General features: G+C 44.6%; 2 protein-coding genes and 1 non-coding gene across 3 annotated transcripts; 2 read left to right on the forward strand and 1 right to left on the reverse strand.

The window, feature by feature from the left end:
• Positions 1–14,093: 14,093 nt before the first annotated feature.
• Positions 14,094–185,183, forward strand: LOC102282210 (uncharacterized). Its single transcript, XM_070375518.1, is given in 10 exon segments — positions 14,094–14,279; positions 74,156–74,305; positions 120,805–120,988; positions 123,553–123,660; positions 126,743–126,825; positions 158,113–158,247; positions 158,250–158,441; positions 158,932–159,110; positions 182,473–182,574; positions 184,943–185,183. Coding segments are annotated over 9 exon segments (1,146 nt in total). The 5' UTR covers positions 14,094–14,279; positions 74,156–74,196; the 3' UTR covers positions 184,997–185,183.
• Positions 185,184–227,404: 42,221 nt separating this feature from the next.
• RBP2 (retinol binding protein 2) lies at positions 227,405–252,245 on the forward strand. Its single transcript, XM_005904353.2, has 4 exons — positions 227,405–227,477; positions 241,947–242,125; positions 250,446–250,547; positions 252,058–252,245. The coding sequence occupies exons 1-4, from the start codon at positions 227,405–227,407 to the stop codon at positions 252,106–252,108; spliced, it is 405 nt and encodes a 134-aa protein (XP_005904415.1). The 3' UTR covers positions 252,109–252,245.
• On the reverse strand, positions 246,216–246,344 carry LOC138989499 (small nucleolar RNA SNORA33). Its single transcript, XR_011465800.1, has one exon. It is a non-coding gene; the product is annotated as a small nucleolar RNA SNORA33 (small nucleolar RNA).
• Positions 252,246–288,358: the final 36,113 nt, after the last annotated feature.

Genomic DNA, 288,358 nt, shown 5'->3' on the forward strand with positions numbered 1-288,358 from the left:
CCGGTTGGTAGAAGGTGTGGCAGACACAGATCCACTGCTCAGATCCACCTTCAGAAAGAGTGGCTCCCATATGGGAGGGGCATGGCTTCCTGACCACCTCCAGCTGGTAGGCCTAGTTTTCAAGCCAAGGTCCAGCTACTTTCACAGCAAACTCTGGCCAATGACTTAGCAGAGTGGGCCTACAGGGCCTGGTCATTTCTATCTAACACAGGATGCCTCTAAAGGGCATTCTGAACCCCAGAGCTCCACCAGCTGTCAAAGACCATGGGGTCTCCATCAAGGTCTGCTGGCTCCCCCCTGCCCATCCTACTTCTACCCCTTCTCTTTCACAGGCGTCACTCCCCTGTAAACTTTTTACACCTTTAACTCTATCTCAGTGACTGCTTCATGGAAAACCACACAGGCACAGAAGAGGAAACATGGGAGGGAGAAGAGAAAGCACCGGTTCCTCTGACATCAGGAACTCTGTGATCTGAGACCAAGTAGTATTTCTCTCCAGCTCCTTCTCAGAAGACAGATCAAAGCTGATTCTGACTACACCATAAGGCTTTAAATTCAACATTCAAAAAACTAAGATCATGGCATCTGGTCCCATCACTTCATGGCAGATAGAAGGGGAAAAAGAAGAAACAGTGGCAGATTTTATTCTCTTGGGCTCCAAAATTACTGCAGACAGTGAATGTAGCCATGAAATTAAAAGTCACCTGCTCCTCAAAAGACAAGCTATGATTAACCTAGATGGTATATTAAAAAGCTGAGACATCACTTTGCCAACAAAGGTTCATACAGTCAAAGCTATGGTTTTCCCAGTAGTCATATACAGATGTGAGAGATGGACCATAAAGAAGGCTGAGTGCAGAAGAACTAATGCTTTCAAATTGTGGTGTTGGAGAAGACTCTTGAGAGTTCCTTGGACAGCAAGGAAATCAAACCAGTCAATCCTAAAGGAAATCAACCCTGAGTATTCATTGGAAGGACGGATGCTGAAGCTGAAGCTCCAGTACTTCACCACCTGATGCAAAGAGCCAACTCATTGGAAAAGACCTTGATGCTGGGAAAGATTGAGAGCAGGAGGAGAAGCGGGCGATGAGGGATGGGATGGTTGGATGGCATCATCGACTCAATGGATTTGAGTTTGAGCAAACTCAGGAAGATAGTGATGGACAGGGAAGCCTGGCATGCTGCAGTCCATGGAGTTGCAAAAAGTCAGACATGACTTAGTGACTGAGCAACAACAGCACCATAAGGAGCTCTGTCATCTCTTGCTAAAGCTGTCACCATTTAGGAGACAGGAGGTTAGTGCGGAAGGCCAGAACTTAGCCCTGTGGCCCTACAGACTAGCTGGCCACACTGGTCCTGGACAGACGACTCTGAATGTAAGCATTAGTGTTGACTCCGAAAAGCTTTTGGAGTGCTCCAGACTCTAAGGGACCAATGGAGGTCAGGGCTTGGCTGAGAAAGAAAAGTGGAAAGGGCAATATGTTTTGACTGCAAGGATATGAATCATGGAGGGCAGCATGGAGGAGGAGGGATATTTTATCTGAGTCTTAAAGAGTGAGCTCCCTAAGGACACAGGTACAAACCAGGACCCATGGCCTGTTCTGCACTCGTGTGTTTATAAATTAGAATAAGAACAAGGCATCAGCAACAGAAACTGACTCTGGATGATGTAAAGGATTTGCTTGGAGGCCATGGGAGAACAAAGAAGCAGGCAGGAGGCAGATAGAAACCTGGCAGCTCTGGGGCCTTATGTGGCAGGAGCTCTTCAACAGCACCTCCAGGGCACTGCTGTGAAAATAGAAGAATGCCATTTTAGTGTCTTGGTTTGTCCACTCACTATTCAGTTGCCAGGGAGGGGCAGAGTGTCCTCACTTTAGCTAGGATGTGATCTGATGCCTTGAGTAGTAGGCCTGCCAAGGCAGGATGCACACTCCAAGATGTAAGAAGAGATCCAGGAGAACGTGAGCTCTCAGGGCCAAGAGAGAAGTTTCTACAAATGCAGTGGCGAGCATTATCAACGGCAGCACACAGGGACAGTCAAACGGGGACGAAGATTTACCCATGGGAATCAGTAATCAGCTGATTGCTTACTTTAGTGTGGAGGCAGGGATGAAGCTAGATGCTCTGGGTAGAGGATTCAATGGGAAGAGAGAAGATGCAGACAGACCACGCCACTGAGAAGTTTGGAGAAGAAGAAAAGGCAAGGGATTGGTTGTTTGAGAGGACCCTTGGGTAAGGGTGGATTCTTTTTAGAACAGGAGAGATTTGAGGTTCTTAGATGCTAAGACAAAGGAGCAGAGGAGAGGCAAAGGTGAAAAGATATAAGAGTAGGTTGTACAGTTAGAGCTCAGGGGCAAGAGGATGCTCAAGAGCCTGGGCAGAATGACTGGCCTTTGAACTCTCTTTACCATTGTTCCTCACTGCTCAGAATGTATTATTATAATTATTTTTAATATTTATTTGGCTGAATTGGGTCTTAGGTGCACCATGCAGGATCTTCGTTTCGGAGCATGGGCTCAGTAGTTGTGGTGTGTGGTCTTAGTTGACCCCAGGCATGTGGGATCTTAGTTCCCCAGCCAGGGACTGAACCTACATCCCCTGCATTGCAAGACCAATGCTTAACCCCTGGCCCACCAGGGAAGTCCCTCAGAATGTACTATACATCACAGGCTTTTGCTCTCTACTTTCTTAAGAAGATTATTTTAACTTCAAATCTGCCATCAGCTTCTTGAAGGCAGGAATCATGTCTCTGTAAGTAGAACAGGAAAACGAAAAGTGAAAATGAGCATGTTGGTTGCTCAGTCATGTCTGACTTTTTGTGACTCCATAGACTGTAGGCCATCAGGCTCCACTGTCCATGGAATTCTCCAGGCAAGAATACTGGAGTGGGTTGCCATGTCCTTCTTTACAGGGATCTTCCTGACCCAGGGATTGAACCCAGATCTCCTGCATTGCAGGCAGATTCTTTACCACTGAGCCACCAGGGAAAGGTGCTGTATAAAAGGGATGGAGAGACCAGAGTTCTAGGACCAATCTGTATTATCAGATTGTGAAAGCTGTGTGTTTCTGACACCCGACTCTAGGGGCCTGGCCAAATAGGTTTTTAATTTTCTTACAAAATAAGAAGTCTGTAGGCAGGCAGTTCAGAGTTGGTACAGCAGCCCCATGGTATATTTGATATATCAGACTCCTTCTATTCATCTGCTCAGGCAGGGGATAAATAGCCTTAGCAAGTACTTTAGAGCGGGGGTCCCCAACCCCGGAGCAGAAAACCAGTACCAGTCCATGGCCTGTTAGGAACTGGGCTGCACAGCAGGAGGTGAGAGGCAGGTGATCGAGTGAAGCTTCATCTGCCGTTCCCCATCACTACCCATCACTCCCATTACTGCCTGCACCATCCCCCTCATTGCTCTCGTGACTACCTGAACCATTCCCTCTTCCGTCCATGGAAAAGTTGTCTTCCACAAAACCAGTCCCTGGTGCCAAAAAGGCAGCCAACCGCTGCTTTAGAGGTCGTGCTTGTCACTTCAGACTCAAGATGGCTGCTTGGCCTCCAGGCCCACATTCTAAGACAGAAGGAAGGAGGAGGTGAGGACTCCTGTGTTTGAAAAGAAAAACTTTCCTAATAATCCCACATGAACTCTTGCTTGCTCCTCATGGCCTTCTCTAGCTGCGCAGCAGTCTCTTGCTTTAAACTAAACAGGTGTTTCATTGTATCCTGATTGCCCTGCATCCCTGGCTTCCTTCCAGCAGCAACTTTGGGGGTCCTTTGGGGATTTGCCTCTCTCCACCACGAGGCTTAGCAGAAGAGTAAATTCAGGCAGCTTCCTTTCAATAACCAAAATTGAAGGGCTTTGCCAACACCTACCCCAGGACAGCCAGGGGATCATGTCCTAATCTTGTCAAATGTAAGGGGCCCTCCTGGGACCTGGGCTCTTGCATGAGTGAAATAAAGACAGAAGTGGCTAAAGCTTAATCATCTATCCCGGCAGTGACATCCTCCCCAGACCATGTTTGCTAAGAGATTATTCCTAGGGTTTTCACTTTCTAGGTTTTCAGAACTTCCTTCTTTCTGCCTGCCCCTTTCTAAGTCTGGATTTTCAACCTTCCCATAAATTATGAAGGTCCAATCCTACCAATAAATTCCCAGTCTGAGCAGAGACTTTTCCATTGCTTATAACAACAATAACAAAAAAAATTCTGACAATACTCCAACCCCATCTCTGACAAGCTATGCATAAACCTGCAAAAAACATCTAACTTCTTCAGGTCCTCTCTCCTTATCGAAAAACAATGGTTTATTACTAGCGTACTTTCCAATGTGAATGATGCATTACGACTTTGACCTCTTTCAGAAGGCCTGCCATGTACAAAGTGAGCCTGGATCAACAGTACTGTCTGGATTACAGTTTTAACAACAGGGTTAGAATATAAAAGCTCCATCAGTAAGATGCTGCTACTGGAACATTTCTTGGACAATTAAGCCCAGGTAGAGGCTCACCAAAACCACTCGACTGCTGGTAACACCAGTGTATAATATTTTCATTAGCAAACAGTCACTGTTCAGTGTTATCTTGCCATGATGTCAAGGCCTCACCTACCAATTCTATATTTTCAACTGTTCTCTATTCCAAATCCACTTCTCGCACCACTATAAAACCTATTTTTTAGGGAATCTTTGTCTTCACCTTAAAGTCCTTTCTGCAGCAGACACGCATCTGCCTTACAAAATACAGAATCTGCCTTACCTTTAGAATACAGAGCAGAGTAGTCCATACCTTCAAATAAAAAGTACTTTGTAGGAACAGCAAAGTAGCCCCAGTTTGGCCTTATGTTCTAGAAAAAACTCATTACTTAGCTGCATTTAATAATCCATGAAACATTTCTATTAACTTTTGTGTGTGAATCATGTGCCGCAAAATGGGTTAAAAAAAAAAGTGGGAAGCAGAAATAAAAGATATGCAGAAAATAAAAATAAGTGAGATCGTAAATATTTGATTAACGCCTCAGTTTTCAGATAAGCAGTTACCGTTTGGGGCCCTCATATGCCAACAGAAGCCACAAAACGCCATTCTGAATTATTAAAATGACCAGGGGAAAGTTTTCTTACTATGTTTGAATGAGTACATATCCCTTCAAACTAACCTCTGCTTAAATACTAACACAGATATTGATCAAATGTAAAAGAGTCAAAGTTCTAAGCTGAACATTCACCTGTAATTATGAAGTAGATTATATAATGCATCTCACCACTTCATTTTATTTCACTTTTTCTCTCTCTCTGCTCTCACGATCCTTCCCAACTTAAGAGGAATCCAATCTGGGTGAGTTGAAAGTCTGCACTCTAGGATATTTTTTAATTGTATGCTTACTGATTTTGTTTCTATTTTTCATAAGTTCAATGCATTCATTCATTCAACAAATATTTCTTGATTACCTACTAGGGGCCAGGCACTGCTCTAAGTGTGGGGATAGGGAGCTCCCTGGAGGTCTTTTCTCCTTTGCTTTTCACTTCTCTTCTTTTCACAGCTATTTGTAAGGCCTCCCCAGACAGCCATTTTGCTTTTTTGCATTTCTTTTCCATGAGGATGGTCTTGATCCCTGTCTCCTGTACAATATCATGAACCTTCATCCTTAGCTCATCAGGCACTCTATCTATGAGATCTAGTCCCTTAAATCTATTTCTCACTTCCACTGTATAATCATAAGGGATTTGATTTAGGTCATACCTGAATGGTCTAGTGGTTTTCCCCACTTTCTTCAATTTAAGTCTGAATTTGGCAATAAGGAGTTCATGATCTCAGCCACAGTCAGCTCCTGGTCTTGTTTTTGCTGGCTGTATAGAGCTTCTCCATCTTTGCAAAGAATATAATCAATTTGATTTCGGTGTTGACCATCTGGTGATGTCCATGTGTAGAGTCTTCTCTTATGTTGCTGAAAGAGGGTGTTTGCTATGACCAGTGCGTTCTCTTGGCAAAACTCTATTAGCCTTTGCCCTGCTTCATTCCGTATTCCAAGGCCAAATTTGCCTGTTACTCCAGGTGTTTCTTGACTTCCTACTTTTGCATTCCAGTCCCCTATAACGAAAAGGACATCTTTTTGGGTGTTAGTTCTAAAAGGTCTTGTAGGTCTTCATAGAACCGTTCAAATTCAGCTGCTTCAGCATTACTGGTGGGGGCATAGACTTGGATTACTGTGATATTGAATGGTTTGCCTTGGAAACGAACAGAGATCATTCTGTCATTTTTGAGATTGCATCCAAGTACTGCATTTCGGACTCCTTTGTTGACCATGATGGCTACTCCATTTCTTCTAAGGGATTTCTGCCCACAGTAGATATAATGGTCATCTAGTTATATTCACCCATTCCAGTCCATTTTAGTTCTCTGACTCCTAGAATGTCGATGTTCACTCTTGCCATCTCCTGTTTGACCACTTCCAATTTGCCTTGATTCATGGACCTAACATTCCAGGTTCCTATGCAATATCGCCCTTTACAGCATTGGACCTTGCGTCTATCACCAGTCACATCCACAACTGGGTATTGTTTTTGCTTTGGCTCCATCCCTTCATTCTTTCTGGAGTTATTTCTCCATTAATCTCCAGTAGCATATTGGGCACCTACTGACCTGGGGAGTTTCTCTTTCAGTATCCTATCATTTTGCCTTTTCATACTGTTCATGGGGTTCTCAAGGCAAGAATACTGAAGTGGTTTGCCATTCCCTTCTCCAGTGGACCACATTCTGTCACATTCTGTCAGACCTCTCCACCATGACCCATCTGTCTTGGGTGGCCCCACATGGCATGGCTTAGTTTCATTGAGTTAGACAAGGCTTTTCAACTGTGGTGTTGGAGAAGACTCCTGAGAGTTCCTTGAACTACAAGGAGATCCAACCAGTCAATTCTAAAGGAGATCAGATCTGGGTGTTCTTTGGAAGGAATGATGCTAAAGCTGAAACTCCAATACTTTGGCCGCCTTATGTGAAGAGTTGACTCATTGGAAAAGGCCCTGATGTTGGGAGGGATTGGAGGCAGGAGGAGAAGGGGACGACAGAGGATGAGAAGCCTGGATGGCCTCACCGACTCGATGGACATGAGTTAGAGTGAACTCCGGGAGTTGGTAATGGACAGGGAGGCCTGGGGTGCTGCAATTCATGGAGCTGCAAAGAGTCGGACACGACTGAGTGACTGAACTGAACTGAACTGAACTGGAGATCTAATGGTTAGGACTCCACACTTTTGCTGCAGGGGGCATGGGTTCAATCCCTGGTTGCGAACTAAGATCCCACAAGCTGCTCAGTGTGGCTAAAAGTAAATAAAAAAATAATAATAATAAGGGTGGGGATATATCAAGGAACAAGATATATAAAGACAGAGTCCTTTGGGGACCTTACATTTAAGGAAGGGAGACAAATAATGAAGAAATACATATTCTGGGTCTATGGTGGTCCAGAGGCTAGGACTTTGTGCTCCCAATACAGGGTGTCCGGGTTCAATCCTTGGTCAGGGAACAAGATCCCACACAACACACTAAGTGTTTGAATGCTGCATTAAGACCTATTGCAGACCTTTTTTTTTTTTTAAAGAAATATACATTCCAATGACAGATGGTAAGTGCTATGAATGGGGTGGTACTTGGGAGTGTTCATTGTTTATGTCTCAGGTAGGTGGTCTGTTCAAAAGCTAATCAAGTGGATAAATTACCTTGGGACCAGGGGGAGTATCCCAGTTCAGCCAGTGAGAACAGCAGTTCAGTATCTCTGGGGTGCAAACAGGCCTAGGGTGTTCAAGAAACAGCAGCAAATTCAAGGAGCCTAGGGGTGAGGAGTGGTCACTGTCAGGAGATGATGGCATGGAGAGTTCATCAGGGCAGATCTTGTGAGGGCCTTGGAGGCCATTGGGGAGAACTTGCTGTTTTATGCTAATTGTGGTGGGAGCCATTGAGGACTTCTGAGTTGGGGAGTGCTATGTCCTGATTCTGCGGAGAAGGCAATGGCACCTCACTCCCGTACTTTTGTCTGGAAAATCCCATGGACAGAGGAGCCTGGTGGGCTGCAGTCCATGGGGTCGCAAAGAGTCGGACACGACTGAGCGACTTCACTTTCACTTTTCACTTTCATGCATTGGAGAAGGAAATGGCAACCCACTTCAGTGTTCTTGCCTGGAGAATCTCAGGGACAGGGAAGCCTGGTGGGCTGCTGTCTATGGGGTCGCACAGAGTCGGACACGACTGAAGCGACTTAGCAGCAGCAGCAGCAGTGTCCTGATTCGTATTTCAAAAGGATCAGTTTAACTCAATAGTAACTATGACCAATGGAGCCAGGTTGATGAAATGGTACCTTCTAGTGGAGGCCTGTTGCAATCAGCCATGTAAGAAAGAATCAGCATAGGCATCATCTGTTCATTACCTATAAGAAAATATCCACCTTTTAATTAATTAATTAACTTATTTATTTTTGGCTGTACCTGGGTCTTCATTGCTGCACGTAAGTTTTCTCTAGTTGTGGCAAACAGAGGCTACTCTTCCTTGTGGTACACAGGCTTCTCATTGCAGGGGCTTCTCTTGCTGCCAAGCAAAGAATCTAAGCTCACAGTCTTCAGTAGCTGTGGCATATGGGCTCAGTTGTTGCAGCTCAGGGGCTCTAGAGCACAGGCTCAGTAGCTGTGGTGCACGGGCTTAGTTGCTCTGGGGCATGTGGAATCTTTCTGGATCAGGGATGGAATCTGTATCCCCTGTGTTGACAGATGGATTCTTAAACACTAGACCACAGGAAAGTCCAATATCCACCTTCCAAAGTCCTTAAATGGATTGAAAAAGTTGTCCCATTTGATTATTTTAAAAGTCCACCAATCTCCTTTTTTACGTTTTACTTTCAGCAGCCAAAGCTTGCACTTTCTGAGAGCTTAGCAGCCAAGGTTATGGGTTCATCCCACCACAGAGGCTGACTCAGCTTGCAGCACCATCAAGGTCCTGTCTAAAAGCAAGTTTTCCAGAATGTTCATAGGTCACACCTGTAGGCCCGAGATGATATGCAGAAAGTGCTTCATCAGGTGACAGAAGGAAGCTTCAGAGTAGATAGAGCTTGATCTCATCTGGTTACCACATGGTACATGCCTAGAAGTATCTGTAAAATGTTCAGAATAAGCCACCCTGTCAGCTCCAGTGTTTTCCTTTTAGTGACCTCTCTTCTTCACTCTTTCTTAGGTGGGATAATTCTGAGCCATATTCTTTACATATTCTTTGCTTTCTAGAGTTTTCCTACAGGACCAAAATCCAATTATATGTAGCTGGCTTAAAATGCATCCCAAATAAATTTACTTATTGGCTTCCCAAAGAAAGCACTTGCACTTGAATCCCTGTCTCAGGATCTGCTTCTAAGGGACCCAAACTGAGATGCCCTCTGTGTAAAACCCTCCCCCATCCTGAGGTGGCTTTACCTGGCCACATCCGTGACTCATAAAGGCAGAGAGGATTCAGGAGAAATGAAATTTACCCATAAAGGAGCGATAAAAAAAATTACCCTGTTATATCGGTGATTCATTAGCCCTTTGTGCCCTGAAGCAAAGGGCCTGACCCTATCTAGATAGTCCCTGATTTAGAGTATTAGGAGCTAACTCTCCAGAATGGATGTCTTAACCACTGCTCCTCGCCCCTCCTTGACCTGGGTTAAGTGAAGCAGGGCTATTGTGTAAGGTTCTTACCTCCTACCGCTAGAAGACACTACCTCACACCCAGAAAGCTAGGCTTCCTCCTGTTGTTGTTCAGTCTCTCAGCTGTGTCTGACTCTGAGATCCCATGGACTGGTAGCACGCCAGGCTTCCCTGTCCTTCACCAGCTCCCAGAGCTTGCTCAAACTCATGTCCATTGAGTTGGTGATGCCATCCAACCATCTCATCCTCTGTCATCCCCTTCTCCTCCTGCCTTCAATCTTTCCCAGCATCAGGGTCTTTCCCATTGAGTCAGTTTTTCGCATCAGGTGGCCAAAGTAATGGAGCTTCAGCTTCAGCATCAGTCCTTCCATTGAATATTCAGGATTGATTTCCTTTAGGATTGACTGGTTTGATCTCCTTGAAAGGCAATGGCTAAAGAATGTTCAAACAATCACACAGTTGCACTCATTTCACATGCTAGCAAAGTAATGCTCAAAATTCTCCAAGTGAAGCTTCAACAGTACATGAATTGAGAATTTTCAGATGCTCAAGCTGGATTTAGAAAAGACAGAGGAACCTGATATCAAATTGCCAACATCCGTTGGATCACAGAAAAAGCAAGAGAATTCCAGAAAAACATCTACTTCTGTTCTGCTTCAATGACTAAGCCAAAGCCTTTGACTTTGTGGATCACAACAAACTGTGGAAAATTCTTTAAGAGCTGGGAATACCAGACCACCTTACCTGCCTCCTGAGAAATCAGTATGCAGGTCAAAAAGCAACAGTAAGAACCAGACATCGAACAACAGACTGGTTCCAAATTGGGAAAGGAGTACATCAAGGTTGTATATTGTTATCCTGCTTCTTCAACTTATATGCAGAGTGCTGCTGCTGCTGCTGCTGCTGCTGCTAAGTCGCTTCAGTCATGTCCAGCTCTGTGCGACCTCATAGATGGAAGCCCACCAGACTCCCCCATCCCTGGGATTCTCCAGGCAAGAACACTGGAGTGGGTTGCCATTTCCTTCTCCAATGCATGAAAATGAAAAGTGAAAGGGAAGTCACTCAGTCGTGTCCGACTCTTAGGATCCCATGAATTGCAACCTACCAGGCTCCTCCATCCATGGGATTTTCCAGGCAACAGTACTGTACATCATGAGAATTGCCGGGCTGGATGAAGCACAAGCTGGAATCAAGATTGCGGGAGAAATATCAATAACCTCAGATATGCAAATGACACCGCCCTTATGGCAGAAAGTGAAGAACTAAAGAGCCTCTTGATGAAAGTGAAAGAGGAGAGTGAAAAAGCTGGCTTAAAACTCAGCATTCGAAAAATCAAGATCATGGCATCTGGTCCCATCACTTCAGGGCAAATAAATGGGGCAACAGTGGAAACAGTGTCACACTTTATTTTTTGGGGTTCCAAAATCACTGCAGATGGTGACTATAGCCATGAAATTAAAAGACGCTTGCTCCTTGGAAGAAAAGCAATGACCAACCTAGACAGCATATTAAAAAGCAGAGACGTTACTTTGACAACAAAAGTCTGTATAGTCAAATCTATGGTTTTTCCAGTATTCATGTATGGATGTGAGAGTTGAACCATAAAGAAAGCTGAACACTGAAGTACTGATGCTTTTGAACTGTGGTGTTGGAGAAGACTCTTGAGAGTCTTGGACTGCAAGGAGATCAAACCAGTCAATCCTAAAGGAAATCAGTCCTGAATATTCATTGGAAGGACTGATGCTGAATCTCCAATACTTATGCTTCTTCTTGAACGAAGGCTTAATCTTCATTACCCCAGAGAAAGAAGCATTCCTTGCAAGGATAGGTCACTGCCCATCCCCTCTTTGGCATTCTGTGTCAAGCCTCTTCTTCCTTGAGTCAGGGCCCTGACTTAAAATGATATAGCCCTTGATTTTAACTCAACCTATAGTTCCAACATGCTACACACAGATTTTAAGTCCCTAACCTTTCTCACAACCTTCCCACTTTGCTGGGAGATAAACCATGTTATCAATAAGAGAACAGCCAAAGATCATTATACTTGAATTTCTTTAAAATCTCAGAGTGGGAATGGTCTTTATGGTACAAAATCCAGAAGCAATAATACGAAAAGGTCAATAAACTTGACAAATATTTAAAATTTCTGAGTTGCTTAAAAAAAAAAAAAAGGAGGGGTTTTAAAAAGGGAAAAAAATCTTCATGCATATTACATGGGCTTCCCAGGTGGCGAAGAGGTAAAGAATCTGCCTGCCAATGCAGGAGACACAAGAGATGTGGGTTCAATCCCTGGATTGGGAAGATCCCCTGGAATAGGAAATGGCAACCCACTCCAGCATTGTTGCCTGGAAAATTCCATGGACAGAGGAGCCTGGTGGGCTACAGTCCCTGGGATTGCAAAGAGTTAGACATGATTGAGCACACAGACAAAATGCATATACATATGAAACCACTTCAGTTCAGTTCTGTTCAGTCGCTTAGTCGTGTCCAACTCTTTGCGACCCCATGAATCGCAGCACACCAGGCCTTCCTGTCCATCACCATCTTCCAGAGTTCACTCAAACTCACGTCCATTGAGTCAGTGATGCCATCCAGCCATCTCATCCTCTGTCATCCCCTTTTCCTCCTGCCCCCAATCCCTCCCAGCATCAGAGTCTTTTCCAATGAGTCAACACTTCGCATGAGGTGGCCAAAGTACTGGAGTTTCATCTTCAGCATCATTCCTTCCAAAGAACACCCAGGGCTGATCTCCTTTAGAATGGACTGGTTGGATCTCCTTACAGTCCAAGAGACTCTCAAGAGTCTTCTCCAACACCACAGTTCAAAAGCATCAAGTCTTTGGCGCTCAGCTTTCTTCACAGTCCAACTCTCACATCCACACATGACCACTGGAAAAACCACAGCCTTGACTAGACAGACGCTTTTACCTCTGATTTCAGAGAAGGATCCTGAGGTTTGGAGAGGTAAAGAGATTTTGCTCAAGGTTAGCTTGTTGAGGCACATTTCACACCCTAAGGGAGTCATTCCTGATTCTAGGAAGATGGATGAGGAAGAAGAGAGAGAAGGGGACATGGGAGGCAGAGCAGAGGAAGGGGAAGGGCTGAACTCCCAGGAGAGAAGGGGTGTCAGGGAGGGCGTGGACACTGCCTCTTCAGTCTGAGTAAGAAGACGTGGACTAAGCCTATCACCTGTCACCTGTACACTTATTGTGTGCTAGCCGTGTGCCCTGTGCTGTTTCAAGAGGGACAAGTACAGGCCCTCCTAAAAGGAGGGACAGTATGCCACTCCAGCCAGTCTCGTGGGAGCAGTGTGAGGATCAGGTGACCAGGCAGGGGGACCCAGAGCCAGCTTTACAAAACACTCTGTACTAAGAACCTGTCATGGATGCTAGGAAGGGCTGGGAATGAGGTGTGCGGCAGTCATAAAACCTTGACATCATCCTCGATGTCTCTTTCTTGCACACTTCAGTTCACTCCATTAGGAAATCCTATCGGCAGAAACTGATGCATCTTGACCTTCACTTCTTCTGTAAGGACTGGGGGTTATGGAGGGTTCTGGGTGAGCAGAGGAGGCCAGGCCGCACTGGGGAAGCAAATTCAGGAAATAAATTGCCTACAAAGATCTCAGAGAACACGGATCTGAATTTCCAAGGCCCCAGCATTTTGTTGTGATTGCTTTACCCATTCTAAATAAATTTTCATTCACAAGCCTTGATCCTGTAGGGCTTTCTGTAACAGTCCTCTTTTCTCCCCTCCCCCCACAACTATATAAGCCCCAGAAAACTTTCATCCACTCCTGGTTTAAGGTCTCAGAGCTCACCAAGGCAGGACTTGAGAACAGAGGTGTAAATTTGTCATGAAGGTGGGGGCAGAGCTGCAGTAAAGAGTAAATCCTCATCTAACATGGCAGAAAGTCAATAGATAAATCAAGAAACCGCTATGTAAGCTTATTTTTTAGCGACATGGGGGCAACCACTAGAACTCAACAAAGGAAGTGATATAAAGGACCGCGTGGAGGGCGCAAGGGAGAGGACACTTGCTTTCATACTAAGAACACGTAAGTAGGTAATTTTATTTTGTAAAAACGTTCATGCATTACTTTGATATATTTAAAATTTTGATCTTTAAAAAAAGAAAGTAAAAAATAAAAATAAGAAATAAAACGGAATGCAAAACAAAAATAAAATGCAAACGCACACACAATAACAGTGAATGGGGCAGGGGTGGGAGAGTGGGTCGAGTGAGCGTGGTTTCTAGGGAGGGGGCGGGGCATGGGAACCCGGTCTCCTTTAGGGCCCGCCCCCAGTGAGGAAGCAGGGTGCCGGCGGTTTCTCTCTGACTCCGCCCACCTCGGAGAACCGGAGTAGCGCAAGGTCAAGTTCTCCTTAGATCCTCCCTCTTACCCCCAGCGCGGGGGCGGGGCGGGCAGGTCCCGGGCTGACCCCGCCACCACCCCCCCCACCCCCCCGGAAAGGACGTTTCATGCGCAGGTCTGGCGCGGTTCTCGCCGGGCCTTCGGTGCAGGGCTGTTCGCGGGCGAGGAGCCCCGGTTCGGCGCCTCCGGGCCCCTAGTTCCTTGGAGTCCCCGGAGGCTCGCCGAGTGCCTCTGCGGAGCCCCGCAACGCGCAGGTAAGCGCAGCCATCGCCGGGCCTGTTCAGCCCCCGTTTACCCCGGCTGGCGGCCGCCGACACCTGGCCGGCGCCGGAGCGACAGGTGGAGGCGGGGCGCGGCGCCCGGTAGCCCATTCGGGTCGGGTGGACACTAAAGCGCCTCCTCTCTACCTCTGGCGCCGCCCATTCTAGCCACAGCATTATCAACCTAACCCCAGCAGCCCTGTGGCTCAAACCCGAGCCTACCTTCAGCACTCGTGCACTCAACAAATACAAATAAGGTTTCACCCAACACTGCATGCCGTTGCGCTCCGTGCTGGCGGTATAGTGCGGGCCAACGAACGTGGTGCCCGCCCCCGTGGAGTTTGCAGTCTGGTGGGAGAGACCCACAGCAAATAGATAATCGCCACACGCTAGTGTAGAAGTTGAAACTGAAAGATCGATGAAGATAGTACGTGCAGAGTGCTGGGAGAGTAGGTAGCCGGTGGTCCCTATCTATAAAGAATACCGGGAGCTCACTCTTCAGTATGAATGTAAGGGTTCCAAAGTGGAGAACCACAGAGCAAGCACACTTATTGGGAGGGACTGTGGCTTCTTTGAGAAAAGGAAGGTCTGGGGGCCTGGCCCACTGAGAGCTGGAAGAAAAGCAAGTTCCTTAACTTCCTCCTCTGTAAAATGGGACTGTTCCTCCCCATTAGCGATTGAGACGTTGCATGTAAGTAATTTAGAGGTATTCAAACGTGCAGCAAGTGAGGTAAAGGTGAAGATGTTTAGATTGGGCAGGGCATTGATCTGGGCTGAACGCAGTGTGCTGCTTACAGGCAAACTCACTTCCCCTCTCCTGGAGTCCTGTCTCCTTGTCTGAGTAGAATCTCTCAAACAGCTTCTTCTCTGAAATGATGACCAATTTAGTCACTCACTATTTAACTGATGCCCACTCCCCACTGGTCCTGCCCTCCTGGAGCCCACGTTGGGTGAGTCAGGTGAAGTATAATGACAGTCCAGCCTGGTGAGCGTGGTGCTCTGGGAGCAGAGCCTGACCCTCTGGCCTTGCCAGGGAAAGCCCTTCTGCTCCCAACCAGGGCCGGGTATGCATTTCCCAGAAAGCCTCGGTTGCCGCTGCCAGCTCAGCGAGCCCCCTGAGAACACAAGGCTCATACTCCTGAGCTGAGCGTTGACTTTACTGTTTTCATTGGTGGCATTACCGCTTCAGGAGACAGCAACCCTGCTGGTCCCTTGCTGGACCCTCAGGGCTTTAGGAGCACGTTGAGGGCTTCAGAAGACACCTGGCTGCTGACTGCTTGGTATATTTTATTGTCTTGGATGATGCCAATTCCTTCTTTGGCTCTGTTTATAGTGTTGGTGTTGACTGAGGATTTGCCCCATGAAAACAGGCCAGGAAGCCCAGAGAGTGGCTAACACAGTTGAGTCTGGCGTGGTTTGTGAATAGGGATTAAAAGAAACAACAACAGAAGGTTGCTCGAGGAAAGGGGAGGAGAGGGCCAGCTTTGGGCAGCCACTATGTTTCCCCTCACAGACTGTAGCAATACCACTTGTGGAGAGCAAAAAGGGAGTGCTGGGTTAGGCAGTCACAGACCTGGGTTCAGATTGTTACTGCCTAGCTCTGTGTCTGGCCCTGGGCAGGTCACTTATTGTCTGATTGTGGGAGCTGAAGACAGCGTTTGATATCTAGTTGGCTCCGAAGAAATGTAACCTCCCTCCCTCTTCCCCTAAATAAACTAAAAGAGCGGTAGTAATAGTGCTTACTTCAGAGCATTATTATGGGGATTTAATGTACATAAAATACATAGGTCAGAGTCTGACATGTAGAAGTTACTGCTGCCATTGCAATTGTTATTCTTTATTCTGGGTAAAAATTGATAAAACGAGATGGGAGGTTGGTTCTGAGGAACTGTGAGGGGTGATTAGTGGAGAAGTTGGGTTATCTATTGCAGTGGTTTTACCAGAAAGCATCAGCCCTGGCAGCAGAAAGGGGTGTTCTGTGTGATAAAGGGCCTTTTGAGCAGCCAGGCTGTCAGAAGACTCAAGCCAAAGAAAAGAGCAAAAGCATGGGGGTGGGGGTGGGGGTGGGGTAGTACAGTTGAAAGAGACCTAATGTTGTCTTGTTTGGGTTGTCTCTAGCCCACAGCTGGATGTGGGTCCCCCGTGCGGGGCTGGCTGCCCCTGCTCCTTGCTGGCCCCTGCCCTCCTATGGATATGGTAATTGCCTGAGACTGGTTGGTCCAGGAGCTGTGGAATCCGATTCTGTAAGCCCTGTACCCAGCAGAGTACTGGGGGCATAATGAATGAATGAAGAAACCTAAACCTGCAGGGCAAATTTCCCAGTGTATTTAAGTGTGCTGTTAAAAGAAAGGAGTATGAAGATAGGGAGAGATAGCTAATGTTTTTAGGCCCTTGCTAAGGGCTGTTTTCATGTATGTTGCAACTTAGTGGTGAACATTGCAGCTTTGGAGTCAGATGAAATTGCTGGTGTGATCTCACACGCATCACAGAAGCTCTTTAAAGTGCACTTTTGTATCTGTAACGTGGGACTCATTGTCCCTTGTTCACAGGACATTCAGTAATGCTTGTATATAAGTATGTGGCTTGCTGTCCTCGGCACACAGGCTTCCCAGGAGATGCAAGAGACATGGGTTTGATCCCTGGGTTGGGAGGATCACACACACACCTGCACACATCCTCATCATGCAGCATGGGGTATCAGAAGTACTCAGTCAATAATAGCTGCAGTTATTATTATCTTGATAACTGCAGGTAATATTATTATTATCTTGATAATTCTCCCAGTGATCTCCACTGTGAAGGCAAAGAGAAGGCCACAGACACAGATGGGTGGCATTGATTCTAAGCTCAGTCCCGTCTGGAAGCAGAGGCTCTGTGCAGTCTGGGCAGACACTAACCAGACAGCTTTATGTGCATTTCATTCATTACTTAAAGCTCTTGACTATGTGAAATCTTAAAAGGAAAAAGAATTGCAAAATGATAATTTATGTGCCTTTCAAGTTCAGGTATTTTATCATCGAGATAAATCTTCCATGCATCTATGTTAAACCACTTTGGGCTGTCGAAGCTTTTAAATAAAGTGGCTCGTCCTGACCAGTGTCTGTCTTTGCTCGTTTATCATAGTTCCCTGATAGACAGACAGATCCCATTTTGCAGGGCAGGCCTCAGGACAGCAACTCCTGCCCCACTGTTTTAGACATGCAGTTCTGCATGGTGTGTTTAACAAACCACAGTGGACTCATGATCCCTTCATCACTGTCTCACTCACGTACTCATAGACCCACAGCACCAATCTTGGAACGAGGAATAGAAAGGCATTCTGTGGTCAGTGTGAACCTGGGGAAGTCAGCTCCAGGGGAATCTCAGGTTCCCAGTGATGGGTTTGGGGATGAAAATGCCTTGTATGAAGGTGGCAGTGTCTTCTAGAAGTCAGGGCTGTCTGCCCTTCCCATCCAGAAGTCCCATCTCTGGGCCTGACCTCCCGCTGGGTAAAGGTCTGATCTGCATCTCTGTGCCTCCCTGCTGCCCCTGCCTCTGGCCAGAGCTTCCCTGAAAGCCAGAACCCCTGCAGCACATGCAGGAGCACAACCTGCTTAAGGAAGCCTTTCTGAATCGACCCTGCATTCCCATGGCCCCAGTGGGCATCTCTGACGGATATTGCCTCTCCAGCTACTCTGTGGGCTGTGAGCACTTCCACAGCTACTGGACTGAGCATCCCTGGTACCCAGCACCTATCTTGCTCATTGTCCTCTCTCCTCCCCGCCCCCCCCACCCCCACTTCTATTCATTCTTCAGGCAGCGTCCTGGGGATTAGAATGCTGAGACGAAGTGACACAGCCTCCACCCTCATGCAGCCCAAAGACATCATGAGACAGATTATTGATAAAGACAGTATTGAGCACATGACCAAATTTTAAACTGAATTTACTGCCTTGAACGAGAAGCCTGGCATGCCAGGAGAAGCATAAGGTGGGATAGATATAGAAATATATCAATATACATAGAAGAGACCCATAAATGTTAATTGGGGGCTTATACTCAGTTATTTATATATCTTTGAAGACTATTGGATAGTATAGTATTTTTCAGTAAATGCTGGCAAATAATATATTTTATGTGACCAGGGTAATCTTATAAGAATGTGTACTTTAAAAATCATTGTGCTTTGGCTTCAAAATGGGAGAATAATGCTAGCGCTCCAGTTTACTTAAACCCCAGGGCCCCCAGGCCACGGACTGGTACTGGCCCATGCTGCACAGCAGGACTGAGCAGCGGCTGGCCTGTTAGGAACCGGGCTGCACAGCAGGAGGTGAGCGGCAGGCAAGGGAAGCTTCATCTATATTTACAGCTGCTCCCGTCACTCACATTACTGCCTGAGCTCCACCTCCTGTCAGATCAGCAGCAGCATATAATAAATAAAATGCGCCTGAATCATCCTGAAACCACCCCACCCCCCAGTCCATGGAAAAATTGTCTTCCAGGAAATCGGCCCCTGGTGCTAACTGCTGACTTAACCCTTTACAGTTACAGAGCCCTGCCTTGGATGTTGTCTTGCTGGGTGTGCTAGTTCTCAGAATCACACCTCTTATACTGGGTGGTGGCAGCTAACGGATGTCCAGCTTGCCTCATGGCAGACCAAGCACAGTGGGCATTGAAGCCCTGTCCCTTCAGAGCCATAGGGTCCACTGAGAGCCTGTTTTTCCCTCCTTCTTTGATACCTCTAGGCACCAGGCTGAGGTTCCAGCATAGATTTTATGACGTTGCGTCTAGAGACCTATGATTTGAGGGGGAAGGACACAGCTGACTGCTCTTGTCCAGGTCGGGAGGGGCACCTGTCTGCATGCAGCAGAGGGTGGGTGGGTGGGTGGGTGGATGAGCTGGCAGCGACCTGCTCCTGCAGAGCCCTGCCGTCCCAGTGTGGTCCCTCTTGAGGAGCCAGGGTCCTCTCCAGAGGGGCACCACACCTGCCTCGAGCCCAGTCAGTCCCTCTGAGAACCAGGAGAAAATCATACTAGAAGTCCAGCGTTAAATAAGACATGATCCAAACAGCCCCAGGAAACATTCCCTCTCCACGACTGAATGTTATTAGAGAGTTACTTTGTTTGGCCAGTGCTGATGGCAAAATACATCTTTGATCCCCACCTGTCTTTGAAGTGGACCTTATTATGAGAGATGAGCAGCCGTTTTCCCCGAAGCAAGGGAAGGGAAGCTGCACTGCAGTGCAGAAATTGAGCACCAGTCTTGGTGGGTTGGGGTTGACTGCTGTATTCTCAGGGTACAGCTCTAATAGGATTGCAATCGTGTGGCTCTGGAAATCTGCCTTCCATAAGGCTGACACACAGTGGCGGTATTTATGCCTCTCGGAAGTGCATGTTAAGTGGTAGGTATTTATGAAAAGGGTTCTAAGGAGTAAACATGCCCATCGGTCATCCCGGAACTTTTTAGAGCCCCTAAGATGGTTTTAAATTAGAGCCTACCTTCCTTCCTGCCGTCCCCCTTCCATCAGCAAACTGCTCCCTCCTTGCTTCCTGTTATAAAAATGAACTGTCAAGGCAGGACCCAGCCCAGGTAGGAGCGTGGGAACCGACTGGCAGAATTAACATATTCAAGGCAGACACGTAAGGGGTAAGCACCTTGGTTCCGATCCTTCCCACCCAGTCACAGCACTGGCAAGAGAGGAGTGTGGAGCATGACTGACCAACAGGATCAGCCTAATTGCCCCTTAACCACCAGCACCAGCTGCTCTGCTGTCAGCCAGTCTGCTTGCTGAAAAGGGTTGGCAATTGGGGGGAACGAATGATGAAGACAAGTGATGCAAACTAAGCCAAATTTGGGCTCAGTCAGTGGCATATGGGAGAGGATGAATGTCAGTCAGTCAGGGAATCCCACCAGGCCAGGGAAAGAGCAAGCTTCGAAAGGCTAGAAGTTTCTCTCTGAGCAGGTGATCATTAAAACAGAATGCCTGTTACACGAATTAGGGTGTAGGAGTCTAACTTGAAATCATTGCTAACTTTCAAATGTTCATTTTAAAGATCAGAAATTGGTGTTTATTACTCGAACCCTATAGTTAGTTTCAAAGACTGCTCTGTTTTTTATTTCTCCCATCTGGCCTTCCTTTGAAACTTTTATGATAGTATTGGTCCATCTTGTGTTAATATTTTTTTGTGTGAGATAAGGGATGCCAGTGTTGCCCAGCTTATATTTTATGACTAATCCAAGGACTGTAGATGATAAAAGTAGAGGGGCTGCCTGTTTCACATGTCACTGAATTGCTACCCTTTGGTTTCTGGAATTCTGTCTCAAGAAAATAATTTAAAAATGGAAAATGCCACTATATAAAGATGTATCATTATTTATAATAGTGAAAACTTAGAAGTGACTTACTCTACAGTATAAGAGGGTTAGTCAAGTTTCAGAGACCAGGTTGGTGGAATATTTAAAAATAGGAAGATTAGTAATGAGGGAAGTCATTACCTGTTCAGTGAACAGAACACTGTTATATGAAAGATGTACTCAAGAAAATAGTCTAGGGATGTCCCTGGTGGTGCAGGGGCCAAGACTGCACTCCCAATGCAGGGGCCCCAGGTTCAGTCTCTGGTCAGGGAATGCCACAAGTAAGACCTAGCGCAGCCAAATAAATATTTAAAAAAAATAATCTGTAAGGGATGCCTTGAAGGGACAAGACTTGCAGTTGAACAGTGGAACAATGGATACCTTTTTCTCATGTTTTAAACTTTCTATTTTTTTATTACTCCTCTAACATTTTTAAATTTTAAAACAAGCCAAATTAAACAATGATCTTTATGCTAATTGCTGTTTGAAGTTCACTGCCTTCGTGGCCTTATCCTGATTAAATCTTTCACTTAACAATTTCTAAGGCCAAGTTTGGCTCCCTGCCTCTGTGTCTCTGGTCGAGGCACATCCTCTGGGTCCACTGGCTGAGTGGCCCAGAGATGTGCTAACTCTGGCCATGCAGACAGATTTTCTGGGTTGTTTTAAGTTAGAGGAAGCTACTGCCCTTCCCTGCCCTGCAGCCTCACACCCTTCCGTCATTATTTCTCTTCCCTATTCCCCACCTAGTCCCCAGTGGTGGGTGGGGATCGGCAGTTTGGGTTTGCAACCTTTGGAGGCCTCATTGGTAAAGTTTCAGCAAACTCTGTCCACAACACACACACACACTCACACACATACACATTCACTCACACACACACACACACACACACACACACACACGCTCACTCCCTAGGTTAGTTACCACCATAACTGGTAACCCACAGCACTCTGGCTTTTTGTCCTGCTCAGGTCTTGGTATCCTGTACCTCGGGGCCTGAATTTTACATTCTTGACGTCAACTCTCCCTGGGTCAGCCCTGTCCCTGCATCCTCTGCTGCTTAGTGCTAGCAGCAGTTCTTGAACTCAACAGGCCATACACTGGGAAATCATGACATGTGTCCTTACTTGAGACAAAGATTTGAGTCTGCATGGCTTATTTGGGAGGAGATTCCCAAATAAAGAAGGGACATAAGGAAGTAGAGGAATGGGCCAGAGAAGCGCACATCGAGCAGGTCACCAGCGTGAACCACTGAAGTGTAAACCTACTAGGAGTCTCTAGCAGCCAGTAGAGCACGCCTCCCAGCATTAACCTCTTCTGGGGATTCGCACCTGCCTATGTATATCTCTCACTGTGATCCATCATTGGTTGAACATTACTCCTTATGGGGAGTGATTTCTCTGGGCTTTCCAGCAGCCTCAAACACCAGGTAAAGCACCAGGGCAAAGGGATGTCGATGCAGACACACAGAAGATGCTGGCTTGCTAAACGACGAGTCCTGAGAGTTCAGGGCTCAGCTCGGACAGTGTCTCCTGGATATTCTTCCCTAAACACCATGAGAATGATCAGTGCACTAAACTGAAATAACCAAATCCATGGAACTTCCCTGGTGGTCCAGTGGTTAAAGAATCTGCCTTCCAATGCCAGGAGCGAAGTTTCAGTCCCTGGTTGGGGAACTTAAATCCCACATGCCACACCGTGTGGCCAAAAATAAAAACCAAATCCGTAGTTCTGTGCTGAATCAGACACCTACTTATACTAAACTGAGGACTACATTAAGGATAACCAACCCTCAGTTTATGAAAAATCATACAACGAAAACTTTAAGTAAGAATACTACTACCATATTTTCCCCTGTACGTTGGGCTAGACTTCCAATATTTGATTTGTCACAGAACGTAAGTATTCTGCAGCCATGCACTTTGAGACCCAACACTTTAAAAAAGGGCCTGAGTATATAATAAGATTTATCTTTATTGTGGCAATGTTCCCCCTCTTTTTCTGTAGCTAGATTTTTTTCCTGTTATTTCTCAAGTACACTAGGATGATGCTAAAAGAAAAAAATCATTGGGAGAAAGCATTGAACCTCATTTGTATCAACTCATAATTAAATTATATTTCCAGTGTCATGTTTTAATATTAACACTGGATTCACCATCCTGACACTAATACCAGAGGATGGGAGAGAATTTCTGTAGTTATGGCCTTAGACACTGTGATAAATGTTTTGTAGTCATTGCCTCTATATAGAAACACTCCATCTCCAATTAAAGATTTAGTAAGCTCTTCATCAAAATATCTGTTAACAATTGAGGCGCACACTACGGCTGTGCTGACATTTCAACTTAATTCACTCTATAGTTTAACTCTCATTCCATTTTATATGCCTGTTTTTTTTTTTTTTTTCTATGCACGGAGGAGGAATAATGGCAGAAATTTGGGCACATATTGAAGATTCTAGAAATATTTCCATGTATTTATTATTATTGTCTATTGGCATATTTGTCACTACAAATGAAGGCCTTTCTCCAAGAGATGATTTAAAATTGTTCATGTAGCAAGCTCAATAGGATTTAGTAGCTAAATCTCATATGCTTTGAGTTATGGGCATTTTGGTATTTGCATAAGGATTCAAGATCCTGGTGTTTTAGAGAAATGAGGCCATTTCCCTTTAAGGTATGGTTTTGATACACATTCCGTAAACACTGAGATGGTGAATGCTTGGTGCTTGCACCCTATTCCATGTCCTGGGTACACAACAGACCTCGTTCCCTGATACCCGAATCTGCATCCTTGTCCTCAAAGTGCTCCCTGCGGCCACTCCAGCTCACTGGTACTGGCTCCCTAGATGAGGTCTATGGGCTCCCCGTGCCATGGCCCACCTTTTCATTGTGCCATTGCTGTGAATGATCAACAAAGGAATCTTTCACAGTCTCTCTACCAAAATAAGAACAAAAGAAGAATTTCAGAGGTGGTTGGTTCCCTTATCTTGTACTTTTTCAGCCACCTCAGTGTTGTGCAGATGGCAGTCATCCAGTGTGTTAATGTTTGTCTCCTTTTTTCCTTTTATTGTATGCATTTTGATTTTTCTCCTTCTTCCGTTTTCCCCTCTCATGTTGCTCAGAAGATAAAGCAGGGAGCCCCAAATTATTTGCTATTTGGTCTCATCAAGTTTAGTTGCAGTGCTTTGTGTTGATGGGAATGTGTTGATGATGAACGTTGGTGAGATTTTCCTTTCTTCCCCCACCTCTTCAGGAAGAGCTCTCCTCTAGAGAGGTCACAAGTGACCTCTGTGTTGCGAAATCTTCCAAAACTTTCTCAGTCTGTCTTCGGTGCAACAGTCGACACCTCTGGCCGTGCCCACCTCCTGAACTTTTCTTTCGTGCATTTTCCTCCTTCTTCCCTGATGATGATTCTTTGACTTCCACCTGTTCCCTTTCCTCCACTGATGTTTTCAGTGGGGGCATCCCCAGGCCTCCTCTCTTGACTTCCCTTAGACTCCACATGGATGACTTCATCTTCACCCCTGGTTTTTAACGACCACCTTTACGAACAATATTCCCTGGTGGCTCAGAAGGTAAAGCGTCTGCCTGCAACATGAGAAACCTGGGTTTGATCCCTGGGTCAGGAAGATCCCCTGGAGAAGGAAATGGCAACCCACTCCAGTACCCACTTCCAGTATCCTGGAAAATCCCATGGATGGAGAAGCCTGGTAGGCTACAGTCCATGGAGTCACAAAGAGTCAGACATAACTAAACGACTTCACTTACCTGAACACCCTCTGCATCCTCAGCTCCATCACAGCTCCTCTCTGGAGCCCAGACCTTGGTACCCAGCAGCCTGCCAAAGGGTGCCTCTTGTGGCCCCCAAGAGCATCCACAGTCACATGTTTCATTTGTTTAGACTATTCTTACTTTCACAGGGCAACTAAATACTTGCCCCCCGGGGTGGTTTCTGCTCCCTCCTTGGGATTATAGGTAAACTGTTCTAAGCATGTCAGAAAGCTTCCATCTTGGAAAATCAAAGGCACAAACCAAGGACTGCTCCTCAAAACTCAAGGACTGAAAAGAAAACAAGTATTTGCTTATGGTCTCTACAATTCTGGGGTTGACTGGGTTTAGTGAAGCAAATCTCACCTTAGGGGTCTCATCCAGGGGCAGTTAGTTGGTGGCTGGGGCCGGAGCATCTCAGTGGCCCTCTCACGGGCCTGGAAGCTGGGACCTGGTTCCTACCTGCAGGAAAGCTGGGATCTGAGAACAGGCATCCCAAGAGGACGAGGTAGAAGCTCCATCACCTCTCATAACACACCCTCAGAAGGCTCAGAGCATCATTTCTTCTGTATTTATCCACCTACCCAGCTGCAGAGCAACAGAACAGAGGTAGGAGGCATGTCAGTGTCACACTGTGACTGTTGGAAATGAACCTAGCTACAGTCTCCAAACGTGTCTATCCCTTCGAGAACTACCCTAAATGCCACAGAAGCTTTACCTTTTAAGTAAAAAAAATTTTGGAATAGATGACATATTTACATGATTGGAAAGTTAAGAAAAAAGTAAATATAAATATACACAATGAAAATGGTCTTTCTCATCCCATATCCTACACCCCTGCCTCTCCATAGACAGCCACTACCTTGTAGCTCCTTCCATCCTGCACTTACCTGCCTCCTCTCACCGGACTGTGGATCCTCTGGGTCATGAACTATAGCCGTTGTCACTCATTCCCACACTGCCTGGCACGGGGAGCTCTGTGTCCACACCGTGCGGAGGAGGCCTGTGCCAAGGAGCAGGGAAGAAGAAAGAGCAGGGTAAGGTGACTGAGTATAGGTTTCTGGGTGGCCTGTGGTCCACCTTCTCTAATTTCATTTGGAGCCAAGTCTCTTAAAGGCAGTTACCACTTGAGGCCTACGTGGGTCCTCTCTCCATCTGTCACTGAGGCTGGATCCTGGTCCCACCTTGTCCTGCCTGGCTTCATGGGTATTCCCCAGGAGGCTTGGGCTCAAAGCCTAGTTTTTGTGCTGTATCCCAGTTCAGCCAAGGACCACTCTCTGACAGCTTATCTTGTCCAAAAACAGCACCAGGAGGGGTTGCTGGGGGAAGGTGTAGTCGTAATATATCGTTAATGAGTTGCTGTCCTGATTAACATCCAGGAAAAGAAAATTCCTTCTTGAGGAAGTATCCTTAAATCATGTAGTCTCACTCTTTCTCTGCTGAGAAATATATTCCCTAAGGAATATCAATTGTTGTTGTTAAATTAAGGAGGCCAGTCTCTAACCCCCATGAGAAAAATTGACAGTTGTGCTAGTTGTTTTAAAAAAGGCTTTCTGCGAGTGTTTAAGATCCTTATCTGTTATAAGGAAAGAAACTTCACTCAAACTAAGTCAAGCAAAACTAGAAATATGATTATTAGAATAAAAAAAAGTTTCAGTGTGTCAGGTACAGCTGGATCCAGGTGCTCAGATGATGGACTGGGAATTGCACCTTCTCTTATCTTCCAGCAGCTCCTACCACTGTGCTGGCTTCACTCTCTAAGATAGTGACAATGGCAGCTCCAGACTTTTTATGGTGTTTACAGCTCCTGATTTCAGTGTTCATATTGAAAAGGGGCTCTGATTTGTCCTGTAGTTAAAGTTTTCTGGCCATCTTGATTGCATGACCTTCCAGAATTGTATGAGTGGTAGCAGAGCAGTTTCCAAAACAAAGAGATGCAAGACCTACACATAAAGTGGTCCATTGCAGGTGGGGATTCAAATTTCAAATTTCAGACTGTGAGGAGCACCTGAATTGCTAGTGGTAGGCCTAGGAGTTAGAAAAAAAAAAACCCCATTGTACTGATGTCTCTATTTTTGTATATATTTGATTTTTTTTTTTTTTTGGTAATAAAAAGTGCTTTTTAAAAGAAATGCAGTATAAAAAATAAGAGCAGTTTTTTTCTGACTTGGTTTGGGAACAAAAAGGCCTGCACATCCCTGTATGTTTATTGTCTGATTTTCTCACTCTCTCATTTTCTTTTCATTGTGTAAAGAAACCTTAATCCTTACTCTCCTCTAAGCTAGAGATTGGGACGGGGGAAACACATCATATTTGACTTAAGATTTGTGGGGTGTGCTAGAAGGGGCCTGAGGGTAAGGCAGTCAGGTGCTCTTTTAAGTCCATATCTCCATGGTTCCCAGGACAAAAGGCTTGGAAAATTCCAGCCAGAGGAAAGAAGGAGTCTACGCTGTCTCCTTCTGGTGATCAGTACTAGAGCCTCAGTTAGTGTGGACAGAGCAGGTAAGAGTTTTACGGAGTCCTGGACTTCCCCACATATCTTGCTGGGGGAAGGTTGAGATCTTCAGACAGTCACAGACTGGCTGCTATAAGAAATATTAGAGAGCATTTAGGTAGCCTTTTTCATTTTGTAGGTGGGGAAACTGAAGTCAGAGGGGTTACATGACTTGCCCAAGGTCACACAGTGAATTAGCAGGAGCTGAATCTGGTACCACTTAATAGCTGCATAACCTTGAGTAAGCCCCATTACCTCTTGGAGTTTCAGTCTCCCTCACCTGCTGTGGAGACAGAATAATGGCCCCCCAAAGCGTCCACATTCCAGTCCCTGTGATTGGGTTTGAAACCTGTGATTAGGCTTGGTTACATGGCAGAAGGGAATTAAGTTGTAGACAAAATTAATGTTGCTAATCAGCTGACCCTAAATTTATCTGGGATCATCCAAATGGGCACCATGTAATCATAAGAGTTTTTATAAATGAAACAGCAAGGCAGGAGAGGCAGTTAGAGTGATGCAGAGTGAGGAAGACTCAGCTGGCCTTCGCTGGCTGGGAAGATAGAAGGGGCATGAGGCAAGGAATACAGTGGCCTCTGGGAGCTGGAAAAGGCGAGGAATGGATTCTCAGATTTTCCTGGTGATCCGGTGGTTAAGAATTCTCCTGCTAATGCAGGAGACATGGGTTCGATCCCTGTTCCGGGAAGATTCCACATGCCATAGGGCAGCAAAGCCCATGGGCTGCAACTCCTGAGCCCAAGCTCATGAGTCTGTGAGCTGCAAGTACTGAAGCCCTTGTGCCTAGAGCCCATGCTCTGCAACAGGAGAAGCCACCACAGTGAGAAGCCCGTACACCCCAACAAAGAGTAGCTCCTGCTCACTGAAACTAGAGAAGGCCTTCACTTAGCTACGAAGACCCAGTGCAGCCAAAAATAAACAAACAAACAAAAATTTTTTTAAAACCTCCCTTGTTTGGGACTTCCCTTCCAATGGTTAAGACTCTGCACTTCCATTGCAGGGAGCATGGGTTTAAAACCCCGGTCTGGGAATTAAGTTCTTGCATGCTATGTGGCATGGCCAAAAAAAAAAAAAGAAACAGATTCTCCCTTGGAGCCTCCGGAAAGGACTGCAATCCTGCCAACACCTTGATTTTACTCATGTGAGACCCCTGTTGGACTTGTGACTTCCAGAACTAGGAGATAATAAAATGTATGTTGTTTTCAGTCACTGAGTAAAGGAGGGGAGGTTATCATGTCTTTCTCAAAAGACTGGAGTGTGAAGTCAGGGAGATAATGTCCAAAAATTGCACAGCAAACCCCCAGATTGTAGTAGATGCTTAATGAACAGTGTTGATGGTGAGCAGTGGCGGTGGTGAGCAGTGGTGATCATTAACACAGAATAAAGGGAGAGGAGCTGATGGCAGGTGCTTCTGAAGAGCCAAGGTTGCTGCCTTGGTGAGGTGTGAGGTTCAGAGCTAGCAGGAGGCAGGTAGGAAACACCAGATGGCCCAGGTCGGTGGCCAGAGGTCCCATGCAGGGAACCCTTCTGCTCTAATAGTCCACACGGCCTTCCTCCCCCAACTCTTCAGCGCTTACATCTGGCAGCGCCATCTTACATGGGAGACATGGGAGCTGGGAACGGCTGGCCCTGGGGTCTCCCATCAGGCAAGCCCTGCTTTAGAGATCTGTGGGATGTGGGCCACTCCCTGCCTGGACCCTGCTCAGCCTCGTGCCTTTGCCTGCCCTGTAGCCTTAAGAGTGATCACTGCCACCCCTGGTGGTGGCCACAGAACCTCAGGGAGCTTGTTCCGGCCCAGGCAGTGTGCCAGGCACTCCACAGCAGAGCCTGTGTCACTGTCTCCTCCAATCTTCATGACCGTCCTCTGAGGCCAGCCGCATGTCCCATGTTACAGAGGAGCAAACGGAGGCTCCAGAAGCTCAGGCCATCTGCTCAAGGTCAAACAGCTTATCAGTGGCAGAGCTGGGCCTACGGCTGGTTTCATCTGACCAGACCCAGCCTCCTGTACAAGACTGGTCACTGGGTGGGAGAAGGCTGACTGGAGGGGCTTGGGAGCACTGCATTTGGATGCAGTGGTACTGTGAGGATGGGGTCCCACAAAGTCTCCATAAGGGCATTCACATCTGCTCTGTCTCTCTCCAGGTCATCTAGGCTGTATCAATATTTTACTTCCTCAAAAGACATATGCTGACATTTGTACTGTTAGATGATATTGAGGAATTTTTGTTGATGTTAATTTTGTCAGGTGTGATCATGGTATTATGAATAGGTAAGAAAGTGGCCGTGTTTTAAAGTGTCCTGTATTTTTAAAGTATTCAGAGGTGGAATGTCATGGTGTTTATAATGTGTGTACTTTAATATAATTCAAGAGGAAAGAAAGGTGAAGTAAATGTGGAAATGTATTAATGAGCGTATGGAGACAGTTGTGTTGCAGTCCGTTACACTGTTTCCTCTACTTTTCTCTATGATGTAATTTTTTATAATAAAAAGTTGTTTTTTCCTTTTTTAAAATCATTTGCTGATGCTTTCGGACACACTTTAACATAGCCCTGTACCCCAGTGGAGAAGGAAATGACAACCCACTCCAGTATTCGTGCCTGGAGAATTCCATGGACAGAGGAGCCTGGCGGGTTACAGTCCACAGGGTCACAAAGAGTCGGACAGGACTGAAGCACCTTAGAACTGTACTCCGGAAATCCACAAATAAATGACAGCGGGAGTGGGCGGAGCTTGGGAGCAGAGGGGGAGGCGCATGCAGGCAGAGGGCGGGGCAGCCCCCGGAGAGCCGGGCTCCTAGGAAAAAGATTCCGGCTGTCCTAGTTGTAGGTGCTCTTGCAGAGCTGTTTGTAGTCAGTCGGGATCTTTTTTGATGGCTGACCGCAGACAGAGTCCCTGCGGAATGCGACTGTCTTCCACCAGGCAGGCTGAATTGTCCTTCGTGGTGGCGTTACACCTTTCATGTGATGCTAGGAGGAAAGGACTGTGGTGTTTTGTCCAACATTTTCTCACGACACAGACACTAGACGAATTCATTTGTCGCTGCTGATTCCCAAGCACATTTTTTGTTTGTTTGTTTGGCAAATTCTGTAATCTTTTGGGTTGCACATGAAAGTTCATTTTTCAAACTTAGCATTGGAAGAGATAATCAGGTTCCCTGATCTCCCGTCAGCCTCCTCTTTCTTTCCATTTTTCCTTATCAAAATAGGCAGCCGGTGAAGAACAGCCCACAGAGTGTTTGTTCTTACTTTATCTTCTCAGTATTTCCAAAGACTTTGCCAAATCTGTAGAACTGTGTTGAACATCTTTTAATACACACATCACTGCCAACCAAGAGGCCAGCCTTGGCCAAGTACTGGTTTAGTTCTCTAAATACCATGTCATTCTTCCATGAGCACTCTGTTTCTTCCCTATAAGCCTTTGGAGATAGGAACACATAATAGGTGACCTCTGAGTGGTAATTTCATAAATTCTGGGTGAAATGAATTGTATCAGATCAATATATCTGTAGACTCATCACATTTTCTGAGCTGCAAGGGACTCAAAGATGAATCTGGTACAGCTCTGTTAGTGGAGGAAACATTCATTTTAACTGCATAGTCAATTCTCAATTAACAAGGGTAATGGAGTGGAAGGAAGTCAGTGATAATCAAAAATCATGGTGAAAATAAAATTGCAGTCAACAGTGGATTTTCTGGGGGCTCATTAACTGGTTTGTGAATTAATTGAGGTTAAGCCACAGTGGACCCCAGGATGTCATTGCCGTGGTAATTGGTCAGCAGCTGCTCACCACCTGGGCTCCACCCACCCTGTCTGTCCCAGGGAGAAGGGTTTCCTGGGGACTGGTCAAGCAGAGCTAGCTGACCTTGGCCAGACTAGTACCATGAAGACACAGATTTCAGTGCTGGGAGTTAGATGAAGACTGCTTTTAGGGCTTGTTGCCCCACCCCTTGAGAAGTGGTTCTCAAACTTGAGCTTCATCAGGCCCACCTGGAGGGCTTGTGAAGCCCCAGATTGCTGGGCCCCAGCCCTGGTTTCTGATTCAGTAGATCTGGAGCGGAGCCTAAGAGTTTGCATGCCTCACAAGTGCCCGGGTGATGTGATACCTGCCAGTCCAGGGACCTCACTTGGAGAACTGGCTTTCCAGACCATTCTGGTTCTCCCAGCTGCACATTAGAACCACTTGGGGAGCTTTATAAACCTACTGGTAGCTGATACAACTAATCCAGTTATACGAGAGGCTGTGGAGGTGGGACCCAAGAGCAGGTGACTTTAAAGCTCCGGGTGATCTGAATGTGCATCTAGGGTTGATGACCACTGCTCTCAGGAATGTTCTCCAACATCTCAGTTATCTGCATACAAGTCTCATGGTTTTTCCCCTATCTTTACTCCCTGTATATTTAATATTTCTTCAAAGTTTTTTATGTAAATAAACTTATTTTAAAAGAAAATTATATTCCCCCTTCATGTAGGAAAATTAGTTTCACAGGCCAGCTGTGCCTGTTACATGCTTGTAATAGCAAACACATTAAAGAGTGCTTAAATATGTATGGCTTAGAATCATATTGCACCCCATCACACTTTGGGAGTCTCTACTCTAGAACTATGCTTTTTACTCTTTTTTCATAAAGGTGATGGAATACAGTATTTCTGCTTTTCCTCCCCTCTCACTGGTCAGGCAAGGTTGTGCTAACTCTTGGCACACCTGGTCTTTTCCCCTCAGAGATACAGGTTGGAATGCAAGTGAGTGTGATTTCATTACAGAACAGCCTTGGTTGAGAGATAATCTTTACTGTTAAGAAACAGAATTCACCAGTGGGAAAAGAATCTAGATAAACTGTGGTATGGCCAGAGAATGGAGTACTACTTGGTGATGAAAAGGAATGACTGATGGACTCACCCTCTGGGTGACTCCCAGATGGTGTGCTGCGTGAAAGCCAGACTCAGAGACTAGACACTGCAATTTAGAACAGTAGTTGCTTGTGGGGAGGGGTACTGGGAGATTGAGTAGGAAGGGGCGCGAAAAGACTTTGTGGGGCAGTAGGATGTTCTGGGTCTTGATAGGGGTTGGAGTTACATGGTTGCATGCATTTGTCACAGTTTGTTGAATGGTACCCTCAAGATCTGTGCATTTCATTCTATGTTCAAAAAATGGGGAAAAGAGTTAAACCAATAGTGAACTCCAGTCAGTGATATCCTTGCTGCTGTTTTCAGGGAGAAGGGTACTGCTTTCTGCAGCTTACTTTGAAAGGCATCCAAAAGCTAAGCTGGATTGATGAATGGATGGATGGATAGATACATGACAAAACAAACACAATAAAATATCAATGGTAGAATCTAGGTAGGAGATATCCAGGTGTTCCTTTTAAAAGTCTTTCAACTTGGCAGGATGTTTGAAAATCTTTCCCATGAAAGATTGAAGAAAAGTTGACATATGCATTCAAAATAGCAAACCAGCACTTCCCCCACATGTCTGAACTCTCTGTATCTGCCAGTGCAAGGACTCCCTCAGAAGACAAGCTAGAGGGTCAGAGGCGTGAGCCAGGTGTGGAAGGATGGGGACCCTTAAGAGAGGCTGCTGCCCTAGGAGAGAGGCTCCCTGTGCTGGGGCCCCTGCAAGAGGAGAAAGTCTAGACACTCCCTTCTTCCACCTGTGCTGTGTCCTGGGTGTTCCCTGGGAGGGGCTGTGCAGAGGCTGTGTCAGATGTGACCTGCAAAGACCACCTGGACCCCGTTATAGAAAGGCAGTATGAATGGGTGAGGAGTAGAGGGCCTTCCCAGGCTCCTCCAGCCAGCAGAACTCCAGCACATGCCAGCCCAGGGTCCCCCTGGGTAGCCCTGAACCCAGGGATGTGTCTGGGGGAGAGTCGGGGCACTGAGGCTTCCCATCACGGGGATCAGCAGATGCCATGATGGGCTGTCTAGGGGGCCCACAGCACTGACCAGGGACCTGAGGCATCTCCCTGGACTGTTGGGTCCTCCCCACCCTCCACATGCCCACACTACACACCTGTGACACACCTCCACAGCACAACCCCACAAGACATCCACAAGCTGGGAACAAAACCTATAACACAGGAACTGTGAGTCGTTTAGTCTGTGTCTTACCCAGGATACAGCCCAGGGGCCAGCCTCTCAGTAGCTCTGAGGATCTGTTCCAGAGAGATGGGGAGGAAGGAAGTCAGCATATCTGAGATTTTGGCGATGGGTAGGTGTAATCAAGCACACGTCTCAGTGGAAGGTTGCTGCTAAGTCACGAGGATCAGACATCTTAGTTAACAGTTTTAGTGCCTTTCCAAGTATGGAAAGGTGCAAGAACTGGAGTTGTACAGTCAGGCCACTCAAGATGGCTGTTCTCTTGTTCTCTGGACATCCCATGCCCGACCAGTGCCTGCTTCACCTACACCCTCTGCACCGGACTGACTGGACTGACCTTCCTAGCTACTCATCCCCACCCTGACTAGTGATCATTCTTATCAAAAGGGGCTGTGAGTAGTGTGCTCCCCTCTGCTGGTTTCGCTGATGACCGATGAGTGCCGGGGACCAGCCCCGGCTGATCCAGGGAATTCGAAGCGGGGACGGCGTCGGCGAAGATCAGGAAACAATTGCTTAATTAAACGTTAATTAAGGATATAAAGAGTAATAGAATGAGGATAGCTCAGTAGGAAAATTCAGTGGAGAAAAGAGGCTGAAATAAGGATAGCTCAGTGAGGAAATTCAGTGTAGAAAAGAGGCTGAATAATTCAGCCAGAAGGTAAGAGAAAGAACGACATGGTGAGACCAAGTTTCGGTGAACAAGGCCCGCACTTTATTTTCCAAAGTAGTTTTTATACCTTAAGTTATGCATAGAGGATAATGGGGGAAGGGGTAGAGTCATGCAGTAAGCCAGGCTTTCTTCCTGCAAACATATCATATGCAAAAGTTTAGGTGATTTGCATCATCTTCTGGCCCGGAGGCCTTTTTCTCTAAAGGTGATTATTCTCAAGTCAGGCGCCAGCCTCCAAAAGCATTAGATAAAGTTGCATTCCTACAGAGCAAAGGTGTGGTGGGCTATAACAAGAAAAAGAATTAACTCAAGGGTCCCAGGTTACAAACATTAAAGCGACTACTTACACCAACTATATTAATCAATACACTGCCAGGGACACAGCAGGTAAGGGATATGGAAACTTAGCAGCAAACATTGGCTCAACAAGTGAAAATCCCTTCACCAATACAATTTCTAATCAATCTTTTAACTACTCAAAAGAATCTGTGTTTAGACAGTTTAGAACATCTCCTGCCTCTCACAGTTGGGAGGCTCTGAACAATCACATGTGGCCGGAAAAACCTATTCAGGCAGGCTAGAGGATTTCCAAAGGAGTTTGTAGGTTAAACACTGTCACACCCAGGAATTATTAACTGGAGCTGTAAGCTAACTCTTTTTTCAGAGAGGTCGTGGGGGACAGCCCCCCGTAAAGTCAGAGGTGTAGGTGAAAGCACAAAGCAGAAAGTAGGCAGACTCTGGTTTTGGGGGTAGATTGCTCGAGAATTTCCAGGGAGACTCCTGAGGCTTGATCCCACCTTTGCGTATGCCAAGCCTCCTTCCTCATGACCTTTGCCAGAGGCGGAGCTCGCTCCCCGCAGATGAGCCAACCTGAAGTAATCCCCTCTATGACTGGCAAAACTCCCCCTACCCTGGGAGCAAAGACAGCCTTACGTCCTGCCCGCCAGGTGCCATGTCACTCCAGGACTCCACTCCAGACTCATAAGCTCTCCCATCCTTTAAACCATTGATGACTCTACTGCTGACTGCAGGCTTTCTTCCATCTGGAAGCTGAACAAGCCCAGGGCTTGTAGGCCTGCAGGGTGCGACCCAATAGGGGTTCATAAAAATTTCTCCTGAAAATATCTAACTCTCTGAAGTCCTGTTCTGCCAGATTTTCCCAGAACACAGAGTGCATTCTGCCTGAACCCCTTTCAGGATGTTTTGAAGATTGATGACTACAGTGGCTGAGGAATTCATTCTTGTAGAACTAGGTGGCGAGTGGCATTCTAAGTGGCACACCCCAACTGCAATCCCACCAGGCCCTCCACAGCACCCCCTCAGTGCATACACCCCCGACAACATGATTTCCACCACACACAGTGTAGCATACCCCGTCACCTGCCCTTGACCTCCCCATATCCACCACATACCTCCCCATGAAACACCTCGTAGACCATCTGTCAAACCCCTCCCTGACTCCTTGCAACACACACGCCCAACACAGCCACAGCACACTCCCCACTGTGCATGCACGCACACACATATGCACACACCACCCTGCTGAGCTTAAAGTAGAGGCCCCCTTCCCTTTGCTATTGAGGGTCCTCTATGCATTAACCTGGAGATCCAACCAGTCCATTCTGAAGGAGATCAGCCCTGGGATTTCTTTGGAAAGAATGATGCTAAAGCTGAAACTCCAGTACTTTGGCCACCTCATGCGAAGAGTTGACTCATTGGAAAAGACTCTGATGCTGGGAGGGATTGGGGGCAGGAGGAGAAGGGGCCGACAGAGGATGAGATGGCTGGATGGCATCACTGACTCAATGGACGTGAGTCTCAGTGAACTCTGGGAGTTGGTGATGGACAGGGAGGCCTGGCGTGCTGCGATTCATGGGGTCGCAAAGAGTCGGACACGACTGAGGGACTGATCTGATCTGATCTGATCTGATGCATTAACCTGCTCTTACCTTTCGTAACTCTCGCAAGGATCTTGAGCTACACTGGAAGGAGAAGAGTTTACTCCTGAGGGAAGGATTTACGATTGACGTCTAAAGGATGGTTAATATGTTGATTACATCTATTGTTTCTTAGAAAAATGAGTGAGCCCATCTTGAATAGCAGAAAGCCTGTGGCCTGGATGGAGGGGCAGTCTGGCCCCATCTTGGTTTCTCTGCCTTCATGGCAGCAGGGAATGAAATGACCCAGCCTTTGTGATCAGATGGGAGCTTGTCCTGACTCTGTGTTTTGAGGTACCGCATCCTTGGATGAGCCTCGAGCTTCAGGAAACCATCAGAAACAAGATGATAATGCGTACTTCTCTGCATAGTGCTTGCAAAGATAAAAGATAACACAGAAGACAGCTCAGTCACCAGGCACAGTATAGATGCTGACAAAATATGAGTTAGACCTAAAAAGTTCCTAGTACGGAGTACACTAACTCTTAGCTGTGGCCATGGTTCCTATTGATTATTGACTTAACATGATTGGGATATATTATTGTCATCCACAAGGGTTCAAAATGTGAAGAGAGCAGAATTTAGAATTTCCGTGGCTACAATGACATGAGCTTTTGCTTTGGCCACAAATGGCATTTTGAACATTTAAGTAGCTGCTTGTCACTTTTCCCATGCCTTACCCCCAGCTCCAAAGCAGGGTCTGGGTCCTCTGTACCCTGAGCACAGCACCACAGGGAAGATGTTAGGAATCTGGGTGGTTGGCATGGTTTCTTGATGAGCAAGTCATCCCAATAATGAAACCGTGCAGCTCATCAGAACTGGGCTTTAGAAACAAAGCACCTTCCAAAGCCACAAAGCCATGGTTGTGTTCTCATTTACATGCTACTCTGTCAATTAACATTACATGCCAATTAAATGGGACATTAAGCTGCCAATAGGCATGCAACGCTGCATGCTCAAATCCTCTCCGCTTCACTCAATGACCTGAATTCCTTGTCTCCCATCCATTCTCAAGGCTCTTCCTCACCCACATCCCAACCCCAACAGAGACAAGCCATGCCCCTGTGCTGGGTCTCCTGTGGAAGTGAGGTTCAGGACACCAATGAGTGTGGCTGGATACTTGTGGAATTATAATCAGAATATGACCAAACGTTTCAGTTGCTTGGATGGATCTGAGTTAGCAACAATCCCATGTTTAAAAATGCCTCCTAGAAGCAGAAAAGACTACAATGAGAGAGACCCAGGTTCTATCCCTGGATTGGGAAGATCCCCTGGAGAAGGAAATGGCAATCCACTCCAGGACTATTGCCTGGAAAATCCCATGCACAGAGGAGCCTGGTAGGCCACAGTACATGGGGTCGCAAAGAGTCGAACATGACTGAGCTCCTTTGCTCCTTTGCTCTGCTCAGTGGCTGAGAGCACAAGGGATCCCCCTGGTACCTAAAGCAGCGGATTTTCAAGGAGCTGTTCTGCTGCCAGCCCTGCTCTTCCTAGTTTTAGGTAAGCTGATCACAGTGTGCAAACAATTGCACTCATCTCACACGCTAGTAAAGTAATGCTCAAAATTCTCCAAGCCAGGCTTCAACAGTACGTGAACTGTGAACTTCCAGATATTCAAGCTGGATTTAGAAAAGGCAGAGGAACCAGAGATCAAGTTGCTAACATCCGCTGGATCATGGAAAAAGCAAGAGAGTTCCAGAAAAACATCTATTTCTGCTTTATTGACTATGCCAAAGCCCTTGACTGTGTGGATCACTACAAATTGTGGAAAAGTCTTAAAGAGATGGAATACCAAACCACCTGACCTGCCTCTTGAGAATTCTGTATGCAGGTCAGGAAGCAACAGTTAGAACTGGACATGGAACAACAGACTGGTTCCAAATCAGGAAAGGAGTATGTCAAGGCTGTATATTGTCACCCTGCTTATTTAACTTATATGCAGAGTACATCATGAGAAATGCTGTGCTGGATGAAGACAAGCTGGAATCAAGATTGCCAGGAGAAATATCAATAACCTCAGATATGCAGATGACACCACCCTTATGACAGAAAGTGAAGAACTAAAGAGCCTCTTGATGAAAGTGAAAGAAGAGAGTGAAAAAGTTGGCTTAAAGCTCAACATTCAGAAAACTAAGATCATGACATCCGGTCCCATCACTTCATGGCAAATAGATGGGGAAACAGTGGAAACTGTGACAGACTTTATTTTGGGGGGGCTCCAAAATCACTGCAGATGGTGATTGCAGCCATGAAATTAAAATACGCTTACTCCTTGGAAGGAAAGTTATGACCAACCTAGATAGCATATTAAAAAGCAGAGACATTACATTGCCAACAAAGGTCCATCTAGTCAAGACTATGGTTTTTCCAGTAGTCATGTATGGATGTGAGAGTTGGACTATATAAAGAAAGCTGAGCACCGAAGAATTGATGCTTTTGAACTGTAGTGTTGGAGAAGACTCTTGAGAGTCCCTTGGACTGCAAGGAGATCCAACCAGTCAATCCTAAAGAAAATCAACCCTGAATATTCATTGGAAGGACTGATGCTGAAGGTGAAACTCCAGTACTTTGGCCACGTGATGCAAAGAACAGACTTATTTGAAAAGACCCTGATGCTGGGAAAGATTGAAGGTGGGAGGAGAAGGGGATGACAGAGGATGAGATGGTTGGATGGCATCACTGACTCAATGGACGTGAGTTTGAGCAAACTCTGGGTGTTGGTGATGGACAGGGAGGCCTGGTCGTGCTGCAGTCCATGGGGTCACAAAGAGTCAGACACGACTGAGCAACTGAGCTGAACCAAACTGATCACAGTGCACAAATGCACTTAATCCAGGGAGCCTGGTCTGACACAGCCCACAAGCTAGCATTTCATTTTTCAAACCCTTACTTTTATATTGCCATTGGCAATAGATATGGCAGTGCTTAATTCTTCCCTCCTTCTGTGGCTCGGGCACTTTAGTAATTTAAAAGTGCTTTTTTTCTTTCTTCATCTAGAGAAGTAAAAATAATTATAATAGAAGATGGGCAATTTGCAGCTACAATGCCAGGCTGATAATCAAAAACTTGTAAGTGGAAACATGAGCATATGTTTATCACTTCTTGAAATTAGGATGCAATTGGAAGTAGCTGTGGCCTCAAAGAGAGGGTATTATGGAAGGGAAAGCAGGCCGAGTTGTTTGTTGGAGACCTGCCTGCTAATGAGGTTTGTAAGTTGCTATTGCCTCAGGAGCTGTGAATAAAGGAAGGTGTCCCTGGGGGACTGCTTTGCTGCTCAGGAGACGCTCAGGTAATCACTTGTGGATTGAACATTCTGTGTAAGTGTGTCTGGGCTCCCCAGCCACCACCATCAGGATAAAGCTCCACCTTGACAACACAGAACACAAGGCCCTTGGCAACCAGGTCTTGGAGCACCCTGTCATTTCCCCCCTACACCACCCCATCCCCCTCCACCAGCCTTAGCTACTCCATTGACGCTCTTACATCCCTAAATCTAGCAAGCCCCGTGGTTTCCCCCTTCCCCAGGTTTGCAAGCACTGTTTTCCCAACTCAGTCCCCTACCTAACTCCTGTTCATTCGTCAAAGCCCCAAACACCTGTTACTTCCTCTTAGAACCTTTCTATGTGCCTTTTGCACACTGTCAGCCTGACTGGGATGGGAACCCTCTTCTGTACACTCTGCCTCCCTCTGTTTCCATTTATGCCGATTCCAATACGCGTTTTGAACAGCAGGTAACTTGTCTGCCCCCGCCCAGCGCAGCCCTTTCCCTTCTGTCTCCCCACTTCCTGGCACACTGCCTGACACATAGTAGATGCTGACTGATGTTTGCTGAATGAAGGGATTATTAATGACAGTGAAGGAGTGTGAAACAATTTTAAAGTTTTGTCTTTAAAACACAGTTATCCCATTGATGAAAAAAATCCATAATGCATTCTATAGCCAAGTGGGAGGTTTGGGTCTTCTGGGTCCACATTCATTTTTGTGATGAACTGATGGGTGGGTCATGAGGTTGGCCTGCCCAGTTTTTAAGTCAAGAGCAAAACTGGCCTGAGATACCTAGTGGTTTCACTTCACCTGTCTTCCATTCTACATGTCTGTGTATCATAATCAGGACAACAGTATGCTTACTGCTTTGCATCTTATTTTTGTGATATTATTGGAAGCATGGACAGGCATACAAGTGCTTTTGGCATGAAAAGGAGGTCAGCCTTATTAATAAAGCATCCGTGAGCCCAGGAAACAAGTTCATCTCCATTGTGCCCTTCCTCTGTAACCCAGAGTCCAGCTCACTCTCTGCCTGCCGCTGAGTAGACACGTTCACCAGTGATTGACTTTCTCATCACTGCCCTTATTTCTGAGCAGTTCCGGGCTCATGGGCAGTAGAGGTGTGACTTTTACATTTAAATCAGCTTCCTTGTTTGAAGTTGATTTTATTTTTATCTTCAGGCAAGTTAGCTCTCACACCCCAAGCCACGGGAGAGAAGAGGAAGATGTGTCTCTCGCCCAGGGTCTCCCCTGTAAGACACTCACATAGAGTGGGGATGCTCCAGAGCCATTCTCAGGTTGGGGCTGTGCCATCTCCGGACTCTACATGTGTTCTGTGCTCTCCCAACTCGTGGGACCCAGGGATGAGAGAGGTCTGGGAGGGAGCAGGATCTGACATGAGGTCAAACACTGCATGTCCCGACAGGATCCCTTAGCTTGTCTCCATCCTCCTGACCCATGAAGCACATGGCAGCACGAGCCAGGATCTCTGGTCCCTCGTATCTGCATCCAGCTCTGAGATGTGGTCACGCCCTAGGTCTGAGTTAGAACCTGTTGTCCTCTGTGATTCTGGCAGTGAGTGAGTCCAAGTAGGGAGGGGAAGGGGGTGTCTCGGCCACCTGGATTTGCTAGAAAGGTTCAGGAGCTGGGGTAGGACTGGCCTGTGGGGAGGCCTATTTCTGCATTCAGCCAGTGTTTCCTAAGCCCAGATTACCTTCCAGTCCTGTGCCAGACACAGAGATCCTAAAGACAGCAAGCTGAGCCAGGCTCTTCTGGTCTGGAGTGCATAATCCAGGGGGCCAGACAGGCCAGGCATATACACACACTGCCCCCAGCCCCCCGGTCCTGGCCAAGCCCCCTGCCCACCTTCTCCTGCCACACTTCTGGCATGCAGCTCTTATCAGTCAGTTGCATTTGTTTCCAAATGTGTTGGTGCCCACTGTACTAGTAGTAAATTGTAGTAATGGATGACATTACTAAATGTTGCATAAACTGATGAATTAGGGTAGGGTGGGGAAAGAGTAGGGCTTTTTGAGGATTGAATTGAATACTTTGAAAAAGCTCAAAAAGATGAGTGGCTCTCCTTCCCACCCACCAGGTGTTGGTGAAAGAACTTGACTATAAAAAATTGGCGGGGCGGGGAACAGATCAGAAACATCAAGACAGATCCTTGCCCTCAGCTCCCCCTGGTACCCTCTCCACCTGGAAGAAGCTGGCATGGGGAACTGATGCTGATGGATAGGGCTTGTGAAGCTCCAAGCCCTGCTCAAAAACAGAGCCTTGGCCCTGCATCAGACCGCTCACTTGTATGGGACTAATTTAAAGCTAAAGTTTTGCCTAGACTTTCTGGGGATGATTCCCTGCTTTGACCATTTGTTTGTGCTTCCCCAGCCAGAAATGAGGGTAAGAAGGCGTCTTTAGCAGCCGGGGTGGGGCCGAGGGCTGACTGCTAGAAGCTGAGACTTACACGGCCATGTTACGGACCACCCCTCTGCCTTGTCAACAAGCTTGGGCTCCATCCTGAGGACAGAGGGGAGGATGAGCTCAGTGTATTCAGGAGAGGCTGGACAGGGGAGCGGGGAGCAGGGGAGCCATGTGGTGGCCCCATGAACACAAGGAAGGCCAGGGCCAGGCATTATGGGGGCTGGGGGGTGGAGAAGAAAGGAGGTAAGAGAGGGACCTGAGATGTAGAATGCACAGGAATCCATGATGGATGACTTGAGAGGAGGGTGGTGGTGGGAGGGGAAAAAGGGGGCCTCAAATCCCTTGCACACAGCTTCCTAGATGACAGTGCTGTTCATTTATGGAAAGTTGGAGAAGGTGGTTTAGGTAAACTGAGGGGGTAGGGTTGCGTTCCGGGTGTACAGTAGAGCTCCCAGGAAAGGGAGGAAGCAAGAGGTGCCTGGCCAGATGCCTGCCTCATGTGTTCAGTGAACATTGATTAAGCACCTTCTGTATATTAGGTTGAAGGCCAGGAATGCCAGGAACAAGCATGTTGGTCTCAGACACAGAGGAAGAAGGGCCAGCCTGGGAGAGATGCGCAGCTGCTGGGTGGGCAGCGAGGCATGAGGTTTCCACCCCTCAGTGCCATCCCCAGGACTGCTGATGTGGGACAAGGAGCCGCTCTCACGAGGAAATAGTGAGTTATGACCAGTGGAGTTCAGGGAGGTAGTAAACGGTTGGGGGGAGGGTGTTCTGGACAGAGGCCAGAAACTCACCCGAGGATATGGAGGCAGAGAAGCACAGGGAGAGGTCAGCATTCTATAGTTTTCTATTACTTTTTAATTACAGGAGTTTTTTTGTTTATATTTTTAAGGAAAAAAACCTTTTTTATCAGGTTTTTAACAATAGCACTTACTTTTTGCATCATTCCATGACACATTGAGAGGTGTGAGGTTTTTTGCATCAGAATTTTTAAAAAAATACCTACTCTGAGTCTGGTTTTCTTTGCAGAATGACCTCTTAGGAACCTTTTCATCCAAGCATAAGCATTTTTATAAACTGGAGTAGACACAGGAAATGACAGAATACCACCAATAAGATGACATTTATGAAGCAAAGATTCCTTAAACTGAAACCTCTTGTATTTTTTTCTCACTGTGTCCATCTGTTCAACATTTTAACTCCATTGTTTCAATAAAATAGGGGTAGGATGCATATCTTGAAACCTGTTTTGTACTTTGAATATTTTTAATCATCTCTTGAGTGAATGTGCATCTCCTTGGTGAAGGACCTCACGCTCAGGATTTTCTTGACTTTGCTTCTGGACTTCCAGAGTTACAGCCAGCACTGACAGCGATTGCTAGCTTCTCTCAGGGGAGGGAAGAGACTGTGGTTTACTGGATTTCCATCCTCCCTGCTACTGAAAGAGGCTGTGGGGGATCTGTTTGCTCTTGCCTTCAAAATTAAAGCAACTTCAATTTAGTTTTGAGAATTTTGCGGTTCCACTTCAACACTGTGCGGTTGGGGACCTGGGAATCCAGGCTGTGAAGTTCCCCCGAGTGTGTGCTCACGGGTCCACATGCTGTCGTCTGGTTCATACCCAGGTCTTGGGAGGCAGCCCAAGAGCCCACAGTGTGGGGTCAGGGCCCAGCTCGCTCCTCCACCGTATGTAACCTGGAACAAGGTAGCTCACTTCTCTTTGCCCCAGTTTCCTCATCTGCAAAGGGGGAATAATAGCATCTAATTGAAATAACGTGCGTAAGCCATTAGCAACAGTGCCCCATAAATGGGAATGACACGTGTGTGCTCTGTTACTTCAGTCGTGTCCAACTCTTTGCAACCTCATGGACTGTAGCCTGCCAGGCTCCTCTGTCCATGGAATTCTCCAGGCAAGAATACTGGAGTGGGTTGTCATGCCCTCTTCCAGGGGATTTTCCCAACCCAGAGATTGCTCTTGCATTGCAGGCAGATTCTTTAGTGCTGAGCCACCCGGGAAACCCCCAGTAAGTACATGATCTGGCGCCACTGCAAACTCCCCAGCTTTCCTTGGCTCATTCACACAGAGCTGCCTAGCCTTGTTTCTGGGCCCCTTTGCATTTCATGAGTACCTGCACTAAATCGGATTATGGTTCATGGGGCTCTTCCACCAGCCATGGACCACCTCTGGACTAAGATGCTATTGAATCTCCTCTGGGAGCCCACACCTGGCCCAGGCACCTGCTGGCTCAGGGTGGACCCCAGAGGGCAAGTCTTCTCCAGGCCTCTGTCCTCCAAGCATCCCCTCCAGCCTGGGCTCCAGGTAAGGACCTGGACCTTTCACTGCTCAGGCCTGAGGCTGGGTGGAAGATGACAGCTGGACACATCAAGCAGTGGGCCCCAGATATCCCATCAGTAGAAGGGAGATTCCTGAACACCTGGGAGGAGTAGAGGGCATTTAGAGAAATACTTACTTTGGAACAACAGAGAAGTGGCTGGAACAGGAGCCCTGAGTCATGGCTTAAAGAAGCTCTGACAGGTCATTAGGGGGTTGAGTGGGAGTGGGGGAAAAATAAAGAAGGGTCATTTTGTACCCTTGTCCAGGATTCTGAGACCAAGACTCTGGTGTGCTCTGTCCTAGGACCTGCCAAGGGGTCCCCCTGTGGGTCAGCAATAAAAAAAATCCACCTGCAGTTCAGGAGACAGGGGTTCAATTCCTGGGTCAGGAAGATCCCCCAGAGAAGGGAATGGCAATCCACTCCAGAATCCCATGGACAGAGGGGCCTGACGGGCTATTGTCCGTGGGGCCACAAAGAGTCAGACACAACTTAGTGACTAAACAACAGCAACAGACCTGCCAGCTTCCCACATAGGCAGCCTGCACTGTGCCATTGGCCTGGACCACCTTAACTCCAGCAGCTGCCTTTGAGCCGCACCCCTGGATTCTCAGGAGCCCAAAATCTCATCATCTGATGAAAAAGCAGTTCAGAGCCATTGGCAGTGGGTCAGCGGTATTGTCTTAGATAAAGTGCCGCACATTATTAGCTTCCGCTCTCTTAATATCACAGATGTTAGGCAGACTTCCTCCTCTCAGAGTCACCTCTGGCTTTGGACTCATTTGGCATGAATATATGTGGAATCATTGGTGGAGTTTTTAATCAAATTTTCCCCCTTTTGGATTACTGAGAAATGTACTTTCTCCAGCTGAGGTGCACTACAAAAACAGCTTTGCAGAAAGAAAAAAAAAAGGACTTCTTATAAAACTTGGAGATAAAATTCATACAGTGGGAGCTGCTGCATGGTTTCTGACTTGAGAGTTTTCATGTTACAACTGTTTTATTTTCTGCAGGTCTCTCTGTATTATCTTTTCTGCCGAAGTTCTTCATATAATCAAGCTTGAATGAGTCTCCAGTATTCTTATAGATTCCTACAGAAGGCATAGTTAAGGTGTCATGACAACTCTGTGGAGGTCCCAGGTAGCTCAGTGGTAAAGAACCCGCCTACTAGTGCAGGGGATGCAGGTTCAATTCCTGGGTCAGGAAGATCCTCTGGAGGAAGAAATACTCACTCCAGTATTCTTGCCTGGAGAATCCCATGGACAGAGGAGCCTGGAGGGCTAAGTCTGTGGAATAACAAAGAGTCAGACACGATGGAGCGACTGAGCATGCACACACAGAGAATAACTCTGTACTGCTTATTTTCCAAAATGCTTTCCTTTTACGGTAGAAATGTCCATAACTAATTAAATTAGGAGGTGATTTTAAATAATTACTTCTGAGGTATCAGGTGAGGACAGTTTTATGTTTTTTTTATGTAAAAGACCACGAGTTGATTTTCTCTGGTTATTTCTTGGATCCTACTGTTGAGAGGAAATCAGATACTCCTTTTTGTAAGTGAAGTTACAATATCTTCCCTGAAGGGTTTTAGAAATAAGCTCCATCTCTCCTGGAATGATGTCTGAGACTTCTGCTTCCAGGAAAGGAAATATAGTAGAGAATTCCTCCAGGCCCTTTCCAATCTCGTATTTCTCTGAATTTATTACCTGTGCAAAAGGAGTATTCTGCATTCCCTGCTTTTGTTCCAGGCTGCTGGTCTCATTAGGCCTAGTGATGAGGATTATATATCATGATGCAATCCTTGGATAAAACCTAAAAATCTCCATAACCTAAGAGCTTGGCTTATAAGGCAGCATCACAGTATGTTAGAAGTCTCAGTCCAAGCTCTGATTCTAGCTCTGTTACTAACTTACTGTGTGACCATGGATCAGCAGCTTTGCCTCTCTGGTCCTCAGTTTCCTCAACTATAAAACAAAGGGTTTGATCCAGATGTTCAGATTCTGTGAATGGAAGCACAAAACCAACAGGGTTCAATATTTGTTGGTTTTTTTTTTTTCCCGCTCACCACACGGCCTGTGAGATCTTAGCTACTGGACCAGAGATCAAACCCACACCCCCTGGAGTGGAAGCACAGAGTCTTAACCACTGGACCACCAGGGAAGTCCCAAGGGTTCAATATTTGGATTAAGCCTGAGCCTTCTAGATATAGCAGTCCCTCTGCTTAAGGACAAATCCATCTCCCAATCTTTTGTTTTTGCAACAGTTTCTTTAAAGGAGATGAAAGTCTTTTTCTGAAATTTGTAGTAAGGAATCATAAAATGTCATGACTTTTGATGATTTGCAGCAAATCTTGGAGAAACATAGTTGGAAAAATAAACACTTCATATTATATAGGAGAGAGAGAGTACTGTTTCCTTTCACTCCACAAAAAGCAGTAATTTCACTGAGAGCCATCACTGCAGAGGTATTGGCAGAGACCTGTTACCTTCACAGCCCTGTGCTCAGAGGGCATGCGTTAGAGATGGAAGTGACCCGCGACCCTGCTTTTATCTGAAAGGGAATTGCACGTCATGGTTTCTTATTGTCCAGAAATCTCATCTTTGCTTTGATGTCCCGAGGTACACTCCTATCACATCTCCAGAGCCCCTGAATTGAATAGGGGGAGGTCAATGCATATTTCCCCAGCTTTATTCATGCCTTTTTGGTGCACAGTTGATCAACCTGATTGTATGTTGATATCAAAGAGTGCTTCCAGTGGGCAACTAGGGGACTCTTTCGATCCAAGATCTCTGTCTTCCTGTGTGATGGAGTGTGGTTGGGGTGCTCTTTGGGGTGCACTCTGAGGATCCTTTTCTAAGGCATAAGCTCCTGTCCTGCTGGGCAGCTCACTAAAGGAGAAAGGCTGTGCTCAGACAGTTCTGCTCATGAGCAAGAAAACCACCCTTCCAGGGGGCAAAACCTTTCAAAACATCCTCATGTAGAATTTCTCTGTGCTCCAAAGACAGATTCCCCATGGCTTTGAAGCAAAACAGATGAGCCAGTGAATAGAGGATTTGCCCTGCTCCTGTGGAGGAGACAATAGACACACTACCCTGGGCCTCTGATCTGCTATGTGTGCGTACTCAGTCGCTTCAGTCATGTCCGACTCTCTGCGACCGCATGGACTAGAGCCCACCAGGCTCCTGTCCATGGGAATTCTCCAGGCAAGAATACTGGAGTGGGTTGCCATGCCCTCCTCCAGGGGATCTCACCAACCCAGGGATCGAACCCAGGTCTCCTGTGTCTTCTGCATCATAGGCAGATTCTTCACTGCTGAGCCACTGAGGAAGCCCTCTGGTCTGCTGACTATGCCATTTTTTTCTTTTATAAATAAAAACATGGCAGCACCACTAGAGAACTTTGTATAAAAACCAACATTTTTGCCTCCAGCCCTGCGACATTAGCTGGTTTACAGGCAACCTCGAGAAGTCACAGCCAGTCTCTAAAGATCTCCAGCCACCTAATCCTCCCTCTGGCCACAGTGAGCCTAGTACCTACATGGCATGTCTTTATTGCGTGTTTATCTTTTCTTTCTTAAACCTGCAAAACCTACACACTTAAGGAGAAAAAGGATTCATGTAAAATAAGAAGTCTGTCCCTCCTCCTACTGTCCCCCCAACAAACCCTCCCCTTTCTGGAGATAATGACTTACATTTGATGAGCACTGATCTGGAAGATATACACACATATATAGGTGTATATATTATGTATTATTCCTATGTATTACAACATAGATGGCTTCATTCAACCAAAATGAGAGTATTATAATACTGTCTATAACATTCTTTCTTTTCCCCTCAACATTTACTCATTGATAACCTCCCATATCAGTGTATGCATAGAGATGCATAGAGTTGTGTGCCAAAATACCCTGTTGGTAGACGTTCTGGTTTCTAATATTTCACTCTTCCAAATAAACCTTCAGAGAATAGTGTTGTGACATACCCTCACAGGCATCTGGCTATGTTTACTAACAACTACAATGAATTTAGGGTTTCCCAGGTGGCTTAGTGATAAAGAATCTGCCTGCAAATGCAGGAGACTCAAGACATGCAGGTTTGATCCCTGGGTTGGGAACATCCTTTGGAATAGGAAATGGCAACCCGAGCCAGTATTCTTGCCTGGAAAAATCCCATGGACAGACGAGCCTGGCAGGCTACATTCCATGGGGTTTCAAAGAGTGGAACGTGACTGAGCACACTGAGCGCACAATGCATTTATTTGAAGATATGCTCCCCACACACACACACACACACACACACACACACCAGCCCTATCTAAGCCATGAGGTTAATTTATGCCAAGTTTCTTAAATCCTTGGTACCTCCTTCACACTTGGGCTTCCCAGGTGGCTCAGTGGTAAAGGGTCCCCCTGCCAATGCAGGAGACACATATTCAGTCCCTTGGTTGGGAAGATCCCCTGGAGGAGGAAATGGCAATCCCCTCTAGTGTTCTTGCCTGGGGAATCCCATGGGCAGAGGAGCCTAGCAGGCTACAGTTCATAGGGTCACAAAGAGTTAGACACAACTGAGCAACTGAACATGCAGACACTCCCTTCCCACTTACATATTCAAATGTTTGCTTTAAGAACTAGACATTGGGACTTCCCTGGTGGTCCAGGGGGGAAGACTCTGTTCCTAGTGCAGGGGGCCCAGGTTCGATCCCTGGTCTGGGAACTAGATACCACATGGTGTAACTAAGAGTTTGCATGCTGCAACTAAGACCCGGCACAGCCAAATAGATAAATTTTTAAATAAAAAACTAGATATGTTTGCTTCATGCACTCAGCCCCAAGCTTCAGGAGGGGAGTGGCCCAGAGTCATTCCTGAGGACCTGGGCAGGGGGTGGGGAGTGGGGCTGCCTGCTTTTCTTACCCTGTGCTTGGTGGACCTGACTACTGTACATTCAGCCTTCTCACTGGCCACTTGCTTGGAGGCAGGAAGTTGAAGTCTGCCACCACCAAAGGAACCAGAGTGTTTGGGATGGTTTTGTACAAACCAAAACCTTCCCCTGCAGCACCTCTAGAAGCATATTAGTTTCCTAGGGCTGGTGTAACAAAAGATCACAAACTTGGTGGTTTTAAACAACAGAACTTTATTTTCTGAGAGTTCTGCAGGCCACAAGTCTCAAGTTAGTATCACTGAGCCAAAATCAAGGTGTCAACAGGCCCACTTGCCCTCTGGAGGTTCTGGGAATGTGTGTGAGGGGCAGGACATCTGTCTCTTGCCTCTTCCAGCTTCTAGTAGCTGCCGCTATTCCTTGGCTTGTGGCCACATCACTGTAGTCTTTAAGACTATCATCTCCAAATTTCTCTCTGTATCATCCTCACGTGGACTTTCCTCTCTATGCGTGTCAAATCTCCCTTTCTCGCCTCCTTACATGTGACTGCATTTAGGGCCTTCTGCATAATTCAGGATAACCTCCTCATCTCAAGCACCTTAACTTAAGCACATCTGCAAAGACTTTATTTTCCAAATGAGGTCATAGTGACAGGTTCCAGGGATTAGGACCTGATACATTTGGGGACGTCTTTCAGCCTCTACTATGGGATTCTCCAAATCCCATAAAGAAATCTTCTTTTCTAGTGTATACTTTAGCTTCCTGCTGGGGCACACTTGATATTTCCTTTGAACTTTGGAAGAATGTATTTTCATTCATAAGGAAGACAGAAAAAATGTTATTTCACTCTGTGCATTGAAAAGTAGGCAGAAAGTCAAGGTCAGACAGAAAATCTCTGGCTGACAACCTCTTTAAACTGGAGACTACATGGCATGAACTGCATGTACAACTGTGATGAGTTAAATCACAAGTGTGTCTGTCTTCCTATTTTAAGTTGGAAACATTTAGGCTTCCCAAGTGGCTCAACGGTAAAGAATCTGCCTACCAAGCAGGAGACCCAGGTTCGATCCTTGGGTTGGAAAGATCCCCTGGAGAAGGAAATGTCGACCCATTCCAGTATTCTTGCCTGGGAAATTCCATGGACAAAGGAGCCTGGCAGGCTACAGTTCACGGGATCGCAGAGTCAGACACGACTAAGCAACTAAACAGCAGCAGCAGCCATCTTATAGTTCGTATGCCTTCACTAGAAGGAGTGGAGAAGCTGTCTGTTCTTCCGTCCCTCCTACAGATCAAAGCATGAAATTCATCTTTTAAACCTGCACAGAGGGTGCACATACAAGTATTTTACTGTTGTGAAAACAATGGGGCAGGGGAGCAGTTGTGGGAGGGGGCACTGAGCTATATTAAGGGCCTAAGGCCAGGAGCAGCACGTGCGTCTCAGGCGGTTGATGCTACAGAAACACCAGGATGAGGTCCGTGAGCACACATTAACCTACAGAGCATCAGCTCCTTCAAACTCACCAGTGTGAAAGGCCTATTATAGCTTCGGACCTGGCCCTGCCCTTGCCACGTGAATGCTAATGTCGCGTACTTCCATTTCCCAATTTTACAGCAGACCTGCATGCTCGTAAATTAAACTGCATTGCTTAGCATTATCTGTGTGCGTTCCAGGATTTAGTCCAAAATGGCCCAAACTACTGCCTATTTCAGCAGAACTCCCTTCGGCTACCACCTGTTAATATGTTATAGAGACATTAGAACAGTGATCTGAGAGTGCAGACCAGGCAGGTGGAGAACACACTTTCCTGCACAGAGGTCTGCCAGCAGGTGAGAGTGACCCAGGCAGTGAGCATGAGGGGATACTGGCAGCAGCCTTTCAGACAGGGGGTGGGGCCCAGGCAGACCCACCTCACCAGAAACACAAGAGGTGGTGTGTCTGCCAATCTTTCTTATAGCGAATCTGGAATATGAATGGCTACAGTTGAAAGATAACTAATCAGTTCAAAGAAATTAAATAAAGAAAGCCCTGAATAGGGCTGGGTTTTGTCACTTTCTAAGACAGTGAAGGGAATTAAAAAACATACTGAGATGCTAACCACTGAACCAGGTTATCAAAGGTAAAAGAAATATAGCGATGCTTTGCTTCCCAGCATAATAGACTAAACACTGATACTTTTGTAATCAAAATAATGCGACTAATTCAGAAGGGCCTTTTAATATAAAGTTATAGCTTCATCCCTACCCCACTTGCCTGCCTCCCAAAGGTAGCCTTTTTAAATTATTTGGGGGGGTTAAACATACGACGGAGAAGGCAATGGCACCCCACTCTAGTACTCCTGCCTGGAAAATCCCATGGATGGAGGAGCCTGGAAGGCTGCAGTCCATGGGGTCACTGAGGGTCGGACATGACTGAGCGACTTCACTTTCACTTTTCACTTTCATGCGTTGGAGAAGGACATGGCAAACCACTCCAGTGTTCTTACCTAGAGAATCCCAGGGGCGGGGCATCCTGGTGGGCTACCGTCTATGGGGTCGCACAGAGTCGAACACAACTGAAGTGACTCAGCAGCAGCAGCAAACATACAAAGATAGCCATTGAGTCCTGTTAAGAAAGATAGGTTTAACTCAATTATATTTGTACCCTCCCCTTCTTCCTTCCTCCCATTTTCGATGTTTTTATTATTTTTTCATTATTTTACTGGTTACCTTTTTATTTTAAATAGTATACTTTTATTTCTTGAGTCACAAATGATGCATTCTTAATATCCACTCCTACTTTTTTCCAAACAAATCCAGTTTTGTTGAAAGTAGCAATGTGCCATCTAAACAAACTACACTTCTCTGTTTTCCTTGTGAAAAGGACACTCATGTCACCGTGTTCTAGCCAGTAAGATGTAAGCAGTTGTGGATGGGGCGTCAGGAAAGTTCTGCTGACTGAGCAGGTTGGCCTAGTTTGCCATTCTCCCCACTTTCTTCTTCTTACTTGGAACGCAGATGTGATGGCCATAGCCATAGCAGCCATCTTGTGGCCATGAGACAAGATGAACTAGTCTATATTCTAAGAATGACAAAGAAATCTAGAGGGATCCAGAGATACTTAAGATAGCAGACCTGTATACTACCCCTGAACCGCCTACCTTCTAACTTCTTTTTTTGGAGGAAAAGTTTATGCTGTATCTTGTTTAAAGCACTACATTCCCCTTATCTGTTAGAATCAAATCTCTGTTTCTTATTCATAAACTGTAGTCAGTATCAAGACTCTCTATGAGGTAAGAAGAAAATACTGGAGCTTCTCCTCTTTGTCCCATTATTCTTTCCTTAACTGTTTCCCTTCTGGTAGCTGTATTCTCACATTGCCCAGGGTGTTAGCATTATCTTTGTATTATGGTTTTATAACAGATTGACTCCAAAGGTTGTATACCATTAAATAGCATGTAAGTCATTTTGACTGTGTGAATGTTCACTCCAGGGTCACTCTTGGCCCATTCAAAGGGAAGTTCCTAACATCAGAGTCAAATGAATTTTCTTTTCTCATGTTCCGTCAGGGCTTAAAATTGTGTCACATTTTAGTTTACATTATTATTATAGCTTTCTGTTTTACTTGGATTTTTTTCCTTCTAGTTATAGCTGAGAGAGAAATGCTTTCACTCTCATCTCAGTTTACCCAGGCTCTCAGCAAACACCTTTTTCTTAGAGGCCCACCTTTTCCTCATCTGCCTGGACGTGCTCTGCCACGTGCACAGCTCTCATCCTAGTTTCACCAGCCTCCTAGGTTGTATGCCTTGCCTTCTACTTTATTAGTTTTTCTTCTTGGTTTTGCTGAAACACACTCCAGTGAACTTCTTAAGAAAGTGTGCCTCAGAGGTAAACTTTGATTCCATTCATGTCCAAAAAGTGTATTTACTCTGTCTTTATACTTAAATGATAGTTTAGCCAGATAGAGAATTCTAGATTCAAAGTCATCTTTTAGAAGTATGCAGCCATTGCTCATTATCTTTGACATCTAAGATTGCAAAGGAGAGGTCAGATGCCACTCTTATTTTCATTCCTTTGTCTATGAACTTTCTTATTCCCTAGAAATACTTAGCATCTTTTCTTTATCCTTAGTGTTCTGATTACTTCAGATCAAGTGTATTAGCAATTAGGTGATTTTGGTTGCAAGTCACAGGACACCAACTCAAAGCTGCTTAATGTTAAAAAACTTACTGGCCCACGTAATTGAGATGTCCTAGTTAGGATTGATTTTAGGAGCAGTTCAATCAGGGCTCTGGCTTGTTTCTCTGCAATTCTCTTGGTTTATGCAGCTGGGTAGGTCTCAAAACAATCTGGAGAGAATAGAAAACAAAGAAGCAAAGCAGAGGTTAATGAGCAAGACAGTGCAATTGGAGCTTGGCATCAGAGAAGCCTCACCAAAGATCTTTGATTTTAAAATTGTAATTGTGGTAAAATACACATAACATAAAATTTATCATCTTAACCATTTTAAGTGTATAGTTCAATAGTGTTAAGTACACTCACAGTGTTATACAACCATCTCCAAAATTCACATCTTACAAAATTGAAGCTGTACTCCTCACCAAACTCCCCATTCCTGCCATCTAGTGTCTGGCAACCATTCTATTCTCTGTCTTTATGAGTTTAACTACTCTAGGCACCTCATATAACTGAAACCATAGGGTATTTGTCTTTTTCTGATGCTTATTTCACTCACAGTGTCCTCAGGTTTCATCTTATGTTGAAGCATTCACTAGAATTTTCTTTTTTGAAGGCCAAAACATAGTCTGTTGTATGTAAATATCACATTTTGCTTATCTGTTCCTCCATCATGAACACTTGGGTTGCTTCCACATTTTAGCTATTGTGACTAGCTCTGCAAATATCTCTTTGAGACTCTGCCTGCAGTACTTTGGGGTATATACCTAGAAGTAGCTCTGAGGAATCATATGGAAATTATATTTTTAATTTTTGATTTTCTGTACTGTTTTCCACAGTACTTGCACCATTGTACATTCCCAGCCATCATGCACAAGGATTCCAGTTTCTCCACATCAACACTTGTTGCTTTCTGTATTTTTGGTAGTAGCCATGCAGATGGGTATAAGGTAGAAGCTTAGTGTAGTTCTGATTTGCATTTCCCTAGTGATTCATGATGTTGAATCTTTTTATGTGCTTGTTGGCCAGTTGTATGTCTTCTTTGGAGAAATGTATATTCAAGTCCTCTTTTAATTGGGTTATTTGTTTCTGTTGTTGTTAAGGAGACTTTTTATGTTGCCCAGGGGAGCAAAGTTAGACAGGTACAAATGGATATAGTAGGTAGAAAAAGCGTTCTAGGCAGAGGGACCAGGCTTCCACAAGTCACCAGGTTGTGCTGGGCCAGAAGCACAGACAAGCAGGCAGCAAGGCACTGAACCAGAAAAGACATAGCTGTCCCCACCTGGAGAGCTGGGGGGAGGAGAAAGTCCTCCAGGGGAGCCATTGAGGGTGTGAAGACAGTCCCACCAGATACAGAGCTGACCTCAGGTCCCTGTGGGGACGTGGGGACAGTGAATGCAGTTGAGAGGGGTCTGTTAAGAGGCTCAGGGGGCAACTCCCCCTGAGATTAGATTCTGAGGGCCCAGGGTCAACCAAAAATCGTGTTCAAATAGTCCCTGGAAAATCCCCAGTACATTAGCCACATGGGGTCCAACATACCACCCCTCCCTGGGACCCACACAATGGGATTCCCTCAAGGACAGGTGCAGTGTCTGTCTCTGGCTTGCAACTCAGATGAAGTGGCTGCTGTGACTTTAGGGACCATATCATGCAGAAGGTCACTGTCTTTTCACACTGGAGTCACACTTGGCCAGCACACACCATAAGGGTGAAGCAAGAACCAAGGCCTCCTGAAGTATATCCGCTTGGATTCTTCAGGCCACAGGTAACTTACTACCTGACCAATAGCTGTGGCAGTTAAGGTATTTTAGCAGCTTAGTAATAAAGTCCAGAGAGAGGTAGTACTAGGTTAAATCAGTGACTTGATGAGACCATGACTTGGGTAGCCCCTTATCTCTGCAGCTCTCTAGGCCTTTCCTACATAATGACAGGAGGGCTGTGGCAGCCCCAAGTGGCTCATCCTATACCAGAGGCCAGAGCGGGAAGAGGCAAAGAAAGGGCCATCATGTTGCTGCTCTTTTGTCTGGTCGGAACATCTTTCCCAGAGGCCCCTCCTCTTACATCTCATTGGCCAGGACTGGGTCACATGCCCACGCCCAACAAATCACAGCAAAGGGGACAGACTGCCATGGTGGATGTGGTGCCATGGTTTCTGTATGGGTCAGTGTGCCTCCTCTTTGAGCAAAACCAGATTTGTTAACAAAGTGAACAGGTGATCACTGCTACAGGAAGGACCAGCATAACTTCTGCCACATCATACTCTGGAACATCTGCTTGTGGAAGACAGTGAGCTTAAATCATTTCACTTTGGCTATATTTTCTTTCACAATTTAAGTTATCATTTTGTTGATCTAGTGAGGCCTTTGCCTGCAAAATTCACCTGAGCCAGAGGCCTGTGGGAGGAAGCTTCTGTCTTAATTTTGGAGCAGATACCTCCAGATTTCTGTGTCTGGCTTTACCCCATCCTTTGGGCATGTGGTGCTCTGTAATTCATCTGGCCTGAGTGGGTTCTAACTCTATCCATTGAGCTTGAGGCTGGGGGATAGTCCTGTTTCCCCTTCAGCCAGGACTCTCCTTGTCCGGGCCTCTGGGTAGCAACTCTGCTCCAACTCCCAGGAACCCTGTGTTCTTGCCCTGTACCCTCATAGATTACCATGTAACACAATCTCCTGTAAAAAATGCCAAAAGCCAGAGGGTTCCATTTAAATAATTTGGTTCTTCAGAAATCATAGGAGCAAATTAATATCTTTGCATAGTGAAAAAATGCACCAAGTCCTGACTTCGTGGGAGGGAACCTGGTGCAGGTCATCTGGAGTGTTGTGTATGACATGACATGCTGGTAGATACATTGGGCCTCTGATTCTCCCAGCCCAGGCCTAAGTTGCCTCAAACACCGACTTCACTAAATCCCTCATTCGCTGCATGTAGGGCTCATGCCCAGAGATAAATAGTGGCCTCATTTGGCTTGCTCTGGCAGGAACAGATTGAATCTGTCCTGGACCGGTGGAGTCTTTAATCAGGGCTGGCACAGGTGAATCCTGTTTCTTAACTTTTTAATGGAAGGCTTCCTCCTCCTCTTAGAGTTGTGTAAGAGGTGAGGCCCTGATGTGTCTCTTTCATTCATCTTCATGACACCCCCATGGATGGGTATTGGAATATCCTCATTTTACAAAGAACTGGAGGGCTTGTTCAGAGGCATAGAGCTTGGAACAAAAAGACAAGTATTTTCCATTCCAAAGGTCCCCCAATTGCAAGCACAGATAACCTCAATTCGAGGCCAGAAGTGCTCCTTGGGCTTCATTGTTTGAGTACACATGTCCTTGTATGCATGAGAAATGTTGACCTGCATATCAGCTTCCTTGGAGATGTGGGCAGGGCCTGTGCTGCCTCTCCTGCTAGTGGATTCTGAAGCAGTAACAGGCAAGAAACAAAACAAGATTTGTCTGTTAAAGATTCATAGAGGCTGCAGTAATTTCTATGAACTGCCTACCATTTGGCCCTCATCTCTGACCAGCGCAAAAGTGATTGTCCATAGCATTAAATATATGTTGAATGAACTTGGTTAAAAATTTTAATTAATCACAGTCCAAAACCTGGCTCAAGTTGATCTGACTTCATAGATCACTACACAGATTTGCAGTTATCTGCTCATGACCATCGCATTCTGCTTATAACTCAATAAAGAAGGGAAGATGGGCTGCTCGTCTTATAATTTCTGGAGGAAATTATATTACATGAGATGGGAAAGGATTGCTCTGGACTTGGTTATATTGTGCCCAGTGACATTCTCAAGTGAACACCTATCTTTCAGAAGAAAGACTTGCCAGCATCTCCCTCGGCCTCCACTGGCCTGTCCTGCCTTCATGGAGGTCCCGGCCAGCTCCTCAGCTTTCCAGGTATTTCAGGAGCTCCCTGTCACACCCTCTCCACCCCTCTGCCCCATGCCTGGAGAAACTTGACAGCAGCAGCAACTTGTTTTCTTTTCAAGTGAATGAATAAACAAGCAAGGTAAACAAGTTGCCTTCTTTGTTAGAATTTTTAATTTGATTTTAAGACTGGTCCTAAAATTCAGTCCAGAGGAACTTGGGATAGAATAGAAGGCAGTTGGATGGAGCCCAGAGAGGGGTTGGAAGGTAAGTGATGAGCCTGGTGAAACAGGTCATGACCAAATTATAAGGGTTTATGGATGCCATGCTCAGGAATTTCAACATTACTCAGAATCTGATTGGGTGGCAGAGGATTTAGCAGGGAACCAGATGTGCATGTTAAAAGATCCCTTGGGCAGCTGAGCTGAGGGTGCATCAGAGGTGAGACTGGAGACAGGAAACAGGTTAAGAGTGTACTCAGGTCCAATTGAGAAATAATGAGCCCCAGTCCAAGACAACAACTGTGGAATTTGAGAGAGAGCTGGATAATAAAGATATTACAGAGGTGGAACTGACAGGCTGTCATGGCCAGGGAGGAGGAAGAGCCCAGATGGCTGCCGGTTTTGAGGTTTGGTCCCTAGAAGGGCCCTGGTGCCATACCCTGCTGTCATTATGAACAGTTCTGCATTTTGCTGCCATATAGGAAAGCCCCCCCACTCCAGGGCTATAGAGGGTATGGAGTGGCTTTCCCAACACTAACTGTGTCTCACTGCCCCCTGTTGGACTGGAGCAGGGCCTTGGGCATGCACCCTGGACAAGGCCTGGGCAGAGACAAGAGAGGGAACAAAGGAGTCAGATGATGTGTCTGAAGGAGGAATCAGGATCCTGGGTGGGGTCTGGACAAGACAGCAGACACAGTTCATGGGGTGAGAGCAAAATTCCAGTCCAGAAGGGAGCTGACACCCCAGATTGCGAGACGGAAGTTTGAATGGGTTAAAATAAAGCAGATTGGAGACCAGAAAGTGTTGGTTGTTGGAAGCAAGAGGGAAAGGAAGTTGGGAGGGTGGACAAACCTGGGGCTCTGCTCTTCTGGTTTGGAGGATGTTTCCTCAGTTGCCTCTTCCTGCTTCAGCCTAGATCAGTGCTCCCTGGCTCCCATTTTCATCTACTTTTCACTTTTACCTTGTCCCCAGTGAATAAGGTGAATATTCCTTATCCGCCTTCAACTCTTCATGAGAAGCACTGGGATCCTTGCCCTCAGGGCTTTACAGTCTGTTCTGCAAGAAAAGTGTGAGGACTTAACCTTATAGACCTTGAAGAGGTCAGAAAAAGGAACACTTGACTTCCAGGTGGGCCACCAGGAGGAGCTCTGTAGGAGGGTTGGCTTAGAAGAGATTCTATCTCTAGGAAGTGGCTTAAACAGAGACGCCCCCCGCCACCCCCACCCCCAGAAGCAGAAAGACTCAGAAGACTCATCAGAATGTGGCAGGTGGTCCCAGCTTGGTGAGGAGGTGGAGCACACGGAGGGAACAGAGAGAACAGTCAGGAGACAATTAGGAGAGGTGGAATGAGGCCAGAGTCTCCAAGTCTACTTCTGATGCCAGATGAAGGACCTGACCTAGCTCATAAATGCCAGTAGACAACAAAATTACTGAAGATTTTATCGCTGGCGTAGCACAAAGGCCCAGATTTTGTCAAGTGCTTGGTGCACAGTGAACACTCAATAGTTTATCACATTGGTCTGAGTGATTGAACCCAAACTTTAGAACTAGTTCATCTGCTCAGAATATTGAGAAAAGATTGGATTGGGGCCATATTGGTGGTGGAGAGGTGATTCAAGAGTTTCTCTCACCTTATCACATGTCAGAGCCCTCACTGGGGCTGGGGGTGAGTGTCCAGTCCACATGCACTGCCCCTCTCCGGGAACAGCACTGTACACTGGTGAGAGCCCCAGTCACCATGTGTGTACCATGGGACCCCACCGGGCTGGGACTGTGACACTGTCCTGTCCCCAGGCCATCCTGAAGTCTCACGTTCAGCTCTTCCTTTATTCTGTACAGTGGCCTGATGGCCTTCTGATCATGCCATGCTCCTTCACTGCTTTGCTTCTGGTGGGGAGGGGAATTGAGATAACCAGAGCTCCTGTCTCTTATTTGCACTTGCCCTAATTGGTACAAGAAAGTGATGAAATCCTCTAGTAGAGCAGGTCTCAGTTGTGATGAAAGGTGACCTCATGCAAAGAATATTGGATGCACTTGGAGGCTAATTGTATTGGAGGGACATGAGGAAGGATGAAGAAGTGTCATAGCTAACTGGCAGGTCTTGATCATTGGTGACTGAAAACACAGAGAAGGGGTACAGGCAGTCCAGAAGCAGGTGTGGGAGGTGGTGAATTCTGTTTTGGACACACGGAATGGTTAGAAGTTCTGGAGAACCTCTTATGGGCCAGCACTGTTCTGAGTACCCCACCTGGTCAATTCCAATAATCTTCATGACAATCTGAGGAGGTATGTGTAATTATCTCCATTTTCCATATGGGTCACTGAGGCTCAGAGAGTTGATTTAACTCATAACTGCAGGGCTATTCACCAAATATTTCTGGCTCTCTAACTTCAGGACACAGAGTCAGATTATATTTTCTAGCTTGCTGAAGTCAGGTGGGTTTGCTGGAAGTGACATGTGCCCATTTGACCTTCCAGAGCCTTCTTTTTCTCTGCTGCAGTGAATGACTATTCCAGATAGTGACTCCTCCACTGACTTGGGTTCTGGATTGAAGACAAAGATGACACAGAGCAGAGCCCTCAGTAAGCAAGGACTGGGTGTCTAAAGGAACATGAAATAAACTTTCATTGTTTTAAGCTACTGAGATTTGGGGGTTGTTTGTTAATGTACCTCACCTGGCCTCTCCTGACTAGCATGCTCAAGGTCACTCAGTTTGGAAGTACTTATTGGCTTTGAATCCATGTCTGTCTGGCTTGCTATCAAGCCAGTGACAGATGGCCCTCCATGGACCTATAGGGGCCCATAGCGGAGTCATGAGTAGTGCAATAGATTTGGGTGTCATCTCTACAGTTGGGAGAGGAAGCAGAGAGGAAGGAATGGGGAGTTAGTCTGTGGACTTTGGCATGAGACTTTTCTCTCTCCCTCATGTTCTTTCTCCCCTGATGGTTTGTGGTCGGCTCCACATGCCTGCTAAGTAAGTAGGACATCATTGCTGCCTGCTGGGTCTGATGGTTCAGAGACGTTGGCTTGAGCTTGTCGACAGCTGCACACTCATAACATTGCTAAAAACTTCATAAACTCTGAAGTCTGGAAATAGCCCAAGTGATTTGAGGTTTTGCTCACTTGTAAATGTTTGAGTATTGTGTCCACAAATTGCAAATTGAGTAACTCAATTTTGAGGCACAGCTGTTATTTGGAAAAGACCCATCTAGGAACGCAAACTCCTTGCAAAATGATTGCGCTTCATTTTTGTCGAGTATCAGAAAACCATTAAACTGCCAAGCCATATGGCAAATGCCCACTCGAAGCAGAGTGCGACAGCGCACCATAATGAATCTGTTTTGGGGGGAAGGAGATAGGACAGAGTCTGGCTTTTGTGATCCACAGAAAAGCAGATTCACTACTGCACATTTCAGCCTTCTAGAGTCCTGAGTAGGGATTTTTCCTCCGATGAAAATTCATATACAAAATTAAGTGATGGTAGAATTTTTTGTTAGGTATATTTTCCCTTCAAACAATATCCATTTGAGTTTCTGTATATAAAATAGGTTTAACAGGGACAATAGAAACTTAAAAGTTTACACACTTTTCATTGTTTATATCCAAATTCAATAAACATTCCTTGTGTGTGTGTTAGTTGCTCAGTCGTGTCTGACTGTTTGTGACCCCATGGACTGTAGCCCACTAGGCTCCTCTGTCCATGGAACTTCCCAGGCAAGAATATTAGAGTGGGTAGCCATTCCTTCAACCTAAACTGATTTAGGTTTAGTTGCATATAACAGAAAATAGAAAATAATAGTGATTTAGGAGATTATTTCTCTCCTCCAGTTTAGAAAAACAAAAAACAAAAACACCTGGAGGTCAGCAATCTAGGTCCTCAGGGTCCTGACTTTCTCTTGGCTTGCTCTTTGGAACCCCATGGATTGTAGCTCACCAGGTTCCCCTGTCCGTGGGGATTCTCCAGGCAAGAATACTGGGGTGGGTTGCCATGCTCTCCTCCAGGGGATCTTCCTGACCCAGGGATCGAACCCAGGTCTCCCACATTACAGGCGGATTCTTTATCATCTGAGCCACCAGGAAAGCCTAGGAATACAGGAATGGGTAGCCTATCTCTCCTCCAGGGGATCTTCCTGACCCAGGGATCGAACCCAGGTCTCCCACATTACAGGCGGATTCTTTATCATCTGAGCCACCAGGAAAGCCTAGGAATACAGGAATGGGTAGCCTATCTCTTCTCCAGGGGAACTTCCTGACCTAGAAATCAAACTGGAGTTTCTTGCATTGCAGACAGATTTTTTACCAGATGAGCTACCAGATAAGCCCTTCTCTTGGCGTATTCTCTCCCAAGCCTGGAGTTGATCATCATCCTCAAGGTCCAAGCTAGCCATCATACTCCAGTAATCATATTCTAGACAGCAGGAAGGGAGAAGAGGAGAAAGGCATGCCTTTCCCTTTTAAATAGAGTTACTGGAAGTCCCACTCAACACTTCTATTCATAGATCACTGGCCAGGCCTTAGTCATGTGGCCTCACCCTGCTGCACAGGACACGGGAATGCAGCAGCATGCCCAGCCAAAGACTGGGAGAGGGAATGCTGGGAGCTCACTGCAGACTCTGTCCTACCTGATGTCCTCAGTACCTGCAGGATTAGGAGGACAAGGCCAGATTTCATTTAGCCCTGTACCTCCAAGGCACTAGCACAGTCTGCTACTTCATGCTCCTCATAGCAGACCCCAGGCACCGCTTCTCACCAGTTACCTCCTCTGATACCATCTTTATTTGAAGTTGGCGAGTTGGCTGTGATTTGGGGCAGGTTTCTTCAACTTAAGAAGATGCTGTTTCTACCTGAGTGACATTAAACTATTCATTCCTCTGCTTCTCAATATCAACTCAACTCAATTCTAAGATAAGTAATGCTTCAAGTTGATTGTTACAGCTAGAACTTGCCTAGAAACTAGGCTTCCTAGGTGGCTCAGAAGTAAAGAATCCACTTGCCAATGCAGGAGACATGGGTTTGATCCCTGGGTCGAGAAGATTCCCCTGGAGAAGGAAATGGCAACCCACTCTTGCCTGGAAAATCCCATGGACAGAGGAGCCTGGCAGACTGCAGTCAATGGGGGTCACAAAAAGAGTCAGACACAACTTAGCAACTAAAAACACAAATGAAAAGAAACCACAGCAGTGATATGTGAGAGTGGTCTTTTAGGGGAGCCCTCTCCTATGGCAGCAACTCAAGCTGATCTGAGCGAGTTACCTCCCAGGTTGGGAATGCTGACGTATTCCTAAAGTCTGCCAGGTTTTGATCATGGGTGGCTATGAAATGGTAGGCTCTTTTTCAAGCAAGGTGAACAGGTATGTGGAAGTGGATGTGAGGTTGATGAATTCTGTTTTAAGTATAATGGAAGGGAAGAGAAAGGAGCTAATATTCCTGGAGAACCCACTGTGGCCCAGGTACTGTGCTAAGTGGGTCAACTCCGATGACCCTCAAGACAGCCCTAAGAGGTATGTGTAATTATCTCCATTTTCCATGTGACTGAAGCTTGGAGAAGTTGATTAGACTCTTCACCAGAACTCAGGCACCAACCCTTTCCTTCCAGGCACGTTGGAAGAATCAGCACCAATGTGCAAGGTTTCCGCACAGTGCCCAGCCTGTCACTCAACAAACCCTGTAGCTGCTACTCACTTCCTCCCTCCTATAACAGTGAAATCAGTCCCAGCTCCTGAGTGTGGGGTTGCAAGAGACAGCGTTCCATTCCTTGGCCTCCTCCAAATCTTTTGAAAGTTCTCAAAACTGAAGAGCCAGGCTTCCTGCTTTCCTGCGATCCTCATAATTAGGATGAGTGCTTAATTGGCATGTTTGTTTCCTGCAAGGGGTGCCTGGCGGAGGCGCCTCACAGGACAGAGGAGGCCAGGTCTGCTTTTGTTCTTAGCAGTACTGCGTGCCCATAGCAACAGCGAGCAAATCTGGTAAAGTTGAAAGAAAAAGTGCCCCAGAGTTTGCGTGAAGGTTGATTGCCCTGGAGAAATTGACGCAGTCGTGCAGATGGGGATGATCTCCCTGGGTCCTGAAAACTGTGCTCGTCAACTCAACAAATCATACTGCGTCTCTTGTTTTCTTTAAGACGAGGAGTCCAGTCAAGAGGTCTGTGTAATGAAAGATGTTTGTGGAATCCATTTCTATTCTGCCCGAAGCCATCTGCTTTATGTCTAAAATAAACAGGGATGTTTTCAACCACTTTCCCCAGGCCAAGTCGCATTAGAGTTACTCTCTGCAGGGAAAGGTAAATTGACTGCCTTCCCAGCAATGAGCATTAGTACATTGCATCTGCAGCGACAACACTTAACCTTCCCGGCTCGCCTTTCCTTTCTGTGTCTCTGCGATGGCCTGTGACAAATGGGCTGAGTGTTACATTTGTTAGAATTTAGTGCGTGTGGGGTCACTGGCCAGCACACATTACCTGGTGATTGAGGTGAAATGTAGGCAACAGGAAAAGTCATCCTCTGGGAAGCTGGGGACTGCCTAACCTTTGCCAGGCAGAGGGCCCTGGGGGTAGCAGCCATCCTGGGGCTTGCTTCCTTGCACACCATCCTGGGGGGTCTTGAGAGCTCTTAAAATCCTTCAGAGGTTCCTCATTGCCTATAAGATGAAATCTAGACACCGCCCCCAGACCGCTTGGAGGCCTGCGTGATCCTTGCACTCTCTGCACCCTTACCTTGGGCCACCTGCACAATGGCTCACGTCACATAGGGTCACGTAGCCAGTGTGTTCATCACCTTCCTTAAGTGGTGGTTTCTGAACCTTTGCAATGCTGGTCCCTGTGCCCGACACACTCTTTCATATCCTCCTTACTGGCTCAATTCCTGAGCCTTTCCTGCCCCAGTTTGAAGGTCACCTCGAGAACCTGCCCCAAAGAAGTGAGTGTATGAGTTTCCTGTGATTGCTATAACAAACTACCACACATTATTGGCTTAAAACAACACAATTTTATTTTCTTATAATTCAGGAGGTCAGAAGTCTGAAGTCAAGGTGTCGGCAAGGCTGCACTCCTTCTCGAAGCTCTAGGCAAGTCTCTGTTTCCTTGTGGGCCCAACGTGCACTGCTGGGCCACGGCCCCTCCCTCCGTCTTAGTGCTAGCAGCAGAGCATCTTCTTGCCTCTTGATCACTGCTTTGGTCCTTATGTCTTTCCCTGTGTTACTGTCCTGCCTCCTTCTTATTAGGATCCTAATCATGTTAAAATTAGGCCCACCTTGGATAATCCAAGGTACCCTCCCCATTTCTGATTCTTAATTTAATAACACCTTCATAGTCTTCTCACCTGGCAAAGCCACAACTGATGACCATCAGGGCAGAGGAAAGACCTTGGTGTCAGTGTGCAGGAGGCCTGTATATCCCTGTTCATGGGATCCTGGCATCAGAGGTGGTACAACAGGGCAGGAACATCTTGTTTGATTTCAGCCTGAGTTGGGTAGACTGGGGTCTTGGAGAGGGGCCTTGGGTGCTTCTGGGAAGCTGGGAAGGTCAGCTTATATCCCTGGAAGGCATAGTCTTGACTGCTGTGGACAAGCAAAGAGAGGAAGTCACTATCTGAAAAGGACGTTGCTACAGACTGGTTCCAAATAGAAAAAGGAGTACATCAAGGCTGTATATTGTCACCCTGCTTATTTAACTTCTATGCAGAGTACATCATGAGAAACACTGGGCTGGAAGAAGCACAAGCTGGAATCAAGATTGCTGGGAGAAATATCAATAACCTCAGATATGCAGATGATACCACCTTTATGGCAGAAAGTGAAGAAGAACTAAAAAGCCTCTTGATGAAAGTGAAAGAGGAGAGTGAAAAAGTTGACTTAAAGCTCAACATTCAGAAAACTAAGATCATGGCATCTGGTCCCATCACTTCATGGGAAATAGATGGGGAAACAGTGGAAACAGTGTCAGACTTTATTTTGGGGGCTCCAGAATCACTGCAGATGGTTATTGCAGCCATGAAATTAAAAGACACTTACTCCTTGGAAGGAAAGTTATGACCAACCTAGATAGCATATTCAAAAGCAGAGACATTACGTTGCCAACAAAGGTCTGTCTAGTCAAGGCTATGATTTTTCCAGTAGTCATGTATGGATGTGAGAGTTGGACTGTGAAGAAAGCTGAGTGCCGAAGAATTGATGCTTTTGAACTGTGGTGTTGGGGAAGACTCTTGAGAGTCCTTGGACTTCAAGGAGATCCAACCAGTCCATTCTAAAGGAGATCAGTCCTTGTGTTCTTTGGAAGGAATGATGCTAAAGCTGAAACTCCAGTACTTTGGCCACCTCATGCAAAGAGTTGACTCATCGGAAAAGACCCTAATGCTGGGAGGGATTGGGGGCAGGAGGAGAAGGGGACAACAGAGGATGAAATGTCTGGGGATGGCATCACTGACTTGATGGACACGAGTTTGAGTGAACTCCAGGAGTTGGTGATGGACAGGAAGGCCTGGTGTGCTGCAATTCATGGGGTCGCAAAGAGTCAGACATGACTGAGCAACTGAACTGAGCTGAACTGGTCAGAAACAGTCCTTCATTCTCTCATTCATGCCACCACACACATTCCTGAGCACCTGTGTGCCAGCACTCTGCAGGAGTTATAGGGCCTAGATGAATAAGAAACTTCCCTGTAGGAGTTCACCTTCTACTGGGAAGAGCAACCTGGAAACAAAACAATGACAGGTCTGTGGTCCGATGAAAGAAGAAAGTGATAAATGTGTAATATGTAACAGGTACAGTTAGTACAGTGGGAGAGGGAGGCATTGGGTAGAGACTAAGAAGAAAGCCTTGAAGACAGGACCAAGGTTGGTGTTTCAGATGGTTGGAAGAGTATTTGCACAAGTGAGGAGAAAGGAGTATCGTGTTGTATCTGAGGAAACAATGAGAGGCTATTGGGCTTCCTAGGTGGTACAGTGGTAAAGAATCCACTTAATGCAAGAGACACAAGGGAGATGGCTTCAATCCCTCGTTTGGCAAGATCCCTTGAAGAAGGGCCTGGCAACCCACTCCAGTGTTCTTGATGGGATAATCCCATAGACAGAGGAACCTGGCAGGCTACAGTCCATGGGGTCGGACAAAGCATCAGACATGACTGAGCACACAGCACGATGAGACGCTGTTGGGATGACTGTACAGTAGCAGGCAGGATCCAAAGGTGGAATCTGTTTGTCTTGCCTCCAGGTTAATGATAAATTCCAAGAAGACCATGTGCCGCTTTCTCTACTTGTTAAACCCTTCAGCTGCAATTACTGCTCATTCTGTGGACCTCCCACTAAATGCTTCTTGATGAGAAGTGTTTCCCAGTAGCAAAAGACCCCCACGCTTGCTTCATCTCACTGGATACTCACTGGACATGATAGAACAAATGAGTCACTTTTTTTTTCTCTCTTTTTAATTCTGTTTTATAGATGAGTCATTTATGGCGTGCATCCAGCTTTTGAGATGTGCTCAAATTTGAGCCGGGTTTATTCTCTGGTGGACCCCAGGAGGGAGTCCGTCTCAGACCTGTCACTGTATTCCTCTGGGTTTGGGCTTGGGAGGGTGTTTAGTTGAAGCCAGCTGGAGAGTACAAATGATGCAACAGTGCAGGTGCACTGACTTCATTCCTGAGCCTGGCAGCGTATGCCCACTGCACCCTCCCGCCTGAGGCACGGTTAAGACAGGGCAAGTCGCTCTCAGAGCAGCGTGGTTCCAGGTGCCCATGCGAGGAAAGAAAAGACAGACAGACACTTGCTACATATGATTTATTCTCCTTCCCAACATGGCACTGCATCACATTGAGGCTGCCATTCAAACTAATGTTCTAATTTACAGTTTCTGGGGACTTTGGGAAAATGCATCAAAACCCCAGGTTACCTGAGATGCTGCAGTTAGATGTTTTAAGGGCTCTAAAAACATGATATTTTGTCAAAATAAAATAGAATTTTGAAAGGCCTCCTAACAATTGTTTAAAAAAAAACAAGACAAACAAACAAAAAAACAAAACCAGCCATCCTCTTCAGCTACACTCATCACAAGGCTGCTCCTGTGAGTAGCTCAGCACACTCTGCAAATACTCTCTCATTAAAGATCCGCCCTCCCCTGGAAAAAGCCAGGGGCAGCAGTTCTCACACGCAGGCTACTTTCTTCTCACATAGCAGGGGATGTCCCTGCTGCCTCAAAGGAAGTGAGAAGCAAACCACAGCCTGCCTCAGTTGAGACTTTTTTTATCTTCACACCACTGTAGCTCAGAATACTCCCAGGACAACTTCTCTTTGTACCTGAGAAGGTGTTTAAGCCTTCCCAGTAATAGGACATGGGTCCACTGGCCAGCTGGCCGGTGCCCTTTCAGTCTCCACTCAGGCCTCCTCTGGGCCAGGCTCTGTGCTGGAAGTTGAGATCAAAAATGAAGAAAACACCACTCCTTCTCTTAAGGGGCTTACTCTCTGGTTGGGAAGACAGACATAAGAATAGGTTTTTCCAAAAAATGTGGTATGTGACTTACTAAAGGTGAGCAGAGATCAGTTAGCCTAGGTGTCAGAAAAGCCATTGTGGCAGATGCTGTGAATTAACTAATCCTATTCCCAACTCCCTTTTCCCTACTGCTTCCAAACTGGAGGCTACAAAGCTAAAGACTTGCTCTTCCAGCTTCTCTTGCCTAGAGTGGCCACTGGACCTATGGCCATGAGGCAGAAGCAAAATCTACAGAAAAGTTCTTTAAAAACTTTTGTGTTCTTGCTTAAGAGGGGCATCTAGTCTGTATAGCTCTTTGCTCCTTCTTCCTGGCTTGATTATAGTCATGATGGATGTGGCTACAGCAGCAATCTTGATGACCTCTTGCGACCACGAGGGAAAAGTGAGCAAACTGTAGGTCATTGTTGAGCCAGTGATCCAGTGCCAGCTGCTGCCTACTTCTAGATATTTCATCATGTGGAAAACAGATAAACCTTTATTTGTTTAAGTCGTTGAGATTAGCTTCTGGAACTTGCAGCCAAATACCTCCCTAACTGATAACAAACACCTAGCAGGCAATCAGGACATAATGATTGAAGTCACATACGTAATATCATCACCTGAGTTGGGTCTTAACAGATTGGGATGTGCTGTGAGTATTCCAGTTGGAAGAAACTAAAGTAGCATATACTGGGTTGGCCAGAAACTTTAAGATGTTATGGAAAACCCAAACAAACTTGTTAGCCAACCCAAAATCAAAGCACTTGAAGGTGAAGCAGGAGGCCATGAGGAGCTCACAGAGAAACCACTGACAAGAAGTTTATCACAGCTAGACTATAAAGTGTGAAGCAAGTAGTAGTTGGATACAGCTGGTACAAGCAGCAGCAAGGGCCAGATTAAAACAGTTTCCTCCAGTACAGAGAGGAATCAGGTTCCAGTAACCAAGGACTATCCATGTTACCCTTTTAACTGCAGAATTACAGCCAAGGCCAACATAGCAAGAGGAGTAAGGAAGAAGTAAATGCATTCCTCTTGTTGGTCATTCTAATAGTTACCTGTTGCTGCATAACGAATTACCCCCAAACACAGCAGCTTAAAATGTCACACATTTATCATCTCAGAGTTTCTGTGAGTCAGGAATCTAGAGGCGGCTCCACTGAATTGGGGTGTCTGGTTCAGAGTCTCTTACAGGGTTGCAGTCAAGGTGTTTGTGGGGCTGTGGTCTCACCCATTCTCTCCCATGGTTGTTAACAGGACTCAGTTTCTCGCAGGCTGTCATCACCAGAGGACTTTCAATTCTTTGCCCTATGGGTCTCTCCATGAGGCAGCTCACAACATAGTCGCCAAATTCTTCAGACTGAGCAAAAGAGAAATTGAAAGAGGTGAAGAAGAGGGAAGCCAGAGACTTTGTAACCTTCTCTGAGAAGCGGAATCCTCTAGTGAGGAGTCTAGTGGAATCTTCACTAGAAGCAAGTCAGTAGGTCCTGTCCACATTCAACGAGAGGGGTCTACAGGTAAATACCAGGAAATGAGGGTCACAAGGAGCCTTTTTGAAAGCTGCCAAGAAAAACCCAAGTAAGACGGTAGGCACTGAGAGAGGGCATCAGAGGGCAGATAGACTAAAACCACAATCACAGACAGCTAGCCAATCACATGGACCACAGCCTTGTTTAACTCAGTGAAACTAAGCCATGCTGTGTGGGGCCACCCAAGACGGATGGGTCATGGTCGAGAGGTCTGACAGAATGTGGTCCACTGGAGAAGGGAATGGCAAACCACTTCAGTATTCTTGCCTTGAGAACCCCATGAACAGTATGAAAAGGCAAAAAGATAGGACACTGAAAGATGAACTCCCCAGGTCAGTAGGTCCCCAGTATGCTACGGGAGATCAGTGGAGAAATAACTCCAGAAAGAATAAAGGGATGGAGCCAAAGCAAGAACAACACCCAGTTGTGGATGGGACTGGTGATAGAAGTCAGGTTTGATGCTGTAAAGAGCAATATTGCATAGGAACCTGGAATGTTAGGTCATGAATCAAGGCAAATTGGAAGTGGTCAAACAGGAGATGGCAAGAGTGAACATCAACATTCTAGGAATTGGTGAACTAAAATGGACTGGAATGGGTGAATTTAACTCAGATGACCATTATATCTGCTACTGCAGGCAGGAATCCCTTAGAAGAAATGGAGTAGCTATCATGGTCAACAAAAGAGCCCGAAATGCAGTACTTGGATGCAGTCTCAAAAACGACAGAATGATCTGCTCGTTTGCAAGGCAAACCGTTCAATATCACAGTAATCCAAGTCTATGCCCCAACCAGTAATGCTGAAGAAGCTGAACCTGAAAAATTGTATGAAGACCTACAAGAACTTCTAGAACTAACACCCAAAAAAGATGTCCTTTTCATTATAGGGAACTGGAATGCAAAAGAAGGAAGTCAAGAAACACCTGGAGTAACAGGCAAATTTGGCCTTGGAGTACAGAATGAAGCAGGGCAAAGGGTAACAGAGTTTTGCCAAGAGAACACACTGGTCATAGCAAACACCCTCTTCCAACAACACAAGAGAAGACTCTAAACATGGACGTCACCAGATGGTCAACACTGAAATCAGATTGATTATATTCTTTGCAGCCAAAGATGGAGAAGCTCTATACAGTCAGCAAAAACAAGACCGGGAGCTGACTGTGGCTCAGATCATGAACTCCTTATTGCCAAATTCAGACTGAAATTGAAGAAAGTGGAGAAATCCACTAGACCATTCAGATATGACCTAAATCAAATTCCTTATGATTATACAGTGGAAGTGAGAAATAGATTTAAGGGCCTAGATCTGATAGACAGAGTGCCTGATGAACCATGGATGGAGGTTCATGACATTGTACAGGAGACAGGAATTAAGGAAGTGGTTGACCACTTCCCCAAGAAAAGAAATGCAAAAAAGTAAAATGGCTGTCTGAAGAGGCCTTAAAAATAGCTGTGAAAAGAAGGGAAGCAAAAAGCAAAGGAGAAAAGGAAAGATATACCCATTTGAATGCAGAGTTCCAAAGAATAGCAAGGGGAGATAAGAAAGCCTTCCTCAGCAATCAGTGCAAAGAAATAGAGGAAAACAGCAGAATGGGAAAGACTAGAGATCTCTTCAGAGAAGGCAATGGCAACCCACTCCAGTACTCTTGCCTGGAAAATCCCATGGGTGGAGGAGCCTGATAGGCTGCAGTCCATGCGGTTGTGAAGAGTCGGACATGACTGAGCGACTTCACTTTCACTTTTCACTTTCATTCATTGGAGAAGGAAATGGCAACCCACTCCAGTGTTGTTGCCTGGAGAATCCCATGGAGAGAGGAGCCTAGTGGGCTGCCGTCTATGGGGTCGCACAGAATCTGGACACGGCTGAAGCAACTTAGCAGCAGCAGCAGCAGAGATCTCTTCAAGAAAATTAGAGATACCAAGGGAACATTTCATGCAAAGATGGGCTCAATAAAGGACAGAAATGGTAGGGACCTAACAGAAGCAAAAGATATGAATAAGAGGTGGCAAGAATACACAGAAGAACTGTACAAAAAAGAGCTTCACAACCAAGATAATCAGGATGGTATGATCACTCACCTAGAGCCAGACATCTGGAATGTGAAGTCAAGTGGGCCTTAGGAAGCATCACTACGAACAAAGCTAGTGGAAGTGATGGAATTCCAGTTGAGCTCTTTCAAATCCTGAAAGATGATGCTGTGAAAGTGCTGCACTCAATGTACCAGCAAATTTGGAAAACTCAGCAGTGGCCACAGGACTGGAAAAGGTCAGTTTTCATTCCAATCCCAAAGAAAGCCAATGCCAAAGAATGCTCAAGCTACTGCACAATTGCACTCATCTCACACGCTAGTAAAGTAATGCTCAAAATTCTCCAAGCCAGGCTTCAGTAATACGTGAATCATGAACTTCCTGATGTTCAAGCTGGTTTTAGAAAAGGCAGAGGAACCAGAGATCAAATTGCCAACATCTGCTGGATCATGGAAAAAGCAAGAGAGTTCCAGAAAAACATCTAGTTCTGCTTTATTGACTATGCCAAAGCCTTTGACTGTGTGCATCACAATAAACTGTGGAAAATTCTGAAAGAGATGGGAATCCCAGACCATCTGACCTGCCTCTTGAGAAACCTGTATGCAGGTCAGGAAGCAACAGTTAGAACTGGACATGGAACAGCAGACTGGTTCCAAATAGGAAAAGGAGTACGTCAAGACTGTATATTGTCACCCTGATTATTTAACTTCTATGCAGAGTACATCATGAGAAACGCTGGGCTGGAAGAAGCACAAGCTGGAATCAAGATTGCCAGGAGAAATATCAATAACCTCAGATATGCAGATGATACCACCCTTATGGCAGAAAGTGAAGAAGAACTAAAGAGCCTCTTGATGAAAGTGAAAGAGGAGAGTGAAAAAGTTGGCTTAAAGCTCAACATTCAGAAAACTAAGATTATGGCATCTGGTCCCATCACTTCATGGCAAATAGATGGGGAAAAAGTGGAAGCAGTGGCTGACTTTATTTTTCTGGGCTCCAAAATCACTGTGGGTGGTGATTGCAGTCATGAAATTAAAAGACATTTACTCCTTGGAAGGAAAGTTATGACCAACCTAGACAGCATATTGAAAAGCAAAGATATTACTTTTTCAGCAAAGGTCTGTCTAGTCAAAGCTGTGGTTTTTCCAGTAGTCATGTATGGATGTCAGTGTTGGACTATAAAGAAAGCTGAGCGCCAAAGAATTGATGCATTTGACCTGTGGTGTTGTAAAAGACTCTTGAGAGTCCCTTGGACTGCAAGGAGATCCAACCAGTCCATCCTAAAGGAGATCAGTCCTGGGTGTTCATTAGTAGGACTGATGTTGAAGCTGAGACTCCAATACTTTGGCCACCTGTTGTGAAGAGCTGACTCATTTGAAAAGACCCTGATGCTGGGAAAGATTGAAAGCAGGAGGAGAAGAGGATGACAGAGGATGAGATGGTTGGATGGCATCACTGACTCAATGTACATGATGAGTTTGAGTGGACTTTGGGAGTTGGTGATGGACAGGGAGTCCTGGCATGCTGTGGTTCATGGGGTTGCAAAGAGTCGGACACGACTGAGCAACTGAACTGAACTGAATCACAAACATACTGCCACCACCTTTCCCCTTCCCCTCCTCCATCGTGTGGTCAACAGCAACATCCTTTTTATCATTGCATCATCATCATCACAGTGACAGTGGTTATTTATTAAATGCTTCCTGTGCACCCAGACATTTTCCATCCGTAGTTCATTTATCCTTACAACAACCCTGTAAGTGTAAGTAATAATGTCCCCATTATTACTGACATATTACTCCATATGTCTGCATATGGAGAATCTAAGGCTTGAAAGGGACTGTGATTTGCACTAGGTCACATAGCCAGTAAGAGGCAGAACTAGGATTCAAACTAAGGCCTGAACTCCAGTTGAGCACTTCACCAACACTGTAGAAGGCAATGCCTCAGAGTTAAGAGAGCCCTGTCTGCCAGCCTGTCCTGGAGCCCAGGCTGTTTTCTGCTTTACTTTAACCTTAAACTTCAACCTCTTTACCTTAACCTTACTTTAACCAACTTTCCCCAGTGCTGAAAGCTACAGAGTGAGGGGACAAATGGCTTAGCCTGCCCACCTCAGAATGCTAGGACTCCAGATAAAGGACAATGGGTGAAATCAGAAAAGATCTATAGATTAGATAATACTACTGTAGCTTGCTGCTGCTGCAAAGTCGCTCAGTCGTGTCCGACTCTTAGCGACCCCATGGACTGGAGCCTACCAGGCTCCTCCGTCCATGGGATAATTTATAGTAAATTAATAGTACTTAATTTTCTGATTTTAATCATTTCTCTGCAGTTATATAAGAAAATGTCTTTTCTCTTAGAAAATATATACTGAAATATTTAGAGGTAAAGAGATATTATGTCTGCAACTTATTTTCAGACATTTCAGAAAAAAAATTATTTATAGGTATATACATGTATGCATGTGTATATGGAGAGAGAGAATAAATGATATATAGCAAGTGTGCTAAGATGTTAACATTTAGGGATTCTGTGCATAGGAATTCTTTGTAAAAATTTTGCAGCTTTTTTTGGTAAGTCTGAAATTATTTTAAAATAAGTTTTTAAAAAGTACCACTCCTCTGCTCTGGGGCATTGTGACTTCTATTTGGACTATCAGAGGTGGCATTTGGAGCATCTTACATACTCCTTTTGACCCTAAAGTGAAAGTGAAAGTGAAGTCGCTCAGTCGTGTCCGAGTCTTTGAGACCCAGTGGACTGTAGCCCACCAGGCTCCTCTGTCCATGGGATTCTCCAGGCAAGAATACTGGAGTGGGTTGCCATTTCCTTCTCCAGGGGATCTTCCTGACCCAGGGATTGAACCCGGGTCTCCCGCATTGCAGGCAGACATTTTAACCTCTGAGCCACCAGGGAAGCCCCTGGTGACCCTAAGGTGACCCTCAAAGCACAGGAAGAGTATAGAGGTTACAAGAAAACATGGTTTCTAGGTCAGGCTGCCTGGGTTCCAGTCTTGACCTTGCAGCTTCTAAGCTCCTATAAGTAACCACTCAGGATTAACTTGGAAGGATTTATTGAGATAAGGGATATACTTTGGCTCAGTTCCTGACCATGGTAAGCCTCCTGTAAATGTTGTTATTCTTGCCTCCTCAGTCATCTTACAAGTAAGAAATAATGGCCTGTATGTGGTTCAGAGACACTGATTTGGACAGTTGTCTTTTCCTTTTGTAATCTACAAAAACTTTTTGTTTATATCTGATAAGGCCATTATCCTACATAACCACAACAGATGATCATAAAAATCAAGAAATCCACATTAACTGTAATTTTTAGATGCCATTCAAGTTTCATAGTTATCTCAGCAATTGTACACTTGTCTTGGTGCCAACTCTCTGACTTGAGTTTTTGTCCCAATGAAGGCAGGGTGGCTGCAGCAGCGGGTGTGGATGTGTCTGACAGGATGAAGAGCCGAATCCCTGTGGTGCTCCTGGCCTGTGGCTCCTTCAACCCCATCACCAACATGCATCTGCGCTTGTTTGAGGTGGCCAGAGACCACCTTCACCAAACAGGTCAGTCAAGGGGCCCAGGCCTACGGGAGGAATTGGTGAGTTGGGCTTTTGGGGGCTTTGCTGGCTGCTATCATCATCCCCATTATTAAAGCTGCTCATAGCATAAGTGGTGACATACATTTCTTCCATCATATTCAGAGGGCTAACACTCCTTAGCTATACGATGTATGTAAGTCATACCCCTGGCCATAGAGTTGAAATGCTTCTCAGGATCCACTATCCCCCTGTCCACTTCATGTTGACCATGAATGCTAAAAAGACACTGGGCCTGTTATAGAACCTGTGTCTCAATCAGGGGATCCTTCCTGGTGCCCCAGGAAGCATTTACCCAAACAGCCAGATGAATACATAGCACATGCCTTTGAGAACTCCTGCTACTACTCTTCAGTGGGTAAGCAAATATTCTATAATGGGGATTTTGACATTTTCTCCTTCGAAAGAATAGATCTTAGACAATTACAAATTAAGTCTTGTATATAGGGCATTTCTAATACAGATGGCATGGCTTTGCCAGAAATATCTAATCAGCTGGAAATGTTTAATCTGGGAATGTTTCATCTCTTTGACTTTCCATTTCATTATTAAAAGAGTAAAATGGCATTTGGGATCTGCTTGATTATTTCTAAAGACTGTAAGTCATTTATTTGTTGATATCAAATACATATGAAAGTTTTATTTATTATGTGTTTATGTCTGTCTTATGTCTGGAGGAGGAAATGGCAACCTGCTCCAGAATTCTTGCCTGAAAAATCCTATGGACAGAGGAGCCTGGGAGGCTACAGTCCATGGGGTCACAAAGACCTGGATATGACTGAGCAAGAGCACAATATCTTATGTATTCATATATGTGTTTTGTATTTTTGCATTGCTCAAAAATGTTTGTCTTTAAGGGCCATGTTTTTAATACCAAAATCAATTTCTGTTTACTTTCAATATAGAAAAAAATATTTGAGTAACATGTAAACCATTTCTTCAAAGAAATTGCATACAAATGTTAATTTATTTTAAAAAATCATTGTTTATAAGATATTTTTAATTATTCACAAAGTGAAATAGATATTTATTCTTAGTAAATGAATAGCTGTTACATAGGAATAAAAATTCAAACAATCCACTTGAAACTGGTCAGTAAACATTAGTAAGCCATATGCAAAGAAGAAATATAACTGGACAATAAACGAGAAAAATTTCTCAACTATGATTGCTAATAATTAATGAAATGCAAATAAAAGAGTAAGCATCACAAGATAATAAGCACCATGTGGGCAGCTACTATGACTGCTTGAACACTACACAATTGCCACCATCTGTCACTAGGCTTATAGTTGGTGCTCAATAAATATCGGTTGTGGGACTTCCCTGGCAGTCCAGTGGTTGACTTCACACTTCTGCTGCAGAGGGCACAGGTTCAGTACCTGGTCTGGGAACTATCCACATGCTGCATAGTGCAGCCAAAAAAAGTTTTTAATTAGAAAAATAAGTATCTATTTTAGGAGTAAATCGTGTGAGACTGACAAAGATTAAAGGCTGTCAAATTCAGTGTTGGCAGGAGAGGGAGGGAAACAAACACTCCCATGTATTGGTAGTGATGGGAAATGATAAAACATTTTTGGAGGGCAGTTTGGTTTTCTGTGGAAAAAAATAATTGAAATCTATACTCACATCCATAATGAGGAGAAAAATCAATCAATGAAAATTGAACTAGAACTGATGCAGATGTTAGAATTAGCAGACAAGGATCTTAAAATGTACTATAGTTACATATGTTAAAAAATTAAGTAGAGACATGGAAAATATAAAAAAGACTCAAATATCTAGAGATTAAAACTACAGTATGTGAGATGAAAATTAAACTGGTTAGGGTTAACAACAGAGTAAACATGGCAGAAGAAAAATTAGTAAACGTGAAGATAAAACTATCCATCCAAACTGGAACAATTCAAAATGAAACATAAAGAGAAAAAAGAATTTTTAAAAAGAAAGAAAAGAGTACAAGATAATTAAATCATCCTAATATACTTGTAGTTGAACTAGTTCAATAGAAGGGAAAGAAACAGGAAGAACAGGAAAAATATTTGAAGAAGTAATCACTGAAATGTTTTCAAATTTGATGAAAGCAGATTTCATGAAGTAGCCCAACAAACCGCAAGCACAAGAACATGAAGAAAACAACACCAGGGTATATAATAATCAAATTTCTCAAAACAGATAATAAAGAAAAAACCTTAAAGGCAGCTGCTGCTACTGCTAAGTCGCTTAGTCGCTTCAGTCATGTACAACTCTGTGTGACCCCACAGATGGCAGCCCACCAGGCTCCCCCGATCGTGGGATTCTCCAGGCAAGAACACTGAAGTGGGTTGCCATTTCCTTCTCCAATGCATGAAAGTGAAAAGTGAAAGTGAAGTCGCTCAGTCGTGTCCAACCCTCAGTAACCCCATGGACTGCAGCCTACCAGGCTCCTCCGTCCATGGGATTTTCCAGGCAAGAGTCCTGGAGTGGCAGCTACAGAAGAACAAATAAAGAAGATAGTAAATTTCTTGCTTCTGAATTCAGCATAAGGGAGTTCAGTGGAAAAGATCTTTAAAGTACTGAAAGAAAAAAACCTGTCAATCTAGGATTCTCTATCTGGCAAAAATATCTTTCAAAACAAAAACAAAGTAAAGACATTTTCAAATCTATAGAATCTGGATGATGTCACCACCAGCAAACCTGCACCATGAGAGATACCAAAGTCCTTTAGGCAGAAGGAAGATGATACCAAATGGAAAAATGGACCCCCACAAAGGAATACAGAGCATTGATAACTACATGGGCAATTATATAAGTTGTTTATTATTTAAATTTCTTTAAAAGATAATTGACCACTTAAACAAAAATAACAATGTATTATGGAGTTTATAACATGTAGAAGTAAAATTTATGACAACAGTATCAAAAAAAAACTGGGAGGGGAGTAATAGAAGAATACTATTGTAAGGTTTCTATTCTATACATGAAGTGGTATAATATCACTTACAGGTAGACTGAAATAAGGTAAAGATACATATTATAAACCCTAATGCAACCACTAAAAAAAGGCAAACAGTTTTAACTCATAAGGATTCAAAGGAGATAAAATATAATCAGAATATACTTTGATTAAGAATATACATCATAATCTAAGAAGAATGAAAACTGACATTTTCCAGTCCTGTGGCCACTGCTGAGTTTTCCAAATTTGCTGGCATATTGAGTGCAGCACTTTCACAGCATCATCTTTCAGGATTTGAAATAGCTCAAGTGGAATTCCATCACTTCCACTAGCTTTGTTCGTAGTGATGCTTCCTAAGGCCCACTTGACTTCACATTCCAGGATGTCTGGCTTTAGGTGAGTGATCCCACCATCATGATTATCTGGGTCATGAAGATCTTTTTTGTATAAGTTCATCTGTGTAGTCTTGCCATCTCTTCTTCAGCAGAGATCTCTTCAAGAAAATTAGAGATACCAAGGGAACATTTCATGCAAAGATGGGCTCAATAAAGGACATAAATGGTAGGGACCTAACAGAAGCAGAAGATATGAAGAAGAGGCAAGAATACTGAAGTGGGTTGCCATTCCCAATAGCATAGAAAAAATAAATAGAGATAAATCCAGCAAAAGTGTATAAGACCTATATGCTAAAAGTGACAAAACATTGTTGAGCTAAAGACAACCTTATTAAAATATAGAGACATGCCTTGTTTTGTGGGTTGGAAAACTCAAGAGTGTTAAAATTTCAATTTTCTCCAAATTTACCTATAGATTCAACTCAACCCCAGTAAGCTTTTCTTGGTAAAAAATGATAAGATAATTGTCAAATTAATATGGAAATGCACCAAAATAATTTTTAAAAAGAATAACAAAGTTGGGAGATTAAATTACTGGATTTTAAGACTAATTATAAAGTTACAGTACTTGTTACAGTGTGGTATTGGTGTGAAAATAATTAAATAGATTGATGTTACAGAATAGAAAACACCAAATTTTTCTCCCCACTGACATAGACAATTGATTTTTTGACAAAATTGCAAAGGACAATGCAGAAGAGAAAGAATAATCTTTTCAAAAAATTGTTGTTCAATCACTAATTTGTGTCCGATTCTCTGTGACCACATAGACTGCAGTATGCCAGCCTTCCCTGTCCTTCACTATCTCCCTGAGCTTGCTCAAATTCATGTCCATTGAGTCAGTGATGCCATCCAACCATCTCATCCTCTGTCACCCCCTTCTCTTGCCCTCAATATTTCCCAGCATCAGAGTCTTTTCCAATAAGTCGGCTCTTTGCATCAGCTGGCCAGAGTATTGGAGCTCAGCTTCAGCATCAGTCCTTCCAATAAATATTCAGGGTTAATTTCCTTCAGGACTGACTGGTTTGATCTCCTTGCTATCCAAGGGACTCTCAAGAGTCTTCTCCAGCACCACAGTTCAAAAGTATCATTGTTCAGTGCTCAGCCTTCTTTATGATCCCACTCTTATATCTATACATGACTACTGGAAAAAACATAGCTTTGACTATAGGGACCTTTCTTGGCAAAACACTGTGTAGGCTTGTCATAGCTGTTCTTCCAAGGAGCAAGAACACCTTTAACTTCGTGGCTGCAGTCACCATCCACATTGATTTTGGAGCCTAAGGAAGTCTGCCACCATTTCCACTTTTTCCCCATCTATTTGCCATGAAGTGATAGGACCAGATGCCATGATCTTTGTTTTTTGAATGTTGGGTTTTAAACCAGGTTTTTCACTCTCCTCTTTCACCTTCACCAATAGGTGTGGAACTACTGAATATTCATCTGTCACCCTCGCCCCAGAGAAAACACTCAACCCAAACCCTGTACCATATACAAAAGCTAACTCAAAATGAATCATAAAATTTAATGTAAAAACCTAAAACTAGAACAAAACATAGAAAATCTTTGTGACCTTATGTTCAATAAAAAATTTTTTAAATAAGACAGTACCAAAAGCATGACCCAAAACAGGGAAGTGGGCGGGAGACAAATTAGACTAACCTGAACCCTATTATTTAAGGTATTAATAGGTAGAGGAGCCTCACATAGAACCTCAAGCATCTTTTTGCCTTTATTCTCAATCATTCCTCCATAGAAAGTACCCAGTCATTATTGAAAATCCAGAATGGATTCTGCTGGCTGTGTCTTTGCGTGTTACCCAGCAGGTTGACATCTTTCAACATTATTCAGATACCTACTGTGTCTTCTTCACGCCAGGCACTGTTGCTAGAAATAGAATTGATTAAATTGCATCTCCTGCCCAAACTGGATACACAGCATAAGTGATGAGAAATACATGACTGTGGCACTCAGTGCAGAGGAGAGATGTCTCCCACCTGAGGGTTGGAGAAAGCTTTTTGGAAGAGGTGACACCAAAGGCTTAAAGAACATAAGAGACTTAGCCAAGCGCTGTTTAGAGGGCACTGTCTGCAGAGAAAGCAGCACAGGTAAAATGTGGAGGTGGAAGAGAATCTCGTTCCAGCACGTGGGAGGGAGATGAGGCTGGTAGGGAGGACCAGGTCTTGGTGTGTGGTGTGAATTTCTTCTCTGCACAGCTTGGCTTCAGTTTCCCTGACCCACAGCCCCAGTTGCTGGCTGCAGCCTCCCACAGCCAGCAGAACTGTGCACCAAGTCTTCACCCAACCCTTTGTCTCTCCTGGGACAAATATTTAAACAGAGCCTTTTCTCTCAATCAGAATCAGCTCACAATTAAGGTTGGATGAAAATCTGGCCTCACAGCTGACTTTCTTTTTTCATGAAGAAAATGAAATCTCCCTTCTGTTGGTGCATTTTCACTGAAACAACTCACAATTTTAATTCGATATTGTGTGCATATAAATTGAACTAAACAAGCTACAGTAATTTATGTAGTACCTTTAAGTAGAAACTAATAGTGTCTTCCTAGTTTGCTGCAGTAGCTCTAATGACTTTGTTGTTTTGAGCTCTTTCCCCTTTGCCAAGCACCCTTTCTTAATACCACAACTGTCCTTCCTTTTTTTTCTCCCAAAGCAACAACAAAACCTTAAAAACTGACAGAAACACTATATCAAAAACTTTTTAACTGTCTTTAGTCCTATAATAATACACCCCTTTATAGTGAAAAAAAAAAGTATACATTGGATGAAAACTAGACCTGAAGGTTTTCATTGCTAATACCCTGACAAAGTCATACATGCTCAAAGGAAGAAATGATGAACCAGATATTTTTTTTATATTCCTTTACTTGAAAGAATGTTCAAGAATATGATAAGGGCTGGTAGGAATATGTGATTTCTGTGTTTTGTAGTGTTGTCTCCTAGCCATGGTGCTTTCTTGCCTTATACTAGGTGCTGCATGGGGACTTCTCCAAGAAGATTCTTAAACCTTTGATGGATGAATTTGTGTGGTAGCTGTGGGTGGTTTATAAAAAGTTCATTTGGGAGTTTTATTCTTGTTTTGCTGATTTTTGACAGAAATAATTCAGCCCTACCTATGACTAGTCAATAGCATCAGGCATACCTAAAGCTTTCATTGAATATATTAAGAATTTGAGTCCCCATTTCTCTTAAGATGTTAGATGTATTCCCAGTTGTAAGAAGCTGTTTTCCCAGCATGTAGTCACAGACTTACAAATGCAGGTTGAATTAAATTTAAATCTTGTTTTCTGTTACTTAGTTTGTTATTTCTAGTCAACACGATTTGGCCGTTGGCCTATATGTGAGTAACAGCCCACTTGTACTTCTTTTTTAAAATCATATTTTCTTTCTGGTTCATTAATACTTATTCATTCAATGACTATTTAGTACCTGTTCATTTTACATGTTTAACAAACACACATCATCCTTACTATTTGTTGGGTAGTATTCTGAATGCATTACATTTAAACAAAGATCACTGAATCTTCATAACAGCCCTATGAGGTGAGTGCTGTCACTCTCCCTGTTTAACAGATGGGGAAGCTGAGGCTCAGAGAATTTGAGTGACTTGCCTGACATCATACACAGGGTAGAGCCAGTCTTCCCCAGAGTCTATGCTTGTAGCCACCACATCATGTTGTCTCCATTTACTCAACAAGCTTCTTGAGCACATGTCTTGCTGGGAACTGTGCTAGAAGCAGAGATAACAAGAGTGGACCCTGTGCCCCTAGGGGAGTGCCTCGGTCAGTTGAGGCTGCTATAAGCAAAAATGCCATAACTGGGTGGCTTGTAAACAAGAGAAATTTACTTCTCACAGTCTGGAGGCTGGAAATCTGAGATCAGGGTGCCAGCATGATCGGGTTCTGCTGAGAGTCCTCTTCAAAATTGCAGACTCCAACTTCTCATCATGTCCTCATATGGAAGAGAGCAGAGAGAGAAAGCAAGCTCTTTCATGACTCTTATAGGGGCACAAATCCCAGTCATGAGGGTCCCACCCTCATGACCCCAATTAATCCCAGGCACCTCACAAAGGCCTCATCTCCTAATATCATCACATCATAGAGTAGGGTCCCAAATATGAATTAGGGAGGGAACAGAGGTATTCAGTCTGTAACAGGAAAGCAGGTGTTAATCTGATCCCACAGAGGTAAAAATGCCTTTGAGCCAAGTTCCTAATGCTATCAGTGTGAACAGGGAGGCAGCTAGGCACAGACAGCGAGTCCAGGGAAAGTGTTTCTGAAAATGGAAGGACTGAGCTCGAGAAGAATTGTGAGGCACATTTTAGGTTGAAAGTGAGTTGGCCGGGGTTAGGGGATGCAAGAAAAGAGCGTTCTTTGACCAAGAAAGCCCATGTACAAATGCCCCATGGGGAAGAGGACATGGCTGCCCACTGAGGGATGAACAGATGCAATAGCTGAGAAGCAAGAACAGAGGGGAGTGCTGTAGGACATCAGGAAACCATGAGGGCCTTGCGGGCTGTTGTTAAGCAGTCTTCTTTTCATCCTAAGAGCTGTGAGAAAATCTGCATTTCCCTCCCTCCTCTTTCTGTCCCCCACCCCCCCCACACACACACACAACATACTACACTGTAGAGTTAGGGAAGGGAGGGGAGCCAGTTAAGGGGCCATTGGAGCAATACTTTGGAAGAGAGGGTGACATGGCAATGAAAAGAAGTTGGCAGATGAGGAAGATCATTAGAGATTCAAGCTGACCTCTTAATGGATTGGGTCTGGGGGATAGAGAAAGCGCCACCACAGCAGAAAGAGTCTGGAGGTAGAGCAGACTTGGAGAGGAACAAGTTCAGCTTCATATCTGTTGACTTTGAGAGACTTGTGAAACATCTGAGAGAAGGCAGTGACTAGAACTCAGAGAAAACAGGCGTGGAGATGGACGTTTGCAAGCTCCCTGTATGTTATAAATGAAGATACCCATTGGGTTAAGTGAGATCACAGAGAGAGCCATAGGAGGCGTAAGCTCCAGGGGGCCACAACATTTAGCAGCCCCACAAAGGAGGGCAGAGGAACCAGAGATCAAATTGCCAACATCCGTTGGATCATCGAAAAAGCAAGAGAATTCCAGGGGAAAAAAAAATTTACTTCTGCTTTATTGACTATGCCAAAGCCCTTGACTGTATGGAGCACAAAAACTGTGGAAAATTCTTAAAGAGATGGGAATACCACTCCACCTCACCTGCCTCCTGAGAAATCTGTATGCAGGTCAAGAAGCAACAGTTAGAACTGGACATGGAACAACAGACTGGTTCCAAATAGGAAAAGGAGTACATCAAGCCTGCATGTTGTCACCCTGCTTATTTAACTTATATGCAGAGTACCTCATGTGAAATGCCAGGCTGGATGAAGCACAAGCTGGAATCAAGACTGCTGAGAGAAATATCAACAACCTCAGATATGCAGATGACACCACCTTTATGGCAGAAAACAAAGATGAACTAAAGAGCCTCTTGATAAAAGTGAAAAAAGAGAGTGAAAAAGTTGGCTTAAAGCTCAACATTCAGAAAACGAAGATCATGGCATCTGGTCCCATTGCTTCATGGCAAATAGATGGGGAAACAATGGAAACAGTGACAGACTTTATTTTCTTGGGCTCCAAAATCACTGCAGCTGGTGACTGCAGCAATGAAACTGAAACATGCTTGCTCCTTGGAAGAAAAGCTATGACCAACCTAGAGAACATATTAAAAAAACAAAGACATTACTTTGCCGACCAAAGTCCATCTAGTAAAGCTATGATTTTTCCGATAGTCAAGTATGGATGTGCAAGTTGGACTATAAAGAAAGCTGAGTGCCAAAGAATTGATGCTTTTGAACTGTGGTGTTGAAGAAAACTCTTGAGAGTCCCTTGGACTGTGAGGAGATCCAACCAGTCCATCCTAAAGGAAATCAGCCCTGAATATTCATTGGAAGGACTCATGCTGAAGCTGAAACTCCAATACTTTGGCCACCTGATGCCAAGAACTGATTCACTGGAAAAGACCCTGATGCTGGGAAAGATTGAAGGCAGGAGAAGAAGGGGACAACAGAGGATGAGATGGTTGGATGGCATCACTAACTATGGATATAAGTTTGGGTAGACCCTGGGAGTTGGTGATGGACAGGGAGGCCTGGCGTGCTGCAGTCCATGGGGTCACAAAGAGTCAGGCACGACTGAGCGACTGAACTGAGCTGAAATGAACAAAGGAGGGTGAGCTTGTGTAGGAGGGTGAGGAGGCCACAAAGTGGGAAGGAACCAGAGCAGTTTTTGTCACAGGAAAGATGGGGCATCCCATGTCAGTGCTACTAACGGGTCAAGTTAAACAAAGCTGAAAAAATCATGTATCTGGGGTTAGCAGCATGGAGCCAGTTCTTTGTGAATTGCTTTTATTGGAGTGGCAGCACTGACCACCAGAATGGAGGGAATGAGAGAGAGGAAAAGGAGGCATTGGTGGAGACAGTCCTTCCAGGAATGGCAGAGGTCCAGGTGACATGGGGTTTGAATGTGCAAGAGCAAGAAGGGATTATTTGTAGGGGAGACAGCAAACCCTGGGAAAGCACTCATGCCCTGTCCAAAGGCAGGGAGAGCCATACCTTCTGATTTCTCAAGAAAAGCTGCAAATATGAGCTTTATGTTTAAAAGATGGTTGGTTGCCACATTGCTTGGGATCACAAAATCAAATGTAAACAAATACTCAACTCTAATAAGTAGATTTCTTTCTCCCTGAGTTATGGGCTAACAGTCTAAAACTCCTTTCTAGGTATCCTGGTGGTGGTTTAGTCACTAAGTTGTATCAGACTCTTGTGACCCCATGGGCTGTAGCCTGCCAGGCTCTTCTGTCCATGGAATTCTCCAGGCAAGAATACTGGAGTGGGTTGTCATTTCCTTCTCCAGGAAATCTTCCCAACCCAAGGATCGAACCCCGGTCTCCTGCATTGCAGGCAGATTCTTTACCAACTGAGCTGTGAGGGAAGCCCAATCCTAGGTATCCTAGGATTAATAATTAAATATCTTATGGATAATGAAAGTCAGGCTTCTCATTCTTGAACAATGGAGTTACAGATAGAACAGAAGGAACTTAGAAATACCCTCGAGGTGTGGGGTTGCCATTGAAGGTATTAATGTGAACTCATGGATAGATAGGTAAACTAGATTAGATAGATAAACAGATATGTCTTGTCAGTATACATACAGACGCACATACATATACATCTGTAGCTTATTCCTATCTACTGAGAGGGTCAGAAATAATTATACTCCAGTAGCAATAGTACCATCTAACATTTCTAATCTTGGTTTCTAAATACTATTCTGTATGAAAATCTCTCCTTGGAAAAACGGTCAGTTCTGGGGCTGGGGCAAGGAAGATGTTGAACTTGGAACATCCTGTGGTGCCAGAAAATCTGAAAGTACTTCAATAATGGGGACATGTCTAAATGCCCATGGCACACAAGAGCCAGCTTGAAGGGGTTCCCACTGATAAAATATAGGATAATTTGAGCATAAAAATAAATAATGAAGTTAAACATTATAACTTATTGAATAAAGTAACAGTCCTTGAATCTATATTGATATAAAACAGTTTATTAGTTAATTACATGAATAAACGGATAAATGAGGAAAATGTCTCCTAATCTTAAAAGTTGTTTATCAAAAGGCCTAAATGAGAGGACACGCGTGAAGGGTCTAACCCACATGACAACCAATACACTTGGTCTCTCCGCTTGCATCGGAGCAGGCCCCGCCCAGTGCAGGCTCAGAGCAGTTCCCTGTGGTCGCCAGACAGGTTAACATAATATTCTCACATCTTTGCGTGGAAGTGAGAAAACCGCGGAACAGTTTCTCCTGTTTTCTTTAGTCCCTTCTTGATATTTTATGATGTTATTGCTTAACAATCCTGCCCCGCATGTTCGTAGCATCCCAGATTAAATTGCGTCATAAAGATAACAACCCAGTTGAAAGCCTTGTCTGACATTTTTCCCTTTGGACAACCTTGAGGAGGGGAAAGGTATTTTATGGCTCCCAGGATTTCCTTTCAGGAACTTGCATTTTAAATCAGAGCATATTTATTTCAATATCATTTACACCAGCATTTTTCTGTGTTAAATAAAAATGTCTGGTCAGTGTCCAGTGTGCTACCCCTGTGACTTTAATGTTGATCCTCTATTACACAATGAATATAGAGAGAATTCAATGCACCATGATACACTGGTACATTACAATCTGAGATAAAGAGGGAAATTAAGCTATAATAATTCTACTTAAGGCAGCGGGAACCCCAGATCTGGGTCTTCTGGGCTTTTGGAGATATCATCAGAGAGTGAGTAAATATTATATAAGCTCAGCATGTTATCTTAATCTTGGGCTCACACGGACACTTATTAATCAGATAGAGTGATTTTAATATATATTCATGGGCAGTCCTCCAGCCTGGTCTGAAAAACTCTTCATTTTCACATTTCTAATTTAAGAGATTTTTCTGGAGAAGATAGATTTAAGAATGTTGAATTACTCCAGCAATTGTTTGGAACCAAGATAATTTGTTCCTTATCTTGTGAGGCTTTAAGGGTTTCACATTCTTTCGAGAGGAGATGCTTTTCTGATTTAATAACAATTCAGCATTTTCCTTATCCTGAAAGAGTCTCTAAGTGGGCAGTTTCCACAGCATGGACTCTCGTGCCAGACTCGGTTGTGCCAGGGTAGGGAGTGAACAGAGCCTTACCTGTGAGTGTGCTTCATATTGGGCCCTCAGACACTGCCTGACTGCCCGCATTCTGGTTTCCCTCTGCCTCACTGCAGTCCATTTGTACATGCTATGAAAAATGGGAGCCATTGCTCATATCCTCATAAACTGTGAAATGCCTCCCACTTTCCCCTCTCATTCCCCACACTCTTCTCCTTTCCCCAAACAGATAGAAAACTAAAACAAATCAATATTTTTTGTTTAATTTTTTGCTGCTTGATTCTTCAAAAGGAGTTGAAATCGCAAACCACAAAGCCAACAAAAAACTAGTGTCCAGAATATATAAAGAATCTCACCCCAATACCCTGTTGGTGGGAATGTAAATTGGTACAGTCACTATAAAAAAAAAGTATGGAGGTTCCTCAGAAGACTAAAAATAGAGTTATCATACGACCTAGCTATTCCACTTCTGGGTATTTCTCCAAAGAACATGAAAACACTGATTTTAAAAGATATATCCTCATTGCAGCATTATGTACATTAGTCAAGATATGGGTATAACCTAAGTGCCCATGTATAGATAAATGGATATAGAAGAGGTAGTATGTATACACAATGGACTATTACTGAGCCATAAAAAAGAAAATCTTGCCACCTGCAACAACATGGATAGCCTTAGAGGGTATCATGCCAAGTGAAATCAGTCAGAAAGAGAAAGACAAGTACCATATGATTTCACTTATATGTGCAATCTAGAAAAACAAAACAAAGGAACAGACAAAACAAAAACAAATTCATAGATACAGAGATCAGATTAGTGGTTCCTGGGGGGAAGGGGTTTGAAGGGGCTGCCAAATGGGGAAGGGGGCCAATTGTGTGATGGATGGTAACTAGACTTACTGTGGTGATCATTTTGTAGTGTATACAAATACCGAATTATTATGTTGTACACTTGAGACTAATATAATGTTATATACCAATTTCAACTCACTTTAAGAAAAAGAATTCTAAAAATTTAATAAAAACACAAACAACCTAATAAGGAAATGGGCCAAAGACCCAAAGGCACGTTTCACTGAAGAGGATATACGGATGGCAAATAAACACATGCAAAGGTGTTTGGCAACATTAGTCATTAGGGAAATGTAACTTCTTTATAAACATAAAAGGGTATTATCATACACCTATCAAAAAATAGCTAAAATAAAAAATAATGACGACACTAAATGCTTGAAAGAATACAGAGAACAAGACCACTTGTAAATGCTGTTGGGAACGTAAAATGGCTCAACCACTCTGGAAACAGTTTGGCAGTTTCCTGTGGAACTAAAAGTGCAGCTACATATAACCCAGCGATCGCACTCGTGGCCATGTGTCCCAGAGAAATGAGAACTTATGTTTGCACAAAACCTGTACTCAGACGTTTGTTACAGCTTCATTCATAATAACTAAAAACTGGAGACGGTCCAGGTGTCTTTCAAGGGGCGGACACTTAAACTGGGATACATCCAGATCATAGAATAGACTTAGTATAAGAAGAAACAAACTCTATTTGCACAACAACTTTGATGATGTTATATAACAATTTTACCCCACTTTAAAAAAAGGAATTCTCAAAATTTTATAAAAACACAAACAGTCCAATAAGGAAATAGGCAAAAGATCACAAAATTATGCATACAACAACAGTGTGTCACATATTAGATGATATAAATGAATATGACTTCCCTGGTGGCTCAGTGGCAAATCCACCTGCCAGTTCAGGAGACGTGGGTTCAGTCCATAGGTCAGGAAGATCTGCTGGAGAAGGGAATGGCAGCCTCCAGTATTGTTGCCTGGGGAATCCCATGAACAGAGGAACCTGGTGGGCTACAGTTCATGGGATTGCAAAGAGTTGGTCACGACTTAGTGACTGAGCACAAGAGCATGATAAATGAATATACCAGGGAAGTGTTTAAAGATGAAACATAGTATCCAAAAGGCAGCATTCATTGTCTGCTTGTTGAAGTCTGCTGCTTCAACACAAACTTTCATACCAGTCTAAAAGGGCTCAAAATTATTAACTGCAAAGGCTATTCTTGCATGTGATTTTAGCTTAAGAGATTTAAGAAAATGTCCGAAATACCAGTTTTTGTTTTTGTCAGCTGTAGCGTCATGAATATTCAGAACAAGAAAAATTACATAATACAGGAGAGTCCAGGTATATATCTTGTGTGGCTTGCTTCTGTTGCAAGATTGTACAAGGTTATGTGCAAAAACTAAGTCTGTCCCAAATCCCACACTAGCGTAGTTTCACACTTCTGCTAGGTCAACTCCAGGCAGTACTGCTGAGTGGAAAAAGCCAGTCCTAAGAGGTTGCATGTTAAATGTTTCCATTTGTGTAATATCCTTGAAATGGCAAAATTGTATAAATGAGAATGGACTCGTGATTACCAGGGCTTAGCGTGAGGGTGTGGGGGCAGTGGGAGGGAAGTGGGTGTGGTAATAAATGCACAGCACAATGCCTCCTGAGGGTGAGGGAGCTATTATGTAGTTTGCTGTTGACAGTGGATACACAAAACCTACAGATGAGATGAAATTTCGCAGAACTAAACACATGCACACACATGCACTCAAATGAGCAAGTGAGTGTGGGACTGGTGAAATCTGAATGGGGTCAGTGCATTCTCAGTCCCAACGTCCTGGTGTGATAGGAAGTGTCACACTGGTAGATGTTATCATTGGGGAAATAGTGAAGGGCACATGGGATTGTTCCACATTATTTCTTACAACTACTTAACAAATCTACAATTATCTCAAAAAGCATAATTTAAAAAACAGCAAAGATTGAAACAACATAGTTTGTGGATGAAAGGATGAAGTGAGGAAGTGACAGCATCCTTCAATAGACTGCTTCCATGCCAGGGGTTTCCAAATAGAATAACGTTATCCTCAAAACAGCCCTGTGGAGTGTTAAGATTCCCATTTTACCGCTACAAGGAAGCTTGAGGTCTGGAGAGGTGACACGTTTTACATGTGACCTGCCCAACAAATAAAAGACAAAGCCCCAGACTCTTAGAATGCATAGCCAGGGCTCCTGTCATCTGTCCACAGGGTCCCCATCTCCTGACAAACCATGCTGTCTCTACCTGCTGCTGCCACTGCCACACTAGCCAGTCAGGTCAAACTTTCAACTCCCTGAAGAGACGGCTCCCGGGTTAATATGCCAGGACCTGCAGCCATCTCTGTCTTCTAAATGGGAAGTGAAGATCACTGAGAATCAGGCACCAGCATTTGGCAGCTTTTTTAAGCAGATCGTAAAGAGAACTCATGCAAGCGCATTCAGAAAATCCAGGCCAACATCAGATAAAACAGACAGCAAAGTACCACTCCCAGCAGCACAAAGGGCATTAATTAAAACGCATTGAAAAGATGTGTCTGTATAAATACTCCTAAAAATGAGGTTGTTGGGAAAGAGTTTGACCTTGGGGAGATTGATGAGTTACTGATAATTACAGGGGAAATAAATCTTAAGAGGACAAAATCATTTAAAAATGGATTTTATAAGCTAATGATGTTGGTTCCTTCTAGTGGGTAAATGGGACCAGAGTGGAAAGAACACAGGGTGGGAATAGAGTAGAAAATAGGATGAGGGAGGAGACCACCTTCTCTGAGTGTATACCTCTGTTTTCAGTCTGATTCTTGAGAACCATGAAATCTCATACTCCAAAAACTAAATATGTGGTTAAGGTCAACCAGGATGTGGGGGGACCTAAGTGTAAAACAGGCAGTAACAAATGAGCCTCTCTCCATTATAAACAAATTTGTTGTTGTCCACTCCAGTGTTCTTGCCTGGAGAATCCCAGGGATGGGGGAGCCTGGTGGGCTGCCGTCACTGGGGTCCCACAGAGTCAGACACGACTGAAGCGACTTAGCAGCAGCAGCAGCAGTCACTAAGTTGTGTCAGACTCTCTTGTGACCCTATGGGCTGTGGCCTGCCAGGCTCCTCTGTCATGGGATTTCCCAGGCAAGAATGCTGGAGTGGGTTGCCGTTTCCTTCTCCACTAAATGAATACATAGCCACAATGAAGCCAATGGGAAAGGAAAGAACCAACCTTGATAACTTGGAAAGCATCATTGTGACCAGACATTGCAATGCTAAAGACAAAAAAAAAGAAAAGCATACATAAATATTGTTATCTAGTTAGAAAAGGTGTTTTCCACAGAAGTGTAGGTAAACACTTTTGAAACTGTGTGAATACTAAGGGGCTTCCCAGGTGGCGCTAGTGATAAAGAACCCACCTGCCAATTCATGGGAGTAAGAACTGTGGGTTCGATTCCTGGGTCGGGAAGATCCCCTGGAGGAGGACAACCCACTCCAGTATTCTTGCCTAGAGAAGCCCATGGACAGAGGAGCCTGGCAGGCTACAGTTCATGGGGTCACAAAGATTCAGACACGACTGAAGCAACTTAGCGCACATGCACACTCAAATACTAGGATCAAGCAAATGAGTAAATTACTGTGGTGACAAAGCCAGGTATCTCAGTACTGAAGAAAGGAATTGCAAATAGAGAAAGGAGAGAAACGCTAGAATGAACTCTGTGGTGTTGGACTAGAATGGGAGGATTCAGTATGATCTCATGGCTTTTAATATATCCAGATGGATGGTTATAGAAATAAATATGATGAGGTGTGTGTACATATGTGTATGTGTAATTTCTAGTGTCTTCTCAGAGGTTCCTGGAAACCACAAGTCTCCAGTAGCAGTGAGCACAGCTAGCCTTCTTGGTTTCTATGTGTCATTCTCCAATAAAAGAAATCAGAGCTTCTTGGAAAAATGATTCCAGAGTTGGGGCAGAGAAAGTGCAAAACAAACCTGAGTATCTTGTGGTTCCAGAAAGCAAGGGAATACTTAACAAATGATGGGAGTGTGTCAGTTCAGTTCAGTGCAGTCAGTTGTGTCTCACTATTCGCGACCCCATGAACCGCATCACGCCAGGCCTCCCTGTCCAACACCAACTCCCAGAGTTCATTCAAACTCATGTCCATTGAGTCAGTGATGCCATCCAACCATCTCATCCTTTATTGTCCCCTTCTCCTCCTGCCCTCAATTTTTCCCAGCATCAAGGTCTTTTCAAATGAATCAGCTCTTCACATCAGGTGGCCAAAGTATTAGAGTTTCAGCTTCAGCATCAGTCCTTCCAATGAACATCCAGGACTGATCTCCTTTAGGATGGCCTGGTTGGATCTCCTTGCAGTCCAAGGGACCTTCAAGAGTCTTCTCCAACACCACAATTCAAAAGCATCAATTCTTCGGCACTCAGCTTTCTTCACAGTCCAACACTCACATCTATACACGACTACTGGAAAAACCATAGCCTTGACTAGATGGACCTTTGTTGGCAAAGTAATGTCTCTGCTTTTTAATATGCTGTCTAGGTTGGTCATAAATTTCCTTCCAAGGAGTAAGTGTCTTAATTTCATGACTGCAATCACCACCCACAGTGATTTTGGAGCCCAGAAAAATAAAGTCAGCCACTGCTTCCACTGTTTCCCCATCTATTTGCCATGAAGTGATGGGACCGGATGCCATGATCTTAGTTTTCTGAATGTTGAGCTTTAAGCCAACTTTTTCACTCTCCTCTTTCACTTTCATCAAGAGGCTCTTTAGTTCTTCTTCACTTTCTGCCATAAGGGTGGTGTCATCTGCATATCTGAGGTTATTGATATTTCTCCTGGCAATCTTGATTCCAGCTTGTGCTTACTCCAGCCCAGCGTTTCTCATGATGTACTCTGCATAGAAGTTAAATAAGCAGGGTGACAATATACAGCCTTGATGTACTCCTTTTCCTATTTGGAACCAGTCTGTTGTTCCATGTCCAGTTCTAACTGTTGCTTCCTGACCTGCATACAGGTTTCTCAAGAGGCAGGTCAGGTGGTCTGGGATTCCTATCTCTTTCAGAATTTTTCATAGTTTCTTGTGATCCACACAGTCAAAGGCTTTGGCATAGTCAATAAAGCAGAAATAGATGTTTTTCTGGAACTCTCTTGCTTTTTTGATGATCCAGCAGATGTTGGCGATTTGATCTCTGGTTCCTCTGCCTTTTCTAAAACCAGCTTGAACATCTGGAAGTTCACGGTTCACGTATTGCTGAAGCCTGGCTTGGGAGTGTCAGAAATACCAAAAAAAAAAAAAAAAAAAAGCCAATTTAAAGCAGCTTCCATTGGACAAATCTGGGATAATCTATGGAACAAAATAAATAATGATAGTGGATTCTATCCCATAGAATAAACGAAGTATTCATGAGTCCATATTGATAGAAATAAGTGATTGAATGAATATGTAATTGCAGGAAAGGCAACATTTCTTTCTTCCAGTAGAATTCTAATTAATAAAGAATGTTGGAAATAGAAAATCACTATTTAGCCAACATCATAGTAATGAGTATTACACACCAAAATACTCAATGAATGCTAGAATTAGTGGGTAAAAGTATGATATTTGCATAGTCTCAAAGCATTTTCCCACAAGATCTTTATTAATTACAAATATATAGGAGAAAGTAAGAACTTTACAATGCAGAAATCTGGCAGACACCACCTCAACCAAGTATTAAAGGTAATATTAGCACCAGAATGAAAACAGATCAACATCATGTACCCCAGATACTATGCACTGAGAAGGGCACGTCATCTCTGAGACATTCTTGCCTAAGATTCCATGAAAGGGGAGAGTGAATAAACTGGTTTAAAACTCAACGTTCAAAAAACAAAGATCATGGCATCTGGTCTCATCACTTCATGGCAAATGGATGGGGAAAAGTGAAAACAGTGTTCAGTTCAGTCGCTCAGTCATGTCCAACTCTTTGCGACCCCATGAATCGCAGCACCCCAGGCCTCCCTGTGCATCACCAACTCCTGGAGTTCACCCAAACTCATGTCCATCGAGTCGGTGATGCCATCCAGCCATCTCATCCTCTGTCATCCCCTTCTCCTCCTGCCCCCAATCCCTCCCAGTATCAGAGTCTTTTCTAATGAGTCAACTCTTCGCATGAGGTGGCCAAAGTATTGGAGTTTCAGCTTTAGCATCAGTCCTTCCAGTGGCAGATTTTATTTTCTTGGGCTCCAAAATCACTTCATACAGTGACTACAGCCATGAAATTAAAAGACGATTGCTCCTTGGAACAAAAGTATGACAAACTTAGACAGCGTTTTAAAAAGCAGATGTCACCTTGCTGGCAAAGGTCTGTATAGTCAAAGCTATGGTTTTTCCAGTAGTCATGTATGGATGCGAGAGTTGGACCCTAAAAAAGGCAGAGCACTGAAGAATTGACACTTTTGAACTGTGGTGTTGGAGAAGACTCTTGAGAGTCCCTTGGACAGCACGGAGATCAAACTAGTCAATCCTAAAGGAAATCAGTCCTGAATATTCATTGGAAGGACTGATGCTGAAGCTGAAACCCCAATACTTTGGCAACCTGATTGGAAGAGCTGACTCATTGGAAAAGACCCTGAAGCTGGGAAAGATTGAGGACAGGAAGAGAAGGGAGCAACAGAGGATGAGATGGTTGGATGGCATCACTGAATCATTGGACAGCTTGAGCAAGCTCCGGGAGATGGTGTAGAACAGGGAAGCCTGGTGTGCTGCAGTCCATGGGGTCACAAAAAGTCAGACATGACTTATCGACTGAACAACAAATAACAAGGTGCATAAGCTCAATCTAATCATAAGAAAATAGCAGACAATCCCAAACTGAGGGATGTTCTACAAAATACCTGTTCATGCCTTTTCATGAAAGACTGAGGAAGTGTCCCTGATTAGAGGAGACCAAGGAGACAGGACAGTCACACACAACATGAAATCCTGAATCAGACCCTACATTAGAAAAATGCAACTGTGGGACAATAGAGGGGAAGTATGAACGTGGCCTGTAGATTAGTGAATAGAGTTAATATTAACTTCCTGGTTTAGATCCCTGTACCATGCTTATATAAGATGTTAACATTAGCGGAATTTGAGTGAAGAATGTCTGGGAAGTCTTTGTACTATCTGTGTTATGTCTAAAACTATTTTGAAATAAAAAGCTAAAAGATGTAAAATTACTAAGGAAGCCAGTAATTATATTGAAATCATTATCCAGATAACTAAACAAATTTGTAATATAGGAAAAAGAATTTTATTACTTGAAACCAAAATAATTGTAATAATATCACATTTGATTGGCTCCTGTTGGTCTTTGTAGACTGTTGGTGGCCTTTTCAATGTGTTGGGAGTGGTAGAAGTCGTGGTGTTGGTCAGAAGTGCTGATCATTATTTGAGGATGGTGGCAGTGAGTGTTGGTGATGAGCAAGTAGACTATGATTCCCTTAGTTGAGATCAGTGCTTGAACTTGAATGTCAGATGAGAGGTTTGTGTTTGAGGGGGCTGCTCATGTGATCTCATATACACTCCCAGTTGTGATACACTTTCCTAGGACTGGGTCTTAAGGGCAGCACATCTAAGCATAATTCCCCTGAAATAGTTTGCCAGTGGGTTAAACTGAGTGTTTGACAACTAGTGGTCCTCTCAGTGCTCATCCAATAGAACATTCCATGAAAGCTAAATGAGCTTGGCAAACCCTAAGATTTCCATCCTCTTCTTGGAGTTACTATGCACATCCACATATTAGGGTCTCTCAGAGGATCTGTAATCTATAGTAAAAACCTGTTTCACTTTGTCTTCCCCAGGGTTTCCTAAGCCTATTGGATCACTGAACCCTTTTTCATTGGGGCAGCTGGTGCCTATTAACCATTACACAGAAGAGCTACAGAAACACTAATCTAAATAGCACTGGAAATAGAAATTAAAAACTTTTTAAGAAAAATGTTTCCCCATAGAGACTAGTTTTTTAGTGCTTGCTGAGAATGGTTAGCTTTAGGTTAGTTTTGCAACTCTAAATTATGGCTTATTATTGCAAGTGAATAGGATCATCTATAATTTACATAAATCAGAATTGACCGATGCATATATTAGACATGTAAATTAAGGCTATCATTAGAAACCAACCTCAAAATGAAATTGCATTAAACTATATAAAACACTTACAACCTAAGAAATACATATCCTAAAAAAAAAAAAAAAAAAAAAAAAACTAAACATTTTTAAAATTGAGATACAGTTAACTTTATCCTTTTGTTCCATACTCATAAAATTGGTCATTTGGTCATAATAGCTAAGTGGTCCTTGTTTACCTTGCTTGCTTGCTTGCTAAGTCACTTCAGTCATGTCCGACTCTGTGCAACCCCATAGACAGCAGCCCACCAGGCTCCATCATCTTTGGGATTCTCCAGGCAAGAACACTGGAGTGGGTCGCCATTTCCTTCTCCAATGCATGAAAGTGAAAAGTGAAAGTGAAGTCACTCAGTCGTGTCCAACCCTCAGCAACCCCATGGATTGCAGCCTAACAGGCTCCTCCATCCATGGGATTTTCCAAGCAAGAGTACTGGAGTGGGTGCCATTGCCTTCTCCGTTGTTTACCTTAGAGCTCAGTTACTTTAGAGCTAGGTTAATCAGAGCACCATGAATAACTGAAAGGAAGTGGTCCCCCTATAGCCACTGCTGACCCATGCTTCTCCACTGATGCTTAAGACTCACCTGAGATACTTGGGATAAATGAAAGTTCATAAAGAGTTTGTGAATCTCAAACCAGAGAGCACTTCCAGGTGCAACGTGGCTTATGCATTTTTAATCGTGACACCAATGCAGACCTCACTTTGAGAAGTACCAAAAAAGTGCTGGTGGTAAAATGTTGTCACCCCTCATTCTTCCCAAGGTCATCTTGGGAAGAATTCCAGTTTCAGGCTCCTTGCCCCTACTGCAGTTTCAGGAGCAGCCCCAGTGGTGGAGGTGGGCTAGTGGGCTGCTCAGATCTCTTCCCAGTGCAAGATCTGTTAACCCTGAGGGCAGAGTCCACAGCCTCACCAGATGTGCTTAAAGAATAGCAAGATGGCCCCCTGATTCCTACAGTGATCTCTTCCCACTCACTGAGCAGCCATTAGTCTTAACATGAAGAATGCAAAAAGGCAGCTAAGCAATTTAAATTTTATCCATAAAATTAAGCCCTAGGTTTTACCACGTTTAACTCCATAACCTATTCTATTGAATCCCTTAGCAGATCTTGGACAGTTTCCTTGAGTGTAAATTACCATGAAGGTAAATTGAAAACGTATCAAGAAATGGGCAGGGATATTAGTGGAGAATCAAGGAGTCATCAAGCTTCAGTTGTTCTGAAGATTTTCTAAGTCTCTTTTCAGGACAGTTAGAGTGGAAAGAATTGATTTGATTAACAAGACTTTACCTTTCATGGGTCACCATCTGCCTTCAGCAGTGGCGTGACTTGGTTTAGATGCCCCCGTCCAGAAAATCTGCTCTGTCTGTTCAGAGCCTCTTCAGGGCTTCCTGTGTACGTCTCTCCTACGTTGACCACCCCATGGTGACTCTCCATCTACCAGGACTAAACCTCCGTGAGGGCAGGGCTCCCACCATATTTATTTTAGAATTCACAGTGCTGGTGCATTATCCAGCTTAAAGTGCCTGCCAAGCCAGCCCCTCATGCCTTCATAAGAGAAATGGTGCTTGTAGTGAAAACAGGACAGAAGGAGAAGGGAATTCAGATTCAACTGATATTTCTAGCATGTTCTCCATCCATGTGTTTGCCCTGAACTGGTCTCTGTCTCCTGCATGAACTCATTTGGTTCAGGAGAAGAGAATGGAGAACTGAGAGGTTAAATAAGTTGCCCCAGGTCAGAAGCTCAGGTGTGTCTCTGCCTGCTCACCATCAAGTTCCTGCCACCACAAAGCCTATGTTGAGAGGACAGTTGAAGGGACTGATTGCCCAGGACCAGTTATTCCTTAATGGGAAATGAGGCTTCTTTGCATAGATTCCACGTGCAGAGGCTGCCTGGGGCAAGGCTGCCCGGGTCAGTGTTTGGGCAGCTTTCCCATGACCCACTTCAGTGGACTACACACAGAGCCAGAACTGCCCAATTGCAGCCTGCCCCCCACTGCCTTGCTTCCTGTATGAAGTTCCAGCCAGATTTAAAGCCTTCAACAAGAAGCCACGAGACCCTGGCATTTGAGATTCTGCTGAGTTCTTTTTATAATCCTCTCCTCTGAAAGGATAGTCATTCCATTCAGCAGGCAGAGACGCAGCTGCCAGGAGTTAAACAATGGAAAACAGAGACATGCAAAAGAAAGAGTTTCTGATACCCTGAAAGCACACAGGACCCCACAGAGCCAGCCACCCCACCCGAGGCTTTGTCAGTGCTCAGGCAGACAGAAGGCACTGTCAGTGGGCCAGTGCCAAGGCTCTGAAGCTTGGGGAGGTGATTGCAGAGACTGGGTTAGAAGAAAAGGAAACCAAAAAGTCCTTTCTACCCAGGACCAGAGGAAGTTTAAACTCTATGAAATATTACCACTTTGTTGTTTACTCTGTCAAGTGTTTTTTTAAGAAATTGCACACCCAAACTGGGACGTTTGGCAGGGAAAGAAAGAGAAACCTCATGCTGACCAGCTCAAGCACTGAAAGGCTTGAGACCAGAGGGGGCTTTGTTGTGTGCAGGAAGAGTTTGTTGGTTGACAGAAAGACTCTTTCCCAGAAAGAAGTGAGGGAAGTAGAGGGCAGGCAGAAAAAGAGGAGCATACACCAAGGGCCCTGGAGGCAGGATGGTCATTTTTCCGGTAACGGCCACCAGGGTCCCAGCCAGCCCAGTATGCTGCCAGAGGGCCTTCCCTCTCCATGGGGTCCTGGGAATGCTGAATCTGGTCTTCTCCCTGCTGCAGACTTCTGCCATCGAGACCTGCAGTGGACATGGAAATTGATGAGTGTTCTGGCCAGCAGTGCCCTGAGCAAAGCAATAAATAGGCAGTCTCCAGTTCATTTGCACCATGAGAGCTAAGAGTGATCTGGCTGAAGAAACAAACAAACACATGAAGAAAAGAGCAAAACTTGTTAAATAATCTTGAGAGCTGATGATGCCAAAAAAGAAAAGATGCCAAAATGGCCTCAAAGCCTCAGTAGCCTCAGCCAGGTCATATTCACTAGGCTTAGTGTGACCAAACATAGGTTCGTCCGCTTGCCACTCAGCCAGTAAGTTGAGGGGCAAGCTTCAGTAGAGAAGAAAAGTACTTTATTCAGAAAAGCTGGCAATCTGGGGAGATGGTGGAAGATGGTGGACTTAACGTCCAGAGACCACCTCCAAAGGTTCTGCTCAGCCATGACAATTTTTAAAGGAGAAAAGAAGTGGACACAATCTCAGTTAATCATCAGGTAGGAGGTCAAATTCTTCATCATCTTTCCACTGCATGCAGACCTGCTGACTTCTCCAGATCTTCCTTGGGACACTGTCTTGCTCACGTGGCCCTCCTGCAATTGGATGTTCTCTTACCCACATGGTCTGTATGGGTCTGCCTATAAATTTACTAAGCAGAAGCTCAGGGTAGAGGGTCAGTCATCCTTTAACTACTTAATTCTTCATTTTTATTCTTAATGCAGGAAAGGAATCAACAGGTTAGGTAAGGTATTATGTATGTTTAGTAAAGCAGAAATCAGGAGCTAAGTAAAATGTTGCCTAATGATCTCCTCTTTATGATTAAGGCCTGGAGGAAACAGGGATGATCAAATAGAAAAGAGGCAAAGGAGCTGCTGACATTAGCTTGGAGGCCCAAGTAATCACACGAACTGCACTATTAAGGCAGGTGCCTGTGTGCTAAGTTGCTTCAGTCATTGTATCTGACTCTTTACAACCCCATGGATTTTAGCCCATCAGGCTCCTCTGTCCCTGGGGATTCTCCAGGCAAGAATACTGGAGTGCATTGCCATTCCCTCCTCCAGGGGATCTTCCCAACCCAGGGATCGAACCCCAGTCTCATGTCTCCTGCATTGGCAGGTGGGTTCTTTACCCCTAGTGCCACCCGGGAATCCCCCTTTAGTTTCGTTTAGTCTAGTTGAGAGGTTACCTTCTTCCTTCCCCCTGCCACCAACCTGCTTATGGTCACTCCAGCTTGTTTTCCTTGTTTCCATGTTTCTTAATTTCTAACAGCACTTGCAGTTGTTGCTCCTGATATTTTTGAAAGGATTCCTGCCTTTCAGAGCTTTGTTTCTCAGGAAGCTTTTCAGCAACAACAAAAGAAAGAAGAAAATGAATAAAAGGGTCCCTGAAGTGGATAAGAGTTGGACTGTACTGGTGCCGAGGGGAGCAGTGAGCTTTGCCCGGCAAAAGTCCCAGAACTGGAGGCTGCCAGATGCCTGCTGGCATTACCTAACACTTTTCTCAACTGTTTTGACAAGTGTAGTTTTGTTTTAAATATGTATGGTAATTCTTAATAACATGCTGATAAATGTGCCAAAGCATGCTCTGTGGAAATAATGAAGTCTTTACTGTTTGGGATGCTGTTAAGTCTCTGCTTCATGGCTCGTGAGGCTGCTAAGCGTTTTAAACAGCAGAAACATTCTATTGAAGCCCAGTCCTGTTGGGGGAGTGGTCTCATTTGTCTAAGTCTACTCTAGAGGCAGAATCTTTGTCATGTGCCCAACAGACCTGGTTTGGGGATGTTCACAGATAGAGGTGGGACTACCTTCTGAGGCCTGGCTGCCTTTGTTGTTGTCATTCAGTCACTAAGTCGTATCTGACTCTTTGTGACCCCATGGACTGCAGCACACCAGGCCGCCATGTCCTTCACCATCTCCCAGAGCTTGCTCAAACTCATGTCTATTAGTGATGCCATCCAACCATCTCATCCTCTGTCATCCCCTTCTCTTCTTGCCTACAGTCTTTCCCAGCATCAGAGTGTTTTTCAATGAGTTGGCTGCTGCTGCTGCTAAGTCTCTTCAGTCGTGTCCGACTCTGTGCGACCCCATAGATGGCAGCCCACCAGGCTCCCCCGTCCTTGGGATTCTCCAGGCAAGAACACTGGAGTGGGTTGCCATTTCCTTCTCCAATGCATGAAAGTGAAAAGTGAAAGTGAAGTCGCTCAGTCATGTCTGACTCCTAGCAACCGCATGGACTGCAGCCAACCAGGCTCCTCGGTCCATGGGATTTTCCAGGCAAGAGTACTGGAGTGGGGTGCCATTGCCTTCTCCGCAATGAGTTGGCACCAGGTAGCCAAAGTATTGGAGCTTCAGCTTCAGCATCAATCCTTCCAATGAATATTCAGGGTTGATTTAGGCTGCCTTAGGGCTCCCCAAAGCTCAGTTGGTCATCAGCACAGTGAAACAGAAAAAGCACAGGCAGACCTGGATTCAAATCACACTCCTGCCATTTGCTGGTAGTGTAACCGTGGGAAAAATCACATGACCTTTCTGAATCTCTTTTCCTGTTCTAGTTATCATGACTATATAACAAGCCACCATAAACTAATGGTGTCAACTGACCACTTTGTTATGCTCAGAGCCTCATGGGGATGGCTTGTCTCCACTTCACGATGTTTGGGGACTCAGCTGAGAAGATTCAGAGACTAGGAATGAGTGGACAGCAGGAAGCACAAGTCAGCTGGAGACCTCTTCATTCACATGACTAGCAGTTGATGCTGGATACTGCCAGGGACGTCAGGTGGGACACTGACTCTAACCATACTCAGAGCTCTGCTAGGGGGACTCTGCATAGGCTAGCTGGGGCTTTCACAGCCTGGTAGCTGGGCTCTAAGACTAAAGTGCCCTCAGATCACAAGGTGAAAACACAGCCTCAGAAAACACACCTTTTCCCCTAAGCAAAGGTTCCCACCCAGATCCAAAGGGACCTCTAGATGGAGAATTGGCCAGATCTAGAAGAGTATGTTGGCTGGGAGATGATAATGGGACCATCTTTATCACAGTTCCTTCCTCTGCTGACCAGCCAGGCCAGGGAGTAGAGCAAGGCATAATGGCTGAGTGCCAGCCACACATCATGAACTATTCATATGTTATCAAATTCTTACTAGTGTAAGGCATTTAAATAATTCTGGGGACTGGGAGAACACAAGAGGGTAGTGGCTACCTCATTTATCCTCTCACGGGGATGGCATGTACACAGGATGGCCCCAAGCAAGCAGGTTTTAAGTTTTTGTTCATATTGCATCTGCTAATCTTTTATTGGCCAGAGGAAGTCTCACAGCCAAGCCCAAAGTCAAGTGGTGGGGAAGTACGTTCTGCCTCAGTGAGGCTGTGGCAGAGGTGTGGGTGTGCAATATTATAATGGCAGAGTGAGAAATTAGGACTAATAATCCAATCTACCATTTCACTTTCTAGAACAGAGAAAATTGGATAAGGATATTATGACATTATAGCTAGTGTTAAACAGTATAATCTTGGATGCAAAATACCCATATAAAGTAGTAGGTTATCAACTGCTACTAAAAGAATAAATTCAACATGACCAGGTAGCATGTATCCCAGTATTCAAGGACAGTATAACATAAAGGTATCTATTAATATATCACATTACTAAGACAATATATTTTTATGAAACTTATCATCTCAGTACACACTTAAAAGCCATTCCATAAAATTCCACAGCACCTACTCAGGTTTTTTTTTTTTTTTTACAGCTCTTAGTAAATTAGAACTAGGACACTTATTTAGCATGATACACAATGGAATAACAGCCCTTCAGAACCCTTGCCACAGAAGCAAGAGAATAGAAAAGAATGCCTACTCACCACTATCATTTTCTGATGGCATCATTCAAAAATAAGAAATATCACCATAGAATTGAGACTCAGTTTTCATTATTGCAGGTGGTATTACTATATCACTAGAAAATCCAGGAGAGGCATTTGGAAAACTGTTAGAACTAGTAAGTTTAGTAGTGCAGCAGAGTTTTCTGTATAACAGCTATAATACAATGTAATGGAATATATAGAGAGAGAGAGATAAAATATGAGGGGATAAAAGATCCATTCACATGAGAAAGAGCTAAGGACATCTGCCCTCAGGGCTAACCAGAACCAAAAATGTGAAGGGTACTGAAGGCAGTGGCTCTGTCCTCTGCTGAGAGACTTGACCCAGTGAAATATGACCAAGTGCTCATGAGAACTGGCATTCATTGATTGGCTTTTTAGTGAAAATGCCAATGGGTATTTTTCTTTATTTAACTCAAAAAAGTATGCCAAATTTCTCCTGGAAGACTAACCATGTGCTCAGAAAGCTCTCTTAAGACATTAAAATGTAATTTAAAAAGAGATTAGGGACTACCTTGACGGTTCAGTGGTTAAGACTCTGCACTTCCAATGCAGGGGGCATGGGTGCCATCCCTGGTTGGGGATCCCGCATGCTGTGAGGTACAGCCAAAAAAATAAAATGAAAATAAAAACAGATTAAATGAGTGTGACAGGGACTGAAGACAGCACAACAAAACCTAAAATCTATGTGAAAGAAAATATGCTGTAAGGAAAAAACAAAAAAATCAGTGATGGGGGTACAGATTATTTAGTTAAACAGGAAATGAGGAAGTCATCTAAGTATTTGAAGAAAAAAATCAGTAATTTCCTACCTTATGTAATTCAGTCAGCAAAATGCTACAGATAAACCTTAGAAGTAGAGAAATCCCTGTCAATGGTGTCTCCTTTGACCTGTAGCTCCCCCTTGAAATACTTCTAAGATGGAAAGATTACAAAAAGCCTAAATGTTGCCTGAATCCTTTAACTATGAAGAAAATAATGAAACTAAGATCTACCCAGACTCTGAGATGGTCGCCCAGCCTTCCCACTGACAGATAGACCTTTCTGAAGTCAGCTGACTGGTCAGAGGGAAGTCACGAATCATAAAAGGAATTGCATTTCCAAAGAAGGCCTTACCCTGCAGGTTCAGGCCACCTAGCCTTCCACTTACAAAGATAAAAATTTTAAATCCCTGGTTCTTATGAGATTCAAGAGTAGAATGTGATAAAGCGTAGCCTGCTTGAGGACAGGGAGGGGCTTTTGGAATGAAAAATGGCATCACCACATTCATGCTCAGTGGAGACAGGGAGCAGCGAGACAGTTTCTGGCAACTGAATAGGAAATTAGGTCACCAGCGCAAGGAATTCTTCCAGAACACAAGAAAACATAAGGATAGGAAAATTATGAGATGAGACAGAGAACCAATGCAAGACTTGAGTAGAGGAGCAGCAACAGTCAAGAAATGACAGAAGAAAATACAGAAGGACTCTGACCAATAATGGTTAGTCTTACAGTTTTTTAGTTTGTAAAAACTATACATGTATTATTTATCTGGCTGTGTTGGGACTTAGTTGCAGCACTCGGGGTCTCCCTGGTGTCATGACGGGTCTTGTGTTGTGCTGCAGGGATTCTCTAGTTGTGTCTCAAGGACTCAGTAGTTGCCGTGCACAGGGTTAGTTGCTCCACAGCAGCATGTGGGATCTTCCGGGACCTAAGGATTAAACCGGTGTCCCTTGCATTGCAAGGCGGATTCTTAGCCACCAGACCACCAGGGAAATCCTAGACTTACAATTTTTTTTACTTTATGATGGTGCAAAATCAGTACATATGTAGTAGACTTTGTACTTCAGATCTTGACTTTTGATCCTTTCCTGGGCTAGTGATGTGTGGTATGGTCCTCTTGTGATGCTAGGAAGTAGTAGCAGCCACAGCTCCAAGTCAGCCACGCAATCATAAGGGTGAACAACTTCTATACTTAACAGCTGTTCTGTACCCATCCAACAATTCTGCAATACATTATCCATTAAATTTCAGGAGATATTCATCCCTTTATCTGAGTATACAGCAAAAGTTCAGAATATTCAGATATCTGGATCACAGACGTCTTCTGGAGATAGATTAATTTTTACAAGTAAATCAATGTATGAGTAAATGAAGAAATGTAAAGATGGGTAAATATAAAGAAAGCTGGGCATGGACCAGTTATGTGAGTATGTAACAAACATGGATTATTATTATACATTGCTATAGCACTGAATGGAGAAGGACATGGCAACCCACTCCAGTATTCTTGCCTGGAGAATCCCAGGGACAGAGGAGCCTGGTGGGCTGCCGTCCATGGGGTCACAAAGAGTTGGACACGACTGAGTGACTAAGCACAAGCATCATAAAATTGACTTTGTGTTAGAAGATCTTGCCTGACTGTAGGTTAATGTAAGTATTCTGAGAGTGTTTAAGGTAGGTGAGGCCAAGCTAGGATGTTCAGTAGGTTAAGTGTATTAAACGCATTTTTGACTAAATGATATTTTCAACTTATGATGGGTTTATCTGGACTAACTTATCATAAAATGAGGAAGAGCTGTATCCTCATTATATGCAGACTTGAGGCTTTACTGCCTCAAGTAATGAGGCAGTAATGAGGATATGGGGAGTTCTCTGGTGGTTCAGGTGGTAAAGAATCCATCTGCAATGCAGGAGACCAGAGTTCAATCCTTGGGTCAGGAAGATCCCCTAGAGAAGGAAATGACAACCCACTCTAGTATTCTTGCCTGGGGAATCCCAAGGACAGAGGAGCCTGGCAGGTTCGGTGGGTCCTGTGCGTCCGACGCAGATTCGTATCTCACTTTTTGCATCCATGGGGTTGCAAAGAGTTGGACACAACTGAGACACTTAATACTTTCACTTTCACTTTCATGAGAAGTTCTAGTTGGATGAATGCATGAGAGCTCAGTTTCTCAGTCACAACCAACTCTTTGTGACCCTATGGTCTGTAGCCTGCCAGGCCCCTCTCTCCATGGGTTTTCCAGGCACAAATACTGGAGTGGGTTGCCATGTCCTCCTCCAGGAGAATGTTCCAACCCAGGGATGAACCTGAGTTTCCTGCAATAGCAGGTGGATTTTTTATCTCTGAGTCACCTGGGAAGCCCCAGTTGGATGAATACCTGGACCTAATTGCTAGCTGCTAGACAGAAGTTGGGGAAGGTCCATGATTTGAAGGAGAATTCTCTCTATATGTTTGCCAAGACTCAACAGGCAAACATTTAACATGCTTGTTTAAAAGAATTCATGCACATCAGTAGACAAATGAGCAACAAATATGAGCAGGAGGTTCAAGAGAAATATAAATATCTAATAAACAATAAAAATTACACAAGCCATTTTTAATGCAAATATTAAACCCTAGGAAATTCCTACTAATTGGTGAATGTTTTTAAATTGAGTACTCCCAGTATGACCAGTACTGACCATGTGGAGAGAAATGAGCCATCTCATACTCTGCTGCAGTCTCTCTCCCCTTATTCAGAATTTCTGAAAAGAAGTTTAGCAAGATGTGGCAAAAGCACACAAAATAGTGAAGCCAGTAGTTTTCCTTTCTAAATTTACCATAAAAATGTATCCAAAACTTAAAAAAAAAGATAATCATCATATAAATGTGAAAAGAAGTACCTAAAACTTGCAGCCAAGATCTACAAAGATGATCACAATATATTGATTCTATCATAAATTTTAAAAAAATCTCTATTACTATGCATCTATTACAAATGGCATTTTCAGAGTTCTAATGACCAAGAAAAATACTTATGATATAATCTAAATAAAGAAGATAAAAAATTGAATTTACATTATATGAAGAAATAGAAGAAAAAGACAAAGTTAACCAAAAATTAACCAAAGTATAAATGATATTATCCTCTGTTAATTTTTGATTCTTTACACTGTTAATATACTAAAATATAATATTTCTATGAAATGCATTAATTTTTAAATTTATTGTGTATATTTATAGCCATTCCCTCTCCAGGGGATTTTCCCAACCCAGGGATCGAACTCAGGTCTCCTGCATTGCAGGAAGATTTTTTACCATCTGAACCACTAGGGAAGTCCATATATTCATAAACATATGTAATAAAAGTTAAATTACTATAAGACTTGTAGTAGTACTTGTTCCATTCTTCCCCAGCACTGACTCCTGGTTCCCAGAGCAATCAGTTTTGATTTTTTATTTTAAGCTGTTCTCTCTGCTTTTTGACTCCCTGTTTCTAAATAATATGCTTACACTATTATTTCTTTTTTTAATATAAATTTATTTATTTTAATTGGAGGTTAATTACTTTACAATATTGTATTGGCTTTGCCATACATCAACATGAATCTGCCACAGGTATACACGTGTTCCCCATCCTGAACCCCCCTCCCTCCTCCCTCCCTGTACCATCCCTCTGGGTCATCCCAGTGCACCAGCCCCAAGCATCCAGTATCATGCATCGAACCTGGACCGCTGTCAACTGAGGACTTCCCATCACTGTTTTCCTAGGGACTGCCTTTGCCTGTCTCCTGATTTGGAACCCTTGTTCCTTGCATCCCATGCCTTCCATGCCTTGTGTTTATTTTGTTTGTTTGTTTAGGTTTTGTTTGGAGGGAGTGGATTTTCTGGGGGAGTTGTTTTGTTTTGGAGATTATTTTGTCCTTTTTGTTGTTTATACTCTTCTTTTGGTGGGGTGCATCCTCTAGCATCTTTCTGAGAAAGAATCTATGGAAGATAAAGTTTCTGAGACCTTACATACATGAATGCAAGTTTATTCCATTCTTCAGCTGACAGGTCAATAAACTATAGCCCATGGGCCAAATTTGGCCTGTAGCCTATTTTCATGTGAGCTAAAAATGATCTTTTTACATTTTGAAGAGGTATTTTTAAAAAGGAATGTGCCATCAAGATTATATGTGGCCCACAAAGCCTAAACTATTAAATATCTGTTCCTTAATATAAAAAGTTTGCCAGCCCCATCCTAACTGATTGGTTGCTTGACCAAATAAAGAATTCCATGCTGGAAATAATTTTCCTTTCATATTTGAAGACTTTGCTTCATTGTCTCTTGGATCCCAGAATTGCTGTAGAGAGGTCCAGTGCTGTCCTAGTCCTGTGTAGTCAATCTCTTATTTTCTCTCTGGGAACTTTTAGAATCTTCTCTTTAAACCTGGTAATCTGAAATTTTACAGTGGTCTGCCAGTGTGTGGAACTTCTTTTATTCAAAGTGCTGAGCACTTAGAGAGCCTTGGACTCTGAAAACTTCTCAGACTCCTTCTAGTCTGGGAAGATATTTGTATTCTTCCTTTGATATTTTTCTCCTTCTGTTCTCTCTTTTAGGGATTTCTATTAGTTAGACGCTGGACCTTCCAGATCTTTTAAATTTGTCTTCTTTTTAGCATTAAAATTTGTACCAATTAGCATTAAGATTTGTACCATTAAGGTACCAATGTACCTTCCAGTTCTCCTAACTTATTTTGTTGCTGCTGTCATCCACCAGAATGTAAGCTCCTTGAAGACAAAAATTGGTCTGCCTCATCCCTACTGTATTGCCCCAGCACCCAGCCCAGCACCTGGCATGTGATAGGCAGTTGGTGAATATTGTCAACTGAGCGAGTATTTTTTTTTAATTGGGGTATAGTTGCTTTACAATTTTGCATCAGTTTCCACTGTACAAGCAAGTGAATAAATATGTATACACACATTCTTCTCCCTCTTGGAGCTCCCTTCCACTTCCCCCCGCCTCAACATTCTACCCATTTGGGTCATCACAGAGGACCTAGGGTATCAGGTATAGCAAACTCCCTGCGCTGTACAGTAGAATTCCACTAGCTGTTTTATACATAGCAGTGCACACATGTCAATCCCAATCTCCCGATTCACCCACCGCCCATGTCCACATGTTCATTCTCTACGTCTGCATCTCTATTCCTGCCCCACAACTAGGTTCATCTGTACTACACGACCCAGTAATCTCACTACTGAGCATATCCCCTGAGAAAACCATAATTCAAAAAGACACACGCAGCCCAGTGTTCACTGCAGCACTATTTACAATAGGCAAGATGAGGAAGCAACCTAGATGTCCATCAACAGATGAATGGATGAAGAAACTGTGGTACATGTATACAATGGGATATTACTCAGCCATAAAGGGAACAATATTGGGTCGTTTGTAGTTTCACAGATGGACCTAGCACCTGTTATACAGAGTGAGGTAAGTCAGACTGAGTATTTTAATTTCTAAGAGCTTTGTCCTGTTCTCTGATTGTTCCTTTATAAAATATCCCATTCTTGTTTCACGGATGGGATATCACCCCTTGTTTTCTGAAAATACTATTTGAAGATTTTTGAAGTTACCTTTTGCTTTCTGCCTTGCTTTTATGTCCTCCAAGTTCCTTTCCTCCTGACAGCTGTTTTGGTCTCTGTCTTTCATGATCAGCACCTTTCTAAAACTGGTCTTTCCCTGGGCTGTCCACTCCCATCTGCAGACCAGGCCCTAAGTGTCATCGGGAAGCTATGGGTGTGTGGGCGAAGCTGGTGGTCTTTATGATATATGTCCAGCCCCCATGTCCAAAACCCCAGAATGTGTCCAGAGAGGTGGCTCCAATCTGGTATTCTGGGAGCCAGACTTAGCCCTCCTGTCTTAAGGACGGTAATTCTTCCTCCACTCACCTATGCCCAGGAGTCAGGGGTCTCTCTGGTCCAACCTCGGCAGAAAGCAGAAATCTGGTTTTTTGCCAGGATGGGAGAATAAGGTAATCAGTTGGATCCAAGGGCTCCTTAGACAAACCCTCAGCCAGTCCTCCTGTGTTCAGGCCCTCTGGCACCCTCACTGGGAGGTTGTTGGTTCCTCTGGGCTTGTGCCGTGCATGGCAGTCTGTACCTTACTGTCTCCCCTGCCTGCAGACTCTGCCAGCTCTGGTACCCTTGTTCATCAGTTCACCAGCTTCCAAAATTGTGTTGACCTCTCCTATTGCTGTTTATTTCCCTACTCTCTTTCCTTGTGATTTCATACTTCTTTTATTCCTTTACTGCCATTTTGTTGAGTTCCAGAGTGGGTGGAGATAAGCAAGAAATTCTTTCTGCCATGTTAAATGTGTAGCCACCTGTTACTATGATAACCCCAAGGTAAGGAAAGGATAGCTTCGTACTAAGTGATGTGCTGGCCATGTTACCCAGAATAAAATGATAGGTTCACATCCTTAAGGAACCCTCAACTTCATGCATAGGAAATACAAAGACAAACAGATAATTACCATAGAAGTGCTGTATTAGAGGTGTGTCTGGGCCACAGTGAGGTCACTTGAAAAGTACCTCCATCTAACAGGAGGGAGTGCATGTGTGCATGCGTGCTAAGTTGCTTCAGTTGTATCTGACTCTTTGCGATCCTAAGGACTGTAGCCCACCAGGCTCTTCCATCCAAGGGATTTTCCAGGCAAGAATACTGAGGTGGGTTGCCATGCTTTCCTCCAGATATCTTCCTAACCCAGGGATTGAACCCATGGTTCTTATGACTCCTGCATTGGCAGGCAGGATCTTTACCACTGGCACCACCTGGGAAACCCAGCAAGAGGGAGAGAGGGGATCACATAAGAGACAACACAGGGATTGTAGGGTTGTGGGGAAGGATAAACACTTAAATTCATAACCATTTTGCGGGCAAGACAGAGTTTTAGCTCAAATTGTTATTTTTATTGACTCTCCTCTCCTGGGAACTATAACAAAGCATTGATTTCTCAGTATATAACCTCCCCTGTCAAAATGAGCTAAGCCATCCCAGGTGACACCTGAGTATGTAAGATGCTCAGCAGAGCTGCCTGGAGGAGCCCCTGGCCTCCCACCCCCTGAAAAACAGAGATTAAGGTGAAGATTAAATGGATGTAAATTTCCCAAGAGAGTTGACACCCACTAGGAGTTAGTTCTCTTAGCCCCCATTTCTTTTAAAGAGGAAAAGAGAAAGAACTAATACCCTCCATGTGTAATGTGAGACTCATGTGCAGAATTACAACTTCCTTTCCTTTCTGTAACACTCGACTTGTTCTAAACCACCATTTCCATGAATGATTTTTAAAAAAAAAATTGCCACTTTAAGGTAACTATCTTCTGATTTTAAACTTATTTTTTTATAGGTCAGTTTGCAATCAAGTTTCTATTTTCCTGCCTACTTTCCCAAGAGTGAGTTAAGCATTTGAGATGGCTTATCATCCTGGCATCTGAATGCCCTTCAGCTGAGGGATCTGCCCTTGCCCTTGGGCATCAGCCTCTGTCCTCTCTGCCTCCACTTTTGAAGCTTCCTTGGCTTCTCTTGGCTCAGGCACTGCTGCTTCTATCTGGGCCCAAGCTGGGCTCTCCGTGGTACTGCCAATGCCGTGGCCCCTGACTTTAGGCTGCACACCTGTACCCTGTACCCACACCTAGTATCGCTCCTGACCTTTAATTCTCAGCACCCCACCCCCCTAGTACTCTTCTTGAGGAATCGGGGATATTCATGGACCTTTGCCATGTCCTGCTAAAGCTGATGGGGAACTCAGAAGGCAGGGGAGAGAGTGTTTTCTGACACCATCTCTGCCTGCACTCACCACACTGCCATTTCCACTCTATTGATGCCGTTCTGTGTTGACACAGGACAATGGGACACGGTCTCCTCCTGGAATTCCAGGTGGGAAGCAAAATGTGTGTCTGTCTCTTCTACAATTTCCAAACCCAGCTGGACCCCTTCACTATGCCCTCCCCCACCTAACACACACCAGACTTTGTCTCTGAGGGGTGGTAGAAGGGTGCAATTTTTTGTGTGGGATATTTTAAACTTTTTTTCTATTGGAGTAGGGCTGATTAACAATCTCGTGATAGTTTCAGGTGCACAACAAAGTGACTCAGCCAGACATACACATGCACACCCTCCCATCCAGGCTGCCACATAACACTGAGCAGAGTTCCCTGTGCTGTACACTAGGTCCTTGGGTTGTGCAGTAGGTACCTTCAACTAAGAAGACATAACAGTCCTAAATGTGTGCACACCAAAACCTGAGTCTCAAAATACATGAAGCAAAAACTAGTAAGAGCTGAGAAGCAAAATAAGCAAATTCACCATTATACTTGGGACTTCAATACTCCACTTGCAGAAACTGACAGAACTGCTAGACAGAAAATCAGCAAGGTTATAAGAGAACTGAACTAACACCATCAACCAACAGGATCTAATTCATGTGCATGTAACTGTCCATCAATAAAAGCAGAATACGCTTTTTTCAAAGACATGGAACATGCACTAAAACAGGCCATATTCTGAGCTATAAAACAAACTTCAACAACTTTTAAATAAATGAAATCATTTGGATTACAGTCTATGACCATAATGGAATCAAACTGAAATCAACAAAACAACAGGAAAATATTAAAACACTTGGATATTAAGCATACTGCTAAATAATCCATGGGTCAAAGAGAAAATCTCAAAAGAAATTTTTAAAAACATAGAACTGAGTAAAAATGAAAATACATCATATTCGAATATGGCCAATCACTAGATTGTACATCTAAAAATGGTTAAAATGGTCAATTTTATGTACATTTTACCACCGCAAAAAAAAAAAAAATGCAACCCCCAACAATAATAAACCTTGTTATTTATCACAAAAAATTAGTAAAATATGGCAAATAACATAGCAGCTAAAACAGTACAAGAAGGAAATTTATAACACTAAATGGTTATTTTAGGGAAAAAAAATCAAGAAATAGAAGGCATACATATAGAAAAGAAGAAATAAAACTTTCCCTATTTGCACATGACATGGTTGTCTCTGTAGACAATGCCAAGGAATCTAATTTTTTTTTAATTTCATAGAATAAGTGAGATCAACAGGGTTCACCTGGTGGTCTGGTGGTTAAGAATCTGCATGCCAGTGCAGGGGACATAGATTCCATCCCTGGTCCAGGAAGATCCCACATGCCACAGGGCAGCTAAGCCTGTGCGCTACACCTTCTGAGCCTGCACTCTAGATCTTGTGAGCCAAGCCACAACTACTGAAGCCTCCACACCCTAAAGCCAGTGCTCTGCAACAAGAGAAGACACAGCAATGAGAAGCCCGTGCACCACAATGAAAAGTAGCCCCACTTACTATAACCAGAGAAAGCCCATGCATAGCAATGAAGAGTCAGTGAACCACAATGAAGACCCAGCACAGCCAAAAACAAATAAATCTTTTTTAAAAATCACCAAATCAATCACATTTATGTGTATTAATAACAAACATGTGAAAACCAAAGTTAAAAACATAATTCCATTTACAGTTGATCTAAAGAAAATGAAATGCTTAGGTATAACTCAACAAACTATTCAAAATTATAAAATACTGATGGAAGAAATCAAAGAAGACCAAGACAAATGGAGATGTTTACATGGCTGTAGATTGGAAGACTCAAAAAAATAAGTAAATAATTCAATGAATGATTTGGAATCAGACTAGAGAGAGAGAAATACAAACTTAGTGAATTGGAATATAGATCAGATGAAATTATCAAGAATGGAGTGAAGAGATAAAGAGATTTGTTTCTAATTCCAAGAAAGAGGGTAAGAGACATGGGAGCTATATATACACAATCAGCTAGAAGAATCAGGCAGAGCACAGGGGACAGAGGCATTTTCTGAGGAGATAATAACTAAGCATTTTCCAGGTCTGATAAAAAAGATACCAATGCCCAGATTTAAGGGATCTGTTTATCCCAAAGCAGGGTAAACAGAAACCCCCTGTGTAGTCAAAGGAAATATTAAAAGCAACCAGAAAAATACAGGTTACCTTCACAGAAATGGCAGTTAGATTAAAGATGGTTTCATAACAGCATCAGTTAAAAGTCAAAAAACAGCAGAACCTTCACTTCAAAGGACTGAATAGAAATGATAGCCAAACCAATGAGTTCATACACAGTGCAAGAATATTTTGGGGGTGAGAGTAGTATCTTGAAAATGTCTTTTCAGGCAGGAAGTCACTAACTTAAGAAAATTCTACAGGATATATTCTGTCAGAAGGAGAGTGATTTCCAGAAAGCAGGTCTCGTATGCAAAGAGAAATGGAGTGCAAAGAAAATGTCAAATACATGGGTAAATGTAAATGAGCATTGGTTGCATAAAACAGAATAATAAGTTCTAATAGCTAAGGGGAAACAATAGGTTTAATATATGTACAACACTAGCATGGACAGAGCTCTCCAGTCCTCATGTGATTCAGGAAGAGGGGAAAGGTCTTTATTTACTTTGGATGTAAGACTACATTTAATTCCAATCCAGGAGAAAAAAAAAAAAGAAGCCCAAACACAAGCAGGACAAGAGGGGCAAAAAAAAACAAACAGAACATAAATTATGTTACAAGAAGGAAAATATATGATGGTAGCTTTAAACTTAAGTCTATTAGCATTCACATTGAATGTAAATTAACTTATTCCAAGAAAGAGTCAATAACTGTCAAGCTTGACCAAAAAAAAATTATTTTTAATTCAGCTACAGGCTATTTACAAAAGACTTGCGTAAAACAAAAGTACAGAAAGGTTGAACATAAAAAGGTAAAAAAAATGTATGATATGCATATACTAATCAAAATAAAACTGTTGGGGACTTTCCTTGTGGTCAAGTGGTTGAGACTCTGTGCTTCCAATGCAGGGTGTGCAAGTTCAATCCCTGGTTGGAAAACTAGGATCCCACATGCTGTACAGTGTGATCAAATAATAATAATTTTAAAATAAGTTACACTATTGAGGCTAGGGTCTATATTACTATCAGGCATACAAACTTTAAGTAAAAAGGATTACTATAGAGAGAGACTTGACTCATAGATATGTTAGAATCACAAATATGCTGCTGCTGCTGCTGCTGCTAAGTCACTTCAGTCGTGTCCAACTCTGTGCAACCCCATAGACGGCAGCCCACCAGGCTCCCCCGTCCCTGGGATTCTCCAGGCAAGAACACTGAAGTGGGTTGCCATTTCCTTCTCCAATGCATGAAAGTGAAAAGGGAAAGTGAAGTCGCTCTGTCGTGTCTGACTTTTAGCAACCCCATGGACTACAGCCTCCCAGGCTCTTCCGTCCACGGGATTTTCCAAGCAAGAGTACTGGACTGGGGTGCCATAGGCACCTAAATAACATAGCCTTAAAATATATGAAGCACAAGTTAAAAGAACTAAAAAGAAAAAATGGAAAAATTCACAGTCATAGTGGGAAATTTTAACATGCCTCTCTTAGTAACTAATACAACAGACAAAATAAGAACATAGATTTAAAAAAAGCAATTGGCAGTATTGAGTAGTTGGACAGAAGATCACACAGCAGTCATAGAATACACATTTTTTAGGTACTCATGGAACATTGACTAAAACTGATCATTCCCTAGGACATAAAGCAAGTATCAACACATTTCAAAGGATTGAAATCAATAGAGTATGTTCTTCACAGCTGCAACTAAGCCAGAAATCAGTAACAAAAAGGTTACCAAAAATCTCAATATGTTTGTTTGGGTAATTACAAAAAATACTTGTAAATAATTCATGGATCAGAAAAGGTATAAAAATAGAAAGTATTCTGAACTAAATGATCATGAAAACTTTACATGAAAGTAAAAAGTAAAAGCAAGTAAAGTCATGTTTCAAGTATACAAGTAAAATCATGCTTATAGGGAAGTTTTATAGCCAGAACTATATAGGCATTCCTAACTGTATTAGGAAAATAAGACAAATGGCAAATTAGTTAGTTGCACATCTATCACCATTAGAAAAAGAGCAGCAAACTAGCACCAAGAATGTAGGAGAATAGGATTAATAAAAATAAGAACAGAAATTGATGAAATGGAAAATAGCATTCAGCAGAAAAGTTCAATATAGCCAAAGGTTGGCCCTTTGAAAAGACTAATAAGATTACAAGCCTCTGGCAAGATTGAGCAAGGAAAAAGAATGGAAACACAACCAACATTAGGAATGAAAAGAACATCCCTGCAGATGGTATCGACACTAAACAGATAAGAGAATATTGGGAACAACCTTATGCCAGTACATTTCAAAATTTAGATAAAATGGACAGAATCCTAGAAAGATGAAAGTTGCCAAAAATTATAATGAAGAAATTAAAATCTGAATTATTTTACAACCATTACAGAAATTAAATCAGTAGTCAAAAAAAAAATCACACAATTTAAGCTCCAGCCTCATAAGACTTCACCAGTGGCTTCTACCAAACACTTATGGGGAAAATGTTATTCCAAACCCATACAGTCTTTTTAGAGCATAGAAAAAGGGAACTTCTAACAGCTTTTATAAGGCTAGCATAACCTTGATATCAAAACCTGATTAGGACATTAAGAGAAAAGAAAATTATAGACTTCTCTTGCTTCCTAAAAAAATATTACCAGAGTAAATCCATCAGCACATTACAAAGATAATATATCTTGACCTAACTGTTTATCTCAGGAATGCAATGTTAAAGATTAGAAAGTTAATCAATGCAATGCACTGTATTAACTGACTAAAGGAGAAAAACCACATAGTCATTCCAAGAGTTGCAAAGAATTCATTTATGACAAAAGCTCTTAAACTATGAATAGCTAAGAATATCTTTTTTATTTTATTATGGTAACAATGACTTATAACATTATGCAAGTTTCATGTGTACAACATTATATTTTTACTTCTGTATACCCTCACCAGACTTCCCAGGTCACACTAGTGGTAAAGAACCTGCCTGCCAATGCAGGAGACATAAGAGATGCAGATTTGATCCCTGAATTGGGAAGATCCCCGGAGGAGGGAATAGCAACCCACTCCAGTATTGTTGCCTAGAGCATCCCATGGCCAGAGGAGCCTGATGGGCCACTGTCCATAGAGTCACAAAGAGTTGGACAGGACGGAGGCAACTTAGCACACATGCATGCATACCATCACCACTGAAGATTTAGTTCCCAGCTGTCACCATACCATTGATCTCCTCTATCCACTTCACCCTCCCTCCACCCCTCCCACTCTGGTGATCACTACTCTGTTCTCTGTTTGTGTTTCTTTTTGTTGGGTTTGTTCATTTGTTTTGTTTTGTTTTGTTTTTAGTTTATTTTTTATATTCCACATATGAGTGAAACCATACAGTATTCGTCTTTCTTCTGACTTATTTCATTTAGCATATTACCCTCAAGGTCCATCCGTGTTGTAACAAATGGCAAGATTTCATCTTTTCATGACTGAGTAGTATTCCATTGTATGTATGTATGTATTTGTATAGGTGTATATATATGGGCTTCCCTACCATAACTTCTTTATCTGATTAGGAACCTAGGTTGCTGCATATCTTGGCTGTTGTAAACAATGCTGCAGTGAACATAGCAGTGTGTATATCTTTTGAATTAGTATTTTTTGTATTCTTTGGATAAATATCCAGAAGTAGAATAGCTGGATTATATGGTAGTTCTATTCTTAATTTTTTTGAGGGATCTCCATACTGTCTTCTCCACCAAGAGTGCAAGAGGTTTTCCTTTTCTCCAGATCCTCACTCACACTGATTTCTTGTCTTTTTGACAATAGCTGTTCTGACAGGCATGAGGTGATATCTCATTGTGGTTTTGATTTGCATTTCCCTGATGTTTAGTTATGTTGAGCTTCTTTTCATGTGTCTAATGGTCTTCTGTATGTCTTCTTTAGAAAAATGTCCACTTACCTCCTCTGCTCATTTTTAAGTTGGGATTTTGTTGTTATTGTTGTTTAATTGTATGTGTTCTTTATGTATTTTGGACATTAAACATCTCTTTTAAAATAGCATATTTGTCACGACAGACCATGCTAGGCTAAAGAAACAAATGCCACAAGTTGAGGAGCTTAATGCACTAAATAAGGTTTATCTCTCATCAGCTAAATCCCATGTAGATTCAGAAGATCTACATGGATAGTTTCCTCCCAAGCTCAGGAAGGAATCCCTGTGTCTCAGGGATCCTGGTAGGTCCCATAGACTTTGCTATCTTAATAGTAGCTTTCAGATCCACTATGAAGAGCTGGAGGGTCATGCAAGGGTTTTTATGGCCAAGTCTACTTGGTGCATACATCAATTCTACCCACATCCCATGACTCAGTCTCTTCAGTTAAGTCCAATTCTGTCACCCTATGGACTATATAGCCCACCAGGCTCTTCTGTCCATGGGATTCTCCAGGCAAGAATATGTAAGTGGGTTGCCATGTCCCCTTCTAGGGGATCTTCCCTACCTAGGGATCAAACCCACATCTCCTGCATCTCCTGCATTGCAGGCAGATTCTTTAGCAGCTGAGCCATCAGGGACTATGACTCAGCCAAATCACAAAAAAACCCAACCTAATTTCAAGAGAAACGGAAATATTAGCTTCCTATAAGCTCTGAAAGAGGAAAAATAAAAATGGGTCCTGATGAACACATAGCATGTTCTCTGCCACACGTGAGAAAGGATATCCACAGAAAACTTATAGCAAACATCATATGTAATAACAGAGCTTGGAAGTTTTTCCTCTTGTAGTGGGCATAATACAGGATTCCTGCTAATACCATCTCTGTTCAGCATAATACCAGAGGTCTTAAACCATGCAACAAGAAAAATAAAGTGTAAAAGAATTGAAAATGAAACGGTAAAATTGTTGGTATTTTGGACATAGAAGATTAAGACTCTGAAGGTAAACTATTAGAATTAATGAGAGAGTTTAGCAAGCTTACCAGATACACATTCAAGATACCTAAATCAGTTATATTTCTGCACATCAACAAGGAGAAAAAAAAAAAAGTATTTTTAGAAGTATCATTTATAATGGCATCAAAAAATATCAAGAATCTAGAAATAAATCTTACAAAAGACGTGTTAAGTGCTGTACAAGAAAAATTATAAGACTTTGTTTAGAAATATTTAGGAAGACCTAAACAAATGGAAATGGAAACCTATTCCAGTACTCTTGCCTAGAAAATCGCATGGACGGAGGAGCCTGGTGCAGGCTACTGTCCATGGGGTTGCAAAGAGTTGGACACGACTGAGGGATTTCACTTCACTTCAAATGGAAAGAAATACCATGCTCATGTAATGGAAGGCTCAATATTATAAAAAGGTCAATTCTCCCTAAATTGAATTATAGATTTAATCCAATTCCTATCAAATTTCAGCAGGTTTGGGGGGCTGTTTCATCTTTGTGGAACTTAACAAATGCTTTCTAAAATGTATGTGGAAAGTACAGAGTCAAGACTTGCTGAAACACTCGAAGAAGAACAAGTTAGGAAGATTTACTTAATCACATTAAGAAGTGTACTAAAGCTCCATTAAATAAGGCAGTGTGACGTTGTCTAGGGACAGTAAATAATAAATAGAACCACAGAACATAGCAGAGCGGAGAAAGCAGCTGGTACACAGATGGACGCTAGGAATCCCACGTGGTGACACTGCACAGCAGGGGGGCGGAGGCTCTTTTTGGTAAATGATGCTGGAGTAATTGACTATCCAAATGGAAAATACTTTTAATAGGACGCCCGTCATGTGCAAAGACACCAGTGTGAAAAACAAAACTATAACACTTTATGAGATAATACAGGAAAATACCTTTATAACACAAAATGCACTAGCCATAAAGGAAAAAACCTAACAACCCAGCTACATAAAAATTCAGGACATTTGATTCCACAAAAAGAACAATAAGACAAGTGAGAGAAGTTATTTAGGACATGTACAACCAACCAACAAAGGGCCAATATTTGAAATAGATGAAGAACTTTACAAATCAATGATAAAAAGGCAGAAACCTGAAATAAAGGCAAAAGATTTAAACAGGCACTTCACAAAGAATTAAGCTTGAATGCTTAATAATATATATGAATAAATGCTCAGGCTCATTGGTAAGCAGAAAAAGGAACATTAAAATCACGATGAGCCATAACTATACATCCATCAGATGGGAAAATCCTGACAATAACCCTGTATGGTTATTTGCTCGATGGTGTGGAGCAAATGAAATGCTCATACACTGCTGATTGGAGAGTAAATATCTATAACCACTTTAGAAGATTGTTTGGCATTATCTAGTAAAGCTGCAAATACATCTACCCAATGGTTTAGCAGTTTCACTCTTAGGAAGGGTACATATCCTAAGAAATATATGCTTGTGCACACAGGGAGACTTGTGCAAGCATTTTCAGACCAGCATTGTCGGTAATTGTCTAAAGCCAGAATCAAATGAAATCTATCAACAATAAGACAGATCAATTATTTGGTATATAATCATGCAATAGAATATTATGTAGCAATAAAACTGGTTGGACTACATGAATTTTATTAACAAAACAAAAATGGCTTATGGAAAGAACAATTCAGTATGATTCCATTTTTTTAAAGTTTCAAAAGCAGGCAAAAATCTTTGTTTTTTCAGGCTGCATAAATACATGGTAAAGTTATAAAGGAAAGCAAGAGAATTATGAAAAAGTGAGAATTGTTGATCTTTGTTCAGTCGCTCAGTTGTGTCAGACTCTGTGACCCCATGGACTGCAGCATTTTCCCTGTCCTTCACCATCTCCGAGTTTGCTCAAACTCATGTCCATTGAGTCAATGATGCCATCCTACCATCTCATCCTCTGTCGTCCCCTTCTCCTCTTGCCCTCAATCTTTCCCAGCATCAGGGCCTTTTCCAATGAGTCAGCTCTTCGCATCAGGTGCTTGTGTGCACAGGGAGAAAAGTGCGAATAGTGATTAGTTTTCATCAGAGTGTGGGGGTGGTGATAAGGAACTTCTGTATCTTAACCTGGGCGAGGATTAGAAGAGGATGTACTTTATAACTCTTTGTAAAACTGTATTTTTTCATGCTCTTTTATGTGCATGTTTATATCTTATAATACAATTTTTAATATAGCATGTACTAAGTTAAAATATTAACTCCCCTCATAGATATTATATTTCATCCTTCCCACGAGGTGCTGCCAAGCACCTATTATCCCATTTTACAGAAAGGAAAACTGGAGCTCAATTGACTCAGCATTTTATTCTTTCAAATATCTTGGTAACTTGCCTAAGGCATCCTAGTGAGTGATGGAACTGGAGCTCCCACCTGAGTCCCACTCAGAGGCTCTCTGAGCCCCATTCATGCTCTTTCCACAATGGTTCCCTATAGCTTCTACAGTTCACTGCAGCTCTAAATCTATACCGCCCTGTTCTGTAGCTAAGCCATGCAGCATTGTTCATAGACGGCCCACGTCATCGTCAAAGTAGGTCTTCCCTCCCTTAGCAGCACAGTCCTCCAAAGCCAGTGGTGGCCCTGTGCAGTCAGTTTGCATCCCCTCACCCACCTGCTCTGGGGGACATGTCATTCCTTTCTCTTTGATCCACAGAATCTCCTATTTGAGCTAAGAAGCCATGTGTAGCTATTGTCCCACGCGTGATTAGAGGAGGCGCACACAGGGGAGCCATTGTATTCCCCTAACGTGTTCTGACCCTAACTGTCCACAGTGCCACCCAGGAGCCTTGGCCTGAGCCCAACCCTCCCAGCCCCCTCTCAGCTACTCCAGGGCATAGAAGACTCTGGAGAAGAGGCACATGATGCCTAAGGCAGCACCTTGACCTGACCCAAGGGAGCTGACCTGCCCAGCAGAGAATGCCAGTGTTTGTTCCCACTCAGGATGAGGCCCCGAGATTTTTAGTGCCTGCCTGGATTCCAGTGGCCAGGTGGCAAGCCCCCGTGCCAGCAACACCCCTGCTCTCCCCTGCCTAGGCAGGTACCAGGTGATTGGGGGCATCATCTCTCCTGTCAATGACAACTACCGGAAGAAAGGCCTTGTGGCTGCCCGGCACCGTGTGGCCATGGCCCGGCTGGCCCTGCAGACGTCCGACTGGATCCGGGTGGACTCCTGGGAGAGCGAGCAGGCGCAGTGGATGGAGACAATCAAGGTGCTGAGGTAACAGTGGGCATGCACACATGGGATGGGCAGGGGCCCCGATCATGTCCGCAGAGCCCGCAGGGTGGGAGGCACGGATGGAGGGTTGAGTGGGGCTTCAGCCAGATCCTCGCACCCAAGTCCTGCAAGTGTTTATCCGTAGAGCGAGAGAGACCGACAGGTTCACCTTCTCAGAGAGACCCTGAGTAAACAAATCACAAACCACTACCCTTCAGGGTACTCCTTGTGGAAAAGCCCAGTCTCGATTCAGAAGGCTGAAGCATCCAGGGTCCAGGGCTACCACTCAGTAGCTGTCTGACATTAGACACATGATGACTTCTCCAGGACACATTTCTCACATGCAAAATGGGCACAGTATAACCTAACAAGGATCACAAAAATGTAAATCATTTTTCTGACCCAGAACCACATAATCATACACAGTAAGTGAGACCTTTTATTACTGTCATCATCCACTAGGTTGAAAACTGCATCTATATAATGGGCCATCTTTCTAATTGTACAAATTCTGGGTTCTCTAAATCTGGACTTGAAAAAGAACTATGAATCTAGAGATAGTTGCACAGGAATTTTTTTTCTTTTAGAATTGCTATTAGTGTTCAGCATTAAGTAATGGAGCTGTTTAAAAGCCCCAGCAAGCCCTGTATATGAGGACAGTCAGTCTCTGACTTGTGTCAGGGAAACCTTCCTGGGAGTTTGCTAGGGAAGCAGGAGACCCCACCTGTCCTGCCTGTCAGAGGGGACTGAGAGGCGGGTCTGCCTGTCACTGCCGACAGCCAGCTCGGCTGGAAGGGACTGCAGACTGTGGGCTGTGTTTTATTCATAAGGAAGCACTAGACTCGTCAGAGACTAGACACAAGGGGCCAGGTTGAAAAATTGGCAGGCCTGCCCATAATTTGGTTTTTACTTTTTACTCTTGAAAGTCACTTGGGAGAAAAAATGTTTACCTTTAGCAAAAAAAAAAGGTAAATATTTAGTTTCCATATCCTGTTCTTATTACTTACCCTTTACAGGGGAAAGAACCAGCTAGAAGTATTCAGTTGTAGTGCTTCTTCAATATCTGTTGCCAAATTGAAGGAGAGCAAATATGAAATAATTGTTAGATATATGCTCTTTTTTTAACATAAGGAATAAATTTACACCTAGATCATCCTTTTAGAATAAACAATGTAGTCAGCTCTCCTTTATCTAGGCTAACAGAGGGGAGTAGAAACAAATCAGATAATCCCACAAATCATTTAGCTTTAGTATGCAGTTAGAAACAAAGAGACGCGGTCCTCCTCCACCCTGTGGGAGGCGCTGTGGCCTCGGGCCCAGATCTTGGAGCCAAATTCACTAGTGAAGTGACTTGAGGTAAGTGAGACGGGCTCTCTCTTCAACTAATAAGATAGGGATGACATCATCCACTTCACTGGGATACTGTGTACATTAAATGAGGTGGTGCAGGAAAGCACCTGGCTTATGTGCTGTGCTTAGTCGCTCAGTCCTCTCTGACACTTTGAGACCCTATGGACCGTAGCCCACCAGGCTCCTCTGTCCATGGGGATTTGCTAAGCAAGAATACTGGAGTGGGTTGCCATGCCCTTCTCCAGAGGATCGTCCCAACCCAGGGATCGAACCCAGGTCTGCTGCCTTGCAGGCGGACTCATTACCAGCCTAGCTACCAGGAAAGTGCCCACCTGGTTTATAATAGGGGCTTAATAACATTAGGGCCTTCCCTGATAGCTCAGTTAGTAAAGAATCTGCCTGCAATTCCACCTCAGTTGGTAAAGAATACCTTCCCTGCGTCCCTAATTGGCCCATAGTTTATTCTCATAACAGATAAGCCATTCACGGGTAAATAGGATTTGACCACAGTACCACATATTAATATCCTGCTACAAAATGCAGGCCTAAGATTTACAGGATGCATTCTTTTTCTCCTTTTACTGTATCCTTTAGACAGATGCTTCTCAGCCCTGGCTGCACACCAAATCACCAAGAGAGCTTTCAAAAGCACAGAAGCCTGAGTCTTACCCCAGAGACTGGGATGTCATTGGTCTGGGATGGGGCGTCAGGATTGTTAAGAGCTCCCTAGTGGTTCTAATGTGTGGCCAGGGTTGAGGCCCACAGTCTCAGTCACCAAGTGTGTGAATCATGTTTTATGATTAATACCAGGATCGATCCAAACCAGTGGTCTCAATCCTGGCTGTAGGACTCACCTGGGAAGCTTTTTTTAAATGTTCAACCTCTCCTACCCAAGCTTATGATTTTTCTAGGGTAATAGGCAAGGTCTAGGCATGGATATTTTAAAGGTTCCCAAATGATTTATTTTGTGCAGCCAAGGTTGAGAATCCACTGATAAAGGCAGCAGTGTTTTATCAGCCAGTTAAGAGTCTTTTCAGTATTTGGAGTGGCCTTCATTAGAAATTTCGTTTAATTACTAATGTTTTCCTAAAATTATCAAAAACATTTTTTAAGATTGAAAATCTGGTTAAAATTGTAAAGTGAGGTGATTCTAGAAACATGGTAGAATGCTCTAGAATGCTCCCACCCTTTTGCTCCATTTAGTATCCTCTTGGTAGGTCAATGGTAAAGAATCTGCCTGCAGTGCATCAGACCCGGGTTCTATTCATCAGTTGGGAAGATCCCCTGGAGAAGGAAATGGCTACCCACTCCAGTATTCTTGCCTGGTAAGTCCCATGGACAGAGGAGCCTGGTGGGCTACAGTCCATGGGGTTGCAAGAGTCAGACAGGACTGAGCAACTAACACTTGGTGGAGTCAACAATGAATCTACATCATGGCGACAGTGACATACATCACTATGAAGTCAATTCACTGTAGGGTTTATCGAGTGTTCTCTTTCTCCTTATCAAGTTGCTTATTTTTATTCTAAATTTTTAAAATCTGGGTCAGCTTCCATGCTTCTAGAGCCCTTGATAGCTTATTTCACTCGCCCTTTCCCCATGCTGGGCAGGCCTTGGTCATGATGCCATTCGATGTGGTCCAGCAGCAGCAGCTCATGTGCCCCTTGGCAAATATGAGCCTGTGTTGTCCTCATCCTACAGATGAGGAAACTGAGGCTCAGAGAGGCTAAGTTAAATAAGTTGCACAACAGATAAGCAAGTGGTGGAACCCCAGTCTGTTGGACTCTGAAGCTATACATATGGCCATCTTCAAAACCAGTGATCTACAGAGGGGAACACCACGTGGCTGACTCTGTTTCTTCTGCAGTAACCCTCTGATCAGGCTTAGCTGGAGACCAGGGGATGCTGAGGACACAAAGAATATGCTGCCAGGGTCAGTCATCAGGCCCAAGGCCGGGGACACCAGCGTACCACTCAGGCAAGCAACAAAAGGAAGCAATGACCCCCTACCCCACCCCACAAAGGCAGAGTAGAGGTCTGTGAGGAAGATGCATTTGGCACTGAAAGTAGCCTTTTGCACACCAGAGTTCCAGCTACTATTCAAAGCAGGGTCAACTTGAACCAGGGGCTTCAAGGTCAGTAAAAATAAAATGATAATACCAGCTTTTACTGATCACCTACTATGTGTGCCAAACATAATAACTAGGCAGCTCAGCAACTCTGAGAAGTAGATGAGTTTGGCCCCATTTCACAGATGAGGAAACAGGTTCTGAAAGAGTCAACAACATATTCAGAGTCCTACAATGAGAAAGTAAAGATGGCACCCGAACCTGTTTCCATCTGTTGTGAAATTCCAGACTAATCTGGGAGTGAAGCCTCAAGAGGTGATGCTTTCTAAAACTGAAGCAGTAAGACAATAATGGCGGGACTTTCCTGATGGTCCCGTGGCTGACACTCCGTGCTTCCAGTGCGAGGGGCGCTGATTCACTCCCTGGTTGGGGAACTAAGATCCTACATGCCATGTGGCATGGCCAAGAAAATATTTTAAAAGTAAAAACTGCACATTTAGATTTTTAAAAAGACAATGATGGAAGCACAGACGAGTCCAGCAAGGCCCTAAGAAGACTCAGGTGAGTCTCTGAGGCCATCAGGAAGGGCTTTAGACCTGAACTAAATGTACTTATTTATCCCCCTTCCATCTTTCCTGAATTCAGCTGACTTTAGGTAAGCAGTTTCCTAGGTACCAAGAATATAAGGATAAATTAAATGAGTTTCCTGTTCACAATCTGATGGGGAAGAAAGACTGAGAGTAAGGCTGTTAATAACAGCTCATGTTGATTGGGCACTTTTCTGTGGATGGGCCGTGCTCAGCTCTTTAATTCAGCCTCATTATAGCTCTCTGAGGTGGGTACTGTCATTGTCCCCCATTCTACAGATGAGGAAAGGGAGGCAGATTGCTTAAGACACCCAAGAAGATTCCAGCGCTACTATTTGGAACCAGTATACCACCCCAGGCAGTTTCATTCCAGAACTTAACTTCTACACTGCACCTTCTCCTAACAATCCGCATCAGCCTCTTCCCCAGCCAGGGAGAAGCTCTTGCTCCTTAATGGTCTTGTGATACTCAGTGTAGACAAGGTCGCCATTAACTTTCCTGACCAAATAACAGAGGTCAGTGAGGCTCTGAGAGTGTTCATGACTCACCCAGCAGCGTACAAGCAGGAGAGCCTACACTTGAACCCAGCCACTCGTACTGAAAATACCTGCTTCTCCCATCAGGCACTTTTCCCCAAACACAGCTCCAGTCAATGGATAATACAGTAGGCGGAAGACGGAAGATCAGATTTATACAAGACTTAGTGCTTACCCGTGTTTGATTAAAAAGAAGGCACAGGTATCTCTTGACTTTCAGAAGACAGATTGCTAAAAGAGCCAGGCCTACCAAATGGGTGTAAGTCTAATCACATCCAAACTGCTAACATATAACGAGATTTGTGATTTGCTCTGCGCTCTACACCCCTCCGTGGACTTTGCACATCTACTCCTTGCATCTTCATAACCACACTTGGGAGGCAGGCACTGTCATCGTTCCTCGTTTTGCAGGTACTGAGACATGAAACACCCACCCAGGGTCCTACTGCTGGCTGATGGGAGAGACTGGATTCAACCCCGGCAGTCAAGCTCCAAACCAGGCTCTGAGCCATGACCCAGTTAGGTTCTAAAGTACTAGCTTATGATCCGAGCAACCCTCTGTTTTGAGAGGCAGCTATGGGCCATGCACTGCACCAGCGCTTGAAAGTGTTAGCCGCTCACTCGTATTCGACTTTTTGTGAGCCCATGGACTGTAGCCCGCCAGGCTCCTCTGTCCAGAGAATTTTCCAGGGGATCTCCCCAACTCAGGGATCAAATTCAGGGCTCCTACACTGCAAGTGGACTCTTCACCTGCTGAGCCATCAGGGAAACCCGGTGCCAGCCCTTACTGTGTGGTAACGTACTTACATTCACAGAAGTCTGAAAAGTAGCTACATTATTCCAGCTTTTTACAACTGAAAATTTGTACTCGGAACTCAGGTCTGATTCTAATAGCCCAGGTCCTTAATCCCTATTCAACTTTTATAAAAAGTGAGCTACGGAAAGAAAATACTTAAAAGAGTAGAAATCTGCTTGTTTCCTCCTTTCAGCTGGGGCTCATAGAAGGCAGTCTTGGATGGGGTGGTCTGTGAGCACCCAGATGCATCACCTGGCATAAGGCCCAGCACACAGTAGGCCCTCAGTACATATTTGTGGAATGAGCTACCTTAAATGGACAAAGGCAGAATGAGACTTAAAAACCAGAGACCCACCCTGGGTGGTGGGGGGACTATAGGCCACACGGATGCACCCTGAGCCCATATGCTTACCCCACAGGCATCATCACAGCGAAATGCTCAGATCTCTGCCCCGGATGGAAGACCCAGACCAAGGCAGTGCCAGCTCCCCCGCTTCCGCAGGTAGGTGCTAACCCTCTGCTCTGTCGGGGGTGCGGAGCATGGGAGAGGGGGTGAGATGTCAGGGCTTCAGGTGAGAACCCATGTGAGCCACAGCCCCTGGGCACAGGTAAGAGTATTTGAAGCCTGCTTGGGGTGACACTTTCCGTGTTGAAAAGTCAGGTTAAACAATCTGCCACCATCCCTTGTAAATCGTTGTTTACTAAAGTGGGATTTCCTGCCCCAAAGGAGTTTACCTACCTTATGACTTGTGCTTGTGACCTGGATTACAGCCAGGACAAAGCTGGGATCAACTTCTGGGTGCTGCTGAGCTAGTTTGAAAGCCTTAGCCTTTTTGAATACAAAATGTGCCGTTATATCGCTTAATCTACCACTGTATAGCATTGTTACTCAAGTGTTTTACTCGGAAAAGGAAACCTAGTTTTAAGGGATTTGACGTCTGTTTGGATCTTCCTTTTAATCTGTAACCCTGGGTTTCTACCCTGTGGTCAGCTCCTGGTGTTTGATGGAACCTTGTCAGCTGTGATTTCAGAGCACCTCCCATGGCAGCCCTGGTGCCAGGGGTTAAATGCACAGCCCCCTCAGGCACATAAACCAGAGCACAGTGATGGGGGACAGGGTGGGCCAGGAGCAAGGGATCACTGGTCCCACCCGGCCAGCATTCCAACAGGCTCTTCCGTGGGGTTGCCTCCAGCAGCTCTCCCAACTTTAGCTGGTGGGACACTATTTCCCTATGAGGAGACCTCCAGATTGTCATGGTTAAACACGCTTACAATGCCGTCTTAGAATTTTACAGGACTTTTCAGAGCCTTAACTATGTTCCTGTATATGGGACTCTAATGAGGAAGGGATGTAGATTGAAGCCATTCTTAGCACTTTTTAATCATGGGGCTCTTTTTAATGCATATTAGTATTCCTCAGAACTGGTGCTCCCCAGAACACAGACTGGGAACCGCTCTCCTAAAAGGACTTGAAAGGTGGGGTGAGAAGAGATAAACTAGGAGTCTGGTATTGACATATACACCCTGCTATATATAAAATAGGTAACAACAGGGGCCTACTGTATAGCACAGGGAACAATAACCTATAACGAAAAAGAATCTGAAAAAAATATATATTAAAAATAAATTAATTAAGAGGCCTTGAAAATGCCCTCAAGTTTCCCACTGCAGTCCTCGGATGCCGATCAAAGCATCACTCACAGCAGAATCACCTGGGCGGCTTATTAAAAACACTGAAGCCCAGGCCACATCCCAGACCTCCTGTGGGGAAGAGGCCTGGAACTCAATGGTTAACAGGCACACTGGGGATCTGCTTTACCTCCAGTCTGGGGAACTGTGCTGTTGAGTGGGAACCCAAGAAAGAAGGAGCTACAGAGTTTCCTATATAATCAGCTTCTCCAGTATTGATTACATTCCTCTGGCCTCCCTGTCCGCTTCTCCTCCGGAGCCAGCAGGGGCTCCTCCTCACCTGACCCCAGCCCTGAGCACAGCACACAGTGCTCATTCTCAGCCCTCTGTCTTCTTTCTGAATCACCTCCGGCTCAGCAGTCACTCCTGATAGAGTTCTCGAGACGCTGGGTGAGAACAGAGGTGGCCTGGCCAGCACCTGCCCTGATCTGGAGATCATCTATGGATGGCAGTGAGTCCAGGTGTGGATAGGGGAGCAGTCTGGAGGAGGCAACGCTGCATCACCACTTGCAGGACCTGTAGGTTATCTGGGGTGGGGGACACCTGGGGGCAGAGGAGCAGCTGAGTAAGGCACGCAGGGCAGGAAGTGCTGGCCACCCCATGCCATTCAGGATGCTGGAACCTGTGGTGAGAGAAGGGAGTAGCTGCCAGTGAGGCAGGAGGGATTCCACACTGAAGCTCCCAGCTTCTCACCGCTCTGCAGATGCTTCCAGAAGCCCTGTCTCTTTGCCTGGCCTGCCTCTTCTCCCACCTCCTTTTGTGGCTCTGCTGTTGAAAAGCTGTCTGTCCTGTAACGCCCTTCTCTAAGAAGGAACCCTCCCTAAGAAACCAGTTCCCCTTCCACCACTTCAAGTCACCCCACTTTCTTTTTGGATGTGCTTGTCCAGGGGCTACTAGCCTGCTCTGCTTGGCCCTATGACATTGGGGGTTTGTCCCTTATTCCCTTTCTGTCCGTTCAAACCCTAAATCCTACTCTCGTTCTCTTCCAAAGTAACTGTTAAAAAAGGAAGTTTGAAAAAAAAAAGAAAGAAAGTTTACATTGAATGAAAAGTGGGCTTTTCAATTTACCAAAATATATCCAGGGCTTTAAAAATGCGTGTGCCCTTTGCTTGATAAATTCCCCTTCTAGGAATCTGCCTGAGGAGGTAATTAGAAATTGGGACAAAGACTTATGAGAAAGAGGTTTATCACAGCAATTTTTATAATGGCAGAACATAAAGCAACCTCAGTGTTAAAATGTTAGGGAATGTATAAGTAAATTTACTATATATAATATAGGATGAAGAACCCACACAAAAGGTTTTCATGATATGGCGAAACACTTAGGAGGTAAGTGGGAAAAAAAATCAGGATACAAGACTGGATAATCTCAAGTATATAAACATATGTAAATGTACTTTCACATCTATTTGCATGTTTAAATAGAAAAGACTAAGAAATACACCAAAATATTGACAAATTTTTGTAGAAAGCAGAATTATTGTTGTTATTTTCTATTTTAAATACTTATATTTTCCACACGGTCCACAGTCAACACAGATTTCATGTTTGTCATCAGAAAAAAAAATAGAGCAATTAAAAAAGAAAGGTGGAGTTTTTCTTGCGTAAGTTTGGCTTCTGATGAGGTACCTTACATGCTACCGGTGACCTGTTGCCAAAGGACCATGCTGTGTGCCGTGCACTCTGCCATGTGCTGTTTTACTCTGCAGCTGAGCTCAGCATCTTCTGGCTGCCAGGGCCCTGCTTTGCCCATCACCGCTGTGATTTGTGGTCCTCCTTGGACTCACCCAGAGGCGTGTGGATTGCCTTGTCCTGGGCCACGTGGGTGTCACACTTTGGGACACTTTCAGTCCTTTAATTGGAGAAGGCAATGGCACCCCACTCCAGTACTCCTACCTGGAAAATCCCATGGACGGAGGAGCCTGGTAGGCTGCAGTCCATGGGATCGCTAAGAGTCGGACACGACTGAGCGACTTCACTTTCACTTTTCACTTTCATGCATTGGAGAAGGAAATGGCAACCCACTCCAGTGTTCTTGCCTGGAGAATCACAGGGACGGGTGGGCTGCCACCTCTGGGGTCGCACAGAATCGGACACGACTGAAGCGACTTAGCAGCAGTCCTTTAATAGCCCAGTTCTGTCGCTCGTGAGATGGTCCCTGCCTTGGCTGCTGGGGCCGAGCACAGCTCAGAGGATTCTCTTTCCATACAGCCAGAGCAGACGCTTCCTCTGTTTGCATTTCACACTGTCTGTTCCAAGGTGGCCTTGGTACTTGTATGATTAGTTGGGGCGTTCCCCTCATATACCAGTGGGCTTCCCTGGTGGTTCAGTGGTAAAGAATCAACCTGCCAATGCAGGAGATGCTTCAGTTCCAGGGTCAGGAAGATCCCCTAGGGTAGGAAGTGACAACTCAGTCCAGTGTTTTTGCCTGGAAAATTCCATGGACAGAGGAGCTTGGTGGGCTACAGTCCATGGGGTTGCAAAGAGTCGGACACAACTGAGCACGCACACACACTTCAGATCCCAATACCTGGCTTCGTCGTAGGTATCCTGTCTAGACCCAGAAGTCCTACACTCCAGACACCACCCTCCATGCCTGTGTTCATTTGCTGCACTAGGCAGGAAGTTTCCATTACATTCTCACCATCACTCAACTTCCATAACTCCCAAAGGAGGCTTTATTATCCCTACTACAGCTGAGGAAACAGGCCCATCAGCTGTAACTACCCCAAGGTCCTCACAGACCTGAGATTGGAACCCAGGGCTGACTGGCCTCAGGGTTGGTGCTCTTTAATGTCAGAGTGTGGGCAACTCTGACATTCAAACAGACAGGTCCTGGTGGCATTTCTCTTGCTTTCTGTGTGAATCTGCTTCATCTGCTCTCCAGAGCCTGTGGTTATTCAAAGACAGAGCACACTGCCCCAAAACGCCCATGGACATCTATTTATGTCACTGAGTCACTGTTAAGACAAATCAAATTGGCAGCTTTTATTCAAAACCTCAGACTTACAGACTCGACTCCCAGAGTAACTGGGTCTGCAGATCTCGTACCAGTGATATGAATGGGTCTGAAAGGAAATGTAACTGCCTTTAAGGGGCCTGATGACAGGAGTGCCCAGAGTTGGGGTCTAAGGTGTGTGTGGCTGGCAGGAGGGACCCATCGCACCAGTCCCATGGCATGCTTTTTGGCATGGGGGAGGGGGCAGGTGTGGGTACTTGTTCCCTCTGGGCAAGGGCTCAGAGTGAATTGTATTCCATACTGTCATTGTTAATAAATTCAAACAGTATTTAATATTGAAGCAGGTATGTGGAGATCATCCCCACAGAAACCCACAGGAGAAGAAACCCTGACCTGTGGGAACAGGAAGGTGTCCCCAGACCCCAGGAGGCCCTGGAATTCAATGCACATCTCTTAACCTCCTGCATAGGAAGAGCACAAAACAACAATTCAATTGCTTGAAAGATCAAACACTGGTCTCTTTCAATATTACAGTGGTCAGATAAATAAGAAAGTAGAGTAAAACTCACAGGTATAGAATAGCTTGAACCCACATACATGTTGTAAGCAATGAAAGTGAAAGTGAAAGTGAAGTCACTCAGTCATGTCTGACTCTTTGCAACCCCATGGACTGTAGCCCACCAGGCTCCTCCATCCATGGGATTCTCCAGGCAAGAATACAGGAGTGGGTTGCCATTTCCTTCTCCAGGGGATCTTCCCGACCCAGGGATCGAACCCAGGTCTCCCGCATTGTGGGCAGACGCTTTAACCTCTGAGCCACCAGGGAAGCCCCATGGGACCTATGTAAGCAATGGGACCAGCCCAAATGAGTGAAAAGTCTAAGTTACTGAATAATTTTTAAATGCACTTAGGACACTCTCCATGAGTGCTTGGTGAATGTGCCAGTGAGTGGATTGGTGGAGAAGTAGGTGTATGGATGGATGGATGAATGGATGGATGGTAGTTAACACATGCCACACTTTTTCTGTTCTCTGTTCTAAGTGTTCTATAAGTTCATTCAATTCTAAAGTGATCCTATGAGATAAATAGCGTTAATATCCTCATTTTAAACTTGAGGTCATATAGCTGTCAGATGGCTGAGTCAGGATCTGAATATAAACAGTCTGGCTCTAGAGTCCTAGTTCTTAACCTGGAGAATTCATGAATACATGTCTTAATAAATGTTTGAATATCATTTTATTATACCAGTAGTACACTGCTAAAGTTTTTGAAGTATGTTTCTATAATTACATATGATGCCTTAAAATGAGTAAACAAGTCCAGTGCCATCGTTTCAAGGACAGGGAAACTGAGGCCCAGGGAAGGATCTCAGCTCCAGCCCCGCAGCAGCCAGTACCCAACCGAGGCGGAATCTCTGACCTCTTTATGACATGTCCAGCTTCTCACTTTCCAGTGCATCGCTGGCCGAGTGCTCCTTTGTAAACTCGTCTCTCTAATCCATGTCCAGATTCCCTTAAAGTTTTCACAACAGAGGAGCCTAAGCTGACAATTTATATCAGGTTTCCCCCCCGGCAGATGGTATCCCTGAAGCCCTTCCCAGCGGAGGTTTCATGGTGACTGAGATGTTCTTGCTCTAAGAGCCCAGCCTTTGCTGTTCACTGAAGCTCGAACTGACTTCCAGAAGGACCGGAGGCCCTGCTGGTTGCTTCTAGATGGACTTAGTTTTTCTTTTTCTGATTAGCCCATTCAAAGCGGACGGGAATAGGAATGGTGCCAGGAAAATCCAGGCAGAGTGATGCATGTACAATTCCTGCCAGCAGGCGGCAGCAGAGCCCAGGGGTTTCAAATGCCCCCCAGTGGAGGCTGGCCGACTGCTAGCAATGAATAACCTCAAGCAAGTCACACGCCTCTCTTTCCCCGTCTGCACAATGGGCATGACAATAACACCTATCTCCTGAGGTTACTCTGAGGCTCAAATGAAATTAAACACATAAAGCACTTAATAATAGTGCGCATAGTAAACAGCCAATAAATGTTAAGTATTCTTTAATCATCACAATCATCATTCTCTGTTAGAACAAATGCTAAAGGATTATCCACATTGATCAGTTGTTCTAGAGCTTTGTTTTATTGAAAACAGATGAAAAGGTCACCAGCTGAGGTCTTAGAGACCTTTTAGTTACCCAAAGATCGTTTATAATTAACCTTTAAGATGGGATTGTACTTATAAAGGTCCCAGAAGTTAGGGCTGAAATAGATTGGCTCTAGTGGTAAAGAACCTGCCTGTGCTCCACATAAGAGAGACTTAAGAGACACAGGTTTGACTCCTGGGGCGGGAAGATCCCCTGGAGAAGAAAATGGCAACCCACTCCAGTATTCTTGCCTTCAGAATCCCATGGACAGAGGAGCCTGGTGGGCTGCAGTCCATGAGGTGGCAAAGAGTCAGACACAACTGAAGTGAAGCAAGCAATATAAATTTATTTATTTACTTTTTAATTTATTTTTGGTGGCACTGGGTCTTTGTCGCTGTGAAGGCTTTTCTCATTGCAGCGAGCAGGGTCTACTCTCCAGTGTGGTGCGTGGGCTTCTCATTGCTCTGGCTTCTCTCATTGTGGAGCACAGGTCAGTAGTTATGGAGCAGGGGCTTAGTTGCTCAGCAACTTGTGGGATCTTCCCAGATCAGAGATCAAACCCATGTCTCCTGCACTGAAAGCCAGATTCTTTACCACTGAGCTCCCAGAGGAGCACAGGGCTGAAATAGATTTTGAGAAAGGCGGTGACTTGCCGGAGGTCCATATTCTATTAGTCCTAGGGCTTTAAGAACCTCACCTTCTATCAGAAGACAAGAGTTCTAGGTTCAGCACAGCCACCTTTGGCCTTTCTGGACCTGCTGTGGGCTCCAGCAACCAGAGACAGCCTTGTGGTATGACACTGAAAAAAAAATCATTTTGGATTACTTGGCATTTTGCCAAGGTTAAACAAAAGATTTATTGATTAAGGTATTATTTAACAACTGTATGTCCCTAAAGTAGCTTCAGATTCATCACATGCTTTTTCTCCTTAAGTCATGAACACATAGACATTGAGTTCCCCATACATTCCAAGAAAAGCGTTTGGTGAAAATCTCAAACAGAATATGATGCTATCTTTCCTGGCCATGACCCTCCTGTTACTTTCTTGAGATCCACCCTTGTCTTCCAGCTGTGCCTGAGCTGAAGCTCCTCTGCGGGGCAGATTTCCTCAAGACCTTCCAGATCCCCAACCTCTGGAAAGACACACACATCCAGGAAATAGTGGAGAAGTTTGGCTTGGTGTGTGTGACCCGAGCAGGGCATGACCCCAAGGGATATGTCTCGGACTCGCCCATCCTGCAGAGATACCAGGACAAGATCCACCTGGCCAGGGAGCCGGTGCAGAACGAGATCAGCGCCACATACGTCAGGTGGGCCCTGAGCCAGGGGCAGAGCGTGAAGTACCTGCTCCCAGATGCTGTCATCTCCTACATCAGGGAACACAACCTTTACCTCAGGGATGCCAGCCCGGGGAGGAATGAAGGCTTGCCAACCTAGGGCCAGCCCCTTCTTTTCCAACCAGCTTGTCCTGAAGACAGGGCACTTATGGTCTTTGTTTTCTGGAATCTTTCCATTTTGCATTTGGTTTGTTTCAACAATGATTTTGCTTCTGTGGCATCTTCTGTCCCAGGAAGAGATACCTTCTTCAGAGAGGAGCAAAGGTCTGCATCACAAGGATGGACATTTATCATGAAGGTTAAAGTGGCGTGGCAGTGCATCAGGATTAGACAAAAGCTCTCAGAACCTCTGGTGGAAGAGGCCTCCTTGCTTTGTAAATGGTAGTTATGGCAAGAACACAGAAGGCGGTTCTGCACATGGCAGGGGCCCCTGAGGGTCAGATCAGAATTGCCCACAAAGCCTTTTTTATCTGGGACCAGGTGCAACCTGTGGGCCTTGATTGGAGAGACTTGACAGGATGCTAATTACCAAACAGTGGGCTTTGTCAAGGCCTTGTTTCAACAAAACAACACTCATGGAGGCCTACATTCAGGAGCAGCACTTTGTTGATTGACACTGAATCTTCTTTTACTAGCTGTTGTCTGCCTGCCTCCTGGTCATTGGTAAAATTTAAACCAAAATCTTTCTAAGTAGTGATCCTCAAACAGTATTTTTGATACAGTATACATATATATATATTTTTAACACGGCTATTCTATTATATAAATGCCAGGGTTCCTGATTTCCAGGTTTCTAAAAAAGAACTGAGTTAAAACAGATGCCTTGACTGTTTTAGAGAATCTTTTTGAATGTTTTATGATGGCCTGCCTGTTTGAATATCGGCGAAGGGATAAATAATAAATTGACATCAAAAAGTACTAATGAAAAGTTTCTCTTTTTCTTTCTTTGTTATATTATTAATGCCTGATATAGCAGCTGTTGCTTTTCTTTTTAGCTACTCCATAAAATTTGTTACTGTTCGAGTCCAACTGGCATGAATTTAAAAGTTTCTAGTCCCAGGTACTGGAGAAGGTGATGGTACCCCACTCCAGTGTTCTTGCCTGGAGAATCCCAGGGACGGGGGAGCCTGGTGGGCTGCCATCTATGCGGTTGCACAGAGTCAGACACGACTGAAGTGACTTAGCAGCAGCAGCAGCAGTCCCAGGTACCAGCAGTGGAGGAAGCAATTGCTTTCCAAGCGAAAGGTTCTCTAAGCTCTGGGTCAATGGCTCTGTTCAGGTGAGCCCTGGAAGATGCTCCCAGGAGCCCGGTGTAGGTCCAGGATATGTCCTTCCACTCCTGATTAGGAGGAGATTTTGATTGGCCAAACCCTGTTTAAGTTGACTCTTTCCACTTGCTGACTGAATGCATTTAGAATTACTTCTCCCAGACTTTGCCCTGGTTCATCCTTGTTACAAATTTAATCGTGCAGAAGCACAGAGTTGGTGGGAAGAATCTGGTATCTCTGTCGTCCTCCTCTGCCGTCCCCTTCTCCTCCTGCCTTCAATCTTTCCCAGCATCAGGGTCTTTTCCAATGAGTTGACTCATTGGAAATATATCCCAGTGTCTGCAGGTGTGTCAGGATGGACATGAGTGAAGTTGGGAATCAGGGTTCCCTGTGAGGAGAGTGGAGTGGGGGGAGCCCTCACATGGGAGTCTCCAGACTTCTGTCCCTGTAACCTCTAAGCTGCTGACTTTTCCCCACTCTGATGAGCTATGCCCTCAGAGTCTCCCTAAGGACTCTGCTAATTCAAGGGAATAAGAATCAAATAGTCTTGGCCCAAAGCTGGCACAGCAAGCTGTGTTATGTAAACTAGCTCCCTTCTCCACGCTGGGCCTCAGTTTCCCAATCTCTAAAATGGGGAAGTTTGGTTAGACATCCTCTACATTCTCTTCCAGCTGATTTTCTAAGACTCTGAGTACCTCTGACTTCAATCTCTCCATCCTTATTTGGGTACAATACACTTCTAGCCCAACTGGACACTCCCCAAGGGCAGGGGCCTTTGTATTCTTTGCTGCTGTATCCTAAGTGCGAAGAAATTTGCTACTACAAGTGTGCTTGCAGGCCCAGGGTTCGCATCCCTGGGGAACTGACTAGAAAGACAGACTCTCAGGCTCTAGTCCACATCTACTGACTCACTCTGTATTTGAATAAGGTTCCCAGACCATTCAATGCACTGGCCTAGAGTTGTCGTTCAGTCACCAAATCATGTCTGACTCTTTGCAACCCCATGGACTACAACACTCCAGGCCTCCCTCTCCATCTCCTGGAGTTTACCCAAGTTCATGTCCATTTAATCAGTGATGCTATCCAACCATTTCCTCCTCTGTCGTCCCCTTCTCCTCCTGCCTTCAATCTTTCCCAGCATCAGGGTCTTTTCCAATGAGTTGACTCTTCGCATCAGGTGGCCAAAGTATTGGAGCTTCAGCATCAGTCCTTCCAATGAGTGTTCAGGCTTGATTTCCTTTAGGATTGACTGGTGTGATCTCCTTGCCGTCCAAAGGATTCTCAAGAGTCTTCTCCAGCACCACAATTCGAAAGCATCAATTCTTCAGCGTTCAGCCTTCTTTACAGTCAAACTCTCACATCTGTATACATGACTACTGATAAGACCATAGCCTTGACTATACAGACCTTTGTTGGCAAAATGATATCTTTGCTTTTTAATACACTATTTAGGTTTGTCATACCTTTCCTGCCAAGAAGCAATTGTCTTCTAATTTCTTGGCAGCAGTCACCATCTGCATTAATTTTAGAGCCCAAGAAGAGGAAATCTGTCACTGCTTCCACCTTTTCCCCTTCTATTTGCCATGAAGGATGGGACCAGATGCCATGATCTTAGTTTTTTTAACGCTGAGTCTTAAGCCGGCTTTTTCACTCTCTTCTTTCACCCTCATCAAGAAGTTCTTTAGTTCCTCTTCACTTTCTGCCATTAGAGTGGTATAAAAATTATTCGTTTTGTTTTGAATAAACTGTACGTATAGCTGAAACTGCATCACATTTACTCTGGTAAATTGCCCCCACTGTTCTGTGTGGAGTACAGAAGGCAAAGGAGGGAAAAGAGAAAAACAGCACACAGCTGTAGTATCCAGAAAAAGTGATGGAGAGGGAGCCTGCGGGTTTGAGGCAGGGCTTTTCACCTTGGGCATTACTGGCATTCTGTACCAGAGAATTCTTCACCGGGAGGGGCTATCCTGTGCCTTGTAGAATGCTTAGCAATATCCCTGCCTCAGTTCAGTAGCTGGTAATAATATCTGCCCATTGTAACCAAGACAATCACCAGACCCGCTAGTTTAAGACTATGGCTTCGAGTGGGAGGGGGATGTTTATAAGATGGGGTCTCTGCTTCCCAAGAGAGAAGATTAGGAAATGGCAGCTGAGTACCTTACAAAGGTCTAGTTTGGGGGTAGGGGGATCCCTACCAGTCATGAAGTCATGTTTATTCTGGGGGACACAGTGCTGTTGACAATAAGAATCAAAAGCCACATCCTTGACTCAGAGGCACCCCACCTTCAGTCTCCCTCTAATCCCAGTGCCCAGAGTAGTTTTCTCTTCCTTGTTTCACAGGCCGAGTCTTCCAACATACCCTGTACCCTCAGTCCTGATGTTCAGGGCCTGGCGAATGGAGACTCCCAATGAGTGGGAGCTAACAGTTCTATGATTATAATTATTCAAATTTCAAGATTCATTTATTCAAATCCCATTTATTGAGGACCTTGCCTGTGCTAGGCACTAGACTAAACACTCGGAGAAATGATGTGAGCAAATGGACATGGTCTCGCCCCTCGAGAAGCTTACAGACCATTGTATGGATGGGAATCAAGCATTTCCATGACGAAACATGATTTCATACCATCTTGAGGGCTCCAGTGGGCAAATCCACCATGTACTCTGCCAGCCAGAGGCAGCAGGTTCCCTGTGAAGTAAGGAAGCTTAAGCAGCTCCTCATTTGCCTGGAGGGATCTTCATTATGTAGGTATCTGATTTCACATTCAAACTTTTTATTCTTTTTCTGGAAAGGGGCCTTCAAGATTGTACAAAGTTTAGGCCCCATAAGACACCAGGGATTCACCCTGATGACAGAGTATAGACAGCAGAAAAGAGAGGATGGATTTGAGACCTGAAAGACAAATCCCCGAGACTTGGGGATGGGTGGAGGCAACTGACTTTCAGGCGGAATGAACAGCACACACAAAGGCCCTGTGGCAAGAGAGGGCCAAATAGACAACACAACAAGCTAGATTCATCAGCACTCCTTAAGAAGAGGCTGAGTGTTATAGCGTGCATCTGACGGGAGGCATCTTGGCATGCCAGCATTGGCCTCCCTGACCAGCCTCCCTGTGGGCTCAGGGGCACTAGGCCCAACTAGGCTGGAGAAGACCTCCTGTCTGACTCATGGTCATACCTTGTGGCTCCCACCAGGCAAAGCATTCATTCCTTAGCCTTTACATATTTGTGGTTGTTTAGTAGCTATCATGTCTGACTCTTTTGTAACCCCATGGACTGTAGCCCGCCAGGCTCCTCTGTCCACAGGATTTCCCAGGCAAGAATAGTGCAGTGGGTTGCCATTTCCTTCTCCAGGGGGATCTTCCTGACCCAAGGATCGAAGCCACATCTCCTGTATTGCAATCAGATTCTTTACCACTGAGCCACCAGGGAAGTCCACCTTTATATATATTGTTCCTAAAATAAAACATCACAAAAGATCTACTATATATATACATACATACATATATATACATATATATATAATGGATATATATCTACTATATATGTAGATATATATCTACATATAGTATGTATATGTATATATACCTACATACTATATATGTAGATATATATCTATATATTGTTAGATATATATGGAATTGTTATAGAATTTAGAATATTTTAGAATTGTTAAGATAATCCCCAATAGACATACATCTACCATATATGTGTGTGTGTGTGTATATATATATATATAGTATCCGGAGAAGGCAATGGCACCCCACTCCAGTACTCTTGCCAGGAAAATCCCGTGGATGGAGGAGCCTGGTGGGCTACAGTCCACGGGGTCGCTAAGAGTCGGACACGACTGAGCGACTTCACTTTCACTTTTCACTTTCACGCATTGGAGAAGGAAATGGCAACCCACTCCAGTGTTCTTGCCTGGAGAATCCCAGGGACAGGGGAGCCTGGTGGGCCGCCGTCTATGGGGTCGCACACGACTGAAGTGACTTAGCAGCAGCAGCAGCATATATAGTATCAACTATACATACATTATATTTCTGCACGCTCACTTGTCTCATTGATCCACATAGCCTCCCTTTTTTTAGTATCAGAAGAGAAAATACGTGTCACTGCTGTGCTCCTGATTTATTGCACTGACACTGACCTGCATACCTGATTTCACATTCTTCTCCATTCCCTCAGGCCGTCTTTGCATCTCGTTTGCCAGGGTGTTTTGTTTATTCAGCGAGAACAGATAAAACAGTGGTTTGGGCTCCTGGGTAAATAGAATTTCCAGCCTTAAATAAAGGTTCTCCTGTGCTAGTGTATGCTGCCCAAGTGAGCGCAGCTCTGTATTCTGGCCTGAGGAAAAGATTTTTCATTTATAATCCTGTCTGTGTCACTTGGGACAGAATGATGTGAAATCCCATTTTAAACAGATAGTGCTCCGGATTTGCAAGGCACACATGGTAATTGAGTTAATACATGAATATGAATTTCTTCTCCCCAGCCTCACACTTTCTATGCTAACAGTGTTTCTGCCTTTGCTTTTTGCAAGGGTCTCAGTGCATAGACCATGTTCCATTTCGGTCATGTTATTTTCTTGGACCACAGCTCTGCATGTTAAATATACATATGTGTGTGATCTTAATCAATCATAATGCACCTAGGCACAGACCTCAGAATATTTTAGAATTGTTAAGATAATCCCCAGAAGGCTTGTTTGTGGCACTAGAAGGGACCCTAAAGTTAATCTGGTAGGTCCCACCTTTCCCAAATTATCAGAACGCTGAAATCCCAGTGTTCTGTATCGCTATTAGAAACAGTAGTACCGTGTTTCTTTGGGGAGCCCTACCTCTCTTTCTCCTGCTGGAAATCCATTATGAGCATTTGCATGCCTTGTCAGTCTTACTTTCTGTACATGCCTCATATGCAGCCTCTTTTCTCCATCCATCCTGTCCCCTCTCAAGCCAGACTCTCCATTATCTCTTACCTGGCCCACTACCACTCCCAGCCCCTGCAGTCCCTTCTCTATACTGGGGCCAGAGCAGTCATGTATGTGTACAAAACTGGGTATATTCCTCCCCTGCCCATATTCCTTCCAAGGAACACCAGGAGACTCCAATAGAAGCCACAGACTTGAAGAGCATGTTTACAAAATGTAGATCTAATAAATGACTGGTGTGTAGTATGTAATGTTAGTCTTTCAGTCATGTCCACCTCTTTGCGACCCCATGGACTGTATCCCACCAGACTCCACTGTCCATGGAATTCTCCAGGCAAGAATACTGGAATGGGTTGCTGTTCCCTTCTCCAGGGGATCTTCCTGAACCAGGAATCGAAGTTGGGTCTCCTGCATTACAGGCAGATTCTTTATCATCTGAGCCACCAGGGAAGTCCCTTAGTACATGTAAGAAACCATAAAAAACAAGACTAAAAACCTAATTAAAAACCCAAAGATTTGACTAGTCGTGTTCAGGAGAGGGTTAACCTAGCAGGTCTGATGCAGCTCTACAGAAGGCTGGCCCTTGGCTGGCATCTGAGAAATTGGCTTTTGGAATATTGCCTACGCGTCTAACTGATAAGGCTGTTTTGCCTGCCTGGGGCACTGGACCAGCTTGCCTAGACTGTTTTTACAAGCAGTGTGATTTGTAGGGAACACCTGCCTTCCTTCTAGGAGTTTGGAATGTCAGTAATCACGGCTGGTCGTGCAGGCAGAGTGCCTCCATCACCAGCCCATGAAAAAAAAAAAACCTGGATTCTGAGTCTCAGACAGCCTCCGCTGCAGAAACAGTACACAGTGTTTCTGCATTTCGCCGCTGGAGAAAAAGCACGTTCTGTGCACGTTCTTCCCAGGAGGCAAAACTTTGGATGTCTTCACCTGGGCTCCTCCACACTCCTCCCGATGTGTTTTTTCCCCTGGCTGGCCCTGCTGTGTGTCCCCTCACTGTAGTGACTCATTGTTAAGACAGGTAACTGCCTCTGAGTCCTGCGAATCCTGCAAGCAGGTCACCAAATATGGAATCCTAGAAACAAGGACACTTCACCAGAGACGATGCAGGAATGACAGACAAGCACAGGAAGAGATGCTCAGCCTTGTCAGTCTTTAGAGAACCACAGTGAGCTGCCATCTGCCACCCGCTGGAGTGGTTAGAACCAACTGAGCAACCCTAGGTGTCCGTGCAAGGGGGATGAAACCATGCATCCACTCACACTTGTATGTAAATGTTTATCCACTAGAGCCAAAAACTGGGGAAATTCAGATGTCCATCAACTGGTGCTTGAAAAAACAAATGTGTTGCATCCATGTAGTGGAATACCATTAGCAATTACAAGGAGAAAAACTAGGGATGGATACCTGCAACAAGGTGAAATGAATCTCAAAGACAGGTCAGATGGAAAGAGCCAGGCATATGGAATGAAATATTGTACGATTCCATCAATATGAAATCTCTAGGAAAGACTAAACTCTAGAGGTGGAAGGCAGACCAGTGGCTGCCCAAGGGTAGGCATGGGGATTGACCGTAAGTGGAAACAAGGGAACTTAGGGGGTGATAGATATATTCTAATTTAGATTGTGGTAATGATTGCACAAGTATATAAAGTTACCAAAGCTCATCAGCTATACACATAAAATAGAGTTTGTGGTATTTAAATTATACCTCAATAAAGGTGTCCCCTGGTGGTGCAGTGGGTGAGAATCCTTCAGCCAATGCAGGAGACTCAGGTTCAATCCCGGATCCAGGAAGATCCTACATGCCATGGAGCAACTAAGCCCTGTGTGCCCCAACTATTAAGCCTATACTCTAGAGCCCGGGAGCCACAACTGCTGAAGCCCAAGGGCGTAGAGCCTGTGCTCAGCAACACAAGAGCCCACCACAACCAGAGGCCCAAGCGCCACAACTAGACAGTGGGCCCCGCTCACCACAACTAGAGAAAAGCCCACACAAAAACGAAGATTCAGTGCAACCGAAAATAAATAAAATTGTTTTTTTTTTTAATCCTCCTGAGCTTCCATTACATGCTTTTGGAGTAGAGACCTGGCTCCTCCCAGGGTTGGCCTCCTCCTCCCCCTAGTCCTCCCTGACCCACCCCAGGCCCCCAGCCCTTTTACCCTCTGCTCCAGCCTAGGGCTTCTTTCAGTTTCTCACACACTTCTCTGAGTCTCGATTAAGCCAGACTTGCCCACTGGACTCCCAGCCCCCTACCTTCCTCTTTGGTGAGAGAATTTCATCACTCTTGAAATGACTGATTCAATAGCAACATCAAGTTCCCTGAAAGCAAGGATTTGCCTTGATCATTGTGCTTTTTCTCCAGTATGACTCCTGACTTATAGTAAGGACTCAGTAAATATTGCATAAAAATAATACCTGAATAAGGCTCTTAATAGCTCCAAGAAGCTCATGATAAACACACCTGTCTGTATAAATCCGTGTTTTTGAAGCATATTTGCACTCAGAATCCTTTCTATACACACACACTTAACAGTATGAGGAACATAGAACTCAGAGTGTAATTTACAAAGTTCTTATCTAAAGTTTTTTTCCCTAGCTTTTTGCTGCAATAGACATCCTTGTGTATAAACCCTTACAAGCTAGTGCTCTTGTGGCATAGATTCCAGGAGTGGTACTGCTGGGTCAAACAGTATGTGTACTTTTTATTTGAATCAGTGTTACCAGATGGATTTTTTTAAGTACATTGAATTTTTTTAAAAAAAATAGAATCTCATAAAGCAGCTGAAATTTCATTTCCTTATTCCTTTGCAGGGAGTCACCTTCATTATCTTTCATACACACCACTGCAATACCCGTCTCTTTATTCCAACAGATAATCTGTGTGGAAGAGTTTCAGGGACTCTCGCACCTTTTAGAGAGCAATTTGCCACACACTGTTCCCGGTGTTTGCTGGGTGCCTCCGTCAAGGATTCTTTTTTCTTTTTGGTACACAGGAGCTCCTCAAACTCACCCAAACAACAGAGGTGGGAGCACAGGTGTCATCAGCATGTCAGGAATGGCAGAGCCCATGGACAGGACATGTATACCAGTTCATGAGAAACTGGAGAGGAACTTCCCTGGTGGTCCAGGGGTTAAGAATCCACCTTCCAATGCAGGGGATGTGGGTGGGGAAACTAAGATGCCATTTATCACAGGGCAACTAAGCCTGGTCACCTCATGAACACCCAGCAGAGCCAAAACAAAACAAAGAAACTGGAGAGAAAGAAGAAATTTATATTCCCCACCTTCCCTTTTCCTCCCTCCTCCTCCCCTACTTCCTCATCTCCCTCCCCTTCTGCCCCCACTACTAACTGCTATGGTCCTCAGCCACTGCTCATTCTCCAGCAGCTGGCACACCTGTACCCACGTGACCCTCCACCTTAAGCCCTGTCTCAGTGTCACAATTCTAGATTCCCTGACTCGCTGGCCCCGGGTGGACTTATCTACCTGGTCTATGCGGCAGTGACATTTCTACAAGGGTGGAAGGTGGGCAGGCAGGAAAGAAGTGAAGGACACTTCCCACTTTCGGGTAAGCACCCACAAAATTGCAGAGTAACCTAGCATCTGTGTATATGCCTCTTGCTCCTGTTCTGCTGCAGGTGGTGCTGCTAGGAAATGTGCCCCTGGGGGGAGAGGGGGAGGGAGGGCAGGATGACAATCAGATGTGAGTCTCTCCTTCTCCACTCTTCCTTATGCTGTGGGCAGACGGACCAGACCCCAGGATGGGTTGGGCAGAAGCTAGAGGGAGTCCCCCCAGGGCCCAAAGGCATGTGCTTGAGTAGCCGTGGGTCTGGGAGGACCAGGGAGGGCAGAGTACAATGGCTACAGCTGGATCGTGAGCCGGCCCCCTCAGCGGGATCCTGCAGAGGGGGCAGGGACTTCCTCCTCAAGGCTGCGTGGATTACAGGACATGGAGGGTCAAGCCAGGCGCGGGTCCCCATGCTCCACAGCAGCCAGAAGCCATGTCTGGACCCTCACAGCCTCACTGGGAGTCCTAACTTGGCCAAAACTCAACAGGCTTCTTGGAAGAAGGATGACAAGTTGGTACAAATGGATGTTTGCAAGGTGAGTGTGGATTTCCCTGGCATCTCAAGATGTTGTGTCACCACAGACCTGTCTTTCCCAACCTCTGCTCTAACATCCCTCTCTCTTCTCTGGGAAGAGCCTCTACTCAGTGATGCTACAACCCCAGCCACCCCAAGTGCCCCTGTTTCTGTGGATGTCTCCCTGACTTGACTGCACCCTGAGAGTGTTACTGAGTCCAACTTGTACAACTCTCCCCATGACAGGTCAATAAATTGAGAGATGAGTCTTTGAGGCAAGGAATAGCAACTTTATTCAGAAAGCCAGCAGACTGAGAAGATGGCAGACTAGTGTCCCAAAGAACCGTCTTTGCTGAGTTAGAACTCAGGCTTCTTTTACACTAAAAGAGGAGGGGGTAAACTCCTGGATTGGGAATGTATTCATTTCTTCCTACAGCCAGGTGGGCCTGGTCAGGATGTTTCTTGTGACCCAAACAAAGGTATTTTAGCTTAATCCTCATTACCTGGGAGGCAGGGTTCCCAGAGATGGACCATTATGTATAATAAGCTTACAGGCAACTTCCCTTTAGTGATTAGCTTGTATTCAAAGCAGTGGAATGTAAAGGTTAGAGTAAAAGCAGATCCAATATGGGGTCAGACTTGTTCTCCTCCTTGTAAAGAGGAGGGGCTCGGTGTCTCACTGTGCCCAGACCAAGCCCCCCATGGGCGGACATCAGATGGTCTGGTGAAGGCCTGCCACCTACCCTCCTTCCTAACAGCACCCTCAGTTTCTTTTAAGGACTTATCTTCCTCACTGGATTCAGCCTGGTGAGCATACCCAGATGTTCACTCCCTGCAATTTAAATCTAGAACACAGTGACCACTAAAAATGGCCAGAATAGGTTTATCCTGTGGCCAGTTCCAATACAGGGTCTCATTTGTTTTTCCTATTTCTCTCTCCAAACATGATTGTGTCCTTGGTAATCCTTCCAGTGTATTTCCTCATTTTTTAAAAGCTCCAGAATCTGTTTCTGTTGCTTGTAACTGGGGACTGCAGAAGAGGAAGAGGAGGGAAGGAGAAAGGGAGGGAGGGAGGAAAACTAACTCAAACACCCAGTGAGTGAATGAGACCAGACCACAGTCTAGCTGGAAAGCCTGCCATCAGCAGGGCAGCCATGGACAGGGCAATGGTGGCTGTGATGAGCAACACTGTCTTCTTGGAACAGCTAGGCCAAGCCCGCACATTCACATCTGTGGTACCACTGGGCCAGCCACGGAGATGATTTCAGACAATTCTCTTAGCTTCTCACAAATGATGTCGGGCTCACGGGGTCCTCCCATCATGGCACTACAGACACCTACAGAGCTCCTGCTATTAGATACAGGAAGGCCTAGGGCCCCACCATCAGGTTCCCGAGGCTCTTAGGAGAGCTCCATATCCAGAGTACCCCCAGCATTATCTAGTACAGAGTTGAGGTGAAGGGAAGGGGCCAGGACAACTGAGCAGTAAAGAAGCTAGGGATCATTTTTATTCTATTACAGATATTTTCTAATTTTCCTTGTTATGGCTTCTTAAATATATCCCTCACTTAAAAGCAGACATTTAATTTCCAAATACAAGGGATTTTTTAAAGTATCTTTGATATTAATTTTTCATCTTGATATTTCTCATTTAAATGCTTTCTTCTCTGCAATCACCCTCTGTGTTTTTTCAGTCTTCTAACTTTATTGAGGCTTTCAATGGCTAAGTCAAAGCTTTCTCTTGTTAAATGTCATACTGCACTTGAAAATACGTGGGTTATTTTCAAATATCTTTTGATCTCTAACATAATTCCATGGTAATAAGAGAACAGACTCTATGACTTCAACACCTTTAGACCATGACATTTCTGTACGTGGTCTTATGTCTCTGGATATGTTCCAGTGTCTCCTAGTTTATAGTCTATATAGGAACTTGAATAGAATTTGTATCCTACTGTTGTGTGAAAATTGTAAATCTCAATGATGTTGAATTGGTTCATAATGCTTTTCAGGTCTACTATATTTTCCTACTTCTCTGTACATTCATTCTATTAATTTTTGAGAGTTTGGTATTGAAGCACCAACTAAAAATCTTAACATATCTACTTGAAACAAGCAATTGTAATATATAATGGAACAATATGTAACTTTGTTCTGTATTTTTCAAGTCTCCTTGAAATAATAAATGTATTATCGTATTTTCATAATTTAATAAAAATAAAGATTTTTTTAAATTGGTAAGAAAAAAAAAAAAAAGATGCCAGGGGTCATGTCTTCAAAATGCCAGGGGCATAAGCATCATCTGGAGAGCCTGGTAAAAGTACCCTTTTCTGGGCTTATCCAGACTGTGATTCAGTGAGCTGAAACAAACCCAGGGATCTAAGTTTTAACAAAACCCCAGGAGCCTGAGGCAAGTGGTCTCTCTGGAAGATGCTATCTAAGACTCAATCAAGTGAAGGAAGAAGGCATGCAGATGGGTGTGTCCTGTTCAGCATGCAGCTTGGCCGATCCTCTGTAGAGCTTTTATAAGATGGAGAGTATCTGTCCTTCGCCCCCTCCCAAGGCAGCTCCTCCTAAACTGTCTTTCCATTGTGCTGCTGTCACACGGGCGTCAAAGACATTCAACATCCTCCCATCACCTCATGGGGAAAGGCTGACGTCTCAGTTAGCATCTGAGCCTCCAGGTCCAGTCATTCTCTTTCACTCTCGCCTGTTCTCTGCATGGCCATCCACGAACCCTGTCCTCTGCATGGCTGGAGATCCTCTCTGTCTGTAATCAACCACGGTTTCCTGCTCCCCAGCGTTTGTGCAAGCCCTCTCCCTAACCTAGGACGCGCTTCCTGCTTCTCTAAACCTCTCTGATCACCACTCGTCCTGGTGACCCTCTCAAGCTCCACCTTCTAAAAGCCCTCGCTCCCCACCCTGGTCCCCAGGGACCTCCCTTCCTCCAAGTTCATGTTAGGGTCGCTTTGTGTCAGGTGACTGAAACTGACAAAGGGTTTCCTGTCCCTCTGAATCAGAGGAAGGTCAGAGGGTCAATGAGGAGAACTCCATTCTGACTGTCTGACCTGGAAAGACTGGAGTGGACTGGCAATGGCTGTGGGGGGCAGATTTGTAGACCCACTCTGAGCTGGACTGGGAGGGTCTCCAGCCCATGCACAGGTTCTCAGTGGCGCACTGGGCATCTTGGTTCAACCCTAGGCCTAAAGTTGACCAACCGTGCTCCTGTTTTACCCCTCTCCCACTCCCCCCACACCTAAACCTCCTGCCTCTCCCCAGTCTTCTCTCCTGCAAGCTGCACTCCACCCACCTGCCCTCAGATCCAGTGTCATTGTCATCCAGAGGCCCAAACATAACTAAGGCCACCTTAGTTCCTCAGGTAGATCCCAAACAGACAGAAAGAACTAACTGGAACTGGTGTGAACCCAACAAAGATGGAAGCCACCACCCCCACCCCCGCCCCTTCTCTCCAAGAGAGCACAGAGAAATCACTGTGCAGAGTAGCAATAACAGAAAAGGATGCTGGCTTTGGGATCACACGGAACTCGGTTAGCATCATGATTTTTTTTAACCTAAAACGATGTGGCCTGCACTTTCATCTCCCCAACTCTGTTGTTTATAAGAGAGTGATAAGAAAACACCTACCCCATTGTGTGTCTCAGGATAAAGTTAGATAGTGTTTTTCTCTTGTTTGTCACATGAGCTTCAGACAATGGCTGGCATCATCTTCCGTCATCCTCATCAGGCATGTTGGAGATGAAGTATTTGAGCTGTCCCTGAAGCTTCTCACCATCAATCATCACACTACCACATCTCCTCTGGGGTGGCTCCACATCCAGTCCCTGCTCCGCCAAGAAAAACAAAGGCAAGTGCCTTGGCCAGGACCCCAGAGAGAATTCCTCTCAGTGGAAAGAGGCAAGATTTTGACTATGCTGTTCCCTCTCATCCTTTTATCAGTGAGCCTTGGCTGAAAAAAAAAAAAATCACTCTAAGTCTCAGCGGCTTAAAACAAGAACCATTTATGATTTCTCATGAGTCCAGCAGTTAGCTAGGTGCTTCTAGGCCAAGATCAATTGATCTTGGCTGGCCTTAATTAAAGGTTTTGTTCCAAAAGGCTTCTGGAGGCCTCACTCAGAACTGGTATGACATCACTCCTGCCACAAAGCCTACTGGTCAGAGCAAGTCATGAGGCCAGTCTCTCCATGAGAAGAATGACCAAGTATTGTACATTACAGACATGTCTGCAATCAACCACAGGCCTCAAGCTTTTCTCTGCATCCCTTATAGTTCCTGATTATGGCTTGAAGTGAAAAAACTCTGTTATAAAATAAAGATGGGTGGACGGTTGGGAGGATGGACAGAGGGTGGCTGGGTGGCTGGGCGCCACTGTGTATGAGTGGGTAGATGGGTGAATGGGCAGATGCAAGATGCATTCAGTGGTGAAGTGTGACAGGGTGGGTGAATGGAGGTGGTTTGCATGGATGGTGGGCAGAAGCCTCACATCCTACTCTCATCCTTAGAGTCAAGGGGCATGGTCACACAGGAACAAGAAGACCATGCTTCCATCCTACATCCCTTGCAATCTCCTGGTGGGCAAATGAGTCACCTTGCTGCACACGGCACCGCACCAGAATCTCTGTTGCTCCTGGGCAGGCTGGCCACGCCCAGGGCCTGTTACCATGACTGTGTGTCTCTCCTTTCCCTCATGATGACACCCCTTAAACTTCTCAGTGCTCCCATTTCCTACAAGATAGAAGCCAAGTAACTTGCTGCAGCATTGAAGACTCCCCATGGCCTGGCCCCACTTGTCTCCCCAACGTTTTCTTCTGCTATGGCAGACCATGCCTTCCCTCTCCCACCTGCTCCCCGCTAGTAATTGCTGTAGCCACATGATGCTCCCCCACTTTCCTTGAAGACGCCAAGCTTTCCTACACCTCCCTGATTTTGTATGTGCTGTTCCCTCTTGGAAGTGATCCCTTGGCCCTCAGTCAAGGGGACGTTTGCTTACTTGTCCTCTAAGACTTCATCCCTGTGCTCCACCACCATCTTGTCCTTGAGGGCATCTTGTACAAGCCTCCACTTGTTATATTTCTGTCTCCCCCCTGGACTTACCTTCCTTGGGGCAGTGAGTCTGGCTCATGGCAGTGTCCTCAGCATCTGGCCCAGTTCCAGGAGCCTAGAAAGGTACCTGGTGTTTGCTGAAAGGATCCATCCCTTGCAGCTTTGACATGTTCCCCCTGCCCTGTCCTCTCAGCGAGTGTCCACTGTGTGTCCAGTTCCTGACCAGATGTTGGACTAGCCACAAAGCATTGATAGTCTCGTGGAGGGAGCAAAAGCAGGCATACACACATGTGCACACGTGATCTCCCAGAAATCAAAGCTCTGTCCACCAGAGATAGCATGACACCAGCACCTCTGGGAGAGCTCAGGGTGCCCAGAATTCATGGAAGAGATCACAGTGAAATTGGGACATGGGGACTTTGATGAGTGAGGAAGAGAAGAAGGCTTTGGGGGCCAAGGATCTGCATGAGTGAGGCTTGGCTGTGAAGACACATAAGAGCAAGCCACCAGCCCAAGAAGGTGACTCAAGGGGAAACAAATATAGCGCTGGGAAAAGATGCTGAGGTCAGATGGTCAAGGGCCTTGAATGACAAGGACAAGAAGGAAGCTAGAATTTATTGAGCATGAGAAGGCCAGGTTCCTCAAAACTATCCTGTGAGTAAAGGTTCAGAGACATTAAGTGACTTACCCAAGATAATACAGCTAGGAAATGGTAGGCCTGGGATTCAAAACCAGTCTGACTCTAAAATCCACCTCCTCAAAACTAAAAACAGAGCTACTATATGATCCAGCAATCCCACTGTTGGGCATATATTCAGAGAAAACCTGGTTCAAAAGGATACATGCAGCCCAACGCTCATTGCAACACTGTTACGATAGCCAAGACATGGAAGCAACCTAAATATACATGGAGAGAAGAGTAGATAAAGAAGATATGGTACATATATAAAATGGAATATTACTCAGCCATAAAAATAATGCCATTTGCAGTAACATGGATGAACCTAAAGATGATCATACCAAGTAAAATAAGTCAGACGAGAAAGACAAATATATGATATCCCTTATATGTGGAGTCTAAAAAGTATGATACAAATGAATTTATTTACAAAACAGAATCAGACTCACATAGGAAACAAACTTATGGTTACCAAAGGGAAAAGGTGGGAGGCAGGGGAGGGATAAATTGAGAGTTTGGGATTGACATATACACACCACTATATGTAAAATAGATAATCAATGAGGACCTACTGTATAAACACAGGGAACTCTGCTCAATATTCTGTAATAACCTAAATGGAAAAAAAAAATTTTTAAAGAATAGATATATGTGAACCTGAACCACTTTCCTGTACACCTGAAACTAACACAATATGTTAATCAACTACACTATAATATAAAATAAAAATTGTTTTAAAATAAAATAATACCCATCTGTTCATTCCACTGGACTCTTATCAGTCAGGAGGCCGAGAGCAAGGTGTAGCAGGAAGGGAGGTTATGGATGAGATGGGTCTTTACAGATATTATCTTAATGCTATTTGGACTGTGTTCTCTGTCCCTGAATCAATGAGCTCCTGGCCTATTTCTTCTCTGGTTGGAAGCAAAACCCTCTATGAGCCACCTAAAGTGTGTGTTTACCTCCACTGCTTCTAAGGAGACAGGACAGAGACCCAGGCCTTGAGGTTAGCCCTGGACTGAACAGGAGACTGCAGCCCGCCCTACCCCATTGAGCCTCCCTGCCAAGGCCTCCCCACCTCCCGGTCAGCACAGCTGGATCTGTGTTCGTTCTCAGGGAATTCCTTGGAGGACAGGTCACGTGCTGCCTGGAAATCAATGTGTTTGACCAGTTGCTTCCCTTTCATCTTTTCATTGTATAATTCTGCCCCCCGAAGGCAAAAACACTGGTCTGGCAAGATTTGTTCTTTTTAAATCTGGCTGGAGCCTCACTAAAGTCCATTAATCTTTAACTTTTTATAGATTTTTCTGCTTAGAATATATGCTCTGTGCTTGCATTTCACGTGGAGATTGAAGCTCTGCTTCCATATTGATGATGACTCTGAAGACTTATGTTCTCTCTGGGGTTTTGTTCTGTGGGCTTATTTATCAGTGCCAGCATGCCAAGAACCCCATAGATCTCTGCCTCACTCAGGAGCCAAGCAGTGGCTAAGACCCTGGGCCTCAGGTCACACAACTGCTGCTGCTAAGTCTCTTCAGTCGTGTCCGACTCTGTGCAACCCCATAGACGGCAGCCCACTAGGCTGCCCCATCCCTGGGATTCTCCAGGCAAGAACACTGGAGTGGGTTGCCATTTCCTTCTCCAATGCATGAAAGTGAAAAGTGAAAGTGAAGTCGCTCAGTCGTGTCTGACTCTTAGCGACCCCATGGACTGCAGCCTACCAGGCTCCTCTGTCCATGGGATTCTCCAGGCAAGAGTACTGGAGTGGGGTGCCATTGCCCTCTCCACAGGTCACACAGAGCCAGACACAAATCCAGTCCCAGCCCTGCCATTCTACCTGTTCAACCTCGAGCAAGTCACATGCATCTCTAAGGCTCATTGAAAATGAAGACCCAAGGGACTCATATCTCACCCGGGTTTGTATAATCAGCACAAAGCCCATATACAGCCATAACAATTACTGTTGAAGAGTCCTTGACTCTGCAAGGACAGCCACTCCTTACCCCTATCCCTTACCTTTTTTCCAGTCTCCCCTTCTCTTCCAAGAATAACTGCTGGCTCTTTCTCTGTCTACTAAGTTAGCCTTTCAATGCCACCTCTAATCCTCCCTTCTAACCAGCATCTCTGATTAACCTCATAAGAAGGTCTAGGGTAAAGTACACAGAATCATGGTCCTCTGTAAAAAAGACAAGGAGATGGGAAAAATTTTGATATGTACAATGCAGTTTTTTCAAATTTATTACTGGCCAAAACTATATTTAAAGAGTATCAGATATATATATATATATGAATCACTTTGCCATACAACAGAAATTAACACAACACTGTAAGTCAACTATTCTTCAATTTTTAAAAGAGTATCATCAAAGTGAAAACACAAAATTTATATATATTTTGTTAAATCTCAAATCCACAAGGCCGAGTACACCAAGTACTTGGGAAAGACAGCTTAAGAGAAGTGATTTAAAAACAACAACAACACGGGCCACCTCTCCCCAGACACTGGCCACATTAGCCTACTGAAACCACAGCAAACACCATGTGGGTCAAGAATCTGCCGACACCTATTTTCTGTCTAAAAGTTGGCAAGGACTGCTCTTAGTTGCCGAACTTCACAGATAAGCTGTGCCACTCCGCACATTAGTCCTTTTGTGGGCACGTCCTAGGGGAGGTATGCTGACTGGCCACTAGTAGACAGATAAATTATATGGACCCTTTCCCACCTTTTGGTGACTCTGGTTTAACCTAATTGCTGATGACAAATCATTTAAAAATTCCTTTACTAATTGCTTCTGACCAAAACCATTCCCACTCCGCTGTCTTGATACTGCGAGGCACGGAACTGTGACATCTCTAGTCTTTCCACCCACCATATCTCCCATCGCATGAAATGGCCACTTAAAGACCGAAATCAGACTGGAACTCAAAGACTGACTTCTGATTTCCTACCAGCTACGTCTCTATTTTAGATGCTATCTTTCAGCCAAACCAGCATTCTGGAGGACCATCCTGTCAGACATCTGTGAGAGTGAAAGCATTAGTCGCTCAGTCATGTCTGACTCTGTGCAACCCCATGGACTGTACCCATCCAGGCTCCTCTGTCCATGGAATTCTCCAGGCAAGAATATGGAGTGGGTAGCCATTCCCTCCTCCAGGGATCTTACCAATCCACGGATTGAACCCAGGTCTCCTGCATAGCAGGTGGATATGTTACCATCTGAGCCCCCAGGGTGGCTGAGGGATATATCAAAGGAATGATTTCAATGATCCCAGAATCTTGCATCTTTTATATATACAAAAGTGCTAAATTCATTAAACTGAGATGCCTGCTTTACTTTAATTAACAGTAATCTTTTGATGGTCTAATTACCTGGTCTTTGTTGCAAAAACTCCTATAAATCCTGGCTCCTCCCTTTACCTCTTTGGAACTGTTCCTTAAAATTGTCTGGAAGGCTGTGTCCTAGGCTTAAGACCTCATTTTTGTCCACTGAAAACATAATTCTCAACCTGTGCATTTTTTTTTTTTTTTTAGTCAACACAGCTTATGGGTAATCCCCTCCATGTGACATCTATGCCTGCCCCACAGAAATCACAAGATTCCACAGGACCCAGATTTCGTTTTCTAGGAAGCATTTTCCTTGCAAATATATGGCTGTGTGGTTGGATCCCTGGGTTGGGAAGATCCCCTGGAGGAAGGCATGGCAACCCACTCCAGTATTCTTGCCTAGAGTATCGCATGGACAGAGAAGCCTGGCGGGCTACCGCCCATAGGATCGCAGAGTCGGACATGACTGAAGTAACTTAGCTGATTGTACAGAGCCTCCAGATTAGACATTTGGGACATTTGCAGAAGGATGTTAGGCTGGGGAGGTGGGCTGGGGTAGATAAGTAAAGGTGTCCTTCACAAAACTAGCACAACCAGCATCTCCTCGTTGAGTGTCCTGGATCTACCCACTGGACGAACGTCCTCACTATGGGAAAACTGAAACAAAAATTAAGAGATGAGTAAGCACTTTCTGGGTATTTGATAATATTTAGAAATTAATATTATTGATTATTAGCTGTGATAATGATGCTGTGGTGTTTTTTTTTTAAGTCTATCTTTTAGAGATACTTCTTGAAATGTTTCCAGATGATGCAATATGATGTCTGGTATTTGACTCAAGATAATTTTGGAAAATGGGGAGTGGGCAGGGATATGGATGAAACCAGATCAGTCATGGGTTAATAATTGTTGAAGCTGGTGATGGATCCGTGGGAGGTCTATGTACAATTATATCTCTGTTTATGGAAGTTTAAATGTTGCCATAATAAAATAGTTAAGAAAGAGAAAAAAAAAACAGAGGAAAGAAAGGAAGGAAGAAGGAGCGGGGGAGGGAGAAAGGAGGGAAAAGAAATGAAGAAACACTTCCCATGCAGTGTATATCACAATCTGTAGAAACAACTGTCATGTGTCGATGAAAAGTAACTGACCCACTCTGCAGAACCATTTTCTGGACAGAAATAAATCCCCGGGCCACCTCCCCAAAGTGGGTTTAAGATTCTGGGGCTTGTAGACCTGGTGTTTCATTTGCATATCTGCATATTCATGGATGCATTAAAGAGGAGTATCCTGAGCAGACCTCGGTGCCCCCTCAGCTCCTGTGGCCTCTTGACAAGCCCTCTCACTTCGGAACACGGTGGACACAGGGAGGCAGCTTTGTTGGGCCACGCTTATCCTTTCAGACACTAACCTCACAGATGGCTCAGTAGTAGCTCAGGGACTGGAGTGAGGTGGTTCTCTACAATATAATTCCAGACACATATTTGAACACAGGAAGGGAGAAGATTTTACAAGTCTCTAAAATAAAATGAGCTCTTGAGAAGAGAAACAAGGATGAAGGAGGATTTCTTTATCAGCAAGAGGCAGAAGTATGAGCCACCTGTCCCCCGCTAGGAGACTCAGTCTGGGATGGCGAGACCCAGCAAAGAGGACAGATACTGGAAGGCACCTCCTGCCCCACCTCTTGTGAGGAGCATCTCTGGAGGAGGGACAGGACTCAGGGTCTGTCCCAGGGCTCTCTGCTCTAACCCTGCTGCCCTCCAGAAGCTCTACTCCCCCATGGCTGGGTACACAAGGGCCAGTTGCTTGACCATTCAGTGAAACGGGACAGGACTTCCCACCTCACACGGTGATTGTAAGGATCATGGGAAACTGAGGCACTGATTCATCAAAATGGCTCACTGAGTTTTGATTTATCTCCATGGAGCTCATGGCTTATCCCCATTTACCTTCCCCTCCTTCTGGGAGGAGACACAGCAGGGCAGGCATATACTTAGCCACTGGGAGACTAAACAAAGGCAGATAGGAACCAGGGAAAAGCAGGCCGAATTAATTGCCATGCACCCAGCCAGCCAGCTCAGAAGACTGAGGCTAGGTGAACAGGAAGTGCCTAAAGTGGCTGGAGGAGGTAGGAGTGGCCAGATCTCGGTTCTTGGGAACGAACAGCAGAGGACCTACTGGAAGGGGAGGGGAGGGGCAGACCTCTGCCTGGAGCATGAGGGGACCACTCTGGGCATGCAAAGAGCCAGCAGTGACTTGGCCCTTTTTATGTGCCAGGCACTGTGCTGGACATTTGGCATAAACATCTCAGGAGACTCAGCACAAAGATGGGGGAGGGTGAGACATCCACCTGCCTGAGATGGATGATGTAGGGAGCAGGGAGAGGAGTTTAGACTAGTCAAAGGTGACCAAGGAACAGTCAGTTCACTGCTTAAGCCTTTGGCTGATCCTCTCTTCTAGGGAGTCAGGCTAACAAAGAAGTTCAGGGCCATGGCTGGTCCTGATTAGATGCCTTAGAGAAGCCAAATCAGGTGAGAACCCACTATCCACTTGACCAAGCTACGGGGCTTTCTTCTTGCACCTTTAAACTAGGCAGGACAGGGACAGGCTGCCCCATAGTCCCTGAGATGAGCTCCAGGCTGGCCAGGGAGGATGCAGAGCCAAGGCCTGTGTGAACAACTGATGGTGTGAGCATCCCAATACAGCTGAGAAGAGATGGGAAATAGGTCTGATGAGGGCTACAGCTGTCCACAGCACTGGCCTCAGCCAGGGGTGATTTTGCTCCCCTCCCCCGCACCCCACCCCCCACCAGCCTGGGGCATTTGGCAAGACCTGGAGACATCTTTGGGAGGTATCAACTGGGCCTGTAGATGCCAGGAATGCAGCCTAACATCCTACAATACATAAGAACCCTCCATCCACCAAAGAATGACATGGTCCAAACTGGCAACAACGTCAAGGTTAAGAAACCCTGGTGTTGGACTTCCCTGATGGTCCAGTGGATATGATTCCACCTGCCAATGCCTGGGACACAGGGTCAATCCCTGGTCTGGAAAGATCCTATGGAGCAACTAAGCCCAAGCACCACAACTACTGAGCCTGCACTCTAGAGCCACCACAGTGAGAAGCCTGTGCATTGCAACAAAGAGAGGCTAAAATCCAACCCACTGCCTGGAATGAAGCTGCCCCTACCCTGAGGAAGAGGCATCTTTTCCTAACTCAGCCAGATGCAGTGTGAGGATTTACATGAGCCTGGAGATGGGGGACAAAGGAGAGGTGCCTGGGGATTGGAGCCACAGTCATATTGGAGTGGGAGGAGAATGTACCTGCTGTCACCCAGACTGCGAGTTGTACAAAAAGCAATTTAAAAGAGATATTTAGTCTTAATAAAGAGTCAAAAAGTCAACCCACATGATTATGTCATCTTCTTGCTGGCAAAGACAGAGGTTTTAAAGCACGATGACATACCTACCAGGTGAGAAATGAGATGAGCTCAAAGATCTTCACTGCAGTACTGTTTCTAACAGTACGAGATCAGAAAACAATACTCCCATAAATGCCCATCAGGGCAGGACAAGCTGGATAAACAATGGCATATCCTGCAAAAGAATGAGGTCTCCAGAAATAGAGTAAGTGAAAAAAAGCCAAGTGCACAACCCTGTGGAGTTGGCCTTTCACCGGGTGGCCTTCCACCGCCACCAGGTGAAAGCCGAGTGAGGAACAACGTGGTACTGATAAGTGCTTATATTTGCATAATCCTGGTGGCTCAGCCAGAAAGAATCTGCCTGCCAACGCAGGAGGTGCGGTTCAGTCCCTGGGTGGGGAAGACCCCCTGGAGATGGAAATGGCAACCCACCCCAGTATTCTTGCCTAGGAAATCCCATGGACAGAGGAGCCTGACCGGATACAGTCCATGGGCTCGCGAAGAGTCTGACACGACTTAGCGACTAAACAAGCGGATTTCAAAACCACCCAGAGGGCCTCTTTTAGCCATACTTACTTCAAGTAACATCAACTTTGCTTTTACTGGGGCGGGGAGGGGGAGGTGGGAGTGTCTCATTTTTCTTTCCCGCAGTTGAACTGCCCAGCCTTCCGGATCCTGGACCCCCACAGGCCGAGCCACTCGCGGGGATTTAAGACAAAAGCCTGTGAGAGATACCGTTCCCTAGTTACTCCAGCCAACCCCGAGACTTTCCCAATCCTCAAGTGGCCGCTGAATGTGAAAAGTTCAAGGAGTCTGAAGGAATCCCGCAGGAACCTAAGAGTTTGGAATCATTTAAGTACCCTTCACCCTCACCCCATCTCCCTTTTCCCTCTCAGGGAAGCGAACTGAACGTCTGAGGAACCTGGCCCTCCGACCTCCCCGCCCCCGCCCCACTGAGAGGGGCGGAGCGACCGCTACGATGGATCCTCCCGCCGGCTTTGTGCGCGCTTGCAATCCAGCTGTCGCCGCCCCAAGAGCCCCCTGCCCCCGGAGGACGCACATTTCCGGGCCGCCCACCACCCAGATCGCACCGCCTGCCCACATCTGCTCCGGCCTGTTTGGTCCCCGTCGGGCCCCAGTCGTCCCCCCGAAATGCCGGTCGACTTTACCGGGTACTGGAAGATGCTGGCCAACGAGAATTTCGAGGAGTACCTGCGTGCGCTGGGTAAGCGCTGCCCGCCGCGCTCTGCCCGGGCGCCCCGCCGGACCTCTGAGGGTGGGATCCCCGCGCCCTTCCGATCCGGCCGCCCATCAGCCTGCCTCGGTCAGGCCTTATCGCCGCCCAGAGCACCCGGGCCGCGGACGGGGCGTCTCCAGGAGCCAGAGACCTGCGAATTGCCGAACCCGGGTTGTTAGGGTTCATGGTGGTCAGTGTCTGATAGTTGGCTCTCGACGTAGAGGATTTCATTAGAAGAGCTGGGCTTGGTTGGCTAGTTTTTGTTTTCAAAGGTTTAGCATAGGGCAGAAAACTTTGTTGTGGAAAAAAACGAAAGAAAGAAAAGGACAGGCCAGCTGCACGCAGAGGCCGTGTTAATCGAGCAAGGAACTCCAGTGGTTTTCTTGGGGTGGGGGGAGCAGGCTCGTAGGGCCCCCCTACCTTGGCAGCAGTTCTCCAAATGTTTTCAGCCAACTCTCTACCCTGGCATTCCCTGCAGATGTCAATGTGGCCTTGCGCAAAATCGCCAACTTGCTGAAGCCAGACAAAGAGATCGTGCAGGAAGGCGACCACATGATCATCCGCACGCTGAGCACTTTTAGAAACTACATCATGGACTTCCAGGTTGGGAAGGAGTTTGAGGAGGATCTAACGGGCATAGACGACCGCAAGTGCATGGTGAGGCTTTGCGTTTGCCTGCGCATCTCCTTCCCAGGGTTCCTGACAAAGATGGGGCTGGGTGATCCCAGAGTGGAGCAAGGGCCCTTGTGTTCTGAGGGGCAGGAGATGTTCCCACTCCCAGCCCCCAAGGTAGGCAGCACCTGACTCATCAAATTCCCCTTACCTCCTAACCAGACAGTAACAGGAAAGCTGTGGCTTGTTGACTCTCTACTATGTCCTGGCTTTGAGCCCATGCTTTCTTTATATGCTTGACTTCATCCAATCATCACAACCCCTGAGGGAGGTCTGAGGACGCCCATTTTACAGATGAGGAAACAGTCTCAAAGAGATGTGCCTGGAGTAGCGCGGCTAGGGCAGGGCTGGGCAGGAATTCCAGGCAAATCTGTTGACTCTATCTGTACCATAGGGTTGGGGAGGAAGGAGAGAAGGGAGGAAAGCAAGACCAAACATAGGCAGCCTTTTTCAAGTGTAAACTTTCTACATGGCAGAGCAGGAAGTCACTCTAGGGAGCAGGGACACTGTGATCTATGCCTTCTGACCTGCCCCTCCTCATCCCCAAACTGGGGTTTGGCTCCCGGCCAGTGCCTTCCTTATCTTCCACTGCTTCCAGGCGGCTGGCTGCCTTTGAACCCCGAAGCCAGCACCTACTCAGTGGGTCAATGCCCCTGCAGCCCAGGCCGGAAGGAGCAGCAGTGGAGGAGGGAAGTAAGCCACCCGTAAACAAGGATGGGAAGTTGGTGACCTGGAGACCCCAATTAGTGCCACCACGCTGCCTCCGGAAGGTCAGCCTTGGGCCTCCATCAACATTCTGGGGGTCGCTGGGAGGTCAGGGTGCCGTCTGCCTCGCTCTCACAGTCGTGGGTCCAGACCTAGGGGCCTGCCTTGCTTCCTGATGAGATTCTCCTCATTCTTCTTCCCCGTCCCCTCCCACCCTTCACTGAGGGGCTACTCCATGCCCTGCACTGTGCCAGCTGTTTTACTCCACAGTGAAGGAGGGATTACTAACCCCATATTTCTCAATAACTGAGGCTCCTGGGCGAAGAGATTGAAGAGGTGGGACTTTGAGGCCGAGACTCCTGCTCTGGGCTAAGCTCCTCTGTAGATAGCCTTTGCGGAACCCTGTGCCTGGGCTTTGGTTGACTGTGGTTGAAGGAGTGCCAGTGTCTGGGGATAAAAAGCCCCAGGCCAGGATGACTCACCCTTCCTGACTTGTTGATTCATCCGAAGGGGATCAGGAGTCAGTGATTATACTCGGAATAGTGGCGGAAGAGGGGGTGGCTGGCAAGGCGGATCCTCGGAGAGGCCACTGGTGGGAGAAAACACTGTGGTTGTAGTGAGATGTCAGGTCACGCTTCTAAACGCCCAAGGCCACTTAATCCTCAGAGAGGCTCACAGTGGGAAAGGAGACTTTCAGTCAGAGTCCGCCTTGATAAAGTGGGGGCCCTGCCTGTCGGACCACTGCCCAAGGTCTGGTCCCTGGCTCATTGCCTGGAACCGAATGTGAGAACAGTCCTTGTCCCCAGCCTACTCTTGAGGTACTTACAAGGCACAGCAAGCATCTCTGTTTATCTTGGGTCACTGCCACTTCTGGAATGTGCTGGCTTATACTTGCTTGGCTAATTATCTTTGCTCTTTCATTCCCACTCTCATCCATTAATGCATGAAGCATTTATTGATCACCTGGTAATACTAGTTAATACAAGCAGACCTCAGAGAGATTGCAGGTCCAGCCCCAGATCTCCACAATAAAACGAACATCGAAATAAAGCGAGTTCATACAGAGTTTTCCTTTTCCCAGTGCATATAAAACTTTTGGCTATACTAGACTGTGGTTTATTAAATGTGCAATTATATTACGTGTAAACAACAGTGTATACACCTTAACTGAAATGCTCACCATCATCTGAGCCTTGGGCAAGTTGTAATCTTTTTGCAATATAGTACTGTCAAAGATTACTGATCACAGATCACTATAACAAATAGTGAAAAAGTGTGAAATACTGGGAGAATTACCAAAGTGTGACACAGAGACCAACTGTGAGCAAATGCTGTTGGAAAAATGGCATCAATAGACTTGTCTGATGCAAATTTGCCACACACCTTCAATCTAAAAAGCGCAATATCACCAGGGACTCCCCACGTGGTCCACTGGTTAAGACCCTGCACTTCCAATGCAGGTTCAATCCTTTGTTGGGGAACTAAGATCCCATATGCCCAGCAGCATGGTGAAAAAAAAAACCCACAGTATTTTCGAAGTGCAATAAAACAAGGCATGCCTGTACTCGAGTGCTAAAGTAGTGTTCCTGTTTTATTTTAACTCACTGAATTTTCACAACACTGATTTTAACCCCATTTTACAGTGAGAAAACCAAGGCGAGATTTCTTGTTGTGTGACCTTGGTGGATTAAGTAAGTGGCAGAGGGAGGGTTTGCATGTGGTCTGACCCAGTGGAACATGTCACAATCTCTGATGTCCAGGAACTCACAGTCTTTGTGGTGGAGACAGATGCACACAGGGTCAGAACACAGTGTGATCAGTGGTGACAAAGGGAAGCACCAGAGGAGGGGATCCCAGAAGGAGTTCCGGAGGTGGTGACGTCACAACCTACTGTAACAGAAAATGGGAAGGTGGGTGGGTGGGTAGGAGGGAGGGGTTTGGCCACCCTCTTTTCTTAGCCATTAGTTCTGGGGTAGGTGAACAGATCAGGGAGCCCAGCAGCTGGGCAAACTCAGTGACATTGGGTGAGGACTCACAGTCACATCTGCTGTCTCGGGATTCAGGGAGGCCCCCTCCCGAGTAGACAGCAGGCACTCACCTTGCTGTTGCAAATGGAGAAGATGGACTGCCCTCTGCTCCGGCCTTCCTTTGGCCCCTGACTGCAGAAAAGTCCTTCTTCCCAGCTGTCCAGTCGGATTGGGTAGCCACAGGGAGAACATGGCTAGGGGAGGCTGCAGGATAATACAATGATAGCAGCTATCTAGCCTGGTGCTTGTGAATGGATGGGAGCTGCCTGCAAGAGGCCACATGGCCCAGGCCAGGGCCCCCAGGGGGTCCTGAGCAAGGTGGTTGCCAAAGATAATGTACCTTCTGCTTCCTGTGCTCTGCACCCAGCAGGAGGAACTGTGGCTGGAGGAAGCCAGTTCTCAGCATCAGCTGGCCTCATTCTAACACGTTCTTCCCAGCACATTACAAGTAGCTCATTTCTCACCTGTTATGTTCATTCCTCTCTTGGTCCTATAAGCATTTCGTTGGTGTTTATCTTTGCAGCCCTCGTGTTACTGACATGAATCACATGGGAGTCCTGCCCTCCTGGAGCTCAGTGTAATGGAGGCAACAGACCAAAGCAGCCGAGCATACTGAGATGGTGTGCTGACGGGGAGGGACAGGCAGAGAAGGACCCCCAGGTCTGAGAGGTCACAAGCTGTTCCCGCAGAAAGTAGAGTCTCAGCAGTGGCTTGAAGGGTAGGCAGGAAGTGGGCAGACAACAGAAAGGGGGTGAAAACAAAGCCAAGGCCAAGAGAATAGCTCTTGTTGTTATCATTGTTCGCTTGGTTGTGTCTGACTCTGCGACCCCATGGACTGCAGCCCACCAGGCTTCCCTGTCCTTCATCTTCTCCCAGAGCTTGCTCAAACTCATATTCATTGAGTCAGTGATGCCATCCAACCATCTCATCCTCTGTCGTCCCCTTCTCCTCCTGCTTTCAATCTTTCCCAGCATCAGGGTCTTTTCCAATGAGTCAGTTCTTCCCATCAGGTGGCCAAAGTATTGGAGATTCAGCTTCAGCATCAGTCCTTCCAATGAATATTCAGGGTTGATTTCTTTTAGGGTCAATCCTAAAAGATTTAGTTTGATCTCCTTGCAGTCCAAGGGAGTCTCAAGTGTCTTCTCCAACAGCACTTGGTACTTGCTATTTCAAACCTGTCCCACACCAGCCTTGGGCTCAGCCTGGGGGCACAAAGGCAGCCAGGCCAGTGGAGGAGCCAGACACATCCTCAGGCCTTCACCACCCGGTGCAGTGGTGGAAGCACAGTGGGCTGGGAACACAGGGCTGGTAGGGCAGGAGCAGGCAGTGGTCAAGGAGGGTTCCCTGGAGCTGTGGGGAGCCTTGAAGGACACGTAAGAATTAGGGTGGATGTGAAAAGCATTTCAGGCAAAGGGAACCACATGCACAGAGGCCCAGAGGTCAGAGAAGGCCTGGCTGGGAGGGGTTTTATCAGGGAAAGAGGTGCTGTCTGCAAAGACTTCATGTGGCCAAAGTGTAGGGTGTGGCTGGAGAAGAGGTTAGTGCTGGGGCGCCAGTAGGGGGCCTGGAGGTGACCAGATGGGCGCCAGAGAGCCTGGGAGAGGCGTGGTCAGGCTGCCATCCTCCCCAAAGAGCCCACAGAGCTCTGCTCCTGCCTCTTTCCCTGGGAACCTTATCTGTCTTCTAGAACAGAGGATGAAATCCGGCCTGCAGATGTGTTTTGTTTGGCTTGCACCATGTTTGACAAATTTCAAAGCCAATTGCCAGTGATTGCCAAAGATTGTTATGTCATAGAAAAATCCATATTCCTGGCTGTTCATACCCCAGCAGAGTCAAGACTGCTAAAAAGGCTGGGTGCCCTTTTAGTTCTGTGCCATGTGGATCCCCGGGACATGGCCACAGTTGCTCCCATTTGATGGGACCTTTTCCACTTTACCCCAGCCCTCGCCCACCCCGTTACCTGAAGTCCAGGATCAAACAGCCATATATCACTGTTTGCCTTGTGCATTCCTTAGAGCAGTGGTTCCCAGAGCTGAGAGCGGCAGCAGCAGCAGTGTGTGAGGACTTGTTAGAAAAACGTGTTCCAGCCAGACCCCTGGCCTCCCAGATCAGGGACTTTGGGGGTGAGGCCTACAATCTGGGTTTCAATAAGCCACCAGGTGGTTCTGGTGTAACTAAACCTTGAGAACCACCACTTTGGAGAAAAGAAACCTCTCTGTAACTGCGTCTCTAGAAAAAGTGGAAAACACTCAGTGATATTTTTTAGGCCCGGTGTAGAGGGCCACATGCCACCGGATGGCTTAGCCCATTCCTGGACCCCTCTGGACATGGCAGCCATGTCCAGCACCACCTGAAATGGCTCTGCGGTCTCTCCCCAGGCTGACGGGTGGAGGCACTCAGATCTATGGAGCCCAGGATCACTCAGCTCACATTTCCAGCCGGTTCTGTTCAGATCTTTACATGACTGCAAGCAGTCAGGGCTGTCATCTTGGTGGAAATGTGTCAAGCCTGGGTCCAGCTTTTCTCCACCACCTCCTGCATGCCTTTATCCATTAAAATGAAATTGCAGGCCTAGTTTGAAACCAATATTATTTATTGAATCTGGCAGATGGAGGCCTTGGCAGAGTAGGGGACCTGCCAAAAGAGAGGTGCTCCCTCACTTCAAATACTGTTCCCCACACCCAGGCCAAGGAGCCCCTCAGTGCAAAGAATGATCCGACTCCTGATTTCAGCTCCCCTGGCATGAGCTGCTTTTATGGGAAAAGACGAGCCTCAGCCAGGGTCTCAGCCAGGAGCCTGGCTCTGTGTGCTGGTGACAGAAGGGCCATTTGTCATCCCACTGTGGACCCCTGGGAAACTGCAGCTTTGTTCACTCAGGAGCGGGCTCCTCCTCCCAGGCAGAGGCCTCGCCTCCAGCTCCAGCCTTGAACTCAGGATGACCCCTTCCACAGAACCTGCCTTCTGCTTCCAGCCTTCTGTTGCTGCTGTCTGTTTTTAGGTAAAAGGAAAAAAAGAATTCAAGCAGCACAGGAGAAAGTGGACTGAAAAGGAAAGGCCCCTTCCTTACTCAGCTTCGTTTCCACTCCCCAGAGGTAATCACTGGTACTGTTTCTGGCTGGTCTGTCCCCAAATCTTCCTCAAATATAGAAGCCAGCAGCTCTGTATCTATTGAGTAGGTAATTGGTCAAATGTTGTTAGTGAACTAAGTTGTGACTCTTGCGACCCCATGGACTATAGTCTGCCAGGCTCCTCTGTCCATGGGATTTTCCAAGCAAGAATACTAGAATGGGTTTTCATTTCCTTCTCCAGGGGATCTTTCCGATCCAAGGATCAAACCCACATCTCCTGCATTAGCAGGCAGATTCTTTACCACTGAGCCACCCGGGAAGCCCCCCAGAATTGGTCAATATTTCTACCAAAAGCCGGAAAAGACAGAAAGAAAAACAGAGAGAGAGAGGAGGGAGGTAGGGAAAGAAGGAAGGAGAAAAAGAAAGGAGAGAAGAAAGAAAGGATCTACTTCTTTGCACATTGTTTCTCAATATTTCTTCAGCATCTTTCTATATCAACACTTAAACATGTTTCATTTCCTTCCCTCCTTGACTTACTTTCATCCATCCATTCATGCATCTAAGTATCTACCAAACCTCTGTTAACAGTTTGGTTTAAACTTTTTTGCCAGCTTTCTGATCCTATTCTTGATTCATTAAAGAGATTTCTTTGATTCTTATTTTAAAAAAACAAAAACACGATGTCAATGGCAGAATTCACTCCCTGGGCCGCAGAGCTGAGAATGCCACTGGGTTTGAGAGCTTTCTGAGAGCCGCCCCTGCCCAGATCAGGGCCCCAGCATTTGGCTGGGTCCTTTCCAGGAAGGAAACACGGAGTGTCTTTCATGTCTTAGCTAAATTTCTTCGACCTTTGAAATGAGTGTCAGCAGCATGCTTTTGAGGATTACAAAAAGGAGAATTAAAGCAACCCAAATAAAATTCACAAAGTAGCTTTCAAGAATCACACTTGTTTGTTAGGTTTGGGGTTTTGTTAGGAACAAAGGGAAATAACATGTGCTAAATCCTTACCAAGCGCCAGGCCTGACCCTGATGATTTTCGCACTTTTTCTCTTTTGATCCCCACAACAAATGCTGTTCGGTAAGTATCGTTATGCCCACTTTACAGATGGAGATCTGAGGCTCCTGGGTGAGGAATCTTTTTTAGCCCAAAGTCACTCAGTCAGCTGGTGGCAGAGGAAGGATTCCAACTTGTCTGTTTATAACACTCTACATTACAGAGCTCCATGAAAGCAGAGCTTCATGGAGTTCTGCTAAGGACCAGCACCTCAATTCTGTATTGTGACCCTCATCACAACCTGGATGAGAGTGGTGAGAAGGCTTGGAGGTATGGAGAAAGGAGTGCTGATATTAGTCAGACATCTGGTTTTGAATCCTCCCCTCTTAGTTAACAAAGTGACCTTAAATGACTGAACACACTGCCTCTGTTTTCACATCTGCTGAATGGACATTGTGATTGCCGCTCCACCTGGCTCACAGCTCATTCTGAGGACTAGGGCAATAGCACAGGAAATAGGGCCTTGTGAAGCCACTATACTATGTCCAACAAGCAGGGGGAAATCCCTCCGAGACCCTGGCCTACAGGCAGTGTTCTTGTGATGGCCACATGTTTACTGGAGAATTACAACTGTTTGTTTTTCTGATCGACATTGCTCTGCTACCCACCCAGAGAAGCACCTTCTTTGGGGTGGGAAGGACCCCTACTTACCTGTGGGTTCTGGTGAAGCTGCACATCCCAGTACGTCATCTCTCCGGGGTCGAGCACCTTAAACCAGGACTGTGACAGTGTCCTGCGGCCTGACCCGTGATTGTGTGTGTGACTGGGCCGGTCGTATGTTTTCTGCCACCTTCCATGGCTGCAGGAGAAATCGAACAGAAGGAAAAAATAAAATGAGGCCAGTAGATAAGCAGAAATAATCGAGAAAGAGAGAGGGAGAGAGAAACCACAACACTGGAGGGCTGCTGGAACTCCTGATACAACACCATTCCGAGACTTTTCACGTCCTTGAACCAGCTAGTATGTTCCCTTTGTTTTTCCCCTGAAGTGTTTTGCAGTTTTCCTGCTGCTGCTGCTACTGCTAAGTCGCTTCAGTCGTGTCCGACTCTGTGCGACCCCATAGACAGCAGCCCACTAGGCTCCTCTGTCCCTGGGATTCTCCAGGCAAAAACACTGGAGTGGGTTGCCATTTCCTTCTCCAATGCATGAAAGTGAAAAGTGAAAGTGAAGTCGCTCAGTCATGCCCGACTATTAGCGACCCCATGGACTGGAGCCTACCAGGCTCCTCCGTCCATGGGATTTTCCAGGCAAGAGTACTGGAGTGGGGTGCCATTGCCTTCTCCATTGCTTGCATCTAAAAACATCTTGTGACATAGAGTCCTACAGATCATAGGTTAAGAACCACGTAGGAGTTAGAGCAGTAGTTCTCAAACTTAAACTTGCCCCACATCCCGATTTTCTGATTCAGAATGTCTCGAGTAGGAACCAAGAGCTTTTCTAACAAGTTCCTGACTGATGCTGATGCTGTGGGTTCAAAGACCATGCTTATAATAACTACTAAGAAAGAGAAATGAGAAAGTGGGCTGGCCCGTGCCCAGGTTCTGATGATGTTCTTTTCATGGTTCAGTGTGCTGGAGTTAAGGGTGCCCATTTATGGGGATTTAATGAAAGAGGAGAGATGCACTCCAGTCCATGTGGATGCCTGGAGACACCAAACTTGCAGCAGCCCACAATGGTTTGTGACTCAGGGTCCAAGAAAGTGATACCAACAGTGTGTGCAGCTGGACAAGTGCAGAGTACAGCAGAGCAACTGGGAGGCTTGGCTTTGAGATGGACCTGGATTTGAATCCTGGGTCCACCCTCCAGCTGTGTTTCCTTTGGGAACATACTCTATCTCTTTAGACCTCAGTGTTCTCATTTGTAAACAGGAGCCAAAGATATGAACAGTACCACTAATAGGATTGTTGTGAAAACTATGTAGTGATGAATTATCTCAAATTTCTATTGCTGTGTAACAAACCACTCCAAAACTTAGTGCTCCAAGACTCCAAGACAGTAACAGTTCTTTATTTTTTTCATGAATCTGCAATTTGGGCAGGGCTCAAAAAGGGAGGCTCATCCCTGCTGTGTGCCACATTTGTGAGGCATTGGAGGGCCCACTTTCCAGATGGCTCACTCATACTCTCTACTGGCTGCTTGAGCTTCCTCACAACATGACAACCGGGTTCCAAGAAAAAGGGGGCCAAGAGAATAAAGGAGAAGTATATGACATTCTTATAATCTACTTAGCTTCTGAAGTCATATAGAAAGAATGTTGCCATATTCTGTTGGTTCAGGCAGTCCCAAAGGCCCACCCATCTTCCCAAGGAAGGGAACATGGACTCCACATCTCAGTGCAGATGTGGCAAGGTTCTAAAAGAGCACGTCAAGTGGAAGATACTTTACAAAATTCAATGTGCTATATGCAAGCTAAGCGGTTACCACAGTGTTGGTGTATGGTGAGTACACAGTGGGAGTTGGAATATTCTCTGACTAAAGCTTGGAGGTCTGCCAGGGCTGGGCTCTTGTTTCTGACTAATCTCAAGCAGTAGCTGAGCCGACAAGGACTCTGAGGGGTGTGGGAGAGGGTGTGTGGTACCTGGAGATGGGTCTCTGCAGGCTGAGTGGGAGCTCCACCTCCCTGGGCCGCCCACCCAAGGCAGGCCCCGCATGAGAGGCTGGAGTGTGGGTTGACGAGGAAAGGGACAGCCTCAGGGTGTTGGGAGTGATCCAGGGCGTCACCTTCAGCCCTATTGTACCCACCTCCAAAAGTCCCGGATAGACAGGTCTAAACACTGTGTCTAAACACAGCTGAAACTGCTTGTGCATGTGCGCTCAGCGTGGGAGCCTCCTTTGTGCTGGTTTACCACCCTAGTTACTCAGGATTTCTAGGCCCTCACAGGTGAACCCAGACCCCTATCTGCACAGGATCTGGAACTGGGAAACCCCCTCCAGGCGCCCAGAGGCTGTAAACATGATTCCCCTTTCTCCACGGAAGTCTGCCTGGAAATCAGCATTGGCAGACATCTCACCTGGGCTTGGGGATTTATTCCTGTATGACTTCAAGTTGACTGGAAGCTCCTCTGACAGCAGAGACTGTGCCTGATTCACAAAAGCTTCCTCCCTGGGAAGCATTTTTGTAGCTGTCTGTGTTGTATAAATGGAGTTGTGCTAGAGCGTCACACACACACATTCACACACACCACCCCTTGTCCTCAAAAGAGGAACCCCAGGTCATCTCATGCCACCTGAATTTCTACCATGAGAGCACATTTATTTTGGTTAAATACCTAAAGACTCTACTTGTTTCCTATAGTATGCAAATAGCTTAGGTTCCTTCTTCCCTCTCTCCTTTCTTTCTTGACCTGAGGGTCCAAGGACAACATAGGAATAGTCTGGGGGAAACTGTATAAAACAAGACTCGTGTGAAGAACATGAAGTCAGGACTGGGGGAGAACCCCGCCTGCAAACTCGGTCTTTGCCAACCTTACAGTAAAACTGGCTCTGTACTCAGAAAATGAGCAGGGGGTCGGGGGTTGGGGTGTGTAGGAATCCTATCTGATAATGTGCAATGAGTCAGAAAAATCATCTTATTCTTTGACTCAGAGATCCCACTTATGGAATTACATTCCAGGAAAATTCAGAAGATAGGCTGTATCTATTAATATTTGTACAAAGGAATCTGTAGAAGCTGGTCAGTAATAATCCTCAACAGCCCATAGAATCAGAGCCACCCTCTGAGGGCTATATACGGCAGGCTCCGCCCTAGTGCCTGATGTATAATGTATTATATATTCAGTCCTCCAACAATCCTAGAGCCGAGAAGTACTCTTCTTTTTAACAGACAGGGACCCATGGTCCTGCCAGGGTCACACTCCTGGTTAACCATAGTCCAGGATTCAACTTCAGACCTCTGACTCCCAACTTTGTGTGGTTTACACAACAGGCCACCTCCTGCAATTGTCCCTAAACGCCTGGGACCGCAGGTGTTTAGAGTGACTGTGGGCTTTTAATTCCATAGACCACTGTGTAGCCATGAAGGTGATTGCTGTGAAGATAAATGGAAAGTGTTTATGGACAACTCATCCACAAGTTCCATAGATCTGCTTCTTAATCTCTCTCTCCCCTTTCCCCATCATCTGAGTATCTCTTGCCCGTAATAATAATAACAGTTAACATCTCTTACACTTAGTATGTGCCAGGCTCAGCACTTTCCATGGAGGATTTCATTTAATTACTCCAGTATCTTCACACCGATCTCCCTTCTACCATCCTTCACATTCTGGAAAGGGAAACGGGGATTTCCCTGGCAGTCCAGTGATTAAGACGCCGCACTTCCAATGCAGGGTGAAAGGGTTCAATCCCTGGTCAGGAAACTAAGATCTCACATGCTGTGTGGAATGGGCAAAAATTTAAAAAAAATAAAAAGAGAAATGGATCACGCTTCTACTCCCCAGCTCAAAAATCCGAAGAGTCTCCCCAGGGCTGATGGGCAAAATCCAGACAGCCTTCAGGACCTCAGAACATGGCAGCGCTTGCCTATCCAGCCCCACTCCCGCCTCACACCTTTCACTTAGCCCCATCCCACCATTCACACATACCATCCTCTTTTGCACCTCTTTGCGCTCTTCCCTGGGATAAGTCCCCTGCTTCCTCTCCCTGGGAGGATACTTACTCATGGTCAGGACCAGCCCAGGTTTAACTGCTCCACAGACCTCATTCTGACGCCCCATCCACCTTCATCCTCCCCTCTGCCTCCTTGTCCCTCTCCGCAGGTGCTGCCCCAGGGCGCCTGTGATGCTCAGTGCATTTGAGATGCTGAGCAGTGGGGCCCACACCTTTGTATCTCCAGTGCCTGACACAACTAGCTCCAGTGTGTTTATGAAATGAGTATAAAAATAGTGGAACCTCAAACAGTATAGGTGTCGTCTTTCACCATATCTACGAGATCTACTTGCCATTAAAAACTAGCTAATGTGTGTTGGTATTAAGGATTCTAAACACTTTCTATGCACTAATTCTTTGAATCCTCACAATTCTATGATAAAGATGCCAAAATTCTTCCTAGATTGAGGGAAATATTAATAAGAAATGAATAGATATCATTTGTCTGAGATCAGGGAGCTAGCTGGTGGAGCCAGGATTTAGATCCAGGCTGTCTAACTTCAGGTTGTTACCAGAGGAAAATGGAAGCACTGTTATGTTAAGGGGTCAGGGCTCTGAGTTAATTTCTCTGTGAGACTTTTGCAGTCTCAAATGCTGTGTCCCCCAGGGAAGCTGTGATGTCCTGGGATGGGATTGGCAGGGGAGTGAGAGGTTTGGCTTCCATCTCATTCTCCCTGGTAGTGGAGGCTGCCCTGCTGGCCAAGATCTGCAGCTTCCAGGCTGAGGGTAGCTGTTCTTGGCCCTCCTCTAAACTCTTGCTTGTCCACAGTCCATTTCCCTTCAAGGCAGGGCCTGGCAGTCCGACTACATCATAATCAGTTCAGTTCATCTTTGGAGTCCCATCTCTGCCGCTTAACAAATTGGGTGTCATTTAGCAAGTTACTTCACCTTCCTTTGCCTTCACGTGTCTGTGAAATGGGAATAATTATCAAGTAAGGGATATCTGCTTCACAGTGAGGATTAGATGCAGGAAAGCCTGCAGTCAACTGCTCCATCAGTAGGAGCTGTTATCAGTAGCTCTCTCACTTTATAAACTGTGTCCTCCAGGAGACAAATTCTGCAGGTGGTATTGTGTGAAGAGACACCTGGCCACTTAGAGAAGAGCTAGCAGGTTACACTTGCAGAGGCTGGGCTGCAGGGGCACCTGCCTGTTTACACCCACTGAGAACAGGGGCATGGAGGGCAAGGCTGAGAGCTAAGAAGAGTCCAGCTCTAAGACAGGTCCTTCCAAACCCTTCCAAACCCTTCCAAACCCTTGTTTCATTTCCTCCTGATGGCTCTGTTCTGTGGCAGGACTCATTAGCCCCATTTTGCTGATGAAGAGTTCAAAAGGTAAATAGCTGGTGTCACCCAGCTAGAAAGAGGTGGAGATGGATTGGAGTCCAGACCAGCCTCTGTCCAAGGCTGTCATTGGGTCCCTTGCCAGTGCCCAGCTAGGTCAGACAAGTTGTTGTCTGATGGCCAGACCAGCCTCACACACAGTCTGCCGGGTTCAATGGGAATGGCATCCATGGGAGCAAGATGTTCCTGTGGAGAAATGGGCAGGCTGTGGGTTCAGAGTCAGGGAGACGTGGATGGAAACCATGACTCCTGCTCATTCTGGCTGTGTAGCGCCGGGCATGGCCCTAAGCACTCCAGGCTTCAGAAACTCAGAGCCCATGTCGTTCCAATGGCTAACCTGTTTCTATGAGGCTAATCTATGAAAGAACAAACAGCCACATTGCCTAGGATGAAAAAGTGAAAGTGTTAGTGACTCAATCGTGTCTGACTTATTGTGACCCCATGAACTATAGCCTGCCAGGCTCCTCTGTCCATGGAATTCTCCAGGCAAGAGTACTGGAGTGAGTAGACATTCCCTTCTCTAGGAGATCTTCCTGACTCAGGGATTGAACCTGGGTCTTCCGCATTGCAGGCAGATTCTTTACCATCTGAGCCACGAGGGAAGCCCCTTGCCTAGGACAGCTTGTCTGTAAAAGAAGAAAGGGGGATGTTCATTGCCTGAAAATTTATGAGTACCCCTAGAATGTTTTCTGCCATTTTATTTATTCTGTTGAGTCAACAAACAATACTGTGTGTTTCCTCTGCTCTAGATGCTAAGATGGGGGCTGGTATCCTGCAGTGGATAAAAGTATAGACTCAAAGGAGTTCTTCGTCAAGACATCCTGACCTGCTTGACCTTCCCTGGTTACTGAGCTGCCATCTCTTATCTTCCGGGAATTGTTTATTTCTGTTTGCTTTGAAAGATAAACAGAAAAATAGAGGCCAGAAGTCCCCATGGAAGAGATGAGGCCTCCCCCGAGTAGGCTCTGCTCTTCTGGGCCTCTCTGAGCACCTTCTAGCAGGACAGCCCCTCCTTTATTCCACCCCCACTGCAGGTGGACTTGGGAATAGACCAATTCCTTGTACCTGCCCAAGTAGTAGAGCCAACTCTGCCTGCCAGATAGGCAAATATTTAGATTTTCTATTGTACCAGGTTTGGCGGGTTGGAGCCACAAAGTTGTGAAGTGAGAAAAAAGAGATGCTGGTACATTCTGGGGTTGGAGGTGCAGAGTTAGTCTCCCTGAGGGGTATCGTTCCAGAAGGGTCCAGCCAGGCAAAGCCCATTTGGAAGCCTCACTCATGCAACCCCCTGAGCTCCCTGCATCTGTACAGGCTATTCTCTTAGCCTGAAATTCCTTCATTCCTCTTTTCCAATTTCTGTTTCTTAACCTAACTCTTGCTGTTTTTTGGTGTCGATTCCAGCATCACCTCCTCCAGGAAGCCTTCCCTGATGGACCTCTGTCTCCACTTCAGAGTCTGATGAGGTGCCCTCCCACTTCCACAGTCACCATCACCTGCCTCTACCAGCACTTGCCGTTCTACAGGAATTCTCTGTTTGTCTTCAATAGTCTGTGAGCTCTTTAGAGCAGAATCTTCACCTTCCCTGCCTTCTGTTTCTAGCATGTGAGGCTGGTGTGCAACCTATCTCTGCTGAATGTTGTTCACTTACCCAGAAAAATGACAGTTGTTAGTCACTCAGTTGTGTCCAAGTCTGCAACCCCATAGACTGTAACCCACCAGGCTCCTCAGTCCATGGGATTCTCCAGGCAAGAACACTGGAGTGGATAGCCATTCTCTTCTCCAGGGGATCTTCCCAACCCAGGAATTGAACCCCGGTCTCTCTCATTGCCAGCAGATTCTTTATTGTCGGAGCCACCAGGGAAGCCCTTGATTACACAGAGCTGGGTTGCAAAACCTTAGTGTTCATTCAAGAGTCAGCTTATACTAGGGAAACGCAGAGCCCAGTAGCCAAGAGCATATGCTCTGAAGTTAAACCTCATCTCCCCACTTCATGACTGGGGGACCTTTTTTTAAAAGTTATCTATTATTTTTGGCTTCGTTAGCCCCTCTAGTTGTAGGGCTCTTTAGTTGTAGTGCACTGACTTAGTTGCTCCAGGGCATGTGGGATCTTAGTTCCCTGACCAGAGATCAAACCCATGTCCCCTGTATTGGAGGTGGACTCTTAACCACCAGACCACCAGGGAAGTCCCAATGGCTGAGTGACCGTAAAGCCTCAGTCTCTATATATGTAAATTGGGGAGAAGCATCACTGCCCCAGAGGCTTAGGGAATCAAATATGTTAATCAAATCAAACAAATCAGATATGTTGTCGCCAAGTCATGCCTGACTCTTCACAATCCCATGGACTGCAGCACACTGGGCTTCTCTATCTCTCACCATCTCCCAAAGTTTGCCCAAGGTCATGTCCATTGAGTCAGTGATGCCATCCAACCATCTCATCCTCTGTCGCCTTCTTCCCCTTCTGTCCTCAATCTTTCTCAGCATCAGGTCTTTTCCAGTGAGTCAGTTGTTCACATGATGTGGCCAAAGTGTTGATATGACCCACACTTTAATACCCTGCCCAGCATGCAGTGAGTATTCAGTTCCTGATTTGGGGGTGATGATGATGGCAGTAATGACAGGATGCTGTTACTTCCATAAGGAGGTACCCAGCAAACAGGACACAGGTGGCACTGGTGCTAGTTGGCATGTCTGCCTTCCCTCCAGGCTGAGCTGCTTCATGGCAGAGCTTGGGTCCAGTCCAGACTTCGGGCCATCCTCAGTACTGAGCCCCTGGAATGACTGAGCCCAGTTCCATGGGAACCCCATGACTTTCTCCAGCCTCACTCCCTCTTCCCCAGAACGGTGGCCTCACGGGACCTTGAGCTCTCTGATGGGTTGTTGTTTTAAAATTAATCCTGGGTACTTTCTGGAATTTTTAAGGACTTTTTTAAATGACTTGTCAAGATTTAACATTTTATTGTTTTGTTTGTCCTAAGATTCACGGTATCATTTGCTCTTGGCTTCTTCATGGTATTGGAATCACATTTGTTCATGCCCACGAAGGCCTACTGTGGCTTTATGGGTCTGTAGCTGTTGCTTCCGATGGCTTTTATGTACCTAATTACTTGTTCGTGTTTTAAGGTCTTATTAATCTAGTTTTAACCTGCTTTTAGAATGAATCGGCTTTTCCCCTGAATGTGCTAATTTTAAGTCATTGCCAGCCCCCTTGTAATGGATCAGAAGATCACCCAGCCTGGCCTCCTGGGCAGGGGAGCTCGTGGAGTCAGCCAGAAAGAAATGGGTTCAAGTGATGGCTCAACCCCTAACCCTGAGATGGCTTGGGCGGGTTACTTAACAAGCCTAATTTTGATCAGCTGTAAAGTTCCCAGTACCATACCCAGCACTTGGCAGGTTCTCATTTACTTTCCCTGTCCTTCCTACCCTCCCACTTCCACATTTAACAGTACTAGAGTCTAAAAACATCCTCCTTGTTCCAGAAGCCCTCAAAAGGTGAAGCACCAAACTCCAGGGGGAATGGCCAATTTGTATATTTTTTTTTTTATCCTAATTTTATTTTTATTTATTTTATTTTTTACAATGGTTTTTTTTTTTTTAAACTTTACAATATTGTATTAGTTTTGCCAAACATCAAAATGAATCCACCACAGGTATACCTGTGTTCCCCATCCTGAACCCTCCTCCCTCCCCCCTCCCCATACCCTCCCTCTGGGTCGTCCCAGTGCACCAGCCCCAAGCATCCAGTATCGTGCATCGAACCTGGACTGGCGACTCATTTCGCATCACGTATAGAAAGTGTCTGGTCACTGTCTGGATTTTCAATTTTCCCCTTAAATTTAAAGAGCACAGGCTTTGGAGGGCTCTGGCCTTTGCAGGCAGAACCAATCGTGGACAAGACCTCCCCTCTTAGGACTTGGCTGTGGAACCACAGAAGCAATCAGGTCCAGCCCGAGGCCTCCAAGCAGAGGCCCCCCAGAGCTGGGAGGGCGAGTGCAGAAGGACCACTGAGCCATCATCCCCGTGATTGTGGGAGTGGATGTTTGGGGCTCTAAGGATCGTTATAAATCCTTGGCAGCTAAGTTCACTGTCTGTGGTTTATGCCAGGTCACTGGGTCCATTTAGTGGGAATGGTCTGTCACTCACCGTACAGGTCACTCAGACGGAGTGAGAGGCCTCAAGGCATCCTTGGAACCAGCTTCCTCAGGCTGCTGGTGGGACCTGGGTTTTCTATGTCACCTCCACACCAGCTCGGGTTTCTAAGTGGTCAGGGGAGCTGGATAATGACTTTTGAAGTGGCAGTCCCCCATCAGAGGACTGACTGTCCTCACTCATCTTTTGGTGCATGTGTTTCTGGGAAACACTGCTGGGAAAGCTGCTGACAAGGACAAAGTGTTGGGGATTATTAGTTTTTAATAGAAAAGTTGGACCGGCTTTGCTTTATAACCAGCCGCCTTGAGCTGCAGCTCGTTTGCAGACTTCAGATGGTCTGTGAGGATTACTGTTAGGAGGGGAGCTGAAGGTGGCCATACGTTCCCCTTGTCCTTGACTTGTCTGGGCTTCAGTTCCAAGGTGGGGCCCCAGAGCCCATGGTGCAGGGGTTGGGGGGGACAGCACACTGTCTCTGTGAGCACCTGCCTTCCTGTGCCTCTTAAAAAGCACCAGGAACATCCTCTTGCCTAAAAGTGCCCCCACTAGACCCTGATTACAGAATTAAGCCATGATGAGTGTCCAAGCTAGGAAATCGAATTGAATGACCTCTTAAAGACCCTTTCAGATCTGCATTCACAGTGCAAGCTGAGCCTCATTCCAGACTTGGCCTGATGTGCCAAAGGTGGCTGCTCACCGCAGAGGGAGGTCACAGAAGTCCTTGGGTTCCGGGAAAGGTTGTTATCATAAGCTGTTTTGTGTCATAGAAAAACAAGCAACCATTGTTTGTTACCCACCCATTTCCCAACATTCTTTCCTTCTGTCCTCTTATGCGTTTGTAGATGATCACCCTCCTCCCTGACTCCCCACCCCTTTTCTGTTCTTAGGACAAATCTGTTCCTCTGGGAAATGGCTGGTTTATTCCTACAGGATAAAAAGCTTAAAAAAGAAAAATCCATGTCCACCAAGTATGAACAGGGAACAGCAAAGTGGGAGAACTCAATCGCATTTTCAGAGCCACTGCAGCTGTCAGTGGGGAGTCTCCAAATAGGTCTTCTACTTAAACAAAGACTAATTAAATTTTAGGGGAAGCAGACATCAGAAGGCTTCCGGGCACCCGAGTCAGCAGGCAGCCCTGCAGGGTCTCCTCTTGGATCCAAGTCTTCTGGAAGGGAAGGTGCTTCTAAAACATTTAGCCATGGTAACTAGCTTGTCCATCACTTCTCTAATCTCCAACTTTAAAAAGAAAGGCTTAAACAAAAAAAGAAACAAATGCTTTAGTTATTGTTCAACTTTGACAAGCAAATCCCACCCTTATCTAAGTTTTGGATGTCATGATCACCATTACCTAGGACCCCATACACAGGCCCTATGCATTTTATGTATATTTTCTCTCATCCTCAGCATAAACTGGTAAAGTGGGTCTTGTCGTTATCCAAAGCCACTTAACAAACCACCCCAAAATATAATACGTTAAAACAACCACCATTTACTCCCTACTCGTGGTTTTGTGGATTGATTGGGTATTCGCAGCTTCATGTGAGTGCATTTAGCTGAAGGCTTGGTTGAGGAGCCTCAGTTCTCCTACAGTGATCACTTTTTCTCATCCTCTGGAGAGAATCATGCGGTCTTCACTCCAATAGAAGAGCCTCAGTTCAGTTCAGTCGCTCAGTCGTGTCTGACTCTGTGACCCCATGGACTGCAGCATGCCAGACTTCCCTGTCCATCGCCAACTCCCAGAGTTTATTCAAACTCATGTCCATTTCAGTGATGCCATCCAACCATCTCAGCATCTGTTATCCCCTTCTCCTGCCTTCAATCTTTCCCAGCATCAGGGTCTTTTCCAGTGAGTCAGTTCTTCGCATCAGGTGGCCAAAGTATTGGAGTTTCAGCTTCAGCATCAGTCCTTCCAATGAATATTCAGGACTGATCTGCTTTAGGATGGACTGGCTGGATCTCCTTGCAGTCCAAGGGACTCTCAAGAGTCTTCTCCAACGCCACAATTCAAAAGCATCAAATCTCTGGCACTCAGCTTTCTTTACAGTCCAACTCTCACATCCATTCATGACTACTGGAAAAACCATAGCCTTGACTAGAGGTATCTTTGTTGTTGGCAAAGTGATGTCTCTGCTTTTTAATATGTCTAGGTTGGTCATAACTTTTCTTCCAAGGAGCAAGTGTCTTTTAATTTCATGGCTGCAGTCACCATCTACAGTGATTTTGGAGCACAAGAAAATAAAGTCTGTCACTGTTTCCCCATCTATTTGCCATGAAGTGATGGGACCAGATGCCATGTAGAATAGCCTGCACTTCCTTAAAGCACAACAGCTCCATCCCAAGAGGGAGGATCCTGAGATGATGAGCCCCCAGTGAGCCCCCCGGGCTTCTGAAAGCACTGTTTGTATTGTGCTTCCTGCTGTCCCATTGGCCAAAGCAACTCACACCACCAAGGCCAGAATCAGTGTGGGAGGGGGCTTCCCAAGGGTGTGAACGTCATATGACCCACTGGGGATCCTGATGGAACAGTGCCACAGAAGGTACTGTGAATCCCTCTTTTGTAGATGAGGGCCTGAGGCTCAGAGAGGTTCCTCCTGTTGCCCAAGGTCATTCCCACAGCTCGGGACAGAGGGTCCAGGTCTGTTGACTCCAGGGAATGTGTTCTTTGCTGACAATACTGGGTCAACCTGATACAGCATGGGAGGGAGACAGATACCAAGAGCTGAGCTTCCCAGCCTCTTTAACCCAGAGGACGGCCCAGCAGGCTCCCCGGCCCCTTGGTGAGTGTTCCACCAGCAGACTAGAGCCATGGGGCTGTGTGAGGGCAAAGGCAGCGTCAGGAGGCATTGAAGACATGCACCAGGCCACAGTCCCAGTTATAGTGCAGGGTTATGACCCTGTCTACCTCCCCCTCCTTCAGCACTGACTCTGTTTGGAATGCCTTCCCACTTTAGAAAGCTAGTCATATTTCCTTGAGAATGAGGGCCCTCCTGCCTCTGTGCTTCCCCTGACGCCAGCGCCTATAACACTGAGCTATAACCACCTGGCATGTCACTGTCCCTCCTTCTCTGTGGTGGTCTCTTAGGGGCATGGGTCTTCAGGACCCAACTCTGGCTCCCAGCACCTACACCCAGCAATGGTTGGGCTGAACTGAAGAGTGTTCCTTCTGGGGCTGCTCAGAGTCTTAGCATAATGTCCATGTTTTCTCTGCAGCCCCTCAAAATTTACCAGACATCTGCTGGGCGCCCTGCATGGGCTGGGAAACGAAGGCACTGCGTCATGTAAGGCCCATGTTCCAGCCCAGGTTCTTTTCCTCATTAGCTGGGTGACACTGAGAAAATCACCTAACCTCTCTGAGCTCAGCCTCTCTGTATCTTCAATATAGACGAGAACCGGTCTCTTTTCTGCCTAACTCACCCAGGGTCAAGAGTCAACAGGAATTCTAGGCTGAGAAAGTACCTCCTGTGGAAACTGACATAGCATTTGTGTGTTTGGGATCCTTCTCTTTGAGGGTCTGATTTGTAGGGCTCTAACAAAGAGTTCTCTACACTCCAAGAGCCTTCTACTCCCTGAATCCCTAGGTCTATCATGAAGCCTGAAATTGCACCATCCATCATTCTTTTGATAAGGTATTTTTATTATCTATATCCAAATGGTCCCTGTTAAAAGATGCCAAATGATCTGGAAAGGGTAACGTGTTAGCACCGGAGCAAAGCCTGCTTTACCATTAATGAACATCTCTTTCAAGCTCGTTCTCTGACATTGATGTTGGAAGGGAAGCAGGTGTGAGCCTTCTGGAGATCAAGGTGGTGATATATATCAAAAACCCTAAAAGTATGCTCACTCTTTTATGCAAGTCTTTTTGCCTCAGAATTTATTCTAACAAAACATTGTGTTCAAAACTATGTACGGAAGTCTTATTTATAGTAGCACAGAATTATAAATAACCTAAATGTCCAAGAATAGGTAACAGGTTAAATAATGGTGCATGTACAAGGAAATACTGCCAGGACTGCCTTCCATGGGCCTGCAATCAGGGGAGCTCCACAGGCTTCTGTTCCCAGAAGGGCCCCTCCCTTGGTTTAATGCTCTGCTGTCACTGTCTTAAAATTCTTGCATGCTTGCTAAGTCTCTTCAGTTGTGTCCGACTCTTTGCAACCCCAGGACTGTAGTCTGCCAGGCTCCTCTGCCCATGGGGATTCTCCAGGCAAGAATACTGGAGTGGGTTGCCATGCCTTCCTCCAGGGGATATTCCCAACCCAGGGATCTTACATCTGCATTGGCAGGCAGGTTCTTTACCATCCTTTACCATCCTTAATCATTTTTTATAAAGGAGTCTTCATTTTCATTTTTTGCTGGCTGGGCCTTACAAATTATGTGTCCATTTCCTAAATATTACATAACAATTAAAATAATGCTTATGGAGAATATTTGTCAAAGTGGAAAATTGCTTCTATTAAATGAAGAAACAGGTACGAAACCATATATGATGCAACCCTGAACCTTATGTCTCTGTATCTTATGTCTCCTGCATTGGCAGGAGGGTTCTTTACCACTTGGGAAGCCCACTGTTTTAAAAACAAAAACATTATACATAGAGATCCTGGCAGGTTACAGTCCATGGGGTTGCAAAGAGTGGAACACAACTGAGCGACTAATTCTTTCAACTTTCATACATAGAGAAAAAAGGACTGGACAGAAATGCACCAAAATGTTAGAGTAATTATCTCTGAAGAAGCAAGATTACAATATTATTTTTATTACTGTGATCTTTTTTGAGCATTTCTTGCATTTTATAGGACGGAGGGTAGGAATACGCTCCTTGGCTCGAATGTTTCCAGTAGAGACAGACGTGTATTTCTTGTAACTGAGCATCACGGTTCTTTCTTGGCCTCTGGGTGCATCTGGAGCCCTCTGTATGCATCTGTATGCAGGGGAGGCTTCTGAATAAACATGAAGAGCAGCTCAGTTGATGAGGAGGCCAAGTGTTCTTATGAGCTCCTTGAAGTTGATTTCAGTCCCCACTTCCCTTCACAGGCTGGGTGTGCACAAGGCGCTCAGCAAAGGGTCATCCTGTCTGTGGCTTGAGGTCATTGGTAGCCTTTACCCTACACCCACCTTCTCAGACGTTCACTTCATTCTGCTCTGACTTGGAGGTGGGACCTTCCCTCTGGCTTGGGGCTGGACATGTGCCCCGAGTGATTTCTGGACCAGGGAAAGAAGTCGCTCTCACCCCAAGTCCTCCCATATCCCTCCTGCTCTGGGCTCCGGGAGCAGAGGGCAGCTTGATACCTGGGCGGAGCTGGGGACACACCGGCTCCACCTGTCCCCCTTGTGCCCGCCTCTCACGGCAGGCTTCATCCCAACAGTAGGGGGCACTAGAGATCAGCAAACCCAGGCTGGAGACTGGGGGGTGGAGTAGGAAGGGGCAGGTGGTCCTCCTGTAGGGAGTGCACCCCTCACTCCACACCCACTTCCCAGATTCCTCCTGCTCTCCTAAATCCTTTTCAGGCAATTGCTAACCGTCTCAGCTGAGCAGGGCAGGAACACAAGAATCCTAGAAGCTTACCTCTGTGAAGCCAAGGCTTCTTGAGTTCATGGCCTCTAACTGCCTCATATGACAAATGAGGACACTGGGGCTCAGAGAAGTGATGGACTTGCTCAGAGCCTCACAGTGAAGGGACGCATGGGGTTCTAACCTCTCCATGGGGTAGGGCAGAGCTCAATGGACCAGAGGTGGGCAGCTGCAGATACAGGATAAGCCCACTGCACACAGGTCCCAGTCTAGCCCATGGGCTTCTGGGCTGTCTCCCGTCTAAATTCCAGCACTCCCAGCTCTGTATTTCTGGGTAGGTCCAGGTGCAGAGACTGGGCCTCCTCCTGCTGTCTGTCTGGCCATCAGCACACCCAGTACCTGTGGTGGCACACAAGGCTCAGGGAAGATGTGAGAGCTCAAAGGTGGGGCAGGGGGTAGGGGGTGGCGGCCTGACCGGAAGGGCAGACAAGTTGCTTCCTCCTCTTTCCCCACCGCGGTCCCCTGGAACCTGGAACCGGACACGGAACCGTCTTGAGGAGCTTCCTGAGCATGCTCCACATCCGTGCCCGCCCCAGCCCCATTCTCAGCCTTTGCACTGTCAGCCCCACCCCAGTGACTTTTTCTCTCCTAATTACCCATTTACATTTATGAAGGTTTTTGTAAATTTTAAAACTGATTTGCATGTGATGGGCAAAGAGCACAAGGCTGTAGATTTCTCTAATGAAACTGACTTGAGCACACCCTGGATTCTCAAGGTTGGGGCTGCCCCTACCCCAAAGCCCAGGGGCTGCTGGCTCCAGAATAACAACTGTATTTTTTGCCTCGGTAGACCACGGTGAGCTGGGATGGGGACAAGCTCGAGTGTGTACAGAAGGGCGAGAAGGAGGGACGTGGCTGGACCCAGTGGATTGAGGGTGACGAGCTGCACCTGGTAGGTTCTGGAGGTTGGGAAGGTGGGTGGGTAAGCCACGCTGGACCCCACAGGTCCTGGTCATGTTGGGGCCTGGGTGGACTTTGGAAGAATGCACCATGTCTGGGCCTTGGCTTTGCTCTGACACTTCTCTTCCAAGGCCCTGGAGAAGATGCTTGAGTGATTTTAAGAACAGAGCAATGTGTTTAAGGTCTGGGCTGACCCAATTGTCCAACCAGAGGGAGGTGAGGACATGCATCTGCTAACCATCAGATGTGGACCCAAGCTCTTTAGCATTCCATATCTCTTTTCCATTGTCTCATCAACCATATGGCCAGGTACTGTTATGGTTCTTATTTTGGAGAAGACGTGGAGGCTCACATCCCAGTAACACAGCTAGAAGATGACAGAACTTACATGTGCTCCCAAATGATACCCGTTTTCACCATGCCAAATTGTGGCTAGCCAGAACCAGGGTGACTTCTCTAAGCTTCTCAAGACATGATCTTGTTACTCTAAAACTAGGTTCACCTCTTGGTGGGTGTCAAGCCCAAAGATACAACCAAGCCACAGATTGGGAGAAGGAAGCATTTATTACTTGCAGCAAGTAAGAAGAACACTGGGCATTTTTCTGAAAGCCATGTCTTTCCAAACACCAAAATTGGGGAAATTTTAAGCCAAGGGCTCATATGTATTCATGAAGGGCCTTGAGCAGAGGAGAATTCAGCATTGAGATGGGGCAAAGGTCAACAGAGTCCAAGCTTTAATTGATGGAAGTCACAAGGGTCAGAAAATGTCCATCATTCACCTCAGTGGGGGCTTTAGTTCCTTCAGAACCCAGAGATTGTCATGTGTATCCCTTGAGAAGAAACTCAGCCCCTGTTTTATCACAGTTCCTTGACTGCTTTTCCCTGATTCCTGCATTTCTTCACTTCCCTTAAGATCATTACTTACTCAGACCTGTTCGAGGGCAGGCATTAGATCACAAAGTGGCTTCAGTCAAAAATGGTTTCTTTTATGTCCAAGGACCCCCTACCCTATCTGCTCACAGTCTCAATAGTCTGGGTCAGGAGAGGAGAAGCCTTTCTTGGCTCAGGTGTGGGCCCCTCCCTCACCCTGTCCTCCAGCCTGGGACCGCTGGTTAAAGCCACGTCTATGCTATCATTATCGGGAAAAAGCACATCCATATCCAGAGTAGGTGCCTTAGCCCCTGGGAGTCTAAAATACCACCTACCCTCTGAGCAGAGACCTCGCATCACTCCTGCTCCCTTGGAACTCTGTGTTCCGAGAAAGGAGCCACGTACAGGTGACCAGGGTTCTATTCTGACTCACCAGGTACTTTTGGGAGGTGCTTTCTTTCTGTCAACCTCATCTGGAAAACACCATCCTACCACAAAGGGCTTCTGCCGAGATCAGGGTCTGTAGGAGCTTCAGGACATGTGTGCACTAAGAAGAGGCACCAGGTCATCATATTCAGAGGCAGCTTACAGCCTGGGCTGCAGTGCCTGACCTTGAACCAGTCTCCTTGAGCCTCCACTTCCCCAGCTGCAGAGCAACCAGGGTGGGTTATGTGATCTTCATTAGCCCTTTCAGCTCAAAAGTTCCATGACTTTTTGCCAGAGGTTACAAAGTAGGGACCACAGGTATCTTTTATTTGGCCATCCATGGGCCTTACACTTTTTCAGCTAACAACTTAAAAATTAGGAGATGTTACATAAATATTCAAGTTTCCAGCCTCCTATCAAAAAAAAAAAAAAAACAACCTTGGAAAGTGTAGAAACACTGTGCTGTCGTTCTCTCTGGCGACATTCAGCAGGGGCTGCCCTGCTGCATTTTAGTACAACCTGGGAGCTTTTAATATAGCAATTCCAGGACTCCACCCACTGAAATGCTGATATAACCAGTCTAACCTGGGACCCAGGCATTTTTCAAACTCCCCAGGTAACTCCAGTGTGCAGCTGGAGCTTGGAACCACCATGCCAGTTTGCAACCCTGGTCTCAGTGACCTGTTGAGCCCTTTAGGGGTTAAGCCTTGCTTCTGGCCCTGATTTCTTTCAAATCTGTGCACAGTCTCTGACCTGGGCTCAGACCTGGTGTTTTTAAAGCCTTTTGGCTCCTGGAGGGTAGTAGGAGGAAGGAGGCATCCGAGGGTCCTGTTGATCAGCTCTGAGCCACATCTGTCTCCAGCCAGCTCTATCTAGAGGGCATAGCCAAAACTGATGTCCCCTGACCCAGGTCATCTAACTCTTCAAGGAATTGTCTCATTCAGACCAACTCATGAGGAAAAAATAGCAGTCACAGAGTATTTTCAGAGTTCCTGCCCCTGGACATGCTGAGCCTCAAGTGTGACCTTGCTTTGGCCAATAACAAGAATCTGTTTTTGTTTCAGGAGATGAGAGTGGAGGGTGTGGTCTGCAAGCAAGTATTCAAAAAGGTGAATTGAAGCTTGAGCAGATCTTGGTCTCTAGGAATGAGTGACATGACGGGGGCACCGGGGTCCCCCCCTTTCTGCACAGCATGGGGCAGAGATGCTTGGCTACCCCCGCCTGTTAGCAGAGTCTGTCTCTTGGTATTGTCTCTTTTCCTTTTCTTCAAACGAAGCCATCCCAATAAAAGTGGTTTCTGCTTGAGATGTCTGTTTTGGGGAAGCTTCAAAACCCCACTGTGCTCACATTTTCTCTGAAGGCTTCTGAAGCTGGCTTCTCTTAATGCCAGCCCAGAGCAGAAGTGAAAAATTCAGCCACATGCCTGCAGGTTTAGTCCTGAGGTTAACCTATGTGGTCTCTCCCTGGGGCATAGGCTTGGGTTTGAGATGGGTGGCTTGACATTCAACTGTCTATGTGCCAAATACCTACCATGTCACGTGTCCAGTGTGGGCCAAGGTGTAGTGAGTGCCACGGAAGAAGGCCAGGATGCCCTTTGCCTGGGAACTTATAGCCTTGTGAATAAGAACCAGCCAACAGTGACTTCGTGACTGCACTTACAAGTGTACAGGAGACGCTCCAAAAATTATTTGTAAATGAAATGGAGCTGGATAGGATTTTCAGCTCAAAGCTAGAATGAGGTGAACATTAATGAAAGGCTGTTACCAATTGGATTTGATTCTAGAGGTGTCAGAAACACACTCCTCACCACCCCAAAACCATCCCCACCTCATCTGTGGGCTAATGCAAAGCCATCTTCTTCACTGTTAGAGATGAGGTATAACTTGCAAATCCCCCTGGAAGACAAAAAGCAGCCTCATGTTCTCACTAAAGTGTAAATGACTGTTAGCTGCACCTTTGCATTAAGAAACAGGGAAACAGTGAGGGAATGGGAGCTAAGGGATAGGAAGAACCACTGGGAAGGGAGAAACTCACTCATGACCCTCAACATCAAGCTAGCCCAGGCTGGGCCCTGCCCCTTGGGAGGAGCACTGTGTTAGGAGTCAGATGAGCTGAGTTGGAATGCCAGTACCACCACTCACAGGGCCACCATACCTCTCTGGACCTCACTTCTGTAGTCAGAAACCCACAACAATAATCTCCCTCTTCCTGCACAGGAAGGTCATGAAGCTTATCATGCATGTAAAACTTGTGGACTGCCCAGCACTAGACCAGTGGCTCTCAGACTGGGCTAAACCTTACACCCACCTAAGAAGCTTTGAAAATTTCCCATCCCCAAGCCACTCTCCAGAACCAACTACATCAGAATGTCTCCAGGTGAGACCCAGGCATCAGTATTTTTTTTTTTCAAGCTCCCCAGGTGATATTAGTATGCCACTGGAATTGAGAATCACTGCCCGAACTGGGTGTTTCTAACCTGGGGGTAATCCAACCCCAACTCAGGAGCATTTGGTAATGTCTGGAGACATCCTTGATTTCACAGCTTAGGTTGTGGGTGCTGCTGGCAACTATTTGGATAGAGGCCAGTGTGTGTGTATTAGTTACTCAGTCGGGTCTGACTCTTTTGTGACCCCGTGGACTGCAGCCTGCCAGGCTCCTCTGTCCATGGGATTTTCCAGGCAAGAATACTGGAGTGGGTTGCCATTTCCTTCTCCAGGGGATCATCCCAACCCAGGGATCGAACCCAGGTCTCCTGCATTTCGTGCAGATTCTTTACCATCTGAGCCACAAAGGAAGTGGACAGGGATGCCTCTAAATATCTTTCAATGTCCAGGAAAGCCCCCACAATGAAGAATTACCAAGCCCAATGTGTCCACAGTGGCAAGATTGAGAAGCCCTGACCTAGAAAAACATAAGAAATGTTTGTTTTTTGATTACTGAGGTTATTTCCCTAACCCAGACCAAGGACATGAAAGTCCAGAATGGCCTAAGACTCTAAAGACCCCTTCACATTTGTAGCCTTGGTCTTTGTCCTTGAGGGTATAGAACTCAAAGACCAAGATTCTTGTAAAGACCATCCATTCATTCATCACATGAATGTTGCATGAATGTTCAGTCCTTCAGTTTGCGACACTACGGACTATCCTGCCAGGCTCCTCTGTCCATGGAGCTTTTCAGGCAAGAATACTGGAGTGGGTTGCCATTTCCTTCTCCAGGAGATCTTCCCGATCCAGGGCTTGAACCTTACTCTCCTGCATTGGGAGGCAGATTCTTTACTGCTGGCACCACCTGGGAAACCTCACCAATGCTTAATAAAGATCTGTTAAGCAGCAGGCACTGAGCAAACACTACACCTGTTGGGCCACCAGGCATTCCCATCCCATCCCTGGTAACTGAGATCCCATCAGACTTCCGCTCTCAATACATAAATGCCTCACTCGACCATTAGGTTCTGAATGGGGGTGGTCTCAATGGTGTGGCCCTACTGGTGTGAGTGTGATGTACAGAGACTCCCGGGAGCCTCTGTTCCCCAGGGGAGACTCAGTCCCACTCACTGATTAGCTTGAATATCAAGACCTATTTCACTGGGCAGTGGGAGCCACAGGAGGTTTCTGAGTAGGAGAGTGGCAAGATCCATCTTTTAGCAGAACTAATCTGGTAGCCATTCTCTCCAAAGTAAGAAGAGAAAAGGTGAGGAATAGCAGTTGGAGTTTAGCACAGGGCAGTCACATTTAATTGAAATTCACTTCACATGAGATTAATCTTTCCAAAGAAGTACATGTCGAGTGGGAGGGATGTTTCTTACTGTACATAAATCTATCACCACAGAAGCAGGCTTTGGGCTTTTAACTGCTACTTTCCGGTTGGAAAAGCCATTTCCGATGGCTTGCAAAGGGCTTGCTCCTAAATTGGCAGCAGTGTGTATCACAGTGCTTGCTCAGCCCTCTTTGAGGCATTTTAGTACTTCTCACTTTCAATACAAAGCTATTGATGTTGGCTCCATCTTGGGAACACTGCCGCCAGCTCCACCACCTAATTGACACTTGGATGGCATTGTTACCAGATATAAAAAAGATTTTCAGTTCTAACAACAGTGGTTGATCACATAATCGGGCTCTAGGAATGGATTCACTCACTGATCTTCCAAAGAATGGCAGCCATACTGTGATACCCACAGGACGATAAAGGGTGGAGGCTACCTATTTATCGGCTCACTTGGTGCCACGAGGCTTTGGAAATCGTGTCACTACATCTTGAAAGTCCTGGGGCCTGCCAAGTTGGAAAGGTCCTGGTTTTTATTTTGGAGTTTTTTTTTTTTTTTCCTTCACATTTTTTCAAATGGAAGGGTTGCAACATTTCAAAATACACTTGAAGTGAGGCCTTATATATTTACATCACATAATTTCAAATATTCAAAAACTAGGGCTGCCACGTGCAACAGCTCAGGCACCTTGCTGAAGCCAGACCTCAGAGAATGGCAGGCCCTCACTGGGACAGCAGGGGGTGAAGTTGCTGAGTAGCCAAGCACTGGCCATGTAGCCCGGGTTTGCATCCCATCTCAGTCTCTTCCTAGCTCTGTGAGGTTAAGGCAAGTCATCACAACCCGTCTGTGCCTCAGTTTATTCATCTGTAAATTGGGGCTAATAATTCCTCTTTGACAATTTGTTAGGATTTACTTAATCTATGTAAGTGACTTAGAACAAATACGTATTTTATCTGCAAAGAGATTTAACAGTGCCTGGCATATAACTAGCCAAATTATATGTGTGTGGTTAAAAATCAGAGATCTGAGAGGCACTTCAGGGTGGAAGCAATGTGACCTCACTGTAGACACGACAACACAGCATGGGTGATGAAAGAGCCAGAGAAGCTAATCTCAGGGCAGCCTGAAGCTGTTAACAGGAATCAGGAGGGGTGGGTTTCTAGGGCAGGAAACTTCAGACTGCCTCAGCAAGAGATCTCGCACAGGGCCCCTCTGACCTGAGGGTGTAGAGTCCAGCGTAGGTCTGCCACCCCCTCACCCCCACCACAGGGCACTGACAGACTCTGGAGTTTCTGATGGAAACACCATGCCGTCCATCACAGGGCTGGCAGGAGGATGGACTTCTGACCAAGACCCCCAGGGCTCCTGAAATGTCATTCTCTGGGCAGCTTCCCAAACCTTCCCACAAGAAAGTCCTGACATGTGACCACCAAGGACCTCTCTGGAAAGTCCTAATTTATAACCTCTGTCTCGGTTAATTAGAACACCTCTACCATTCCTTTCAAGGTGCAAATTAAACAGCTCATCGCTGTTTGCAATTAAAACCTCTGCTCAATTCTCTAAAATGTCCCTTATCCACACCATCCCACATCACCTGCAGAACTGTGTCTCCAGGATCTCTGCCCACTCAGCCCCAGCCACACATCCCACCCTGAGCTGGGACCTGCAGACCTGCAGAGCAGAGTCAATAGCAGCGGTGGGGATATATACTAACCACCCACATCACAGGAATGGCTTTCCTCTCAGGGAAAGTTGGGACAAGGAAAGGGATGGCTGTCTCTTTGTTTAAAAAACAAAAAAAGACTTGATTTGCTCTGGGAAGGATACTTACCAATCATGACATCCCCCATTTCCCCTCCAATAACCAGACCCCCACTCATCCTTCAGGGACAAGTTTTGGGTCCTCTTTTCCCCCCCTCTACAACCCACAAACCTCCCATCTGTGAGTTCTGATCCTCTTGAATGTGGTTCTGGCTATTTCCCCTTTTTGAGATGCTCCCAATACAGAAATACAGATCAATATGACAAAATTGTTGTTGAAGTGGTTGCATGTAACCAGTAGTTTAGCAGACAAAATTACAGAGTAATATAATTATGCTGTGCAAATTCCAAACTCTTTACAGAATTTGTAAGATTAATGAATTCATGAGTCCCTGAGGCAGTCTGGTCCAATCATGGTTCACAAGTTTAAAGGTGGAGAATGAACTTCATCACTGTTTCTCTGTGACCTTCATGTGTAACTTCCTTTGATGATAATATCCAAAGTTGAAGAGCCCTTCATGAACGTGATGTCTGGGCCAATGGGTCCTTTTCCCCAACACCATGGGCTCCCACTGGAAGCCCTGTTTGAATTCCTAACACTTAACTCTCAGTCCCACCACAGTTATAGACACTCCACTGGACATTTATCACATTTGTGGCTGTCTACCATCTTGTGAACAATTCTCCCACGTTTAAAGAACTTTCTTCATTAGGAATTCTGTCTCTCCAAGATTAATGGGAAAGAGAGTTACCTTTCTCAGCCTACTTGCACCCAGGCTCCAGATGTAAGACTGAGGTGCCTTCAATTATCTTGTGAACTGAGAACTTCTGGAAGTTCAAGATGGATTTAGAAAAGACAGAGGAACCAGAGATCAACAGCCAACATCTGTTGGATCATAGAAAAAAGTTTTCTAGTTTTTTTTTCTATTTTCTATTCCAGAAAAACATCTACTTCTGCTTCATTGACTACGCCAAGGCCTTTGACTGTTTGGATCACAACAAATTGTGGGAAATTCTTAGAGATGAGAATACCATACCTTATTCCTCCTGAGAAATCTGTATGCAGGTCAAGAAGCAACAGTTAGAACTGGACAGAGAACAATGGACTGGTTCAAAATCGGGAAAGAAGTACTTCAAGGCTGTATATTGTCACCCTGCTTACTTAAATTATATGTGAAGTACATCATGTGAAATGCTGGGCTGGAATGCACAAGCTAGAATCAAGATTGCTGGAGAAATATCAACAACCTCAGATATGCAGATGACACCCCCCTTATGGCAGAAAGAGAAGAGGAGCTAAAAAGCCTCCTGATGAAAGTGAAAGAGGAGAGTGAAAAAGCTGGCTTAAAACTCAACATTCAAAAAACTAAAATCATGGTATCTGGTCCTATCACTTCATGGCAAATAGATGGGGAAACAGTGGAAACAGTGACAGACTATTTTTTTGGGCTCCAAAATCACTGCAGATGGTGACTGCAGCCATGAAATTAAAAGATGTTTGCTCCTTGGAAGAAAAGCTATGACAAACCTAGATAGCATATTAAAAAGCAGAAATGTTGCTTTGCTGATAAAGGTCCATATACTCAAAGCTATGGTTTTTCCAGTAGTCATGTATAGATGTGAGAGTTGGAATGTAAAGAAAGCTGAGTGCTGAAGAATTGATGCTTTTGAACTGTGGTGTTGAAGAAGACTCTTGAGAGTCCCTTGGACTGCAAGGAGATCCAACTAGTCCATCCTAAAGGAAATCAGTCCTGAATATTCATTGGAAGGACTCATGCTGAAGCTGAAACTCCAATACTTTGGCCACTGGATGCGAAGAACTGACTCATTGGAAAAAACCCTGATGCTGGGAAAGATTGAAGGCAGGAGGAGAAGGGGATGACAGATGATGAGATGGTTGGGTGGCATCACCAACTCAATGGACAGGAGTTTGAGCAAGCTCCAGGAGTTAGTGATGGACAGGGAAGCCTGGCATGCTGCAGACCATGGGGTCACAAAGAGTCAGACACGACTGAGCGACTAAACTGAAAAGATTTAGAAGAAGAACTATGTGAGATTGATAATGCAGACTGGATTCTTTGGGAGTACACAGGGACTGGCTTTGGGGTGGTACCAGTGGCAGAGGTTCTGGCTCCCGGTGTCTGGCATTATAAGTGCCATCTACACTGATGGTGGACACAAAAGAGGTATGTCCTGTACTTCCTATAGTTACCACCTCTGAAGTGGTCTCTCCAAAACCCAACTTTGAATCTGGTCAAGTCTCCAACCTAATTACATGTTTACAAGCAATGCAGAAGCAGAAGGACATGATAAAGGCCATTTCAGGGATGCAACCGGCAAAACCCAGTCTGTGAGAAGCTAGAGGACAAACAACCTGGTTTCCGTCAACAAGTGAATCATGAGGGACCCCCACACACAAGGGATATAGAGGGACTTCTTTGGTGGCCTGGTGGTTAAGAATCCACCAATGCAGGAGACATGAGTTTGATCCCTGGTCCAGGAAGATTCCACATGCTGTGGGGCAACTAAACTTATATGCCGCAACTACTGAGCCCGTGCTCCAGAGAAGCTTCTGCAATTGCTGCCACACTGCAACTAGAGAGTAGTCCCTGCTCCCCACAACTAGAGAAAAGCCCACGCAACAATGAAGACCCAGTACAGTAAAAGATAAATAAAATTTTAAAAATTAAAAAAAGAGATGGAGAGGGATTACTGTTGTTGTTCAGTTGCTATGCTGTGTCTGACTCTTTGTGACCCCATGGACTGGAGCCCACCAGGCTCCTCTGTCCATGGAATTTTCCAGGCAAGAATATTGGATGCTATACTATGCTATGCTATGATAAGTCACTTCAGTCGTGTCCGACTCTGTGCGACCCCATAGACCGCAGCCCACCAGGCTCCCCCGTCCCTGGGATTCTCCAGGCAAGAACACAGGAGTGGGTTGCCATTTCCTTCTCCAATGCCTGAAAGTGAAAAGTGAAAGTGAAGTCGCTCAGTCGTGTCCGACTCTTAGCGACCCCATGGACTCCAGCCTACCAGGCTCCTCTGTCCATGAGATTTTCCAGGCAAGAGTACTGGAGTGGGGTGCCATTGCCTTCTCCAAGAATATTGGAGAGGGTTGCCATTTCCTTCTCCAGAGGATCTTCCTAAAAGTGTCTTCTAGAAGAGACTCAGGAGATATATCAACTAATCACACTGTTTAGCCTTTATTTCAATCCACAAAAATGAACTGCAAAAAACAAAAACTAAAACAAGCCAAAAAGAATAGGAAATAATTAGTGAAATTTTTACATTGACAATATTTGATAATATTACCAGAAATACTGTTAAATTTTTAGGTGAAATGATGGTAGTATGGTCATGGATTTTTGAGAGTTCTTATCTTTTAGAGATGACACAATGAAATGCTGCTGCTGCTGCTAAGTCACTTCAGTCGTGTCCAACTCTGTGCGACCCCATAGATGGCAGCCCACCAGGCTCCCCCATCCCTGGGATTCTCCAGGCAAGAACACTGGAGTGGGTTGCCATTTCCTTCTCCAATGCATGAAAGTGAAAAGTGAAAGTGAAGTCACTCAGTCGTGTCCGACTCTTCGTGACCCCACGGACTGCAGCCTACCAGGCTCCTCCATCCATGGGATTTTCCAGGCAAGAGTACTGGAGTGGGTTGCCATTGCCTTCTCCAAATAAATCAATGATCCTACATTAAATCAAACTTCATCTAGCTTAACAAAGAACACCCTTGCAGAACTGATGGGCTGGGTTAGCCAGGTACTTTCCATTTTAGATCAAAGCATGGACAACAATGGCTTCTTTCTGTGGGAGATGGAAAGTGGAACTACTTGGATGGGGAGGCTGTGAATCTGTAGTACACTCCAGCCAACTGGTCTCCCTCAGCTCAGAGATGCTCTGGTTCCCAAGGTTGCTTTGGGAACCATGGTGCCCAGCGCAGTGACTACCATGCATCTCCACCCCATCGCAGCTAGTTAACCCTACAGCCACTTGCAGCCAGCTTTCTCTGACAGAAACCATCTGCATGGACCTCTGCAACCAAGGGAACACTGGAAACTGTGAAGCTGGATCTCTCAGATTCAGATTCTAGTTGATGTGCTCTGAGAGAGATGGAGATCTTGCCTGGAAAATCCCATGGACGGAGGAGCCTGGTAGGCTGCAGTCCATGGGGTCGCTAAGAGTCGGACACGACTGAGTGATTTCACTTTCACTTTTCACTTTCATGCATTGGAGAAGGAAATGGCAACCCACTCCAGTGTTCTTGCCTGGAGAATCCCAGGGACAGCGGAGCCTAGTGGGCTGCTGTCTATGGGGTCACACAGAGTCGGACACAACTGAAGTGACTTAACAGAGAGAGATGGAGTGAGGTCAGTGAGATGGTCCTCCAACAATAGGCCAGGAGAGTGGCAGTGAGAGGCCACAGCAAGGCAGTGGGGTGGAGGAGGAGAAGCTGCAAGCAACAAAGCTAAAGGGGATTCCACTGATGTATCAAGTGGTTAAATACAGAGAGAGAAACAGAGAAGAATTCAGAAAAAAATATTTCCCATAAAGTGCTAGGCAGTTTACATACTTTATCTCCTTCAACATTCACCATCAGTGTAGCAGACCATGCTAGTTTGCTTGTTCCACGTCTGGTCCCCTTTCTTCTGGTAATAGCACTTGGTTCATGTCTTTCAGACAGAACACACCTCCCTTTTCCCTAGCCACTTCCAAGTTGGGCACACAACACAGCCTGGCCAATAAGACCCAGGGTCACTGGTCCTGGCACAAGTACGTAATCTTGGGTGTTCAGTTTAAACCACTGGGAAAGAGATGCTCTCTGTCATATGGGGATGCTAAGAGGGTATAAAAAGTGAGAGAGTTCCAGAAAAACATCTGCTTCATTGACTATGCCAAAGCCTTTGACTGTGTGGATCACAAAAAAACTGGAAAATTTTTAAAGAAATGGGAATACCATACCACCTGACCCATCTCCTGGGAAATCTGTAAGCAGGTCAAGAAGCAACAGTTAGAACTGGACATAGAACAATGGACTGGTTCAAAATCAGGAAAGGAGTACGTCAAGGCGGTATATTGTCACCTGATTATTTAACTTATATGCAGAGTACATCATGAGAAATGCTGGGCTGGATGAAGCACAAGCTGGAATCTAGATTGCCAGGAGAAATATCAGTAACCTCAGATTCATAGATGACACCACCCTTATGGCAGAAAGTGAAGAAGAACTAAAGAGCCTCTTGATGAAAGTGAAAGAGGAGAGTGAAAATATTGGCTTAAAACTCAACTTCAGAAAATTAAGATCATGGCATCTGGTCCCATCACTTCATGGCAAATAGATGGGGAAACAATGGAAACAGTGACTTTATTTTTGGGGGTTCCAAAATCACTGCAGATGGTGACTATAGCCATGAAATTAAAAGACACTTGCTCCTTGGAAGAAAAGCTATGACCAACCTAGACAGCATATATTAAAAAGCAGAGACATTACTTTGCCAACAAAGGTCCATCTAGTCAAGGCTATGGTTTTTCCAGTGGTCATGTATGGATGTGAGAGTTGGACTATAAAGAAAGCTGAGTGCCGAAGAATTGATGCTTTTGAACTGTGGTGTTGGAGAAGACTCTTCAGAGTCCCTTGGACTGCAAGGAGGTCCAACCAGTCCATCCTAAAGGAAATCGGTCCTGGGTGTTCATTGGAAGGACTCATGCTGAAGTTGAAACTCTAATACTTTGCCCACCTGATGTGAAGAACTGACTTATTGGAAAAGATCCTGATGCTGGGAAAGATTGAAGGCAGGAGGAGAAGGAGAGGAGAGAGGATGAGATGGTTGGGTGGCATCACCAACTCAATGGACATGAGTTTGAGCAAGCTCCAGAAGTGGTTGATGGACAGGGAAGCCTGGCATGCTGCAGTCCATGGGGTCGCAAAGAGTCAGACATGACTGAGCCGCTGAACTGAAGAGGGTAGAATGTTAGCCGGAACAGCTGAGGGCCATCGAGTGGAGAGAGCCTTACTGTCATGAAGCCTTCATTACAGGGAGGAAAGCAGGGGCGAGAGATGGAGAGATGCTGATGCTCATTTGAACACCAGGATCCAGTCCTGCCTGATGCCAGCCCTGATGCTGCTGCTGCTAAGTCGCTTCAGTTGTGTCTGACTCTTAGCAACTCCACGGACTGCAGCCTACCAGGCTCCTCCGTCCATGGGATTTTCCAGGCAAGAGTACTGGAGTGGGGGTGCCATTGCCTTCTCCAGATGCCAGCCCTAACCCTGAGCTATTGATTGATGAGCCAACTAGCTCCTTTGTTTCTTCTTAACTAGCATGAATCAGAGTTCTGTGACTTATGACTAAAATAGTCCTAATATAAAAATCTTGTGTGACAAATATTACCATCTCCAACCTCCTGATGAAAAAAGCCGAATCTCTGACAAATTAGTGAAATTGTTTAAAATTATGCACTTTCATGGGCTTCTGATGTGGCTCAGAGGTAAAGAATCCACCTACCAGTGCAGGAAATGTAGGAGACGGGGGTTTGATCCCTGAGTTGGGAAGATCCCCTGGAGGAGGGCATGACAACCCACTCCAGTATTCTTGCCTGGAAAATCCCCATGGACAGAGGATCCTGGCAGACTATAGTCCATACGGTCACAAAGAGTCAGACTAGACTGAAGCTACTGAGCACACACCCACCACTTTCATAAGTCAAGTAGGGTGTTTTCTTTCCCCAACCCCTTTCTCTCTCTCACTCACTTTTTATTGAGAAGATTTTTTGAACACAGAACAGGAAGAGATTTTTGTGAGCTAATCCAGCACCCCATCACACACACACATACACACCCCACTCTGGCAGAGACCCTAGACCCTGGGAGTCGTGGAGAGAAGGTGGGGGGTGGGGAGCAGAATAGTAATAAGACCAAGTAGCTGAAGACAAAAGAGAAGAAAGATGGAGTGTGGAAGAGAACTGTCATGGTTTTAAAATATTTTGGTGAATTCTTTGACGTGTCTTCTTTCAAAAGATGGAGCCTAACTGCTCCCCACCCACCCTGCCTTTGAATATGGACTGGTGGCAGAAGTGATGGGATGTGATTTCCAGGGCCAGGTCATGAGAGGATACAACTTCCTCCTTGCTCTCTCTCAGATCACTTGGTCTGAGGGGGGCTAGCCACTATGTCATGAGGACACTTGAGCAGCCTCGCCCACAGGGAGAGCAGCCTACCAGGCTGTGAGCCACTTTCAACATCAGATCCTCCAGTCTAAGCTTCTCTCAAACTCCTGACCCCCACAGAAACTTTGGGATAATAAATATCTACTTTTAAAATATATATTTATTGTTTGCTTGGCTGCATCAGGTCTCAGTTGTGGCATGTGGGATCTAGTTCCCTAATCAGGGATCAACATGGACCCCTGCACTGGGAGCTCAGAGCCTTAGCCACTAGACCACTACAGAAGTCCCATTTATGTTGTCCTAGGCTACTAAGTTATTGGGGTAATTTGTCACACAGCAAGTAATAACTAAAACAGGAACTCTCTGATACACGCCATCAGGGTGGCCTCTGGCGGACTGATGGTATCTCCATGGAAATCATAAAGGACAGCTATGCCTCGTCCTCTGAACCCATGAATATGACATATCTGCCAATGGCAAGACTTCCTTTCTTCTCTGTAGAACTTTCCAGGCAGAACCCAGAGGCAGTACCAGGGTTGGCATCTGGGTCTTTGTGATGCCAAAGACTGTGCCTCTCCATGAGGTCACAGTTCAAAGTCTGGATGTCAAGGAGCTAGAAGATCAGGAAGGAACAGCTGAGAAACTTAAGGTGGTTCTTTTGAATCAGAGACCAAGAATTAGAGGATAGAGTAAGAGGGTGCTTCTCTTATTAATTTAATTATTTAAAACCCATTGAGGGATCTCTCCAATGGTCTGGTGGCTAAGATTCCAAGCTCCCAGTGCAGGGAGCCCAGGTTCGATCACTGGTCATGGAACTGGATCCCACATGCTGTAACTAAGAGTTCACAATGCGCAGCAAAGACCTGGTACAGCCAAACAAATACATCAAAAAATTTTTTTTGATAAATAAAGCTGAATAGAGATGTGATTAAGGTAGAGATCAAGATGAAATCATACTGGATTAGGCGGGGGCGGGGGCGGGGGCTTTGAAATTGAGCTAGTCTGTCCTTATAGGAGATAGAAAGGGACACACACAGAAGTGGGTGATTTGAATGTGGAGGCAAAAATTGGGGTGATGTGTCTACACACAAAAGAATGCTGTGACTGCCAGCAACAACTGGAAGCTGGGAGAGAAGCACTCAGCCAATCCTTGCTCAAAACCTCCAGAAGGAACCAACGTTGTCAGTAACTGGATTTTGGACTTCCGCCTCCCTGAAGTGAGAGACTAAATTTCTATTGTTTCAAACCAAAAACAAACAAACAAATAACCCCTACCAATGATATTAATGGCAACCCACTCCAGTGTTCTTGCCTGGAGAATCCCAGGGACGGGGGAGCCTGGTAGGCTGCTGTCTATGGGGTCACACAGAGTCGGACACTACTGAAGCGACTTAGCAGCAGCAGCAGCAGGACAATAACAGATAACAGTTTCAAAATGGCCTTAGTGGATTGAGATGTCCCCTGATGTCATTCATTCTCCATAAGTGTATGCTGATCACCTGGCTAGTGCCAGGGCCATGTCTGGACCATACACACAGGAAATGTTACATTAGAGCCAGGGACCAAATGAACACCTCAGTCAGCCCAAGCTCACTGGCATATGGAGGGCAGGGTTGGGTACAGGATCTAGAAAGACCCTCTGCAGCAGGTGGACTGAGCAAGCTGGGTAGAAAATTGGAAAGGTGAGAGGGCAGAAATTTCTGGCAGGCACACAGATGCAGCCCAGGTGACGCACTTTGGTACATCATGTGGGTAGAAAAACAGAGGGACAGGTGGCACATTAACTTCTGTCCTATGGCACCTGCTTCCACATTCTGATGTTTAAGATCTCATTCACAAGTCCCTCCTCTGAAGCTCCCAGACACACTCTTTCTGTTTGAGCCAGGCTTGTCTCCCAAAATCATGTGGTAGTTCCGGCCCCACACTAGTATTCTTCCTGACACCCCTGAAAACTACCTAGTTCTTCTCCTCCTAGAAAATTCTTACAAATTTGCTCAAAAACTTCTTTATCCTGTGAAGAAAAGAGAATCCTCCTACACTGTTGATAGGAATGTAAATTGGTACAGCCACCATGGAAAACGGTATGAAGTTTCCTTAAAAAATTAAAAATAAATTTGCTATATGATCCAGTTCATTCCTCAGCAAATATCTAGAGAAAACTCTTATTCAAAAAGACACATGCATCCCAATGTTCATAGCAGCACTATTTACAATAGCCAAGAAATGGAAGCAACCTAGGTGTACATCAACAGAGGAATGGATAAAGATGTGATACACACACACACACAATGGGATATAACTCACCCATTAAAAAGAATGAAATATTGCCATTTACAGCAACATGGACGGACCTAGAGATTGTCATATTAAGTGAAGTAAATCAGACAGAGAGAGAAAAATATCATATGATATCAGTTATATGTAGACTCTGAAAAAAATGATATAAACGAACTTATTTATAAAACAGAATCAGATTAACCGGCCCAGAAAAAACAAACTTCTGGTTACCAAAGAGGGGAGGAATAATTAGGAATTAGCAGATACACACTTAGTTCAGTTCAGTTCAGTCACTCAGTCGTGTCTGACTCTTTGAGACTCCATGAATTGCAGCACACCAGGCCTCCCTGTCCATCACCAACTCCCTGAGTTCACTCAACTCATGTCCATCAAGTCGGTGATGCCATCCAACCATCTCATCCTTTGTCGTCCCCTTCTCCTCCTGCCCCCAATCCCTCCCAGTATCAGAGTCTTTTCCAATGAGTCAACTTTTCACATGAGATGGCCAAAGGACTGGAGTTTCAGCTTTAGCATCATTCCTTCCAAAGAACACCCAGGACTGATATCCTTTAGAATGGACTGGTTGGATCTCCTTGCAGTCCAAGGGACTCTCAAGAGTCTTCTCCAACACCACAGTTCAAAACCATCAATTCTTCAGCACTCATCTTTCTTCACAGTCCAACTCTCACATCCATACATGACCACTAGACAAACCATAGCCTTGACTAGCCAGACCTCTGTTGGCAAAGTAATGTCTCTGCTTTTGAATATGCTATCTAGGCTGGTCATAACTTTCCTTCCAAGGAGTAAACATCTTTTAATTTCATGGCTGCAATCACCATCTGCATTGATTTTGGAGCCCAAAAAATAAAGTCTGACACTGTTTCCAGTTTCCCCATTTATATACACATTACTATATATAAAACAGATAAACAGCAAGAACTTACTGTATAACACAGGGAACTATTATATATTCAATATCTTGAAATAAACTATAATGGAAAAGAATCTGACAAGAATCATGAATCAAAGAATCTGAATCACTTTGCTCTACACCAAAACTAACACAAAATCAACTATGTTGTTGCCATTTAATCACTAAGCCGTGTCTGAGTCTTTTGTGAGAGAATGGACTCTTTGCAACCTCCTGGACTGTACTTCCCCAGGCTCATCGGTCCATGGGATTTCCTAGGCAGGAACACTTTGCAACCACTGACCCAGGACTGAACCAGGGTCTCTGGCATTGTAAGCAGTTTCTTTACTGTCTGAGCCACCAGGGAAGTTGGAGGAGGGAAGGACTTCTTTTTTTGTTGTTTTTTAGATTGAAGTAGGGCTTCCCATGGCTTCACAGTGAAGAATCGGCCTGCCAGTTCAGGAGACACGGGTTAGATCCCTAGGTCGGGAAGATCCCCTGGACAAGGAAATGGCAACACACTCGGTATGCTTGCCTCAAAAACTCCATGGACAGAGGAGCCTGGAGGGTAACAGTCCACGGGGTCATAAAGAGTTGGACACAACTGAGTGACTAACACTCCTCCAAGACTTCCTTGACTTCCTCTTTCCCAAGAATTCCAATCAATTTTGATTGGTTTTGTGCTGCTGTGACCTTGGCAGGGACGGGCCAGTCAGGCTGCCCATCTCGGAGTTCTCTCTTGGCCTCCCTCAGGCTTCCTCCAACCAGGTGAGACCCAGGCTCTTGTCATTCTCCTTGCTCTCCTCACTTCACCCTGAGTTCTCTGAGTGACTAGACTGTGCAAGTAAGTTAATGAATAGACTTAACTTCACACACTGTGGTTATCAGCCCAACCTCGACTACACTTTCATTTATGGCTCTTCTAAGACCTTCAGATTATGTTAAGAAATGTTCCTGCCACGCAGCAGTAGGTGAGGACCTTTGGCCAACAAAATAAGGCCACGTCTGAGAGGTTGCTGCCTTCAGGTGAAGTGGGCATTGCAGCATCTAATCGAGGGTAACAAGATAATGCCTGGGGATGTCTTAAGAAACTCTCTTCTGTTTTGTACTTTGGGACTCTTACAATTTTATAACCCCTAATTGATAACCCTCAAAGTTCCTGTAATCACTACAGACTTTTTCTCCCAGCCCTACTTATTCTTCAAGAATCAGCTAAAGGCCCTGCTTAAGCAAGACAACTTTCACATCAACCCTGGGTGACCTCTCCTGACTAACATTGGGTCATTGTTAAATTCCATTTTTTTGGTTAACCATTAACTCAATTAAAAATTTTTTTAGATCAAACAATAAATCAAAACTGAAATCATTATATGTGTAATCTAAAAAATAACACAAACAAATGAATATGACAAAACAGATTTGTAAGTACAAAGAAAAACAGTGGTTACTAGTGAGAAGAGGGGTGGCGGAGGAGCAAGATGGAGAAAAGGATTAAGAGGTATAAACTACAAGGTATAAAGTCAATGAAATACAGCACAGAGAATATAGCTGATATTTTGTAATGACTTTAAATAGAGTATAATCTACAAAAATTGAATCACCATGTTTTACATCTGAAACTAATACAACATTGTAAATAATATAATTCAATTTAAAAAACCTGAAATTGTAAAATAGTTTAAAATGAATAATTAAAAAAACTGTATGGGAGAAAATATTTGCAAAGAACTCATATAAAAAATATGTTAAGAATGTTCTGAACTCAACAGTAAGAAACCAAAAAATCCAGTTAGAAAGTAAGTAAAAGACTTAAATAGACACTTTACTAATGAAGGCATAAGGAAAGCAAATAAATACATTAAAGATGTTTAACCTCATTAGCCATTGGAAAAATGCAAATTATTAATTAATCACAATAATATATCATGACTTACTTGTTAGAATGGCTTTAATTTAAAATTTGATAATACCAAGTGTTGACAAAGATACAGCAATAGTAGATAATTCACATATTTTTTATGGGGATAAGAAATGGTAGTGCCACTGTGAAAAAATCAGTCTGGAAATTTCTTTAAAGTTTAAACATATACTTATTATACATCTCAGCAATCTCAATACAGGGTATTTTCCCCGGAGAAATAAAACCTTATATACATACCAAAAAAACCTGTACATGAATGTTCACAGATGCTTCATTTGTAACATCTGAAAATGAAAAAAGTCCAAATTTCTTTTTAACGGATGAAATGTTAAACAAACCGTGGCATATCCATACAATTGAATGAAAGTGAAAATTAGTCCTAAGTCCTGTCTGACTCTTTGGGACCCCATGGACTGTAGCCCACCAGGCTCCTCTGTCCATAGGATTCTCCAGGCAAGAATACTGAAGTGGGTTGCCATTCTCTTCTCTGGGGGATCTTCCTGACCCAGAGATCAAACCCAGGTATCCTGCATTGCAGGCAGATTCTATACCACTGAACCACCAATGGAATACTACTCAGCAATTAAATAAACAAACTATTGATTCTTAACAATAATTTGGATGGATCTTAGGGCATTAAGCAAAGTGGTGGTTTAGTTGCTCAGCTCAGTTCAGTTCAGTTCAGTTCAGTCGCTCAGTCGTGTCCGACTCTTTGCAACCCCATGAATCGCAGCACGCCAGGCCTCCCTGTCCATCACCAAGTGTCTGACTCTTATAGACCCCATGGACTGTAGCCCATCAGGCTCCTCTGTCCATAGGATCTTCTAGGCAAGAATACTGGAGTGGGTTACCATTTCCTTCTCCAGACCCAGGATTGAACCCACATCTCTTGTGTCTCCTGCGTTGGAAGGTGTGTTCTTTACCAACTGAGCAAGGAGGAAAGTCCTTAAGCAAATGGAAAAAGCCAATTTCAAAAGTTGCATACTGTAAGATTTCATTTGTATGACATTACATAAATGACAAAATTATAGAAATGGAGGACACATCAGTGGTTGTTGGAAGTTAGGAAATGAGCAGGAAGATGTGACTACAAAGGGGCAGGATGAGGAAGTTCTTTTGTGAGAAAGAAATCCTGTGTTTTGATTGTGGTGGTGGTTATATGCATCTATGTTGTTGCTGTTCAGTCACAAAGTCATGTCGATTCCTTGTGACCTCATGGACTGTAGCACACCAGGCTTCCCTGTCCTTCACTATCTCCTGGATTTCGCTCAAAGTGATGTCTATTGAGTTGGTGATGCTATCTAACCATCTCATCCTCTCTGCTCTCTTCTCCTTTTGCTTTCAATCTTTCCCAGCATCAGGGTTTTTTCCAATGAGTTGTCTCTTCACATCAGGTGGCCAAAGTATTAGAGCTTCAGCTGTGAATCAATACATGTGATTAAATGGGCTTCACTGGTGGTTCAGTGGTAAAGAATCCATCTGCCAGTGAAGGAGCTGCAGGAGATTAGAGTTAGATCCCTGGGTTGGAAAGATCCCCTGGAGGAAGACATAGCAACCCACTCCAGTACTCTTGCCTGGAGAATCTCACAGACAGAGGAGCCTGGTGGGCTAGAGTCCATAGAGTTGCAAAGAGCTGGACATGACTGAGTGACTGAACATGCATGCACATACACAAAGACATACAAAAACTGAGGGCATGAGAAAAAAAAGGTGAAATCTGAGTAAGTTCTGTAGTCAATTGTATTAATGGTGCCAGCCAATTTCTTGGTTTTGATAATGTTCTATAATTACAAAAGATGTCGCCACTGAAGGAAGCTGCTGCTGCTGCTATGTCGCTTCAGTCATGTCCAACTCTGTGAGACCCCAAAGACAGCAGCCCACCAGGCTCCCCCATCCCTGGGATTCTCCAAGCAAGAACACTGGAGTGGGTTGCCATTTCCTTCTCCAATGCATGAAAGTGAAAAGTGAAAGTGAAATCGCTCAGTCATATCTGACTCTTAGCGACCCCATGGACTGCAGCCTACCAGGCTCCTCCATCCATGGGATTTTCCAGGCAAGAGTACTGGAGTGGGGTGCCATTGCCTTCTCTGTGAAGGAAGCTAGATGGTGGTTATATAGGACCTCTTCATACTCATTTTGCAATTTCTTCTTAAGTCTATAATCATATCAAAGTAAAAAGCTTTAAAAATAACACTACTTATAAAATCCTAAGGGATGTGATTTAAAAAGAGCTCAGAGGAAATATTCATATCCTTAAGTAATTAACACTCAACAAAGAAGTTATGAAAATAATTAAATTATGAATTTGGTAGTTAGGAAAAGCAGTAAAATAAGCATAAAAATAATAGGAAGAAGGAATTGATAAAGCAAAAAGCAGACATTACTGGCACTGAAGATAGAAAAAGAACAAACTTGAGTGTTGGATCTTTAAAATTAAAATATAGAAACCACTGTTAAGTGAAGTGAAAGTCCCTAAGTCATGTCTAACTCTTTGCGACCCCATGGACTGTGCAATCCATGGAATTCTCCAGGCCAGAATACTAGTGTGGGTAACTGTTCCCTTCTCCAGGGGATCTTCCCAATGCAAGGATCAAACCCATGTCTCCCACATTGCAGGCAGATTCTTCACCAGCGAAGCTACCAGGGAAGCCCAAGAATTCTGGAATGGGTAGCCTATCCCTTCTCCAGCAGATCTTCCTAACACAGGAATTAAACCAGGGTCTCCTGCATTGCAGGCAGATTCTTTACCAGCTGAGCTACTAGGGAAGCTCCAGAGAAACCACTAACCAACCAAATTTTTGAAAAAATAAGAAACCATAGTACACAAAATTAAAATTGGAATGAAGAAATAGCCACTGATACAAGGAAATAAAAGTAATTTCAAGAAATGGGAGCTTTTCAAGTAAAATATTTTTCAAAACTCAAAACTGACCTTAGAATAAACAGAAGATCTAAAGAGATCTTTAAATTACTTAGTTGAAACTGAGTAAGCTGTCAATGAACTACCCTTCCTCACAAAAGCACCAGACCCATAAGGTTTCAAAAGCAAATGTTACTAAATCCTATAGGAATAAATAATGCCACTTTGTTTATTTTTCTTTCAAATTTTCATGGCATTTTTATGAATATACTTATTCCTTTTTTTCTTTGTACTCTCATTCCCTGTATACCATAAGCTACCATCTTAGTAAGTTTAGTGTTGGCATATTTTTGCAAGATATGCTTTGTTTTGTGATACTGTATTTTTTATTTATGTAAATGGTATTTTGTTGTATATGGCTTGTGCTGCTGAAATTGCAAGAAGTATCTCCTTGCCCTTAGGTTCAAAAACAGTCCCCTACATTGTCATTCAAAAATGTTACAGTTTTACTATTCACATTGAGGTCTTTAATTCACTTAGAATGCACGTTTGCATGGGCTATCAGGGAAATATATGGTTTTATTTTTCTCTGTATATTGAATCAGATTTGCTCGCTCTTTGGCTCTTTCCCATTGATCTGTGGTGTCAGTTCTATGGCGTATTAACTTCCTGTGCACACAGGGCTCTTTCTCTTAGTTCTCTATTGTGCTCCTTCTGTCTGTGTGTACTTGTGTACTTGTGTATATATTTAGTGCATTTATGACTTTAGCATTGTAATATCTCTTAACATTGTTAGGACAAATCCCCATCTTTCACTCTTCTTAGACTAAGCTATTCATGGGCCTTTATTCTTCAATATAAATTTCAGAGCAAGTTTATCATGTTCCCCCACCAAAAATTTCCACCTAGAATTTTGTTTGGGTATACACTGGATTTATAGATGAATTTGTGGGGGAATAGAGGCCTTCAGAATGCTAAATTATCTAATCCAAGAGTATAACACATCTCCACTTTTATTCAATTATCTATGTGACCTTTAATTGAGGCTTTTAAGATTTCTCCAAAGAGATTGTGTATGTTTTCATTTTTATTTCATTTTTCATTTTTTCCCATATTCTTTGTGGATTTCTTGCCCTTGTAAATAATTTCTCCTTTTTTATTATACTTTCTAGTAAATTATGGCTGACATAAAGCAATGCTATTGATTTTTGTTATTTCCCCTTATATCTGACCAAGTTTCTGAAGTCTCTTATCAGTTCTAACAGATTGTGTGCTGATACCGACTTTTCCTAGGTAAATGATTATATCACCTCAAATAATGACAGTTCTAAGTCTTCCAATCCCTATACTGCTTATACAAAGCAGTCAAGAGCAGAGAGAAAAAGAAGAAAAGCTTCCAAATTCATTTTAAAAACTAGTGCAGTATTTATACCCAAAGCAGACAAGATAGTCTAAACAGAGAAAACTACGTATTAGCCTAATTCATAAATATCTGTGTAGACATCCCAAATAAAAATAATCAAAATGTACTTTAAAAGAACAAGTCACCAGGAAAAATGGTGTTAATTCCTAGAGTGTAAGGAAGATTAAATGTTATTCACCATGTTAATATGTCAAAGGAGAAATTGATATGACCATCCTTTTGGATGTGGAACATCCATTTCTAACCTAAAAATGAAAGTTTAGTAAAATAAACATGGATGACTGACTTAGGTTAAAAACTGATCAGTCCTATTGGCAAGACATTAAAAACATTTCTATTAAAAGTCAAGAATAAGCTATAGATACCACTAATATTTTCCTGGAAGGATTAGATATTGCTGTTAGACAATCAAAACGAGTAAAGGTGTAAATTGGAGTCACGTCCAATAAGAGTCATGTCCCACTCTTTGCAACCCCATGGGCCATAGCTCGCCAGGCTCCTCGGTCCGTGAAATTTTCCAGGCAAGAATACTGTAATGGGTTGCTATTTTAGGGGATCTTCCCAACCCAGGGATCAAACTGTGCCTCTTGTATCTCCTGCAATGGCAGGTGGATTCTTCACCACTAGCACCACATACAGATGACATTATATTCAGGAAAATACAAGAATACAAGCAAACCAACTGAGCAACTATTACAGATAATAAGAGAATTCAAAAAGGCCACAAAATATGCTCATAAATAGCTTTTCTATATATGAACAAGAATTAGAAAATACGGAGGGACAAAAATATTCCATTTACAGTGGTAACAACTGACAAAATGTTTAGAAGTAATTACCAAAAATAAGAAAGATATATTTACAACAAACTTTAAACTCAGTCTTCATATAAAATAAGATGTGAATTAATGAAAAGCTCTACCCTGTTCTTACATAGGAGAACGCAACATTATAAAAATGTCCTTTCTTCCTAAATCAATACATAAATGGAATTTGAAAAGTTTCTCATTTTTATAACAAAATGGAATTTTAAATTAGTGAGGAAATGACTTGAAATGGTGCTAGATAATCATTCACACATTTGCAAAAATAAGTAAACCGAATCAAAGTTTATAAGCTAAAACTGAACATGTAAAGGTTCTAGAAGTAACAGGAATTTTTTGTTTGTCTTTTTTAAATTAATCTTAGGGTAGGGAAAGCCACTCTAAAACACAAACTTCAGAACCAATGAAGTAAAAGTTTGATACTTATAAATTAAAATGTCTGCACAAAACTTTAAGTCTAAAAATTTGCATTTAATACACAGATTTATCACTGTTTTTTCCAAAATTTCACTTAGACAAAGTGTTGAAGAAAACATATTTTAAAGAAGAAGAAATCATGACCCTCATACAACGTATACACTTGGCAGAGATTTTATTTAACTTCTTAATTAATGAGGGAACCAGTAAGATGCTACATTTCTTACAATGGAGGCTTTAACTTACAGGTTTATTATACCCCACCTAACAGAATCTATTCATTTTTGCCACATTCAGAAGTCATTTGCATAGTTATAGACTGGAAACATTTGCACTATTATTATTTTTTAGAGGTTTTTTAAAAATTGAATTTATTACAACATTGCTTCTGTTTTATGTTTTTGGGTTTTGGGCCACAAAGTATGTGGGATCTTAACTCTCTGACCAGGGATCGAACCTGCACCCCCTGCATTAGAAGGCAAAGTCTTAACCAGTCTTAATCAGGGAAGTTCTTGCATTTTTATTAGTTCTAACTTCTATCCCTGAAGTGTTGGAAAAGAGCCTAGTCAAAGACAACCAAGGATAATTTGGATGGCTAGGCTAGACAGGACACTTAATAATATTTTTTTTGCCCATTTCAAAGACTTTTACAATTTTCCTGATACTCTCCCCTACTTGTAATCATCATAATCTCAAGAAAGATTATTCCTGATGACAAATAACACTCTTCTCCTAAGGTTTGACCTGATTATCTACATAGGTGCTGGAGGAGTGTTCAAACAGGTCTCTAAATTTTCTGTGTGGTATCTAGAGTAGCCTGCCAAAAAGGAGACACAGGTTCAATCTCTGCATCAGGAAGATTCCCCTGGAGAAGGAAATGGCAACTCGTTGCAGTATTCTTGCCTAGGAAATCCCATGAACAGAAGAGCCTAGTGGGCTACAGTCCATGGGATCACAAAGAGTCAGACATGACTTAGCAACTAAAGAACAACCAACAATATCTAGAGCAAAACAAATTTGAACAATTACAAGATTATCTTCTATCTGAAAGTCTTCATAAGGCAACTCAGATTGAACTTTCAAAAACATCTATTATTTGCCATCCCATGGCTAAGAAACTCTCTACTAGATTTTACTTGCAAAGTTCAATGACTCTCTTTTTCTCAAGGCTCCTAAAATAACTTGGGTTTCTTCCCCTAAAGGAAGTCACCTTCCTTACTATCTGTGAGTCTGGACCCTGTAAATAAAGCACTCAGACCTGTTTTCCTGGGAGGCCATAATAGGCAATGTCTCTTTAAGTACTACCAGACTTTGTTCCTTAAGAATGACTTGTCATGCCTGATTAAAAGAGCATTGTACTCAAATATAATACTACAGGAGGACCTTGGATGTTTAATCAATTTGTTTAATTATGTTCTCATATAAAGAAAAAGTCTTATTAAACTTACACAAATAACTATATTGCCATGAAAAGGAGACTCAGAAAGAGCTTCTGAATTAGTTGGTAAATTAGATATCACTTTTAAATGTTTCATTTTAGTTTAAAAAAGCAGAGTCTACCAATTGCTATAGGCCACAGGGAGCATGAGAAGACACAGAAAGGGCATCCTTTAGATCCGGAAAATATATAGATCTGGAAAAACTCATATGACATCAGCAATATTCCAAACAAATAACCACAATAAAATGTTGCACATCAGCTCATTCAGTTCTACATAATTAATTCTTGCTCCACTGGATCTTGGGTTAGTAGTCTCACGAAGCCATCTGTTTCCCAGTGGAAAGAGCTCTGGAAATCCCAAATCACTCCACTGATATGGTCTGAAAGTTGCCTAAGTGATTCCAGCTCAAATGCTTCTATCCAAGACTTGATATTTTGAAAGGTCAATATTTTGCAGTACCTGTTTTCACAAGTCTCTGAGATTTTCCTTGTTTGTTGAAGACACAAACTCTGGCCTGTTGCTTGTAAAAGAGACTTTAGCAAAAGTTAGAGTAAAACACAAGCTATTTATAAAAGACAAAGTTATCGTTTTTTGTCATTGAAAAATTTCAAGCGTAGAAGGACTGATGAGAGTTTGTAATAAACAAAAGAATAATACAACTGGGACTTCCCTGATGGTCCAGTGGCTAAGACTCCATGCTCCCAATGTAGGGGACCTGGTTCAGTTCCAGGTCAGGCAGTTAGAGCCCACGTGCTGCAACTAAAGATCCTGCATGCTGCAACCAACGCTCAGTGCAGCCAAATACATAAATAAATATTTTTAAGAAAAGAATAATACAACTGACAAGGATATTTGGGTGTTTGGTTGGTGGCATGCAAAACAAAGATAACCCATTCTCCAAGAAAACATTAAAAATAAATATATCTTAGCTCAATGATAAAGTCTATTTTCTAAGAGGCCAGTGAATGCTGCCTCTGATTTATAAAATTGGATTTTATAGGGGTAAATATCTTGAGAGACGACACACGATAATCCTTTGATATACTATATAATGTTCTTAGACTGTTGAGTAAAGAGATTCCATAAACCTGAAAGGGCTTAGACACCTATATAGCTGTAAAACTTCAAGATTACGTCTGATGTGCATTGAGAACCACTGGCCTAAAGGTTACTCAGTTTGAAGTCTTTTTAAAAAGAAAAAAGACTGGCAATCAATATGCTAAATAATAACTGAAATATATTGTTGCTCAATATTATCAGGTACTGATAACACTACCAAGATTCAGATAAATAGGGGGAAATTCAACAGGACAATTTTATAAGACCTTCAATCAGTGTTTTCCCTGAAATTAAAACACACAGAAAGTGAGGCACTGAAAAATCTCCTGGAGCATCCCATAAAGCATAACATTTCTGAAATGCTTTTATTAATAACACCTTACCTATAAAATTTAACTCAGGGAAGGGTGAGCATCTCTTCTGATTTAACTCTTTCCACACAACTCTCCAAACCTGATTATTTCTAGCATCCCTTTTTATAAGGTTAAAGGGCAAAATTTTGTGAGTTTCTTTAGGAATCCTATGGGAAATCTCAAAGGCTGCTTTAGGTGTATAAGACATCTGGCCATTTTTATTATCTTCTATTTTTCAGACCTGATTTTTAAAAGGCAGAAATCAAGAGCTGTCAAAGGAGATTTGGACACTTGATTAAGACATAATAACAAGTACCTGAGAAACAATACTTGGTTGCTTATGAATCAAAGGAACAATAAAACATTTTAAAATAAACAAGAACCTTAACACTTTAATAATTGAGGAATCTTTTTCTTTCTCCTCTTTTTTGGTAATTAAGAGTATAAAGTCAACATACAGCATGTAAAATTACTCAAGTTAATCACAGAATCTGTGCTTTCTAGGTAGATTATACAGAGAATATATAAAGTAGCCAGTCATCCTGATTCCCCCAAAACCGTCCTGGTTTCAGTACAGAAAACTGCATATCCCCAGAAACCCCACAGTTCCAGGCCAATCAGAAAGGTGGGTCACCCCAGAAAGAATAACCATTCAAACTGTAGGTGAAAACGTTAATCGGAAAACCAATGGAGCAAATCCATCAAGACTGAGAACTTTGCAAACATTTTAACAAATTTTGTAGCTTGTGAGATTTAGTATTATAAATCAAGACAAGTAAAATTTACTTGTTTGATTCAGGACAAATCCAAGTTTTATCTTTTATTATGCTCTTTTATACTCACCAAGCCTGATTACTTCTAGCATCTCTTTTATTCTAACACAGATCTCAAGGGGTCCATATGTTCAAAACTAATTTCATAACAGTATTTAAAGGCTGTTTCAGTTAGCATGCTATGCATTCATCATTGCTGTCTTCAAGTGGATAAATGAATATCTTAAGTCTTTCTCAGTTTTGGTTTTTAACAAACAAACTGCTGCTGCTAAGTCACTTCAGTCGTGTCCGACTCTGTGCGACCCCAGAGACGGCAGCTCATCAGGCTCCCCCGTCCCTGGGATTCTCCAGGCAAGAACTGGAGTGGGTTGCCATTTCCTTCTCCAATGCATGAAAGTGAAAAGTGAAAGTGAAGTCGCTCAGTCGTGTCCAAGTCTCAGTGACCCCATGGACTGCAGCCTACCAGGCTCCTCCATCCATGGGATTTTCCAGGCAAGAGTACTGGAGTAGGGTGCCATTGCCTTCTCCATTTAATAAACATAACTAGCTATAAACACATAAATAAAAGTGTTTTGTGCCCTCAATAGGCACAAAGTGGTTTAAAAAACAAAAATCCCAAGAACCACTGCTTATGGAAAAGCAAAACCATACTCTCAGTCATATTTCTGTCATTATTGCAGTTGTAACCATTCATATTAATTATAACTTTTCACTAAAGTAATTAACTTCTATTTCACAGAGAAAATAATTGAGTGTTCTGTCATACTGAACCATTTTAGCAGATTAGAAAAGTTTATAATACATTTTTTCCAGACACATGCATTCCTGTGTGGCAAAAAATAAACACATTCATTAACATGACTCATGTCTATAGCTTCTCTTATAGCACGTACAAATATGCAAAATTATGCTTTGTAATCAGTGTGTTAGTGTTCTAGGCTCTTAGTACCTAGATATCCATCAATTACATAATTAATTTAATTTAATATTAGCTTAAAATTTTAAGTTACCGAGAGATCCTGGAAATGATCTTCAAGCTGACATACTACAGAATACAATTACTGCTGAAATTGTTTATCAGAATCATGATTCGATGGAGCTGGACATAAATTTACATTTTCCATCCTCAAACATTATGGAGGAGTCATGTGAGCTAATTCAATCAACAAACCTGTAATCATTTGGGGAAAATATACCCAATTAGAAATAATTGTTTGCTAAATTACAGCTGACACTTGAACAATGGGAGGGTTAGAAACACCCATCCTCCATGCAACTGAAAATCCCCATATAACTTTACAGTCAGCCCTTCTTGTCCACAGTTCAGTATCTGCAGAGTCAACTGTGGATCCTGTAATGAAAAAAATTATTTAGCAAAAAGTCTGTGTATAAGTGGACCACTCAGCTCAAACCCGTGTTGTTCAAGGATCAACCAGATACTTAACAGTGATAACTCAGAGAAGACAAAGTTGTTTTTATTAACGCACATTAGTAAACTGACCTTGTTTGCCAAACATTTACTTTAATTATGTGAATTTGGATTCTTAAAAAGGTTTCTGAGTGAGCTGCAGAAAGAACAATTTTTAGCACATTTAAAGTGTTAGAAGTTTAATTATCCTATTTTTCAGGACTTTATATCAGCACTTATTTATTCCATAAACCAATCACAACAAAGCTTCTTTCATTCAAAAGATTTTATAATCGAATTAATTTATACCCTCCAGAAACAGAAAAATATACACAAGCACATTGAGAGGTAAAGTTCTTTCTAAATTACAGACAGAGAACTTACAGCTTCAGTTTTATGACTTGTCACACAGGTTAAATGATGCAGACACAGAAATTAAAGAAACTTTTTTTTAACATTTTATTTATCAAAAACAACTGCTCTCTTAGTGGGCATAGATTTTTTAACTAATTTGTATTCAGACACATGAAAAAACAAATAAATAGCCCGATTCTCTGTTATCTCTCACCCAGCAGAAAATAGATATCCATCATTCATCTACAAAAATCACCAAATGGTCAGACCATTAAGCCAAGTTCCCAGTCATTGCTGTTGGCAATGAGGTATAATTTATGGGCTCTAAGTGAAATAAAACCAAAATTAATTGAGAGGGAAAAAAATCCCAGAGAATACAGAGCTGGAAAGGTTAAAATTCTATTGACATTTGGAATTCACCTCTAGGAGCCAACAAGGAAATAGGCTCTGGCTGAAGCCGTCCATGAAGGATACTCTGGGCACAGAGCCTAGGTGACTCTCTCAAGGTGAATCGATTGTGTGTCTGAGCAGCAACTCCAAAATTGTTAAAATATGTTTTTTTAAAAAGATGAAATCATAGCTCTCATATAAATATAAAATGAACACTTAAATTAACTCATTAATTAATGAGGCAACCAATAAGATGTTACAACTGGTTCAAATGAGGATTTAACTTACAAAGATTTGTAATCTCTATTGGACAAAAAAAAAAATATATATATATATAATATACATATTTATACTAGACCATTCAGGTATGACCTAAATCAAATCCTTTGTGACTATACAGTGGAAGTGAGAAATAGATTTAAGGGACTAGATCTGATAGACAGAGTGCCTGATGAACTATGGATGGAGGTACATGACATTGTACAGGAGACAGGAATCAAGACCATCCCCAAGAAAAAGAAATGCATAAAAGCAAAATGGCTGTCTGTGGAGGCCTTACAAATAGTTGTGAATAGAAGGGAGGCAAATTGCAAAGGAGAAAAGGAAAGATATACCCATATGAATGCAGAGTTCCAAATAATAGCAAGAAGAGATAAGAAAGCCTTCCTCAGAGATCAATGCAAAGAAATAGAGGAAAACAATAGAATGAGAAAGACTAGAGATCTCTTCAAGAAAATTAGAGATACCAAGGGAAAATTTCGTGCAAAGATGGGCTCAATAAAGGACAGAAATGGTATGGACCTAACAGAATCAGAAGATATTAAGAAGAGATGGCAAGAATACACAGAAGAACTGTACAAAAAAGATCTTCATGACATAAATAATCATGATGGTGTGATCACTCATCTAGAGCCAGACATCCTGGAATGTGAAGTCAAGTGGGCCTTAGAAAGCATCACTATGAATAAAGCTAGTGGAGGTGATGGAATTCCAGTTGAGCTATTCCAAATCCTGAAAGATGATGCTGTGAAAGTGCTGCACTCAATATGCCAGCAAATTTGGAAAACTCAGCAGTGGCCACAGGACTGGAAAAGGTCAGTTTTCATTCCAATCCCAAAGAAATACAATGCCAAAGAATGCTCAAACTACCGCACAATTGCACTCATCTCACACACTAGTAAAGTCATGCTCAAAATTCTCCAAGTCAGGCTTCAGCAATACGTGAACCATGAACTTCCAGATGTTCAAGCTGGTTTTAGAAAAGGCAGAGGAACCAGAGATCAAATTGCCAACATCCACTGGATCATGGAAAAAGCAAGAGAGTTCCAGAAAAACATCTATTTCTGCTTTATTGACTATGCCAAAGCCTTTGACTATGTGGATCACAATAAACTATGGAAAATTCTGAAAGAGATGGGAATACCAGACCACCTGACCTGCCTCTTGAGAAACCTGTATGCAGGTCAGGAAGCAACAGTTAGATCTGGACATGGAGCAACAGACTGGTTCCAAATAGGAAAAGGAGTACGTCAAGGCTGTATATTGTCACCCTGATTATTTAACTTCTATGCAGAGTACATCATGAGAAACGCTGGACTGGAAGAAGCACAAGCTGGAATCAAGATTTCGGGAGAAATATCAATAACCTCAGATATGCAGATGACACCACTCTTATGGCAGAAAGTGAAGAATAACTAAAGAGCCTCTTGATGAAAGTGAAAGAGGAGAGTGGAAAAGTTGGCTTAAAACTCAACATTCAGAAAACTAAGATCATGGCATCCGATTCCATCACTTCATGGCAAATAGATAGGGAAACAATGGAAACAGTGGCTGACTTTATTTTTCTGGGCTCCAAAATCACTGCAGATGGTGACTGCAGCCATGAAATTAAAAGACGCTTACTCCTTGGAAGGAAAGTTAGACAACATAGACAGCATACTCAAAAGTAGAGACATTACTTTGCCAACAAAGGTCCATATAGTCAAGGCTATGGTTTTTCCAGTGGTCATGTATGGATGTGAGAGTTGGACTATAAAGAAAGCTGAGCACAGAAGAATTGATGCTTTTGAACTGTGGTGTTAGAGAAGACTCTTGAGAGTCCCTTGAACTGCAAGGAGATTCAACCAGTCCATCCTAAAGGAGATCAGTCCTGGGTGTTCATTGGAAGGACTAATGCTAAAGCTGAAACTCCAATACTTTGGCCACCTGATGAGAAGAGCTGACTCATTTGAAAAGACCCTGATGCTGGGAAAGATTGAGGGCTGGAGGAGAAGGGGACGATAGAGGATGAGATGGTTGGATGGCATCACCAACTCAATGGATATGGGTTTGGGTGGACTCCGAGAGCTGGTGATGGACAGGGAGGCCTGGTGTTCTGTGGTTCATGGGGTCACAAAGAGTCAGACACGACTGAGCGACTGAACTGAACTGACTAATATCATATATGTATGTATGTGTATGTATATATATAGAGAGAAAGAGAGAGCAAATAGAGGACATGAATGTACACGTGGGAAGGGAAGGAAGAGCTGGTATGAGTGTTACATCTTCACCATTCATTGACAGAAGTCAACAAAAAATGTTTAAAATTGATATAATTTTGAAAGTGATACAATTTTTTTTACAACTGCAGAGGCAAGGGCCAGCAAAACAACTAAAAGTCATTAAAAATAAAAAAAGAGCATCTTCTGAAAAGTAGGAATTTAGTAAGTAGGAATGGGATAAAAGACTTCTACATTTAAAAAAGATTTTATTGAGATATAGTTGGTATATTTATACAATATTATGTAAGTTTCAGATGTACAACACAATGATTCAAAATTTTTAAAGGTTAGACTTCATTTATAGTTGTTATTAAATATTGGCTATAGTCCCTGTGCTGTACAACATCACTGTAGCTTGTTATACATAGGAGTATAGTAGACCTCTTAATAGTCGTACCTCTTAATTCCCTACCCTTATCTTGCCCCTCCCTCTTCCCTCTCCCCACTGATAATCCTACTTTGTTCTCTCTCTATTTCTTTTTCATTATATTCACTACTTTGCTTTATTTTTTAGGCTCCAGATGTAAGTGATATCATACACATTTTTCTTTTTCTGACTTATTTTACTAAGCATAATACCCTCCAAGTCCATCTATGTTGTTGCAAACAGCATAATCTCATTCTTTTTGATGACTATATACTATTCCATTGTGCATATGCAAAGCACATCTCTATCCATTCATCTGTTGATGGACACTTAAACTACTTACATATCTTGGCAATTATAAATAATGTTTCTATAAACATTGGAGTACATGTATCTTTATGAGTTAGTGATCTGGGTTGTTTTGGATATGTATCCAGAAGTGGAACTGCTGGGTCATCTGGAAAGCTTATCCATTTATTATAAGCTTGTAGTGCTTCAATTTTTGTAATATCTGCATGCACTCTTTTCAAAAATGTAGAAAAATATGAAAAAAGTGTTGTAACGAAAGGTAAGAGCAACTAAGAGAAATAATCATAAGAGTTGCACAGCAAGATTAATTTCCTTAATATATAAAAAGCTCTTTAAATCAATAAGCAAGACTAACAGCACAATTTCAAATGAACAAAGGGCATGAAAAGGAAGCTCATAGAATAAGAAAAGTGGTTCACAAAAATTTGAAACTATGTACAACTGTACTTATAAGAATCCATTTTAAAACAAGAAGATACACTTTTTTAAACCTATCTGACAAAGATTTTTTAAATTATTTTCTCATACACGGGGCTGCCAAGAATGTGATGAAATAAGATCTCTCATAACCGGGAAAACCTACTTGAAAACCACTTTGACATTTTCCTTAATGTGTACAAAAACATATGTACACAACAGAGCAGAATAGCACAGTTTGTCATTACGAGTAATACTAACAATCCGAATGACCTTCAGCTCAGAACCAGCTAAATTAAGTATGGTACTTGCAATCAATAGGATACTATACAACGGTCAGGAAGAACGAAAAAATTCTCTCTGTATTGTTATGGAAAGTTTGCCAAGATAAGTAAAAAGAAAACTGTAGATCGAAGTTTGTATACTTTCCTTTTTGGATAAACAAGCAAGAGGGAGAAAATATTTCATATTTGGCTTTATACACATAAAGAAATTCTGAAGAGATACACAAGCAATTGATACAGATGGTTTTGCATTTGGCAGTGGCAGCAGTGGGACCTGAACATAGGTGAACGAGCATTTTCATTGTGTTTTCTATGTTTCCATACTACCTGAATTTCTAACCATGTGAATATGTTACCTGTTCAAAAATGCAATAACATATGAATAAATAAGTAAATAAGAATGAAGTAGATCATGTATGCTGATTTGGAAAGATTTCCAAGATATATTAAATGGAAACTTCAGGCAGTCCTTAGGACTGGTGGAAGGAAAGCTCAGTGGAAGACGTTTCCATCAGGTGTGACTTTCAACAATAATCCAGGGATTCTTGGAGAGGAAGGAACAGCCCACTTGGGAAGAGGTGGTCTGGGATGACCCCTGCCAGCTCCTTACCTCCTCCTGACTATTGGTAAGAGGATGAGGAGGGTGGACGACAAGAGAATTGCAATTGGGCCCCTTCCTGGGCCAGAGCAATTTGATCCTGATATGAGGGTTTGTGACCTCCTGCTCTCCTAGCCTGCTTTCTGGGAGCAAAGTTGGAGAAGCACAATTCACATAAAACTAAAGCCAGACACAGTGCTGCCTGGTGGCTAAAGGAAGTCTCAGATCTCCTTCTCCCTGTGTCTTCAGGTGAAGACAAATTCAATGGCTTCTACCCGACCTGAGTAAACAAAAATTTACTCAAGGCCACGTGGGGATCTGGGTCTGGAGTCCCACCTCTGGCAGCAGGGGGCACAGACTTACCTGGTCTCCGTAATCTCATAGGAGCATCTGGTTGGGAAACATTCAAACAGATTCACATCCATGGCTGAGGTGGGCAGTCTGCTCAGCCAAGGGCAGTGCAACCAGGCGCTCCTCACCAGCCCAGCATTGATTCAAATGCAGTTACATGCTCCTATGTGGCTTCCTTGAGGCCACTGTGGGCACAAGGGTGGCCATGGCCATTACTAATACCTATTTCTGAGGTTTGGCTCTCCTGAGTCCAGGGGGCAGCACCTGCAGAAAGTGCTTTTGTGGTCCCCTCTTATGAGGTTCCTCATAAAAGGGGACCATGAAAGGCTGGTGTAGGGACTTTCCTGGTGGTCCAGTGGTTAAGACACAGGTGGTCCAGGGGACATGGGTTCGATACCTGGTCCGGGAAGATTCCATATGACACAGAGCAACTAAGCCTGTGCACCACAGCTACTGGGTTCACAGTCTAGAACTGAAGAGCCAGAACTACTGAGCCCATGTGCCATAGCTACCAAAACCTGTGCGCCCTAGAGCTCACGCTCCACAACAAGAAAAGCCGCCACAATGAGAAGCCCGCACACCACAGTGAAGAGTAGTCTCCACTCACCCAACTAGAGAAAGCCTGAGTGCAACCAGCTCAGCCAAAAATTAAAAAAAAAAAAAGAATCCCTGGTCAGGGAGCTATGATCCCACATGCCCCGGAGCAGCTAAGCCCACGCACCACAACAAAGATCCCATGCCGGCAACTAAGAGCCAACACAGCCAAATAAACATTAAAAACAACAACAACAACAAAAACGAGTGCTTTTTCTGGCTCAACATCTTTGGCTACCCTCTGCTCTCTTTTCACACATGCATGCATGCATACTAAGTTCCTTCAGTTGTGTCCGACTCTTTGTGACCCCATGGACTGTAGCCTGCCAGGCTCCTCTGTCCATGGGATTCTTCAGGCAAAAATACTGGAGTGGGTTGACCTCATTGGAATTCATACTTGCTTGCTTTTTCCCTAGCTTCCCCATGTTTTCCCCAACCATTGATACAGCATATTAATGGTTCTCCCACTTTGGCAGGTATCAGAATCAGGCCTGGGGAGGAAATAGGCACACAGAAGCTCAGCATCCTTACAGTAGCATAGGGCCTGCCCTCTGTGTTTTTATCAAGTTCACCAAGTGATTCCTATAGGACCAAAGCTGGAGAATGACCGCACTAAATTTTTTCAGCCATCCAATTTAATCTTCAATACTGCTTTAGGCTGTAACCATTCTGTTTCTCAATTAGAAAATAAGATCCAATAGGCCAGATATAAAAGAGTCTAGATTCAAGTCTACCATCTTCTTACTAGCTGTGTGACCTTTGGGAAGGCACTTAACCTCTCTGAGCCTCATCTTCATCATCCTTATAGTAATATCCCCCTATCTAAAAGGGTTGCTAAGAGAGTTAAAAGAAATAAGCCAGGGCAAATTCTCAGCACTCACAAGGTCATAATTGTTTTGTAATCGAGGGTCAAGCCACTTATTGGAAACAAAACACTATGTAATAAAAGTTCTTGAATTGGAACCTCTTCATTGATTTTAACACATCAAATGGCATTTGACAAATGGTTGGAGAGTATATGGACCAATACATTATTGATTAACTCACCAATGCTTTCATTTAATTTGAAGTCTTAAAAAGAAAGATTGTCAGTAACTCATAACTCCATTGGTAGTCAAAGTCTTTCTGCTCTTCCTTCCACAGAAAATTGGGTCTTCTGCTGCAGAAAGTCCCTCTCCTATTCACATGCAAGATGAGCAGTTTTCACTCCATGAACATTTGTTGATTTCTCATCTGCCATTTCCTAGGCAGTGAGGATGTGGTGGTAAATAAAACAGAAAATGCCTCTTCGTCTCAGAGAGACAGACAGTAAATAAACAGATTTTGCCTAATTTGGGAAATGTGAGACATTCCTTCAGTCTGGTGAAAGGAAAGGTTAGTGGGAAGAAGTTTCTATTGGTTGTGAAGCCAGTGGCAACCCAAAAACCCTTGGAAGAAAGGCAGGAATAGCCCTTGGGAAGAGGTGGTCTGGGGTGACCCCTGCCACCTAAGGACCTCCTCTGGACAGTTGGTAAGTCGGAAGGGGAGGCAGAGGATAAGAGAATTGCAAATGGGCCCCTTCCTGGGCCAGAGCAATTTGATCCCTGTGGCCCTGGGAGGGATGAAGGTTTGTGACCTCCTGATCTCCTGGCCTGCCTTCTGGAAGCAAAAGTGGAGAAGTACAGTTTGCATAAAACTAAAGCAAGACCCCAGGTGGCTCAAACGGTAAAGAGTCTGCCTACAATGCAGGAGACTTGGGTTCGATCCCTGGGTCAGGAAGATCCCCTGGAGAACGAAATGGCTACCCACGCCAGCATTCTTGCCTGGAGAATTCTATGGACAGAGGAGTCTGATGGGATACAGTCCATGGGGTCGCAAAGAGTTGGACATGACTGAACGACTAACACTTTCAAAGCCAGGCCCAGTACTGCTGGCAGCTGGAGAAAGTCCCATGACCCCTTCCTCTTGGGTCTTCAGGTGAAGACAAGTCTGAGGGAAAGTCTGCTGCTGCTGCTGCTGCTAAGTCGCTTCAGTCGTGTCTGACTCTGTGCGACCCCATAGACGGCAGCCCACTAGGCTCCTCTGTCCCTGGGATTCTCCAGGCAAGAATACTGGAGTGGGTTGCCATTTCCTTCTCCAATGCATGAAAGTGAAAAGATAGTGAAGTCGCTCAGTCGTGCCTGACTCTTAGCGACCCCATGGACTGGAGCCTACCAGGCTACTCCATCCATGGGATTTTCCAGGCAAGAGTACTGGAGTGGGGTACCATTGCCTTCTCCGAGGGAAAGTCTAATGCCCATGATCGGCACATTTTGCTGGATGAGACAAGCAAGTCAAAAGGGTGTTGCTCAACAGAAAGGGGAGGAGAGGAAAGGGCTCTGCAGAGAAGTTCAGTGAACACCCAGTTGGTGACATTTGTCTTCAAAGGGCACACCTTTTCACCTCATGAGAAGGAGAGAGGATGGAGCTGGGCAGGCCTGGGCTGGAGAGGCTTCCTGGCTTCCCGGAGCCAGCCTGGAGCCCAGCTGCCTACAGTCAGATGCTCTGAAGGACTTCAGGTAAATACCTGGGGATCTCTGCTGTGTGTGCTCTCAGCTGAATAATTTATCTCAGATCCAGGCTTCTTGAGAAGTCCACATCTTCACTTTTTAGTGTGATCTCAAGAAAGTTTCTTCCAGCTTAGAAAGATTCATCTATAACTGATGAGTTTTCCCAGTCCTCAGAGTCACCTGAGGATTCTGCAAAGAGTCAGTAAACAAATGCCGTAGTGGAGACACCCAGGCACCTGAGAAGATGCAGCATCCAAGTATGTGATTTGTTAGTATAGTATGAGTATGTTAGTATGAGACTAACTAACAGGAGACTTAAGGGGCCCTATGCTGTGCTTAATCAATCAGTCGTGTCCGACTCTTTGCAACCCCATGGACTCCAGCCCGCCAGACTCTTCAGTCCATGGGAATTCTCCAGGCAAGAATACTGGAGTGGGTTGCCATGCCCTCCTCCAGGAAGGGGCCCTAAAACAGAACTTTTGAAACTGGAGCTCTGCTGCCACTTCTAAGATGAGTGCATTCATGTTAGTCACTTCAGTCACGTCCAACTCTTTGCGACTCTATGGGCTTGTACCTGCCAGTCTCCTCTGTCCATGGGATTCTCCAGGCAAAAATACTGGAGTGGGTAGCCATTTCCTACTCCAGGGGATCTTCCCAACCCAGGGTTCAAACCCAAGTATCTTGTGTCTCCTGCATTGGCAGGTGTGTTCTTAACCACTAGCACCACCTGAGAAGCCCTCTAAGAAGAGTGGTCCTCCATGAATAGAAGGTGTAGAGGAGTGTAGAGGACACTCCTAGCTGAGTTGTTGAGTGACAATTGCTTTCTTTCAGTGGTCCCTCAATTTTCCCCCTTAGAACCCTCTCCTGTTGCCCCCCCATCCACTTCACAGACAGATCTGAGACGGAAGATCGTGCCAAAGCTGTGTTTCATTGAAGATCTGTCACATACTTGCTAGGAACTTGAGCTATGACCCTTGCCGTTGCCACTACCTTGGAATTAAACCTGTGCTATGTGCTGGGAACTCTGGCAAGAGCTTTATGTTTATGACCTCCTTTAATTCTTACATGAACCCAAGACTCAAAACACAAATCTGAAACTCAACTAAGTTTCCAAGGATCCCACTGCTAGGAAGTAGTGAAACTGGATTCAACTGGGTGTGCCCAGCTCCAAAACTTTTTAAGATTTTATTTTTCCATTGTTTCCCTTTTTTTCCCCCATTACTCTCTAACAGTAGTTCTCAAATTGTGGTCCTGGACCAGCAGCATTAGCACCACCAGGGAACTTAGTAGAAGTGTAAATTCTTGGGTCGCACCCCAGGCCCTTTGAATCAAATTCTAGGGGTAGTATCCAACAATGTATGTTTTTATAAGCCCTCCAAATGAATATGATGTTGTCTGGAGCTTGACAACCACTGCTCTAGAGGCTCCTCTTAAGTTTTTAAGATATTTACACCTACGTTTCTTATAAACGTCTAGTCAATCAACCGTTATAGCTTCCTTTAGTACCTGTTTACTTCATGTCAATCAGCTAACGTCTCATGTGTTCAAAACACAAGATTTTAGTTTGGGTTGAAACTAAATGTTTTTTACATAAACAATCATGAATGAACTCATGAATAAAAACAGTTGTGTTCATTTTTGCTAAGTAAAATTTACATACATTAAAGGAATATATATTAATTGTAGAGCTTGAGTTTTGGCAATATTCTTACAATCACCGTCTTAACTATAGAGCATTTCTATCTTACCTCTCTAAGAAATTTTTCATGCGCCTTTTCCTATCTTTACTTCTCTTCCCATAATATCAGATCACTGACCTATCTTATTATCATTGTAGATAAGATTTGCTTTTTTCTAGACTTTCATATAAGTGGAACCATGTAGTATGTGATCTTTTGTGTCAAGTTTCTTGCCTTCAGCATAATGTCTGAGATTCAGCCATGCTGTTATATATATATATATCAGGAGATTGTTCCTTTTAGCAGTATTCCATTTTGTGAATATATCCCAATGTATTTATTAACTTGCAGATGAATGTTTGAGTTATTTCCAGTTTGAGGCTGTTAAATGTGAAACTATTTTCGTTTTTAAAATCCTCACATTTTAATGACGTTTGCTGGGTCTGTAATTTCTATACCAAACTATTTCCGCTTATCACTCTCAGATATTATTCCTTCGTTATCTTCCATCAGAGTTGTTTAGAAGTGTGATATCAATTTGATTATTGTGTTGTTTATGGTAATCTATATGGTTGTTTTTGTTTTCTCTGTAATATTTAAAGTTTTGTTTTGATGTTCTAAACTTCCGCCAGTGGTTTCTGTGTTATATACATCCTGCATATCTGTCCTCAGCTGTGTTTAATCAGTTATTTAACTCCTCTGTTATATTTTAAATTTTAATGACTCTATTTTAAAATATTTACTACTCTCGTCATTTTTAATCTATCTTTTTAAAAAATCATTTTATCCTTTTTTTATGTTTTTAGGTGCTTTAAATTTATTTAATTTTAACATACTTATTTATAGTTTATTCGATTATTTTTATTATCTGAAGCTCTTGGAAGTCTAATTGGACTGTAAGTTTCTGCTGATGCTCGCTTTCTGGTGGATTAATTTAATGTGTGCTTTGTAATTTTGGATTATGAGCTCACATTCAGCATGGCTTTATTACAGGACATTCTGGTTGGTCTGGTTTGAAGGTGTGTCCCTCTAGACAGCTTTTACATTTACTTCTTTCCAGCAGCCTACAAATATTACAAGCTTAAGACTCCATTTATTTTAATATATTGGCTACCAGGAAACATAAATTCAAACCCTAAACCAGAGTGAGAGCAGGGAAGAACCTTTTTTTTAACTTAAATAATGCGTGCTCAGTCACTCAATTGGGTCTGACTCTTTGCCCACCAGGCTCCTCTGTCCATGGAATTTTCCAGGCAAGAATACTGAAGGGGGCTGCCGTTTCCTATTCCAGGGAATCTTCTCAACCCAAGGATCGAACTCCTGCATCTCCTGCATTGGCAGGCAGATTCTTCACCACTGAACCACCTGGGAAACCTAACTCACATAGAACCCAAGCCAAATAAACAAACTTTCTTGTTGTCTCTAGGTAGATTTTGGCCTTCACATTCTCACTGAGGGACTAATCCATCAAGTGTTTTGACTTTACGCAAGCCTCTCAGTTTCAGCTTCCCGCTTACACAGGGTAAATGCTCCCCACCCCCATCCCCAAGACCTATGAAACTCAAGTCCCTGGCTTTTTGCAGTTGGCAAACCCATTCTTTTTGTCAACCTCCTTTCCTACCAGCACAGGTTTTTTTGTTTGTTTCGTTACTTTCTTGCAAGGAAGGCCTATAGAGCAGGAGCCCCCAACCTCTGGGATCTAATGCCTGATGATCCGAGGTGGAGTTGATGTAATAATAATAGAAATAAAGTGAATAATAAATGTAATGTGAGTGAATCATCTCAAAACCATCCCCTTACACCCAGTCCATGGGAAAAAACGTCTTCCATAAAACCAGTCCCTGGTGCCAAAAATGTTGGGGACTGCTGGGAGGGGTCCCCAGGAGACAGGTAGGGGTAGGAATCTGAACCTGGAGGGGAATACCTATCTCTTCAACCCAGGAGGCTGAATGCTCAGCCTACAGCAGGTTCTGGCCAGACTTCAAAGGATGAAGCCCGAGGCTCCCTTATCTGTCCACTTCTGCTGCCTTCACTTATCCTCCATTTGTTGTAAAGTTTTCCCTTATTCCTCTTTCCCTTTCATCCTACATTGGCCTTTGGACAACAGATGGGCCATTTTTTTGACTGTGTGTCTTTCTGATTCTAGTATATTTACTGAAAAAAAAATAATAAATATACTCTTTTATACCCCTAAACCACACACACTGTTACTAAAAGGCATGGGGTCTGGCTGCTCACCACCCAGAAGTCAATAAACAGGCCAGGCTGGTGGGAAGGAGAGTTTGCTTTATTTCAAATGCCAGCAACTGGTGGGGAGGGCAGACATCTGTCCAAAGGCCAACTCCCCCTACTGGCAACAAGTAGGGTAAGAGTTTTTATAGACAGAAGTGGGGGGGCTACATGTAAAAACAGCACAGTCAGTTCTGACAGTCATTTTCATATTGGTCATTGACGGTCTGATCAGTGCATGTTGACTGTTTCAGCTACAGTTAATCTTCAGTTCTAGGATTGGTGAGTTTCCATTTCTTTGAAGCCAGTTCTTAGAACTGTGGCAGCTCATGTCATGGGTACAGTCTGATCATCATGTAGTTAACTTCTCCACCTGGGGTTTTCGGTATCTCTAAGACAGCTCACCAGAGAAGGCAATGGCAACCCACTCCAGTACTCTTGCCTGGAAAATCTCATGGACGGAGGAGCCTGGAGGGCTGCAGTCCATGGCGTCGCTGAGGGTCGGATACGACTGAGCAACTTCACTTTCACTTTTCACTTTCATGCATTGGAGAAGGAAATGGCAACCCACTCCAGTGTTCTTGCCTAGAGAATCCCAGGGACGGGGGAGCCTGGTGGGCTGCCGTCTATGGGGGTCACACAGAGTCAGACATGACTGAAGCAACTTAGCAGCAGCAGCAGCAGCAGCAGCAAGACAGCTCACAGGATATGGCTCAGAATATTGTCTATTGCCCTTGAGAAAGAACTAAAGATCCTTGACTATGCTTAATGAATACAGTATTATTATTTGGTCTTCTGTGACTATTTTCCTTTGCTCTTCTATGTTCTCATTTCTCTGATTAAACTTTTTCTTTGATTAAAGTTTTACTCTGGCAAAAGGCAACCAGAGGATGTGGGGAGGGGGCAAGGACCATAAGGTCCTTCCCTGTTTCAACAGCAGAACCATTTGCTTAGATTTAGAGCTTAGAGCTTTAAAGCATCAAAATTAAAATCAGAGACTTGTGGTTTATCCATCTCAGTCCACACCTCCATTCTTCAGAGTGTCGTTAGGGCTCAGGTCACAACTCTCAGAACCATGTGTCAGAGCAGTAAGTCAACCTACCTTCTGACCTACTGGTATAGCCCATTTGAAGAACAGTTCAGAACCAAGAGTTCTTGTCCAAATGCCAGCCATGCACCCCTCCTTGGTCAAGGTAATCTTCAGCTCTTTCCTGGGGTCTCAAGCAGAGTCCCACTACCCCCACTACCTTCCATCTGGCCTTCCCCAAACATACTTTTCTTGAGTAACCCCACTGCTTAGATGCCTTGGGGAAACTTACTGGGAAACAAGTGAGAATAAGGTTCTCAAATCAAACCCCAATCCAAGCTGCCTTTTCCAAGCTGAATTTGTTCAGTCACTCAGTCGTGTCTGACTCTTTGCAACCCCATGGACTATAGCCTGCCAGGTCCTCTGTCCTTCAGTATCTGCTGGAGTTTGCTCAAACTCATGTCCATTGATTTGGTGATACCGTCCAACCATTTCATTCTCTACTGCCTCCTTCTCCTGCCTTTAACCTTTCCCAGAAGCAGGGCCTTTTTCAATGAGCCAGCTCTTCACATCAGGTGGCCAAAGTATTGGAGCTTCAGCTTCAGCATCAGTCCTTCCAATGAATATTCAGGACTGATTTCCTTTAGGATTGACTGGCTGATTACCTTGCAGTTCAAGGGACTCTCAAGAGTCTTTTCCAGCACCACAATTTGAAGGCATCAATTCTTCAGCACTCAGCCTTCTGTATGGTCCAACTCTCACATCTATAAATGACTACTGGAAAAACCAAAGCTTTGACTATATGAACCTTTATGAGCAAAGTGATGTCTTTAGCACCCTGTTTTAACAAAACTCTTTTCCTTAGAGCATTGGAGCCAGACAGACCTGGATTTGAATCCCAGGTTGGTCAGTGACCAGTAGTTACTTGGCATGTGATTTCACCTCCTTGATACTTTTTCATCTGTAAAATGGAGATGTTTAAACATAGCTCAGAGCTCTTGTAAGAAAACAAGATGAAGGATGTCTGGTGCCCAGCCCAAAGTAGAGTAGAGGTGCACAGGTGTGAGTTCTCATTTCTTGGCTTCACCAGCCAGGCCACAAATGCTGCTGCACAGCCGAGAGACTCCAGCTGAGGTCTGAAGCCTGGGACCGGTGGCCTGTTGTGCATGAGGGGTGAGCACTGGGTATTTGCTGGACAGTGTTCTGTATGGGGCCAGGGGTTCTGTGGGAGCCCAACCAGACAGAAATGAGGTCACCAGGACACCTATGCCTGGCTGTGCCAGGTTCTGAGTGTACATTGCTCATAGTCCTGCTGAGCTTTGCAAAGGAAAGGAAAGTTCCTTTGGGTTGTACTTGTGATCTTTGAGCTTGTTATCTTCAAAGTCGTAAGCCTGACCCACTGGATTATAAAAGTAGCTCATTCTAACATGTTCTTCCTGCAGCTTGCTCCTTGCCATCCAGCACATACCCACGGTAACCAGAGGCCACCACCATGACAAGGGACCAGAATGGAACCTGGGAGATGGAGAGTAATGATAACTTTGAAGGCTACATGAAGGCCCTGGGTAAGGTGGGAGAGAGGGGAGGTGAAAAGGGGAGACAGAGGGCAGCTTTGTAAGGACTGTGATCTGACCCCTCTGACAGTGCCACTGTGGAGTTCCCCAGACCTGTGTGCAAGTCTTGCTCCCCACTTCTTACCAGCTGTATAGTATTAGGCAGGCCATACTCATTTGCTGAGGCCCAGATTCCTTGCTGGCAAGCTGGGAACGATAATAAATGAGGCTATGTCTAGAAGGTTCTTGGCACACAGAAAAGATTCACTGAATGGAGAATGCACACACACACACACACACACACACACATATGCACACAAAGGCACATGTATGCACACATGAGGAAAGCCAGACTTGAGAGGAAAACACAGCAGGTCTCCTTGCCTTGTGATCGCCACCAGCTGGATCTGATATTATACACAGATGAGCCCTGCATTGCTCCTTTGTTAGTCTTGCAGTGGAGAAGCAAAAAAAGAGTGGCTAACAAATCTCTCAGCCGAGGAAAAGTCAGGCCCACAGAAGGCTAGGAAGGGCTTTCGTCACATAGATCAAACAATCAGAAGCTCACCTGACTTCTGAACTAGACGCCAGCCCAGGGGCTCCACCAGCATGTGTACTGAGTTAATCTCTTGTGGGATCTCTTCTGGGGCAGGCAGAAAAAACATGAAACCAGAGGAGCTGGGCCCATGGAGAGGAGTTCACTTTTGGGGGCAGCTACTATAGGCCCCAGGTGGTGCTAGTGGTAAAGAATCCTCCCGCCGAAGCAGCAGACACAAGAGATGCAGGTTCAATCCCTGGGTTGGGAAGATCCCCTGGAGAAGGAAATGGTAACCCACTCCAGTATTCTTGCCTGGAGAATCCCATGGACAGAGGAGCCTGGCGGCCTACAGTCCAAGGGGTCTCAAAGAGTCAGACAAGACTGAAAGTGACTTAGCACACACTGTAGGCCAGGCCCCAGACAAGGAAGCTTGCCTGTTCTTGTTCCTGTGATGGCTTCTAGATCACCTTTTCTAGCTTTAGATCTCTCCACATAGAGAGTTCCCAACTGGAACTTCTCTATACCAAGTAAGAGAAAAACGGCTGCAAGTGGAGTTGGAGGCCCAATAATTTGGATATGATGATAGACTGTCTCATCAAGAATGGGAATCATAGGTTTTTCTGTGCAATTCACTTCTACCTTGATGACACTTCCACCGTGGCAATGAATAAGGAGAGCTCATGTGACATGTTGTGCAATTTTCAGAGACTGGAATTTTTTCATGGACTTTAGACATGTTTCCAACACCGAATGGATTTTTTTCCTCCTGGCTACAGTGTTGGGCTTCCCAGCTGGTGCTAGTGGTAAAGAACCCAGCTACCAATGCAAGAGGCATAAGAGATGTGGGTTCGATCCCTGGGTCAGGAAGATCCCCTGGGGGAGGGCGTGGCAACCCACTCTAGTATTCTTGCTTGGAGAATCCCATAGGGAAAGGAGCCTAGGAGGCTACCATCCATAAGGGTTGCAAAGAGTCAGATTCAGCAGAAGCAATCCAGCCTGCACTCACGCACAGAGTGTTACCAATATACTTGGGAGAGGAGGGAGGAGGTAAAAAATCCTCCTACCAGAGCCCTAACCCTGTTGCCTCTGCTTTTAATACTGAGTGAGGATAGAAAATGGAATCCTGCCTCTAACACGTGGGTAAATGCTCTGGAGCTCAGCTCAGGACTAGGATTCTGAACAACACCATACAGAGGAGGAAACCAAACCAAAAGGTCAGCTGAGGCTTTCTCTCTGACCAATTTTTTAACCTTTCTGACCCAGTCTCTTCATCCACCAAATAGAGATAGCAGCCTTGCCTGTCTCTCCAGATGATGTTGGATGTGCTTGTTATTTGGAATGACTGAAAGTACTTTAACAAGAGCTATTTGGTGGGTTCAAGCTTTCTGCAGTAAAACTGCACAAGCCCAACTCAGGGAATATAATCAAAAGGCAATTTTGTGTCCTTTGCTGCTTATTCTTAAATAATAAAAAGTCCTGTGGCGACTTTAGGCACAAAATCAAGTCTCAGTTTAGTTTTCTTCTGTACAGGGTGGGCCCCTGGAGCCCCTCTTTCTAGGCTGGAGGTAAAAGACATGCAGTCCTGTTACCATCCCCTGACCCCTCTGGGGGGTGCCAGGAAGCAGGGCACCCTGTCAGCTCTTTCAAACAATCCTCTTCTAAAGCAGCCTTCCACTGGACTCTTTCACCTCAACTTACAGCCTCCTGATGGAGGAGGGGTGTTTGGATTGTGAATGTGATGTGTGGATGTCTTGTTGCAGGAGGTTTTGGAGGGAGTGGCCTTTCTGGTTCTCCTTGGCACTGGACACCTCTTATCTCTTAGAGCTGCAGTCACGACTTTCCATTCAACATCTTACTATGTTGATTTCACTCTAGCGAGCCACTGGGTTGGCCTCTTCGTGCCAGTCTCTGCAGTGCTGAGAGGTGGGCTCACAGTTCCGGGTGGAGACTAACGCCATAGGGAATGGTAGTAGCTAACCCCAGAATGCGGATGTGGGGTGCCTTGGCTTGCCCAGCTGCCTCGGTGTTCCTACGGTGTCCTAGGAATGTGCCGCAGCTCGAACCCATGACTCTTTGTGCAGAAACGCTGCTGCCAGAGTCACCTTCCGACTCCAAGAGAGAACACCTGACCCCACTCGTCTGCCCGTGGGGACACAAGTGGGCCAGACAGGCGCTGGCGGTGACTGGAGACAGGTCTCAAGGGCTCAGCCAGAAGCAGCTGTGCGGGGCTCCCCGACCCACTCACCACCCTTCAATTGAATCTGCTAACAGAAACCCAGCAGATCCATACAGTTCCCTCCACATCCACCCCGCAAGACAAACGTTACTGCCCCAATATTGACAAGCTGAAGCCTGACTTTCTTGCCCCTTGGAGCATGAGGCCCATGGCATTTGGGAAGAACATATGTGGAGATCCTCCCAAGTCCCCAGAAGCAGAAATATCACTAAGTATAATTCCAAAGAGCCTTCACTTTCTTAGACCTTAGTCCCTAGCACCAAGAAGTCGGCTTTCTCTGTGAACCTGGAAGCTAGTTCCGGAGGAAGGAAGTACTCTTTTTTAGCGGGGGAGGGGGGTGGGGGACAAACTGGCTTTGTTCCCAGCTGGCAACTCACTCCATATCTGGCCTCCCCACATGACCTAGCTGCCAGCCTCAGCAGTGACATGTCAGGGTAACCTTTGGGCTTGCCCCAAATTAGCCAGATCATTAGCTGTTCAGAGAGTGAGTGCCAAGGGTCAATGGTACCTTGTTTTCTGGTGTTCCTTAAGGCCCTAGATTCTTTCTTGACAGTAAGGAGAGCAGCCAGTGAACTCCTCTTCCCTGAGGAATCTGTCATGTCCTGAGGTTCTCCTTCAACTTGGATCAGGGGGTCAGAGAATGGAGGAGCGATCTTCAGTCTAAGGGACAGACAAAGTGAGGTCCCAGTGCTGTGACAGAACAGCAGGGGAGAGTCCATTCACTCTGCTCCAGAAGAGTGAAGTCAGAACTGCACGTACATGGGGGATCATTCAGTTTCTCTACCAAAGCTTTAGATGTTGCCGTGGAAGCCAGGGACTGTGCCATCTGAGGCAGGCCCAGGCCCAGTCTCTATTCTCAAAGAGCACAAAATGGTGCAGCCAGTCAAGCTATAGCCATGTACAAGTTGCATTCCTGTTTTCTATTACAGTGTGATTAAATCGCCCCCAAAACGTAGAGGCTTCATTTTCTTACACAGCCATTTTATTATTGCCTCTCTTAGATGTGGGAGCTGACTGGGTTCATCTAGAGAGGTCTTGCTAGGAGGCTCTCACTCCATTGTAGCAGGACAGTGGCTGGGGCCATCTCAAAGGCTTCCTCGTTCCTGTGTCTAGCATTCAGTGCTGGCCAGCCCGAGACCTCAGCCAGGGCTGTGGGTGTCTCCCTGTGGTGTCCCTCATGGCCTGGGTTTCCTCACATCACCCTGGCTGTGTGCAAAGAGAGAGGAGGCAGCAGCTGAACGACCTTTTATGACCCAAACCCAGAAGTCACATAGCATTACTTCTGTTGTATTCTATTGGTTGAAGCAGTCCTGAGTCCACCTATATTCAAAGGAAAGGTACATAGACCCCGCCTCTCAAAATGTCAAAATCACATTGTAAGAACATCCAGTAGGATGAGACGTAGTGTTGCAGCTATTTAAGAAAGTATAATCTGCCACAGAAGGGACAGCAGGTGATTCTGTCCCTTGGGCCTGAAAGGACTATAGTGACGATGGAACAATGGTGGCCGGAAGTGTGTGAGCTGTGTGCTGACTGGCGGTAACCAGGCTTGTGGTGAGAATCACTCTACAGCCTACACAGATGTTGAATTATGATGTTGTACATCTGAAATTTACATAGTTTTTTTTTTTTTTTTAAGTGTGTGTGGTTGGGGGTGGTGGTGGGAGACCTACAATAGACGGGTCATTGAAGGCTTCCTGGGACTTCCCCGGTGGTCCAGTGGCTACGACTCTGTGATTCCAATGCAGGGGGCCTGACTCTGATCTCTGGTCAGGGAACTGGATCCAACATGCTGCAATTAAGACCCAGCACAGCCAAATAAAATTATAATAATTTTTTTAAAACCCAGTTAGCTAAAATTGTAGATGCTTATTCTTTGGACTTCCCTAGTGACTCAGTGGTAAAGAATCAGCCTGCAATGCTAGAGATACAGGAGACTTGGGTTCAATCCCCGGGTCGGGAAGTTCCCCTGGAGGAGGAAATGGCAACCTACCCCAGTATTCTTGCCTGGAAAGTCCCATGGACAGAGGAGCCCAGTGGGCTACAGTCCATAGGGTCACAAAGAGTTGGACGTGACTGACTGACTGAGCAGGCATGCATGAAGTCTTTCTAAGTACTTCTGGATGGAGTTTTGAAGGAAGGAGAGGAGTGTTCCACACAGAGATGGAGTTAGCTCTGGCCCTGTGGGCACGTGCCAAGTTTGGGTTGATAAGGATGTTTGTGGACAAGGGAAGCAGGAGTCATGTTACCAAGGCAGTAGGGCAAGAAGAGTCAAAAAGGCACCAGGGCTGGATCATAAAGTGGTGTGTCACCACAGGTGGACGTCACCCAAGGACATCATGCAAGAAGAGAATCCTGGGAAGAACGATAGAGAGGAGAGAGAGAGAGACCATGAATGCCCCAACAGCCAGGGTGTAAACAGATGTAAACAGCAGAGATGATCAGAGAACTGAAGAAGCGGTTACAGTGGCCCTGGGAAGATGCCAGAGCGGTGCCAAGGAGGGCCGCCGGGGGGTTGTCCATAGCAGGAAACAGACTAGATTTGGTGACTAAGGGGAGAAGAGGCAAGAATGAGCCTAGAAAATAAAACACCACCATGTAACTTTAATCAGGAAAATAGGAACGTATAATGGAAGGCATCTGTTCTGAAAATACCCAGTTAACTTTGAACTTAGAATCTTTGGGGAAATTTTTATTCCAAACATTGTACACATCAGGAAAAATACAATCCCCTTAATTCACACAAAAAAGTGAGAATCATCTTCTATGAAGAGCATCTTTTCATTGAAATTTTCATGCACAGATTTAAAAGAGCAGTGGCCACTGCACAAGTCCTAGTTGCGGCTGCTGCTGCGTCGCTTCAGTCGTGTCCCACTCTGTGTGACCTCATAGACGGCAGCCCACCAGGCTCCCCCGTCCCTGGGATTCTCCAGGCGAGAACACTGGAGTGGGTTGCCATTCCCTTCTCCAATGCATGCATGTATGCTAAGTCCCTTCAGTTGTGTCCAGCTCTTTGCGACCCTATGGACAGCAGCCCACCAGGCTCCTCTGTCCACGGGATTCTCTAGGCAAGAATGCTGGAGTGGGTTGCCATTTCCTTCTCCCATGTGAGGGTACTAATATGGAGTTATGGGAGAGGGAGCTTCAGAGTGAGCAAGGTTCGTCAGGATGAGGACCTCCAAAGAAGGCAGGAGAAACATTCAGAACACTGCAGAGACCCTGCAGAAACACTGCAAGAGAATAATTCAGAGTCCCTGGGTAGAAATGAATGAACAAGTGAATATGTGAATGAATGTCTGATGACCTAACAAAGAGTTAGTTTCACGACATTTAAATTGCTGCTGGTGCTCACAAATCAATGAAGTTAGACACTTGCGAAAATCTTTACTTGATTGCATTTTCACACAGGGACAGTGCTGTGGGAAAAACCCAGGTGAAGATAAGTTTGGTCCCTTTCTATGGGTCTTCCCTGGTGTGTACTGGCAGCCCCATCTCCCTGACCTCCATCCCAATGGTGGGGACCAGACTTTGGGTGGGGCACCAAGCCATTTTTTCAACCTAGAGAAGAAGGAGTGTTTGATTCAATTTGCATAGAAATGAAAAGTACAAGGGGGCATGGAGACACCTCAGGGTCTCCAGCCTGCCTCTGCTGCCTAGGGAAGGCTTCGAATATATTTGGAAAAGTCCATGAGGGTGAGAGAGGAGGAGGCAGGAGGGGGCAAGGACAGTTCCTCTCTTAATGGATTATCCAGAGGAGGAAATGGCATGGAAAGATGGAGAAGATTGCTCTTTCACTCTGCTTCTCATAACTGCCTGAGTGCTGATGACTTGTGAATTAAGAGTCGAGGTTTGAAGTCCACGGAAGCTGCACTTGGAATGGGTCTCAGATTTCATGTGATGAATCCGTGTGCATCCCTGCTCTTTAATTTACAAAGCTCGCCTGCCCTTTTAGCCTACAACTTTAGCTTTTTCCACAAGCACATTACAAAGCATTTTTAATGTTGAGTAGCATACTCATATTTCAACTTTATGGCTTGCATTGTTCAAAATGCAGTTATGAAAAGTATGCTTTAATAAAGTCACTTCCGTGGGTTTTTTTTTTTCTTTTGCAGCAGCTACAAGCCATATATACTATTCAGAAATAGCTTGCCTTTGGACCTTTTCCTCTGAGATAGAAATTCATTTCACCTGGCTATAAATCAAGCTCAGAGATACCTTTAATCCAGAAAAGCAGATCAAATATATTTGATAACCCTGGTGTTAAAATACCGTATCAGGAAAACAATTTTCCCTGCAAAGTACAAAGAGGAAGTGTTTTTGTAATCTCTGTGTGTGTGTGCTTGTGTATTCTACAGCAGCAGTTAAACCTTGCCTTTTGATTAGAAATATCGAGAATCCAGCAAGAGAACGTTCGGCTCCCTTCCCTGGGGTGGAGCAGAGGTGACATGATTAACTAGCCAGCGCACGTGGTAAAGGGTAGCCAAGAGACCAAGATATTTTTCAATCCAGAGAAGAAACGATGCTTGATTCAATTTGCATAGAGCCCCTAATAAGATTCCCTGGCTCTGGTCAGAAAGACTGACTGGGGCTGGGATTTCCAGGACAAACCCGCTCTCTTGGCAATAGACATTTTTAGGTGCACTCTACCTCTCTGAACTACCAGGGACAAGCAATAATTTCTGTTTGGGGAGCCTTAGTTGTAAATGATAAACAGAATGTACTTGTAGGCAAAGAGTCAGGAGGGTTTCCTAGCTGGGTACCTCTGAACTGGTCACTTAAATTCTCTGAGCTTTGATTTCCATATCTGTGGAGTAAAAATAGACTTGCTCTCTGAAGACCACTTACATTTAGATTTCTAAATTGCTCTGTAATTCCCAATTCTTCCTTAGTACAGCTGACCCTTGAACAATGGGGGCAGGGGGGTGGGGGGGCGCAGTGGGGGCATGTTAAGGGTCCTGACTCTTCACGCAGTCAAAACTGTGCACAGAACATAGAGCTGGCCCTCCTTTTGTATGTAGTTCCTCCGTGTCCGTGGTTTTGCATCTGCAGATTTAACCAACCACAGATGGTGTAGTTCTGTAGCTACTATTGAAAAAAATCCATATATCAGTGGACCTGCACAGTTCCAACCTGTGTCATTCAGGAGTCAGCTGTGGTTTTGTATGACACCCTCCCCTCTGTTTCATCTGGTTAACACATGATCCGTGGTTTTATTTCCTCATCTCCTACCTATGACTCCAGCAGGGTTTAGCATAGCCTGGACCTCACTCAGCACAGAGGGCTAGAGCAGGAACTCAAGTTTCTACCCTTTGGCCAAACTATGGAGTGAGGAAACCAGTCCATGCAAACGAAGGTCTGGTCAGGCTGGATTAAATGCCCTTGTGGCAAGCCGGGGCTGTATGAGGGAGGGAGAGCTTAGATTAGTCAGCATTCTGACTGTTCCTCCAGAACCCAGGATCCTTGGGCTGTGTGGAGTGACAGATGGCTGTGGAGATGCATAAATAGGATCTGAATGCTGATCTGGCCACTGTTTTGTTTTTTAAGCATTAAGAAAATATTTTTATTTATCTTTGGCCATGTTGTGTGGCTTGCAGGACCTCAGTTCCCTGGTAAGGGATTGAACACGGGCCCTGGCAGTGAAAGCCTGGAATTCTAACCATTAGAACAGCAGGCCTCCCTGACCACTGTTTGGCCAGAACAGAAAAGACCAAAGAGTGGGGGCCAATTGCATCAAATACCCACCAGCTCCTTGGCACTGGGTAAAGCACTTACTTATCATTCTAAGGGAATCCTTACATAAATAATGCTATGAAACGAGCTTTCTTTCCCCACTTTACTATGAGAAACAGACTCAGGACAGGAAAGTGACTTCTCTGAGGTCACACAGCTGGAAGATCAGAGACAGGACCTTTGCCCAGACCTCACCCTCACTCTTTTATACCAGGGATTCTAAACGTGTACATGTGCAGAATTACTTGCAAGGCTTGTAAAAACAAGAAGGGCCCAACCCTCTACTGGAGGTTTAGGGTGGATCCCAGAATATACATTTCTAAAAGGTTCTCATGTACTTGCTTGCGGGCCCAGGGGCCTCACTTGGAGAACCCTGGTCCTAGACCACAGTGCCCACATTAACCAATCCATAAGTCTCTCTTGAGCTCCCACTGTGTGCCCAGCCCTGGGTCTGGTTCTATGGGGACACAGAGCAGAAAGCCAACATTGTCCTTGTCCTCATTGAGATGAGACTTTGGAGAAAAGAACAACGAACCCCATGAAAAAGAGGAGAATATCAGGTAGTGCCTCCTGGGAGCTAAAATTCTGGGCCTGGAAAGCAGGTGAGGAAGGAGGCAAGAAAGGGTAGGACGTGCTGGAGCAGGTGAGGCTGGGTTGAGAGGGGAGCAGAGGGAGCAGAGGTACAGGGAGTATCTGGAAAAATGCAAAGGACTCTGAGGAAACCAGCCTCTGCAATCAGGGGGCTGATTTCAATGATGCCAGCAGCTACACTTAAGGAGCCATTACCATAGCCACCGGATCCCAGGCAGAAACTCTCCTACACCATCACATTTAATCCTCAAAATAGCCTGATGCAGTTTGTAAATAACTCCACTTACAGCCGCTGCTCTGTGCTGCTTCCAGATCTGGACCCTAGTGACCAGGGATGTGGCTGAAGTTAGACCCCCAGACATCACCTGGCTCATTAGGCTGTATTTCTGGGGCAGAAGGAGAGAAACATGAGTCGGAGGATGATATTAGGCTCTGCCTAGCATAAGCACATGTTTATACCGACTGGAAGGTGGAAGACATTCTTTTTCAGCTTTTTGCAATTTTAAGGAAGGATTCATTTTTAAATCAGAAATATTTGACCACTTGGTCCTGTTCCTCCATTCCAAACAAAGCAACTGTTGCCTTAAAGGGAAAAAAATTGAACAGGGGATATTTTCACAATTGCAGGGACCAGGAGACAGAGATAAAGGCCTCAGGAGGGGTTTTGTCAGCCCTTCCTGTATTATGTTCTGTGAAACCCTGACCAGCTGGAAAGCCCACCATGGAGGGTTCTACAGCCACGTAAGGTTGGGAAAGGGCTTCCCAGGTGGTGCTAGTGGTAAAGAACCTACCTGCCCATGCTGGAGATGTAAGAGAAGCAGGTTCGATCTCTGGGTCAGGAAGTTCCCCTGGAAGACAGCACAGCAACCCACTCCAGTATTCTTGCCTGGAGAATCCCATGGACAGAGGAGCCTTGCAGGCTACAGTCCATAGGGTTGAACAGAGTCAGACACAACTGAACGACTTAGCACACACGCAAAGTTGGGAGAGGCTACATCTTGTACCCTGCTGTTGGAGCTACAAAGGATCTTTTCCAGATTAAAGGCTCCATAAAGTTTTTCAGCATAGAAAACAGCCAGACTGTCTTGGCTTTAATTCCTCGTTTCTCAAACTTAGTTGATCATGAGTTCCCATTTGAAAATAATTTTGACCACTAGTCTTTTATGGACTGAACCCATGGCAAACACCATGGGGCACCCTGGGCTCTGTGAATGCTGGTCAAGATGCCCAGGGGCTTCACAGTGGCAGAGAGGGCATTTATCTCCCCCCAAACCCGGGGCCTATATACCTTCCCCCCAAACACCCAGGCTGTATGGCTTGAAAGTGCCCAGGTACCATTTTGTAAGTCACAAGGCTGAAGCTATCAGAAAACATTCAGGGTTGGAGTGTATTTCCTCCAGTTCTGAATTCCTGTAGAGTCATAGGCCTAGTAAGCAATTGATGAGTGGTGGGGACAGTTCACATGAACTCTGGGGAACATCAGCTGCTCCAAACAGGGAGGGCTCACACAGTTGGATCAAGAAGCCCTGTGGCTCCAGGGGAAATGTAGAATCAGAAGTTCTTGGTATCTTGGGTAGCTACTGGAAGCACACAAATTGGAGTGGTCTAATGTGATGCGATGCGCCAGCCCAGAGCTTGTGGAGCACAGAGCTGGCCCTGGAGACAGGCCATCAATTACAGGTTCTATTACCACCTCTATTGCTTCCTCACTATATAATCCAAGGCAAGTGGCACAGCCTCTGTAAGCCAGGTTCCTCATTAGTAAAATGGATATAATATAGAATTGATATTCATCTGTGGGTTTCCTGAGAGAATGGAGTGAGTGAAGTTTCCCAGGGGAGGTTCTACCATGGGGCACCATTCCTGGTTGATTCCAAGGCATGTCTTAACTATCACCCCGAAGGTTCTCACACAGCATGGCCCCCAGAGTCACCTTAGCTAAAACTTAGCTCCTAAGTGCCCCCGTAAAATTTTTTCTCCAATTTGTCTGGTTCTACCTTGGTTCCCTAAGCCCAGAACCTCTGTTTTAACCTCCCAACTTGATCTTCCACACATCCATCCAATTGTCAAACCCTTCTGATTGCTTCTCAACTGTGTAACCTTAGACAAGTCACTTAACGTCTCTGGGCCTCCATGTCATCAGAGAGATTTGCGAGTGAGATGCCATGAGAGATTTCTGCCCTTTGAGGAAAGAATTCAACAAAGAGACCAAGATTATAAAGCAAGCACAGAGTTTCTTAGAAGCACAGTATGTGTGGAAGAGTGTACAAAGAAGCAGTTTATTTAGGGCAGAAGCTGAAGTTGGATCCTCGAAGAAGAAGAGCACAGGTGTTCTTACATGGAGGGGTGTGAATAGGGGTAGCTTAGTTTGTGAATATGGGCTTAATCTTCCCAGGCTTAGGTGGGAGTGACTCCCCTTTCCCTCTCCTATGATTGTATCATCTGTAATTCCTTATTTGGACTTCCACCAGGCTCCATTTTGAATCTTTCCCACAGCACCTACTCGAAACCCACAGGCATGGGGGTGGGGTCAAAACCGCAATGCTAATCATATTATGATGATATTACAATGTGGCCAGGGTTATTAGAGGACGACTTGACATCCTCTCTGCACCTGTGTTGGGTGAAGAAATCCTCTCCATCACAAGAATGAGGAGGCTGCCATGGCTGATTTGTCTTTCATCCAATCATCTGCAGTCTGTACATTTTTATTGAGCCTGCTCCACGGTTTTCATGTCAGAGTCCCTTGCTCAGATGCTACAAAGTTTTTGTCTTGAGTGCCATTCCTCCATCATGGCCTCATTAAGTGCAGAACAAGGAGATGGCTTGCCTTCTGCATAATACCTATGCATGAGGAGCCTGTTCTCGGGCCCAGCCTTGACTTTCCCTACCTCATGCTTAAACAGCAGCTTTCAAATTTCTTAAACAATTGAAGTCTTTCCCCAAAAAGCAGCCCCCTAAGGAAATCTAAGGTCTAAAATTGTCCAGAGGTTCAGGGTCTGAGATGAGGCTCAGAAATCTATACTTTTTACATCTTCCCAGGTGATGCAGATGGGCAGTCAGTTTTGGGTTCCATCAGTGAATTCTTATATGTGGCAAGTTCTCAACAAATAGTATTAATAATGAACAGTAGTTGAGCAAGGAGCTGGCATTCATGTACCAGCTTAGGGCAACTTGAACCTTTTGGTCTCTTCAATTTATGGTATGTAATCCTTTTACCATCTGGGTTGCCTAACATAACTTGAAATTATTCCCTTATGATTAAAGTGTTTGTTGCTCAGTCGTGTCTGACTCTTTGCAAACCCATGGTTGTAGCCCACCAGACTCATCCATGGGATTCTCCAGGCAAGAATACTGGAGCAAGTAGCCATTCCCTTCTCCAGGGGGTCTTCCCAACCCAGGAATCAAACCCAAATCTCCTGCATTGCAGGCGAATTCTTTACCATCTGAGCCACCAGGGAAGCCCCTTATGATAAAAGCTGACTTTATATTATTTAGGACCCCAAAGACCATGCAGTTGAGATCCTTCCTGGATTCTACTGTGGTCCAGGCATCCAGCTTGGACCTCTTCTTGGTCCTTTGTGAAAGAGAAAGTGGTAGTGACCAAAGAGGGATTCAGAAAGAAACGGGTCAGAAAGGAAATGGGAGAAGAAGGTGAGTGAAGTGATGCTTCACTTCAGGGAAATGAATCGCTGCTATACAGGGAAGGATAGCAGAAAGAGTCGGGATGCAACCACTGGAGCTGTTCATTCTCTAAACTGAAAGTTACTCCATGAAGTGTTGATAACTACTGGTCTCACTCTTGGGCACAATAGTGTTTATCCCCCAGCAGATAGTACACAATGTGAAGTTTAATCACCTACAACCATAGAGATGGGACTGGAATTCTCAAAGAAACAGCACTCAGTGAATTTGAACTGTTCTTATTCTTGAAGTCATTATTACCTTGGGTTATGAGAGAATCAATCTCAGTGTGTTTTGAAATCATCTAGGTAAACTGTCTCTAAAAAAAAAAAAAATTAAAGATTTAGATCGACATCCAAAGATTCTGGAGAATTCACAGCGTGTGTGTTTGTTGCTCAGTCATGTCTCTTTGCAACCTGACCTCTTTGCAGTCTGACTCTTTGAAACCCCATGGACTATAGCCCACCAGACTCCTCTGTCCACCAGGATTCTCCAGGCAAGAATACTGAAGAGGGTTGCTATTCCCTTCTCCAGGGGATCTTCCTTACAGGGGTCAAACTCCGGTCTCCTGCATTGCAGGCAGCTTCTTTACCATCTGAGCCACCAGGGAAGCAAGAAAATTCACAGGCATTAAGGTCAAATATCAAATATGATTTGGCTAGAGACTGAAAACTTAATAACATTTGTAACAAGGATATGAATGTAACAGTTCTTGTATTAGCCTCTGTTTCTACATCATTTTCACAGGCCAGTAACATTTTGGCTTGGGTGCCATTTTATGTACAGAGGTTAGCAGGAGGTGGGCTCAGCACTTAGATTCTCGCTGTAAAATGAAAAGCTTAGGAAATGAAATACACTATTAAAGGACATGCTCCCTTTTGCTTACAAATAGTGTCTAGGAAATGAATAAGATTTTCTTTAAAATATCAAGGCAAAGAAAAGGTGTAAATGGAGTAGCTGCAACAAAAACTGGACAGTAGTGAACACTGCATGGTGAGTGTGCTGAGTTCCTTGTACTCTCCCCTCTACTTCGGTTTGTTTGGAATTTTTTGTAATAAAAATATAAAAAATTATTCATCTTTTCCTTAAAGACAACAAAAGAAAGCTCTGAGCAAGTGTTGGTTAAGTGTCTGATGCATGTTTAAGCTGCGCTAGGGGCCATGACTAAGGCACAACAGCCTCCTAAAGCTGCTATAGAATGGACATTTGTATGTATGCTTCCTTTTGGAGAGCATGAACGGAAGTTCTGTCTTTACCCAGGATCTAGACTGGTTGCTTTTAAACAGTCTTTTTTAAACCACAAAGACTTCTGTTCAGCAGACTCTTGGGAGGAAACCAATATGTCAGTAGATAGAAGGGAGCTCCTGTGGGGGAGGGGTGTGTCCACGTTGTATATATGTATGTATGTGTGTGTATACGTGTGCACACACACACCCTGGGGAGTTGCAACTCAGGGGTGAACCCTGCCTGCTATCTCCTGTTCCCATCAAGGCTCCCAAGTAGATGCGCAGAGACCCTGGGTTTCCTGACAGTTGGCTGAGATGCCTGGACTGGCCGTATACAATACAGCTCTTGCTTCCCACTTAAGCGAAGAAATGTGGCCAGCCTGAGATCTGCACCTCTGGTCTTAAGTCCTTGGCCTTGTTAAAGAAATGAGTCTGGCTGAGCACCTCATAACCTCCACAACTCCTTGTGCCAACAGATATTGATTTTGCCACCCGCAAGATCGCCCTCCATCTGACTCAGACGAAGATCATTGAGCAAGATGGCGATAAGTTCAAGACGCAAACCAAGAGCACATTCCGTAACTATAATGTGGATTTCACAGTTGGGGTGGAGTTTGAAGAGCATACAAAGGGCCTGGACGACCGGAAAGTTAAGGTACTGACTGGGCTAGAGGTTTCACTGGCGTGCTCTTGGTGCAGGGGCTGGGTTTTGGCTTTACAAGGGAACAATGACTGAAACAACCTGGAGGCATCAGGAGAGTGGCACCAGGATGGACTCAATGATGCTGGATAAGCAAGTACTGAAAGTTTAGTGGGAAGAAGCAGGCTGGCCTCTGAACAAAGCTTATAAGCCAAGGAGAGATTAAAGGATACTGACCTCTCAAGTATCCAGAGTAAGAGACTGACTCATAGACTGACATGGGCCTAGCAGGCAAAGGGAAGAGGGCCAGGGGGAGACATAGGGAAGGATGATAATGGTGCCAAATAAACAGCATAGCTTCATCACAGGGCAGCCCTCCTCAGCAGCAGCCAAGCATTGCCATAGAGGATGAAGCCCTCATGTTGCTAGAGTTTTTATTCTTTTCAGGAGCTGTTGAGCATTCATATGTTCTTACATGAAATATCTCCATTTTCGATGATCCCAACTGATTTATCTATTTATCTTTTAGAAAATTGCAATGCAAACCACACCCAAAAATCAGTAGACTAGATGAAGTCAGGCTTTCTCCAATCCTAGTAACTCAGAGAAATCTCTGTCAAGTTTGCATTTTCAGTCTCAGCCTCACCTTAACTTGCAGGACATAATCAAGGAAACCCTCTGTGCGTCAGAAGGCAGACTTCCAGCTGCTTAAACTGTTTGAATATAGGGAGGCACCTAAGGCAAGCAGACGACTGAGTGCAGAGTGGGAAGTGATCTCCAAGCCTGAGAACTGGAGTCTGCAGAAGAGGCAGGCCCTCACCCAAGGGGCCTTCAGGAATAAGGCAGAAATTGGTAGTAGCAGGGAGAAGTGGGGTGGTGGTGGGGAACATGAGGCCAACAGCAGGTCCTTCTCTCCTCCTGTGTCACCTCATGGTATCACAGCCCAGTGACTGACTCTTGTACTGTCCACGCTCATGCTCAGTGTGAATGTCTTTGGTTTTCCAAATGCAATTACCTGGGTAGTCCCAACAAACACAAATGGGGAGAAATCCAATCTCAGTCATGTCCACACTCACAATCAGTGTGAACGTCTTTGGTTTTCCAAATCTAATTGCATGTGGGTAGTCCCAACAAACACAAATAAGGAAAAATCCAATTTAAGGATGCCCACACCCAAATCTTAGCATCATACAAGTGCCCTGAGATTGCACAGTCCAGCACAAGCCCGTGCAGTTCATACAGGAGTGGGCAGCTTGAAGCCTCATGGTACCCACTCCCTCTCTGCCAATGCGGCCACCAGGACCTCTCTCTTGACTCCCAAGCTGAGGAGAGCTGGACTAAGGCTCCTGTGCCCAGTTATCCATGCTCTCACCTCCACAGAGAGCCAGCCTCTTGGAGGGTCACAAGGAAGCAGGACCCACCAGCCTGTGCTTCCCCTTTCCCTGTAAGCACCTCTCACCCCAGAGTCCCACTCTGGTGCTTCCAGGAGCTCCTTCAAAGTTGCAGATCTCAACTCTTCCCCCAGAGCTCTGGCTCCTCTCCTGGCATGTGGAGGAAAAGAGGTCATCATTCTCTGAGGACGACTCTAAAGCCAAAAAAGCAATATTTTATTTCTCAATCAAGTTGTCCTGAGACATTGATCATCTCAGCCATTGAGTCTGGGTTGAATGGCGTTTAATGCCCCTGCTGAAGAAAAGTGGGAAATGGAAAGCACTTTGGAAATGTTTCCATCAGAGCAGTCTTGGCAGGAGACCCGAAGCTCAGTCCTTGTGGAATCACTCCCCCAGGGTTTGCTGGATCTTCAAGGTTTTTCTGAACTGTGTAGCTGCAAGGCCAAATCATCAGACACCAGAACTGATAGGAAGATTTGTCTCAGGATTTTTGCATCCCTCTGCTGTTCTAACCTAATCAGTTCTAAATGATTCATTTTCCCCTCACTTCTCAGTTTTGGGTGTGGGCTGTTGAAAAGCAGGCCTGTCCTCTGACTCATTCTTTTATCACCTTTGATGTTGAAGAACTCACTTTTGCTGAAATAGATCATGTCCTTTTGATCCTTCATGACTCTTAAAGGACTCCATCTGATTATGCCTACCCTTCTGCCTCTCCCTTCCGCACACTGTCCCCTCTGAGAGCCATCCATCCTCTCTCCCAGATCAGCTCTTAGCCCTGCAGAGAGAGATAATTCTCCTTTCTCACTTCTGGTTGATGTTTTGCCTGCAGCAAAAACCCAGGGCTGATAAACATACATAACACACACACACACACACACAATGGGGAGGGGCTGAGAAGTACCCAGACAGTTTTCCCAGCCTCCAGCATGGGCTGTTCCCATGAGAAATACAACACAGAGCAGGTGCCCTCAGCACTACCTTCTTCTTGTAACCTAACTACAACCTTTAGCTGAAGAGGGAGGGGAGAAAGTGGGTGAGTCTAAGTCTCTGATTAATTTCTATTGCTCACGCTTGATAGCACACCCGAGTGCACGCAGAAATTGCTCTGTATGCATGTGCACGTTTGCGTGTAGTGCTCCTCTACTCCTCATCCTCTTAATCTCCAGGATCCAGGACAACACTTTCTTAACTCCTTGGTCATTTGCATGAGCCCCTCTGAAAATCTCGTCCAGCAGTTTGGAGGAGAGAGGTTGGGGGTAGAGTTGCAGCAGAGGCCCTTCAGGGCCCTGCAGGGCCCAGTTCTGTGATGTCCAAGGGCAGGAGTGATGAAACCACATTGATCATGCATTTGACTCTTTTCTGAGGGACTCAGGGACCGCCTTCTTCCTTCCTGTGGGTTGTATACATTACTAGCTTCCTACACTTACTTATTTCTCAGAATTTAAAGCTCCATAAAAAATACGCAAGCTAGGGAGTTTTGGGGAGAATGGATACATGTATAGGTATGGCTGAGTCCCACTGCTGTCCACTGGAAACTATCACAACACTGTTAATTGGCTATACTCTAATATAAAACAAAAAGTTTTAAAAAATAAAATACACAAGCTACCCAAAGTAAAATAAAACTAAGAAGCAGTAATTGATGTTCACGCCACAGAATGTCATGCAGCCATATAAAGGAATGAAGTGCATTCACACATACTATAACATGGATGAACTTGGAAACTGTTATGCTAAGTGAGAAGACAAAGCCAAAAGGCTACATATTGTATCATTTATATGACATGTCCAGAATCGGTGAATCTGTAGAGACATTAATGGTTGCCATTACTAACAGGTATTGGGTTTCTTTGGAGAAGGCAATGGCACCCCACTCCAGTACTCTTGCTTGGAAAATCTCATGGACGGAGGAGCCTGTTAGGCTGCAATCCATGGGGTCACTAAGAGTCGGACACAACTGAGCGACTTCACTTTCACTTTTCACTTTCATGCATTGGAGAAAGAAATGGCAACCCACTCCAGTGTTCTTGCCTGGAGAATCCCAGGGACAGGGGAGCCTGGTGGGCTGCTGTCTATGGGGTCGCATAGAGTCAGACACGACTGAAGTGACTTAGCATAGCATAGCACTGGGTTTCTTTTGGGGTTGATGAAAATGTTCTAGATTTAATTAGTGGAGATGGCCTTACAACCCTGTGAATATACTAAAAATGACTGAATCATATGCTATAAAAGGCTGAATTTTATCTTATCAGAATTATATCTCGATTAAAAAATAATGGAAGGGAAAACAGATATAAAGATGGTGGTTAGAGTCATGATTTTGAGAGGACCCATGAGAGCCCAGGGAAAACCGACTCTGCAGGAGGGGCCCTACCTAGGGAGGCAGGAGGCAGAACTGCCGCTTAGAAGAGAACAGATGTACTGGGGAGGGTTTTAACATGCTAATAGTGTCCTTCACTGCTCATAATTTAAAGAGCTGTTACTTTCCTTTAAATAAAACTTATTTCGGAGTGATTCAAATTTACAGAGAAGTTTCAAGAGTATAACCAAGACTATCTGTACACTCTTCATCAAGAGTGACCAATTGTTGACATTTTGCCTCATTTGCTTTATCATTTGTTCTTACTCTTTCTAGTATATACACATTTTTTTCTTTAACATTGACACAATACCTGTATCTAATTTACCACAAAAGGTTGTTGTTATTGTTGTTTTCTTGTGGCCATTTTCAGGGGCCTTAATGACTTCAGTGTCTTATAGTCTCATAACATGGCTTTTGCCAGCTTTTTCTAAACGTGTTTCTGCAGAAACACATTCAGGTAAGCAGATTCATTGACTGGCTATCATGGGCTGTTTTTAATGGTGTTAACTTTGTGGGCTTCCCTGGTGGCTCAGATGGTAAAGTGTCTGCCTGCAATGTGGGAGACCCAGGTTCAATCCCTGGATCAGGAAGATCCCCTGGAGAAGGAAATGGCAACCCACTCCAGTACTGTTGCCTGGAAAATTCCATGGACAGAGGAGCCTCATAGCCTATAGTCCATGGGTTCCCAAAGAGTCGTACATGACTGAATGACTTTACTTTGGACACGGTGATGGGGAAATTGCAGTGTGAGGCCAACTGCCTTTTCTAATTTCCTACAAGTCATCCTCTTCATCTTCATGGAACACCACTCTCCCTCTTCTGCATGGCCCAGAACCAGTGGTTTTCCACTCTTATATCCATCTCCTCAAACTCAAGATCTGTGAAGGCAATTAAATCTCTTTTTAAAGCCTCTTCCAATGCATGGATAAAGGACACCAACTAAAAGCAAATTGAGTGGTGGCATTTTAGTTCCTATAACCATTTTCTTCTCCCTTCTGATTGTTTGCTTCATGTAGGAGTGTAGCTACAGTATTATAGGTATTACCACAATTCATTAGTAACCAATTTACTCTGGGGTCAGAATAACTTTTAGTTAATCTTGTTCCCTAACATGAGTTATTAAAAGAAGACATTGGGACAAGCCCTCATGCGCCAACATTTTTCTCCTTTGTTCCTTCCACAAATTTGTTAAACCCCTACTACCTGTGAGGCCTGGGAGCTATTGATAAATAATGAATCAGACCCCCTTTCCTGCCCTCAAAAATCTCACAGCCTCTTGAAGTAACAGACAAGTAGATGACAATTACCATCTAGTGTCCATGTTAATGGACACGTGTACACTCCGGTGATACCAGAACTAAAGCAAGAAGGCGGGATGACTAAGACACTGTCAAGAACTATCAGTGAAAAACATATACACATGCTCATTTATTTCCCCATGTGGATTTATCCTCAAGATTCCATTTCAACAAAATCATTTAATCACAGACTTATTCAGCAGTGCTTCTCAGGGACCTCCTATATGCTGATGACTATGCTGAGTCTGGGGCTGAAGAAATGAACAGCTGCCATGGCCTCTTCTTTTATGAAGTTTATTGTCTATTGGAGACAGACATTCCTTCAGTCAACATGCATTAGGTGTCCTTGGTGTGTAAGACAATATGGGCTGGGGGACTAGAAGACACTGTCCTTGCCCAAACAGAAGATGTGAGTCCTTTCTTGTCTATTTGGGAGGAATCTCTGGAATATTCCAGATAATAAATTCCTTCCAAAAGGACAAAAAGAACAACCTATGAATTAAGTTTCTCTAAGACATTAAAAAATGTGAGGCTTGGGATGGCCCTGAAGGAAGAAGAGATATATTTTCTTTATTAAACATGTAAAATTTTATTGCTAAATTAATTGGGGGAATATTAATATATATACACATTAAACAAAAAATTAAACACTAAAAAGTGAAATTCCTTCCTATCCTGGCCCCCAGCCCCTCAGTTCCTTCCCCAGGGACAACCACTATTAAAGATTTTCTTGCCTCCTTGCAGAGAACATATTCAAAACATATGCGTGCATCCCCAATCCCTCTTTCTTTCATGTACATGGCCTTCCTCCTTGCTTCTTTAACTTAAACTATACACTATGGAGATTGTGCTTCTCCATAATATAGAACTGCCTCCTCCTTCCAAGGACTGCAGAACAGGGAGGAACCACACTATATTTAACCAGTCGCGCACTGATGGGATTTATGAGCCTTCCAGGCCTTTGCTGTAACAAACAATGCTGTGATGGGCTGAGGAGTCAAATAAGGAGAAATAAAATTGTACATAAAATATTTAATTTGGTCAAGGTCAAATATTATTTTAGAAATAGATAGACTTAACAATCTGTAGAAAACAGATTTCTACCAAAAAAAAAGATAGACCTGAAGTTGCAAGGACAGTGAATTAAAATAAACACACAGATTTGTTTATCACCAACTGGGTTTGCAAGATAGAGGGGAAATAAATGTCTGGTCCTTAGTATAATATCATTCATAGAGGTATAATATGGTTTGCACATACTTGGAAGAAAACCAGCTCACATCAGGGTCATCCTTGAAGAATGGCAGTACCTACACACCACCACTGCCTGGATGGGAATGATATCATCACTTCATGTGCAAGCCTAATGTGGGCACAGAGGTGGGTGGCTTGGAGGACCACTTAGGGATAGCACAGACTGTCCTTAGGCAAGTAATAAGACAGGTAAAGAGGGAAAAGAAGGAGGAGAAGTGGGGCGGGATGTGAACTTGGTAAATATATAAATTTAATAAGAGGTTGGAGCCTTTTGTGGCATCTCCAACCCGCTGGTCAACTCAGCCAGGTTGTCCATCACAAGCTCTGCATCTCTGCTACCTTCTCTGTGCTAATTGGTCAGCAGGGCTGCCTGGAGAAAACCCAAGACCAAGGGAAAGTCCACCTCCTGGTTCTGGATGACAAGGTTAACTTTGGAGTGATCCATGCAGCCCCCTGCTAACTAGGGAGTTTCCCTGCCTTTATTCTTGCCCTCCAATGGGCAGTCCTCCAATGTGTTTCCTGCAGGGAGAATTCCCAGAAGTAGAATTTCTAGATCAATGTTATATTTCCAAAGGTAATGTAAAATTGCCCTCAAAAAGATTCATACCGATTTATATACCCACTGGCCCTGTATGAGGGCCCATGTTTCTCAGCATCCCCTCCAACTCAATGTGTTATTAGACTCTTTGATCTTTGACCACAGGATGAATTGTATCTGAAAAACAAACAACCTTAAAATGTGCATCTCTCTTATTGTAAGTGAGGTTGAATATGTTTTTTATGTTTAAAAGCCACCTGCTAGGGTGGTTTTGGTTTTGGTTTTGTTTTTTTTGCCTGTACTTTAAATTTATTTATTTTTAATTGGAGGACAATTGCTTTACAATATTGTGTTGGTTTCTACCATAGATCAACATGAATCAGCCAGAGGTAAACATATATCACCTCTTTCCTGAACCTCCCTCCCATTTCCCACTCCATCTCAACCCTTCCGGTTGTCACAGATCACCGGGTTTGAGCTCCCTGCAAAACACAGCCAAACTCCCACTGATTATCTATTTTACACATGGTGATGTATGTTTCCATGCTACTCTCAGTCTGTCGCACCCTCTCCTTCCCCTCCTATGTCTACAAGTCTGTTCTTTACATCTCCGTCTCCACTGCTGCCCTCCAAATAGGTTCATCAGCACCATCTTCCCAGATTCCTGTGTGTGTGTGTGAGTGTGTGTGTGTGTGTGTGTGTGTGTTAACATATGATATTTATTTTCATCTTTCTGACTTACTTCACTCTGTATAATAGGCTCTTAGGGTGTTTTTTTTTCTCCTTATAAGTTGTTGGTTTGGTGTCCTGTGTTGAATTTCCTATTAGATTAATGATCTTCGCCTCATTGATTTATAGGAGGGCTTCCCTTGTGGCTCAGCTGGTAAAGAATCTGCCCACAATGCGGGAGACCTGGGTTCAATCCCTGGGGTGGGAAGATCCCTTGGAGAAGGGAAAGGCTACCCACTCCAGTATTCTGGCCTAGAGAATTCCATGGACTGTATAGTCCACAGGGTCACAAAGAGTCAGACATGACTGAGCAACTTTCACTTTCACTTTGCGTATAAGGAAATCAGGTCTTTGTCTGATATGAGTTACAACTACTTTTCCCAGTTTGTTATGTATCTGTTGACACTGGGGTATTTTTCCCTCCCAGAAAATTTACATGGCAGCATAGTTAAATTCATCATCATTTTCCCCCACTGATCTAGAATACTGTCTTTACCATATGGTAAAATGGAGGAATAGAAATCTTTCCAAGAGAACAGAACTAGCCATGATTAGCCGGTCTGGCTGGAATGAAGAGTGTGTGTGGAAAGGAGTCTGGGGCGGGGTAGGGAGGGTGATGCTGGCATGGCTGTGGCTTGAGGGCTCTGCCCTGGAGCCAAACAGGCACCCGAGAGTGGCTGCAGGGTCTACAGCTGCGGGTTACATGCGTTCAGTCCCCATCAAGACCATGTGTTTGATTTTGCCTGGAAACCTCTCATTGCAGACTCTGGTCGTCTGGGAAGGTGATGCCCTTGTGTGCGTGCAGAAGGGGGAAAAGGAGAACCGAGGCTGGAAGCAGTGGGTTGAGGGGGACAAGCTGTATCTGGTAAGTCTCAGGGTCCACCTAGCTCCCCTCTACTCTGCTTTTGTCAACTGCTGGTTCACCTCGCCATGCACTTTGACAAGAAAAATGGCCCTCCCTCCTCCCCTAAGCACCAGCCAAACAAGTGTGGTCATACAGTTAGAAAGTCATTCCTTTCTGGCTCAGGGGACTCCAGGAGGAACTCTATATGGCTATTTCTGTGAATGGCTGCAATTAAAAGGAAAGTTCAAAATGCTGAGTTAGGAAGCTGAAATCCAAGGAGAAATGTAGAGAGTCTGTTAAAGACCAGCTAGGGAGAAATGTGAGGCACAGAATTAAGAGGCCCTGGAGGAGGCTGAGACCAGGCCTCAGTGATGTGAGCCTCGGAGGAGCGGGGTCACCATAGGGGTGGGATGTCGTGGGGACAAGTTGTACTGCGGGCCGCTGGGCCTGGGAACTGCCTGTAGATGACAGGCACTCCCCTCCCATCCTAAGGTACATCCACCTGATCCCAAAATATTTTATGTTAATTTGGCACCAGAACAGAGCAGTTGGAACGATTGCTGATTTCCTTAAATAAATTACGCCTGTCTAGATAGCTTAATTTTTCACACTTCAGTCTTTAAAATTGATGCATCCAACATTCAAAGAGTGAAAAATCTTTCACTCCTTCATGCATTCAGTCACTCATTTGTTAACTGAATGACTCATTCAGTGGATGGCTCTTCACTCGTTCATTCATTCACCTGTAGAGTCAGGCAGATACCTGCCTCCAGCGTCAGTATTCAGGTCACAGGGTGTCCTTCAGAGCCAGTCTTGCCTCACCTGAGATCTTTATTTCAGAGACAATGTCAACCAGTGATGAATGGGAGGGAGTCACCATGTTTTCCATCGATGGTTTTCCCTACGTGCTCTGGTTTGGATGATAGATTTTTTTAATTGTAGTACAAACCCTGGTGGTCCCTGTGGCTAAGACAATGGATTCATTGTCAACTGGAAAGATTTTTGTAGTTGTCCCACACTTGTGTTTTTCCTCTCCCCTCAAAGGGTCATGAGATGTGGGTAAGGCGTGGGGACTCCCTCTGTCCAGATGAAAGGCAGCATCTATTTTACGCAAGCAGGCCTGGAGGAGTCCCTCTACAGCCCAACCTACCAGAGGCCAGAAAACCCCTCACCAGGCCTTCCAAACACTCCCCTTTCAGATCCTTCCCTTCACCGTGGCTTTGCTGCCTTTTGTAAATTAAGCAATGTTGCTTTAATGATGAGAGTAGGAGAAATCCCGCCCAAGAGGGTAATTTCTTTGCATTTTTCATTTTTATAGCTGTTCAAGCTCAATTCAAGTGTCAAAATCAAATTACTGCTACCTGCAGGGCACGCCAGCTGATTTGGTCTCTGAAATGCTCTTTGCCTGGAATGACTAACTGTTCTCTTTATTCCAGCTCCCCTCCTCTCCGACTCGGACACCCAGAGGGCTGGGGGTGGGTGGAAGGAAGGCCTGGCTTGTTAGTCGCTCACCTGCTTTTTGGTGTTGCAGGAGCTGACGTGCGGCGACCAGGTATGCCGTCAAGTGTTCAAGAAGAAGTGATGGTTTGAGGAGGGCCTGCTGAGCATGCACTCCATGCTCGCCGTGAAGGGTTCTCTGCCAGCACTGGGGAGCAGCCATGGGGACCCCCCTGGTCCTGACAGAGCCTATTAAGATATCTGGGCCTCTCCCACTTCTGAGATGGTCCACACTATGTCTATGGAGTGTGTTTCCTCCCTGAATAAACCTTTTTTCTCTTTCAGTTCAGTTCAGTTGCTCAGTCTTGTCCGACTCTTTGCAACCTCATGAACCACAGCACACCAGGCCTCCCTGTCCATCACCAACTCCCGGAGTTCACCCAAACTCATGTCCATTGAGTCAGTGATGCCATCCAACCATCTCATCCTCTGTCGACCCCTTCTCTTCCCGCCCTCAATCTTTACCAGCATCAGGGTCTTTTTAAACGAGTCAGCTTTTCGCATCAAGTGGCCAAAGTATTGGAGTTTCAGCTTCAACATCAGTCCTTCCAATGAACACCCAGGACTGATTTCCTTTAGGATGGACTGGTTGGATCTCCTTGCAGTCCAAGGGACTCTCAAGAGTCTTCTCCAACACCACAGTTCAAAAGCATCAATTCTTCGGCATTCAGCTTTCTTCACAGTCCAACTCTCACATTCATACTTGACTACTGGAAAAACCATAACCTTGACTAGATGGACCTTTGTTGGTAAAGTAACGTCTCTGGTTTTTAATATGCTGTCTAGGTTGGTCATAACTTTCCTTCCAAGGAGTAAGCATCTTTTAATTTCATGGCTGCAATCACCATCTGCAGTAATTTTGGAGCCCAAAAACATAAAATCAGCCACAGGTTTCCAATGTTTCCTCATCTATTTGCCATGAAGTGATGGGACTGGATGCCATGATCTTAGTTTTCTGAATGTTGAGCTTTAAGCCAACTTTTTCACTCTCCACTTTCACTTTCATCAAGAGGCTCTTTAGTTCTTCTTCACTTTCTGCCATAAGGGTGGTGTCATCTGCATATCTGAGGTTATTGATATTTCTCCCAGCAATCTTGATTCCAGCTTGTGCTTCTTCCAGCCCAGCGTTTCTCATGATGTACTCTGCATAGAAGTTAAATAATCAGGGTGACAATATACAGCCTTGACGTACTCCTTTTCCTATTTGGAACCAATCTGTTGTCCCATGTCCACTTCTAACTATTGCTTCCTGACCTGCATATAGGTTCCTCAAGGGGCAGGTCAGGTGGTCTGGTATTCCCATCTCTTTCAGAATTTTCCACAGTTTATTGTGATCCACACAGTCAAAGGCTTTGGCATAGTCAATAAAGCAGAACTAGATGTTTTTCTGGAACTCTTGCTTTTTTGATGATCCAGCAGATGTTGGCAATTTGATCTTTGGTTCCTCTGCCTTTTCTAACCAGCTTGAACATCTGGAAGTTCACAGTTCACATATTGCTGAAGCCTGGCTTGGAGAATTTTGAGCATTAAAAAAAAAAAGACATCTGGATGGGTTTTAAACAGGAGTGTGTAACAGTAACAGACACAGTCTTCCTTCCTTGAAAGCTGGTATTAAACCAAAATCAAAAATCACTCCTCTTCTTTGAAACCTTTAGTCTATTCCCGTTTATTTCTAGAACTGTCAGTTTTATTCATAAGCGTAAGTGATTGGCTACATGGTGGTTTTCTGTGAAGCTTTGGTTATTGTCTAGTTTTTAGTTTAGTTTAGCCTTGTTTATTTGTTGTTAGTTTCTGTGTGGGGTTGTTTTACCTGGAAACATTCTCTGACCAACACAGCAGCCCCTATTAATTCTTGGACATTGCCTATTTGAGATTCATTCCTTTGGATAGCACATCTATGTCTTCAAGATTCTATTTTAAGAAGCATATGCCTTCCAGTTTGTTCTTTCCCTGGAAGAGCCTGAGTGGAACTACCTCTAAAAGCCTCTGCAGGTCTGCAGTACCAGCTGCTCTTGGTTCAGGTCAGCCCTTTGCCCTACAGCTCCAGGCAGACCAGCACGCTGGCAGAGAGGTCACGAAGCTCTGTGAGGTAACCTGAGTTCAGGTCCTATTGCGCCACTTCTTACCGGGGTCACCATAGGCAGATCATTTGACTCTCTATCCTTGTTTTCCTCCTCCATAAAATGGAGAAGATAAAAATAACATCTTCTCCACTGGGATGGGTCACTGTGAGGATTAAGTAAGTTAATACAAACAGATTGCTTGGAACAGGACCTGGAATGTGTAAGGGCTCTCCTAGCTCTAGTCGTTATGTAGAGTTACTCCCTCCACAACCCCAGGGGTCCAGATGAGTGGATGCTAAGTAGCAAGAGGTCAGCTCCTCCAAGGCCTCCGGTGCTTCCAGAACATTAGGTTCGTTACTCTGAGCGGTACACAAGTGGAATAGTGCACCTGAAACAGCAGAGTAGTTAACAGGGATGGATTTAAGGTGGATCATTCGTGGGGTCCTGGGAAGGCATCTCCTCACTCCTCAGTAATGAGGATCTCACAATCAGACAAGCCTTGCCTTTGAAAAGTAGGCTCATGCCAGGAGGGGTAGCAGGTAGTGTTAGCACACTCTGGTATGATTTGAATGATCATTGATCCCAAACATCCTAAATGGGTTTGGGGATGGAGAGAAAGGCTGCCAGCTGCCTGAGTGACCCAGGGTCAGTCTTGGCTCAAGCCCTTGTGACAGGAGGCTGTGACATGGGCCTGCTGGCAATCTGTGCTCCCCCAAAGCCATGTGATGTCCAAGGAAGTGACCCATGGAGCTTCACGCTGGCTGGGGACCCAGGGGAGGTGGGAGTTCTCCCCATGGTTGAGAATTACTTATATATTACTTATATTTATTAGTAATTCTTGATCCTAGTTTCTGCAAAGTGTATTCTAGGGAATGGTAGCCCCCCAAGATTCTGTGCAAATCTTCGTGGTCAAATGAACTTCAGAACTGCGGAGAACTACATCCTCTTCTTGGGAATGCAGAGTGAGAATTAGTGTCTTTAAAGCCCTGCAAAGGCCTTCAGCCAAGAAGCTTGACCTTAAACCCCAGCATTCCCTTCACCCTGCCGTGTTTCCTGTCCACAGGGTGTTTTGGAAACACTGTACATCTGCACTCAATGAGAGAGGACAAATGACTTCATTTAAAACCCTCATTTCCCAAGTGGGATTTTCTCAGTAAATTTTTTTCCTGCAAATGGAGAGTAACTGAATTACTTTACATATGGTGTGAAAGACTTGCTGTGGCAGTATTCATGCTACTGATCATTCTTTTTCAACTAAAATGCATCTGAACTCATCAGAAATGGTCAAATGAGAGGTACCCATTTTATCTATGTTTTATGATTTTATTTATTTATGCTTTAACTTTATTTGGCCACACCATGCAGCATGTGGGATCTTAGTTCCCTGAGCAGGGATCAAACCCATGTCCCCTGTATTGGAGTATGGAGTCTCAACCACTGCACCACCAGGGAAGTCCCTAGAGGTGCCTATATTAAAGCCAGGGGAAATATTTGGGACCTTGGCTAGTCGCCCAGTCCTGCACTCACTGTGAGTGAGGTAGAGGAAGTTGCCTGCCTCTTGTTTCTGTTCTTTCAGCCTGTTTGAAAACCAAATCATGACAGGATTGCCTCGCCCTGGTACTGACAAGGCTGTCTGGGGACAGAGTGGAAGGGGTTACGCTGGTGGGAAAGATTCCCAGACTTTCAGGACCCCAGCCTTCAAAGTTGTTATAAGGCTGGGGTTAACTATAAGGCTGGGGTTAACTGTAAACCTGGGAGCTGAATCTTGAAAGTTAAAGAGAACTTGTCACATGAAAACCTCAGCTCACAAATGAGCAGCGCTGCCAAGTGGCTCAGTGTGGACTTACATGTCAGCCCTTGGATCAAATCCTGCCCCATCTCCCTGTAGCTGTGTGACAGTCTGGCAGTTACTTCTCCTCTCTGAACCTCTGTCTATCAGCAAAGTGAGGAATATGGACTGTGATTCATGAGGAGTAGTCAGGATTGAGTAAGATCTTGGCAATTGACTGAAACAACAGCCAATATCACTATTATCCAAACTTAGACCAGTGGTTGGCTGGATTCATGGATTCAAAACCTGCAGATGTGGAGAGTCAACTGTATTATGACATTTCATATAAGGGATATAAGCATTTCCAAATTTTTGTTTCCATGGGTGGCCTGGAATCAATCCCATGAATACTAAGGGACAAATATGTGTGTATAAATATACAGATGTATATAGATATATGAACTTCCCTGGCAGCTCAGATGGTAAAGAATCTGCCTGCAATGCAGGAGACCCAGGTTCAATCCCTGAGTCAGGAAGATCCCCTGGAGAAGAGAATGGCAACCCCAACCCACTCCAGTATTATTGCCTGGAAAATCCCATGGGCAGAGGAACCTGGCGGGCTACAATCCATGGAGTCACAAAGAATCAGACACGACTGAATGACTAACACACACATGTATGTATACACATTCTCCATCCCAATTCCACATATTTATATGTACATATATAATAAGTGATCCCCTTCATTAAAATTATTTGCTTTCTAAAAGCTTTAACCCTAAGATTCTGACTATAGTCCTCCAAAGTAAAGATCACCAGGAAGACTTTGATTAGAAACACAGATTCCTGCCCCTCCCTTTCAAGATTCTGGCTCCAAGGTCTCAGGCACAGTCCAGAAATGTGCATTGTTATAAGCTCCCCAGGTGAGCACCCACAGGTGCTTGGCAAGCACATTGACAAACACTACCTTGTTCAGGGAAGCATGATTGATTCACTTTACATACACACTATCAAGCAAAAGCCAGGCCCATCTCTGCAGGTGGCCAAAGGTCATGTGAACCACCCACACAGTTCTTTCTGCTGTGTGGAATCAGGACTGCTGCCCATGTGGCTGAGCCCTGTAACAGAAGTGATGTCACACTCTGGAGCCAGTTTGTGACAGGGGAGGCATTCAGGCCCTGGAGGATGATGGTGGATGATGGGGACAGGGCACAGCAGAGAAGGAAGTGGCCGAAGCAGGAGGCAGAAAGGCAGCGAGGGCTTGGGGTGGTGGTCGCGCCACATCCACCTGTGATGGTAAGTGAGGAGCTGGGTGAAGAAGGTAGTTTCTCAACCAAGGTAGGTTATGAAGGCCTTGCTGGGCCTCAGTGGGAGCATCATGGGGGTCAGTGCAGGCTTCTGAGAGCCAAGTGATGTGATTCAACTCATAGGCCAGCAGTGATGCTCGGCCACTGTTGGCAGGAGGGATGGAGGTGAGGAAAGGTACTCAGGCTGCTGCAATAAGTCATTCATATGAAGAAGCAATGAGGGACCCATATTAGGGCCAGGGGGTGGTTTTAGGATGCAGGCGAGGAAAATGAGAGATGCTGGGAGGGGCCCCTGTACTAGGTGGTGGTTGCACGAAGCTCTGAGAGGAAGTGAGGCCACAGGATGGTGTGAGTTTGGGGAAGAGGGAGAAGGAGCCTCAATGCAGCTTAGCAGCCGAGGGGAGAGAGGGCTAAAGAAGGTCGTGGGCTTGGGTTAGGCCTGCTGCAAAGGACGTTGACAGAGCAGTGACTGCAAAGCGCATGTGCCTTTCCCATTACCCACTGCCACGCTCCAGTGGCCAAGTGCCACCCCCTACACCTTACCTCCCTGCTGGGGCAGGAGGCCGGGCTGGGGCTGAAAGAGGGCCAGGCTGCAAAGACACTTTTGAGGCCAGGAAGTGATGATGACACCAGGAGGGAGGCGAGAGAGGAGGAGAGGGAGAGGGGGGAGAGAAAGGAGGGGACAGGATGGGAGAGGGGAGGGGGAAGGGCAGAGGGAGGAGAGGGGAAGGGAGGGGAGGGAAGAGGAGAATAAGAGAAGATGGGGCAGGAGGGGGAGGAGGAGAGAGGAGGAGGGACTTGGGATGGAGCCCCTGTTCACCTTGAGTAAGGGCAGAAAGATGCAGACACAACCTTGACTAACCAGGCAGAGCAGCAGCTGAGACACACCCCAGAGACTTTCTCTAGTTTTGTTCCCCCTACACACACCCTGAAGCATGAGTGCGTGCTCGGTCACTTCAGTCACATCGGACTCTCTGTGACCCCCTGGACTGTAACCTGCCAGGCTCTTCTGTCAGTGGGATTCTCCATGCAAGAATACTGGAGTGGGTTGCCATTCCCTTCTCCAGGGGATCTTCCCAACCCCAGGGATGGAACCCGAGTTTCCTGCATCTGCATTGCAGGTGGATTCTTTACCACTGAACCACCTGGGAAGCCATAAGCATAGGAAGTTTTATTTAAATGAAATTGGCAAGTCAATACAGAGCAGGTATGTTTACAGGAGCTCAATAGACCTGGGTCCTTAATTGGTGTTCAGAGAGGGGATACAGGCCACTTTTGTTAAGTACCTCATCAGTGCTAGAACACTCTCTAAGATTAGGACAGAGGATCCCATTTTACAGAAAAGGAAAGCTCTGACTGGCTCCAACACTCACGCAGAACTTCACTTCTGGTAAGGCATAGAGCAGAACTGGAACCCAGGTGGGTCTGTCACCAGAGTCAGAGACCTTTCCTGGGGGAGGTGGCCCCTGGCAGGAACAGGGTGGCTCTCCCCATTCCTTGATGTCCAGATCCATCCCAGTAGGATGCTCAGGAGACCAAAGGCCATTTCTTCCTTGTTATTTGAAATCAGGTTTTCTTTTTCTTAAATTAACATTCACTATGTCTCTTCCAAGACTAAGTCTGTGGACAAGACGTCACTGGAAGTGACTTGTTTGCATTCTCCCGGTTGGGGAGTTGGGTCACGCCTCTGTAAAGAGCCTGACAGAACTGATGTACAGAGCAGGCTTCCTGGAACTGATTTTTCCACTTGAACTGGCTCTTTTCATTCATGATTTGTGATTGGTTAGAAGGTCAGGGGTTAGGGATATTTAATTTTGGCTCACTGATTACATTGGTTATGTAGATGGATGCAGTGAAAAGCTGGGGCTTAAGAAAATGAAATAGAAATGAACTAGACAGAATTTTCAAGAACTTCCAAGATTTGGTCATAGATTTTTCTGGGGCTGGCCTCACTTTAGTTGCTCCTCATGCTTCTTGGATTGCCAAGGTTATGGAAAGTGAAGGGGCACCAAGGAGAAAACCTGGAAAAGATGGTCAAATTCCACCTTTTTTTAGAATAGTCTAACAGAAAATGCATTCGGCCAATAAGAGATTAGTCAGCACCTGCCAGGGTCAGAGGCTGGAGACACAGATGAGTCAGTTTACTCCTGTGAGGGAAGCAGCCTTGCTAGGCATTTCTCATGAAGGGGATTTGGTACCGGGAATTGCTTACACAGAAGATGGAAAGCTTAGAAGCCTAGTAGGAGATGTGGAGCATCCAGAAGCTTGGCAATCGCAGGAAACTGCCAGTACCACGTACAGGGATGGATGCATCAGGAGGAACATAGTTATCAGAAGCCAGAAGCCAGCTGCCGGGCGGGGCTGGACCACAGCAGGAGGAGCTATCAGAGAAGGCCAAAAACAGAAGATGGAAGAAGAGATGGAGAATCACCCTGTCTTCTTCTTCTTTCCACCTTCCAATCTCCCATCAGTCCTCCCACAAGTAGAAAGTAGCCCAAAGCCTGCTGCCTGGAAGCCTGGGAAATGGAGTTCCCTGCAAGGCAGAGCAGCACAGGGAAAGGAGGGGAAGGCATCTGAGAGCAAGCGGGCACGAGGGGCACTAGGGGGAGTGGCACCCAGGCGCTGCCCTTCAGGAGCTTCCAGTCTGACTCAGGCCATCTCTGCAGTACAGGGAAGAGGGGGAGGGTCATCATCAACTGACCCCTCCTGTGCCACAAGTGTGCCAGGTGCTTTCCGTAGGGAGGTAGATCTCTTAATCCTCAACACAACGTTGCACAGCTGTTCCATCCCCACTTTCCACAAAAGGAAACTAAGGCTTGGCAGGGCAGGGAGGGTGACAGCCAGGCATGGTGGGGGTGGGGAAGCTTTGGGTACAGCCTCACAGAGCTTAGGCTCCTGTTTGCATCTCCCGTGCCTGGCTCCTGACATCCATCACTCTCTGGGCAAACGTGACCTTTTCCAAATGCAGACAAACCTTAACCCCAATCTTAAAGGACGATGAAATTAATAAAAAGAAAGCACTTACTGAATTGAAACAAAACAGACTATTTTATTCACCTTACTTTTAACTCCTATTAAGTACTTAAAAGCTCAATGGAAACGTTTTATTAAAGTTCACTGTTTTAAACTTTAAAAGCCATGGAAAGTTCTCTAAAACTTCCCTGGAGCCCAGATCCTTGGCTCTCACCATAACTCCACAGGCCACACCACAGCTCTAGCAGATCTGCTTACCTGTGTCCAGGTGAGTGTTGGGTGTGAGTGCCTCTGAACCCTTTCTTTGTGGCACTTTTCAAATTGGTAACTGCTTAGCCATTTGGAATTCGTGTTCTTTGTCATGCGCATCCTCCTGGATCACAGACAAGGGCAGAGGCAGCTCTGGTTTGCATACTGCTCTCTGTAGCCTCCATGCCTGCTGCTACCTCTGCCCTTTGCCTGTCTGCATCGCAGACGTGGTCAGTCAGGAAGTATTCATCGGGCACCCTGGTGCCAGGGCCTGTGATAGATGCAAACATTTTTCTTCATCAACCTATTCATTCCAGGAGTGTTACTGATCATCTACCAGGCCCAGCAGGCGGACACTGATGGGACAGAGGGAAGCCAAGCAGCCATGTTACCTCCTCCCACATTTTTGGCCTCACAGCTTTGCAAGGCAGGCATCATTATCCACATTTATAAATGCAGCTCAAACAGGGTGAGAAGGATTCCAAAAGCACACTCCTGATTTGGAAGTGACAGAGTCAGGCATCTCTTCTCCCTGCTTGACGCTGCTCCTCCTCCTTACTGGATGGGGCAGGAGGCAGAGGGAGAACCTGCAAATTAACTAGAGAAATCAGAAGATGCTGCTGCTAAGACTTTCCTGGTGATCCAGTGGTTAAGACTCCGTACTTCCTCTGCAGGGGCTGCAAGTTTGAGCCCTAGTCAGAGAATTAAGATCTTGTAGGCAGTGAGGTTAAAAAAAGAAGATGCTATTGTTTTATGTGTTTTCCATAATGTTGTTGTTGTTTAGTTGCTAAGTTGTGTCTGACTCTTTGGGACCTCATGGACTGTAGCCTGCCAGGTTCCTCCGTCCATGGGATTCTCCAGGCAAGAATACTGGAGTGGGTTGCCATTTCCTCCTCCAGGGGATCTTCCTGACCCAGGGATGCAACACAAGTCTCCTCCATCGGCAGATTCTTTACCACTGAGCCACCAGGGAAGCATGATAAGAGAAGAAAATAAAAAGCCCTTATAATCTACTATCCACAGATAAACAAGATCTTGTCTGTAAGGCCTGTGACCCAGAGCCTGGCAGGTAACAGTCAGGCAACAAATCTAAGACAGTAGTCTGTAATTCCTTTTTTTAAAGAATAAAATGGCACTATTTTTAAAACCAGAAAGGAAAAATTTTGCCCTCCAGGGAACATTCAGCATTGTCTGGAGACCATTTTTTGGTTGTTGTAACTAGGGGTAGAAGGCACCAGGGATGCTAACACCCTACAACACACAGGACAGCCCCCCCAAAAAAGGTGTTGTGGCCCCAGATGCCAAAAATGCCGAGGATGAGAAGCTGGTCTTATGGAGACTTCTCTGGCAGCATTATTTCTTATAACATTATTTTCAGCAGACAGAGTGATCGATTCCCTGGGTGATGATCTAGAATTAGTTGGAAGGCTCTTTTTTTTTCCTTGTAATCTAAGTATAGGATTAATCGGCTTTACCCCAGCTTCACAGATGGGCTTCGGGTGTTGCCACTGTCTGTCTCATCCCACGTCCCCTCTGTTTTCTTGGCTCGCTCAGGGACCACGGAAGTTAGACAAGACCTACTTTTTTGCAGAGTCAGGACTTCCAAGATTTAGTTCCTATATTTTAAAAAGGATTTTTTCAGATCAGATGACAAGTTAAGTATGTATTTATTTATTTTTGGCCACTCCATGAAGCATGCGGGATCTTAGTTCTCTGAAAGAAAAGTGAGAGTTTCTCAGTCATGTCTCACTCTTTGTGATTCAAGAGTCGACCCAAGAATTCTCCAAGCCAGAACACTGAAGTAGGTAGCCTTTCCCTTCTCCAGGGGATCTTCCCAACCGAGGGATCGAACCCAGGTCTCCCGCATTGCAGGCAGATTCTTTACCAGCTGAGCCACAATGGAAGCCCAAGAATACTGGCGTGGGTAGCCTATCCCTTCTCCAGGGGATCTTCTCAACCCAAGAATTGAACTGGGGTCTCCTGCATTGCACGCAGATTCTTTACCAACTGAGCTATGAGGGAAGCTGACCAGAGATCAAACCCGTACCCCTGCAGGGGAAGCTCGGAGTCTTAACCACTGGACCGCCAGGGAAGTCCCTAATTCCTATTTTTAAGTGCTTGCCCTGTCTGAGTTCCTTCTCTCCCTGTTGCAGGCCTGGAGATCCCTCTTAGCCCCGTTAAGACCTTGGGGGAATGTTAATGCACTTCCAATAATGGGAAATCTGAAAGCCCGTGCCATGTGACGTGAGCCCAGCCAGATTAGAATGACTTCAAATCCCTTTGGACTCAAGGAACAATGGCTTTGTCAGAATTGCAGGGATAATTAGAAAATGTGGTGCTACTTTCTCTAATCGGAGTGAGGTTCTGGGACCACAGAGGCATCTGCAGGGACATGGCTACATTTTCTCTAACAGGTGAGACTACAGAAGACCTTCCATGGTCAAAACTCGAGTCCCTTGGCCAGAAGTCAGGTCCGCAGTTTGCTGTATGTTAATTACACTTCAATAGAGCTCTTTTGGGACCTGGTTATAACTCTGGCTGTTAGGGTAGGGATTTCAATAAAATTCACAGAACTGAAGCTAAGATGTGACTTGGTGGTCATCTGACACTCCTTCCCTGCTAGAAGCCAGAGAAGGGACTTGCTAAGATGCCTTAGTGATGAGGACGCCGGGACTCAAATTCAGATTTTCCCGACTTTCGCTCCACAACACTTCCCAATTACATTTGGCTTAAGGAGAATAACCTCCTCTTTGAAGACTTGCTGCCCGCTCCCATGCTCTTCTTTCCAAATGGGGACCACAAGGGAGAGCACTGGGGTCACTAAAAGGGCCACTTGACAAGCATGAAGCATCTTTCAGTTTGTGCAGCGTTTTCATACTTGTGTGCGATCTTCGTGAAAACCAGGAAGAAAAGGCAGGTAGTGTCACTATCCTCTCGGCAGAGAAGAAAACTGAGGCCCAAGAGGGTCAAGTGACTTTTTCCAGGTCACTCCAATGCTTAGAGCAGAGCCGAGCTTCAGATGCAGTTCTCCTCGCTCCTCTGGGGACCACATTTGCTCCAGCCCCGGGAAATCCAAAAGGCAGGAGAAACCCCAGAGTGCCCAGAAATTCCTGATGAGGGCCATCCAAGTTTGGGAGACTCTTTGGAAAAGGAAAGAAAGAGCCTGAAAGAACCAGGCACTCACTGACCTGGAGGGTGGACGTCTCAATGACCAGAGGAGCCCGCAGCCTCCTGTGGCACCTGGAAGGTACAGGGAAGGGGGTGGAATGGATAGTCCCTGATTCTGGTTCTCTCATCAGAATAAGAAGGAGGAAAAGGCCATACACACCCATCTCCCTGTACCCCTGCAGGTGGCAAAGATCAGGCCCCGCCAGCCCACAGGTGGACTCTGCTCCTTGAGTACTTTGAAAACCAGCTTGTCCAAAGTCCTGTTTCCAATCCCTTATTTTGTACCAAACATCAACAGAGAAACTTCATGGAAGGAACCACATCTTCTAATGGATGAGTCAGTGTCTTCTCCTTGATGGCATTGATGGTCCAGCTGGGAGCACCCATACAGATTGGCTCAGATCTGCTCAGATGGGCTTCACTGCCACATAGCCTGGAGTGGGGGTGGGGGGCAGCTGCCCCAGCCTCCCTGCTTAGGAATGTGCTTCTCTCTCTGCTCCCTGTCCCCTTCCTATCACACCCACACTAGAAGGTACTCAGAGGTGGGAAGGGAAAATGTGAAAAAGCAGAACCTGTGGGTAGGAAGCAGAGGAAGAGCTGGGTGATGGGGAGCTGCTGGTTAAAGGTTAAGGGCTGGGGGCTGGGATGAGTCTAGCACCAAAATTCTAGGATGTGCAGGTGGTGGGGTTGTCCCAGAGGGCATTGTTATGTACCAGTCATATACACAGCAAAAATTCAACATCTCTGGGCCTCCATGGGGCACTAGACCACAAATGAGCTCTGAGTGGGCAGGGAGGGGAATAAAGACCTGCTGCTGTTTCTCTACCGGTGTGACCATGAATGCATTTCTTCACCTCTCTGAGCCTTGTTGTGGCAAGTAGGTAGACTAATCCTTGCCCACCTCTCAAGGTTGCCATGGGTCTTTGTATGATCAGGCCACTCAAGATGTCCCTTCTCTTTCTCTCCGGACATCCCCTGCCTGACTAGTGCCTGCCACACCTACACCCTCCGCACAGGATCGACCTTCCTGAGTGCTTGCCTCAGGCCCCAGCTAGTGGTTGTTCTTATCAAAGAGGCTGTGAGGAGCGTGCCCCTCTGCTGGTTTCCCTGGTAACTAATGAGCCCACCTGTCATCAATTCCCCTATAACTGGCAATTTCCCCTTCTCCTGGGGAGCGGAAACTGCTGCCATGTCCTGCCTCCACTGCACACAGTGGGGTGTTGCTGTAAGTCCTTGCTTCAGATCTCTATTGCTAATTCTGGGCTCTTTCTTTGGTCTTGAAGCTAGACAGCTCTTGCAGGCCTCCTGGGTATAGCCTAACAGTCTTCAAGAAGCTAGAAGATGTCATAGTCCTAAAATTCTGGGAGTGCTTCCCGTGAACTACAGTAAAGCATGTCTCTGTTAGGACATGCTGGAGAGTTGCTTGCCCACCCAATCTACAGTTCTGCCCTGCGCCCCTCCTAGTTCAGTCTCAAGTTTGTTCTGGGACCCACTCACCTCTAGAGGGAAACTTATTGATTTTGGGGCACCCTAAGTTGCCCAGTCAGGCTGAAACGATTTACATTTCATGACTGGGGAAGGGGACACTTGCACTCGTCCCCCACCCTCACAAGAAGGCAGAGACTAGCCATTTTGAAGAAAAGCATCTTGGGAGGATGTCCACAACAAGGATGGCAGAGCCCAGACACAAGGACAGCCTGCATTCTTGACAACGTCATTGAGCCACCTGTAGTCCCTCGCCTGTGTAGCTGAAATTTGGCCTCTGTATCCTGACTCCAAACTGAATCTCAAGGACAGAGTTCTGGATGAAGTAGAAAAGAATAGCTTTATTGCTTTGCCAGGCAAAGGGAGACACTGCAGCCTAATGCCCTTAAAATTGTGTGTCCCAACCTGGAGTGAGGAGTGAGGAGTTTTATAGAAATGGTTTCAAAGAGGGTGTGACCAGTTCATGGACCTTATTCTGATTGGTTGGTGGTGAGATGAGTGGGAGTTAGTATCATCAACCTTCTGGCTCCAACTGTTCTGTGGTCTGCATGCTTATGGGCAGCACAAGTTAACTTCTCCTACCTGACAGGGGTTTCAGTAACTGCAAAACAACTCAAAGATACTGCTGTGTGTATCCTTTGATGGGAAACCAGGACCCTGCCCCAAGGCTGCACTATTTCCTCCTTCGTGTCCCCACATCCCCTCCCTTCCTGATTAACAACCGTTTGAACCTGCCCATTGGAACTCAGGGAAGGTCAAGAAGTCTGAATGAAGCCTACCTGTAAAGAAAGAAACTTTGTGGGGTGAAGGGGTGGGGAGAGGAGCAGAAAGGCTTTCACGCCCAGGAGCCCCACGGGGTCCTGCTCAGTTCCACCTGTACCTCTAAAATTGTGAGAAAACAAATAGCCTTATGCTTCAAGCCTATTTGAATTGGAGTTCCTGTGACTTGCTACTCAAACATCTTAACTGCCCGCAGTGATGGTGTCTTTCTCCCACTAGCCACTGAAGCCATCCCGGGTGCTGCTGGAAACTGCCACACTTCTCCACACACACTAGGATGCAAAGCAGTCACACGGTGTTGGGACAGAGCAAGGTCACCACCCCCCACCCCCAGGATCAACGGTCACTCTCAGGTCCTGCTCTTACCCTGGCCACCCCTCCTGCCAGCCTGCCTTAGGTCCTAGAATGCCTGCCCCAAATCTCTGCTCCCATTCTGTTCCTGAGTCTTCTCTAGACCTGGATTGAACCCTGGGCTCTGATGCATGAAGGCCCAGACCCTTGCCCTAGTGAGAAGGCTCCCCGCTTGGGCCCATATACTTGCTTCTACTCCAGACACAGGAGTCCACATAACTCAGAGGAACCCTCCATCTTGCAGGAAGCCCCAGCTCCTATCCTGGGGTCAGTGGCAGCCACTGAAGGGCTTCAAGTACTACAAAAGACATGTTTTTATAGCTCCATGTTTAGAAAGACCCTACTGGTGGCCATGTGGAGGGTGGACCACAGAGTGGGCCCAGTGGGCCTGTGTCTGGGCCTCCAGGCCCCAGGGTCTGTGTAAGGCTGTAGATTGATGGATCCTCTCTGGAGTTAAAACTTTGACATTGAGCTATCCTTTTGAAACGAATAGTAATATAGTAATAGTTTATAGTAATATAGTAATAGTAATATACTATATAATAGTATGTTATATAGTAAAGGCTACCATTTGTGAGTACTTACATATGAGGCACAGTGCTGGGCCTCTCCCATCCATTCCCTTCCTGAGTCCTCACAATAACTCAGTAACCATTTTTCGTCCCCATTTTATAGACAAGGCTCCCTGCTGTTCAGAAAGTTTAAGTAACCTGTCTAAGTGCCTCCAACTGCAAAGCAGCAGACCCCTCAGTAAACCCAAATCCAAAGCTCCCATTGCTCTTAAGCAAGTGCTGGTTCCAGTCCTATACATCAACAGCACATTTCATAGTGCAGGAGAGGAGAAGTGTTGGCCAATGGGGCTTTTTGAGGAGCACGCTGCCACATAAGCTTGCATTTGTTCATTGTTCACTGGGTGCAGAGCTTTCCCTGAAGAGGTCTCAGGGCCCTTCAGAATCTTGACCACCCCTCCTCTGCCCTGAGCTCAGGGATGTGAAAGTGATACATGTGAGAACAATCAGCCCCTTTGTATTTAGGTCATGCTCTCTTTATGGGTGGGTATGATGCAGGGGGAAAAGGATGCCAAAAAGTCCTGAGGCTCTTGTGTATCCAAGAGATGGGCCCTGGGTGAGCAAACAGTTCAGTCTACAAGCAAGACACCTGCAAACACAGAGGAGGAAGAAAGTTTACAGGTTCTGTCTCCTTCTGGATTTCTGAATGCCAATGGGAAATTCTGCCAAGAATCCAGCCAGACCTCAATCAGTAATGCTGTTAGCTCTCTAGAACCTTAGATTTTGTTTACTTTCACTTGTCTTTTATTTTTGCTCATTTACCACCGTGCTTTGAAAATTGGTTCCATCCCAGGTCAAGGAACTGAGACGTCACATTTGACAAGGCAACTAAGCCTTCAAGGCACAACTACTGAGCCCATGAACTGCAACAAAGAGCCTGCATGCCACCAAAGACCTGATGTGGCCAAATCATAGTTTTTAGTTTTTTTAAAAGAGAAAAGAAATCTTCAGCTGATTGCACAGCAACATCCCTGATCAGCCCGTTTTGGCCGGGTCCTGCCTTCCCCTGTAGTATTTCCTCTGATTCAGAGGCCAGGCAGGCCTCTCCAAAGCCTGAGAAATCCCTGAAGAGTCTAGCTGAACCCCAAGCTCCCAACCACAGGCCTTTCCCTCCCTGGTTTCAACTTTGTTAATTAAGAAAACAGACCGGGCTTGGTGTGAGGGAGACTATTGTGCCTGCCTCTCAAAAGCAAAGGCACCGCTGTAAGAGCCAGTTGGCATGGCGACTGAGCCAGGAGGATGCTTTCAAAATGGGCAATTTAATTTAAACAATCATTGAGTTTTTAAATAAATGTCACATTCCCATAATTGTGAGGACAGCTAATTGGGCAATTAATTGTTTGGAATTTTTTATTTCTGTTCTCTCGGTCCACTTAATGTCTGTGCATGTGTGTGCATGCATGCACACACACACACACACACACACACACACACACACACAATCACTCACAGTATGGGCCAAGTTACTAATCCCATGTGAGGAAAATTCTGAAGAGCTCAGTCTCCATGATTGACCATTAGATGGTGGTTGATTCATCAGTGTCATCACTTCCTAATCATGTTCAACCCAAGACACTGCTCCTAGACGCCTCAATCCCCAATTCCCACACCAAGGATGTTGACAAGGGTCAAGGTATTGTCAAGCCCCCCTGCAGACACACACCCACCGGACGGAAGTGAAATTTACCTGGTGGAGGGACTTGGACTTGTAAGGTTATCACCTGGACCTTCATGCAATTTTTAATTCTGAAGCCCTTGGGCTAGGTACACATCTAGGTTCACTTGTATAGCCATCTTTTTAAATCACTGCATGCATGCTCTGTCACTCAGTTTGCCCAGCTCTTTGTGACCCCATGGACTGTAGCGCACCAGGCTCCTCTGTCCGTCGAATTTTCCAGGCAAGAATACTGGAGTGGGTTGCCATTTCCTTCTCCAGAGGATCTTCCTGACCCAGGGATTGAACCCAGGTCTCCTGCATTGGCAGGCGGATTTTCTATCACGGAGCCACCTGGGAAGCCCTAACCTCAGTAAAAAATGTAGATATTGTCCTCTGAGAGAGAAATTGCCTGGACTGTGTGCAGGTATGTTATTTGCTCTGGTGAATCCTGGATTCCGTGGTTACAGGCTTGGGACCTGAACTGGAACTCAGCCCTTTGAGTTCACTGCTTTGATATAATAATTCCCATAAAATAATCTTTGTTTTGCATGCATGCTCAGTCGTGTCCAACTCTTTGTGACCCCTTGGACTGAAGGTAGCCTGCCAGGCTCTTCTGTCCATGGGATTTTCCTCTGCCCATACTATATGGGCAAGAATACTGGAGTGGGTTGCCATTTCCTTCTCCAAGGGATCTTTGGGACCCAGGGATCGAACCCACATCTCCTGCATTGGCAGACAGATTATTTACCACGGAGCCACCTGGAAATCTTTGTTTTAAATGTTTCCAAAACTCTGATCCAGTGAATAGCTCTGTTTTGCTGGGTTCCTGAGTAAGCTGACTTCAGAGGGAATATTTTCACCATACCCTGCCTGGGACAGACTCTCCCTCCAAAAACAATGTGGAGTGCTGGTTCACTCATCTTAACTATTTTTAAAAATTCAAATTGCTGTTCTGAATAAGCTAGAAGGAGCCGAATGTACTCAACTTGTGTTTCCGCCCAGGTCAGCAGGCTGACTCTGGTGTTTAATTGAGCTGAAATCCAGAGATGAAGAGGTGGGAAATAAGAGTCTATCACCCGGAGGGAGAAATGGAAACACTACTCACTTGTCTCGGATTACAAATGCCATTCTGACCTCTCAACATTGATTGTGAGTCTTTTCAGTGCAAAGCATCCCCTTTTGTTCTGATTTCCTGACAACTGTTTAATCATAGTCTATTCATAGAAATTATAGTAGAAATCTCTTGTTTCCCATATATCAAACAAGATAATGCACAGGGAAATCAAGTTCTGGAAACAAATAATTGAGTTGAAAGTCTCCCATCAGGAGTGAAATCCTAAAATGTGTTTAAGGCTAGATATGTGGATACAGACTAGAGGACAGGGAGAGCATTTGTCCTCCACAAACATTTCCACATAAATTTGCCCTCAACCTAGGGTCCAATTATCAATAAAATAAAAATAATCTAATTTTAATGGCACAATGGAAAGACTTTAAAGAGGGAAACTGACATGTATTGAGTATCTCTCATGTATATTATTTTATCTGATTCCTACAATGACCCTATAGCATAGGGTCTATTAAGTGCATTTTGTGGACAGAGGAGGGTTTCTCAAGTGGTGCTAGTGGTAAAGAACCTGCCTCCCAATGCAGGAGACATAAGAGACATGGGTTCGATCCCTGGGTTGGAAAGATACCCTGGAGGAGGGCATGGCAACCCACTCCAGTATTCTTGCCTGGAGAATCGCATAGGAGAGAGGAGACCAGCAGGCTGTGGTCCACAGTGTCCCAAAGAGTTGGCCATGACTGAAGCGACTTAGCATGCACACATGCACTCATGAACCAAGAAACAGAGGCTAGAGAGGAGAAATAAGTGCCCAAGATTGCCTGCCCAACAGTTTCTGGGTTCTTTCTCTTTTGCCACCCCATTCTACTTCCCAAAACAATTCATCTGCCACAAGTCCAATGTCCCAACAGGTACTTACCTAGCTGGTGATCAATAGCTTTAGGTCAAGCAGCTGTTGCTGAAACTTCCCAAGGGCTTGGGGCTGTAGAACTGTCCTAAGGCCAGACAAGGTGTTTGGCAAACTCACTACAAAGCAAACATTGACCTGGTCTCATTCTGTCTAGCCCATCGCACCCCAGATGGCTACAGGGACCTTGCCAGTCCCCTGAGCTCAAGAAAGGCAGAAGAGTGTACAAGCTTTTAAAAAAAATAAAATCAATACATATATGATGTAGAAGAAAAAAGTCAACTCAATACAGAGAAGTGCAGAGAATGAGAAATGAGAGTGAAAAATGAGAAATCCTATCATCCAGAGACAGCCATTGATAACATCTTAGAAAACACTCTCTTGAGCACTTTTCCAAACGTAAGCACACAACAGCAAGTATGTAGAACGGCATCAAAGGGGTCTTCCCTGGGAGTTCCCTGGTGGTCCAGTGGTTAGGACCCCACACTCTCATTGCTGAGGGCCCAGGTTTGGGAAACTAAGGTTCCACAAGCCACTCAGCAGGTTCAAAAACAAGGCAAAGAGTGTCTTGCTTTACATGTTGCTCCATATCCTAATTATTTTCACTCAGAAATGTTTTAAATATGCAAGCCCCAATTCAGTCTCAACACTGCAAGGTATTCCACTGTATGAATTTCTACCATTTACTCAACCAACTTTTGACTCTATAAATTATTTTTGTATAAATTATTACTATGATAAACAACAGTAGAACAAATATCCATGAATATATATTGTTTTTGTTTGCTGAGGGGCCCTTCTCTGATTTTGTCCTTAAGCATGAATTGCCAGAAGTAGAGGGCTAATCAGAGATCTAAGACATTTTCTTCTTGTCTTTTTCTTTCATTGTTATAAAAATATGGTGAACGGCCAACTGGACAGAAACAGCTGCCTCAAAATGGCTGGAGGAAATTTTCTTTTATTCCTTGGGTTTTTCTTCTAGGCAATGTTCTTCATCTCTCCTTTGCCTTCTTCATGTTGCTTGCTCTCATATTTATTTATTTTTTTGGTCATTATAATGTAGGCACCTCTGACAAAACTTCATTTGTAGACTCTGTCCCACTGTACCCAAAGGCTGTTTGTCTTCTCCAAGCTCTGGAAGCTGGCGTAATGCAAGTCTCTCCAGTCTTATGGGTGCAATAGAGAGGAGGACTCATGGATGAGTTCCATGAAGGCTGGAGGATTTCAGTTTTCTCTCCTGGGAGTTTATTTAAGCTATAGGCATCTCCCCTAAGGTTTTAGAATGGTCCCTCCTATACCTGCTTCCCTGGTGGCTCAAACGGTGAAGAATCTGCCTGCAAAAATGTGAAAGACCTGGGCTTGGTCCGTGGGTGGGGAAGACTGCCCCTCCTCGAGAATGGAATGGCTACCCACTCCAGTACTCTTGCCTAAGAAATCCCATCGACAGAGGAGCTGGGTGGGCTATAGTCTGTGGGTCGCAAAGAGTCAGACATGACCGAGCGACTATCAATTTCACCCCTTCTTCATAAAGGAGACTAAGAAATGTTGAGTCCTATTGCCAATGAGACCTTTCTAGGGTAATTAGGGCCTTGTTTTTTAATACTATACAGAATATCTGCTTATGATCTCAGTCTAATGTTGCCAGATTTGACAATAATAATAATAATAATGATGCCAGGACACCCAGTTAAATTTGAATTTCATATAAACAAAAAGTAATTTTTAGGATGTGAAAGAAAGTGAAGTTGCTCAGTCATGTCCGACTCTTTGCGACCCCGTGGACTGTAGCTTACCAGGCTCCTCTGTCCATGGGATTTTCCAGGCAATAGTACTGGAGTGGATTGCCATATCCTTCTCCAGGGGATCTTCCCAACCCAGGGATTGAACCCAGGTCTCCCGCATTGTAGACAGATACTTTACCATCTGAGCCTTAGGGTAGGTATGTTCTAAATATTGCATAGAATAAAAATTACATTGTAATTTTATGAATATAATTAAAAATTATATTACATAGATAAAGAACTATTATTGTTTATCTGAAATTCAAATTTAATTAGAGATTCTATATGTAAATTGGCAGCCCTGCCTTGATCAGTCTTGCTCCAGATGGGGAACAACAGTTGTGGGAATTCTCAGAATTTTATTCACTCGCATTCTTCTGGAAAGTTTACGAGTCATGGCAAGTCAAGTCATGTTCCTTGACCACCACTCTTTGGGCTTTTGGTCATAAAGTTGTACCCCTTTCCTTGATTGGCTGCTACTGATTTTTATTTTCGGGGCGAAGATGAGGTGGATGGCCAAGGGAGGTTGGTTTTAATTCTGTGATTCTTTCATTAAGTATTCCAGGAAGGTGAGTTGTGATCCAACTTCATATTCTCTCTCGAGCTCAGGAGTTATATTCTTTACTAGAACCTTTAGAAAAAAACAAAGGTGAATCCAATCCATAATCCCCAGCAAGTCTCCTGGGAAATCTGTTTTCTCTGTTTCCTAATTCTCTTATACTCCACTCTCTCTGAAGCCCCTCACTAGCAAAATGCCCTCAAAAGTATGTCTCTCTACTTCCAGACTTTGAAACTTTTTTTCATCTCCTCCTTTCTTTCTATCAACTCTTTTTACTGTCTTGGTGTGGAGGTGGAGTAGGGAAGGATTGAAGTAAGGATAAAGTGAAACCAGGTAGAAAATTAAGAGGGAGTGGGTTCTCTTTGGTAGGCTGGGGAAGAGAAATATCTTGAATATCTCCAAGCTAATAATTGATATCTCATCTCAAGTTCAGTAGAGATCTTTATAGTTTAGTGATCAGGGAGCTTAAGCTGATTTTTCCAAGGTCACATAGCTACTCAGGGATACAGCTTGAACACACCTTTGGATTCCAAAACCTTGGCAGTTTCTATCTCACGACCCTGCTTATCTCATATTTTAAGTGTACATCATAGTAATGATATTTGTGCAACTTTCATTACCTGATGGCAGATATGGTGATCAACTCCCTAACATTTAGTCCACCTCTATTTTAGTTTGCTGGGGCTGCCACAGTGAAGTATCACAAAGTGGGTGGCTTAAACAGAAGAATTCATTGTCTCATAGCTCTGGAGGCTAGAAGTCCAAGGTCAAGCTGCCTGCAGGGCTGGTTCCTACTCAGGGCTATGGGAAGAATCTGTTCTCAGCCTCTCCTTGAGCTTCTAATGGTTTGCTGATCAGCTTTGGTGTTCCTTTGCTTCTGCTGCATCACTGCAATCTCTGCCTTCATCTTCACATGCTGTTTCCCTGGGTGCAGGTCTGTGTCCAAGTTTTCCCTTTTTATAAGGATAATGGGCATATTGGAGGAGGGGTTCACCCTACCCCAGTATAACCTCATCCTAAATAATTATGTTTGTAATGACCCCATTTCCAAATAAGGTCGCATTTTAAAGTACTGGGGGCTAAGAATTCAACATGTAAATTTGAGGGGTGGGAAATGGGAACATAATTCAACCCATAACTTCTTCCCCCAAATCGATATGCCTTTGCTGAGTATGGACTGCAATATCAACTTGGCTCCTTCCTCATCTGTATTGTTCATGATGAGTAAGACATCACTTGTGGGAATAAACTGCCATCCAGGGAGTGCTTTCCCGGGTGTCTTCCCATCCTCTCTGTCAGGCCCAGGAAGCAGTGCCTTATCTCTGCAGTGAAAAATGAAATGCCCGCTCATCTAGGGGACTGGGCTGCTCTGTGATTTGTTCTGTTCTGCACATTTCTTTTTGTTGGCTTATTCTCAGTGTAGGGGTATTATGGCTGCAGAGTCCCTTGGACTGCAAGGAGATCAAGCCAATCCATCTCAAAGGAAATTAACCCTGAATATTCATTGGGATGACTATTGTTGAAGTTGAAGCTCCACTACTTTGGCTACCTGATGGCTTCCAGACTCACTGGAAAAGACTCTGATTCTGGGAAAGATTGAAGGCAAAAGGAGAAGGGGTGGCAAAGGATGAGATGGTTAGCTAGCATCATCAACTGAATGGACATGAATTTGAGCAAATTCCAGGAGATAATGGAAGACAGAGGTATTCACCATGCTACAATCAATGGGATCACAAAGAGTCGACATGACTTAGTGACTGAACAATAACAACAATTCTAGATGTCATACCCAGACTTGTCAAACTGCGATAAACTAGTCTATTTTGGGGGCTTTTTCTTTAAGAACTAGGAAGTTTTTTCTACAAGGTCCTGGAAGTCTTCCCTCTGGGTCTCATTGACTGTTTCAAAACTACATGCCCACTTGTAAACCTGTAACTAACAAGATGATGCAGTTCCCACTCAGCAAAGACATACAAAATGTGCAGGCCCCAGCCAAAAGTAGGCAATTCAGTTAGATTGGTCTTTGTCGTTGTTGTTCTCACTGCTTTCAGCTTGGTGGAATTCACAGGAAAACTAGAAATTCAAGAAGGTGGGTTGCTGCCAAGTACCATTGTTCATATAAAGCTACTGATGGTCAGCTGTTCTGGGGAAGAGAGCAGGTCAGTGCCTCTAGACCCTCAGGGACTGAGTCCTGAGGAATGATTTTCCTCTGAGAAAGGACAATGTCCCCACTCCACACCCCACAACACCTTTCAGGGTGGGGGGTTGTTCAGGAGGGGAAACAGGAACCACTCTAAATTCACTATCTGTCTCCTCTAGACTCCAGACTGACTCTTCTTGAAGGTCCTCTTTCCATTCAGAGCTGGACCACAGGCCCAAGTCCAGGGCTCTAGAGAATCTGTCTCCTCCCTTTGATATTTATATACAACTACAACTCCTTCTTGACTTCTGCCATTGCTTCATTCCTGGACTGATGGAGGAGCTGAAACTGGAGCCCATAGCAATTATCCAGCCCAAGTCTTTCATTCTGGAGAAGATGCCCAGAGAAAGAAGTTGACTTGTCCAAAGCTTCACAGAATATTGGTGACCAAGGTGTGCTGGAGAAAAACCCTACTGAGGGCTGGTGTTGGCTAAAAGCTGGCCAGGGACAGGTTTTAACCCAGCTCAGGTTTATGCTTATATTTCTTATTGAGGAGGCACAGAGGGAAGGGTTAAGATAAATGTCATTGAGGGGCAAGGCAAAGAAATACCACTGTGTAAGTGCAGTTATGTGTCTGTCTTCCTCCACTCTTCATATTTTTAAGAATCACTCATGTTTTGTGTGTTCATACCCCCCCTTTTTTTTAGCATAGCATTGCATTATATGGACATACAATAGCTTTTCATCCATTCACCAGCTGATGGACATTTCGACTGCATCCAGTTTTGGGCTACTGTAAATTAAGCTGCTATAAACATTCACATAAAAATGGTGTGAGGACTTATGCTCTCATTTCTCTTGGGTAAATGTTTGGATAAATTTCTCTTGGGTAAATAGGAGTAGAATTTCTAGAAATTAAAGTAAGTATATGTTTAACTCTATAGACACAAACTGTTTTCCAAAGTGGCCTTATGATTTTACATTCACGCCAGTAGTGTGTGAAAGTTTCAGTTGCTCCATGTTCTTGCCAAATCTTGGTATTGTCTTTTTAATTTTAGTCATCTAGAGGGTGTGTGGTAGTATCTCACTATGTTTTTGACTAATGTTGAGCATCTTTTCATGTATTTATTTGCCATCTGTATATATTCTTTAGTAAAGTATTTGTTCAAGCCTTTTGCCCATTTTTAATTGGGTTGCTTGTCTTATTATTGAGTTCTGAGAAAGCTTTCATGTATTTTAAATACAATCTATTGTTAGATATATGCTTTGCAATCATTTTCTACCAGACTAGACCATGATATTTCATTTTCTTAATAGTGTCTTTTGAAGACACTGTCTTTAATGAAGTTCAATTTAATCATTTTTTCTTTTATGATTCATGCTTTTTGTGTCCTATTAAGAAACTTTTTCTAACCCAAGGTAGCTAAGGTCTTAATTTATATTTTCTTCTAGAAGTCTTTTAGTTGGCTCTTACATTCAAGTCTATGATCCACTTTATGCTAATGTTTGTATATAGAGTCACATAAGGGTCAAGAATTGTGTTTTTACATAAAGATATCCAATTGTCAGTCCTACTCTTGAGGCTCCTGATACTTAAAAAAAGAAGCTACACCAAAACAGAATCTTAAAATATTTTCACATATTTTAAATGTTCACATTAAATGAGTTAGTACTCTTAAATTATGAAAAGACAGTGATCATATGTATAATCTCATTTGCTAAAATGATCTCAAGGTCCCTGAAGACAAGCCCCACTTGCAAGCCTGTTTCCTTCAGCCAACTTGTAGCTTCTCAACTTGTGGCTGTCCACACTAGCTGAAAAGTGAGATGCTACACTTTTACAGTTGTATAACAACAACAATAATGATAATCTAAAGGTTTACCTTCCCAAAGTATTGACTGCCTGCCAGGAGTTGGGGGAAGATGCAAAGAGTCACCAGAGAAGTTTAGTCCTGCATGACACTTTGGTCCAGGAGTTTCTAGGTAGAAGTGGAGAGAGCCATGCCTCCCAGCCTTCCATGGACTAGATGAGCCCTAGGAATCAGAAGTGGGAGGGATGCACGGGGTTACATGAATTTCTTGGTAAACAAAGGCTGTGAAATGTGGAGAGGCAAAAGGTCCATAGGCATCCAGCAGACCTGGCTTCTAAGCCCAACCACCCCTAAGAGCAGCCTGCTTTCTTGGACCTTCCTCCCAGTATACGATATGGGATATGCCCAGGTGATCTCTGTGGTTACCAAATATGATCTTATGCATGCATGCATGCTAAATTGCTTCAGTCGTGTCTGACTCTTTGCAACACTATGGACCATAGCCTTCCAGGCTCCTCTGTCCATGGGATTCTCCAAGCAAGAATACTAGAGTGGGTTGGTCCTCCTCCAGGGAGCTTCCTGACCCAGGGATCCAAATGACTTAATGGGAAGGCTCAAAAAATGGAGCATGTGATAAGAAGCACAATCAACTTAAAGGCAACCCCATCGACCAAAACTGAAGCAAAATGAGAAATAACTAAAGTAAGGACTGTATTATAAAATAAAATAAATATAAATGATTCTATATTAACATAAATTTTATTGCATAAGTAATTAAATGAGAAGAAGGGATGACTCTTCTATAGGGAAGAATCCCCAAAAATAAATGTAGAAGAAATGAGAACTGTAAAAAAATCTTGTAAATCAATTTATACCTCAATTTAAAAAAATAAATGTAAAAAATCATGATTTTTTATACTACAGCAACAGTTATTACAGGCAAAACCTACTGATGGATGCTCAAATTAGTATGAGAAAGTTTGAGGATAAACAGAATATTTGCATAGTTTTGAAGTATTTCCCCCAAGGTATTTATTAATTATAAAGGTAAAAATAGCAATTTTATACTAGAGAAACCCAGAAGACACCCCCTCAAGCAACTGCTCAAGGTTAATTATCACCAGTAATAAGGCATATTGACATCATATACCTCCAGATATACATGCTGAGAAGGTCACATCACTCTGAGCTATTCCTGTCAGAAATCTATAACCTCAATCTAATAGTGAGAAACTTCCAATAAACCCCAAATGACAGATAATCTACAATATAACTGACCAGTGTTCTTTAAAGTGGCAAAGTCACCAAGGACTAGGAAAGACTAAGAAACTTGTCACAGATTAGAAGAGATTAGGAGTCCTGGCAACTAAATGTAATGTGAGTCTACATTAGTGGAAGAAATTCAGGTCAGGCCTAAAGTTTAGTTAATAGAAATTAATAGCACTAATAGTCACATTCATAGTACCAATGTCAATTCCATGGTTTTGATCACTGGACTATGGCTAAAGTGTTAGCATTTACTTTCAGGGGAACTGAGAGATGAGGACTATTTTGGCAACTTTTCTGTTGCCAAAAATTAATTTCAAAATAAAAAGTTTTTCAAAAATACTGCTATGTACTTAAGTGAAGTAGAAGTTCCCCTAGACACTGCAGTCTGGCAGACACAGGCTGGAGTCCCCTGTCTTTCCCAGTTTCCTCTCCAGCCTGTTAAGATGTCTGAAACCCCATCATTCAGGATGCACACCTTTCAACTAAGGTTTTGAATCCCATGATTCAAGATGCATGCCTTTCAACTAAGGTCCAAATAGTCATGTAGCAGACATTTGTTAAGCACTTTCTACCCCCAGGCACCTGCCAGGTACTAGGGATAAGTAGTGAGTAAGACAATTGGGATTTCTGTTCCCTTGGAGCTTATAGTGCCATTAGCATCTTAGTGTGAATTAGCTGGTTTGCTTCATTTTCCACAGCAGCCACAAAGCAGGCTACTAAGGAGGAGGGATATTTTACTGAATGAAAGAGAGAAGGTTCGGAGCAGGGAGCAGGTGTGCAGAAGGTAGGTCTGCACAGGGGCTTCCAGAAGTTCTAAGATCTGTGTATGGCCCTGAGACAGACAGGATGGGGCACTGGGAGCCAGTTCACCCCCTACCCTGCATGTTAAGGCCAGCCATGAGGCAGATTCCTGTGAAGCCTGAATTGAACCTGAAATAACAGGAATAACAACATCTGGAGAGCACTAATTATGCAGCATGTACGGTCTCGTGACTTTAGTGGTGATGACTCATTCAATCTGCCTAACAACCCTAAAGTAAGCTACCATTATTATCCCATTTTACAGATAAAGAAACTGAGGCACTAGAAGTTTAGAAATTTGCCCAAGTTCACACAGTGGGTGTGTGGTGGATCTGGACCATGGACTGGGGCAGTTTAGCTCCTGAGTCTGTGCACTTAACGTTCATTCTCCAATGCTTCTCCTAGAGCCGAGGGGAAACACAGAGAAGGAAGACGAAGAGGGCACAGAGCCAGAACTGAGGCCTTTTCTGCATCTAAAGGAACAGCAACAACAACAACAACAACAAACCCTGAATCTTGTTTTGTATGAGTGCCTACAATGTTTTAGACAAAGCTGCCCAGGGCTTTCCACATATTAGGCGTGTAACATTCACACTTCTGAGGGCTATCATTCCTAATTTACAGATGAGGAAGCTGAGGCTTAGGGAGGTGAAGTATTTTTCCCAAGGTCACATGAGTCTGATATTAGGGCAATCCAGAATTTAGCCGATTTGTGGAAAGTTTTAGACTTGGCGACTATCAGTCTCACCCATGGCCTGGTACTAAATAAGCCCTCTCTTTCGGTCTCTCCCTCTCTTTCTCTCCTCCCCTCTTCTTCTCTCTCTCTCTCCCTCCCTTTCCCACAGGAAAGTTAATTATTTAATGCCCACAGTATAGATCTTGAGTATGGCATTTTGCAGCGCTGAGCTTTAACAGTGCATGTTTAAATACATTTAATCCAATGAATATTTCAAGGTAATTAATCTCCACAGGGTAAGAGAATGCTCAGGTTTTCCAGCACATCATAATACATCTGAATCAGCTAAGGAAATGATCTGCTCACTCCGCAGTAGGTCGAGAAAGATTCACTTAAAGACTTTCAGAGCTGACTCCCTGTGGTTAAAGAGCAAAAATGCTGCCACTGAGAAGTACTTAGGCACCGCCTAGTGCCTGAAAGTATTTACGCAGAGAGAATATGGCTAACAACTTTAGGACCAGAAGGCAATGGCACCCCAACCAGTACTTTTGCCTAGAAAATCCCATGGACGGAGGAGCCTGGTAGGCTGCAGTCCGTGGGGTCGCTAGAGTCAGACACAACTGAGCGACTTCACTTTCACTTTTCACTTTCATGCATTGGAGAAGGAAATGGCAACCCACTCCAGTGTTCTTGCCTGGAGAATCCCAGGGACAGGAAGCCTGGTGGGCTGCCGTCTATGGGTCGCACAGAGTCGGACATGACTGAAGCAACTTGGCAGCAGCAGCACCAACTCTTTAGGGCTACCAGGTGGTGCTGGTGGTAAAAACCCGCCTGCCAATGCAGGAGACATAAGGGGTGTGGGTTCAGTCTCTGGGTGGGGATGATCCCCTGGAGGAGGGCATGGCTACCCACTCCAGTATTCTTGCCTGGAGAATCTCCATGGATGGAGCAGCCTTGTGGGCTACAGTCCTTGGGGTCCCAAAGAGTTGGACTTGACTGAAGGGACTGAGCTTGTTTGGGGATTTTTGGAGGGGTTTCCCTGAAGCTATCTGTTTTATGTTATAATATACATATATAATATATAATATTTTGTATTATTAATTAATATACAATTCAGTTCAGTCGCTCAGTCATGTCCAACTCTGCACAACTCCATGGACTGCAGCATGCCAGGCTTCCCTGTCCATCACCAACTCCCAGAGCTTTCTCAAACTCATGTCCATCTAGTTGGTGATGCCATCCAAATAATATATGATTAATATTATAATTACTTTTATAAGATAAAAATAAAATTTTATTATATATATAATATATCAAATATACACCACCATTTTTCATGGAAACGACAGTAAGAAACGGATAAGAATGAGTGAGAATTATGGTCACACACCCATGTCTCCCTGCCTGAATCCTGTAACCCTTCTGTGAGGTATTGAAATGACTGTGTTTGTTGAAGGCTGAGTTTGAGGCCATGGAATTCCATGCAGCTAATAGACCTTCAGTGGTCTCCAAATCATGACATTAGTAGTCATAATGGCTGCCATCAACTGAAGGCTTTTGGTTGTGACCATGTGTGTATATAAGTATGTTGTATGCCATATATACATAAGTGTATATGAAAGATTTAAAGCTCTTGTCAGTCCTGTGAGAATTAATATCATTATCCCATATTGCAGATAAGCAAACTGAGGTTCAAGGTCACACAGCCTGTCAGAACCAGGCCTACTAATCTCCATATGACACTGCCTTTGTAACACATGTTAGATTTCAGTCAGCTTGTGCTGCCAGCATCCAATCAACTAATATGCATTTGTATCTGTCCACTGGACGCATGATATTATGCTTGGTACTGTTGGGAGAACACACACACACACACAGAGTATGATGTCCATCCTTGAGAATTAAATGATTTTATTGCATAATGTAATGCATAAAGACTTAAAAATTAAGTAATAGCAATATATATACACGCATATATTTTCAAGCAGACAAAACAACCTTAGAAGATAAGACATTAAAACAATGTTTTGGCTTGTTTAATTGCCAAATAGTATGACAAGAGGGCTTCCCTGGTAGCTCAGCTGGTAAAGAATCCGCCTGCCAGGCAAGAGATCCTGGTTCGATTTCTGGGTCAGGAAGATCCTTTGGAGAAGGAATAAGCTACCCACTCCAGTATTCTTGGGCTTCCCTGGTGCTCAGTTGGTAAAGAATACACTTGCAATGCGGGAGAACTGGGTTCGATCCCTGGGTTGGGAAAAAGCCCCTGGAGGAGGGCATGGCTACCCACCGCAACATTCTTGCCTGGAGAATCCCCATGGACAGAGGAGCCTGGTGGGCTATACAGTCCATGGGGTTACAAAGAGTTGGACACAACTGAGTGACTAAGCACAGCACAGCATGAGAAGAATTTCCATGGAAAAGTTCATGAGGGGGTCTCTGAAAGCTGGGTAGGATTTAGGTGGACTGTTGGGGGACAGGTAGCGCTTTCCCGGGAAGAAGCTACCCCAGAGGGTCATGAAACATGGTGAGGTAGCCACAAGACACTCGGATGGGGGCTCAGAGACCCAGAGACTCGGTCCCTGGCTTGCTGGGCATTGAGACAAAGAATCCTTCCCTATCTGTCCCTCAGTTGGCCCACTTGCAAATTTAGGGTGTTGGCCCCTCTAGGAACCTCGTTGGTCTGAAACTCTATTATTTCACAAGTCTGGAAGTTTGAGTCTCAGTCCATAAAGAACTGCATGGTGTTTGGGAGTTTTATTGGTGGTGGAGTGGCTGCATTCCTTCAGCTGCTCATCACCTGGAGGAAGGAGAGGCAAGGCTCCCCACCCACACTCATAAACGTGCCAAGGATGCCCCCTTGTGGTCACTGGCAGCACACCCTTGGGGTGGTCTGGAAAACCAAAGACATGCAGCATCATTACCCAGATGGGGGGTATGGCATTTCATAAAAAGATCATCCCAGCTTGGTGCACTGCAACCCATGTGTAAAAGAAGGAACACAACACAGTATAGAAGGGAACCCCACCTGACAAGACAGCCGGTGGTGCGTACTTTCCCATGAACATTATGCAGCTCCCAAAATACACATGCTTATGTCTATCTCCAGGCTTTGAACATGCTGCTCTTTCTGCTCAGAACAAACCACACACTCATACATTCACACACCACTAGGCATATATATATATATATATATATGTATATATCTTTTTGTTCACAATATTCGATGACATATATTCCATTATTACCAACGAGGATGAATTTCAACTCAGGAGCATAAGAAATGTAATCTTTATTTTGCTCTAACTCAAAATAGATTTGGATCTGAGCCCTTATTCTGCTAGGTGGAGAGCCAATTTGAAGGTCCCCTTCAACCCCCTGATTGCATCTAGCTATGGGGGCAAAATGATGGGGATTTGTGTAATATCTTGGACATTTCCTGTTCGTGCTGACTGAGAAGTCTCCTGACCTCTAGCCCTTGAGTTGCACAAGCCTCTTTGGACTTCTGTGGTTTTCCTCCCAGGGACACATCTAAAGGTTCAGGAGGGAAAGGACCTTGCTTCACAGGACCCAGCAATAGCAGTGAATTCTCCCACCACCACCCACCACCCCTTTCTTTCCCTAGGAATCCTTTGCAAATTTCAGAAGCTGAAAGCTTTCGATGGCTTCACAGCACAAGGACCCAGTCCAATAACAAGAAGATAGGCCTGCAATGAGAAGCATTCAACAACAAAAAAAAAGCCTTGATTTTTGGTGATGTCAAGATCATGAACAACAAGGAAAATCTGAGGAACAGTTAGAACTAGTCAGAGAATAGGGGAAATAACAACCAGATACAACATGGGATCCTGAGAATTAACAAAAAACTGAATGGGGTCTTCAATTTGGTTAACAGGATTGTAGCAATGTCAATTTCCTGGTTCTGGTAACAACAGATGTTTATACAAAATGTTAATAATTGGGAGTGTATAGGTGAAGGATATATGGAAACCATGCTATTTTACAATTTCTCTCTGAATCCAGAGGAAATTCAAAATAAAAAGTTAAATAAAAATCAACTTGCTTAAACTTCTAGGACAATGCTGCTGCTGCTAAGTTGCTTCAGTCATGGACAATAGTTCTCAATTAAAGTAAGTTGCTTTATAAATAATAAAAAAAAGAACTTTTCTTGCACAAAGCATTGATACTTTTAATTAAGCTTTTTATTTTGAGGTAATTGTAAATTCACATGCAGTTGTCAGAAAGAATACAGAGATATCATGTAACTTGCTCATTTTCCCCAAAGGTAGCATCTTGTAAAACTACAGTACAAGATCACAACTGGGATACTGGTACTGATACAGTTGAGATATAGAACTTTACCATCACCACAGTGATTCCTGCTGCTGCCCTTTTTAGCCACACCTCCTTTTATCGCCCCCATGGTCCTCTCGCTCCTGGCAACCACTCATCTGTTCTCCATGTCCACAAACTTGTCATTTCATCCACACATACTGTAAATAATATAGTATATAACCATTTAGAATTGGCTTTTGAACTCAGCATTGTGTGCACGCGCTCAGTCACATCCGGCTCTTTGCAACCCCATGGACTGTAGCCCACCAGGCTCCTCTGTCCATAGAATTTTCCAGGCATGAATGCTGGAGTGGGTTGCCATTTCCTTCTCCAGGGGATCTTCCCAACCCAGGGATAGAACCCACTGTCTCCTAAGTCTCCTGCACTGGCAGGCAGATTCTTTACCACTGCACCACCTAGGAAGCCCAGCTTCATTCTCTGGCAATTCATCCAGATTGTCATATGTATTATCAGTAGCCCCTCCATTTTTATGGCTGAGTAGTGTTCCATGGTGTGTATGTGCCACAGATTGTTTAACCATTTTCATGCTGAAGGGCATCTGGATTGTTTCCAGTTTGGGAGTTAACACAAATAAAGCTGCTGTAAATAGTTGGGTACAGGTTTTTTGTGAATGTAAGTTTCGAATCTTTGGGATAGAATCCTAGAAGTACAGTGACTAAATTGTATGGTAGATGCATGGTTAGTTTTTCAAGAAGCTGCTACACTTTTCCTAAGCAGTCTCACTATTTTACATCTCCATCAGCAATGTATGAGTCGTCCATTTGTTCCACATCTTCATCAGCATTTTAGCCATTCTGACACGTGTATAGTAATACCTCACTGTGGTTTTAATTTGTATTTTACCAATGGCTACAGATGAACATCTTTTTATGTCTTTATTTGCCTTCTGTATATTCTCTTTGGTGAAATTCTCGTTTAGCAAGATTCTTTTCATGTTTTTTGCCCATTTTATAATTGAATTATTTGTTTTACTGTTGAGTTTTGAGCATTCCCTGTGTATTCTAGATACTAGTCTTTTGCAAGACATGTAGTGTATAAATATTTCTTTCAGCCTGTAGTTTATCTTTTTTATCCTCTTAACAGAGTCCTTCACAGAGCAGAACATTTTCAATTTTTATGAAGTCCCATTTATCAAATTTTTCTTATTTGGATTGTGCTTTTGTGGTCAAGTTTAATAATTCTTTGCCTAGCTTTAGATCTGCAGATTTTCTCCTGTTTTTCCTTAAAAAGCTCTATAGTTTTATATTTTACACTTAAGTCTATGATTCATCTTGAGTTAATTTTTATGCAAATTATGAGACAGAGTGAAGTTCTCTTTTTCCTCTCTAGATATCCAACTGCTCCAGTATCATTTGTTGAAAAGCCTGCATTTCTTCAATTGAATCGTTTTTGCACTTTTGTTAAAAATCAGTCCAGCATACTTGTGTGCATCTATTTCTGGGTTCTCTATTCCTGTTCCACTGATCTACGTGAATATACTTCTTCCAATGCCATGTGGTTTTGTTACTGTAACTACATAATAGGCCTTAAAAAGATTATTCCTCTCACTTTATTTTTTTTCAAAATAGTTTTATCCATTGTAGTTCCTCTATCTTTCCATACAAATTTTAGAATAATTTTGTCTATATGTACAAAATACTTTGCTGGAATTTTGATAAGAATTGCAAATATATATAAATCTGTGCATCAGTTTGGAAAGAGTTGACATCTTTTCTATACTGAGTCTCCTAATCCATGAGCAAGGATTGTCTTTCTATTTATTTTAGTTGTTGTTCGGTTGCTCAGTTGTGTCTGACTTTTTGCCATCCCATGGACTGCAGCACTCCAGGCTTCCCTGTCTTTCACCATCTTCTGGAGCTTGCACAAACTCATGTCCATTGAGTCAGTAATGTCATCCAACCATCTCATCCTCTGTCATCCCCTTCTCTTCCTGCCTTCAATCTTTCCCAGCATCAGGGTCTTTTCCAGTGAGTTGGCTCTTCCCATCAGATGGCCAAAGTATTGGAGCTTCAGCTTCAGCATCAGTCCTTCCAATGAATATTCAGGGTTGATTTCCTTTAGGATTGACTGATTTGATCTCCTTGCATTCCAAGGGACTCTCAAGAGTCTTCTCCAGCACCACAGTTCGAAAGCATCAATTCTTCGGCACTCAGTTTTCTTTATGGTTCAACTCTCACATCCATACATGACTACCAGAAAAACCATAGCTTTGATTATACAGACCTTTAGATCTTCTTTATTTTATCAGTGTTGTGTAGTTCTCAGCATACAAGTTCTATACAAGTATTGCTACATTTACATCGAAGTATTTAATTTTTGAAGCAATTATAACTGGTAGCTTGGGCTTCCTGGTTGGCACTGGTGGTTAAGAACCTACCTACAAATGCAGGAGATGTAAGAGACACGGGTTCAATCCCTGGGTCAGGAGATCCCCTGGAAAACGGAATGGCAACCTACTCCAGTAGTCTCGCCTGGAGAATCCCATGGACAGAGGACCATGGTGGACTACAGTCCATAGGGTCACAAAGACTTGGACATGACTGAAGAGACATAGCACACAGCATTGTATTTTTAATTTCATTGTCCTTGTGTTCATTGCTAGTATATAGCAATCAATTTTATATGTTTATCTTTATCATGCAAACTTGCTAAAGCCACTCATTTGTTGTAGTTCCATGGAGATTACTTGAGATTTTCTACATAGACAACCATGTCATCTGTAAATACAGACAGTTTTATTTCTTCCTTTCCAATATGTATGCTTTTTATTTTTCTTTTCTTGCCTTAATGCATGAATTAGAACTTCTATCACTATGTTGAATAAGAGCAATGAGAGTAGATGTCTTTGCTTTTTTCCTAATCTTGGGGGGAAAGTATTCAATCCTTTACCATTAACTATAATGTTACTGAAGGTTTTTAGAGATGACTTTTATCTTGCCTGGAGAAGCCCATGGACGGAGGAACCTGGAAGGCTATAGTCCACGGGGTCGCAAAGAGTCGGACACGACTGAGAGACTTCACTTTCACTTTCACTTTATCAACTTAAGGAAATTCCCTTCTATTCCTAATTTTCTGAGAGATTTTATCATTAATAGGAGTTCAACTGATACCATCATGTGATTTTTTTGGCCCATTGATATGGTGTATTACACTGATTGATTTTCAAATATTGAACCACCCTTGCATCCCACCCTTGCATGAATAAACCCCACTTGACTCTGATGTTTGAGCATTCTTTGGCATTGCCTTTCTTTGGGTTTCGAATGAAAACTGACCTTTTCCAGTCCTGTGGCCACTGCTGAGTTTTCTAAGGAGCGGTGGCTGTGTGGACAAAGGAGGGCCAAGAGGAGTTACTCCACGTTCAAGGTCAGGAGGGGCGGCTGTGAGGAGATATCCCTCGTCCAAGGTAAGGAGCAGTGGCTGTGCTTTGCTGGAGCAGCCATGAAAAGATACCCCACATCCAAGGTAAGAGAAACCCAAGTAAGAAGGTAGGTGTTGCGAGAGGGCATCAGAGGGCAGACACACTGAAACCATAATCACAGAAAACTAGTCAATCTGATCACACGGACCACAGCCTTGTCTAACTCAATGAAACTAAGCCATGCCATGTTGGGCCACCCAAGACAGGCGATCATGGTGGAGAGATCTGACAGAATGTGGTCCACTGGAGAAGGGAATGGCAAACCACTTCAGTATTTCTTGCCTTGAGAACCCCATGAACAGTATGAAAAGGCAAAATGATAGGATACTGAAAGGGGAACTCCCCGGGTCAGTAGGTGCCCAATATGCTACTAGAGATCAGTGGAGAAATAACTCCAGAAAAAAATGAAGGGATGGAGCCAAAGCAAAAACAATATCCAGCTGTGGATGTGACTGGTGATAGAAGCAAGATCCAATGCTGTAAAGAGCAATATTGCATAGGAACCTGGAATGTCAGGTCCATGAATCAAGGCAAATTGGAAGTGGTCAAACAGGAGATGGCAAGAGTGAATGTCGACATTCTAGAAATCAGCAAACTAAAATGGACTGGAATGAGTGAATTTAACTCAGATGACCATTATATCTACTCCTGTGGGCAGGAATCCCTTAGAAGAGATGGAGTAGCCATCATGGTCAACAAAAGAGTTCAAAATGCAGTACTTGGATGCAATCTCAAAAACGACAGAATGATCTCTTTTCACTTCCAAGGCAAACCATTCAGTATCACGGTAATCCAAGTCTATGCCCCAACCAGTAATGCTGAAGAAGCTGAAGTTGAACAGTTCTATGAAGACCTACAAGACCTTTTAGAACTAACACCAAAAAAGATGTCCTTTTCATTATAGGGGACTGGAATGCAAAAGTAGGAAGTCAAGAAACACCTGGAGTAACAGGCAAATTTGCCTTTAGAGTATGGAATGAAGCGGGGCAAAGGCTAATAGAGTTTTGCCAAGAGAACACACTGGTCATAGCAAATACTCTCTTCCAACAACACAAGAGAAGACTCTACACATGGACATCACCAGATGGTCAACATCGAAATCAGATTGATTATATTCTTTGCAGCCAAAGATGGAAAAGCTCTATACAGTCAACAAAAACAAGACTGGGAGCTGACTG

This window comes from Bos mutus, chromosome 1, assembly GCF_027580195.1.
Source record: "Bos mutus isolate GX-2022 chromosome 1, NWIPB_WYAK_1.1, whole genome shotgun sequence".
NCBI classification, from domain to species: Eukaryota; Metazoa; Chordata; class Mammalia; order Artiodactyla; family Bovidae; genus Bos; species Bos mutus.

What these genes read in the sequence shown, in the direction of transcription:
- RBP2 (XM_005904353.2), top strand. Translation starts at nt 227,405, where the DNA reads ATGACAAGGGACCAGAATGGAACCTGGGAGATGGAGAGTAATGATAAC. An exon ending in TGGACGACCGGAAAGTTAAG is followed by an intron (nt 242,126 to 250,445) that starts GTACTGACTGGG and finishes CTCTCATTGCAG; the next exon opens with ACTCTGGTCGTCTGGGAAGG. An exon ending in AGGGGGACAAGCTGTATCTG is followed by an intron (nt 250,548 to 252,057) that starts GTAAGTCTCAGG and finishes TTGGTGTTGCAG; the next exon opens with GAGCTGACGTGCGGCGACCA.